A 288358-nucleotide genomic window follows, 5' to 3' on the forward strand; every position below is an offset into this window, starting at 1 on the left:
AAACTGGAGAAATGGTTTGAAGTAACTAGGATGAAATTCAATAAGGCCAAATGCAAAGTACTCCACTTAGGAAGGAGCAATCAGTTGCACACATACAAAATGGGAAATGACTGCCTGGGAAGGAGTACTGTGGAAAGAGATCGGGGGGAGGGTCTTAGTGGACTACAAGCTCAATACGAGTCAACAGTGGAACACTGTTGCAAAAGAACACCCACAATCATCATTCTAGGATGTGTTAGCAGGAGTGCTGTAAAGTTGTAAAGCAAGACAAAAAATAATTCTTCTTCTCTCCTCCGCACTGATTAGGCCTCAACTGGAGCATTCTGTCCACTTCTGGGCTCCACATTTCAGGAAGGATGTGGACAAATTCAAGAAAGTCCAGAGAAGAGCAACAAAAATGATTAAAGGTTTAGAAAACATGACCTATGAGGAAAGATTGAAAAAACTGGTTTTGTTTAGCCCGGAGAAGAGAAGACCGAGAGGGGACGCTATAACAGATTTCAGGTACAGTAGAACCTCAGAGTTATGAGCACCTCAGGAATGGAGGTTGTTCATAACTCAAATGTTTGTAACTCTGAACAAAATGTTATGGTTATTCTTTCAAAAGTTTACAACTGAACATTGACTTAATACAGCTTTGAAACTTCATTATGTAGAAGAAAAATGCTGCTTTTAACCATCTTAATTTAAAAGAAACAAGCACAGTTTCCTTGCCTTGTCAATTTTTTTTAGCACCCCCCCTTTTTTTAAAAAGTAGTTTAAGTTTAACATTGTACTGTATTTGCATTGGTGGGGGGTGTCTCTGCTGCTGCCTGATTGTGTACTTCTGATTCCAAATGAGGTGTGTGGTTGATCAGTCAATTCGTAATTCTGAGGTTGTACTGTACATAAAAGGTTGCTACAAGGAGAAGGGAGAAAAATTGTTCTCCTTAACCTCTGAGAATAAGACAAGCAGCAATGGGCTTAAATTGCAGAAAGGGCAGTTAAGGTTGGACTTTAGGGAAAACTTCTTGTCAGGGTGGTTAAGCACTGGAATAAATTGCCTAGGAAGGTTGTGGAATTTCCATCACTGGAGATTTTAAAGAGCAGGCTAGACAAACACCTGTCAGGGGATGGTCTAGATAATATTTAGTCCAGTCCCCTGCGTTCATGGCAGAACTAGATGACCTATTAAGGTTCCTTCCACTCAGTGGTGCTGGAACAGTTTGTATCATGGAGGAGCTGAGAGCTATTGAACCAAACTGTAAACCATGTATATAATGGAAATGACTTGAAGCCACAGGGTGCAGCAGGACCCCCAGCTTCCTTATTTCCAGCACCTCTGCTTCCAGTCCTACAATTCTATTATCATCCAAGTGAAGGAGGTTGAGATGTGGGGGAGACAAGTTCAGGAGGATCCAGGCATGGAGAGGATCTGGGGGGGCGGGGCACGTGGGGAGACACTGACTCAGAGCAGTCTTTGTGGGGTGGGAGGGAAACAGGTTTGGAGGGAGACCAGGGAAGGGAAGGAGGCGGTCTGTTATGGAAGACTGGGCCGGTGTGTTTGGTGGGGCAAGGGAGGTAGCACTGGCAATTAGGAAGGAGCGAAGGGGAGGGGAATGTTTGGGGTGGGGGCGTTTAGAGGCTCAGTGGTAATGGGGCTGAAAGGGAGGAGCAGGAAGCGTATACTCCTAGGGGTGGGCAGTAACAAATTTGAAGTCCTTCATTTCAAAACATGTTGTCCCTCATTTCGAGGGTCACTGTCCCTCCTTTGAGAGCCTGGGAGTTGAGAAGTGGAACGGTGGGAGGGAGGGACCATTGTTGTTATCCCATTTTTAAAAAACCAACAAAGTGAGAGACAGAGACGACGTGAGGCACCCAAGCTTATGCAGGAAGTCTGTGGCAGAACTGGGCACTGAATGCACATCTCCTGTGTTCCCAATCTAGTACTTGATCACAAGCTCGTCCTTCCTCGGACTTCTCTTTCAACTTGATTTCTAGTTCAAAGCTGGCAATAAAATTATTCCTAGCCATTGGCCTTGATTAAATTGACTGGTTGTGACAGTCCACTTTTCAGTGAACATATGCAAAATTTTAAAAAGCCACCATAACAATCAGTACTCCAGCTGACAGCCCCAACAAAGAGGTCCAGGACTAACTGGCAGCTGGCCTCCTCTTTTACGCCCTAGAGGAGACCTCCTCCAGGTCAAAGTGACAACATGGTCATTGCCTCTGAGGTAACAAGTGCTGTGCCTATTATGTGGCTAACGAGGGGACCTCTGTCTCCAGAATTGTCAAGCTGACATTTTTCATGAGTGTTAAAATTAATTGGCTTTAAGAAGCCCTATCTACAAAGAAAAATGAATGATTTCTAAAGTAACTTCAGTGTCTTTGAAAGCATATTGATGGCAGATATGCTGGACTTTGCTTAGCATCAATCTTTGCTAATCTTTTAGCAAATTTCATTTGAGTCAGAAGTGCTATTAATCAGTTTAACAGCAAACAGACTATTGATTCAGTCAGAGTGAATCTCTCTGGCCAAAAAAAAATTACAAGTTTATTGCATGGATGAAAATACTTTATATTTGTGGCATGGCTTGGTGCACATCTGCAAAGAGCAATTTCAACAACATCCTAGTAGTGGGCACCCAAAGAGGTTCAAAGCCTCACATAGGCTCAGCTTTGTGTCCATGAATGAGAATGAGCAACAGATGCAATGATAGATGCATGCTTCGCACACTCAGTTAATGCAAAAATTAAAAGGATAATTGAATTAAAGTCTATTACACAGGAGTTAGTTAGAACACCAGGTTCTTGCTTCCATCGTATTGGCTTGAAGAGCCAGGGAACATTTAAAAAACGATATACATTCTTGTAATAATGCTCTCTAAAGATAGAGCTGTTCAGAAATGGCTCTGAGCAGACAAGTGCAGGTAGATTCTGGAAGATGGTTGAGACAGTTCTGTCGATCTTTGTTGCCCTTTGGAAAGTTCAGTTCTTTTTGATTCACTAGGCCAGACATACCAGCTTGAGCTGTGCTCTAGTCATCTCTCATGCACTAAGCAGGATCACGCTTGGTCAATACTTGCATGAAAAACAAAGGAAACACCAAAACAAGCCAGCCAAACCAACCAGCCCAGGGTGCTTCAGGAAATAGTGTTGGCTCAGCTGGGGATACTCTTCCTGCTGAGGTAGCACTTCCCCAGTGGCTCAACATACTGTTCACAGCTCGGTATCTATCAGGTGGGAGAGAAAGCCCCCACACCATGACCATCTGTGGTCATTAAAAGAAGCAAATCCATTTCTCACCAGCATAGGAGTTTATTTCTTGTATGGAAGGACTATAATTGTTATGCAAAGCTGCAGTTGCAGATGTTACCCTCCGTAATGGAATGCAGGGCTCTGTGACTTGTCAACAGAGCAGAGAACTGCAGGCTACCACTAAGTGCCGACTCGGTTTTGTTAGGTTAGATGCATATAAAGTACAAATGAAAAAAAATAGCTATTGAATATGAGTTCACCTTCCTTTACTGAGAGGAACAGCATTGGTGTTGGGCAAATAAGATTCCAGATGCATTATTGTAGTGTGTATGAAATTTTCCCTGTAGTTTCAGCTGGATAAGGCATACTTTGCTAGACCATAATTGAAGAGGGAAGTTATCTGTGCAGATAGGAGGAGAAGGGAGATGTCCACAAGAGAAGCTCTCCAGTAAGATGTGGTCCACACTATGAAAAGTCTGCAAGCCTCTAAATTGTGCAGCTGACTATGTGTATGCAGGGTTATTTTCACCGTTTTTGAAGCATCATGTGACAGGATACCAGCAGTTTCAGGGAGGCCAGTCTGTTGGCATTTTACCCAGTCCTTGGCAGGGCAGACACCATGCTCTAGCTCCAGGCTAGCATCAGGTATAATTCAGGGTAGTCACTATGCCATACAATGCCACCTGGCCACACAGTGCCCTGCCACATCACCAAACCACACACTCAAACTTCTAATTAAAAAGAGACTAAGCTGATTGCTGAGATCTCATATATAGTACAAGCTTTATCCCAGAGCAAATTTTTAACCACAGTTTTAAATTAATGAACAAAGACATGTGAACGTCAGGGCTGTCACATCCTTAATTATCCCTTGTGGATGGTGATACCATAGCAGCTATTAGACAAGAGCATTTTCTTCTTTGTTATGCCAATGAAGTACAACATAATATTGAATAATAAAAAAGACAAGATTAAAGCTCTATCAGAAAGCCAAGTAACCAACTGATGTGAAGCACTCAGTCAGTTATCACGTGGAAATATTTGCTTGGGACAAAAGATCTAACAAAAGCTGTAATGGTAAAATGTATTTTAATGCATTTTTTTAGAAATTAAAAACAACAATTGCTTTGCAATTAAGACTGGAAACTAGTATTTTAAAATTATAATGTAGAGTACAAAACTCCCTTGTATAGGCTATATTGTAATCAGATATGCTATTTCTTGCCTGAATGCCACACTACAAATCAAACTGAAAACTATGCCCTATCATTAATTCATCTTTATCACTTCACATGTTCCAGGAATACTATGTTGGGAATTTTAAGTAGTGACCATCACAAGGAAATGTATGACTTGAAAGCGATAAATGTGATACTTAAAAAGCTTCTGAGTTGCAATTTTGTCATTTCAGCTGTCAAGATGGCAATAAGATGACTAAAATCCAGAGTTAAATAGAGCTGAATTACAATATTGCCAGCCAGTTTCATTCGAAAATCATCTCTGTGAATCTTGCCTCAGACTATTAGGTATATCTATCTAGGTATTTATAAGGAGTCATCACTGCAATATCAGAGCACCTGGGAGCGCTCTAGCAGGGTAAGAATTTCACAACTATGAGATGGACAGCAACTCAATTATAATAAATAACAATAAGGATAAGCTACTTTTAAGATCCATCTAGCATACACTGCAACTCACACTGTAGTAACCAGAGCCCTGCTTCAGCTGGATTCTTGCTAGCAGAGCTGTAATCACTGTTCCAGAACTCCTGCTCTGGATCAAATGGCCTTGCTGACCTAATAAGTCTTTTCCATTGTTAGCCTCCATAGACTTTTCTCCAAAGTTTACATCTAAGGAGAAAACTAAAATAAAAGGGAATATGAGCATTAAGAAGTATGTGCTGAATTCAAAGCCAGCCAAGCAAAGACCAAGTCAACTGTTTTTGTCACACAAACTAGCAAGTATCTGACATCCAATGCTAATGAGGAGAAGAATTCGAGAACGGCTGGTCTCTAGATTCTGGTGAACCATGTGAGCAGGTCCAGAAAGTCATGTGCTTAGCCGCATACCAATATCCCACGGATGATAAAAGCACAGATTGCTTGGTGCACAAAGCCCACTTTCCTGATCACATGCACTCATCCCACGGATGGAAAGTGTAAATTGCAAGCTGGTTTTTGACAATCAGAATATTGCAATTTGCTGCACCATCTAGTGGACACTGGGAAAATCTGCACACTCTCTTCAACTTTGGGATTTAGCAAATTGCAGAACTCCACTACAGAGCCAGGGGCAGCTGAGCAGTGATTCAGATCCAAACTTTCCTAAAATTAAAGGGGTGTGCAGAAATGAAGTTTGGTTTGGGCTGCTCCTTATTTAAAACACTAGTGCCTAGAGAATAACTGTGTGAAAAATCTGGCACCTTTTCAGTTTGGGTTCAGGCCGCCTGAGCTGGAGTTTTCTGTTTGATTGAATTTGAAACTCAGCCTTTAGGTACCATGATGATTTGTCTGGTTTTCACTCAAAGTAGTAGGTAGCCAAGGGTCATTGGAAAGGTTCAAGAACCGTGGCAAATTTACCAGCAAACCTGCCTGGAGTGTCAGCTTTGTAGAGTAGATAGTCTGGGGCTTTGCCCAGCTCTGCTAGAAATTTAATTCTACATATTGACAATAAAATTCTTGCTGCATTTGGTCTCAACCTGGAGAATCACAGATCATAGTCCATTTGAGGGCCCAAGAGAGGCAGATGTCATGTTTCTAATGCCTTTTAGATTTTAAACTGCTTACAGGAGGCATCCTGTGCTGGCTGTCATACATGTCTCTAGGGTTGAAGTATGCACACTGAGCAAGTGAGTCCTATGTTCCCAAATGTGACAGCTAGTGGCATGTGAGGAATGTCTGTTGCTGTGTGCCTCAGAAAGAACAAAAAACTGACAAAGCCTGAAAAACTGACATAGGGATTCAGAAGAAGAAGCCAAAGGGAATAACTTTCTGGTATTTTTCAGTTTAAGAATTATGAAAAATCCAGAATCCTTAATGCCCCTACCTGATGCCAACAGAAACCCAAACAGCAACACCCATTACAGTACAAATCAATTGCACCCTCAGCATTGGCTAACTGGGTCCTTTTCTGAGGCACACAGCAACAGACCTTCCTCACATGTCACTAGCTGTCACATTTGGGAACATAGTAGTCACTTGCTCAGCATGCATACTTCAACCCCAGGTGCAAGGGCTGAATTCACCATAACCCTCAACATGAGGGCTGAGTTGCGAGAGGGGAGGGCATGTTAATTGCACTGCCAGGAGTCCCACCTTTTAAACCAGTGGGTAACATTCCCAACATCCTGAGGGCCCTATCCTGCAAACACTTCCTATTGGTGTAGTGCTGGCTAGTTGAGCAGTTTCTCTCTCTTGCCATCAGTAAGACTACTCAAAGCAGTCAGCACACTGCTAGCATTAAGCCTTGGTAGGATCAGGCCTCTACACTGCGAGTTCCTTGGGGAAGAACCTTGCCTACTTCAGGTTCTCCTATAGCATTAAGCGCAGAGTCCCATTGTCTATGGGGGGGGGCGGGGAGGGGGGTAATAATTCCACTTCCGAAACCTTATAAAAGAAGTTACATACAAATAATAGTACTTCATTAATATTCGCACCCCAAACATTTTTGCCCTGATGCCTGTTGCACAGCAAGTCCATCAATCAATAGAGCCGGAGTTCTCTAGCAAAGCCAACATCCCTGGGCTGCTCTGGCACTGAAGATGCTGAAATACAAAGGGCATACAAACACAAATTCTTCCTTGGAACTCTCCTTCGCCATGATGGGAAACACCACATTTCAGAGGCTGCTCCAAGCCTACAAAATCCTCCTGCTGGCTGAGAGAGAAGGGTCACTGAAGAGATGCAATTGTTAGATGCATGAAGCCCCAGTAAAGAACAAGACCAGTCCTGGTCTTAAAAAAATAATAATAAAAAAAATTTAAAAATTATCTTGAAAACCAGCTCTGTATTTGGTGCCGTTCAAGCGACTATATGCTGCCAATACTAACAAAGGGCAGCCTCAGAAATGCCTCCCTTTGCCTGTTAGAAACCGTTTGCCCCAGGGGTACACGTGCTGCACAGAGAGACTAGAGACTCTGTGATTTTGCATTTAAATAGAAAATACTCGCTCATGGTCACAGTCGAGGAGGCTGTCAACTCCACCTGGCAAACTTCTATAAAAAGTACTTGGCAGAAATGCTTATACTTGATTCCTGAGAAACAGAGGGAGTGTATTGATAGCATAACATGGCATCCAGGATGTATACTGAAGAGCGGGGTGCAGGTGAACACTGTGTGCAGGAACAGGGAGTATCCTGCACTAAGGTATCTTTTAAATATGCCAGACACTTGTTGCAGTCGAGTCCCTTCAGAAGTCTAGGCCACTCCATCTCCCACCAGCTCTTCAGAAACACTTATGAATCCCAGGAAGGATAATTAAAGCAGCCAGTGACTCCTGTGCTGAGCACATTATTGGCAATCCAGTGACACTATGAAGCCCCAAGCTAACTAGACAGAGGCGACATTGCCCACCACTAGATAGCTCAGTCTTTACTCCCTGGTGTAAATAGACTCTGAAGACACACACTGTGTGGCAGTTTTACATCCCCACTTGCAGACATTGCCAGCCACAGGTAAGCTTCTTCCTCTTGCTGACTCACAGCTGATTAGAGGATTGACTAGGATTTTTTCACTGCCCACCTTCTCCAGAGAATTCCTCAGACCCAGACCCAGACCCAGACCGCAGGTGAGGCAGCTGTTGGCACATGGTCATGCTCTCCAGCCTCACCAATGCAGGGGGAGGGCAGTGACCTCTGGTGGCTGGCATGTCATGGCTGCATTTGGATTTCTTTACACTCAAGAGCTGGGGTCAGTGTGGGAGCCCCTAAACCCAATTCTAGTGTCCTCCTTCGGGGAGCAGTGGAATTGTTGCCTCCTAAAGTGAAAGGCGGGGGGCCTCCGTCCCCTTATGCCATGGATATCTGGAATTCTGACTAGTGGGGGGAGGGTCTGCAGAGGAAGGGGAGATCTAGACAAACATTACCATTCAACTCAGAGTCCAGCTATAACAAGTTGGGTTCAGACCCAAGTCTTCAAAAAGATCCCCTTTAAAAGAACAAATCCATGAACATTGGCGGTGATGACCCTCTCCATGGGTTCCCAGCATCCTCTCCCCCTACTTCCTATCTCCCTACAACTCTGCTGAAATGGGCCCATTCCACTGGATTTGGATCCTACAGGTGCTTGTGAACTCAGAACTTAATTGTTCACTGCACTGATGTTAGCACCTAGACACCACACTGAGAAGCACCTAGATCAGCACAACGGGCTGTGTCTTGGACTGCCATGGGCCAAATACCCACAGATACCACATAGGAGAATCACTCCTCACTAATAGCTGCCAATACCCTGAGGAGAAATCATTCAAATAAGGTTAGTGGCGAACAGGTTCTCTCTTCTCTTCAATTAATCTAATTTTAAAAGTGTAGAAATTGTGAGTCTCAGGGGGTGGGCTATTTCCAATCAGTTAACTTCAAAGGGCAAACCAGGAGTTAAAAGACACATCTTTCAGACCCCAGAGAGAGAAGCAAGGGCCAATACAGACAGTGAGAGGCTGCCTGAAAGTGAATTAGATTTGGCTAATCATTTCCTAAGAAATATTTCTTTTTCTGTAACTTAAGCATATTGCTCCTAGGTGGCATATACTTTTCAAATCAGCCTGTGCTGCCATTAAACGTTCAGCTTGCCTCTTCTAAATGTATCTCTGCTGCAAAATTGCCTGGCAGCAAAATATTTTTATAGAACTAATAAGAGACTCTGGGATTTAATTTAAAAAAAATCTCAGTTAATTTATAACAAGACTGTGTTGCTTCCATGGTGCCCAAGTCTTGCAGTTCTTAATGAAAGATAGAGTATTACAGAATCAAATATACATAATCTGAACCACCACCATATTTACAAATGCAATATATCATTAAATGAATATTTACATGCTGTTCATGTGAGGCCATCTCCAAAGCCCACTGAAATCAAAGGACAATCTCCCACTGGGTCAGGGTTTTCCTCCTGTCAGGTCTCATGTGGTTACCGCCTGCGCACCGGTTTCCCCACGTTAAAAGATTTCATGTGCAGGCCTCTGCCAAAGGGCTCACACCCATAAAACTCATCAATGAACCCCTTTGGCAGACATCAACCTCGCATCGAGGGATAGCCAAAGAGAAGACAACAATTTCGGAGTATGGTCTTTCAACCAGTTGTGCACTCACCTTACAGTAATTTCCTCTAGACTACATGAGAATGTCATGTGGCACAGTGTCAAAAACCATACTAAAAATCAAGATATATGATGTTTATTGCTTCCCCCATTCACTAGGCCAGTAACCCTGTCAAAAAAAGAACATTAGGGTGTGCTGTGTCCTTTGACTCAGTAGAAAAGCAATGTAGGGAAAGCAGAGTGTGACAATTTACTTAAACAAGAAACAGAAAAGTTATGCCCTAGCTGCAAAAACCAGCCAACGGAGTCTGCAACAGTCCTATGGACTTTGAATGCAAAGAGAAGCACAGCCAGGAAGAAGCAGGTCCCAGCCACTAAACGTTTCAGTGAGAGAGAAGACTAGGAGAACTCCAAAACCAAAGCCTCAATTAAATTACAATTAAGGTAGCTAAATGCAGTGCAAGAGAAGATGAGTGCCACAGAGGAAGTTATTAAAAAAACCCTAATTATTAAAAATATGGAAATCACAAGCAGAAACAAATCTGACAGCAAGGTTAATATTCAATTCATATCCCTACAGTAGCTTAGGATTTCCATTTATTTTAATCTTTAAGGATTTTTCCTCACCTCTAGTGCGTTCAGTAGGGACCATTTTTCTTTAATTGCACTTAATCTTAAACTCTAACAAAATTATTTGTTTCAGAATTCCACCCCTCACACATCTCTGATTTAAGGATGCCAGGGTCCTGCCATTTGTAAAACTTTCCACATGTAAAACTCTGGAAAAAGCTTGAGCATCAATTAAATTTCTCTCTACCCAGGTGTGCAAAGTCCTTTCCAGAGCAGTTACAATTGTCTAACCAACAGTTAGTCTCCAGCACAAGTTCTTCAGCAGGTCCTTGCTGCCTGACTCCAGCCTTGGTAATCTATGCTGCTATTTATTTCAGATGACTAATGTTTCAAATGCTCTCTTCTCCTCTACTCCATTTTTGCATTATTTTCTCCTTTCTCCCGGTATGACAATAACTGCACCCAAGTCCATGTTCTCCTGGTAAAGCATTTGTGGTACTCTTCATATGAAAAGTATCAATTTAGAATTTATTCTACGACTGGAAAGTTCATCCTTCAGGGGCACGAGGGGATCCAATTCTCCTTCTCCTCACATCATTCCCAAATGCATTCCCCAACTCATGTCAAACCTGTCAATACAACAGCAATATCTGTTCCTAACTCACGATGCTGGGAGCTCTCTGAGCCCAGCAGCAGATTTCATTTGTGTCAATAAAAAGAGCTAGCCCACCTCATTTACTTTTCATTATATTTCCAGGCTGTAAGTTTGCCATGCAGCATATATGGAAAGTAGCAATGATCACTGAAACTGTGGAACAAAGGCATTAAAGTGAAATCCATTATAAGAGAGGTGCCTGCAGCTCCCCTGACAAATGGCAGCACGAATTCAACCTTTATGTGTATATATTTTATAATACTCTTCAATTGGTAATAAAAGCTAGAAAAACAACCCATCGTGTGTCGTCCTCTTGGCAATCCTGTGAAAACTCCACTAGGAGTACAGGGTGCAAATCAAGTAGTGAATATGCCACAGCCTCTCACGCTTACATCCAACACCTCCCAGCCACACACTGGCAGCGTTTAGGGACCTCCAGGTGGGGTGGGGGGAAGAGAGAGAGAGAGAGAGAGAGAATTGCTGAGCCTGTGCTGGAAAAGTTGTCTGGCCTGTGAAAGAAATTCCTAAAACAACATTTAGAGTGAGAAATTAAAGAAATGAGTTACAAGTAGTAACGTATTGATCTTAGTTTGCATTTTTGTTTTATTTGTTCAGTAATCTGCCTTGATCTGTTTGCTGTCCCTTAGAATCACTTAAAATCTATCCTTTGTAGTTAATAAACTTGGTTTTGTTTTCTATAAACCAGTTTGTGCAATTCATAACTGGGGGGCAAAAAGCTGTGCATATCTTCCTCCACATTGAGGGAGAGAGCAAATTTCATACGCCTATGCTGTACAGTTTTCTGTGTAGCACAAGACAATACAATTTTGGGTTAGCACCCCAGAGGGGGTGTGCACTTGAGTACTGGGCAATCCCCTTGCTGATTATTCCCATTGCGAGCGGATTTCACTGTCTGGGTCTTTCTGCAGCTGGGTATGTCCCTACCTCTGTGTGCGTGTGCGCTAGAGGAGGCTTGAGGGCCTGGCACAGCAGGTCAGGGAGAGGGAATCCAGACTGGTGGAACGGGCAGACTCAGTGGGACTCCAATACATCAGGTGGCATCCTGGAAGGGGTGGGGGTGTAACTCATCACAATATATGTTGCCCCTGACAGCACTCCCAAGGTGATGTGGTTTTGCAGACTCAGTGCGCCACTATCCTTTCAAATGGATAAAGCCTGTTACCAGACTAATTTCTTGGCAGGGAATTCTCACATATCAAATATATACATGATGAATCCAAGAAACAAAACTCAAAGATTCATCAACTTTAAGGTCAGAAGGTACTGTCATGATGATCTAGTCTGATCTCCTGCACATTGCAGGGCACAGAATCTCACCCACTCACTCCTGTAGTAGACCCCTAACCTCTGGCTGAGTTACTGAAGTCCTTAAATCATGATTTAAAGATTTCAAGTTACAGATAGTCCACTATTTACACCAGTTTAAACCTGCAGGTCACCCATGCTGCAGAGGGAAGTACCCCCCCCCTCCAGGGTCTCTGCCAATATGACCTGGGGGGAAAACCCTTCCTGACCCCAAATATGGCAATCAATCAGTTAGATCCCGAGCATGTGGGCAACAAGACCCAGCAGCCAGACACCTAGGAAATAATTCTCTATATTAACTCAGAGCCCTCTCCATCTAGTGTGCCATTAGTAGCTATTGGAGATATTTGCTGCTAGCAGTCACAGATTGCCTACAATGGCATATAGGCAGCCTCATCACACCATTCCCTGCATAAACTGATCAAGCTCAGTTTAGAAGCCAGTTACTTTTTTGCCCCCATTGCTCCCCTTGGAAGGCTGTTCCACAACTTCACTCCTCTGATGGTTAGAAACCTTCATCTAGTTTCAAGCCTAAACTTATTGATGACCAATTTATACCCAATTTTTCTTGTGTCAACATTGATGCTTACCTTAAATAACTCATCTCCCTCCCTGGTATTTATCCCTCTGATGTATTTATAGAGAGCAATCAGATCTTCCCTCAGCCCTCTTTTAGTTAGGCTAAACAAGCCAAGCTCAAGGTAGGTTTTCCATTCCTCAGATCATCCTAGTAGCCCTTCTCTGCACCTGTTCCAGTTTGAATTCATCTATCTTAAACATGGGAGACCAAAACTACACACCCTGTTCCAGATGAGGTCTCACCAGAGTCTTGTATAATGGTACTAACACTTCCCTGTCTGTACTGGAAATACCTCGCCTGATGCATCGTAGAACTGCATCAGCCTTTTTCAAGGCTGCATCACATTGACAGCTCCTGTGATCAAACAATATAACCCTAGGTCTTTCTCCTCCTCTTGTCACTTCCAACTAATATGCCCCCAGCTTATAGCAAAAAATCTTGTTGTTAGTTCCTAAGTGCATGACCTTGCATTTGCACTATTAAATTTCATCCCATTTCTATTACTCCAGTTTTCAGGGTTATTCAGATCATCGTGTACGATATTCTGTATTGGCAAAAACAGCCAATTTTGTGTATTCCACAAATTTTATTAGCACTCCCATAATCACACAGTTCCCAGTAGTAGTAATTTCATTAAAAACATTAAAGAGGTCTCTATCCATATCCAAATTGGATCTTGGGGGTCTGTAGCTCACCCCAAGCACTATCCAGGGGAACCTCGAGTAGCTTTCTTCCCCAGAATGATTTTGGCCCAGACAGACTCTCTTATCCATTCCATCACTTCTGATTTCTTTACAGTCTACTTCATCATTAATATACAATACTACTCCACCCCCTTCAACTGGTTACTTCTTTTAATCCACACACATTACAATAATCAGCCATGCTTAGTAAAGGGTGAAGAAAGCTCAAATTGCTGTACTAGGACAAACTAAGGAGACACTTAGTCTAAATCCCCATGCTGACAGCAGCCAAAAGAGTCACAGGAAAGTGCTAAATACTCATAATTGATCAAACTGAGCAAAAACACAGCAGGGGAGATGGAGGAGGATCCGCTAGCGCCAGGTGCAATGAGGTGAGGTAGAGGGATATGTGGGGCTTTGGGGCACATGGTTACAATTCTGCCCCCAAATGGAAACCTCTGCTGGAGTGCTACCTTTCTCTGAGCACTGCTCAGCAATCCCTGCTAGAAAGGACTCTTCTCCAGGGCTCATTATATACTTCAGAAGAGAAAAGCTTCTGCATTTGAAATGGATCAGGGGTCCCCCTATTTTTTAAAAAAAAATATCCCACTGCAGATGCCTCTCTGCCCTTCTTAGATTCATATCTTTCTACCACTCTCTCTCACCCTCCTCAGAGCTACACTGTTGATTACTGTGCCCTGCTTTCAGCACAAGCTAGTGTTTTTTCTCAGGAACAAGAGTACACACAATTCCCCCCACAAGTGCATTGGTTTGGATTTGTTAGTTTTGTTCCCTCCCTGTTTAGTTAGTGTTAAAACAGGAACACACAGTTGCCCAGCCCCTCCCCCCTCTCTGCTCTGCAGCACAGACACCCTGGGCTGCATGCTTCAGCAACAGTTAAATGAGGGGATTTTCTATTTTTTCCCATGTGAGTAAAATACTGGCAGCCCCCTAATTACACTGCTGATGTTCTCATGGGGTGGGCTGAGTCTACTCAGGAAGCCTCCCTTGCCCACTACCTGAATGCCTTTTGACAAAAGGAAATAAAGCCCCCTCTCTAGGAGCCGGTAACACATACACAGACAGGCTTAGGGTGGCCAGCAAAGACCTAATACAAGCATGAAAAGAAACTCAAATTGAGAGTAATTTGGGATGGGATGAACTGGATACATACCAAGTTCCTTGCAGAGTCTGAGAGCAGTCTCTTCCACCCTTTGGAGTCCTGCTGTCTGCCTACCCTAAAACAGGTGCCAGCCCTTCTTATAAGCTCCTGATTGGGTGATGAGTCTCACCTGCGCGGATTAAGCCCATTTACCAAGGGCCACAGCTGCCCTCTCTCAGCTTTATAAAGCCAGGGAGGGAGGGAAAATGCTGCCTGCCTTAGTCTCTTTACTCCAGCTAGGACCTGAGCTTTTGAAATCTAAGTCTGTTTTTCAGCTCTACTTCTGCTGGTCTGAATCTGTCCTGCTGCCCCAACCCAGATTTGTAGGGTCCCCCTCTGCTGGTAAAGCAGGGATGGCAAGTGCTCTGGTGGCAGCATGGTAGCTATGGAGTAGCTGCACCTGGGAGGGAGGGTGGCCAGCCCAAGAGACAGCTGCTTTTAAAGAGCAGTGGCCCCTCATGCCAAGCTCAGGGAACATCCTTCCAGCTGTCCTGGCTGGAGCTACACACAAGCAGGTGGAGCCAACAGCATCTCACACCACACCACAGTTTGGGAAACACTTTGTAGACAAAGACATGTATCGAAGCAGTTTAGGTTGTTCCTTCCAGTTTATGTTATTTTGGCAGGTGAAGCTTAGTGTGGGCAAATACAAAGTGTTTCCTGTATTAGCTAGCTTGGGAGATCCATGAGCAGTTCCTGACAAACCCCCTCTACTCTTCACCAATCTAGATAAATATGCTGTCTGGAAACACTGCCACTTTGCCCTACAGCCTCTCTTTCAGATGGTTAAATGATGCGTGTTCAATACATTTATTATGAATACATCCTCTGTTGCTTGACTCCGTATTTTGTGACATCAGAAGAAGATAGTCGGACTAAAGAAAGCCTGGAGTCCCTGAGATCTCTCTCCCAATTCCCAGAGACATGCTTTCCTTCCCAGGAATATCACACATTTTGAACATTTATTTTTAGAAGATGGTGGCCTAATAAAAATCATACAAATGCACTCAATAGATTCTAGAGATCACCAAAGCACAGCTGCTTGCTCATTGAGCATGGCATTTCCCAGGGAGCTGCAAAGACTCTTTGCTCTGACTCGGTCAGTGAACTCCATCTACACGTACACTTGTTTCTGTTAAAGACTCAATGGTGTTTCAGCCTCTTTTGCAGTCATTTGCAAGTGGCATTCATCTGATTTTCTGAAGTTAAAGTATGTTTTGTTTCTGATTATTTCAAAGCAATTTTAATTAAAAGTGAAGCCAGATTAATTGCAATGTGTTTGTTTAAAAGGCAGTAGCATTTCAGCACTTAGTTTACCAAATGCTTTACCAGGCTAGAGCTATTGCTTTCTGACCCTTTTGAACACTCAAGTCTTATAAAGGTTCACTTGCACTGCCAGCTCTGGATAGGTCAATGCATGTTGTCACACAGCAGTTTAACAAGTGTGAACTGTGGATCACAGAGACAGATCCCATGGAGAGAAAAGAGGTAGAAAAAGACCTAGAAGCACCAAAGATGGGGAGAGGGGGAGTACTTAAAAAAAAATGTAGGTCCCATAGCAATTGAAACATAAATGACAGAATTACCACAGAAATTTCATAACAATATAGCTCCCAAATAAAGTAACCCCCTCCCCCCACCGAGTTGGAACAAACCTTTATCGAGGCCAAACAAAAGTCTTGGAAGTCCAGGCTAGGCCTCTGCCTAAACCAGACTCAGGCTAACATCAGTCCCAGGGTAATTAAGTCCTCCAAAGCTGGCACAGGCCTCTGCCTAAGCAAACAATCTATCAAGACTGGAGTAGGCTTTATAGTGCCAATACCTCTCATCCAGTAGGCTACAGCCAATTAGCCCCACCCACCCGACTCAAAACTGAGGCTCCCTGCTGATACCAAACACAGTGGGCTCCTGTTACTTCCAGAAGCACTACCACCAGTACAGCTTCCACAGTGTCAACCTATTAGCTCAAAGGAACTTGGCCTGGAACTTAAAGAGAATGAAGAACAATTACCCATTAGACTTGCATTCACCCACCAACCAACCCTTTGGGTCTACCTGCTCCCAGTGACAGACTCCTTCACTACAAAAGTAATGGGCCAACGTAAATAAAAGCCACTTGAACAGATTACAGGGACACGTCTGATGTTTAGTGGGCACAGAAGGTCTGGTGTTATGCAGATTCCGTTTATCGTGAGACTTAAGGGATACCATGTGATATTTTGTACTACTTTTGCACTCAAAAGCACTCTACAAATGCCCAAGAATTTATCCTGTGCAGTAAGGAAGTATTATTTGCTCTCATCTGACAGAGGAAGAAAACTGAAGCTCAGGGAGTGTGAAGTAACTTACCCAAATTCACACAGGAAGTCTCTGGCAGAGCTGAGAACGAAGCCCACATTGTGAAACTCAGACTCGAGCTTCATTTTTGTATAACAAGAGTATGCAGAGGCCCCAGATCAGAAGCAAGGCACCTCACGGTGCTAGGTACTCTACAAACAAACAGCAGGAATTAGTCCTTGTCCCTTAAACACCTTGCCTTATATTACATTAACAAGGGCTACATCATCCCAGAGCTACCTAAGATTAACTATTGCACAGCTTGATGGTTCCAAATCACTAACACACACAGTTAAAAGCCAGTGGGAGACACACCTAAACCCCTCCAGACAAGGATGACAGCATTAAGGAAACTCCCCTAGGGTATGTCTACACTACGAAATTAGGTCGAATTTATAGAAGTCGGTTTTTTAGAAATCGGTTTTATATATTCGAGTGTGTGTGTCCCCGCAGAAAATGCTCTAAGTGCATTAAGTGCATTAACTCGGCGGAGTGCTTCCACAGTACCGAGGCTACCGTCGACTTCCGGAGCGTTGCACTGTGGGTAGCTATCCCACAGTTCCTGCAGTCTCCGCTGCCCATTGGAATTCTGGGTTGAGATCCCAATGCCTGATGGGGCTAAAACATTGTCGCGGGTGGTTCTGGGTACATATCGTCAGGCCCCCGTTCCCTCCCTCCCTCCCTCCGTGAAAGCAAGGGCAGACAATCGTTTCGCGCTTTTTTTCCTGAGTTACCTGTGCAGACACCATACCATGGCAAGCATGGAGCCCACTCAGCTCGCTGTCACCGTATGTCTCCTGGGTGCTCGCAGACGCGGTACTGCATTGCTACACAGCAGCAGCAACCCGGTTGCTACACAGCAGCAGACGGTGCAATAGGACTGGTAGCCCGTCATCGTCATGTCCGAGGTGCTCCTGGTCGCCTGTGTGAGGTCGATCAGGAGCGCCTGGGCAGACATGGGCGCAGGGACTAAATTTGGAGTGACTTGATCAAGTCATTCTCTTTAGTCGTGCAGTCAGTCCTATTGAACCATCTTACGGTGAGCAGGCAAGTGATACGGATTGCTAGAAGTCCTATTGCATTATCTTCTGCCGTGCAGGCAAGAGATGAGGATGGCTAGCAGAGCTATTGTACCATCTTCTGCCGAGGAGCCATGAGATGTGGATGGCATGCAGTCCTTCTGCACCGTCTGCTGCCAGCCAAAGATGTAAAAGATAGATGAAGTGTATCAAAACAAGAAATAGACCAGATTTGTTTTGTACTCATTTGCAAACCCCCCACTGTCTAGGGGACTCATTCCTCTAGGTCACACGGCAGTCACTCACAGAGAAGGTGCAGTGAGGTAAATCTAGCCATGTATCAATCAGAGGCCAGACAAACCTCCTTGTTCCAATAAGAACAATAACTTAGGTGCACCATTTCTTATTGGAACCCTCCGTGAAGTCCTGCCTGAAATACTCCTTGATGTAAAGCCACCCCCTTTGTTGATTTTAGCTCCCTGTAAGCTGTGTCGTCAGTCGCCCCTCCCTGCATCAGAGCAATGGCAAACAATCGTGCATCTGAGTTGAGAGTGCTGTCCAGAGCAATCACAATGGAGCATTCTGGGATAGCTCCCGGAGGCCAATACCATCGAATTGTGTCCACAGTACCCCAAATTCGACCCGGCACGGCCGATTTAAGCGCTAATCCACTTGTCAGGGGTGGAGTAAGGAAATCGATTTTAAGAGCCCTTTAAGTCGAAATAAAGGGCTTCATCGTGTGGACAGGTGCAGGTTTACATCAATTTAACGCTGCTAAATTCGACCTAAAGTCCTAGTGTAGACCAGGGCCTAGACTCATTTGAATCAAAGATGGGACAGGGAGGCATCTCCATTAGCATACAGAATGGAGAACAGAGATTCCAAGGCAAGAACTGCACTGAAGCAGGGAAGCACTGCATGATGAGGAATCTCTGCTCCAGATGTTAATGAACCCATGCCTGCACACACACAGATCAGTAGTTATCAGACCAATTCTAGTAATAAATCCTTTATTGGTATCTAAAATACTGAAGCTGCCTAATTGCATTGTGAGCTCCCTTCAAGGAACACCACCTATAGCCAGGAATAATCAGTTCCTATTGCCTACCCTGAACAAAACAACTTTGGTATACTCCCTTGAGCCATCAGTTTACCCATAAACAAATCTAGTGATCTCTCTTGAACTATCGTTCTCTTCCTACGAAAACCCCTACCCATGCTCAAGTAAGAGTTCTGATGCCTGGATCCAAAATCTGCATCAGTTCCATTGGGACTGCATCTTCTCCTGACTGATCATGCTGGGGGCTCTGCCAGTCACCAGCACTCCAGACCCTCAGCTACCACCACCACCTGGCTGATTAACCTGGTTCTCTCAGACACGCTTTGTTAATGTGTGTGTGTTGTCTGATTCTGGGGCTGGAAGAACCCAGCCCTGGGGAACCTAGGTCCTGTAGGATAGCTCCATTGGGAGGGAACTTGCAGAAGGGAGAAGTAGAGCTCCGGATGAGAACACAAGTAGTACATTGATAGAATTACAACACCTTCTCCCCCCCCCGCCGCCAAAAAATAACCCTAATAAATGAGCGTACCCCAGAGTAATGGGTAAATCTGGTAACAACACAGCATGATTCCTTCTTCCATGGCAATTCAATCCCTGCATATGTGGGATATACAGCATGCATGCACCAAAGTGGCGCTAATAATGACCTTTCAACACCATGCAAGTCCATTAAATAACCCACCCCTTAAAATATTCACTCTCTGAATTTAAAGCATAATTTTTAAAAAAGAACTATTTTCCTTTGATTTCACTTCTCCCAATATATCTTCCTGCAGAACTCTCACTCCTGGATCCTGTGACTCCAGCATGAGCCATGCAGGAAAATCCATCAGCTCCCTCATAAGATCCATAGGCCATTGACCATCATTTCTATTTATCTAGTAAACACACAGAGCACTGGTTCCTAAAGCTGCACCAGAGGTGACATATTGTAAGAACTGACACCATCAGAGTAAGGGAAAAGATACTTGTTTACTGGTACATGCAATAAACTGATTAACCAACTTCTGGAGCTCCCTTACTGTCCATCTTCATTGCACAATAAAGAGAAACATCTCAATGGATTATTATTTGATACCACCAGTGAATGTTTCTCTGGCTGATGCATTTGTATTTCCCCAGCCTTTCTTTGTTACTTGATACAAATAAAATAAAATGAAATGAAATGAATATTGAAGAAAAAACCTTAAATTCTGAAACAAGCTCAGCCAACGTTAGTAAATAGATCACACATAAGAATCATAAATAGCAGGACTCCATGAGAACCCATATAACTCTATGCATTGACACCATCCTGGATGGTAAGCTTACCCCTCACCTAAACATGGTTCCATCTTTTTAACATCTGAAGATCATAAGAATCCTAATGCTGTCTCAGGTGACAACTTGGTGTAGCTGCTGTCTTGCACACAAATGAGCCACATTCTACCCTTAGTTATAGCTATGTAAATTTAGAGTAACTCTACTAAGGTTACATGGATTTACACTGGAAAAACTGACAGCAGAATTTGGCTCATATTTACTGTCACCTGGCAACAAACAGGACAGTTCAATACTGCTGAAGTGAGCTTCATAGACACACACCTATGTTATTTTTCTTGGCCCTCAAGTTTACCTATTCCCCTCCACCCCACCCCCAGAGTTTTCATTTTTCTAGATAGATAGTAAAGTCTGATCAATACACATCATGGCTACCTAACAGCTATATAGCATGTATCAAGGGTATTTAATTTTAAACACACCTTGCCAACCACCTCTTAAGTCTTTAGGGGTTGCTAATTTTTATGTTTCAGTCTAACTAAAATATAGCATCCTCCAGGGAATCTTGCTGTTACATCAGTGATTCTGCACCTAGCATCATGCATGACTTGCATACCAAAAGCATTCAGAGCTTTGTAATTCTTGAAAGCTCCACTAATTATGCAGCAGTTCACTAATAGCCATAGTGTGTGCAGTCAATAGGATCTGGGCAGAAGGCCAGCAATGCAACACAATTCCTGTTTTCTTGCTGGTACTGCTGAGGTTCTTGGGGCAAACTAAAACATTAACTAGTTTTCCTGAACACTGTGTCTAACAACTGACTGTACAATAAGATGTGGTACATAATGTTCTGCACAGCAGTTTGAACAAATCTGATATTAGTATCCAAACAGACTATTCTGGCATCTCTGAGGAGCTTGAAAAGGGTGTTTTGTGAGACAAGCCAACCATTGTTAACTGTGGTTAATGTGACCTGTAACAGAACACTATAACCACAGCTAACAATGGGCAGCTTTTCTGATTGACACTCCCATTTCACTTCTAGGTGAAGGCAAAAATTCTATATCTGACTACTTTTGAGATTTGTTAGACTTGTTTTTCTAAGGTTCATTATGAAAGTACGTTGCCTACATTTATTTCATTTCTCTTTCCCTGCTCATATAAGTCAGACGATCTAAAAATTTTAGTGACAGCTAGATACGAGGTAAAATTTTTTAAATGTATATCGACTAATTAGGAACATACACATGCAGAGCATCAGATGCACGTGACATTCTCTAACATAAGCTACACTTGAAGCTGCAAATGTCAGTACAAACAGAATTTCCCCCCAAACATACTCTACTGAATGTTAGGTACTAGAGGGTACTAACTTGAGATAAAACTGGCTTGTCTTATTGCAAATATAAAATGACTCCATGTACATAGTGAAAGAATAGGTAAAAACAATATATTATGCCAGTTTAATATTCTCCCCGATCTATATAACACTTTTAATCTTGAAGAATCTCAAAGCTTTCTCCAGTCCAGGGATCATTTTTACTATTATAAACTTTTGGGGAGAAGAGATGTAAAAAGTCAAACAAATTATATGCCTTCTAATGAGTTGAAAAGAAACTGAACAGACATCGGTCACTGATAGGACACACTGACTTCTAGGCCATCAAAACAGCAATACAGTAATAGGAAAGCAAGTCTTCATTCTCAACCTTCCATTAGGTACATCAAAGCTATATTACAGTGTTGTTCCTGATAAATATCTTTATTTTTAAAGTTTCTGCATTTTCCCATATCAAGCAGTCTTTTCTTCCCCCATCTCCTGCAACATGAGACAGGACCTGGAACCAGAGCTCCTTCTTATGGCTTCCCATTTAGATTGACCTTTAGAGCGAGCAAAGGTACATAAAAGGGTCACACACTGCTCAAACTCTCCCGTTACCCTGAGCCAGTTTTCAATCAACTTTATTTTCATTTAGCCGTACCTGGGATCAAAATGCCCCATTGAACTGCCTGGGGGAGCTGTAAGGCCTGATTCTGATCCAAACTGTGACATTGTGTATCAGAAGTAACATCAGTTAAGCTAATGAGTTACACAAGTGTAAAAGTGATGAAAGAAAAATTACTGTATTAACATAGATCACCCAGGAGCCACTGATGCCCAGCTTCAAACTTTGTTTAAGCAAAGCTGGTGTTTTATTGTGTGATGTTTGGGGCTGCAGCACCTTTTCTATGGTGCGTGGCTAGGAAGAGCCTCTGTAGAAAAGCCACCTGGATGATAATAGTTAAAATGCACTAACTCTGGATCTAGTGATGATATATCCAGATTAGAAAGCTATGTGAAAAGAATAGACTATATTACAGAGCTAGGGCTCTAATCTGTATAAAAGTTTTTATATCAAACTTCAAAAATACAGAAAAACAAACAATTGTGATATGTTCCACCAAAGCATCTCACATTCTGAACTGACATCAGGAAAAACTGATGTTGTCCATACAGAATAAAGCTAAATTCCAAGTACTTCTGTAATTAACAATCAAATTCCTTCTTCCCCAGAGCAGATGACGTTCCAGAGCCTCAAGAGTCAGTATGTATGAAAACTAATTTTTAGGTAACAACATTTATAAAATTGTAAGCTCTTTTGGGCAGGAACAGGCTGTATCTTATTACAGGGCCTCCCAGGCACTACCATATAATAGATGTAATACATAATTAACACAATCTGAACAACAAGAATACAATTTACTCGATCTTGCACTTTTTTTTTTTTTTTGCTTAAGCAAAAATACTCCTTGACTTAATTGCAGACATCAGTACAGACATGGTGTGGGAAGGTAACACAACCTTTAGAGTGCCTAGAACATTTCTAGCTACTCCAATTCCCACTTGAGCTCAGAGAGCAAGAGAAATGGCTTTGTCTCTGCAGTGTGGATGGTACAATGGGGAGAAGAGTCCCTGCACACCTGACGAGGAAAAGTCACTATTTGGACCTAAAATGTTATGTTTTCTTCTGTGGGAGACAGAGAGTAGTTTGAAACCTTCACTTAAGATGACGACTTCTATGAGCCCCACTCACCACAGTATTGCCTCTGTAAGAAAGTCTTAAACAGCAGCAGTTTACTTCAATACCACTGTTGTCTGAAATATTTTGGGACCCTTTAAGTTCTACTGGCTTTTTTGTGAGCAAAAGAATTGCTTCTAGCAGTGTCTGAGAGGTACTGCCAAGCTGATTCCCCAGGTGCAATAACTTTATACATACTTGAAATTTCAACTGTCATTGTTTATTACTGTTTTGGCTACATTCTCTACAATTTCAGCAGCATCTTAAAGAGACAGTTAATGTATCTTTATGTACAATGAAAACAAAATGGCTTGTAACATCAGAAACAAGAGCCACAGTTTAACTGTACAATAGTAAATGAAAACCTGTGGTAATACAGCCTCCTTTTTCTGCAGCATGGACAAAATTACATTTACGAATTCAGCATCATGAATGGGACAGTAAAAGGAATAATGTACGTAAGAGAGACAGAGTTCTGAAGAATAAGTTTCTACCATACAAGGCAGTTAGAAAATGTTTCACATTTTAAAATATCTGTACAAGCCACAAGAAACATTTCCTTGTTGATAGGAACTTCCAGGAATAGAAAATAACCATGAACAACTTCTACATCTAGTATCAATGTGCTCCACAGGTTAAGAGCACAAGAAACTGACTTAAAGATCTGTACTGTATATGTCCAACACAGATTTCTTTTACATGCCTTGATTGTTAATGAATCATCTACTTTTAATCTCTCTATAACGTACAGTTGACTTGCACTTTAAGGAGGTCATCTGATTCTTTTGCAAAAGTAAAAGCAACATAATTTAGCAGCAATTAAAAGCGCCTTCAAGGAGACTTAAAAAAAATACAATATCCAATTAGAAAAAGCCATACTTTAAACATTTGTACAGGAATAAGTTGCTGAAATTTAATAACTGAAAATATGACCTCTGTACAACAATTTACAATAGCAGTAGAAGGGAATTCATCATTATCCTGCATAGAACATCATACATAACCTGTCTGCATTTGGATATATGCTATCATTTACTTTTATCAAAGGCCTGGAAAGTGGCAGCATTGTCAAAACTTGTGACAAGTACAATAAATTTGAAGAATGTAGATGGGTTCAAAATTAGCTATTTGAGGGATAATGTACCAGAAACTATGCATCACCCTTCAAAATCTCAGTGAAACAAGAACACATGGGTTTTGAGGTACAGCCTTTAAATAAGACCAAATAGCCAAACAAAAGGTTATAACTTTATCTGAAAAGCTTAATACAGAATACAGCTGTGACACTCACTTCTTACTTTGGTTTCAACCACTTGGGAAGTAGGTTTTTGTTTTGTTTTTATGTCCAGACACTGAACCTTTCCTGTGTGTTCAAATTTGTCCATTACTTTTCTTATTTAAATAATGAAAAACTACCCTTCATGTTAGCACTCTCCAGTATCAACCAAATGTACTTTATAAGTATTAAAAAGATTATTTACAGTGTTCCCGAAAAAACCCCAAACCTTTTCTTTACTCTTAAACCACAGCACAATCGATTTGTGTGCAACAAGCAGTGTCATTCTTCAATGTTTAAAGGTTACAGTCAGAAGGGTATATTTATTCACAGTCCATGATCCAGTCCCATCATACAAATGGACACTAAGCAGAAGGACTTCAGTCTGAAAACACAGTAATCAAACTTGTCCTGTGTAAAAACACTCAAATGTTCACAAACTAGTCTGCATCTGGAAACTACAAATATATCATGCCAGTCTTCCTTGGAGAAATTTCAGTACGAAATAATGCTTGAAGTAGGTGGCGTGGGGATGCTGCCAGCCCAGTCATATGTAAGTTTCCTGAAGAATTTGATCTTCTCATGTGAGGGAGAAGATAAGGATCGTTTGCCAGCTGGTGGACATCAAATCGATCCTCTTTGCGGTATGCTAAACAGCGTCTGATAAAGGCCTAGAAAAGCAGGGGGGGAAAAAATTACTAGTATTCCAAATAAAATGAATGCTGCTTATGAGTCAATTCTTCCTCCAGTTGATTTAACAAGTTCTAAACAGTTTAAGAGTTGTTGTTTTCAAGCAGCTCAATTCAGCAAGACAATGTAATTTGTAACTAACTAGTGGGTCCCCACAATTCTGCAACACTTATGTCAAAATGGTAGGAAGGGTACAACAAATGCAGAGCAGACAGAATTCTATGGCAACTTTCAGTGAAGCCTCTGGCATTTCTGTGACAATATTCACTTGTAACAGCAATTTTGAAGATAATCTTCCTTCTTCTGCCTGCAAGGTTTTTTCATCTTAAGGACTGCAAAACTGAAAAACCTCTTCATTACCTTTCCCACCACCTACATTGATTTAAAGCTCTGCTTCTGTGCTCTGCTCTTCCCTTACTCTTGACTTTACACCAACCATTTCTCAATGGCACTTGTTTACATACTTGTTAATCTGCTAGCATGTAACAACGAATCTAGTGTCACTTAAAAAAAAAATCAATCTTATTTGAAAAACTTCATAAACAGACAAAAACTACGGAATCCACATTTTACATGAAAACAAACATCCTTCAACACAAAACACATTACTGTTTTGAAATAATATTTGCAACCAATAAATTGAAGCAAGTGCAGAAGTCTGAGAATGTGGAGAGAGAATGCATGTTCGCCAGTGGGTTTCTATGGTCCTTCCAGATACATGCTTATTTTTCCATTCACTGATGCCAGAATGGTTGTTCTCTCTAGCAGATTTAGTGATGTTCTCTGTAATAATGAGGATAACTATGGCAATGTTCCAGAAATAGGATATTGGCACTGGTGGGTGGGTGGGAGGGAAGGAATCATCTTGGTCCATTTCAGAAAGATTGAATTTGGGAGGCTCTGTGGTAGTGAAATTAAGCAGCTGTCAGACTGTGCTAGAATTATTGAATGTGTAATCAAATATATTTTCACAAGATCAAATGGAATGTAAGAAATAAGCATCTTCAGAATTTAGAAGATTTCTATAACTTTCCTTTGTGGAAACTGTAGGAAATTCTACTGTGAATCAGATAGAGAGTAGATGAGAAGTTGATTAAATTATTCCATTCTAGTTGTCCTCTGTAAATTAAGAAGGTTTTATCACATTGGTTTGCCTAGATGTGCGGGAATCTAGCAAAAAACTACTCTTGATGGTGCTGAATGTCAGCCTGGAAAGGCACTGTACCTCTAAGCATCCTGTATTTTAAAAAAGTTGGCTGAAAAATCCCCTCACAGCAAACTCCTAGCCCCCAACCTACTTCCCCTAGGCTTGACAAAATTTGATTTTTAAAAAAAATAATTTCTGTGGATAATATTGATTTTTATTTTTAAACTTTTTTTCAATTTTTAATTGATTTAAAGTTTTACAGTTGGGAGAAATCACGGGGGAGGATCAGAAAATAATTTAACAACAGTGGACATTGAGATTCAAAAACTTAAAACTTAATAACATTAACACACAAATTGTCAACATCGTATTTCAAAATATAAAAAGTAAAAAAATCCTTAAATCAATTCCTAGTAAGTTCTCTAGAAGCATTTTTCTTACTTTGCTTACCTATACATTTCAATTATCAATGGAAATATTTTTTGTTGATTCATGTGTACAGTTAAATTGACATTTACCGATAAATACCTGACCCTTCCAACCCTATATATATTCTATAATCAACTCAGAATCCTTCTCTGTACCTCAGAATTGTTAAATACTAAGGCACTGTCCAGTCCTAAATCCCAATCTCCTGCTGTTAGTCCGAGTCCAATGCCCAGCATCAGGCTACACATTAATTTCCGCATCCTAACGGGGGCTAGGGCTTTGGCATTCAGTGATGGGTAATCCCTATCACCAGTATGTAAAAGGGCATGCTTTCCCTATAGTGCTCCCTACTGGTCAAGTGTGGCTCTGCAGAGACCTGCCTCAGTTTCCCCTTCTCTCAGGGCTCTGTAATAAACTCCACACAGCCTTCTGGTGATTAACATTACCCTGCCTGGGACTTTAACATCATAAACCGTTCAAAATGAGCCTTTAAGTCCCAAAATAAAGTCCATCACCACAACACAAAAGCTCATACTCAGCTCTGGTGCCTTCAGCCAATCCTGGAGCTGTTTTTTTCTCTAAATCTGCTCTGCACCCAGCAGCCACTACCTGCCCTTCCTAACTAGAGTTCAGCCTTCTTTAACACTCTCTCTCGGGCTCAGAGAGAGGGTCAGCAGTCAACCTTCCACTGCTGCTGTCCTGATCTTCCCCTAGTTATTCTCTCGTTCAGGAGTCTCGTTCTCTCTGCAGCCTCTCCTGCAGCTTCCTCTAGCAGCACCCTTACCTCCTTGGATTGAGAGAGGTCCTGGGTAGCCATCCTTCCCCTGCTGCTATCTCCCATTTTATAAGGCCCTAGTGCCTTCCCTTAAGCCCAGCTGGATAGCATGTGTACTGGACCCTGCTCTCTCTTAGAGGGGCCATTAACCCTGTGACACAGTGCTATGGATTTAACTAACATACTATGAAAAAAATAATTAGTATTTAGTTAAGTAATTAGATTGTGGGAGGATTAGGGAAAAATCCTCCTTTCCCTGATAAAGCAATTCAATTTTTTATCCTTTGTCCTAAAATAAAGACTGAAGATCAAAGAAAAACACGCATTTGTTAGTGATGCAAATTTTATAGAAACCGGACTTGTACATAGCAGTTTCATCATAATTTACTGTAACTACTGCATATCCAATAACTGCAGGTCTTTATATAAAAGCATATGTTACTTTCCTACTGAAAAATAAAGTAAAAAATCATGCAAATGTATGTGTTTGTATATTAATATTCAGCAGTTCTTGGACATTTTTGGATTTTAGCATTTTAACATTTTAAAAAATAAATGAATTATTGAAATAGTTTGCTAGGTCCTTGGGGCAGGGTTTTGTTTTTAAATCTTTGTGCACCTCTAACACAATATAAACAACAACATAATGCAAAAGAGAGCTAAACACAAATTGGAAGAAAATGACATGAGGACCTTAAAGTACAGTCACACACTGAAAACTGACTGTAAAAATATCATCAAGAATATCTATGTTTATTTAATCTAAATAATTTTTAGATCAAATTTTCAGTTTACAAGGTGTTTTTTCCAACTGCCAGTTCTGGCTTCTTTCTTGCTTCCACACTGCCATCAATAGAAAGTCTGCAAATGCATGTTAGTTTACACTTGACGATGGTGTGCATATCAGAAAAGAATTCATCTCCCTCATATAGGTATAGTACATAATCAATGCTAATAACAGTAAAAGATGAGTAAAAATTATTTTTTGTCACTAATGGAAGCAAATACTACTCACAATACAAACAGAGTAATAAGTTGCCAGTTTTAAATAGCCATTTTCTGACTATAACCACATTTAAATAGCTGTTGCCTCATGTTTTCCTTCAATAAATTCAATCACAAAAACCATCAGGGTCAAACTAAAAGGTAAGGGACATAAACTATTAAAAAATGTAAGCTTATCAGTCACATGCTGTTCTCATATTGTATGTGCCTGTGTCCATTAACTGAATACAAGAGACCCAATTTTTCCAAAAGGAGAACAAAAATTAAAGGACAAACAATTCTTCTTGAAATGTCTACACAAACTTTATGTGACCCCTAACTGAAACTTGCTCTATATGAAATTCCTTTTAAGAATATCACCAACAGAAATGTATGCAGGCAAACCATAACAAAAAGGCTCATTCCAAAAAGATTCACATCTTTTTGAAAAGTAGTCTCTAGAGTTACTAAATTATGTCTACTTTTCCCTCTTAACCTTCAGAAGCAGAATCTGAATTATTTGAACAAGATTCCACATTGCTCCTACTTCTACACCAATTGGATTCCAAAAGATGTATTCCTTACATTGTTACATTAATTGTTTTCGAACACTGGAAGTAGTGCCCAATCCTTTTCCTATAGCATTATTTTGAACCAGCACTGAGTCTTTTGCTTGAGTCAAGTCACTAATATCCAGAGTAAGCATAAGAACAATTTTAAATCAAGTACCTCAGATTTATTTCCCCCCGTCCCAATTTCTAGAACCTAGTTTATGGTACAGGTGTCCACAGCTATAATCACCAAAGTCACTGGAATCTCCTTTTATCCTCACTTCTCTGTAGAATCTTGAATAATATGTCCAGGCAGAAGGGATTAGACATTTCTTCCAGTCCCAAAATAATGTGTGTTTTTAAATGTATGGATCTCTGCCCTGCATGCCCTATGGCAGCCCAACTATTTTGATGTTCTTGTCCCTCCTGAAGTTGATCCGATCTTGAAAACGTACTACTTAATCAGCCTAGAGTTAATGTGGCTGGTACATTATGAATTTCAAAAGGAGCAATAGTAGAAGGCATTTTCCAGATGCATTCCAGCAGTGATGCTGGTTCTTCAGATTGAGAAAATTAGGTAACAAACATCCACTACTTTCAGAAGCAGCCTGTTACAAAATAAACTTTTAATGAAATGACTTAATTAGCTAATACAGTGAGGCAGCCAGAGTCTTCTAGGGAATAACCACCAAAAAAAGACAGCATCAGTGATGACAGTTTTTGAGAAGGCCTGGTTTGAAGCACTTTGGAGTCCTTTTGGAGGAAAGGCACTACGTAAATGTAAAATGATGAAGTAAGTCTTTCCCAGATTACTTTTGGGCATCTGATCTTGGTTAAGTCCCAAAAGAGATATATTGTACAAAAAACTGAAATAATTTCAAACTGTAAAGAGAGGCTGTAACCTGTCCATTGTTTCTTTCCCTCTTACGTGGTATTCTTAAATTAGTGGTAATTTTATAGCTTGCTTCTAAAGTAAATACTCTAAAACCAATCAATGAATTTAGTATTTGCTTCATGCTACTTAATTAGGTTCTAAGAAAATTTACCTTGGCTTCATTGCTTACAACAGGTTTAACTGGGAACTGGACTTCTGTGGCTTTTAATATTGTGTTTTCTTGTAGGATATCTTGTTGTGATTGATTATGACCAAACGGCTGAAAAATAAATTCAGATAAATTTCCTCATGAAGCATCCAAGTATCAATTTCAGTGACAACATATCTTCACTCTAGTTTATGTTATTTTAAACTGTCTGTGTGCTCACAAAAATATCTAACAACACTTTTAAGTAAAATTACATTTTTATGTCAGGCTAGACTATTTGTTCCTCTACCTCTTGTTTGAAAGAGGCATCAATGAACATAGTATCAATGTTCAGAAACTGAAGTAACATTGATTTAAGGTCTTTATGACCACAATTTCAGTGCGCAGTGGAAATATAGGTAGAGAAGCTTGTCTTAAAGCTGTACAAGGTTTTTAAACACATTTTGTCTCACCTTTCTTCCATAAAGACACTGGAAAAAGATTACTCCAACTGACCATACATCAACCTTGTTTGAAATCTTCGGCGGCTCTTTCCCAACTACAAAACACTCTGGAGGCAAGTACCTGTAAAACCAAAACCTTGTCACTGCAAGTAAGCCCACAATCTTTAGAACATGTTCAAACACAAAGTTATACATCTGACTGCACCTGATTCTTTAACATGGGTACAGTTATTTCAAGTCTGTGGGTTTGTTTGTTTTTTTTAATATCAAGAGTGACATTGTAATTTTCAATTGTCCATAGTGTCAGACACAGGTAATAGAACTAATCAACTATATAGTGAGATTTCAATTTTTAGAAAGTGAAGTTAATGTTAAATAAAATAGACCCTATTCTTTATCTCATATTCCTGGGAGTGAGCAAAATAACTAATGCCTGAGATACTAATTATTTAGAGATTGGGGCCCTAGACTGGATATATACTCCTCCCTTTTTGTTGCCTGTTCTCACAGGAGGTAAATAAATTAAATATGTATTTATTGAAACGTCTATGTAAATCTCAAGATTGTTTTCTACTTATTATAGAAGCAGAAAACTCTAAAAATGACTATACAGTATTTTACATGAACCAACATTAAAGCTTATGTAACCCTTCCATTACTGTCCCTTCTTCACACCTGATGACTTACTGCAACGTACTGTATATCAATTAAATGAAAATACACTGTATAGTACACACAGTAGTAGGTAGTGAATAGTTTAAAAGAGATACAATGAACATAGACATTCAGCTTCTGTACATGACAATTTACACAAATTCCGTATGAAGTAACTCCCTCTTCAAATTATCTTACAGCATTTCCTTCTATGAATCAACCTTTTCAAGACATACTAGGAGACAGAAAACAGCTAGTTTCTAAAGAAAATCCAATCATTTTGGCAATGTGATGTGTTGAAATTTAGTAGTGGTATAAAGGTCATGGACCCTACTATTTTTTGAACTTGTACTAATTTATAATGTAATTAGTGCACCTGGCATTTCAGACTAGCTAGAGGTCAAGGACCAAAATTTTAATAACAGATTCCCCTAAAGTTAGGCACCTAAATAAATATTGAGAGGCTTAAGTAGATATAACATCAGAAATAGTTCAAGGTGCCTAATATCTCTAAAAAAATAAAGCCACTTATTTAAGTACCTAAATATGGAATTAAGCACCCAACTTTAGGCTCCCAAGATTGAAAATTTTGTCAGGTGATTTTATGTGTATGTATTGTATAAATGACTACAGGCATTATTATGCCAGTAACAGAACATTAATATATCAATAATTTTAAAAGATGAAACACAGCAAATAATAAATTATACCGAAATATAGGGCCAAACTGAAACATTAATGAAACAAAACAATGTATACATAGACATTTTTACACAAGCTATATAGAGTTGTGGACTAGAGAACACCTTTAGCCTGACACAGTGACTAGAAAGTGAAAAAGTCAAAATCAAGTTGTAGAGAGATATCACAATGAGTGAAAATAATCCTAACACATCCATATTATTTAACATTTTCATTTGGCATAAATATTTCCAAATATTAATGTGTGTCTCTCTCTCCCCCTCCTCCCCCTGCCATATGGATAGAGTATTTCCTAACTACTGAGTGCTTGACTTTGCAACCTAAATTATGTTTTTTCAATGTGGGGGGTTTTGTGTTTCATTAGCTAAAGAAAAAGGTAAAAACAAATTCTATTATTTAAAACTTAGTAAACGGAAAAAGCTACAGAACTGATAGGTACAGTGTTGACTTTTCTGTTTAAAATTAAGTTTGAGCCCCTGACTTCTTCCCTTACTGCAGGTAAACTAATGAAGAGAGGCTAAGTGCTCAGAAGAGTTGGCGGATAATGGGCTGGCCAACACTACCCTCCTACTTACTCTTCACACCCACTAGCAGGATTGAAGGGCTGCTATGGCAAAGAGTAGAAAAGCCAAAAGCACTTTCAGAACAGGGAGGTACTGGGCACAGCAAATCCCAGCCAAGAAGTTTCTATAAGCAATGAAGATACTCACTGGTTTTCCTGTTCTGTAGGTAGTTTTATCATAATAGCTTTTTGTAAAAGTGCCTGAGTGCACAAGAGAGAAGAGCTGGTTTATCCCCAGCCTTCATTACCACTGAACAGATACATTGGTGGGATGTCTCTGGGCCTCCTACCTACCTACTGAAGTCAGGATGCGGGAACGGTGTGAGTGTAATTTCCCTCCTTGGGGTATCTCAGGCTGGCTCTACAGCCTGCTGCTGCTAATCCTGCCCTACAGCTGCTAACATCCTCGCTATTCAAGAGCGACGGTGTTTCCTACTACCTCCTCACATGACTGCCATGAGCAAGTCCTAGAGCTTGTCTTGGCTATAACATTTTGTGTGTGTGTTAGTTAACCTGACTCTTAAAAAGCACGTTCCAACACAATTCGGACCATGACTTTGCAGTCAGTGCAGACAAGGGCAAGTTGTATTTCACATTGTGTCAGCTAATCTTGATTCTGTTCAACCATGTCTTGGTGACAACGCTGAATCTAACTTATCCTTGTCTACAATGACTACAAAACTGTGGCCAGTATACTGTTAATTAACTCTTTAAGGTTATATTCTAACATGATTAGATTTCATAGCAAACACAATTCCCTAAAGTGCTCCCTCTTTTCAATAATAGGTGTGGGGCTTATTCCTGAAACCAAGTAGTATTAATTAAGGGGTATTCAATTTCTGGGATTAAAGGTGGCACAATTGACAAGAAGGGCTTTAAACCAGGAGATGAGGGGACAAGACTGGGAGAGACTCGTGAAATCTTCACATCTGGCTTCAATACACAGGAACAGGAAAATCAGCTAAATGAAGATATAGTAAGTAGTAGTGGAACATCACAAGGAAGAAAACCAGGTGAGGTCTGAGGGAAACAACTGAAATGCTTGTACACAAATGCCAGGAGTCTGGACAATAAAATGGAGCAATTGGTGCTACTGGTGCAGAAGTGAAACCAGATATTATAGTGATTACAGAAACATTCATGACTGGAATACAGGTATTGCAGGGTATGTGCTGTTTGAGACAGAGAGAGAGGAATAAAGGTAAGGGTTGTACGTCAACGAAGTGGTACACTAAAGAAATACAAAGTGATTGTATGGACAAAACAGAATCTGTTGGGTCAAATTCACTTTATGGAAGGATTGTAAAAAGAGGGTCTTGTTGCGATAGTATCAGAGGTCTGCTATAGACCCCCATGGTCAGACTCGCATATACACAGAGATCTCCAATATTAGAGACAAATACGTTTGGGAACAATAATAATGACAGACTAACTTCCTGGATACAGATTGGAGAACAAATGCTCTTAATATTGGTAAGATCCATGTAATCCTGGATGTGACAGATGACAGTTTTCTTCCTCAAATCATCACTGAACCAACAGTTGATGCAATTTTAGACTTGCTTTTAGTAAGTAGTGAGGACATCAAAGAAGAGCAAATCATAGGAAATAACCTTGGATCAGGTGATCATGGGCTAATTCAATTTAAATTAAACGAAAAGATAATCAAAACCAGGTTGTCAACTATAATTTTTTATTGTAAATGGGCAGACTTTGGTCAATTAAAAGAATTAGTTAAAGAAGTCAACTGTAATGAAGAGCAGAAAAAACTTAAATGTGGAGGTGGCTTGGAATTTCTTCAGATCAACTATACAAAACTATCTGAAATTTGCATCACAACAAAAGGGAAAAAAACTTGTAGGGAAAGGCTACAGACCCAGCTGAATGAATGACCACCTAAAAAATGTATTAGGAGTAAGCAGAGAACCTATAGGGAATAAGAAAAGGGGTTGATCAGCAAAAAAAAAAACTACATTGTGGAGGTTAGAAAAAGGAGGAGAAAAGCGAGAATTACCAAAAGTCAAGCTGAATTAGCTCTTGCCGTGAACATTTAAATAAATAATAAGTTTTTTAGTTATATAAATAGAGACTATGGAAGGATGAGGTTGGGCCATTATGCAGTGTGGATGGGATGGAGATTAAATATAATCTAGATACAGCCCAAAAACTAAATACATAATTTGCCTCAGTTTTCAGTAAGGATGACATTACAGAATATGTACATGTAATGGAAATGAGTGTCAAGAAGTAGAAATTTCTACATCTCAGGTGGAGGAAAATTTAAAGATCTTATTGTGCTCAAATCGGTGGGACCAGATAATTTCCACCCCAGAATACTGAAACAACTGACATATGACATTGCTAGTCCAGTAGCAAGGATATTTAATAAATCTGTCTATTCAGGGGTAATGCCATATGACTGGAAAATACCTATTTAAGAAAGGGAAAACAAGTGATCTGGACATTTATAGGCCTGTTAGTCTGACTTCAGTAATATGTAAAGTTTTAGATCAAGTTGTGAAGGAAAGAGTAATTACATTCATAGAGGAAATTGGTAAAGGGGATGTAATGCAATACGGGTTAACAAAGGTAGAACATGATAAACTGACATGATTTCCTTCTTTGAGAAAATAATTGATTTTTTAGATAAGGGAAGTGCAGTAAACCAATATACTTGGACTTCAGTAAAGCGTCTGACAACAGTATCACATGGGAAATTATTTCTTAAATTAGGGAAGATAGGAATCAGTACAAGCATTGTAAGGTGGATAAGTAATTGGCTGAAGGGGAGAAGGCAGTGGGGGAGAAGGGTTATGCTAAAAGGTGAATTATTGGACTACAGGGAGGTTACTAGGGGAGTTCCTCAAAGATTAGTCTTGAGGCCAATCTGGTTCAACATTTTTTATTAATGACCTTGGCATAAAAAGTATAAGTGTGTTGATGACATTTGCTATTGACACAGCTGGAAGGCATCGTCAATACAGAGGAAGACTGGATTATTATACAGGAAGATCTGGATGAACTTGAAGACGGGAGTGAGAGAAATGAGATAAAATTCAATGGTACAAAATGCAAAGTCATTCACTCAGGATCCAATAATAAGAATTTCTGCTTCAGCTGGGGGCTCATCAGTTGGAAGTGACAGAGGAGGAGAGAGACCTGGATGTGTGGGTCTATCACAAGATGATTATGAGCCACCAGTGTGATGCAGCTGTGAAAAAGGCAAATGTGATCCTAGGAAGTATCAGGTGAGGCCTTTTCAGTAGAGATAAAGTAGTATTAACGCCATTGTGTAATGCACTGGTAAAACTTCATTTGGAATACTGGTACGATTCTGGTTACCCATGTTCAAGAAAGACTAATTTCAACTAAAGCAAGTGCAGAGAAGAGCTAGTAGGAATAAGGGGAATGTAGGGCCCATAAGATAAGGGGAATGGAGGACCCATCTTATGAGAGAAGACTGGAAGAACATGGCTTGTTTAGTCTAGTAAAACAAAGGCGCAGGGGAGATATGACTGCTCTCTAAAAATACATTAGGGGATATGATTGCTCTCAGGGAGGGTGAAGAGCTATTTAAGCTGAAGGACAATGCTGGCACAAGAACAAGCAGATATAAACTGTCCATGAACAAATTCAGGCTGGAAATCAGAAGAAGGTTTCTGTCAGAGGGATGAGGTTCTGGAACAGCCTCTCAAAAGGAGTTGAGCAGGCAAGCAACTTTATTATTTTTAAGAGAGAGCAGAACAAATTTATGAGCGCTACTGTATGATGAGGTTGCTCGTGGTGTTAGGGGGAAGGGCTCAATTGCCCTGGGGCTCACTTTTGGTTTATGTCTTAATCAGTAAGGGATTATTCATTTGCCCCCCAGTATATTCTGGGTGGGTGTTTTTTTCTCCTTTCTTTGAAACATTAGGGAGGACCCACAGCTGGAGATGAGATATTGGGCAGGGCTCTAAGGCAGCATCAAGCATTCTCTCTCCCAGGTGCTTGGCTGATTGGTTCTTGCTCACATGCTCAGGGTCTAACTGATTCTCATATGCGGGGTCAGGAAGGAATTTTCCCCTAGGTCAGACTGGCAGTGACCTTGGGGGCTTTTTTAGGGCTGTTGATTAATCACAGTTAACTCACACTATTAACTCAAAAAAATGAATTGCTATTAATTGCAGCTTTAATTGCACTGTTAAACAATAGAATACCAATTGACATTTATTAAATATTTTGGATGTTTTTCTACATTTTAAAATATATTGATTTCAATTACAACACAGAATACGAAGTGTACAGTGCTCACTTTATATTTTTTAATTACAAATATTTGCACTGTAAAAATGATAAACGAAAGTAATAGTTTCAGAGTAACAGCCGTGTTAGTCTGTATTCGTAAAAAGAAAAGGAGTACTTGTGGCACCTTAGAGACTAACCAGTTTATTTGAGCATGAGCTTTCGTGAGCTACAGCTCACTTCATCGGATGCATAGCATATCGTGGAAACTGCAGAAGACATTATATACACACAGAGACCATGAAACAAAACTTCCTCCCACCTCACTCCCCCGCTGGCAACAGCTTATCTAAAGTGATCCTCAAGTAGAGCCATTTCCAGCACAAATCCAGGTTTTCTCACCCTTCCCCCCCCCCACACACACACATACAAATTCACTCTCCTGCTGGCAACAGCCCATCCCCCTTTGAAACCCCTCTTTATAATGCGCATGATAATCAAGGTGGGTCACCTCCAGCACTAATCCAGGTTTTCTCACCCCCCCCCTCCCCACACCCCCCCCTTTTTTCCAAAAACCACACACACAAACTCATTCTCCTGCTGGCAACAGCTCATCTTACAATGTGCACAGCAATAATCCAAGTTTAACCAGAACGTCTTGGGGGGGGGGTTGCAGGAAAAAAACAAGGGGAGACAGGCTACCTTGCATAATGACTTAGCCACTCCCAGTCTCTATTCAAGCCCAAATTAATAGTATCCAATTTGCAAATGAATTCCAATTCAGCAGTTTCTCGCTGGAGTCTGGATTTGAAGTTTTTTTGCTTTAAGATAGCGACCCTCATGTCTGTGATTGCGTGACCAGAGAGATTGAAGTGTTCTCCGACTGGTTTATGAATGTTATAATTCTTGACATCTGATTTGTGTCCATTTATTCTTTTACGTAGAGACTGTCCAGTTTGACCAATGTACATGGCAGAGGGGCATTGCTGGCACATGATGGCATATATCACATTGGTGGATGTGCAGGTGAACGAGCCTCTGATAGTGTGGCTGATGTTGTTAGGCCCTGTGATGGTGTCCCCTGAATAGATATGTGGGCACAGTTGGCAACGGGCTTTGTTGCAAGGATAGGTTCCTGGGCTAGTGGTTCTGTTGTGTGGTATGTGGTTGTTGGTGAGTATTCGCTTCAGGTTGGGGGGCTGTCTGTAGGCAAGGACTGGCCTTTCTCCCAAGATTTGTGAGAGTGTTGGGTCATCCTTCAGGATAGGTTGTAGATCCTTAATAATGCGTTGGAGGGGTTTTAGTTGGGGGCTGAAGGTGACGGCTAGTGGCGTTCTGTTATTTTCTTTGTTAGGCCTGTCCTGTAGTAGGTGACTTCTGGGAACTCTTCTGGCTCTATCAATCTGTTTCTTCACTTCCGCAGGTGGGTATTGTAGTTGTAAGAATGCTTGATAGAGATCTTGTAGGTGTTTGTCTCTGTCTGAGGGGTTGGAGCAAATGCGGTTGTATCGCAGAGCTTGGCTGTAGACGATGGATCGTGTGGTGTGGTCAGGGTGAAAGCTGGAGGCATGTAGGTAGGAATAGCGGTCAGTAGGTTTCCGGTATAGGGTGGTGTTGATGTGACCATCGTTTATTAGCACTGTAGTGTCCAGGAAGTGGATCTCTTGTGTGGACTGGACCAGGCTGAGGTTGATGGTGGGATGGAAATTGTTGAAATCATGGTGGAATTCCTCAAGGGCTTCTTTTCCATGGGTCCAGATGATGAAGATGTCATCAATATAGCGCAAGTAAAGTAGGGGCGTTAGGGGACGAGAGCTGAGGAAGCGTTGTTCTAAATCAGCCATAAAAATGTTGGCATACTGTGGGGCCATGCGGGTACCCATAGCAGTGCCGCTGATCTGAAGGTATACATTGTCCCCAAATGTAAAATAGTTATGGGTAAGGACAAAGTCACAAAGTTCAGCCACCAGGTTAGCCGTGACATTATCGGGGATACTGTTCTTGATGGCTTGTAGTCCATCTTTGTGTGGAATGTTGGTGTAGAGGGCTTCTACATCCATAGTGGCCAGGATGGTGTTATCAGGAAGATCACCAATGGATTGTAGTTTCCTCAGGAAGTCAGTGGTGTCTCGAAGGTAGCTGGGAGTGCTGGTAGCGTAGGGCCTGAGGAGTGAGTCTACATAGCCGGACAATCCTGCTGTCAGGGTGCCAATGCCTGAGATGATGGGGCGCCCAAGATTTCCAGGTTTATGGATCTTGGGTAGTAGATAGAATATCCCAGGTCGGGGTTCCAGGGGTGTGTCTGTGCGGATTTGATCTTGTGCTTTTTCAGGAAGTTTGTTGAGCAAATGCTGTAGATGCTTTTGGTAACTCTCAGTGGGATCAGAGGGTAATGGCTTGTAGAAAGTGGTGTTGGAGAGCTGCCGAGCAGCCTCTTGTTCATATTCCGACCTATTCATGATGACAACAGCACCTCCTTTGTCAGCCTTTTTGATTATGATGTCAGAGTTGTTTCTGAGGCTGTGGATGGCATTGTGTTCTGCACGGCTGAGGTTATGGGGCAAGTGATGCTGCTTTTCCACAATTTCAGCCCGTGCACGTCGGCGGAAGCACTCTATGTAGAAGTCCAGTCTGCTGTTTCGACCTTCAGGAGGAGTCCACCTAGAATCCTTCTTTTTGTAATGTTGGTAGGCAGGCCTCTGTGGATCATTATGTTGTTCAGAGGTATTTTGGAAATATTCCTTGAGTCGGAGACGTCGAAAATAGGATTCTAGGTCACCACAGAACTGTATCATGTTCGAGGGGGTGGAGGGGCAGAAGGAGAGACCCCGAGATAGGACAGCAGCTTCTGCTGGGCTGAGAGTATAGTTGGATAGATTAACAATATTGCTGGGTGGGTTGAGGGAACCATTGCTGTGGCCCCTTGTAGCCTGTAGTAGTTTAGAAAGTTTAGTGTCCTTTTTCTTTTGTAGAGAAGTAAAGTGTGCGTTGTAAATGGCTTGTCTAGTTTTAGTAAAATCCAGCCACGAGGAAGTTTGTGTGGAAGGTTGGTTTTTTATGAGAGTATCCATTTTTGAGAGCTCATTCTTAATCTTCCCCTGTTTGCTGTAGAGGATGTTGATCAGGTGATTCCGCAGTTTCTTTGAGAGCGTGTGGCACAAGCTGTCAGCATAGTCTGTGTGATATGTAGATTGTAATGGATTTTTTACCTTCAGTCCTTTTGGTACGATGTCCATCTGTTTGCATTTGGAAAGGAAGATGATGTCTGTCTGTATCTGTACAAGTCATTGGCACCCTGACAGCAGGATTGTCCGGCTATGTAGACTCACTCCTCAGGCCCTACGCTACCAGCACTCCCAGCTACCTTCGAGACACCACTGACTTCCTGAGGAAACTACAATCCATTGGTGATCTTCCTGATAACACCATCCTGGCCACTATGGATGCAGAAGCCCTCTACACCAACATTCCACACAAAAATGGACTACAAGCCATCAAGAACAGTATCCCCGATAATGTCACGGCTAACCTGGTGGCTGAACTTTGTGACTTTGTCCTTACCCATAACTATTTTACATTTGGGGACAATGTATACCTTCAGATCAGCGGCACTGCTATGGGTACCCGCATGGCCCCACAGTATGCCAACATTTTTATGGCTGATTTAGAACAACGCTTCCTCAGCTCTCGTCCCCTAACGCCTCTACTTTACTTGCGCTATATTGATGACATCTTCATCATCTGGACCCATGGAAAAGAAGCCCTTGAGGAATTGCACCATGATTTCAACAATTTCCATCAACACCACCCTATACCGGAAACCTACTGACCGCTATTCCTACCTACATGCCTCCAGCTTTCACCCTGACCACACCACACGATCCATCGTCTACAGCCAAGCTCTGCGATACAACCGCATTTGCTCCAACCCCTCAGACAGAGACAAACACCTACAAGATCTCTATCAAGCATTCTTACAACTACAATACCCACCTGCGGAAGTGAAGAAACAGATTGATAGAGCCAGAAGAGTTCCCAGAAGTCACCTACTACAGGACAGGCCTAACAAAGAAAATAACAGAACGCCACTAGCCGTCACCTTCAGCCCCCAACTAAAACCCCTCCAACGCATTATTAAGGATCTACAACCTATCCTGAAGGATGACCCAACACTCTCACAAATCTTGGGAGAAAGGCCAGTCCTTGCCTACAGACAGCCCCCCAACCTGAAGCGAATACTCACCAACAACCACATACCACACAACAGAACCACTAGCCCAGGAACCTATCCTTGCAACAAAGCCCGTTGCCAACTGTGCCCACATATCTATTCAGGGGACACCATCACAGGGCCTAACAACATCAGCCACACTATCAGAGGCTCGTTCACCTGCACATCCACCAATGTGATATATGCCATCATGTGCCAGCAATGCCCCTCTGCCATGTACATTGGTCAAACTGGACAGTCTCTACGTAAAAGAATAAATGGACACAAATCAGATGTCAAGAATTATAACATTCATAAACCAGTCGGAGAACACTTCAATCTCTCTGGTCACGCAATCACAGACATGAGGGTCGCTATCTTAAAGCAAAAAAACTTCAAATCCAGACTCCAGCGAGAAACTGCTGAATTGGAATTCATTTGCAAATTGGATACTATTAATTTGGGCTTGAATAGAGACTGGGAGTGGCTAAGTCATTATGCAAGGTAGCCTGTCTCCCCTTGTTTTTTTCCTGCAACCCCCCCCCCCAAGACGTTCTGGTTAAACTTGGATTATTGCTGTGCACATTGTAAGATGAGCTGTTGCCAGCAGGAGAATGAGTTTGTGTGTGTGGTTTTTGGAAAAAAGGGGGGGGTGTGGGGAGGGGGGGGGTGAGAAAACCTGGATTAGTGCTGGAGGTGACCCACCTTGATTATCATGCGCATTATAAAGAGGGGTTTCAAAGGGGGATGGGCTGTTGCCAGCAGGAGAGTGAATTTGTATGTGTGTGGGGGGGGGGGGGGGGGAAGGGTGAGAAAACCTGGATTTGTGCTGGAAATGGCTCTACTTGAGGATCACTTTAGATAAGCTGTTGCCAGCGGGGGAGTGAGGTGGGAGGAAGTTTTGTTTCATGGTCTCTGTGTGTATATAATGTCTTCTGCAGTTTCCACGATATGCTATGCATCCGATGAAGTGAGCTGTAGCTCATGAAAGCTCATGCTCAAATAAACTGGTTAGTCTCTAAGGTGCCACAAGTACTCCTTTTCTTTTTACGAAAGTAATAGTATTTTTCAATTCCCCTCATACGAATACCATAGTGCAATCTCTTTATCGTGAAAGCGCAACTTACAAATGTAGATTTTTGTGCACTCAAAAACAAAATGTAAAACTTTAGAGCCTACAAGTCCACTCAGTCCTACTTCTTGTTCAGCCAATTGTTAAGACAAACAAGTTTGTTTACATTTACGGGAGATAATGCTGCCCACTTCTTATTTACAATGTAACCGGAAAGTGAGAACAGACATGGCACTTCTGTAGCCAGCATTGCAAGATATTTACGTGCCAGATATGCTAAACATTCGTATGCCCCTTCAAGCTTTGGCCACCATTCCAGAGAACATGCTTCCATGCTGATGGCGCTGGTTAAAAAAATAATGCATTAATTAAATTTGTGACTCAACTCCTTGAGGGAGAATTGTATGTCTCCTGTTCTATTGCATTCTGCCATATAGTTCATGTTAGAGCAGTCTCAGATGATGACCCAGCATGTTGTTCGTTTTAAGAACACCTTTTTCACTGCAGATTTGACAAAACACAAAGAAGGTACCAATGTGAGATTTCTAAAGATAGCTACGGCACTTGAACCAAGGTTTAAGAATATGAAGTGCCTTCCAAAATCTGAGAGAGACGGGGTGTGGAGCATGCTTTCAGAAGTTTTCAATGCAGAAACTACAGAACCCGAACCACCAAAAATGAAAATCAACCTTCTGTTGGTGGCATCTGACTCAGATGATGAAAATGAACATTGTTATCGAGCAGAACCCATCATCAGCATGGACGCACATCCTCTAGAATGGTAGATGAAGCATGAGGGGACATATGAATCTTTACTGAATCTGGCACGTAAATATCTTGCAAAACCATCTCCAACAGTGCCATGACAATACCTATTCTCACTTTCAGGTGATGTAACCAAGAAGTGGGCAGCATTATCTACTGCAAATGTAAACAAACTTGTTTGTCTGAGCAACTGCCTGAACAAGAAATAGGACTGAGTGGACTTGTAGGCTCTAAAGTTTTACATTGTTTTATTTTTGAATGCAGTTATTTTTATACATAATTCTAGATTTGTAAGTTCAACTTTCACAATAAAGAGATTGCACTATAGTAGTTGTATTAAGTGAATTGAAAAATACTATTTCTTTTATTTTTACAGTGCAAATATTTATAATAAAAATAAATATAAAGTGAGCATTGTACACTTTGTATTCTGTGTTGTAACTGAAATCAATGTACTTGAAAAAGTGGAAAACATCCAAAATATTTATATAAATGGTATTTCTATTATTGTTTAACAGCACGATTAATCACAATTAATGTTTTTAATTGCTTGACAGCCCTAGTTTTTTTGCCTTCCTCTACAGAGTCTGGATGTGGGTCACTTAGCATGATTATTTAGTTGTATCTCATTTAATCATTTCCCTGCCACTGTTGGGGCCTTGAGCCCTGGTGCACCTTGGTCCCTCCTATTCTCTGTCTGTGGCACTGAATAGGCTAGTCTCCTGTGGGTTGTAATATTTTGGTCTAATTTTGGTTGTTGGGTTTAACGTGCAGGAGCTGGATGGTGTTGGTGGCCTGTAATATGAAGAAGGTCAGGCTAGATGATCTGATGGTCCTTTCTGGCCTTAAATTCTCCAAGTAGCAGGAGAAGCGGGCACCCCCTCCACTTCCGACATACATTTTTCAAATAAATAGTCATATGAAAATATAAACTGGCCATGCCCTTCATAGTTTTTGGGCTTTTGCATAAAGTGAGAGGTCAGAGTGTGTTCAGTCTTACTTTTCCATAAGACTTTTACACTTGTGCTGATTTGGGAAATGTATTTAGGCATACATTTTTTAAAATGCTTCGTTTAGGACATATGTTGCAATTTCACTGCATGGTAATGAAGGTTTCAGGTACGCATATGAGAAATGCCTAATTCTCAAAGGTCCTCCTAAGGGTCTAACCTAGTGTACAAATTTTAATTAACATACACAACACTGGAAAACACTCTACAACATTTTTATACTAACACAGTAGATTTATCCTATATGTACATACATAATAAAAATTGCAATATATATATTATCCCTACACATATAGTATGGCTGGTCAGTTTTCCAGTCAACTGAACCTTTAAGACTAAAGGAATTATTTTAATGTGTGCGTATACATGGTCTATCTGAAGATGATGATCTGGGGATCTGAAGTTCTTGGAAATGATAACATTTCTCCCACTAGGCTTTCCCAGTGCTAAGCATCTATGCAAACCCATCACTCCTGGGATGGCTGTCATGAACTACCAAAAGTCAAAGGGTTTAATATATATTTTCTTCTTGGAAAACATGTTTATAACATTCTGAACTAAAATGGTGATTCTTTCAGAATGTTCAAATATATATCCTGGCTGCTGCCTTCCTGGAAGATGATGAGTGAAGTATAAATTGACTTCCACAGGAGAAGTAAAAACAGAAATATAGGAATTGCCATACTAGAAGTAATCAAAGATCCTCCTAGTCTAACTTCATTTTTCCAACACCCAACACTTTGGGGGAAAAAACCCCATACTAAAACCCTCATATTGCACCTAACTGTGCAACACTATGCTTTGGGCCAGGGTGATTCTTTCTTACTTTAGCTGATCCCCAGATTTGAAAACAGATTAGCTAATGTAACTGTAGACGTTATTTGTACTCCTATAAACATTTTATTATATTATGCATCCTACAAAATTCAGTATTATGATGTTTCTTCAGCACAAAGATCCACAGGCTAAATGTTGCATATAAATCGTTTTCCTTTCACCATTTTACATTTGATGCTTTTAATCCTAGATATCTGTGTAAAACTGATTTTACATTATTGAAATTTGAACAATAAGAGTTTAAACAACATATCTGTCCAAACTTAAAATTACCAATAAGTTCCTGCCCCTTGTGAAGTTAAGTCCATTCCATCCACACCATAGCTGTCATCATCCATTATTTTAGAGAGACCAAAATCAGTGATTTTTATTTCTCCACATGCTGTTCCATCTACTAGAAGGATGTTACCTAACAATAACAAAAAATTATGAATGTGCAATCTTATCACAAAAATACTAAATAAGTGCTTCTTAATAGGTTCAATCTGCAGCAGTGCCTGATACAGCTGAAACAGCTGAACACCACCTTTCTACCCTCCTACTCAAATCACTTTGACCCGCTGCGCAGTTCTAAGTTTCTCCCAACTGCAGTGGCCCCCCAAGGGACTGACTGGGTAGCTGGGAAACACCAGATCACAGCAACTCTGGCTATGGTGCTTTTCCCCCACTTATTGTCCCAAAAACATGTTCTACCAGCATCACAGAATTCACAGGAAGCTGGTTAAATTGGCTTTAAGGCCAGCTTCTATATGCCCCCCAAAAACAGTGCAAAGGGGCTGCAGACAGGCCAAGGACCTCCCCCTCATGTTTTTAAACTGCACAATGAATTTCTCGTATTATTTTTGTTTTCCTTTAGCATTATACTTTATTCATTATTTAAACAATTTTTTTTTTACCAATCTTAATTTAATATTTTTGAAAGAGAATGTAAGTTGTCTTAATAAAAATATATTCAGAATTGTTCTATATGAGAACGGTCATCCCTGGAACTGTGCAAAAGAGCATGCATACCATACAACTCTATCCTCTCTAGAAGAAATCCATGTTAACAGTGTCCTACTTATTAAGCGGTAGCTTGATGTTGTACAGTACGCTACAAAGCCACTAGCTTTGCCTTAAGGAGTTAACAATTTAAGATTCACAAAGAGAGTACTAACAAACTAGATGGCCAAATGAAGCCCCAAGGTAGAAGATGGTGTAAATCTGTTTGTTTAAAATGGTCACTTTCACTTTATTTACTCTATGCTGAGTCATTATTGGAAGACTTATCCATTGGAAGACGCATCCACTAAGATTTAAGGAGAGAACTGAATAAAGATGATGGTCATTAGACATGCAAGAAAAACTGGAGTGTTCCAGGCATAAGGGGATAGCATGGAAGAGGACATGAAGATAACAGTGGAAGGAGGATACAAAGGGAGCAGCTAGGAAAGAGGCCTGATTATAGCAAAGAAGGACAACACTTGTAGGCATGAGTGCAATTACACAGAGATTTCAATGTGAAGGCAAAATCCTTAACTAGATGTAGGTGATAGCCAGTGAAAGGATTTGAGTAGACAAGGAAAATGCGCAATAAAAGGAAATGATTTTCACAGCAGCATTCTGGAAAGACCAGAGGGGAATGAAACAAAAAATTATTTTCTTTGTATTTCTGAAGGAGTCCGTCATGTTCTCTGGATCTGTGATGGGGTATGTACTCCACACAGGCATAAAAGGGGTTAATCATGCCCTGCCCAGGAAGGAGTAATGGAAGTGAGTCCTCCCAGCAGCCCAGAGAGGCTCTGTGAAGTACAGCCAATTAGAGAGGAGATGCAGGGAGCAACCCAGGCCCCGAAGGCTCAGATAAAAGGGACGCTCAGGTAAAAAGGACAAGTAGGGTGAGTTGCTGCAGGGAGCCCAGCTGAATGCCCTGAGGTAAGGGCAAAGAAGGTGCTAGGGCCACGGAGAAGTGGCCCAGGGAAATATAGCAGCACTGATTGAGTTTATAGAGGAGCAGCAGGAGGCTGCTACTTACTGAGTCCCTGGGCCACATTAGTGGGTTAGCCTGGGTCTCCCCCCGAACTCGTCACTGGGGAAGTGGCTCAACTGTTGGATAGAGATCCCCTCCTGGAAGGGGGAAACAGATGACCATCTAGCCAGAGGGCTGAGTTGAGAAGAGGATGCTGCCATTTTGGGAGCTAAGAGAGGAGCCGTAGGCAGGAGCAGAGACAGAGTGCTGGTGTGCAGACCGTAGATGTGGGCATCTGCCTCGAGCTAATCCCCAGCATGACCAGCAGGAGGCGCCAGTCTGGCAATGAGGGCTGCACCTTATGACAGGGACTTACCCCATAAATTAAAATCACAAAATAATGCAAAATGATTAATGAGTTGAGGCAAGTGTTAGCAAAGAACAGACAAAGGTTTCAGTTGTAAAGATGTAAGAGAAAGATGGATTTTGGAGATATTTAAGAAGAAATGACAACCAGAAATTAATCTGAGATTTTCCAACACGGATTACAAATAAAATAAGAGAGAACAAAATTATTGCATTTTCTGCTGTAACTTTTTTCATTTACCTGGCTTAAGATCATAGTGTATAATAGGGGGCTTGATCTCATTGAGATACCGTAGTGCATTTACTATTTGCATTACAATGGACCTAGCTTCCTTCTCTGACATCAGTTTATGTTGCTTGAGATAGAAATCCAAATCATTGCCTTCGCAGTACTCCAACACCGTACAAAACCTAGAGTAAAAATTCAGAAATACAGGGTCAGATAAGGCAGAGTACAAATTGCCATCTAACTGCACAATCATATGAAAAAAAATTAAAGACTGATAATGACAAGTTAACAATTTCATTTATATGAATAAAATAATCTAGCTTTTTTAATTAAGGGAAACGGGCATAACTAGTTAATTAAAAACCCAACATCAAAGCATTTGTATTCAACAGAAAAGAGACTACACAAATATTAGTGAGGCCATGTAAAAACTTTCCTTTTTGCATACTTAGACAAGTTTCTTGATAAAAAACATAGTGTAATCTCTTACAGTGAAATTCTGTGCTGGGTATCTTAAAGGTACAGCCCAAGGGAAGCATGGTAGTGGTTATGGATACTCCTAATCCTGGCCTGCACAGGGAACTGGAGAAGCCCCTGGTGTAACTAAGACAGCACTGGAGGTCTGTCTAAGTTGCAGTAGCTTCCCTGGGCTGTCCTATGTACTACAGTGCTATCTGGACTCACTTGCAGCACTGTGTGCTGCAGTCCATCCCAACATGCCCCTTATATGAGGGTGTCCCCAGAAGGCAGCCTTACGACTGTCTTCCACAATGTCTGCACCATGGGGAATTTTCTACCAGCCAGAACTGGGGCTTTTAGAGCCCCTTTACATTATTGCTCCAGTCATTTTAGATAATGAGGTCAGAGCTGAGGTGAGGATCTCACCCTTAGTGTTCAAATACAGTCTTCATTTTAATAAAAGTAAGGTATTAAAAATACTTGGAATGTTCTAAAACCAGTGTCATTTCACTTACGTATCTGTATCCAGGGAGAAGTAGTCATAGAGTTTAACTATCCTGGGATGATCCAGTTCTTTGTGTATTCTATACTCTCTGCAGGCATGTCTAAAAGAAGATGTTTAAGATGTTTGTTAACTTTCCAAGATCAACAGAACACAGTTCAATTTACCACAAGAATCCTAAATTATTAATATTTACTTGTGGTAGTTTTCCTTCTTCTCATCTCTCCAGCTTTTGTTAAGTTGGTGTATTTTCACAGCAGCGTATCTTTGTTCATAAAGATCAAAAGCCTAGAAAACCAGATATGGGACAATTACAACTAAAGGTGACAAAAAAACAACACCCAAAAAGGTCCAAATTCAGCATATAATCCACAGATCGACAGACAAATTAAGCAAAATGAAACTATACAGATGTGTTATAGAAAAACACTTCATAATCGTGAAGACCCAGTTAATTTGACGTATACAAACTTTATTACACAAGTAACACTACATGCAGTTTGTAGAGCCATGGTGTTGCACTAGATAGCTTATCATAACATTGACAATTTTGTTCCACTTTCCTCAGATATTTTCTTATCCAGCAAGACTTCTGCCAATTTTATATTCAGAAAAATAAATGTATCCGGAGAAGCTATGACTAACCAAGAGGTTACATCTATGTTTGGGTTCACAAAGGCTCATTTCAGTGGCAAGCGCTCCCTTCTATGGCTGTACCACAAGTCCCTAATTTTCCAATTTGTGTAATGCATTTTCCTTAGTGTACATATCAGCAAGTCTACAGTCACAATTCTGGCTTCTTCCCTATTACCAATGGAGCCTTTGTCTATTGATTACATAAGTATGATCAGTGATGCTCAGCTCAGTGATGCTCTCTCCCTCCATAAATAAGCTAAGGAGTTTTTCCAGCCTTTGTTTAAGAAGTGCTACTGTTTTAGAACCACAGTTGCCAACTTTCAGGGGGTAAATAAGCACCCCAACTTTCACAATAAGCCAAAAATCAAGCCACTCCCATTTCAAAACAAGCCTATCCCTAAGAACCCAACACTCTATGTGACTAGATCCCCCAGGTGTGCAGTCTGGGATTGTGGTGGGCCCACTGTGCACCCCTGACTCTCTCCCCCCTTTGCCCCTGCTTGCCAGGAGCCGATCAAAAAAAAGAAGCAACAAGCTACAAGTCAAAAACAAGCCAACAAGCAACTGACAAGCCAATTAAGCCAAAAACAAGCCCAATTTCTGCATTTTTTTTCAGTGGTTTGGCACGTCTAACTAGAACCCTCTTAGTCCGGGAGATCAAAAGTAAGAAAATTATATATATAAACTTATGTGGCTATGAAATATTACATTGGCAGACCAAAATACAGATTACCTTATATACTTCACTGAAGCCACCTCGACCAAGTAAATGAAGTAATAAATATCGTTCATTTAATGTGGGATGATCTTTGAACCTTAAAAAGAAAGTAGGAAGACTTCAAGTAACAGATACATTTCAAGCTCTACTCTAGGTCCCTTCATATTATTTTAACCTAATTTATCCGAGTATTTTTTGATAAGAGAAAAACCCTGTTCAGTAATATTCAACTAAATATAATGTTAAGGCAGCACTGTGTAATATAGCTATGCAGTTTTTAAAATAGTAAATTAATGTTCTCATTCTATGGTATTAAGTCAACAACTGCTACCAAAACACTGCCATTCAGACACTTAGTTTTGTTCAAGTCTTTTTTGAGAGATTATGAGAAGTCTAAGTTTTACCATTAAGCTTTTAACTGTTTATATTTTTACTATATGTGAGTTGAGTCCAATGAGAAACAAAATTTCAGCTGTTCTTTTGGGTATGTACTGTCTGGGAAAAAGTGTTCGAGCTACTTTTGATTTTCAAATTTTATTGGATCAGTAACAACACAAATTATACTTTCTATTTGCATTTTACATCACTAGTTCCAGTTCCTTGTTTGTTTTCAAAAGAAAAACAAACCCAAAATATTTCTTAACATTCCTTTTTCCTTCCCCCATCCCTCAGTTTAGCCTTTGTCCCATGTCCCATATACTACAGGAAGACGAGACACCAGGAAGGTGGTTTAATTAGGCTGCAACTTTAAGTAACCCACCTTGGACCTATTTGGCAGTAACTTGTCCAGGACAGGTCACCCTTTCTTGATAACCTGTTCTACCCATACCAACAGCCCCTCACCCCATAAACTTGCTGGGACCCTACCACCCTTCCCTCATACAAGGGTAAAGGAAGTGGAGAAGAGGGGGTTATGTCCTTATTATGCCAGACATTAGGAGCGCCAACCTCATTCTCCACTTTCCTTATGAGATGCCTTCTCTTAATCCACTTCCAATTCCAGTGCACCAGGGAAGCGGACCACTTTGGAACAATTACCAGCACTGCACACCTATCAAGCTGCAATAAAATTAATTTTTACAACCCACCCCACCCTTCAGGTCCCTGGGCTGCTGAGAGGAAGTTGAAAAATGTACTTTGTCCAAGCCAAACTTCACTGAGGGAAAATTTCCTTCCTTCCCAGCACCAAAACTAGTGTTACTCACCAGCAAGGCCCCAAAATCTATTCTTACTCTAATCCCAGGAGGAGGGAGGGGAAGCTTTCCTTCTCAGCACAGGATGGCATCCCAGGGAAGGGTTTATAATTCCTCCCTTTGGATGCAAGGGAGACATAGGCTTATGCTGCACTCTTCTGTCCAACCAATGAGCCACAGACTCCTTCACAAGCCCATAAAGAGGCTAAGTGTCCATAAGGAAGGGAGGGCTCATGTACAAGTTCTTAAAGGGGCCAAGGGTTTTCTTCCACCTGCTGGCCCAGACAAAGCATGTCCCTGCTGCCCCGAGGCTGACGGGGGAATGGGAATGATTTGACTATCTTTTTGCCAATATGTGGGATTTCCTAAATTTACATCTGTAGCATTGTATATTATTGTAATATGTTTCTTCAACAATGAATTGTGGCAATGCTTTAATATTTTTTATGGTGTCCTGTTCTTAATAGTCACATGTGCAAATCATCAGCCTTTTTGAATCTGTTCATTTCCCACTAACATTCTCAGGTTATGGGGCTTAGCCATCTTCTACCGTAGACCTCTTCCCACCCACTCAGAACTAACAAGGGTAAAGTAGTCCTAGTCTTTGTGCCAAGGACAAAGTCAGTTGTGCCTAGGAGAAAGGACCAGTTGTCCCTGGATCAGGAGAAGGTGTTTGACAGGGTGGACCATGGGTATCCTCTTGACACTCTGCGAGCGTTAGGCTTCGGACCCCAGTTTGTGGGTTTTCTCCAGGTGCTTTACGCCTCCGCAGGGTGTCTGGTCAGACTCAACTGGACCCTGACTGAGTTGGTCAGCTTCGGGCGGGGAGTACGGCAGGGGTGCCCCCTCTCGGGCCAGCTGTATGCTCTGGCAATCGAGCCCTTCCTCTGTCTCCTCTGTCGGAGGTTGACAGGGTTGGTGCTGCAAGAGCCAACAACGTGCTCCTCGTGGTCCAGGACCCGGGCAACTTGGCGCGGGTGGAGGCTTGCCAGGCCGTCTACTTGGCAGCCTCCTCCGCCCAGGTCAACTGGGTCAAGAGCTCTGGCCTCGTGGTCAGGGACAGGTAACAGGTGAGCTCCCTACCACCCGAGCTTCAGGCCATTTGGTGGAGCGTGGGTCCGCCACTCTATCTTGGCATTTACCTTTCTGCTACGCATCCGTCTCCGCCGGCAAACTGGTACGGTTGAGAGGCCAGGGTGACAGAGCGGCTCCAGAAATGGACAATACTACTCCGGTGCCTCTCCCTTCGAGGGAGGGCACTCGTGCTTAATCTACTAGTCCTGTCCATGCTCTGGTACCGGCTCAACACCCTAGTCCCGGCCCTGGGTTTGCTGGCCAACTTCCGGATGGCGATTCTGGAGTTCTTTTGGCCAGAAGCGCACTGGGTCTCTGCGGGGTCCTCCACCTGCCCCTGGAGGAGGGAGGGCAGGGCCTGAAGTGTCTATGCAGGCCCTACAGAGGCTCCTTTATAGTTCAGTTAGTCTGGCGTGGAGAGTACTGGCACATGCCTTTCTGCGCCGCTTCCAAGGGCTCCAATATGACCAGCAGCTCCTTTATCTCCATCCAAGAGGTCTTCCGCAAGACCTCTCGGGGCTGCCGGTGTTCTACCAGGACCTACTCCGGACCTGGAAACTGTTCTCAGCTACCAGGTCTGTGGCAGCCACCAAGGGGGCAGATCTCCTCACGGAGCCCCTGCTACACAACCCCCAGCTCCGAGTGCAGGTGGTGGAGTCCCCCTCGGTGCGCCAAAGGTTGGTCCTGGCAGAAGTCACCAGAGTCGGGAGACTCCTGGACTACGACCAAGGAGACTAGCTGGATCCCCTGATGCTCACACGGCGCATGGGGCTCTCCAGGCCTCATACTCCCTGGTGCGTACTTCAGGAGGTGAGGGCCGCCTTATCGCCTGCTGCTCAGGCCTACCTCGACCGGGTCCTGTGAGAGGGCATGCCCTGCCCACCTTCCACCCCAGGCCCTCCAGACCTTTTCATTGGGCCCCTGCCCCATAGACCCGACTGGCTTCCCCCTAGTCCCTTCAATGTGAGCCGGCTGCACAATTTGTAGCCGGTTCGTTTTCAGACTGTGCCAAGGAAACATCTATACATGCTCGCGCTCCACACCCTTTACTTCCTCACCCTTGCATCCCGCCCCGACACAAAGTGGCGGGACCTCCTGCCACCTCTAGAGGGTGAGGAGCCCAGGTGGGCCAGCCTATATTCCACCCTAGTCCCAAGGCCCGCTGGGGATATCAGTTGGCGGCTCCTTCACGGGGCCGTGAGCACAAACATGTACTTGGTGCGGTTTACCCCCTTCCTGGACACCTGCCCCTTCTGAGGTTGAGGGAGACCCTGGCGCACGTTTACCTGGAGTGCGCCAGCTTGCAGCCCCTATTCTGGCTCCTCTTAGATATCCTGTTACGTTTTTGGCTGCACTTTCCCCCTCACCTCCTCATCTACACACTCCCTATCTTTGGCCCCACAAAGTCACGGGACCTCCTAGTCAACCTCCTCCTGGCCCTGGCTAAAACGGCCATCTATAAAACCAGGGAGAGGAGGTTGAAGGACAGGACCTCCTGTGACTGTGGGGCCTATTTCTGATCCTCCGCCCGTTCAGGCATCTGGGCAGAGTTCCTCTGGGTGGCGTCCACTGGCTCCCCTGACGCCTTCGAGGAGCAGTGGGCGCTGTCCGGGGTTCTCTGCTCGGTGTCCCCAACAGGTTCCCTTCATTTGACCCTTTGACTGCACTCCTGTGCCTGTTACTTCATTAGTTGTCCCCCGGAATCATTTGGTTTCCAGGTCCTGTGGATCCTCCCCTTAGGCTAAGGGGGGTCCTTCCTGGATCCCAATAGGAGAAAGTCAGTTTATCCATGCTCATACTGTAACAAACTCCCTGAATCCATCAGGCTTTGTAAGATGGGACGGGGTATGTGTATTTCTCCTTCATAAAGTGTGCAATTTTGTTTTTAACTGTTGATCCAGATGAGTATAGCGGTTATGACAGAGATCCATGATAAGAATAATCCTAGTAGGTATGATTCTTGTATTTGTTGTAGCTAGAGCTATTGTGCACCCACCACATGTGTATTAAGAATCCTCTCACCACATTGTTTCCAGCATAGTGGTGAGACACTGCTATGTACTCTTCTCTCTCTGATCTGGGACTGCTTCCTTAGTTTTCTGCAGAATTTATGTAAGGCCTTGCATGTTAGGGTTTGCCAGTAGCTGGGTTTTTATATTTACATAAAAGTGTGGGTTGAAGTATGTGTTCGGGCATAGCCACAGTAACATGTAGTTACTAGAAGTAACAAATACATTACTATCTACTGTGGCCATCTATGAAACATCAAAAGTTTCATTTCTCATTATCAAAATTTATTTGTATGTTCATGAAAACTTTTGTCTAAGAAAAACAAAACACTTTAAAAGCAGATAGTTATACGTACCACCAACCAAATTCAGGGTATCATATATAACAGTGAGGTTGATTTCATAGCTCTAGGGACACAGTGTCCTCCAGGAACACCAGAAACAGAGGATCCAATCTATTTTTTAAGTGATGGTACACACGTACTTCCATCCACCCAACACATACACAAGATAGGAAGTTTTTCATTTTCCAACACAGAATTTATAATCATCTACTGCAGAAAATCAGCACTGACGTACATGGACTCCTACAGAGCCTGTGTAACAGGTACTGTTCTCAATTTCAGAACAGGAAGCACAGTTTGGGCTTTCCTACCCAGGTACTAGGGTTGCCAAGTCTCCAGGATTTAAAGATTAATCTTTAATGAAAGATTATGTCATGTGCTGAAATCTCCAGGAATTCGTCCAACCAGATTTGGCAACCATACCAGGTACTACTGCATAGGATAGCCAAAACCTGCCATTCTCCAAGAATCAGTAAGTTCCTTCTTGTTAATCCTGCTTCTTTATTTTAAGTATGCTTTCTTCTTCAGTTAACCAAATGTTCAGTGCATCTGAGTTCTACACATTGGACAGCCACCTAATGTCTAGAATTTTTGTCTTTAATAAAGGACAACGTTGTGCCATTGGTTTTTATGCAAAACATCAATGTCAGTTACTTCTTGAATCCAAAACAATGGCAAAATATGGCCCTAATGCTACAGCCTCACAGCAACCACACTTTTCCCAGCATATGGCAAACATTAAAAATATTATAGATTAAAAACTCATCCATTTGCGTTACTGGGGGCTTTAACACTTTTGGAAGTGCTGAAACCATATATGTAGTTTCATTATAGCCAAAAGAGTAAACATAAAATTAAACTTTTGGTATCCTCTACCATTATTGAGGAGCTCACTTTACTCAGTTATGTAATATATAGAGTCACAGTTAATTCTAGATGCAAGTTTTATCTTACAATCGATTAACACACAAATTCAAATGCTGTAATAGGTACCAGTAATATATACATGACTTAAGTCATTTGCTTTTTTGCGCTTTTTGGAGCTTTGATAAATATGTGAACAATACCGCAATAGAGCTGAATACAGTGTTACACCAACATAAAATTTCCACAAGTGCATCAAGATTTCACCATGTCTACAGGCATTACTTTCAGATGTGTGGGTTGCTTTAGACTCCCTCATAATTATTCTTTATGTCAGAACCGTGATGTAGCAAGTTTTAGATTTTCTGCATTTTCAGCTCTACATGCTCAATCCCTCATATGCCTTGTAAATTATATTATAACCATTATTTTTAGGTAAAATTACAGTCCATTTAAGGCAAGATAAATATAAAAAGAGAGAACACCTAATAAAAAGTTATAGTATATCCTGTTCAATTTTGGTGAAGGTGGTTTTTAAACTACATTAGGTTTTTAAGAATAAACATGCAAAATTAAAATCTAGTGGCTTACTGTGAATTGTCTTCATTGTTTATTCTTTTGAGTTCTCGTATGTGAAGATTTCTAACTCTTTCCAAACGTTCGAGTTCTGCTTGTATTTCGGCTTCTTCCTGCAAATGAAATAATGAACTATAAAAGCTCAATTTACTCACTGTTTGAAAAGGATATTTTTACCCAGGCATCAATACTGGTAGTGATGGAGGAACATTACATTACAAAACGCTGCTGAACCAGAAAACCGAACTGCTTTTCTCTTAATACCTGAACAATTCATAGAGATAAGGTTTAAGCCTATTTCAAGGAATCCTTCTCTCCATGAAACCTATAAGTAATGGGATGTTCAGTTTTGTCCTGTACTGTGGGGATGCTACTCAAATCGAGTGGCAGCTGGTTTTGTACCTCAGCCAGGGAGAGAGATTATCTGGGTCTGAAATTGATGTATAATGTGAAAAAAAAATTGAGATATGTGCAGTTTTAGAAAAGATGCTTTAAAATATTTTAAAGCTCAAGTGTGAAACAAAGCAAGACTAGGCAAGAATATTCATAATAATCTAAATATTATTTAATTAAGCATTTGATCTGTAACACTGATCAAAGAATATTTTTGTAGTTTCAGAGTTCTCCCGTTTATGTGTTATCGAGATCACAAATGCTGAATGTATGTTGTCAAAGACTTACGGTGGGATTTTCAAAGGCACCTAGGTGCATCAGGAGCAAAACCCCTAATTTAAGCACCTCTGAAAATCTCATCGGTACTCTCCATACTTGCCTATTCAAACATCCTTTGGTTACAATTAATTTATATCAGTGATACTCAGACGGAGGCTCGCAAGCCACAAGTGGCTCTCTAATCTGTCTCTTTAATGCAGCTCTTTGCAGCACATGATATTAAAACCCTGTGTGACTGGTTAATAACTTAGATTGGTTAATAATTTAATCAGGATGCTTTTACTATGTTATTAACCAATTAAGTTATCAATTTGCAATATGTTATTAACTTATTTGCTTTGGGAATTTTTATATATATATATATACACACACACACACACACATTCATTGTTTCATACACACACACACACACACGTTACAATGAATTCACACTATTGTGGCTCTCTTGAGTATCACTGATTTATATCCCATAGTACAAGTACACAATTTAATGATGCTTACTTGCAGAAAGACAGATATTAATAATTGATGTTCTAGCGTCAGTAAATATGCTTCCTACAAGTAGAAAATGAGTTTAACAAGTTTAAAATTTAACTGAAATATAAAGTCATTCCACCAGCATCATCATCTTATTACTATGACTACTGCGCTGTCAATGGAATACACTCTTTATTAGCTTTCTAAGTGTTCCCATCCAGTAGTATTTTGCACACATCTCAGATTAAGAAAAGGAGTACTTGTGGCACCTTAGAGACTAACAAATTTATTTTTAAGGTGCCACAAGTACTCCTTTTCTTTTTGCGAATACAGACTAACACGGCTGCTCCTCTGAAACATCTCAGATTAAGGCATTTCTAAACTATTTCAGAATAAGCACTGTGAACAGAAAGTTTAGAACTTTATTACTACTTTCAAAAAAATGTAGATTCAAAAAATATTCAGTATTTTTACATTTTTGTCCTAAAATGAAAACAAAAATCACACTGGTATGCACTCTACTCCATCTTTCACACATGTTGTAATTTCTAGCACGAGAGTTGGGTATGAACAAAGCTGTTATATTTAACACAGCCAAACTGGGAGTCAAGGATTTTGAGAATTTCTGAGCAGCAGTAAGAAGTGCTTTTAAAATGGGACTCCTCAAAAGAACAGGGAAATGATATCTGAAATCCTGTTTATGTTAATAGAGAATGATCATCATAAAACCTGGAAATCAATACTGGCAGATAATGAACTATTCATTTTCAAAAAATAGGTGAACATGGGACATTAAAAGTACCAGCCTACAATTTTTTTTTCTTTAAGATTGTGAAATGTTCATTACAGTTATTTAGCACAGTGTCTACATTATATTTTATCTACTGACATACTGCAGGGGTTTTCAAACTGGGGGTCGGGACCCCTCAGGAGGTAATGAGGTTATTACATGGGCGGGGGCTGGGGGGGGGGGGGGAGGGGTGGAGGTGGTCATCCTCCACCCCAAACCCTGAGTTTCCTCCAGCATTTATAATGGTGTTAAATATATAAAAATGTATTTTTAATTTATAGGGGGGGGGTCACACTCAGAGGCTTGCTATGTGAAAGGAGTCACCAGTACAAAAGTTTGAGAACCACTGACATACTGTGTTCATAAGCCATACAGACCAAAGGTCCATCTAGCCAGTGTCCTGTCTTCCAACAGTGGCCAATGCCAGGTGTCCCAGAGGGAATGAACAGGTAATCATCAAGTGATCCATTCGCTGTCGCTCATTCCCAACTTCTGGCAAACAGAGGCTAGGGACACCATCCCTGCCCATCCTGGCTAATAACCATCGATGGATCTATCCTCCATGAATTTTCTAGTTCTTTTTTGAACCCTATAACAGTCTTGGCCTTCACAATATCCTCTGGCAAAGAGTTCCACAGGTTGACTGTGCATTGTGTGAAGAAATATTTCCTTTTGTTTGTTTTAAACCTGCTGCCTATGAATTTCATTTGGTGACCCCTATTAACACCTCCTTTTTTACTTTCTCCACACAAGTCATGATTTTATAGACCTCTATCATATCCCCCCTTAGTCGTCTCTTTTCCAAGCTGAAAAGTCCCAGTCTTACTAATCTCTCCTCATACGGAAGCCACTCCATACCCCTAATCATTTCGTTGCCCTTTTCTGAACCTTTTCCAAACCCAATATATCTTTTTTGAGATGGGGCGACCACATCTGTACACAGTATTCAAGATGTGGGTGTACCATGGATTTATATAGAGGACACATGATACTTTTTGTCTTATTATCTATTCCTTTCTTAATGATTCCCAACATTCTGCTCGCTTTTTTGACTGCCGCTGCACATTGAGTGGATGTTTTCAGAGACCTAACCACAATGACTCCAAGATCTCTTTCTTGAGTGGTAACAGCTAATTTAGACCCCATCATTTTATATGTATAGTCGGGATGTTTTCCAATGTGCATTACTTTGCATTTATCAACATTGCATTTCATCTGCCATTTTGTTGCCCAGTCACCGAGTTTTGAGAGATCCTTTTGTAGCTCTTTGCAGTCTGCCTGGGTCTTAACTGTCTTGAGTAGTTTTGTATTATCTGAAAATTTCCCCACCTCACTGTTTACCCCTTTTTCCAGATCATTTATGAATGCTGAATAGGACTGGTCCCAGTATATACCACTGGGGATCACCACTATTTACCTCTCTCCAGTCTGAAAACTGACCATTTATTCCTACACTTTGTTTCCTATCTTTTAACCAGCTACCAGTCCATGAGAGGACCTTCCCTCTTATCCCATGACAGCTTACTTTGCTTAAGAGCCTTTGGTGAGAGACCTTGTCAAAGGCTTTCTGAAAATCTAAGTACACTATATCCACTGGATCCCCTTGTCCACATGCTTGTTGACCCTCTAAAAGAATTCTAGCATATTGGTGAGGCATACTTTCCCTTTATAAAAACCATGTTGACTCTTCCCCAACAAATTATGTTCATCTATGTGTCTGACAATTTTGTTCTTTACTATAGTTTCAACCAGTTTGCCTGGTACTGAAGTCAGGCTTACTGGCCTGGAATTGTCCGGATCACCTCTGGAGCCCTTTTTAAAAATTTGCGTCACATTTAGCTATCTTCCAGTCATTTGGTACAGAAGCTGATTTAAACGGTAGGTTACAGATTACAGTTAGTAATTCTGCAATTTCACATTTGAGTTCCTTCAGAATTCTTGGGTGAATATCACTTCATAATTGTGACAATACAACGTGTGATTCTGCCAGATTACTGAGCACCATTGTTTCCACAGAATTAGACTTGCATGAACTGGGGGGAGAGTTGACAGCCTTGCCTCAGTGGAATGACCCACGAAGGGAACAGAATACCTCTCTTTGCAACTACAAGCTTATAATGTGAAACATTAGAATAAATTTATTGGTAAATTGATCTACGCTTGTTCAACAGAAAACGTCAGAGACAATGTTTTCATATTTTCCCTGTACTGTTTGTTAGGTTTCCAGTCTAGATAGTTCTGCTTAGAAAGTTTAAATTAATTGGAACGTAATTTAGAAAGAATGGATAATACCTTACTTCTAGAATAACTGCCTCTTTGGTTAACCTTTATAATTACAAAACGGACTGGAAATCAATCCATACACAAAAGCAAGTAATTATGGAATTACTCTAAGATGATACCCGCTTAGAAAAATTACCCCCTAGGAAAGAAGTGTTACCTATACTGCATAATTGACTCAACTCTATGTTGTTGCTATCTGGAATATAAATTAAATGAATATATCTCCAACAGTCTTAAGATACAGATCAATCAAAAGACTGCCAATGGAATCAAGGATCCCTCCCCATCACAGACAGGACAAAAAACTATCTGCAAGATAAATTTTCAATGATAAGAAGGACCAAATCCCCAATTTTCAGCAGTTGGACTAGTGCAAGGTACCTCTTCTGCTGGCAAAACTAAGTGGAGTATTGGTTTTTCCTAGTATACAATACTATTTGCATTTTCCTGTTTGTATGTTAACAAGCCATTTTTTTCATATTTAGCTTCACCCTGGCAGCTCTCAGGTGAATATCCTGAAATGATATGCAGCTTCTCATAAGCCATTAGTCTTCTATTAAGAATTTGACACACACCCATTCTTAAAAAAACCCTATTTGTCTCTTCTTGCCAGTGTTATTCTCAGAGACTACGGGGAGGGGGGATCCTGTTTGCCTCTTTTGGAGTTCTGTTCATATATTATGCAATTCAGTGGTTCTCAAAATGTGGTTCATTAGACCAGTGTTAGTCCAAAGAGAATTGGCTGGTCTCACAGTTTCCAGATGTTACTTCAGACACTAAGGTTTTGAATACCTGTAAACAAGGAAGAACCAGCTATGTAAAAACATAAGAACAAGAGCCATTAGGATCTAGCAGGAGAGACATTTCTTGAGGAGCTGGGAAACAAGAGGACCATTTGTAAGCACCACACCCAGCAAAGAAAGGAGCAACATGAAAGCATTTAGAGAGTGAAGGGAAGGAGGACCAGGCAGCAAAGAACCAGATGGAGAAGGCATGCAGATGGAAATAAGGAAGAGTTACGGCGGCAGAGAAACACATATCTAGGGAACACTAGGAGATAAGAAGAACCAATAAAAGTGAAGATAAAATGAAAAGCAAAAAGGAGACTGATTTTTTTTCTAAAAAAGGACATCTAGCACATTATAGAGTTACAAATAAATATTTTTCTAATATTACTTTTTACAGACAGACACACACACACACTTATTCTGCCACTGATTAATTTAGCTGTATTTTTAAACTGAGCCATTAGTGAACATGGACATATATTTGCTTATATATAGAATTCAAATGTACAAAATGTAAATATAATAATGTATATATAAAATCAATGCAAAGAAAAGTCTAGAAACCTTGAGTTTGGTGTGAAAAATAAAATCTGAAAATCTACTTTTTTTTTTTGTTTTAAACTGGAAGTTCCACTTCGGTGATTTTGACGATATCCTTGACTTACAATTAATTTTAATAGGAAGTAAATGGAGAAATTTTAGTGAAACTTCAAAATGTCTACCTGCAAGGAAAACGATCAGTAGACACATATACATTGGATTTAAACTTTCATTTTAGTTCTCCTGTGTTGCTGCATTAGCTTCAAACTACCAGACCAGGTATATTACTCGATTCTAAAACGAAACACAGAATTATTTACAAGTAAAATGGTTTGTAATTTTTAAGCATATGCTTAGCTTTTCCCATTTGAATGGTCCCTCTGTTTAACAAAGGAACTGCTCACATGAGTAAAGTTAGGCATGTGTGTAAACCTTTGTAGCAGTGGGGCCTTAAATGCTTTTTAAACAATCTATCTAAAACTACTCAACTGTTGCTGAGTCACTGACTGACAAAAAGCATTTCCTCCCCAGAATGAAGTCTGAAAACATGCCTGCTCCAAGAACAGTAAGTGCTTCCAATTTGCTTTTTAACCACAAGAACAGAGTCAAATACATTTATGCTGATTAATTAAAACTAAATATATTTTCTTCTATTTTTCAAGAAAAATGTTTAAGAAACAAATAAAAAAGTCACCATGCCAAGACACAAATGAATGTCAAAAAAACAGTGATATTGGAAAATGTAGATCAGACACCCAGATCAGAGAGACCATTAATGGTACTCTGCCAAGGAGGAAAGAATAATAACTAAGCCTGAGTTTTTGTGTTTAATGCCTCCACTAATCAAATTATATGGGAATTTTCAAAGGGGATATGTATTTTAACATTTTAAAAAACCCCTTTCCTTCCTTTGTGACACCCTCTTTGCATTTCCTGGCTGATTGAAGCTATTCCAGAATGTGACATAAATATCAAAACTGTCATTGCAACCTAGTTTATCCATGGTATTTATGTTACAGAATGTTACAGCATTCTCAGATCTTTACTGAGTCAAAAAGTATCATGAGGATTCACAGAGAGCTTCAACTTTAGTCACAATATGACAGATATCATTTCCATTTTCAAATGATAAATACAATTGAAAATAAATGGTTTGTAAAACTTATTTCTGTGCTGAATGCCCCTGACAACTTGGTTAGTCAAGATATTCAGCAAAGATATTTGACCTTAAATCAATTTTCATTTTTACTTTAAAACACATTGTTAAAGGAACGGCTGAATTCATGAATTATTCTAACAGAGGAAGTTCATAACAAGAATAAAGCATATCAGCGCACCTGGAATTATGGACAGGATATTGCCAACACAAAATATTTACTTCCACAGCATTGTTTCCTCTGTACACAATACAAACTTGACAGATTGTAACATTCAGAGGTGTGACACTAGAGCACACAAAGCATCGTAACACCAAATCAGTTAGCATAATCTGGGCCTAAACATTTTTAAACAAAAGAGAAATTCTTAATCTTCCTTCAGGCTGAAACGTGGCAATTCTGGACACAAAGACAGCCAGAGGGGAGAGACAAGAAATTTTAGTTGCACAAATAGAACACTGCCTGGTTACCAACTATCTTGCTATTTCCATTCTAATTTTTTCACATTAACCATTCTAATTGTAGTATGTGTATAACATTCTTTGCTAGGGCTACGATTCTGTCACAGAGGTCACAGATTCCATGACTTTCCAGGACTTCTGTGACTTCTTCTGGGGCAAGGCTGGAGCAGCTGTCAGCCCCGAGGAAAACACACTGGGAACAGCTGGGGGGAATGGTGCCAAAACAACTGATCAGTAGCAGTCTCCAGGGCCGCTGGAGCAGCGGCTGGGTTTGGGTTAACCCCCCTGGGGCTGGAGCTGCAGCAGGGGGCTGAAGTAGCTACAAGCCAAAGCAGTGCTCTGTTTGTTGTCCTTCCCCGCTCCCCCCTCCGGGGTATTTTTAGTAAAAGTCAGGGACAAGTCGTAGGCTTCTGTGAAACTGTGTTTATTGCCCGCAACCTGTCCCTGATTTTTACTAAAAATACCCATGAGGGAATTGTAGCCTTATTCACTGCATCTTGCATTGAAGCTAAGAACTGGAGTAATATGCCCTTTTCCTAAGCAGAGATCAGAAATGTGATTTAGTGGAAGGGACAATGAGGTATGGAGCATCTTACAGCAGGAAGCTGAGTCCCCTCAACTCCCAATGACCTCATCTGTGGGGCCTACAGAAAGATAACAGTAGTATTTCGTATATTTTGATATTTCATATTTAATGTATTGTTACATAGCTGATAAAACGTATATGCAGCAAATACCATTAATGCCAAACAAAGATTAAAAGTTGCCCTGTCCGTACCAGTCTCATTTGATAAGCTCTACCCATTGAGTCAACCTTCCTTCACTCAGTGACCAGAAAACAATAATATCCCTACATTATAGAATCATAGAACTGGAAGGGACCTCGAGAGGTCATCTAGACCAGTCCCCGGCACTCAAGGCAGGACTAAGTATTATCTAGACCATCCCTGATACGTGTTTGTCCAACCTGCTCTTAAAAATCCCCAATGATGGAGATTCCACAACTTCCCCAGGCAATTTATTCCAGTGCTTAACAACTCTGACACTTAGAAAGTTTTTCCCAATGTCCAACCTAAACCACCCTTGCTGCAATTTCAGCCCCTTGCTTCTTGTCCTATCCTCAGAGGTTAAGAAGAAAAATACTTCTCCCTCCTCCTTGTAACAACCTTTTATGTACTTGAAAACTATTATCATGTCTCCTCTCAGTCTTCTCTTCTTCAGACTGCACAAACCCAATTTTTTCAACCTCCCTCATCGGTCATGTTTTCTAGACCTTTTGTCATTTTTGTTGCTCTTCTCTGGACTTTCTCCAACTTGTCCACATCTTTCCAGAACTGGACACAATACTCCAATTGAGACCTAATCAGCACAGAGTAGAGCGGAAGAATTACTTCTTGTGTCTTTCTTACAATACTCCTGCTAATACATCCCAGAACGATGCTTGCTTTTTTTGCAACAGCATTACACTGTTGACTCATATTTAGCTTGTGATCCACTCTGACCCCCAGATCCCTTTCCGCAGTACTCCATCCTAGGCAGTCACTTCCCATTTCATGTGTGTGTAACTCATTGTTCCTCCTTAAGTGGAGTACTTTCCATTTGTCCTTATTGAATATCATCCCATTTACTTCACACCATTTCTCCAGATCATTTTGAATTTTAATCCTATCCTCCAAAGCACTTGCAACCCCTCCCAGCTTCGTATCGTCCACAAACTTTGTAAGTGTACTCTATATGCCATTATCTAAATTATTTATGAAGATATTGAACAGAACTGGACCTAGAACCAATCCCTGCAGGACCCCACTCATTATGTCCTTCCAACATGACTGTGAACCACTTATAACTACTTTCTGGGAATGATTTTCCAACCAGTTACGCATCCACCATATAGTAGCTCCATCTAGGTTGTATTTCCCTAGTTTGTTTATGAGAAGGTAATGCAAGACAGCATCAAAAGCCTTACTGAAGTCAAGATACACCACATCTTCCACTTCCCCCCCCACCCCCAAGGCATGTTACCCTGTCAAAGAAAGCTATCAGGTTGGTTTGACATGATTTGTTCTTGACAAATCCATGCTGACTGTTATTTATCACCTTATTATCTTCTAGGTGTTTGTAAATTGCTTGCTTCATTATTTGCATTGATCCAAGAGGTCAGTGCAGACTGATACAATGTACTCAGTACCTCATGAAGCTAAGCATGCTGTCTCTCCAATACTCGAGAATATGCCACATTAGGGAACAGGAAGGAATAAAGTCATTATTCAGCATATACAGAACTCTTCATTGCTTACTGGTAATCAATTTTGTAAGACAGCTCTAACAAGCTCTTTTTACACTGTGACAGTATTAGTTTTTGCACTTCGATGCATAGCAGCAAAAATCACAGAGCAAATGACTACACATACCTTTTTAAGATGTCCTAATCTAAGTTTGAAAATTTCTTCCTGTTCATGATATTCTGCTAGAGTCAACCTGCAAAAATAATAATATACAGTTATAGATTTTACTATCTTATAAAAGATACAGAAATATTCATATTTTAATGTATTTGTCAAACAACAGTAAATAGCATTCTTTATTTACCATTTATAACTACCAACACAAGATCACATTTAAAATTGTATCTGGATTTTTTTTTTTAAAATAATATGTCATTCCATTATTTATAGAAATCTATCTGGTACTCTGAAACATTAATTGTTTATGCTAGGACCACTTCCCATTCAGGAGACCACTACTTGGTACGAGATCTTCTCCTTAACCATCTCCCATCCCAAAATCTTAGCAATTGCCTCAGTACTTGGTTCTCAAAATATGTCACTCAGTGCACTACCACAAAGGAATCCATAGACAGTTTGAAAGAATCTAGTTTAAGACTCAGGATTTCCAGATCATTGTCTCCAATCATAGAAATTAGGGAAGGTAGTTAGGAAGTAGCATGGAGCGGAACTGCATCATGCATCCAAGTTGAACAACCTCAAATATCCAGTGAGCTGTAGTAATTCCACTCAAAACTGCAAGGAAACAGACTAAACAGATCCCCAAAAGAAGGGGAAATGGAGAAAAACCAAAGTTAAAACCACCTCTCAGTTCTCATTCAATGTGTCAAATCTGAAGGCTTGATCCCAAAGATGACAAAATGAGTGGAAGAAGATTAATCAGCTCACTGCCTGACATACTTTCCACGGTTTCTTCTGATACTGCAAAGTCTGCACCTTCCAGAAGTGAGGCCGGAATTTCAGAATGTCATGTAAGGTCTCTAATACCAAAAAGAGTTCTCCCTCTTCAAGACTGATGGAAGGACTTCCCGAGACTTACTGCTGTTATACTTCGGAGTCTTCTATTCTTTGAAGCACCTCGTTCATCTTAAAATTGAAAGGGCTCTCCCCATCAAATAGGAGTAGGTCTCCACAGATCTGAGCCTCAGAATAACGTAGGAGTACTGAGGAAAAACAACTAATGCCACCATAAAAATCAAAGCATCTGACATGTCATGCCTGTAAGACATGCTAGGACGCTGAACACTTTTCAGTCACCATCTTAGAGCATTTTTCTACTTGTCAGAAAGGTGGTCAATGAGAAGACACATCTCTTCCCAAAGATGCAATTGGTACCTAGCCACACAGATCCCCAGAGAAATTTACTAAACATCTCTCACCAAAAGTCAAGCTTTTTGGTGTCCTTACCCAGTAGAAAGGTAAGAATTATCTTGGATTTTTGTCAACCTTTCAATTACTACTGACACCACTAATGAGCCAATATAGGTACAGAAATACTGGAATTCCTTATTGTCACTGCCTTTTTTTAAATATGGCTGGGATTGACATTGGAATCAACCAGATGTCTTTAGCAGGGTCCAGTAGTTCATTATTAATGTAGCAAGACCCTCTTTCTCTTAGTACTGCTGGATTTCATTCGAACAGTTAAAAAGGCTATCTACGGACATCTGAATTTCAGAGCTTCAGTCATACGTTCTAACATCTCGTGAAACCGGCTGATATCAGGGGGCAAAACAAACAAGGACGTGGCCACGTCCCCAGGAAAATTTGAGGAAGAAGCAATCCTTCCTTTTAAGACAATGTTGTTTCAAAGTGCCCGACAACTTCTTCTTTGTTGGATGAAAGGCAGTTATGCACACCAACCGAGGGGACAATTTTACAGATACTGGTGTGGGCAGCAGAGGAAGTGGCAGTGAAGACAAAAACCTTAGCTGTCTGGGAGCAGCAGATGGGTGACTAGCAATAGGTTTTATGTCTGACCTTCTTCAAACCCACAAGGGAGAGGATATCCTTTTGTCATTAAGGTCATATAGCCCACATGCTAAATGGAGAGCAAATGAATGGAGCCTCAAATGGCTTGTCCCAATAGGCCAGAGAAGTGAGCACAAGTGAGAACATGAGCCCTGGACAAACCAACCACTCCAGTTCCAAGAACTGTCACGATGAACCTGCCAGCTGCACAAGACAGCACCAAGGCTGAGCCAGACACTCACAGAAGAAAGGCCCTGACTGAGATTTCTCCTCAAGGTCCATGTCCAGTGTCTGATACATGGACTGGATTTGTTAGGTTTCCTTGAGTAGAAAGGCAAAGAGCCTCGGCTGCCCAAAGGAGTCAAGATATGATGACCCTACACACATCATGGCAAGAACAAACTATTGGTTTGCATGTCTACTTCTAGAAACATGGAGAGACACAATGCTCAGCAGATTTAGGTAGTGAAAGTACTTGGAGGCCACAATAAAAGTTAGAGGACCCCCTGATCTAGAATAAAGGCACAAACACAAACTAATCACTGGAAACATAAGTTTTATATCAAACCCTCCAGAAATCACTCTGGGCACTGAGTGAAAGTCCTTCAGCCACAGCTAGCTGAAAAAAGGAAGGAACTAAGGCAGTTTAGGAAACCTGGTCCTTTCATAATCTTGGGTACCTACATGCAGAGCCAGGATAGGAAGTTTGTATAGCTCCAATAGGCACTGCTTTACAGGATATTCCTGAAGCTCAGTAACCCCTGAGAGGCACAACTCACAAGTATGAATATGCTGAGGTCACCCTGAAAATATATTACCATTTCAAGCCAGACTCTCTCCATCCTTTCACACTATGCCCAGTAAACAACTTTTTTTCTTACAGTGTATTTTATTTACAAATCTAATGTGGTTAGAGGCGCTGCATAATGCATAAGCAATTTAAAACTGTTGACAATTTTTCAGAGAAGCTTATGAAATGCTAAATTTTACTGTACGCACAATTAGTTTAATTTGTGTTAGATTACTGGTGAAGAGACAAACCTCGTTCCCACCTGGATTCAAAAATGGTGACTTGCTAGAAGTAGGTTAATTATTCCTTATTTGAACATTAAAGTGTGCTACCCCTCACATATTAGTTTATAGAAACTTTAATAGCAATATTACTCCTATTTATCACATGTTAAGTTCTAACAATGTACCTGGTGTCAGTTTTTTTTGGTTTATAGGCCACTACATCATTGTACTGCCCACGCAAGTCACCCAAATTTTCAGGTTTAGTTTTTCTATTTGTTAGATGGGCCACATAATTTAGATAGTCTCTTTCATAGATAGATTTCAAAACTCTTGACAAAAATACTGAGGAGTACCCCTATTTGACTGATATATTTCTCTTGATTCTCCTCTCATGCAAGAACAGCTCAGTGATTTTTCTCTTATCAAAAATAATCATCAGGCACAGACCTATCATGGAAAATTTCAGCTAAAACCTGAAAATGTCAGAAGTGAATGACTGAAGACAAAGAGTTAAAACAGAAATTGTGATGCAACATAATTAAGGCTATGTTTTAGTCACAGGTATTTTTAGTAAGTCATGGACAGGTCACTGGCAGTAAACAAAAATTCATGGCCTGTGACCCATCCATGACTTTTACCAAAAATACCTGTGACTAAAAATGAGTGGGGGGAGGGAAAGGGGATGGGAAAGAGGCGCGGGTGGTCCGGAGTTCCTGCAGGTGCTGGGGTAGGTGGCCCGGGGCTGGCAGGGGCTCCTTACCTGGCTCTGCATCCCTGCGGCTCCTAGCTGGTAGAGAAGTACAAGCGCTGGCTGCTACAGTTCCCATTGGCCGGGAACCACAGCCAATGGGAGCTGCAGGGGCAGGCAGTACGGAGCGCCTCCCCCCCAGTCACCTAGGCACTCCAGGGTCATGCCAATGAGAGCCTCCCACCACACGGTAAGTGCCCCCCAACCTCCTGTCCGTAGCCTCCTCCCACACACCCAGATTGCTGCTGCTGGCCCAGGGGCTGCCTGCCTCTGGTTAGGAAATCACCAGCACCAAAACAGCTAAAGCTGAAAAGTGAAGGGAGGAAGTCACTATGTAAACCAAAATTGTTCTTTCTAAAAGCAATAATTTATTACTTACTTGAAGAACACAGAATCATAGAACTGGAAGGGACCTTGAGAGGTCATCTAGTCCAGTCCCCTGCACTTGTGTATACACACACACACACAAACACATACATATACACACACATACATATATACGTGTGTGTGTGTGTGTACACACACAAACACACATACACCAAGTGGGGGGGTCAGTCTAACAAAACAATTGAATTAACAGTAGAATACCAAGGGAGGAAAAATCACTTTTGTAGTGGTAACGAGGGTGGCCCATTTAAAACAGTTGATAAGAAGCTGTGAGTAACAGTAGGGGAAAATTAGTATGGTAAAATTAGTTTTTGTAATGACCCAATTTTTTCAATCTCCCCTCATAGGTCATGTTTTCCAGACCTTTAATCATTTTTGTTGCTCTTCTCTGGTCTCTCTCCCATTTGTCCACATCCTTCCTGAAATGTTATTCCAGTTGAGGCCTAATCAGAGCAGAGCAGAAGAATTACTACTTTTTTTTTTTTTGTTTGGTCTTGCTTACAATACTCCTGCTAATATATCCCAGAATGGTGTTCACTTTTTTTGCAACAGCATTACACTGTTGACTCATATTTAGCTTGTGGTCCCCTATGACTCCCAGATCCCTTTCCGCAGTACTCCTTCCTAGGCAGTCATTTCCCATTTTGTGTGTGCAACTAATTGTTCCTTCCTAAATGAAATACTTTGCATTTGTCCTTACTGAATTTCATCCTATTTCAGACCATTTCTCCAGTTTGTCCAGATCATTTTGAATTTTAATCTTATCCTCCAAAGCACTTGCAAACCCTCCCAGCTTTGTGTCATCCATAAACTTTATAAGTATACTCTGTATGCCATTATCTAAATCACTGATGAAGATACTGAACAGAACCAGACCCAGAAATGATCCCTGAGGGACCCCACTCATTATGCCCTTCCAGCATGACTTTGAACAACTTGATAACTACTCTCTGAGAACGATTTTCCAACCAGTTATGCACCCACCTTATAGTAGCTCCATCTAGGTTGTATTTCCCTAGTTTATTTATGAGAAGGTCATGAGGGACTGTATCAAAAGCTTTACTAAAATCAAGATATACCATGTCTACCACTTCCCTCCCTATCCACAAGGCTTGTTATCCTGTCAAAGAAAGCTATCAGGCTGGTTTGACACAATTTGTTTTTGACAAATTCATGGTGACGGTTACTTATCACCTTACTATCATCTAGATGTTTGCAAATTGATTGCTTAATTATTTGCTCCATTATCTTTCCAGGTACAGAAGTTAAAATGACTGGTCTGTAATTTTTTATACATGGGCACATAATGGCTGCTTCCAGAAATTCAAACAGTGGGGGCTGGCATTAAACACTTAATTGCCTCGCTTGAAGTAGAATTAAATTTGGGATAGATTTTTTTTAAAGAGTTGAGGAGTTTATCTGTGCACTTCAAGATAACAGTTGTTGAGGTACATTTCAACTGATGCCAATTAAGTGAGCTTATTATAAAAAATTGCTTGTTCGGTAATAAAGAAATCTCACATGGAACCATTAACCACTTGGGACACCAAAAATTACTAAGAGCTCTGGCAGACAAGGATAGTGTTTACATTGCGCTGCTCATTTAGTCAATTGCATCTAAACACAAGCACTGAGGGTTTCTTCAGGTGGTCAGCTGCCATCTTGATGAATACTTTGATTCACTTTCAAACTCATTAGACAAACATGGTAAGTTGTTATTCCTTTAATCATCCAACTACATCAGGAAAATGACCTGTCACTGGCAAAGCCACAGCCATCACCTTCTATTGGTTTTGAAAACTGTTTTAAAAAACTGTTCATATACAAAAAGCTGTTTTCAACCCTGGTTTCAATCACACTTTTTTTTAACCAAGCTAAAAAAATATTTGTTTTTCTCTACACAAGAAGCTACGCCATTGTCGAAACTAAATAAGGTGGTGCCAGAGGGACTCTCTGCTGACAAGCTTTGTTACCAGATCATTTTTTTCAGCATAGCAGTGTAAAGGTATGCCTAATCACATACATGTATGTTGTACTTATGTACCTCTGTTTTAGTTAATTAATCTCAGCAATTCTGTACTTCCCTCCGTTAGGTATAAATAAAGCCTCTTCCCTTCGGCTATGGGCTAATTAGAACCATTATTCTCAGAGTGATGTGGGCACAGTGATGAGCACAATATGAATGCAGTAATGGAAATCAGAAAGAGTAAATGAATACTGAATACTAGACTGGAAAAGCACAATTAATAATTGTTTTAACACATGGACATGTGTTATCTGTCTAGCTCTCTAATGGGGAACAGCAGTTTTACTGTAGGTATCTTTCAGACAAGAAAAGGTATCACACTAACAAGACTACAACAAATCCTAATTAAAAGTTTGAAAAACCCCTAAAGCTCCTGGCAAAGGAACACGAGAGGCCCTTGTGTTCTGGTGATCCCAGGTCGCATAAAGGACCCCAGCAAATAACACACAATTGTTCAACAAAGACAAAATAGGCAGGCAGTGTTATACATAAAACAGCAGTTATATCAGGACCAAATTAACATATACAAATGCACAGCTAGTCTTGATTCAATCACGATTAATATGTGTAAACTACCATTCGATTACTAAAATATAAAAAACAAACTGCAATTAACTTATTGGATATACAGTTGTCAAAAAGTCTTCAATGCTCAATTTGTATTCAATTTAATCTGCTTAATCAAACCTAAATTAAATGTGAATTTGAAAATTGTAAATATAATTAATTTGAGAATATTGTGAAGGAAGGACAGGAATAGCTATTTGTGAATCTGGAACAAATTGGACAAAAGAGATTCACGGTACAATTAAATATGCAATGCTCTTGTGAAACATGCAACTGAAGCAAAATTTATCATCTACTATTTAATCATCTACTAAAGCAGCAGAAAATCTCAGAAAATTTAACATGAATATAGACTAAAAAGACTTAGCCAAATACATTGGTCAGGTATATTCATGGCTAAGAGTAACAGTAACAATTGCTTGGCTTTTAATATATAGAACATTTACATTGGCACAAGCTTTGTTTGTATGGTAGAAAGTAAAAGCGACTACAGAGCTGTCCTGCAGATCTTATAAAACAACAAGAATGCTAAAGTCTCTACAAACACAACACAAGATTTACAGATCCCAATGTATGTATTCCTTTTTCTTAAGTGGAACAAAGAGTTAGGGATTGACAAACTGTGCAAGAAGAAATAGCTAGTTCCCCTGAAAACAAATATTCTAGAGAAGAGCCCATTTTAGTTCCAGCAGTATTTCAAAAGAAAACGTCAGAATACAGCTACAGATGGAAGCATTTATATGAGAAAGAAGCACTTCTTAAGTGGTAAGTTATATATGAAAATGTAAGGGTTTTTGTGTTTTAAATTAGCATCTCTGAACAGCCTTCCTACAGTAAACTTTCTGAGAAGCATCACTTTTAGAAACAAACCACAATCAGTATTAACTTAAAGGTCTGTCAGTTCTAAATCCTGTTGCAGCCCCCTTTTAGTCTCAATTCTTCTGCCACCATGTGCAAAATGTGCCAGAAACAAATGATGCAGAGATGAAGGGGATATTGGATTTGATAATCAGAAAAAGATGAACATTTTGTTGTAATTGTAAATATTTAAAATAATGATTTTTCTGATGATTAATGGTCACAATCAACCTGGGATCTAGCCAATTTCAAAATAGGAGTTTAAAAGAACTTTGAAGTACTTCTCCTGGTGCGCTGGCCAACTTTTTGTAGTTTAATAACCACATTATCACATTTGTAAAAATGTGCTTCCCTCCTGATGTTGTATGGAAAACTCAAACAAAAGAGGAGAAATTATACAGGGAGATAGTGATAATGAATATACGGTATATATGATGAAGTGCAATCAAAAACAAAGTAAACAAATTGAAAAAAAGCGAAGTTTTCTTTTTTTCAATCTCTTTCCATAGTAGGTAAAAAATTTTCAGACAGAAGGGTAATTCTTAAATTGATGGTGTCCATTAAACCAGCACTAAAGTATTTAAATTAGAAGAAAAGATGCAAGATCATTTACTTTTTTTAAGCGCATTATTAATTTAGATGCAGGCCTTCAGATACTACAGGCTGTATCCAACTCCTTTTGAAGCCAATTGAAAGATTATTATCTTCTTCAGTCGAAGCTGAATTGGTCACCAAAAGCCTTCTTTACATCAATTTAACTGAAAGGAGAAGAAGGCTAACTCCACTGAAATCAGTGGAATTACAAGTGTAGAATACTAGAATTAGGCATGTCTAATTAGAGACCAGTAGACACATTGCATCAAGGCAAAACAGACTGATGCAATTTACCCAAGATTGCAATGATACATTGCAGCTACATAGATTTTCGTGCAAGTTTCCTCAATTTAGACAAGCCATCAGAGAGAACAGAGTAAGTCCCTAACTTTCTGGCATATGGCATAACTGTTGGGGTTATGCCACTACTTGCGCTGCAAACAAAATGGACAACACCTAGGAAACTATGAAAAAGATTGACTGAATTGGTAAACTTACAGCTGTGGTAAACTGGGTCTAAGAAAGGGATCATTTTCTGCCCCATTGACGGCTTTATTTTTCCTCTGTTTTGGTTCCGAATTGGCAGATGGTGCTTGAGAATTATTCGTAGATGGAGGTTTTCGTTTGGCTAGAAGCTTTCTTTGCCTTTCGATATCTTCCCTTTGTTGATTCACCCATTCTTGCTGCCTGTAAAACCAAAAATATTGCATTAATTATTAATATTTTTACAGCTAATAACATTTTAAAAAGCAGGCTTCTAATAATGGCAACGATGGATTCTAATCCACTGAATTACCACAATCTCTTTTCTCGGTAAAAATGAAAAGCTCGTGAGGCATTCTTAACTAGGCACTGTAAATGTGAATATTTATTTTGGAGGGCAGAAGAAGAATTTGCATGATTTTATTTTATTTTGTATGTTTGTTTCTTGGTGTATTCTTTGTCGGATAATACACTACAGATTTGCAATTTGGCAAGAGGAGGGTAATTGAAAAGGTTGTACTTTTTCTGTCAGTAATCATTTTTGTACAAATGAAGAGTAAGAGTATTTCAGAGTATGTTAAAGAGAAATCAAATGTTCCCTATTAGGTAGGAGTATTCTCACAAAGTTTTGGAAACATGTTGGTATAATTTTCTTTTGTAATAGGTTTCCAAAAGTGTAACATACATACTGTATTTTCCAGATTGGAAACAAATGGTATTCTGACAAAGTGGATACTATCTCTTACAACCAACACCAAAAGAAAAGAAAAAGTCAGAGATGTCAATACAGAATATTAATATGGTTGTTTACCAATCAGATACTTTAGCTGAGCTCACCTTCCTAAATAAATAATCAGTTGGGTTACACAGTAAATAACTATTGTATGTGTGGACAACACACATAAGGAAGACTGTAAAAGCTAAATCATTAGATATTAACTAGGTCAGGGGTTCTCAAACATTTAGTGTGGACCCATTTCTGAAGAGTGTCTTCACAGACCAAATCCCTACCCAATCACAATCCCATTTGCATTCCCACATCTTTCTTGAGAAAACTAGAGTTTCTAGTGAATACATTAATATTTAACAATGTAAAGGTCAAATCAGTTTACTTTTCAAAGCATGTATCTGAAGTCATGAATTAGTTTCTTCCTCCCACTCCACAGCTCCACCCTCTGCCCCATCTCCCCAAGCTCCTTCTCTGCCCCATTCTCTGCTGAAGTACCTTGTTGAGGCAGCTCTTTTCCTGCTGGCGGCTACAGGCTCCTTTCCCCCATCCGCTTATGCTAGCAGCAGCCCCTAGTGGCGGCTGCTAGGTTTGCTCCTCCTTCTCGCTCCTCCTTCATTGCAATGAAGAGCCTGGATGTCTGTAGAAGCTGCTATAATGAAGGATGTGGAGCCAGCACCACGTGACCAGCAAGCCCTCCACAGACCATCAACTGTTCCACTGACCACCAGTAGTCGGTGGACCACAGTTTGAGAATCACTGATCTAGGTTTACAACTTTTTCTATCAATTGTGATGATTAATGAAATGCTGCTCAGTTAGTAAATTCACACTTGTTCTAAGGCTTGTTAAAATCAAGAGAGGCCCAATCATCTTCTTTCAAAAACAACAGGATTTAGCATTCTACATTCTGTTGGTTGATTAAGGGAGTTCTGTACTGTATTCTGAAACTTCAAAAAGCAAAGTGAAATACTACATATGAAAAGCAGCTCCAATCCTAGAAGCTCTTAGTAATAAAAAAAAAAATCCACTGGAGGGAACTGACAATTACTGAGAATTTTAAAAACATAACATTGACTAACTTCACAAGATTTTGAAATGCAAAGCCATCTGTCCACTGTTCAGTAAATGAAGCACCATGTCGAACTGTTGTAAAATGCCCGAGGCGTAGTCTGTCTTGCATACTCTTCTCTCTGCTTGCCAGCTTTTCTTGTGTGCTCTAAGAAAATCAAAATATTACCATTCAGTTTTTCTAAAGTGTTTAAAAGTTAGCAAAAAACACAGCCCTCCCTCTAATGTCTTTTTTTGAGTAGTAGATAAAAGAATGATGGATGGAAATAAGTTTCAACTACTCATATTCCAATTACCTCTGCAGAACCCATACATGTTATTTTTTCTGGCTTATACATTATCAGAATTTAGCTATTATTCATAATGATACATGAGCCAGAAAACCCAAGCTTGACTTTACTTGCAAATGTTACATGGAATTCAAAGAATGAGGGAAGAAGGCAGGGGGAATTTGAGCTACCTTTACACTGTCACAATTCAAGGCTGCTCAGCAGGCTGGTGTGTCCCTAGCACAAGAGCTGTCTATGGGATGCTCTACACTCCAGAGCAGCCCACACTCCCCCTAGTATGATGAACAACAGGCCTGCTACATCCTGTTCTCAGCATACCCTGGTGCTGGGGCTAGCAATGGTGACAGTATAGGCATCCAGGGTGACCCTGCATTGTGGGAATTCTTCCGCAGTCTCTTGCAGCAGATTTAAGGAAAAATTTAGTTTCTTTTCTTAATGTCCTGACTTGTCTTGTATTCATTGCATTAAACTAATTTTTCCATTCATTTTCCTTGACTTCTTGGGGTTGTTTTTAAGAAAAGCAGTATTGCTAGTGTTTAAGAATGTTAGCATTAAATTTGAAGTTCATATCTCATTTAGGTGAATGGGATGGCAGAGGGGTAAGTACCTGCTTTTGCTGCTCTTAATATTAAGCTGAAGACGGAAGGTAGCAGTGGATCTATTTACAGCAGAAATTCTCCTAGCTCTCTTATGTGCTTTTCACAAAAAGAATGTCCCCAGTGAGCATGTTCAGAAGTGATTTTTCAATCACCTGTACATTTATTTTAAAACAGTTTGCCCAAAATTCACAAAAAGGTTGAATGTCACCCAGAGGAAAAGCCACATGCTAAGGTCATATATTTTATGCTCAACAGTGATTGAATTATTAGTGAGCAAACAAACATTTATGTTCAAAAATGCATTTTTCTACTCTTCCATATTTCAAAAATGGCTGAAGGGTATTTTTCTCAAATTTAAAATTAATTAGTTCTGGACTGAGAACGTAGAAAACAAAAACGTAGAAAGTTTCAGCCCAAACAGAAAGTTACGAGCAAGTGAAAATGGGGTGGAGAGTTTAATAACGGCACTCCATAGGTAACTATCTATAGTGCTTTCCACCACACACACTGAAAAAACAGTGTTCCACCTTACCTTTTCAATCAGAAGTTTCTTGCTCATTGAAATGCATTTGTTTAACCTTTCTTTATATTTTTCAAGTAGCTTTTGTTGTTCATCTATTTGTCTTCTAAGATCACAGTTAGCCTAAGAACAATATGAAAAAAAATGTTATATTTCAGATCAGTGTTATTTTATGGAAAATACTACAAATCAAAAACATATAACTATTATCAATACAAATGTATATCTTCAGTGACATGCACTAAAGCAGAATGCCTACTATATACAAATATATAAACAAAACAACCTTATTCTCAGTACATCAGCCTCATCAGGTCTGTATAAAGGTGGCCTTACATTTTCCCCCTCCCCCAAAGAAGGGGATCCATGATCATTGGAAGCTGAATACCAGAATGCTACCTAACATTACACAGGTTTGAATTGTATCTTCATATTTAAGTGTCAGATGCATTTTATCAGATAAAATATGTAAATAAATACATCTTATCTAGTACATTAGCACTAGTACTTTTCCACCCTTCCAATATTAAATAGGAAGCTCAATTCTAGCTCCAGTTCCTCTTCACATAAAGGATTTCAGGAATCAAATGAAAAAAGAAAAGGAGTACTTGTGGCACCTTAGAGATTAACAATTTTATTAGAGCATAAGCTTTCGTGAGCTACAGCTCACTTCATCGGATGCATACAGGAATCAAATGGAAATACAATAATCTCTTTCATAACCCGCAGTAAAATAAAAATTCACACTGACAAATTAAAAAAATATCTGAGGAGTGGAAGGGAGTGAAAAGTTTAAAGCATGCTCTTTGTATTCATATTATGACCTCAGAAGACTGAAGTTATGTTGTTCTAGCTATAACATACTAGAATTTTTGCAGTGTTATCTTTATTACTTCTACACAGTTTAGCAGGTAAAAACAGAAACATACAAGATTTCATGAACATAAATTAGATAAGACATATACAATTTGTGAAGTTATTACAATCCCTTTTACTCATCTCCTTTAAAGGTTTCTATTTGTTGCATCTGCGCACTGTTGTCTGCTTTTTGTCACATCCTGTTTGTCTAGTTGTTGATATAGTTACCTCTGCAACCCAACTACTTCTGGAGTATAACCACCCCAACCCCCCTTACTCTAGTACAGGAACTTTCCAAAGTACTTCATTTTTTTCTCATTATAGGCAGTTATTTTGTGCCCACGGTACTTCTGTCATGGTAATCTTGAAAACGTAGGTAGTAATAAGTTGTCCTACTAAGGAATGCTTTACTTTACAATTAAAGCAAGAAATCTGTCATGTGAAAATATATCAAGATTTGTAAAAAGCCAAAGAAATTAAATTAACACACTGCCTTATACAATATCACCCTTGTCTGGAGCCTCAAGACGTCTATAACCATGTTTAATAGTTAGATGTGCCAAAGACATGTTTCTTTTAAATGCTGAAGCAGAAAAAAAATGAGATTCATGCACTTAGTTATCACATAGTATATGCTAGGTTTCAGAGTAGCAGCTGTGTTAGTCTGTATCCATAAAAAGAAAAGGAGTACTTGTGGCACCTTAGAGACTAACAAATTTATTAGAACATAAGCTTTCATGAGCTACAGCTCACTTCATCGGATGAAGTGAGCTTATAGTATATGCTGCTTCTCAGAAAAAGCACTTATGCAGATTTTATAGAATATTTTAATCTTTACAGATCTGGTGTTTTCTGTCATATGTTTATATTAAAACTTTAATATATTTTCAGCTTTATATGGCAGTACAAATATTTTCTATACACCATCACTAACCGATATTTTAAATAGACATCTTTTACTCAGTCTTTTACACTTACCCTGAGCAAATCATCTATACGACCTTCTTTCTTTTCCAAGTCTTGATTTTTATTACTTTCCAGTGCAGCTAATTTCAGCATCGTGAGATCAGTCTAAACAAAAACATTTTCAAATATTTAATTCCATTCTTTGGCAGCTGTAACACATGATTTTCCTCATTTTTGTATCAATGTTGTTAATTATTTTAAATTATTGTAATTGTCTTTGTCCATTAACAGGCTGGGTTGAGTTAAGAGTTTGGACGAACCACTTTAACTGATAAAGTTCTTCATTAATTGAAAGCCAATCTATTAAAGAGCAATTAATTTTCTTTTCCAGTAAGGGATAAACACAAAATGGCTTGAACGAAAAAGTCTAATAATAATACTGTGTTAAATTGTATCTGTTTGGTCTGAAATGGTATCCCTCTAAGGAAGGAAGTTTTAAACTAACCAATTGTGAAAGAGAGAGGGTCAGAGGACTGGGCTGGACATGCCAGACGAAACAGCGGTTCAACAATAAGGGTGCTTCAGGGCATAAAAAGGATTGCCATTTTCATTGACAAAGAACTTTGACTTTTAGCTCTGAAAGGCCATGTTGTATCTGACCATATCTCATTGCCACAGTGGTTGCTATCTTAAATACTGATAGAGCTAGAAACCAACACTTTTAAGATCACATGACAACCTGAATCTTGAGCAAAAGGTAAAAAGCATTCATCTAACTCTAATGGTTCATGAAGTGCTATATGAGCATAAAAAGCAAAATGGTAATCAGAATGACTAGCAGCTCACAATTTATTTATTTAAACAGAAATGTTTTTGCAGACCACTACAAATGCTTGCAGAACCTGTAAATTTTGTAATTACTGGTCTTGAACCAGTTATCAGGCACGGAAATAAATGGTCACTGATCAGTGTTTTCATGTATTCTAAAAAGAACATGGGAAGTGTCTACACAAAAGTGTTTACCTGAGTAATTTTAAATGATAACTGTTTTGGCTGTGTAACAGGGTGGTCCACAAAAGCTAATGCCGTAGGAGAAGGACTATTCTGTTGAACCTAAAATACATAAACAAAAGATATCAGTTTCAAATTGAAATACTCAGATTGCAAAGTGAAAGTATTTTGGATGTGTATCTCAAAATCCTGTGAAAATAACTACTTGACCGTTGGTTGTAATTAGCAAGCTAAAATACAAAACAAGGAAAGACCATACTTTTTAACTATATGACAGATCTATCTTTGGAGTACTGTATCTAGCTATTCACCATGCAGTTAATGACATATGTATTTTGGAGAGGATGCAACATACTCTAAAAGAACTAAGATTAGATCCTATTTCCAGGGAAAAGGATGAGAGATTTAGTCTTACTCTCTGTGGAATAGGAGCTATTAGAAAATTTCTAAAGACCGTTACTTACCTTAAGAGGAATAGAATAAAGTTTGCAGAAACAGTCACAATACATATCAATTCACACTAACGCTCAATAAAAAAAAAAAAATTGGCATCAACCACAGCAGTTAGATAGTATGAACAAAGCTGATCTAATAATGACTCTTGTATACCAAGTCTAACAACTTTTGTCTGGTAGCAACTAGTATCATAAGTTTGCAACCTTTTGCAATGTCCCTCAGCTAGATTTTTGTGAGGCTTTGTCTACACTACGCACTTTTTAGTGACATGGCTGTGCTGCTACAGTTGTGCCACTAAAAGGCGCGCAGCGATGCTGCTGTTTGTTAGTGGGAGAGAGCTCTCCCGCCGACAAAAAACTTACACCCTCAATGAGCAGCGGTAGCTTTGTCGGCAGGAGAGTGCTCCTGCCAACAAAGTGCTGTTCACACTAGTGCTTTTCGTCGGCCAAACTTTTGTCGTTTGGGGGTGTGTGTGTGTGTGTATTTTTTTCAGTTTCCAGTGTTCATAAAGCCTTAGACTAAGTTTGACAACTCAAAAATAACTAAGCTGGGTTTCCTTTAGTTTTGGAGGGCTTCTCTAACATCAGAGGGCCCAGAACAGGGGAAACCTGTTGTATATTATGGAACTAGACATCACTGAGACAACAGTCTGAAACCTCTAAGAGAAATCACTTTTGGGGAAGGAGAGAGAGAGAGAGTGTGTGTGTGCGTACACACACACACATTCAGAGAGAGAGAAGGGCTATCAAGCAATTAAAAAAATTAATCGCGATTAATCGCACTGTTGTTAATAAAATACCATTTATTTAAATATTTTTGGATGTTTTCTACATTTTCAAATATATTGATTTCAATTACAACACAGAATATAAAGTGTACAGTGCTCACTTTCTATTTATTTTTGAATACAAATATTTGCACTGTAAAAAAAGAAATAGCATATTTCAATTCTCCTAACACAAATACTGTATTGCAATCTCTTTATCATGAAAGTTGAACTTACAAACGTAGAATTATGTACAAAAAAAACTGCATTCAGAAACAAAACAATGTAAAACTGTAGAGCCTACAAGTCCATTCAGTCCTACTTCAGCCAACCGCTCAGACAAACAAGTTTGGTTACATTTGCAGGAAATAATGGTGCCCGCTTCTTGTTTACAAATTGTGACGTTGCACTCCATATGCTATATGAAAATATGCTTGAAATGCGAATATAATGTAACTGGAATTTGCTTTATGCAAAAGGTCTCTTGTAAGGTAACATTACAAATCTTATAATGCACTGAGTGTGTTCATCCTATTTGTATGTATGTATCATTCGTGTAGCTAAACTAGAAATATGAAGTTAACTCTGAGGTCCTACTATAATTATGCGAAGTGTGGGCCATTAATGGTGGCTTAGGATCTTGATGGTTCCCATTAGCTAGAACAACTGGTTGCAAATGGCTCTGTTTACTCACAAACCCTCCTGGGTACCTGCAGGCCAACCCTGAAAGAATGGATAATGAAGTCTTACAGTGACATGTGATCATGTCACCTGGTACTGGAATCCATCTTAAACCTGGTGCTTTTCCATTTAGAAGGAGGTGGGAACCCAGAGAGAGACAAAGGATTCCCGCCTTGTGCCAAAGCTATAAAAGGGGGTGGAAAAGAACAAAAAGGGTTGCCAATCATGAGAAATCCCCTAGCTACCACCTGAGCTGGAACAAGGACTGCACCGGGGAAAGGACTGGGCTGAGACTAAGAGGAGTCTAGTCTGTGAAAGAAGCTTATTGGAACATCTCTGAGGGTGAAATTTACCTGTATTGAGTTTCCTAATGTATTGGGCTTAGACTTGCGTGCTTTGTTTTATTTTGCTTGGTAACTTACTTTGTTCTGTCTGTTATTACTTGAAACCACTTAAATCCTACTTTTTTTATTTTAATAAAATCACTTTTGTTTATTATTAAACCCAGAGTAAGTGATTAATACCTGGTGGAGCAAACAGCTGTGCATCTCTCTCTATCAGTGTTATAGAGGGCGGACAATTTATGAGTTTTCCCTGTATAAGCTTTATACAGAGTAAAATGGATTTATTTGGGGTTTGGATTCCATTGGGAGCTGCGTGTCTGGGTGCTGGAGACAGGTAACCTGTTGAGTGGTTTTCAATTAAAGCCTGCAGCTTTGGAGGCACGGTTCAGGCATGAGCCTCTGTTGCAGCTGACTGGAGAGTCTGGCTCAACAAGGCAGGGTTCTGGAGTCCCAAGCCATCAGGGAAAATGGGCTCAGAGGTCATTTCAGCACATCAGGTGACAGTCCCAAGGGGGTCTCTGTGACCGAACACATCACAACAATGTCACCTGAAAGTGAGAACAGGCATTCACATGGCACTGTTGTAACCTGCATTGTAAGATATTTACATGCCAGATACGTTAAAGATTCATATGTCCCTTCATGCTTCAACCACCATTCCAGAGGATATGCATCTATGCTGATGACGGGTTCTGCTCAATAACAATCCAAAGCAGAGTGAACATTCATCAGTCCGTTTTCATCATCATGAGTCAGATGCCACCAGCAGAAGGTTAATTTTGTGCGTGTGTGTGTTTCGGGTTAGGTAGTTTCAGCATCAGAGTGTTGCTCTTTTAAGACTTCTAAAAGCATGCTCCACACCTCATCCCTCTCAGATTTTGGACAGCCCTTCAGATTCTTAAACCTTGGGTCGAGTGCTGTAGCTATTTTTAGAAATCTCACATTAGTACCTTCTTTGTGTTTTGCCATATCTGAAGTGACAGTGTTCATAAAACAAACAACATGTGCTGGGTCATCATCCCAGACTGCTATAACAGGAAATATATGGCAGAATGCGGGTAAAACAGAGATGGGGACATACAATTCTCCCCCAAGGAGTTCAGTCACAACGCACTGTTTTTTTTAAATGATCATCATCAACATGGAAGCAAGTCCTCTGGAATGGTGGCTGAAGCATGAAGGGACATACGAACGTTTAGCATATATGGCACGTAAATACCTTGCAACACTGGCTACAAAAGTGCCATGCGAATGCCTGTTTTCACTTTCAGGTGACTTTGTAAATAAGAAGCAGGCAGAAGTATCACCCGTAAATGTAAACAAACTTGTTTGTCTTAGCCATTGGCTGAACAAGAAGTAGGATTGAGTGGACTTGTAGGCTCTGAAGTTTTACACTGTTTTGTTTTTGAATGAAATTATGTAACAACAACAAAAATCTACATTTGTAAGTTATACTTTCACAATAAAGAGACTGCACTACAAGACTTGTATGAGGTGACTTGAAAAATACTATTTCTTTTGGGTTTATCATTTTTACAGTGCAAATATTTGTAATAAAAATATAAAGTGAGCACTGTATACTTTGTATTCTGTGCTGTAATGGAAATCAATATTTTTGAAAACGTTGAAAAATATCCATAAATATTTAATAAATTTTATCGGTATTCTATTAATAGTGAGATTAATCGCGGTTAATTTTTTTAATCACAGTTAATTTTTTTGAGTTAATTGCATAAGTTAACTGTGATTAATCGACAGCCCTAATATATAGCGAAACTCAAAAAACATTTCCTGAGCAACAGAGCGTAAGGGAAGTTTGGAGTTCAAATTCTGAAGCTGATAGCAAGTAGAATAAAGTGCAGTTGTCCAGAAATGGTCCTGCCACCCTGAGTTAAAAAAAGGCAAGTCCAACATTAACACTGCAAGCCTGTATATGAGCGGAAACTATTTATTTTCAAATTAAATCCCAACTTTCACATTTCAAAACATTACTAGTAAAGAGAATTATATGTGATACAGTAGTCATGTATTTAAATTTAACTAGAATCTGTTGGTTTATCAGCATCTTTGCTTATAATAAAATAACCTGGATTGCTCACTATTCCTTCCTAGCAAAAAGGAGTAAGAAATATTTTTTTAATGTGTGTAGGGTATTTGTGAACAGATGCTATTATGTCCTGTTTTTGAAATTACTTAGTGAAAAAGTTATGAATTTATTTTAAATAAATGACTTGGAATTCAACAACCACCCATACCTGGTGACCAGTTACCTGAAGTTATACAGTGTAATAATTAACTTGGAGCTTCCCTTCCAATTTTACAACAATGTTTCAATCAGACAGTAATCCTAGTTTATACACCTAAAATTTACTGAAAGCATTTTTAAAAATTTGAACTTTATTTCTTTGAACCAAACAAGTAGTATTATAGATTTCTTTCTGAAAGTAAGTTTAGAAAGTTTCACTATTTACAGTGATTATTTATAATCAGTGATTCCCAATTAAGGCTATTTTCAGTGACTGAAAACTTTTGAACTGAATGCTGAAATTGAACAGATTAATAGTTCAAACTTACAGAAGAAGGGGCGGAATGTGAATGTGAATTTTGAGGAGAACGGATTGCAGGAGATATGCCTCTTACAGGACTGGAGCCGTTTCCACCTTGGTACTGAAGAGGAAACATGGCCAAAGAATTAGTTAACTTTCTTATCGAAAATCGACTGTAAGGCAAAAAAAAAAAAAGTATCACTTACTGTATTACTGCACAACCTATATGTCTAAAGGGAGGAGAGTGCAAAAAAAAAAACCCAAAAAACCCAAAAACCACTATTCAAGACGTAGCTTTAATTTTTAAATATAAATTTTACAAACAGCTCCAAAGACATTTTAAAAACTACTCATTTTAAACCATCCATTCCCCTCATCCTTTTTCAGCTCCAGCAAGACCAAGATAACATCCCACCATAAGCGTTAGATCTAAAAATAAAAAGGTCTATTAAAGATCACTATTCTCTCAAAGACTGAGCTCCTGTCCACACTAGTAAAAATAATGTAACATTTAAAAGACATTGCTAGCTCACAGCGTAGACATGACTTGTATGTGTTACTTTTGTATAAAAAGCCATGCATTTTGTGTTTCTAAGACAGGTGACAATCTAAACAAATCTGTTGCCTGAGTAGTACAGTACTCTTTACATTTATGCTTGTGAATTTAACTAAATTTAGTATCTTATACAGTTACTTGCAATCTTAAAGAAGTCAAAAAAGTAATTTTCAAAATAAATAAAAAACTTACTTCAAAATAGTCACTAATTTTGTGACCACGTCCCCCAATACTTTTCCCTGAAGTTAAAGAAAAAATTAAAGACGTTAGAAGTGACAAAAATAGACCGCTATACTTACTATGGAGGTGAAAAGTATACAGTATGTCAAATAAAGTCTTAGAATCTGCTAAGCAGTTTTCTGCAGCTTGGTGAGCCAATGTGTGATCTTTCTATCTAGATATTCGTAAGGCATCCCATCAGCACAGCATCTGAGAACTCCATGCACTTTGACTAATTTATTTTCACATCATCCACATACGGCAATGAAGTATAATTATGCTTTTTTTTTAAAACACACAAATGGGAAACTGAGGCACAGAGAGAATGGCCTGTTCAACTCTCACAAGAAGTCTGTAGCAGAGAAGCCAGGAATTAAATCATATCTCCTAATTCCTACTCCAGTGCCTTAGCCACAAGACTATCCCCATCTAACATGATGAGATGTTCATCATTAACGTCAGCAGGCAAGAGTTTTGGTGCCAAGTTCCTCCACCTTTTAGGCACTCTGTCTCCAGGCTCACCAGTTAACGACTTGCCAAAAATGTCAAATCTGGTTAGCCTACAACTCACTTTCTATACTAGTCCCTTTGCTCAGTTCCTGAACGTGAGTGGGCAAAAACAGTGAGGACAAAATCTAATTAGAAGTACAGTACCAATTTATGGAGGCAACAATAAATTACTGACCAGCTAACTCAGTAGGCTGTGATAGCTGGGGCAATATAAAGGTGCAAAGGGGCTGAACAGAGAGTAGAAAGAATGAGTATCACCTTGTGGAGATGATGATAGCTCTTTTCCCCTTGCAAGTCAGTCATAAATCTTCAGAGGAATGACTAGAATGCTCTGACCAAGAGGACAGATCCAGTCTCTAGTGCTTGGTGAAGGTGACTGCAGATAGAGCTGCGAGTCTTTGCCATGCATAGTCATCTATGGAGGTTTCTTTCTCAGCTATGGAAGTAGACACGGCTTTGACAGAACAGATGCAGGAGAGTCTCCAAATGCAACAACAGATTCCAGCAGGGGAAGTTAATCAGAGGCTTTAAACAATTGCAGGGACTCTCGGAGCACGAAGAGGGAATGAGACTTTCTGAACTCCTGTGTTTGAGACAGGGTACACCTTCACTGTCCCACATATATCCACACAGTGTCAGGGGATTTCCTCTGGGCTTTGGTGATCGGACAGAAGTTGGGGTTGGGGTGGGAAATCTCCTGGTTCAGGTGAAAAGAAGAAACTGCTTTGGTAAGGAAGCTATAACAAGTGCAAAGCATTAATTTTTCCTTAAGAAAAACAAGAGAGTGTTGATGGCAAACAAACGCCATAAGCCCTGTCAGGTGAAGGCGACCTCGACTAAAGAATTCCACTTTCAAGGAAAGCACAGTAAGAAGCACCAAAGCTAAGAGTTCAACAAGGTTTGAGCAAAGCACTGAGCACCCTATTGAGGACTCAGGGACTTCACAGGAGGCCTAAGATAGGACATAAACCTAAGGAACTTGTCCCAGTGGGATGGGTCCTCATTGTGCATCTCTAGTGGAGCCTAAAGAGAGAAGGTAGGTTACTGAGGAGGGAGTGGGAGAGAAAAGCTCCAAAGGAGTGAGTGTAGTGAACTGCTTGGGGTAAATTAGGGTAGAGTCCTTCAGTACAGAGAGCAGGTGGGCTTTGTATTCTTTTTGGTCCATGCAATGGTCTCAAGATTAAGCATCTCTGCCTCCCCCTCAGAACAAAGGAAGGAATAGGTAAGGGACCTGGATGAAGCACCATAGCTCTTTTTCCCCTGCTCTTCTAGGCATTTTCTCTAAAATGAATCTAGTGGGAGTGCTCTAAAAGCGAGGGAAAGCCACGCAATACAGGTGTGCTCCCACTGGCAAGACAGGGGACTGCTGAATTGCTGACTAGACAATTCAGACCCACCGGCCCTGCAGTGATGATCCGCAGGAAGCACCCACTCTCAGGCTACACTTTCCACTTCGAGGGTGTCTGTCTGTTTCCTCTGTGCTATCTTTCATAGTGCCTGTGCTTGAAGTCTAAAGACAACACATCAGTGTGAAGCGTTTTTTGTTTTCCTCACTGAGAGGAAGGAAGAGACTGGGAACAGTGCCTTAAAGGGGAGGGAGACTGCCTATCTTTTGCTCTTCCACTTCCTGACACCAGAAGAACTGTGGAACCACACTGGGAAACCAAGCCACAGAAAATTTATTTTAAAAAAAGAAATACATATGCATTTGTTTTCCACAAAAAATGCATTTGATATTTCAGCCATTAAGCTTCTAGAGGTTTTTGTTCATTGGTTTCAGGTAAGCACTACCATGAAGGTGCAGCTGTCTCTTACAACTACTGTAGACCCCATTAATTGTCACACCATGGTAGACATACAGCTGTTTCAAATTAAGCATTCAAACCTATTATCAGACACACCTAGAAATACATTATGCTAGGAGATATTCCTTTATTTCCATTAATTGCCTTTACAAAGCATACAAATCATTATATATTTAGACATATTAGGGGCAAGATGGTTTATTGAGAAGCCATAAGAGACCAGGAAAACAGAAAGATGCGAACAAAGGAAAGAACCAGAAGGAAACTTATGGTAACAAATCTGTACACACCTGAACAGAACACAACAGCATTTGTAATTATGTATTGTATTTATGTATTGTAATTATCATGCTGAGGGACAACTCAGTGATAACTAGCTCAACAACACATTAAGTTATTACAGTGTACAATGCAACTTATATTGACTTATTCTGCCATTAACCAATTCTTACAGTTTTTGAAACATATTAAACAAACCTGTTCCCTTAGAATCACCCTAATTAAGCAAGATGGCATTTAATGACACTGTTTAGTGGATTCCAGCACATACTGCAAGTGTCTCTTTCATAAAAGCCATTTCCCTACACTTACCTACCCCCTACTCTTCATGGTTTCAGTAAAGAAGGAGATGGTTTATTACATTTTTAAACAAATGCACCATTTTATCACTTTCCCCATATCCATACCAGTCTTGCCAATTATCTAAAAGCTGACCTGGATGGGTAAGAAAGGAGTTTGTCAGCTGAGAAGCATTAAAAGTGATCTGTAAGGAAAAAAACTGGGCTTTGCGCCTTTGCTTCTTTATAATGCATAAGGCCAGAAAGGTGATCCTATGCTACAAACAGATTTTTTTCTGCTTGTTTTTCACATTTGAAATTCTGTCCTATCTAGCATGGAGGACACTACTGCCTTGTCTACATTAGGATACATTGTAGTTATAAAGTTCTATGGGCAGTAACAACATGGTAAACAGGGCATAAGAGCTTTTATTACCAGGTTGTCTGCTCTAAGAAATGGTTAAAATTTCCTGCTTTTACTACCACTTGTTCCACTCCATGAGGGGCAGCAATGATGGGAGCACTAGAAAAGCAGCAGTGGGAAATTTCCCAAAAAAGTTTATAATAGGCAAAGCCTCTGTGAGATGACTGTATCACAACAGTTAAGAGACCAAGAGTCAAGTGAGAGGAGAGTGTCAGATTGTCTGAAACTTTTTTTTTTTTTTAAGAACAAAATAAATTATACATTTAAATAGCAGTAAACACTCAAATCAAAATGATCACCTAAACATTTTAAAGCAACATATCTTACACTTTACTTTTTTGGCTTAACATGGGAAGGGATAGCCTACACTTCCCTGAAAAATGTACAAAAAAAAATATTGCAAGACAAAGTTAGACTGCCTGCATTATACTTTACACCATGCATAAGTAGCTAGAGGAGAAATTAATCTTGAGGACAATACTAAAAAATTTCCTAGAATAATTTAAATATTAAAAGAAATGGATAAAAAGATTGTTTTATAATGCAAGCCAGTTATTTAATTTATTTATTCTAGTTTTCAGAGTATCTTCTGTAACAGTTAACAACATTAACATCTAAAGCATTATAAGGAATGCAGCTGCCTCCATTGTTTTATATGTCGGTGATGTCATCAGCTATTGCAGCGAACATATAAAACCCAAAATTCAGGTCTTGGCAAGACATTACAAGAAAAACTCCCAACTTATTTATCTGTATGTGTGAAATATTGCCACTGTAGCTTCAAGGAGACCAGAGATATTTAATAGAAATCAGTCCCAGAGACATAAGTTTTCATACCCAAACAAGTGACTGTGATTTATCAAGTGACTTAAAACCATGTTAACATTAAACTATGCAGTCACAAATTGGTATTTTTGGATTGAAGAAATTTATTAAACATCCATTTGAAGGAGTTCTTTATCTTTGCTCCCAAGAAGGCTCTGTATTTAAAGACCCCAAACCCCTTCTCCTTCCCAAGTAATTTCCTGGGCAGATCATGCTTTATCAATCACTCTGGTAAAGGGAAGGGGAACATCCAACTACATTGTCTTTATGAACAAACCCCATAAGCCCTCACAGTTGGCTCTAATTTCCTTTTAATCAGCTGACATTCTGTTCCCTCAGTTGCCAGAGTCCAAGTTTGCGGATTGCCCAGGTGTACATCACCAACGAGTCTAAAACCTACACCACTCAGCTCAGAATGGAATATATACTCTTGGCTGGAAAATCAGGTGCTAGTGGCAGCTAAGCCACAGTATTTTAAAATAGCAATCTTGATCATTAGAATTATTTCTACATAGTTTGAACTGCCACGTCAAAAGGCCTACCAGTGATTAGAACAGGTAAAGTATTCAGGTATCAACTCAGAGGCAAGACAAGAACCAACCACAAATATAAAATAAAAAACACAGTAAATGACCAAGAGGCAAATGAACAATGCTCCTAGCTCCTGGCTTATATATTTGCATTTAAAGGGATATTTATTAGTTCAAATGGAACACCAAAACAATAAACTAGGCCCATTCTCACAACTACTTTTTCTTTATATGCTAGATAGTTACCCAGAGACTTATGAGTCTCCACCATTCCTGCCCTAAAAAAGTCACCTTAAAATGGGACAGGATATTTCAATGAACCCCATACTTGTCTAAAAGAGTACCAGTTGGTAAGTATCATGACGGTGTTTTGAGGAACAAGTATATATATTGTCCACTAGGAAATGGACTGAGAGCACCACACATTTCACAAAGGCCAAACAGCCACTGGATAGTAACAGTTATGGCTGGATTCAAGTCAAAGTCAAGTCATATCAGATGTAAGTTATCTATTTCTCTCTACTGATCCCCCAACTATTTAATCCTCCCCTATGAACATTTGTTGGATGGAAAAAGGTCACTCAGGATAATGGCAATTTATCTGAAGAGCAAGCAAATGAAAACTTTAAAACCATGAATTCCTCCTTATCAGCTGGAATAAGAAAAGGAACTGCAGAGGCATACTAGTGAGAAGAATTGCTGCAGTTCTGAACAAACAGGTAGAATGTCATAATGGCAAGAGCTATGTGCAGCCATACAAAATTCTTTTACACAATTAACAGCTCAGATACAGAATCTACTTGCCTGTACCTACCCAAGACTGATAATGGGGAAAAAGATATATTTTATTCACCAGCTAAAAACATCACTTGTCTCAGGCAATGAGTGTAGAACTCTGTAAGGCTGTCTAAGGGCTTGTCTACACAGCCCCACAATGCAGGCTACCCGGCATGAACTGTAGTGAGTGCTAAAATGTTGCACTGTAACTGTCCTGTGTAGACCCTGCTAGTATGAACTAAAAGATACCTGGTTTGCGTTGATGTAGTCCTCTTTGAAACACGAACTAGGAACCTTCTAGTTTGCGCTAGCAGGGTCTACACAGGACAGTTACAGTATAACACTTTACTGTGCACTGCAATTCATACCCCCATAGTTTGCACTGCAGGACTGTGCAGACAAACCCTAAATTTCATGTGTTCAAGCAAATATAATTTGACTAAATGCATGTAATACTTAACTGATTTGCTATAATTCAAAAAACGTTTGGTGTACCTTGGCTGCTTTCGCTCTGATTCTCTGCTTTCCTCTTTCTTCCCCTGGAAGGTTCTGATTGTTTCTTCTCCGGAGTCTACAAAAAGCAAATTAATGTCTTTAAATGCAAAAGAATCTGATCCAGCAACAGCTCTACTTATTTATATTATTGTTACATGCAATAAATAAAAAATCTCATTCATAAAACATGGTTTCAGTTCAGCCGGAATATCATTTCAGATTTTAACTGAAGGAAAAAGATGACAATATGAGTACTTACTCCTGTACTCCTTCCCTTCATAAGGTTTATTACACCTGTTTGTTGTGTTTAGAGTAGAACATCAGAGGTATGAACACCTTGAGCATGGAGGTTATTCGTAACTCTGAAATGTTTGTAACTATGAACAAAACGTTATGACTGTTCTTTCAAAAGTTCACAAATGAACCTTGACTTAACACAGCTTTGAAACTTTACTATGCAGAAGAAAAAATGTTTATTTTAACTACCTTAATTTAAATGAAACAAGCACAGAAACCGTTTCCTTACCATGTCAATCTTTTTTTTAAACGTTCCCTTTATATTTTTAGTAGCTTATGTTTAACACCATACTGATTGCATGTTTCCAGTTTCTAATGAGGTGAGTGGTTAATCTATCAGTTCATAACTCTGATGTTTGTAACTGAGGTTCTACTATAGTTTTAAATGAGATAATAAGGTGTTATGGTCAAAGTCTGCTTTTTTACTATATTTGTACACTGCCCAGTTGAAAGGGGCCCAAGTCCGGGCTGACAGCTCTGGACACTACTGAATTCCATATACTGCACAGTTTTGATATAAGAATAAAAGTTTGTCAAAGCTATTTTCAGAATGTATCTTTCTACAGAAACATGATGCTTACAAATGTTTCTCTATATTATGCTGTTGAGTGATGCACTGTTATCTAAAGTTATGTTCAGTCTAAACATTTAATGAACATTCTGCGAACAAAGCAAGTTGTTAAGTGATAAATTGACAAGATTTAACCAAGTATTGATGACATTAAAAAGTAATCTTTTCCTCTTTCCTTTTCTGCTTTCAGTTTTGTTGGAAAATAGTTAAGTGATTTTATTCTCAAATTTGTTATTCCATTATTAGCATTTTAATACAGCATCTTAAATAGCCAAAGTATATTTTTTTAAAATTGTACATTCTTTACAACTATTAAATATGTCTACACAATCATTTCAAATTTCCCAAAAAGTTAATTTTCCAATTGCAGAATAACTATCAGCTTTCTCATCTATAAACCTCCGTAGGAATTTAAATTTCATTTTGAAAAATCAAAACTCCAATGATTTGTAGAAAAATATTTCAATTTTCTTTTAACCCTTTTCATTCGTTTTGTTTAGTTTAACCTTAAACTGCAAACAGTATTAGCACTCTAATAAGATGTCTAAAATTATACTGGAGGTAATTTTCACTTTTGGTAAATACAATATTCATATGATAATGCACAATGCATACGCAAAACTTGGGCATATCAGCTCAAATCACCACAAAATGTTTTCCAGAAACCAAGCAGCACCTTTCATCTTCTAATGGAACCATACGAATTACAACAAATTCAAGAGCTATGAAGCTGGGGAAATATCTTCCTGGTGAACACTCCCCAAATAATAAAGCTGCCTTCACGTATAAAACTTCAGCAAAACTTACAAACAAGAAAAAACATTTTTAGAAAGCCACCAATATCAGATTCCAGAACTATGAAGAAAAACACAAACCTGGCATATTGCAAGACCCCTATACTATACTTTATGTGGTTCAGGCCCTAGTTTACCTGTGTATTTTGTGGTTTACCACTTGTTTCTGTCTTGGCTTGATAGTTTTTAATTTTGGCCTTAATATTTCCTTTTATAAAACGTATTCATTTGTAATAGTCTGTCTCTAAAATAATTATTCTCTCTTTCCAAAATTGTGGGTTAAGATAGAAATACAGATCTATATAAATATTTTATATTTACTTGCAGAACAATTCATAGTAGCATATAGAATTTTTTCAAAGAAAAAATGTGGAAAACCACCAATTTGTACTATTTGTGTCTTAAATATGTAATGTCTTTCCCTCTCTACAGCACTTAATGGTGCTGAGATTTTCAGTTTTTAATAATCATTAAATTTTTCCTATGTATAATTAATGTGTTTATATTTTTTAAATTTACTTTCCCCCCTAAATATCACCCCCTTCACCACTCAGATTGACAGCCAAAGACTATAAAAAGAGTTTTAAAGAATTCTTTATCTGCAGAGAATAGAAAATACAAACTTATAATGGTGGGAAAGACCAAGGTATTCATACACTATCAGAAGCACTCAAAATCCACAGAACTCAGTTTAAGATTAACCATGAATTGCACATAGCCAATCTGTACTCCAATCAAAATCTACATACCTTAAACGTGAACAGAATCTAGTAAACTTATGTCATTCACATGTAAAAGGACACTGAAATACAGGTATAGTTTTCAGGAACAAACATTCAGTAAAATTATATGTGACTATTTTGTATCAAAGTAGTACAAGAAATACAGCATTTACTAAATTGTCTTTTCTTTGTCACACCAAATCTGCAATCTGATCCGCATGGGTGGAATCCAACCAAATTAACTGAGGTCCACCCATGCAGATCAGAACCTATATTTGCAAGGCATCTCTATTAAAATTCTGCTATTCCAAAATCCTAGATTTTAATACTCGTATTAGTGACATAGAAAAATGATTAATTTCTAAATTCTACTATATTTTCTGCATCCTTGTCTGGCATACAAAACAGGAGATAAATATACACTGGAAAAAGAAAGGAAAAGTATGTCATGCATTGAGAAATTTAAAAATGTCAAATACAGATATATTTTTATATACCATGTTATCACTAACAAAGCATAGCGTGATTGCATCAGTACTGCATCAGAGTTTGATAATAAACTAACATTCTCACTACATAAACTAATATTAGTATTGCATTTCTAATCAAGATCTAAATTTCTACATTATTTTTCACAATCTGTTGCAATACAGTTAAGGTCTCAGCATCACAAAGGGAAGCACCGCTCACCTTATGAATATATCTTCAAGCTCCTACTTTACCTTTCATATGACAAATTGTCTACCATAACCAACTCTTATGACACCATTTCAAAAACCCTTGTATGTAACATTAAAAGTTTAAATTTATTCTTTTAAAATATTACATTTAGTGTGAAAACAAACCAGATGTTATTTAAAGGAGTAAAATGCTACAATCTCTCATCATAATATCTGGCATAACTACAAACTCTTTGAAGAGAATGTAACACCTTGTGAAAAATGGGTCAAGAAAGCACATTCCTTTATTTAGTGCCACCATTTTTCTGATTGCTCATTCAAAATGTAAAGACATCCTCCACTTAATTTTTTTTATGAATCATCACAGCTGCAAAATATAAAGACTTGGCATGGCAGAAATCCAGAAATTATCTTTCAGAGAACATGGAAGGAACCTCCAGCAGAAGACATAACGCAGTGAATAGCTCTGCTTAGGGCCCTTTAAATTTTTTTTTTTTTAAATGTGTGGTTGCTGAATTTTGGGGGCTTTTTTGTTACTTTCTTTTAAGAATCCAATATACAAAGGTACTTTACAATTTAGAAATAATCACCCCAGCCTTGGAAATACGGCCTTGTGATTAAGGCACTGTACTTCGTGTCAGAAGATCTGGGTTGAATTCCCAGTTCTGCCACAGACTTCTTGTGTGACCTTGGATCAATCACTTATTCTGTGTGTCTCAGTTCCCTATATGTAAATTGAGGATAATGGACCTTCCTACTTCACAAGAGTGTTCTGAGGATAAATTCATCAGTGTTTCTGAGGCATTCAAATAATCTATGGCAGAGGTTCTCAAACTTCATTGCACCGTGACCCCCTTCTGACAACAAAAATTACTACACGACCCCAGGAGGATCGTGGGGGCCAAAGCCCGAGCCCCACCGCCCAGGGCAGTGGGGGGACCAAAGCCCCAGGGTAGGGTTACCAGATAGCAACTGTGAAAAAACGGGACAAGGGGTGGGTGGGTAAAAGGCGCCTATATAAGAAAAAGTCCCAAAAAATGGGATGGATGATCACCCTACCCCAGGGCTTCAGCCCTGTGGGGGACGGGGGTGTGTAACCTGAGCCCCGCTTCTCAGGGCTGAAGCCCTAGGGCGTTGGCTTCAGCCCCAGGCCCCAGCAAGTCTAATGCCAGCCCTGGCGACCCCACTAAAATATGGTCGCGATCCACTTTGGGGTCCCAACCCACAGTTTGAGAACCGCTGATCTCCGGTGATGGAGGTCATAAAAGATCCTAGATCAGGGGTTCCCAAACTGTGGTACATGAGACATCTCTGGGGGGTACACAGGAGGAATTGTGTAATGGTGGACTGTATTTTACTTATTGCATTTTCATAATAGGCTACTGAGACAAAGCTTTAAAACTCAGTGGGAATTTGTTGTATATAAATATGGTAGTTAATTTACTTCAAGACGTAACAATGAGAACACAGATACACCCAGACACTGATGTACAGAGCCCCCACCTCCAATCACCGTACAGCGGAGGTTTAGTTACCCAGCAATTGTCCAGTCTTACAGAGCTCAGAACTTAGTCAGGGTTTTTTTTTGGTTGTATGTCACACTAAAACAGGGGTCAGCAACCTTTCAGAAGTGATGTGCCGACTCTTCATTTGTTCACTCTAATGTAAGGTTTCGCGTTTCAGTAATACATTTTAACATTTTTAGAAGGTCTCTTTCTATAAGTCTATAATATAGAACTAAACTATTGTTGTATGTAAAGTAAATAAGGCTTTTAAAATGTTTAAGAAGCTTCATTTAAAATTAAATTAAAATGCAGAGCCACCCAGACTAATGGCCAGGACTCAGGCAGTGTGAGTGCCACTGAAAATCAGCTTGCGTGCCGCCTTCGGCAGGCGTCCCATAGGTTGCCTACCCCTGCACTATAACTATATCTTTATGTAACAGTGAAATATGGACAGATGGCTAAAGACAGGTAGTGTTAAGAAAAAAAACACAAAGTACCAGTGATGAGAAGGGTAGAGGTTTGTGGGCAGCTGGTACTACTGGAAGGGGACACGCAACAAGAAAAGTTTGGGAAGCTCTGTCCTAGATAATAGGCACCACCCTGATATAGGATTATGTTTTTCTTTCACAGAATTGCAACAACGTAGCATAATTTCCAGCGTGCAATGGAACACTTCCACTGTCATCTCCCTTAACTTCCAACCTACACCACTGCACTATTGTTCAAAGAGAAAAGGAGTACTTGTGGCACCTTAGAGACTAACCAATTTATTTGAGCATAAGCTTTCGTGAGCGACAGCTCACTTCATCGGATGAGTTACCAGGCAGCACCATTAATTTCTTTGTATAGCTGTTAATAGTTCTCCAAGTAGTGCCATTAACAAGTTAATTAGGCATTTCTACAACTAGCAGTAACACTCAGTTGCTTTCTAGAATTTTTTACAAATTTCCTTCAAGATTAACTAGAAAGAGGTAAATAGATTATAAAAATTTAATGAAATTTTCTATTTGAAAAACTGAGATACTACCCAAGTAGAGCATACTCCATGTCTCAGACAATGCAAGATCTTCAACATGCAGTTATAGTTAGAAAAGAAATTTTAAAATAGCAACTTCTTACCTATCAGATTTGCTCCTGGCATACATTCAAAAGTTTTTCTGCTGTCTGTCTGTCTCTCTCTCTCTCTCTTTTTTTACTTACATCGTTACTAGTTTTTACTCTTTTTAGCACTTAAGAACCAGTACTGCTTTGGGAGGATTAACACTAGTCTAAGCCGTGTGTCACCAACAGAACTGTTTAAGTACCAACTAGAGGCCAAACTGGGCCTTAAATTAACCTGTTTAGCCCAATTATAGACAGTGTCCCAGAGATTCTCTAACTAGTTATGATGCACAAGCCAGAATGAACATAGCTGAACTTTTAGACACAACATTGAGTTTGCACGGCTGTCAGTTAGCCAAAAGGCTCTATAACTGAAAGTTGGGCAATTTTTGCTTACCAGTACTCTGGAAGTTACACAATCGCTCTCAGGGGATTCAAACAAAATAAACAAAGATCAGAGCTAGATCTATGCCACCCTCTAATTCTATCTAACCAGATAAAATGAGAAAGCAGTATTGTAATGCTATATCTTTCTCCTTTGCCAGAAAGATGGACAAAAAAAAGCCAGAGAATTAAGACTTTTCTCTTAAGTGGACTGCCACAGCAGAAAATTGAGTGTTTTGTTCTTGTGAAAAACCATAAATAAAAAATATAGGCAGTCACACCCCTCTGGCCAAGAAAATCGTCTATTTATTAATGCCAAGAAAATGCATCCTGGAAGGACAAGATACAAAATTTATCTGGCTAGCAAAATTATTCAAAGGGGTGAACAAACAAACAATGTCAGACTTGGGATCCACATCCTCTTTGTGACTGGTAAACTTGGTATACTACAGCCATCTTGGGGAACCTGTTTTGGAAGGGACACATACTTACTAGACAACTGAAATAAGCTTCAGCAGCTTAGGCAGAATCTGAGCTCTCTACCTTGTTAATTATAAAAACATATTTCCTTAAGGTTTAAGTTACCTGGACATGATGAAACGCATCCTAAAATGAAAGCACTCCTAGCTAAGCAGCAATGCTTCTAATTAGCAATACAACATGTGACAACAATTCAGATTAAGCAAACTATCATTCCAGCCAAAGAGTTCAAGATACCCATACTTAGGTTTGGTGCATACTAGATAAAGGACTTGTCTAGACTGGAGATTTGCCCGGATTATAGCCATCGGTATTGCTACCCAGTGCAATATCTGGTGTAGATGGTCAAAGCTAGCTATTTACAGCAGGCAAGCCTACCCATGTTAAAAATGGGGTGAGCTCCAGTGATGCAAGTAGTGGCTTTGCTTGTCCATTTTAAGGGTTATACCAGTGCAGTTAAACTAATGGCAGACCAATTATGGCTGTAAGCAGGACAAATTTCCAGTCTAGACAAGGTGGAACTTATTCAGCATCCTGCAACCTAATACATGTCTGAACTTTTGTGTACTGTGAAAAAGAAGGTTATACCTGTAACTGGAGGTTCTTCTAGATGTATGGTGCGTACCTGTATTCCACTGTGGGTTAGACATGCGCATCATGCACCCAGAATCAGAGAACTTTGAAAATAGTATCTGTTGGTCTGTGCATGCACCCAGGCTCACCTCATGCTTCTGATCAAGGCAATAAAGGGCAGGGCAGATCAACCACCTCTTCAGTTCCTTCTCCACCATGAATCAGAAAGATCCAAAGCAGAAGGGAAGGAGGGCAGGTAGTAGAATACACACAGGGACCACACATTTCAATGAACCTCCAGTTACAGGTAAGTAACCACTTCTTCAAGTGATGGTCCCTATTGTATTCCACTGTGGGTGACTGACAAGCAATACCTAAGTAGGAGGACGGTGCAAGGATCAGGACAGTAGGGTTGAGCAGAGGACCACCGTTCCAAAGGAGGCATCAGCAGCCAAGTCCTGCACCAGGGCGTAATGCTTTTAAAATGTGTGGATGGAACTCCACATAGCAGCTTTACAGAGGTCTAGGAGGGTATATCCTGAAGAGATGCCATGATTGCTGTGCTCTGTGGAGTGAGCTCACACCCCTGTAGGGGGAGGAAGATTCAAAAGTTGACAGAAGAATGCACCCGGATACCAATTTAGAAATTCTCTGGGTAGAGATGACATGCCCCCAACTCTCTCTGTTATCGCAATAAACAGTCTCAGGGACGTCCTGACTGGTCTTGTTCTCTTCAGGTAAAAGGCCAAAGCTCATCACACATCGAGGGAGTGTGCAGTTCCAGAAAGAATGAAAGTTAAGTGAATGGATTATTTAAGGTGAAACTAACTACTACAGGGATAAATTTGGGGTGTACGTGTAAGGAAACTTTGTCTTTGCAGGTGACAGGGGGTCCTGGGTCTTGTGAGGAGCTGGAAATGGTGGTACCGATGGAACACAGCCTGGAACCAGTGGAGCCCAAAGTTTCTGGGACTTAAGACAGTATGTACTGAGTCCTCAGAGGCAATGCTGGTGGATGGGATGTCTGATTTTTCTGAAGTGGACTTAGAGGAAGACTTAGTCCCATGTTTATGACAGTGCTTCCTAACTAGGCACCATCACAGAATCTGTGGGAGAGGATTCTCCAGCACCAGAGGCAGACTTTGCAGCAGGAGGCGCACTCCTTGCTGATTCAGGATGATGTATGGGGGAGTTCCCTGGCCTGGGTCCGACTGGGGTCTAATGGCCATGTCCAGGAGATACTTGCGGAGGCGAAGTGCCCACTTTCTCAGGTACAACTGGGGAAAGACTGGCAAACACTGTACTGAGCCACAATGTGAGCTTCCTCCAGGCAGTAGAGAGAGCACTGATAGTCATCACTGACCAAGAAGAATTGCGGGCAGGAGATGCATAGTTTGAAGCATGGAATTCTGAGCATAGCCCGGTACCTGAACACTGGACCAGGGGGGAGGGGGAGGGACTGTAATCTGATTCTATTCTAAAACTATCAATCAATAGGTTATTTAAGAACTAAAAACTATTTATAACTGTTATGTGGTAAGTCCAGTAGGGAGCCTTGAAGGGCCTAGTACATCCCCATCACAAGGTCCAATTAAAAAAGTACAGATTAACTGTACTGGAACACATGGTGCACAAGAGACCCACTAATATTTATCAAATGCGAATTTACTATAAGAGAAGATTCCATCACTTGCACTGTCCTTCATGCTGACTGCAGATTTTCTCTGGAAAAGGGAATCCCCAATGAGTCAGAGCCCTCTGCCACACTACTCTGGAGCGTGAGGGTCCATACAACTATACTAATATAAGATGCGCAACAGAGAGCTAGATATCCAAAAACCACTTGGCGCAACAATGTCCTTTCCAGAGCTCTGTCTCTCTCTCCATTAATGGCAACTGACTGACCCCACATTTGGTCAGAATGTCAGAAGTGCACTAACATTTAGTGATATGCAGTATATTTTCACAGTGATTCAAGGCAAAGACTGGACAGATGAGGGAGACAACTGAACTAGCAGTGTTGGAATAATTCTGAAAATTGATTTGTCATTTTTATAGGGCTAATGAGCCAGGAGCAGAAAGAGCTTATGTTTGAAATTACAGACTAAAAGTTCAGTACCTCACTTCATATGTGAAAAAGTCTAAGCTGTTTCTAATTTGAACGATATTAAAAAACATTCAAAGCATGACAGGTGCAAATTTACTCCTGCTCTTCTCCACTCTTTTATATCTCATTTACAAAGTCCATGTAATTTTTATATAGGTATTCCTCCCTACGTGAAAAAACCTATAATTTTTCCTATAAAATACTTTTTGGGGAAAAAATGTTGCCAAAACTCCAGAAACTCATCCTTACAATAAGAAAACTAGTTTGCACACCACACAAAAAGAAAAAAAAAATAAAGGTGGTAAAAATTTTGGTTTCAGATGCTATAGATATTATAAACTATGAAGAAAAAGGGTTTTAGAAGTGGAAAGTGATCTAATGTCTGATCTTTGAACACATTTCTGTATTTCTCAGAATAATAAATACTGGCAAACTAATTAAGTTTTAAGAGTATTTATACAGCTACAACTAAACAGTGGCTAAGGAGGTTTCCCTGTGCTGGTGGAAGTTTTACTGCCTTAAGGTAAAAATTTAGCAAGCTATACACACCATTCTTAGTTCCAAAATATGAATTTATCTTCATGAAGGATATGACAGTCACGTGGGTCACGGATTCCATAAATTTCCAGAGCGTCCAGGACTTCTGGAGCAGGGCCACCGGAACAGCTGACCGGTCCCTCACCTGCTGGAGCAGTAGCTGGGATTGGGTCAGCCCCTCTGGGGCTGGAGCAGCAGCGGTCAGCACTCTGTTTGTCCCTGTCCCCGCACAAGGTATTTTTAGTAAAGGTCAGGGACAGGCTGCAGGCTTCTGTGAATATTTGTTTATTGCCTGCGACCTGTCCCTGACTTTTATTAAAAATACCTGTGACAGAATCTTAATCTTAATCATCATGTAGCATCGCTATATATCAAGTCTTGGGGCGAGAGTCTAACCCTCATGCTGTCCCCCCCAGTGGTAAAAGGGCTGAAGTGGTATGCAAGTGCTCTAAAGGGGGGATTTCCCGAGTGCAGGCATTGTGAAGACCACCACTTTGAGGCCCCCGCTCTCACCTGCGAGTCCTACCATAAGGGCATTTCAATGACAGGGCCACAGCACTCAGACTTATGCAGTTTCTGGACAGCACTCCAATGCACAGGGAAACCCAAGGACGTTGTTGTAACTCAGACAGATCCTCCAGAGCTGTTTGAGTTATGCTAGGGACCTCACCTGCCCAAGCCTCCCAGGATCAGGGGGGCACAAAGGTGGTCTTAATCTTTCCCCCAGCTGCTCTTAGAGGCATAGCACAGTATCTCTCCCTTTTTTTTAATAACAGGCCTGAGATAAAATACAGTTATTATTTATATATAAAACGTAGTTAACCTTTCACGATACATTGCAGAACCAACATAAGCTAAAAAATGAAAATTCTCTGAACACAGGTCCAAAGGAGGTTTTCACAGGATGGCTGGCCCCACTAAATTAAGCAGGATCCAGCTCTCCAGTGCCTGAACAGGTGCCCACAGTTTGGCCAGTTAAGAGAGCCAGGCAGCACATGGTACTACAAAGAAACCGGGAGAATCTGAGGGAGGAAGAGCCCCAGCAAGAGGGAGACCTAGTGAGTTAAGGCTGCCAGTCAGGAGACTCCCTGGAAAGAGGGAGGAATTACCAAGGAAGCCAACAAAGGGATTAGCCTGCTGACTATCAGAAGTCAAAGCCAGTGCTGGGAACCTGAAAAGGGCTGAGGGCTTGGAAGCCCATGGAGAAGCTAGCCAGCTATCCTTCCTGGGTGAGAAAGCCACCGTCAGAAAAGGAGAGGGTTGAAGGCTGAATGCAGCAGAGGAAGGTTCCTGCTGGCTCTCAAAACCAGAGAAGGCTGACACCCCAGGCCTGATTAAGAACACTGGGACTGTGCTGGAGACCCAGGACACGGTGAGGGACACTGGGGTTGCACTGGATAGCCAGGGCATTGATGAGGGACGCTGGGGCTCTACTTGATGTACTGTGTGGAGACAGGACTGTAACTGTAGAACTTGGCATTGGGACTTGTTTTCTTATGGTTTATGTGCATGGAACTTTTATAATAAAATGAACCCCAAAGGCTATATTTAAACTTTGGAAGACTATTTGGACTATTTCTGGGACTATGAAAGGGGAAACTGAGGCAGACATGTCTGTCATGCCGCAGCCAGTTGTAGGAGGGCACTCCAAGCAGGACACTCCATGACAGCACTTTTATGAAGTCTTACCATACACATCTCCATCTCAAAAAAATTAGTTTGGTCCAAAGGTGTAACAAATTTCAGCTTTTACCACTACATGCACTTTTTAATCTTATTGTGTACATAGAAATATTATATTTTCTTTAAAAAGCTTACATATAAAAGTGTCAACTACAATAGAACATATAATAAGTATTTTGTTTGCATTAAAATATTGTACTTGTAATTAATTTTGTAAACATACATACCTCCGATTCTTTATCACTTAGAGATCCCAAGCTTCCAAAACTGTGATTAGAACTTTCATTATTTGTTGAGGCCTATTGAGAAAATAATATATCATATACTATGTTCAGATTTTTAAAACAGCTAATAAATTACAGTATTTGCAGTTATGCAAAGTAAGGGTAAACAAATTTCATGCTTCAAGACACAGTGATCACCTGCAGAGACAATATGACCTGCAAGCAGAATACCAGATTTGATGGACAAATGGTGTGCTCCAGCACAGTAAATTCTATGTTTCTTAATTGCTTCTAAAGCTATTCTGAACAATGTAGTTTGGTAACAAAATTGGAAAGTAAACAACTGTATGTACATATCCTCTCTGAAAAGAATGCACGAACATAATTTATAGGACAGACCACTAACTCATGAAACAGTCAGGCCAATATAACACCCATAAGGAAACCACTTAAATGATTAAGAGGTTAAGAATGAGGATGTGTTTATACTAGAGAGCTTACAGCAGCACAGCTGTACCAATGAAGCTGCACTGCTATTAAGATATCTCATGTAGCAGCTCTACGCCAACGGGAGAGAACTCTCCCATCAACATAATTATACCACCCCCAACAAGCGGTGGAAGCTATGTCCATGAGAGAAGCAAGCCCACCGACATAGCTCTGTGCACACGATCCCTTATGCTGGCGAAACTTATGTCACTCGAGATGTGTTTTTTTCATACCCCTGGGTGACGTAAGTTTTGCCAACATAAGTGGTAGTGTAGACATGGCCCAAGAAGTATGTCAGATACAGAATCAAGTTATCATTTTGAAAGGCTTTCCTAAAAAAAAAAAAAAAAAAAAAAAAGTTAAACCTCTAGAATGATCCACATTCCTCCAGCCTTATTTTGGACGAGCAAAGTATCTGACAGATACTTTTTGAAAGCTCTGACTCTAGAGTATGCATTTATATACCAACTAATGCTAGTAGATTTGAAGAGAGAGTTAACAATTCTTTCTTTTTGTAAGGACTGTAGTCTTCTTGTCTTGAGATTAGGATTTTGTGAGAATAAAAAAAAAAAAAAAAAAAACCCACCAAAAGCTATCTAATAGCCACATAACACCAGGAACCTTATGCTACCTTAGACCTTAGTTCCTCCAGTACCACTGACATCAGGCAGCCCAGTTCCTCTACTGATTATGATCTCTTACTAGGTCTGGTACTTCTTCCTAGGTAATTGTCAGTGCATTCAATATTCTCTGTCACTGTCTTCTACTAGTTCTTCCCTGACTTTCTTCATTTTCTTTTTTTCTCCCTTCTTTAATCAATTCAACACTTGCTCATTTCAACACTTCCCATCTTAAATACAATGCACATCACAACCACCTGAGGCTTCTTTCTTTGGTATTTTCTAGAACATCCTGCTGTCAGTTCCCATACCCTCACATTTGTTATGATGTCTTTCCATGAAACGTATAGAATCTTTCCCAATCATCTGTGATGGGCAGCCTCCAATCTCTTTTTGTTAGCCACGATCATTGGCCAACTCTCTGCTCCACACCGTAGCATTCTCAGTACAATTGCATGATATAATCTCATCTTTAGTTTGGCGTGGAGACCTGTTTGACCAGATATTGTTCGTCTTTCCAAAAGTGATGTCTGCTTTTCCTAATCACATATGAATATCCTTATCGAAGCCACCCTCAAATGTCATCACATTGCCCAGACAGCAAAACTCTACCACCTGTTCAATTTCTTTTCCATCCACTTGCACTTTTGCACCTGTTGTCTGGCTTCCTACGTTCATGATCTTGGTTTTCTTTAATTCCAACCCAATTTTTGCTGCTTCCTATTCTACCTCTGATGTAAGAACCACCATTCAGTTCCACATTATAGTTAGTAAAGCAACGTTGCTGGCAAAGTCAAAGTTGTGCAACATCTCCACTAACCACCATCTATGGTGCCCTATTATTACAGGGGTGTCTTTTTCACAGCCTGGCTGTTATTGTGTCTTTCACTGGCTCCCAAGCCAACAGCGTCTTTGCTGTGATGTTATCCAGCATAATTCCTACACTTAATACATTCCTCCTCCTGAATATAAGATTGAAGCCCACATACCATCTTGCCTCTCCTCGCCCATCTCCTCTCACAGACATCCAGTAAGTTCAGATCATTTTTTTTCCTCTCATGTAACCTGTGCCAGCTTTCCTGTATTATGCAAAGTACACACATTCCACATATCTATCTTGTTACAAATTTGATAGTCAGGATTCTCAAGATTCTCAGCTTCCTTTTGGTTTTCACTGACATCTGTCATACTTGGGTTTTCAGCCCCATCATCTAACGTCCTCAAGTTATGCTTTGACTGAGATGTTTCTGTTGCAGAAAGGTTTTACTAGAGTGGGTTTCAAACCTAATGGCAGAACCCTCCTCTTTTATCCGAAAACTACAATTTATTGCCAGTATTTTCCTACTCTTTAAATGGAAATAGTTTTCCCTATATAAAAGGATTCGACTGCCAAGAAAAAATAAGAAGTTAAACCATAAATATCCTTGGGTTATAAAAATGTATGAAGTCATGCAGCCTGAGAAGTAATGTAAAACAGGTCTTTTCTTGGCCTGGTTTATATCTATTCAGAGATCTGTTTGACAAAGAATTCCAGAAAGCCCTTTAGTGGAAACACTTGCCCTATTGCCAATGCATTTGATATCTGTTAGGCTGTCCATTTTCTACCTCCTTGATCAATGGATTGTTCTCTTTTCTTCCACAAATCCAATACTCAAAAGCAAGGCTGTGTAGAAATATTATCATGCAAAATTATAACTCTAGCCAGAGCAAGTGCTCATCTTGGAGACACTGGATCACTGATCCATTATTCAGCCAGTTTGCAGAATGAGACTGACCTCAGACTAGATCATGATTTGTGAATTGAAGTTCCTATTGAAACATAACCAGAATAAATAGAATTGGTAGGCTTTTCTCAGGGATCTTCCTTGTTATCTAGGAACATCTTCAGGTAGTTCTTTTTCATGTCATAGCTGGTGTTCCTCTGAGATTTGTGTATTTGGACACAGAAACCGGAGCACTCATTTTAAGAATCTATTTATTATGGTTTTCACCTTATGTTCTGCAAACTTCTAACAACTCTTTTGCAGCAGTTAGATAGAGATAGCCTTTTCATAACTGTTCTTCCTAGGAAATAAGGGAAACTGCCCATCAAGAGAAGATGAAAGTTCTAGAATCTCAACTAATTGTTTGAACAGGAAACACAGATGTACTTAGGTGCAACTCCTGTGTGTCTTGCTGGTTTCAGACAGTGGAAAAATGAGGATGTGCAGGAGGTACATATGTAAAGGAATACCCCTTCATTCTCTCTCCCAAAATGAAAGCTGTCCTAGAGGAGTCATATATCCCATTTTCACAGTGACCCTTGCACATCCTACCAAAAGAAAAACTTTTATAAAGTATATGGAACCCATAAGCCAATGTTTTTACTGGAATAAGAGACTAAACTAGAAAATAAATCATGCCAACCTACCCCAGATAGGCTACAGCATTTTCTGATGAGACTCATTGTTATACATGGTGTATGTTTTATAGATAGTATCTTTTCTTAAATTAAAATTAAATTAACATTTCACAGAGAGGTTTAAATAGCCACCCAGTTCTACTTACTTTAGCTCCAACACTGCAACTTCCAGTACTCCCAGTGCTGCCACTCACTACTCCTGTAAATCTGGCCTCTAACAATTCTTGCCTTCTTGGGTCCAGGCTATGAAGCTCATCCATTGCACCTAAGAAATAATTTTAATTAGTTATATTCTATAACAAACTTGCTTGCATAAGAAAGTTTCCAAATAATTATACAAAATCTTCACTATAGTATAGACCATAACAAGCTGCATGAAGCGAGGTCTCACACTCAGCTCGAGGGCATATCTGTCTATTATACAGTAATTTTGGTGAAAATCAGAAATCCAGAAGAGGAAAACAGGAGACAAAAGGAGCCTCTTTATCATGTTAGCAGATCCAGCAACTTCAACCACCTCAGTAATTGTCTAGATCAAGTTTCAGAGTAGTAGCCGTGTTAGTCTGTATCCACAAAAAGGAAAGGAGTACTTGTGGCACCTTAGAGACTAACAAATTTATTTGCGCATCAAAGAACCAATAACCCCTTCCACCAGCTCTGCCCATGGTCCAATACAACTTAAATATATTGTCACCTTGAATAGTTTGTCTCCCAGACTGAAAAGAAATAAGAATGGTGGAGAAGAAGAAAGAATCTGGGTATGGGGAAAAACAGGGGCACACAGAGCTTCTGGCATGACTAGGGTCCAACAGGGGAGGAGGACATGCAGCACAGAGTCCCTGCCATTATGTTGAAGGGGTGAATGGACGTATGAGGGAGCAGAGGGATGGGGGACGCATAGAAGCCCTTGCAGGGGGAGAATGGGGAACCCTTGCATGGGTGCCACAAAGAGCCATTGGCAAGTTGAGGAAAGCTGGAAGCAATGGGGGGGGGGGGGGGGCACAGATTTCCCTCATATGCAGCGAAGGGGGAGTGGTGGGGCGCACAGAGCCACTGGCATGAAGCAGTGGGTTGCAAGGAGTCCCTGATATACAGAGAAATGGGAGGGTGGCACAACAGGAGCTCCTGGGGGAGGAATGGAGGGATGTGTGTTCAGTGAGCTCGGCCTACAGAAGCAGCAAAGCATGCAACCCTCTAGATTACGTTATAAATCACTTATGGATCTAAACCAATCTGACAGAGGAAGGGGACATTCCTAATACTCTGAATTTGCACAGAGAATTATTTATATTGTGCAACCGCTCTCTGCTTGTTCCAGTTTAACTACTGGATTGTTACACTTTCAAGTGACATTGAAAACACTAAAAAGTTTTAGTAAAGTTTTCTAAAACAAAGTTAAGTTACTTCATATTTAAAACCACACATTTTACATAGCATTTTTTTGTATAAACTATATCCCACTTAATCTTAAAAGATTTTAAAAAGCAAGGAGCACAAATACAGTATAATATAGGGCATCAGGGTGGACTGATTTAAATCAAAGCTATTTAAATTGCTGATTTTAATCAGCAAGCAGAAAACATTAATTTAAATAATTGATGTTAAACTTGTTTTGCTTTTGTACTTTTCTGTTATTTTCCTGAAGAAAGGTTGTTTCTTACTGGTTAGTAACCATTAAAACATGTTGATTTGCAACGAAATATAGCCTTTACATTAAATTTGGCACTTTTGCTAACCAGGAGGATATGCTGTACCTACACATTTATTTCAGCAATTATATTAGTTTAACATACATTTACTTAAGAGTCTTAATATTGACATTTTTATTATATTAGAAAATGGTGAATGAGGCATTTCTGATTTATTAGACTATTATTTTTACTCATGATTTCCATCATGCTCTATTTGGATGGAAATTAGAATTCAATTAAAAATGCTTTAAAAAGCATATTTAAAAAAATTAGTTAGATTAAACTACCTTAAAATGTGATAACTAAATAAGAAAAATTGTTTAACAAAACATATTTTGCTTTTAAGACTAACGATTTATTAAACAAAGCAAGTATTATCTGTAGTTTGTGAACTGAACTGATGGTTTTTGGTCACCCTGTCATTCCAAGATTTTAGAATTAGTAGATCTCATCTTTGTACACCTAGTTTTTAATAGGCCTGTGGGAATAACCAATTTTTTGGTTTGGTTGTCAACCTGAAAAAAAAAATTGAAAAACTTCTGTTTCAGACTAACGCAAAACAAAAAAAATAGGTTGGTTGCTTTTTTTTTTCATTTTGTCGGGAAAAAATGTACTTTTGGATCAAATAAAACACTTTAGACTGGCCCAAAACATTTTTTTCCAGTTTTTCACTTTATTTTGTTTTTGGAGGTGGGGGGACATTCTGTATTCTTTTTTAATTAAAAGGAGGTAAATTCCTAAATTAAATTCCTTGCTCAAACAAAAAGTCGAAAAAGAAATGTTGTGAGATTTCCAAAATCTTTTTCTTCCTTTTTTTCCCCTTCACCTGAAACTATTTGCTGAATTCATCTCAAATCTGCAAATAGTTTTGGTCAACCAGAATCTACATAGGGTATGTCTCCACACCAACTAGACACGTGACTGATCTGACCATCACAATTCTAGCCATTTTTCACACCCAAAATAAGCTCACAACTTGAAACAGAGCGAAGACGTAACCACTGCAAACCTGTTCTCCAGAGTGGTAATGTACTAACCTTTCTGTATTATGCTGATCTATCTTTGATTAATAAACTGATTGCACATGGTTACCTGGTGTTGTATCAATAGAGAAATAAAACCCTACACAGCATACCTGGCTTCTGGGGCTCGGGCTGGGGGCTGTTTCATTGCTGTGTAGATTTCCAGGCTTATGCTGGAGCCCAATTTCTGGGACACTCGAAACTTGCAGGGTCTTAGAGTCTAGGCTCCAGCCTGAGCCTGGAAGTCTACACAGCAATGGAACAGCCCCACAGCCCAAGCCCCAAATGAGAAGATTTTGAAAATGTGCACGTGTGGGGGAGGAGCAGACAGGGTTGTTATTGTTAAAGATGAAATTAAGAAACAAAGATTCCCACATTAACCTGAGCATAAGGCACAATTAGTTTGTATTATTTGCGTATGTATTTAATTAAACTATTTATTTAACATTAGTAATCCTTGTATATAAGACACAACCCTTTACTGTAGAACAATTAAACAGACTTTTCTGTCCTGCACCCTTTTGTGCCCAGGCTGCTCATTTTGATTAATCTATACCCATGCAGGGTTGACTATTTGGCCGAGGTGGAGTGTGTGTCAGTGCAAAACCACAGCTGATTTTTGTTGACAGGGAATGTGCTGACACTTATTTTGCCAATTCAAATTGCCTTAATCTCTTCCTTGGTGTTTTTCCTTCACTGTCCCAATATAAGAGTGTAAGAAAATATGATGAAAGACCATCAAAGAATGTAATGTTATTGTCTCTCTTCTTTACTGAGGATTCTACTACCAAGAACTACTCTTATGGAATGAGAAACCACATAAGGACTCAAAAAAAAACAAATATTCCTTCATAGTACATGTGCTTAATTTTGCATATGTGCTGAAATTAGACAGCCAGGAAGCAGACACACTCAGGAAGTCTGTTGTTGGCACAGCCTTACAAAGTGCAGTAGATATGTGAAGTAAATCACAAGTGTTTTTTCACCAAACATGTACACATAGAGCCCTCCCCCCCTTTTTTTTTTTTTGGCAGTGGTGCAGGAGAATACTATAATTGGCTTTCTAGCAGTCATAGTGCTGCCTCAGGAATTTAGATTATGAAAGGCCCTTTATTTTATTCATATTTATCATCATACTGGGCCTAGAAAATCTCCTCTCTATAGTCTCCAAAAATATCCCTACACTGTTAATCACCATTTTAAAAATGTAACACTTTCAATTTTCACTTACATTTACTAAAAAAAGCTGTTACAAATTCTTCTCTTAAAATATTTATTTCTGGCTTGATTTTTCAAAGGTGTTGAGCACCTAAAACTTAAGTTGATTTCAAGTGGTATCTGTAAGTCCTCAGTATCTTTAATAACTAGGCTATAATTTATTCAGTTTACAAAGCAAAACAAAAAGGCTATTTTTTCAATTTTAAGAACATGGTAATTTAAACAGATTCAGGAATATATGTACAATGCAGGATATGGAAGACCATTTATAAAAAGAATTTTGAAGTTCTACATATTATAGCAATCTGGTACACCTTATAGAAATCTGAACAGTAAAGACAACTTAACCAATTTACCTCCTTGGAAGAATAACTGACTTAATACACGCTATTCGTAATGGAAGCTATACCCGAGAAAGACCTGTTGGTCACAGAAGCTGACTTACCTCCCTCCTACCCCAAAAACAACCTCACTAAAAAAGGCAAGTTTATCTTTAATACATTCAAATTTCACTTACAAGATTTTTCCCAAGTTTAACTGTTCACTTTTTTGACACACTAATATGAAAAGTGAAATATGTAAGAAAAGTGAACTATAGCTTTACAGTAATACCTTTTATCAAGCCTTTTTCACCAATACATCACATCCCATCTAAAACATATTCAGCTTTTAATTTCTTTGCAAACATCAAAAACCATTAGACAACTTCTTCCAATAAAACTTTATCCTCTGTAAAGATGAAGTAGGTGCTGATGTATGTGTACGGTTTCTCTAGAAAATACTTAAATGTTAATCTTAACCAGGGTGGATAAAAATCAATGATTTAAAAATACATAAAAATTGAATGTTTTTTCATAAAATGCTTTTTGAGGAAAAAACCTATCTAAAGATCGTTTTAATTAAGATACATTATAGCTCAAAGATATCTCATTATGGAATAGGGATTATAAATTCTAATTTTATAGTATGAGACAATATATTCATGTAATGTTTAAGAAAATTTTTTAAATGCGTTCCAATAATTCATGGATTAGGGACCCCACCTTATGGGGTTCCAGGGCCTTCTGTATACATTATTTAGGTTAATCTTTCTATCTACCCAATGGGGCTCAGTCTAGAAGAGACCATCAGAGATGCGTAGTTTTGCAGTTCTCAAACTGTGGATTTGGGTCTCCAGAGATAACATGCTTCTTAACAGCAAAAATGTTCTTAAATAAATATATAGAGGTGAGAAATAACAGACCTCAACCCTATTGTCCCTCTGCAAATTTGTGTACACAGAGTCAATCCCTTACCTCTCTCTAAAAGTGCAAAGTTTCAGAAAGTTCAATGAATAGAAGATTGTTGGGGGCAGAACAGATCTGGACAAGGAGAAGAACTCTGGAGATAAATGTGAGAAGGGAGGGACAGGCAGTAGAAACAAAAGTGAAACTGTTTGAGCAGCATATTTCAGAAGTCTTGAGGTTTTTCTGAGGGTAGCATTCATTGATTTGAGATCTACCATCTCTCACTAAAAGGGAAAACCTATAATGGCAGCAGGCCGTAAAAAAGATCCAGTTTGGGAATATTTTAATGAAGTTACTCTACCTGCAGGTAAGACAGGTATGCGTGTAAAATGCAATCAGTGCAACAAAGAAATGCAAGGCCTGGTTCCCCACATGAAACAACATCATGAGAAGTGTTCCTTCTCAGGAGGAAGCTGTGTTGAAGATGATGAAAGGAACATGTCTGAACATACAGGATCTTCAGGTTGGTAAACTTTTTTATTTCATACATCTTTCTTAAGGACTGCCTGTCTTCCTTCTGGACTATTCTTGAATTCTCATGTTTGAGCAAAAAATATAGTTGTTACTCTCTGGTACTATCATTTTAGATGCAGTTGTGATAAAAAATAAATAGCTGAAATAGGCAGCTCTTCCTTTTATAATTTCACCTTTGAAGTAGTATAGAGTGTCAGGGAATGCAATGAGTAATACTAAATTAGCAGTATGGTAATAATAATGAAATAACTGCAACAACTTATTTTGTTAAGGAGACTCCATCTTCAACATACAGGATTCTGAAGACTATCCTGCCAGGCTGAGTGTGTAGCTGGATAGGTTGACGATATTGCTGGGTGAGTTAGGGGTACCACTGTTGTGACCCCATGTGGCAGGTAGGATTTTAGACAGCTTACAGTCCTTTTTCCTTTGTAGAGAGGTGAAGTGTGTAATGTGGATCTTCTGTCTTATTTTAGTAAAGTCCGTTTGTATGGAAGGTTGGTTATTTATGAGAGTCTCCAGGTTGGAGAGCTCCTTTTTGATGTTTTCCTGTTTGCTGTATAGGATGTTTATCAGGCAGTTCCTCAGTTTCTTTGCTAGTGTGTGGCATAATCTCTCACTGTGGTCTGTGCAGTATGTAGATAGCAATGGATTTTTCAGCTTCAGTCCATTTGGTATGATGTCCATCCATTTACATTTGGAAAGGAAGATGATATCTGTCTGTATTTGTGCAAGTTTCTTCATGAGGTTGATGGATTTCCACTCCATACGGCTAAATACAGTGCCTTGCATGGTGTCAAGTATCAGAGGGGTAGCCATGTTAGTCTGGATCTGTAAAAGCAGCAAAGAGTCCTGTGGCACCTTATAGACTAATAGACGTATTGGAGCATAAGCTTTCGTGGATGAATACCCACTTCATCGGATGCTTGTAGTGGAAATTTCCAGAGGCAGGTATAAATACGCAAGCAAGAATCAGGCTAGGGATAACGAGGTTAGTTCAATCAGGGAGGATGAGGCCCTCCTCTAGCAGTTGAGGTGTGAACACCAAGGAGGAAGAAACTGATTTAGTAGCTGGCTAGCCATTCACAGTCTTTGTTTAATCCTGAACTGATGGTGTCAAATTTGCAAATGAATTGAAGCTCAACAGTTTCTCTTTGAAGTCTCGTCCTGAAGTTTTTTTTGCTGCAGGATGGCTACCTTTAAATCTGCTATTGTGTGTCCAGGGAGGTTGAAGTGTTCTCCTACAGCTTTTTGTATATTGCCATTCCTAATATCTGATTTGTGTCCATTTATCCTTTTACGTAGGGACTGTCGAGTTTGGCCGATATACATACCAGAGGGGCATTGCTGGCACATGATGGCGTATATTACATTGGTGGACGTGCAGGTGAATGAACCGGTGATGGTGTAGCTGATCTGGTTAGGTTCTGTGATGGTGTCACTGGTGTAGATATGTAGGCAGAATTGGCATCGAGGTTTGTTGCATGGATTGGTTCCTGAGTTAGAGTTACTATGGTGCGGTATGTAGTTGCTGATAAGAATATGCTTCAGGTTGGTGGGTTGTCTGTGGGCAAGGACTGGCCTGCCTCCGAAGGCCTGTGAAAGTGAGGGATTGTTGTCCAGGATGGGTTGTAGATCACTGATGATACGTTGGAGAGGTTTTAGCTGAGGACTGTATGTGATGGCCAGTGGAGTTCGGTTGGTTTCTTTCTTGGGCTTGTCTTACAGCAGGAGGCTTCTGGGTACATGTCTGGCTCTGTTGATCCGTTTCCTTATTTCCTCATGTGGGTATCGTATTTTTGAGAATGCTTGGCGAAGATCTTGTAGGTGTTGGAGCCAATGCAGTTGTACCTCAGTGCTTGGTTGTAGACAATGGATCATGTGGTGTGTCCGGGATGGAAGCTGAGGGCATGAAGGGAGGCATAGTGGTCAGTGGGTTTTCGGTATAGGGTGGTGTTAACGTGACCATCACTTATTTGTACTGTAGATAACGATAGATAAGTTTGTGATAAAAACCAGCAGATTACAAAAAAGAGGTAATCGATGAAAAAATTGCCCGGTTTGTTTATGCAACAAACTCTCCTTTCCTTATGATTGGGAACTCACACTTTATTAATGTGGTTCAGTCATTAAGACCTGCATACAGTCCACCAAACAGAGCAGATGTCGCAGGCAAATTGCTAGATAAAGTGTATGAAAGAGTAATTGAGCAGTGTGCAAAAGGTCTAGAGGGTAAAATTGTTAACCTGAGTCTTGATGGGTGGAGTAATGTCCACAACGATCCTGTTGTATGTGCTTCTGTGGCAACAGAAGAAGGGAATGTCTTCCTTACAGAAACAACTGACACATCAGGAAATGCACACATAGCAGAATACTTACAAGTAGTAGAAGTAAAAGCTAAACAAACTGTGAAAAAAAAATTCAAATGTCTAGTACACGGCTTGGTCACAAACAATGCTGCAAATGTATCCGGCAAGATGAGAAGAAATTATTTAGAAGAGAGTCCCAAGATAACAACATACAGTTGCAGTGCTCATTTGCTTCACCTCCTAGCCAAAGACTTCAGTTTTTTAAAAATAAAGGTTAATGTTGAAACTGCAAAATAATTCCAAAACAACCACTTTGCAGCAGCTGCTCTGAAAAAAGTGGGAGGAACCAAGCTAACTCTCCCACAAGACATGCGATGGAACTCAGTAGTGGACTGGTTTCAGCACGATATCAAGAACTGGCCTAATCTGATGACAGTTTGTGAACAAAATCGTGACAAAATAGATGGCACTGTCACAGCCAAAGTTCTCAACATTGGGCTTAAGAGAAATGTTGAACGCATGCTAAGTACCCTACAGCATATTTCTGTAGCCTTGAACAAAATGCAGGGATATAGCTCTTTTATTGCTGATGCTGTTGAAATTTGGAAGGAACTGAGTGAGATCTTAAAAAGAGAAATATGCAATGACAGAGTTAAATTACAAGCATTAAAAAAACGAATGGGACAAGCACTATTTTCAGCTCATTTTCTTGCAAATATTCTCAATACTCGTGTCATAAATATAAAGGGAAGGGTAAACACCTTTATATCCCTCCTGGCCAGAGGAAAAACCGTTTCACCCGTAAAGGGTTAAGAAGCTACGATAACCTCGCTGGCACCTGACCAAAATGACCAATGAGGAGACAAGATACGTTCAAAGCTGGAGGGGGGGAGAAACAAAGGCTCTCTGTCTGTGTGATGCTTTTGCTGGGAACAGAACAGGAATGGAGTCTTAGAACTTAGTAAGTAATCTAGCTAGATATGCTTTAGATTCTGTTTTAGTTAAATGGCTGATAAAATAGCTGTGCTGAATGGAATGTATATTCCTGTTTGTGTGTCTTTTTATAACTTAAGGCTTTGCCTTGAGGGATTCTCTATGTTTTGAATCTGATTACCCTGTACAGTATTTACCATCCCGATTTTACAGAGATGATTCTTTTACTTTTTTTCTTCAATTAAAATTCTTCTTTTAAGAACCTCATTGCTTGTTCATTGTTCTTAAGATCCAAGGGTTTGGGTCTGTGTTCACCTATGCAAATTGGTGAGGATTTTTATCAAGCCTTCCCCAGGAAAGGGGGTGTAGGGTTTGGGGAGGATTTTGAGGGGAAAGACGTTTCCAAGCGGGCTCTTTCCTGGTTATATATCTGTTAGACGCTTGGTGGTGGCAGCAATAAAGTCCAAGGGCAAAAGGTAAAATAGTTTGTACCTTGGGGAAGTTTTAACCTAAGCTGGTAAAAATAAGCTTAGGGGGTTTTCATGCAGGTCCCAACATCTGTACCCTAGACTTCAGAGTGGGGAAGGAACCTTGACAACTCAGTACCAGGGTGAAACCTTAACTGCTGAAGAAGAGGAGTTGGCTATGACATGGACATCCAGCAATCATCCCTCCATAATGCCAACTATAATAAACTTCAGAGCGGAGGGTGAACCATTCAAGAAATATATGTTTGCTGATGATGTTTTAAAGAAAGTCACACCAGTGAATTGGTGGAGTCACTTAAGCACTAGGATTCAGAGACTGTTGAAGTGATAATCTCACTTTTAACAGCAGTGGCTTCTGCTGCTGGTGTAGAAAGAATATTTTCTTCCTTTGGACTAATTCATTCCCAATTGAGAAATCGTTTGGGACCTGAAAAAGCAGGAAAGCTTGTTTTTCTTTTCCAGACTATGAACAAACAGGAAAATAAAGGTGAAGACAACTAGAGTTAGCTGCAGAAGCCAATATTTTAAGTTTCTCATATTGACCTGGCTGACACAGTTGATTTTTTTTTAAAAAATATTTCAGTTAAAACTGTTTTTAACTAAAATAGTTAACCAAAACAAACCTGATTTTAAAAAACTCGAATGTTTAACTAAATTCAAAAATGCATATGCTTGTTTTGCTAAAATATTCTGTTTGCTGTTGAAGAAAAAATCCAGAATACATAACGTTGTTGTTTTACTTAAATAAAACAATTTAAATGTCTGACCGGTGATGTTCTCCTCCTAATACAGCATGGCAAGAAAATCCTCCACATATTAATGATTAACCTGTTGAATTGGAGATAGTTCATCTCCCAATGACTTCATAAATATCTGCTTCAATTACCTTTGGTAAATGAAATAACTAAACAATCATTCATTTTCTGATATAGCTGGAAAACTAATCTGAAAAGTTTTCAAAATAAATCACTTTAAAAATGTATAGCGTGTGTCTTCTAAAGATGAAACCTACACCTATCTCTGAGTTGTGAGAATATGTATTAAAGGTTATAACAACAAACAATAATACACTCTTATGTAGAAATCCATGATTAAATCGAGTCTTCCTAACATGATTTAAATCAAATCCACCCTGATCTTAACTGATTAGATATAAGCAAGTTTAGCTGACATGTTTTCTCCCACCCTTTGTCTGTCATGACTATCTATAAGTTCTTCAGGGCAAGGATTGTGTTTTACCACATTTAAGCACAATCTAATATCTGCTGGGGTCTCTAGGCACTACTATAATAAAACTAATTAAACAGGAATCCTCTTAAAATTGTTTGCCCTTCAAGCATTCTTATCTTGTGTACTGTACTGTTTGCAATCATGTCAAAGAAAATAATGACAGGTTTCAGAGTAACAGCTGTGTTAGTCTGTATTCGCAAAAAGAAAAGGAGTACTTGTGGCACCTTAGAGACTAACCAATTTATTTGAGCATAAGCTTTCGTGAGCTACAGCTCACTTCATCGGATGCATACTTGGAAAGTGTAGAAGATATTTTTATACACACAAAGCATGAAAAAATACCTCCCCCCACAAACCCACTCTCCTGTTGGTAATAGCTTATCTAAAGTGATCACTCTCTTTACAATGTGTATGATAATCAAGGTGGGCCATTTCCAGCACAAATCCAGGGTTTAACAAGAACGTCGGGGGGGGGGGGGGGGGGGGGGGAAACAAGGGGAAATAGGCTTGAATAGAGACTGGGAGTGGCTAAGTCATTATGCAAGGTAACCTAAGTTAATTGTATCCAATTTGCAAATGAATTCCAATTCAGCAGTCTCTCGCTGGAGTCTGGATTTGAAGTTTTTTTGTTGTAATATCGCAACTTTCATGTCTGTAATCGCGTGACCAGAGAGACTGAAGTGTTCTCCGACTGGTTTATGAATGTTATAATTCTTGACATCTGATTTGTGTCCATTTATTCTTTTACGTAGAGACTGTCCAGTTTGACCAATGTACATGGCAGAGGGGCATTGCTGGCACATGATGGCATATATCACATTGGTGGATGTGCAGGTGAACGAGCCTCTGATAGTGTGGCTGATGTTATTAGGCCCTGTGATGGTGTCCCCTGAATAGATATGTGAGCAGAGTTGGCAACGGGCTTTGTTGCAAGGATAGGTACCTGGGTTAGTGATGGTTCTGTTGTGTGGTATGCGGTTGCTGGTGAGTATTTGCTTCAGGTTGGGGGGCTGTCTGTAGGCAAGGACTGGCCTGTCTTCCAAGATTTGTGAGAGTGTTGGGTCATCCTTCAGGATAGGTTGTAGATCCTTAATAATGCGTTGGAGGGGTTTTAGTTGGGGGCTGAAGGTGACGGCTAGTGGCGTTCTGTTATTTTCTTTGTTAGGCCTGTCCGGTAGTAGGTGACTTCTGGGAACTCTTCTGGCTCTATCAATCTGTTTCTTCACTTCCGCAGGTGGGTATTGTAGTTGTAAGAATGCTTGATAGAGATCTTGTCGGTGTTTGTCTCTGTCTGAGAGGTTGGAGCAAATGCGGTTGTATCACAGAGTTTGGCTGTAGATAATGGATCGTGTGGTGTGGTCAGGGTGAAAGCTGGAGACATGTAGGTAGGAATAGCGGTCAGTAGGTTTCCAGTATAGGGTGGTGTTTATGTGACCATCGTTTATTAGCACTGTAGTGTCCAGGAAGTGGATCTCTTGTGTGGACTGGACCAGGCTGAGGTTGATGCCCCCCTCCCAGACGTTCTTGTTAAACCCTGGATTTGTGCTTGAAATGGCCCACCTTGATTATCATACACATTGTAAGGAGAGTGGTCACTTTAGATAAGCTATTACCAGCAGGAGAGTGGGGAGGTATTTTTTCATGCTTTGTGTGTATAAAAAGATCTTCTACACTTTCCACAGTATGCATCCGATGAAGTGAGCTGTAGCTCACGAAAGCTTATGCTCAGATAAATTGGTTAGTCTCTAAGGTGCCACAATTACTCCTTTTCTTTTTAAAGAAAATAATGAGTCTGGTGGCACCTTAAAGACTAACAGATTTATTTGAGCATAAGCTTTCGTGGGTAAAAACCCCACTTCTTCAGATGCATGGAGTGAAAATTACAGATGCAGTCATAAATATACGGACACATGAAGAGAAGGGAGTTACCTCACAAGTGGAGAACTAGTGTTGACAGGGCCAATTCGATCAGAGTGGATGTAGTCCACTCCCAATAATAGATGAGGAGATGTCAATTCCAGGAGAAGCAAAGCTGCTTCTGTAATGAGCCTGCCACTCCCAGTCCCTATTCAAGCCCAAATTAATGGTGTTAAATTTGCAAATGAATTTTAGTTCTGCTGTTTCTCTTTGAAGTCTGTTTCTGAAGTTTTTTTTGTTCAAGTATGGCTACTTTCAGATCTGTTATAGAATGTCCAGGAAGACTGAAGTGTTCTCCTACTGGCTTTTGTACGTTACCATTCCTGATGTCCGATTTGTGTCCATTTATTCTTTTACATAGGGACTGTCCGGTTTGGCCAATGAACCAAAGAAAATAATGGTGAGCTCCTCACACTATGTGATAAGCTGGTTTCTAAAAGCTGCACACGCTTTCAGATGTACCTACATATCTTTACGTGTATTCTCATGACCCACCCTCACAGTGAGAATTTATTCCTCTGAAACATACCATAAAGCATAGTTATGAAAAGCAGAGAGTTTAAATGGCAAGAAACAGAAGCAGCATAAGTTTGTTAGGCAGGTACAGTTACACGATTGCTCTTTTGCTTTACTATCCAAATGCATGGAGAGTGTACGTTTTATAAGTGTAAGGGCACTACAACATTTTAAAATAAATAACTGTAGTTTAGAAAATGACCTACTTTATAGTGGAGCAGGACCATCAATGTTTTGATCTACTGGATTATTTGAGAATCACTACCAAAGTTCAAAGTAATTATGAATACCAAGATAATCCTAACAATTATAATACATTAATAAGCAATGACTATATTATGTATATCAGACACTATAATATCCTTATTTTATTATAATTGTGCATTTGAGGCTTTTTATATAAGTATATGGTTATAATGCTTATAGGATCTTAAAATATCTGTTAACCACATGCATTTAATTGTGTTATCCTGGCAATGAGAAATACTAATTGGTAGACAATGAGTCATCCACACCACAGAAGATCACATCCAATCCTCCTCTCCCCACCCCACACACACACAGAGTTAAGATCCCATGCACATCAGGGGCTGAATAGGACTCTTTCAGACCTTATTTCAGTTGTTCCTTTGTGGCAGGCTCAGAACACAAAACACAATCAGTTCAGCCAGAATACTCCATTTTCACCTCAGGAGAGTTAGGTCAAAACAAAAAAATCTAATCCAAACCTTCCTGATAGTAGTAGAACGGAAGAACACTGCTGCTGGCTACCAGTGCCTATCCTTTCTAGTTCTACTGAAATACTTTCTACTTCAATACCTTGCATTTTAAAAGGAAGCATTCATTTCCAGATTCCACTTAGTTTTCCAAGAATAGTTAGGCTTGCTCCATGATCCTTTAGGCAGCAGTTGCACAAATAAATTGCCTACTTGTTTCCTCAAAGCTGCAATAAGCCTTCTGAGGTCTCTGGAGATCTTAAACTCCAACGTAAATGCTTGTAAACTACTGTCAGAGGACATATGTAACCACTATCTAGCTAGAAGAATTCCAACTGCTCTCCAATTATCTTAAGTTTGTTTGGGGACAACGGGGACAATTCAGTAGAATTCAGTAGGTGTTGAAGTAGGAATGAAATTGCTGGGTACACAATGATTGAATAATTTGGATTTGATGTTGGCTGCCTTTTCATCTGCCCTCCATCACATTTTCTGTTATTTACTACCCCAATGACAGTGACATAATTAAACTATTTAATTTTTTTCAGACTTCATACTAAATATTTTAAATAGTTCTTTCAAATAAGCAGACCAAGTCTCTAAGCACATACATAACATTGTACAAGAGTAATTCAACTAGACACATTTACAAAATGGCTCAGTCTCAACAAAAGACTCATTGCTAACAACTCCAGATCTTCAATGAACAACCATCATCTCAACAAGCGAAGACTGGAAGGGCAGATGTGCCTTGCACAGTGCCCTGAAGGACCCTTTTTTCTTTACTTCTTACAGCTAAGACAGATTTTCAAAACTTTTAACTATTAGGTTACAAAATGAAATTTTTACCACCAGCTCTCTATCTAGATTCTTACTCTTCATCAAATAAAACTTAAGTCTAAACAAGTGTAAGAACAGGTTTTTTACTAAGAAGCAGGACCACTCCAAATACAACACTTGGGTTGCGCGGTGGGGCAGTGAAGGTGAGAGAAAACCAAGCTGGCCTGGGCTGTCAAAAAGAATCTTGAAAAACTTCCTTTTCCTAAAAGAAAAGCATGTTTATATGAGAGAGAATTACTGATGTTGCAAGAAAATGAGATGGTGATGGCAGTAGAATGGCGTGAAGCCAAGCAGAAGTAATACTAGAAGGAAAAGTTCAAAACCAAGATAGCAGCAATAAAATGCAGCCCCTCATTTATCAGCACACTTGGAAGTGAATCACAATCCCAAGGCCATAATTATCCAGTATTGGGAATTCAGGAGTCAAGTCATCCCACTTGACCAAATTAGCAGTGAAGGAGGCAGACAGCAACATGAAGTCTCTACAACTTCAAAATATATATATACCTGGCACCACTATAATAGTTAGATAACCAAAATCTACAGCATACATTTTACCAGTAGCAAGGAGCACCAGCTTTTCGACTAAAACAGAAATAACTAAGCTTCTTACCACTGATAGCACTGCAAAGCAAATACAGCTATGGAAGAGTGAACTGGATTCTGCACAGCCTTATGCATAATCCATGACATTATCAGTTAAGATTTAATTCTCAAATCTTTATTACTGGTAACATGTAAGAGGCAGAGAACATAGCTTGATATTCAAGTCTAAGGGCTTGTCTACACTGGCAATTAACAGTGCCACGACCACACAAGGCATGTTAAAGCACTGCCATAGCAACGCTTTAGCGTTGCCTGTGTAGACTAGCCCTAACACCGAGCGTGCAATTCTGGCAGCTAGAACACCATTATTTGAATTGAAAGTTAAGAAAGTGTGTAAGATAAGAAAATCAAGAAGTGACTCAAAATAAATATGGAGGACCATCAGATCATTACTACTTATTTTTCTGACAATGCCTGTATTTTAACTTGGATGAAATTCTTGTCTAGGGTGAAGGATAGGCAACCTGAAAAATCTGTTTCCCACTCTGTGCCTACAGTCAATTCTCCCTTGCCACTCCAATTTCTTACTTCAGTTCTTGTCTCAAAAGAGCGCCCTCCCACACCTGTGATCACTCTTCAGCCACAATGCCCCAACTCCTCCCCAATCCACCTTACTTCCTCCTACGACTAGCTCCTCTACATGGTGTCACCTTTAGGCTAGATAATGATCTGCTTCAGGACAATGACAGTTCTCAGCAGCATACTCCCTAAAAATCAACACATGAAGCACAGAACAACTGCAAAAACAGGCAGGGTAATTTTGGATGAGGTCAGGAGTCAGGATCCATTTTTCCATTCCAATATTTTCTCCCTTAGGACATCTTTGTCTTTTCCCTCTCAACATTCATGCTGAAAGAGAACAAAATCTTCATAGAGCCAACAGTGCTGTAAACGTCTCAAACTAGAACATAAAAAAGAAAGGAACAGGAGAAGGAAGAAGACATACAAGGAAGAGTATAAAGGAAAATTAGTGCCAAAGGTTTGAAAAGTATTAATTAGTACTTTGTCAGTGTTATACTCAACAGCAATGCTATCATTCATTTCCAAGACAATTCTGGGGATTAACAACACACAGTTGGGAGTTTGGTGGCACTTTAAAGACAAACAGATTTATTTGGGTATAAGCTTTCATGCCCAAATAATGTAATATAATAATAAAATAATGCTTGCATCTGTAATTTTCACTCCATGCATCTGAAGAAGTGGGTTTTTTACCCACGAAGGCTTATGCCCAAATAAATCTGTTAGTCTTTAAGGTGTCACCGGACTCCTTGTTGTTTTTGTGGATACAGACTAACACGGCTACCCCCCAATAGTTGGGAGTATGGTGCTGCAGATATTTGAACATTACACTGGTTGCCCTTTAAGGAGTTAACATCTAAGCTACATTTATTGTACATTCATAGATCTGAAAAAGTTATTTTCTCATCTAAGTTATGGGGAAAATTGTGGTTTCACAATTATCACTGTGATTACTAGGATGAATGTTGACATCTGCTGTGGGTACGTGCTTCCTAAGAGGATATACTCCATGGTAGTGTGAAAAACAAAACAAAACAAAAATCCTCATACCAAAACACAAACCTGGAGAGGGAGAAATTATTTTTTTAAATGTAAAACAAATATTCTAGAGCTGTTGATTAACTGCAGTTAACTCACGCGATTAACTCAAAAAAAGTTAACTTCAATTAAAAAAATTAATTGAAATTAATCGCACTGTTAAACAATAGAATACCGATTGAAATTTATTAAATATTTGAATGTTTTTCTACATTTTGAAATATATTGATTTCTATTACAACACAGAATACAAAGTGTACAGTGATCACTTTATATTATTTTCTATTACAAATATTTGCACTGTAAAAATGATAAAAAATAGTATTATTCAATTCACCTCATACAAGTATTGTAGTGCAATCTCTTTATCGTAAAAGTGTAACTTACAAATATAGATTTTTTGTTACATAACTGTACTCAAAAACAATGTAAAAGGTTAGAGCCTCCTACAAGTCCACTCAGTCCTACTTCTTGTTCAGTCAATCGCTAAGACAGACAAGATTGTTTACATTTAAGGGAGATACCGCTGCCTGCTTCTTATTTACGTCACCTGAAAGTGAGAACAGACGTTCGCATGGCACTTTTGAAGCCAGCATTGCAAGGTATTTACATGCTGATATTCTAAACATTCGTATACTCCTTCATGCTTTGGCCACCATACCAGAGGACATGCTTCCATGCTGATGATGCGAGTTAATTAAATTGGTGACTGAACTCCTTGGGGGAGAACTGTATGTCTCCTGTTCTGTTTTACCCACATTCTGGCACATATGTCATGTTATAGCAGTCTCAGATGATGACCTAGCACATGTTCGTTTTAAGAACACTTTCACAGCAGATTTGACAAAACGCAAAGAAGACACCAATGTGAGATTTCTAAAAATAGCTACAGCACTCGACCCAAAGTTTAAGAATCCGAAGTGCCATCCGAAATCTGAGAGGGACAAGGTGTGGAGCATACTTTCAGAAGTCTTAAAAGACCAACACTCAGACGCGGAAACTACAAAACCTGAACCACCAAAAAAGAAAATCAACCTTCTGCTGGGGGCATCTGACTCAGATGATGAAAATGAACATGCGTCTGTCCGCGCTGCTTTGGATCGTTATTGAGCAGAACCAGTCATCAGCATGGACCCATGTCCTCTAGAATGGTGATTGAAGCATGAAGGGACATATGAATCTTTAGTGCATCTGGCATGTAAATTGGCTGAAGTAGGACTGAGTGGACTTGTAGGCTGTAAAGTTTTAAATGGTTTTATTTTTGAATGCAGTTATTTTTTATACATAAGTCTACATTTGTAAGTTCAACTTTTATGATCAAGAGATTGCACTACAGTACTTGTATTACGTAAATTGAAATACACTATTTCTTTTGTTTTTTACAGTACAAATATTTGTAATAAAAATAAATATAAAGTGAGCACTGTACACTTTGTATTCTATGTTGTAACTGAAATTAATATAATTGAAAATGTAGAAAACATCCAAAAATATTTAAATAAATGGTATTCTATTAACAATTTTTTTAACTGTGCGATTAATCACGATTAATTTTTTTAATTGCTTGACAGCCCTAAAATATTCACAAGCTTGAATATTTACACACATTACACTTCAGATTTTAAATCTGAAAGTTTTGTATTAAAAGAAGAAAAAATGCTTTTCATTAATGTTTTAACTTCTCACGCACACCCTAAATAGGGAATTGTGGAAAGGAAGTTTACAAGAGAATGATTCCATCTTAGTCACCAATCAAATCTCTGAGTTCCAGAAACTTTGTAAAATTATATCTTATTGGACTGCTTGGCTGGAAGCTTCTTCCTTTGTTTAGTTCCAGAGGCAGCAGAATGCAGCATTTAAAAAAAAAAAAAAAAAAAAAAAAAGCCAGGAGAAAGTCATCACCACTCGCCTGTGTATTATTTTGACTGTGTACTCTGCAAAAGAGGGGACACCAGCTCTTGGTTCTGCAATCTAATATACATCCCTAAAATTATATGGATTAAAACTGGTGGTGATCAAATTGGCGCTCATTGGAAATTGGTTGATCTGTAACGACCTGTGGACTTTGATTTGATAAATTCTCAAACATTTTGATATGTTTCAGTCTCTGCTGGGATACACAATGGTGATGAAATGGTAGATTATTGCTTGACAAAAAGGAGTTAACAGGGAGAGGCTACTGATTTCATAAATTTCCTGTACAGTCAGAAGACCTATCATAGTTTCTGCAAATTAAGAATCTGCAAATCTGAAACTGATGGGTGTGTCCTCCAAATATTACACTGACAGGCAACAGGAACTGGTACTTCTCAAATCCAAAAAACTTCTGCAGCTGATTGAGCTAAACTATTCACTAGTGCTAATATTGACTTATATCAGATGGAGGATGTGAAAATGACTGTTTTAGACATACATATACATGCAAGGCAAAAAAACCTGAGTTTACAGAGTCATGAAGCAATATTCACCAAATATGTGATACCAAATATTATTTAAGGATTCTATGTGCAATCTAAATAGTATAATGAATTTGTGGAGGCAATCTTATACAAGAGCTGGACAAAATTCAAAGATTAACAACTTCCCCATGCTTGGCGCTTTTATATAGGCCGGACTGGTAGCAGCACCGATTAAGGTTGCCTGACACTTGCCATTACAAGACCCTGTTTTCAGTTGCTTATAACTTTCTCAAACTTTAACCATTTGGGCTGACTTTTCCCTGCTGGACATTTGCCTCGGGCTGAACTTTTGGAAAATTTCAGTCAAAATGATTCAGATGTTTTCAAGAATGAAGCTCCGGGAAAAGACGTGACTTTACTCATAATAGTCCTGCCTCATTCAGGGCACAGACTGGATTTGTTCTGGGGATGAAATAGTAAAAGATTAAGATGAAGTAGTAAAGAAGGTTGTCAGCTGCAAGACCCAGCCTCATTTGCTGCAGAAGTTGAAAGATATGCAATGCATGAGGCAGGGGATTGCAGAAAGAGAAAGGATGTTCTTTATGGTGAAGGCAGCTGAATGCTGCTCTGGAGAACTGGATTCAATGCTGCCTGGGCCACAGAGTTCCCATGTCTGTGTGATGCTAAGCAAGCTTTTCACAGGTGGTCACTTTGTGTGTTCCTCATTTGCCAAGTGCCCAGCTTGAGACCATGAGGTCTGATTTGCAGAAGTGCTGAGCCCTCACAGATGTAACTGAAGTCAATCAGAGCTCTGAAAGAACACTGAAAAACGAGGACCCATCGTGCCTCAAAATGGGCACCCAAAATCAGTGAATACTTTGGGTATTAATCGCTCTGTGCCTCAGCTTCCCACCTGTAAAATGGGGAGAATCATACCCCCTTGCTTCACAGGTTTTATGAAGATAAATAAATAAATGTTTGTGAGGTAGATACAATATGAGTGCTATAGAAAAACCCGGAAGGAAATTAATAATTTTGTCTTTTAGGAAGGGTTTGAATAGTATGTGGCAAATAAGGCCAGAGGATCACACACACTGAGTAATTAGACGATAAAAGCAATGGTTCTCAAACTTTTGTAATGGTGACCCCTTTCACATAGCAAGCCTCTGAGTACGACCCCCCCCCTTATAAATTAAAAACATTTTTATATATTTAACACCGTTATAAATGCTGGAGGCAAAGTGGGGTCTGGGGTGGAGGCTGACAGCTTGCAACCCCCCATGTAATAACCTCACGACCCCTTCAGGGGTCCCAACCCCTAGTTTGAGAACCCCTGCGATAAAGTATCAGATAGCTGCTCATAAATTCTGTAGAGTCCATCCTGAATGAGGCAAGGGCCCTGTGGAAAAAAAATAGCATGTGATCTTGTAATTATAGACTGTATTATAGCATACATAGAAATGGGCCAAATTAAGGTTTCACATGCAATCTTAATTCTGGCATTTCCTGACTGCTTGACTTTGCAACCTAAATACTGTTTTTTTAATGTAGGTGTTTTGTGTGTAATTATTAAAAGATGGTGAAACCAACTTTTTTTTTTTTTAAATCAAAATGAATTCACCATTACCACATCCACATTGCTGCCTATAGCAACAATTTAAAAGGTATTTACTAGTCTTGACCTCATTTAGAAAATGTCAAAAACTAGCCTTTGACGACAAACAAAAATTTACCCAGATCAATGACTAGAAAAATAAATGAAAGCTCCCAAGTTTCACTGCACTTCATTGATGGTGTTCACAGGAGTACAGAGAGCATTATTACAACAAGCAGTTAAATTATCAGCTGCTTTTAAGGAAGATTTAAAAGGCACGCTCATTTCTAACCACCACCAAACAAGCACTTATGGTAAACAATGGCAAGGACAGTCAATTCTAAGAAGTGAGCTGTAGCTCACGAAAGCTCATACTCAAATAAATTGGTTAGTCTCTAAGGTGCCACAAGTCCTCCTTTTCTTTTTAGTCAATTCTAATTCTGCCAAAGTTTCAATCACTTCCATTAGGCAGCTGTTTCTGAAAACATTCTGGACAAGTCAACTTGACACTCTCTCACTTCAGGTTATATTTCTTATGCATGAGTAGAGAGGTCCATGTGATATATAAAATTCTTAAAATATCTTTGCTCATCTCTGAGTGTCAGAGAAGAACTGATGATTATCTGTTGTAAACATTTTAATATTCCAACGTTGCTCAAACTCTGAGACTGCCTTCCCTAAGGAGGCTTGAAGCTGTTTTTGTGCGAGACAAGGGAAGTTTAGACAGGAATAGCTATTCTCTGTTCTAGACGATTTAGGAAAACAAGAATCCAGTACTGAATACTGGTTATTATTACTCAGTGTTGAATTGATGGTTCCTCATTTGCTAAGTACAAAGTTGAAATGATGCTAACAAGGATAAAAATTTAACTTCGTCTTCAGCCTACAATTAAAATATACCTTTCAGTCATTCTCCCCCCACCCCCACCCTGCACTTCCAAAACAACCCAGTAATAGTTTATTCTGCACCTATATTCCATTCTCCATTCCAGTTACAGTGGGAGCAACCTGAGTACTTGTTCTGACCTCAGGGAAGACTGTTGGCTAGGTAAAAAGTTGTGTAGTGACCATGCAACTTTTAGTTAACTTCAACCCACGTAAAATTTCAAAAGCAAAGAAGTTTGTCAAAATGAGTTTGCCAGTTCAGAACAGCATTACCAACCTATCTACAGGAGGAAAATTTAAAAAAATCTTCAAAAGATCTAGTTTCCAGCCATTGTTTCTTAAAGACAATGTAAATATAACTGAGAATAAAGTTAGTAATTTCAACATTTATTTTTATTCTATTTACTTTTTGCACTTCAACCTGAAAGTGAAAATGAGTCAATTTCACTTTTATGAAAGAAGCTAAAAAAAAAAAAATCACAGCATGGACTATGAAGCTAGCCAACTCTCAAGGTCCCTATTTCACCTGCTCCTTAGGCCTGGTTTACATCTAAAAATTAGGTTGATCTACATATATTGCTCAGTGCTGTGGAAAAATGTCATGACCTGCACAATGTAGTTAAGTCAACCTAAACCCCACAGCAGACGTAGCTAGGTCAACGCTGGGTCAACCAGAAAAATTCTTCCATTGAGCTAGCTACCGCCTCTCAAGGGAGTAGATTTACTACACCAACAGAAAAACCTACACTGCGGTGGTGCAGTTCCTTGGTGCAGCTGTAGCGCTTCTAGTGTAGACATACCCCTACCTTGTGCTGGAAAAGTGACTTCTGCCCCTCTGACCACAGTGGAAAAGAAACAGAACATAACTTTGGGCTTATGCTATTTGATACTGTGCTTTAATTTTTAAGATAGTTAATTTTGCACATTAAACATTAAGAACCTTTTAATCCATTCTGCAGTCTGAAGGTCATGGCTGCAATCAGTGACATTACAGCACTCATTTGTCCTCTTTCAACAAAAAGATACACAAGGGGTCACCTTAAATGCATTAAGGAGGCAAGACAAATCAGAAGAATTAATTATACTTCCATAATATAGAGGAAAAATCTGAACAAATGCTTTCGTTTGGCAACTCAAACCTCATTCCAAAAAGTTCTCTGTTAAATAGCTTTATAATATGTACGGGCGTACATAGAACATTCTACTCACCAAAAGGCTAGAGCATGGGACTGTGAATCCAGTGATGAATGTTCTACCTCCAAGTTACTAGTCTGCTGTATAATCTGAGGAAGTCACTTAGGCTCTGCAATGTAGCCATGTTGGCATAGCTATGCCAGCACAGTCCCCTAGTATAGATGCAGAGAATGCTGACAGGAGGAGGAGTTCTGCTGGTATAGGCATACACTTTCTCCCAATGACCTCAGCTCTGTCTATAGAAGCCCTCTTCTTCTATCAGCATAGCTGCACCTACCAGGAGGGGACAAGGGGAGGCTGTTGGCATACTATGTGACCAGGTATGTGGTTTTTTAACATCTCTGAACATCGTAACTATTCTAGTATAAGTTTTAAGTGTAGACCAGGTTTTAACTTCTCTGTGCCTCCATTTCCCCATCTTTAAAAGGGGATAATACATAATCCCCATTGCTGCAAGAAAAGTGCAATATCCAATTGCAATATTATTTTCCATAATAAGCCTTATATCAACAAAAAAAGTATTAACATCAAATGTTATCCAAAGTTTATGCACAGGAAAAAGAAACAAGCAAACAGCAGCTGCTTTACTAGATTTAAGTTCAGGACAAACATAACCACTTTTTGGCAGATCAATGAAGCAACAACTTTGGCTGAAAGAAAAAAGTCAAGGATGTGAAGAAATGTACATGTCAAGTGACTGAGGGCATAAAATTCTACTTATAGTGTTTTCAGCTAATTTAATAAATCATATTGATCATAACAGCATTCCTTGCTTAAAACCAACAATTTGAAAGTCACATTTCTGGCTCAAAAATATTTACATACCTTGTTACTTGTAACATCTAAGATTATTGTAATTGAAGTTTTAGAGAAAATACTTCTATTTTTGTTTATTTACTTTATGCTTTCACAGCAATTGGTGTATAGACAGTTTGCTGTTTCCCTTTTATAACCAGATATTTCACAAAGCAAGTAGAATCAGAAAAGCATTTTAAAAACAAAAACAAAATCCACAAAAACTGGAAACAGGACTTGGGCAGGTGTAGTGCCTGAAACTGACTAGATTTGAAGTTGATTATGTCATTTTAATGTGGAAAATTATTCTGTATGATAAAGGACCAAAGAACAGCAATAAGATGCCCAAAATCAGAAGGAAATTAAGTAGACTGTGTTTAAAGGAAACCCATTGGTTCAACTTGCTATGCTTAGAGAGAGGCAAACAACTCAATCTAGACCTAAGCAAATTATCAAAATAACATGAAAGGCAACAAGGTAAACTTGGCTATGTACCAAGTACAGACAACTCAAACTAATGCAGGACTTTTCAGGTGTTTTAGTGGTGAAGAAAAAAAAAATTCTGCTTCTTACAAATCCACTGCATAACACTTAAAAAAAAAAAACAAAAAAAAAACAACCCCGCCAATCATACCTTTATGTTTTAATTAACCAGAATTGGCATGAGACTTCTGTAACCAGCAAACCAGCCATCTTCTCTCTCATTTCATCTCTTGCAGACCATTTATATATCCTGGTTACTTATGGAATGAACTTAGAATATTTATAAATACTCTGTTCCCTATCTGAGGTTAGTCATTAAAGTCCTCCCAGATCATTAATACAGTCGTCTGTCAACTGAAAAGTATTCGCTCAGATCCTCCAGGAAGCACAACTGATCTTATTAAACTCTGATGGATCATCAAAAAAGTTCCATTACCCTGATGAGGACAATACTTTCCAGCACTAAACTGAAGGATGCAGTCAGTCAGTCCATGGTGAGGATGTAACCTGCTGTGCACAAGTCTCCAAACCAAATCTGAACATAAAGTTCAGCTTGTATTCAAGTTACACAAATGGAAGTCAGAAGCCAAATGAGATAGTCCAGTGGTTGCCATGGTGTCCATGAGATCTTGAGCTAACTCAGAAGAGCCGTCATTTGTATGGACACTATAGTAACCTAAAATAGTTCATCACCTGCACCATTACAGAGCTCAAAATGGCATTCTGATATGCAGTGAAATATCCTGGAGACTAACACTAGACCCATTTTATCTCAATCCCAAAGACTTATAAATGAGATGGACATCTGAATCAGACATATACACACACGCAGACGCAAACAGCACACAGCTTTACAAGCAATCCTCTCCATGCTGAACAACATACTGGGCCTGACACAATTCTGCCAACACAGGCAATGGCAAGCAATCAAGTCTCCTCTGTACATGCAAATTTGGAGGCTTCATCCTTAATTATATCATGATTGGTAGTAACTTTAATAAGCATCAACCCTGCATTAAGAGGTGTGACACACAGAGCTGGGTCCATGTACACACAGACACCCAAAAAGAAACATAAGGTCAAACCCAGTGCAACATTTGACCCTGGTTTACACTAAATACATAGTCTTTCCTGCTGTCTCCCTCTTCCTACAACTAGCATTTTGATCCAAGGGCCCATGCCCTACAATTAAATCTCTTTACAGTCCACTGTAATCAAGTGATAGCATTGTTCAGTGATCTACGCCACCCTGAGGTAGTCACTAATGTGACATTTGCCACAGCTGAATGCCCAAATAAGAACTTCCAGAGCAGCCACCAAGGCAATCTAAACAAGACAGACACCCAAACAACCACCACTATTACTATATACACAAAAGCTTCTTTTTGGCCTTTTGAGCAGCTAGCCTCAAATCAACCTATTTTCATTTCAATCCCCCTACCCAACAGTCTCAAAACCATCTTCAATGAATGTCTTCATTTCACAAGGTTAACCTGTAGCCACCTCATCATGGCTGTCCTGCCATGAAGAAAAGGGGTTGTGGAAAAGACCACTGCAGCTTACCATGTCTGCACATACATTATAATCAAACCAAAAACATAGCAAGCAACTGTGCAGTAGTAGTGATGCAGCCCTAACAAACAGTGATGCCTTCTTAACAGCTAACCCTCAGACAAGGAAACCTACCTAAATGAAGAATTAGAACTGGGAGAATAATGGATTTTTCTGGTTCCCTGGCAATTATGTTTCAGAGGTCACAAGCAACTATGAACTACAACTATGGATGACAAATGAATCGTCATTAGGACAGGAAAAGAACCGAGAATGCCCCTACAATCTGGTGGTTACAGAATTCACCTAGGATGTGGGAGACCCAATTCATGTCCCTGCTCCAATGACTTGTTAAGTATTTATTCAAAGTGGAACAGCTTCAACCAGAGAGATTGAAAAAGTCCCTTATCAGAATATTCCATAGCCCACATAGACCAATGGTTAGGACATTCTCCTGCAACGTGCAATCCTTTCTCCACATCAGGCCTAGAGATTGTCTCCCATATCCCAGGTAAGTGCCCTAACCACTAAGTTAAATCTTATAAGAGGTGGCAGGAGCAGCACCACTACCTCCTCTGGTCGTTTTGTGAATCTTAACTTCCTTTGCTTTTGTCAGAATTCCTGAAATCAAAACAAAACTTTTTGACTCAGGCCTAAACAAAATCTTTTGTTCTGACGTTACCAAAACTTTTCAATTTTTTTTTCATTCATTCAGTCGAAACTGTATAGCAAACAACATGAATTCATGAAATACAAGTGAACGGTTTAACACTGTTACAAAAAAAAAGCAAACATTCTGGGATGTATTAGCAGGAGTGATGCAAGCAAGACATGAGCAGTAATTCTTCCGCTCTACTCCATGCTGATTAGGCCTCACTGGAATACTGAGTCCAGTTCTGGGCACCACATTTCAGGAAAGATGTGGACAAATTGGAGAAAATCCAGAGAGGAGCAACAAAAGTGATTAAAGGTCTAGAAAACATAATTTATGAGGAAAGATTGAAAAAATTGGGTTTGTTCGCTCTGGAGATAAGACAGAGGGGACATGACAGTTTTCAAGTAACTAAAAGGTTGTAAACAAGCAGAAGGGAGAAAAATTGTTCTCCTTAACCTCTGAGGAAAGGACAAGAAGCAATGGCTTAAATTGCAGCAAGGATGGTTTAGGTTGGACATTAGGAAAAACTTCCTGTCAGGGTGGCTAAGTACTGGAATAAATTGCCTAGGGAGGATGTAGAATCTCCATCATGGGAGATTTTTAAGAGCAGGTATGATGGGGTGTATCAGCCCCACAATGGTACAGCAGGGGTTAACCCTTCTCTCTTAGCCAAGGAGCCAGGATACAAAAGGCAACGGAGCAGCTCAGTCTGGGCTGACCACTGGCAGGGAAGGAGGTGCGTCCATAGCTCCTGGGAGAGGACCGCCTGCACTCCAACACGCAGAGGCCAGCCAGACGGAGACTGACTCTGACACCCAGGCTTGGGACACCACAGGGGGTGGAGAGATCAGAGTCGCAGAGATGGCGAACTGTAGTGATTTGGGTAGCAAGTGACCCAAGAAATCTTCAGGGGAAACGGTTACAGAACCAGACCAAGACTCGGCGTGTCTCAGCAGGACCACTGTTGAGCTGGTGGCAGGTAACCCCACCACCAATAGGGCCCTTGGTTGGGACCTGGTGGAGAGGGCAGGTCAGGGTCCCCCTATCCTGGCCACCACCCACCCCAGGGTGGTGGCCCAACTCACCAGTATTGACTCTGACAGCAAGGGCTGCAGTATTGACTCTGGCCAGTAGGCTGCATTGCCCTGACAGCAAGGACTGTAGTATTAGCTCTTGCCATTAGGCCGCACCACCCTGCTAGCAAGAGCCGTATTAAGGACTAAGGCCACTACGCCGCGCAGCCCAGAGACACGGGGCAACCTTTCAGACTCGATCGCGGGGCTGTGATGCACTTCTCCGCCACCCCCACGGGGTGATGGGGTGTATCAGCCCCCGCGACAGCAGGTTAGGCAAATATCTGTCAAAGATGGTCTAGATAATACTTAGTCCTGCCATGAGTGCACGGGACTGGACTAAATGACCTCTCGAGGGCCCTTCCTGTCCTACGATTCGATGATTCTATGAATAGTTTCAGACTACTTGAAACTGAATTTTTCAGCAAATAAGCTATTTGATTAAAATACGTCACCCAGCTCTATGCAGAAACAGGGTTCAGACCTCAGTGGACCAGTGGCCTGAGGGTGGGGGACAGTTCCTTCCCTGGATACAAGGAGATTCTTCTCAAAGAGTTCACTCTCTGCAATGGAGTCAGTCTAAAAGCATGACAGAGGAAATAAAAAGGAGGATTTTTTAAAATTTAATTTATATTAAAAACAAATGAAGTGGTCTAATTTTATACCATTCCTTCTGGATATATTTGTGTAGAACATGAATATGAGAGAATGTGAGGGCACAACCTCCCCTTAAAACTCAAATCTTTAAGTACTGTGAAGTCTAGCACTTTTTAAAAACAAAACATACTCAAAAGCATTTCAAAGTGGTGAAGGAGTATGTTGGCTATTTTTCCACTAGCAATTCACAGAGGCAAAGCAGATACAAAGTGAATGTACGAGCAGCTTGTTGAAAAGGTGTTCTTGGCCCAAAAGAAAGGATGGATAAGATAGACCTGTGTTCCTAACTTGAATTTCAATGTAATTTACCACTCCAAGTTAAAGACATCAACATTAGTTATGTACCGGTATGTTCTAGCTTGTGGTTTCTGTATGAGAAAAACTGCTTATTGTAACTTACATTCCCAAAAAGTCTGCACTTCTTTCCTGAATGATCTTTACTTTCTAAATGTATATAGCTTTCAAAATATGCTGTTCTAGGAAATAATTTCAACTATGAAAAAGACCCTAATTATCTTCTTTTGGGGGGAGGGGGGGAGGGCGCCAAACAGATGTTTAGTACAGGTGGAAATATCTGATCAGTCATGCAGCCTACATGAAGCTTCTGGAGAAGGGTAAAATAAGCGGGGCCCTTTTTTGTTTGAAATAGTATCCATATTTGGGGGAAAAATAATCACAAAAGAAAAGCATACTCCATAGAGTGCATTAAAGCACAGGGGCACTCGTTGACACAAAATGGAAGAACATGTCTGAGTTGTCATTATTAAATCCATATCTATCTTGAACAAACAGAATTGAACTAATGTGCAATTTAACCAGTTTGCATCCAATCAGTGTCTTAAAACAGTTGTAATGTGTATCTGTATACAAAGAGAAACCTGTTGCTTGATTTTCAGAGCTACTGAGCCCATGTAACTCCTGATGAAGTCAACTGGAGATTTGAGCACTTAACACTTCTGGAAGTCAGGCAGTATATAGTTCTATATTCATCTTTCTTGCACTGAAAGCATGGAATAAGATTCTCTGAGGGCATTTTTTTTGAAGAAACATTACATTTTAAGCTTTTAGTAGCTACATTTCAAAACTGCTTCAAGTGATTTTTTTTTTTTTAAGTTTATTAATAATTCTGGCCATTTAGAAATTGGCAGTTCTCATTTTTTCAGCAGTTTGCTAGAGCTGGAGTAGGCAACAGAAACTGGAGAAAGCTTCCAACATTAGGAAAAGGCAGTCATTTTTGCAGAGCAAGCTACAACCCAAACCAATTCCTTGATGCTGGAAACTCTTAACTGATCTCTAGCCCGCACTCCTCACGTGACCCACATTTCTGCTGCCAGTTCCTGATTCCAGTTTTCTGACCAAAAATCTGCAATGAAAGGTTAATTAGACAGGAGCAGGTCAGTGGGGATGAGGAATAAGCCTCTAACAGTTCTGTCTCCAGGGAATTATTATGGATGAACACCACATGCAGAATGCCAGCAGACCAACATTGAGAAAAAAATTATAAAGCAGTCCCTTTAACTGAGTTCTCCTCCCCTTGCCTCCTGGACAGCCACCCACTTTACACTGTTGTCTCCATTTTGACTACTGTAAAAGCTGTCAGAGGGCAATAGTCAGCAGAAGTTATTTCATCAAGTGCTTACACAGCCAGCATCTGTCTGTCCAGTAGAGACCAAAAGAATTGCCTTCATCGTCCTTAGCTCTTATTTCTGAATTTGACGGTCCTTCTCCCAAATACTGAGTAAAAGAACTCTCAGGTCTCTTCGTGGCCACAAACTTTTTGCATCATTATAGTAAGATCAGCTAATTGAGTCAAGTGACACACACACACACACACACACACACACTTAAGATTAAAGAATAGACTTATTTCCTACATTTGCCTATGAGACATGCATATTTAATGTCAGTTTTCTAGTCACGTTCTTATCTTTTGTTAGGGTGTTAGATGATCACTGTTCTACAACATTCACAGATTTTCAAGAATAATGTAATTTTAGTATTTTTTCCTTTCATAATTTCACTGGCATCCCCTGATGTGGCTTTTCATTCTCCAGACACTCTGAAATAGTAAACTCAATTGCCAGCTTTCAGAGCAGTTTCTGTCCCATTTTCTACCCCAAAACTAATTTTTAGTTCAACGGTCACAAGATAATACAAATCTTTTTCTCCAGCCTCTGTTCTTATACCAAGAAGTAGGGAATAGAGGAGAGACATAATACAAAACTATAAAAAAAAAAAAAAAAACAAATGCACAGAATAAATACCCTATAGCTACCACACTGAGGGAAAGTTGGTTCTAATCCCTCAGAGTGCAAAATAACTTACTTCAATTTCCACCAAGTCTGCTGCTCTTTTTCTAGTTTGCATCACTTGGGATCAAAATTTTCTGCATACTTTGATTTCAGGAGCCAAGAATACCTTATTTCAGATTCTGCACACATTTCTACACTTCTGCTACAACATATGGAAAGATAAGCACTAAACCAGGTGGCAGGACCATCATGGAAGTAGGAAGAATAAGGCTAGCTCCAGCACCTTTGAAATAAAAATTCTGATCCAGTACCTGATGTACTTTCACGAACAGCACATAGTAGAGATGCTTTTAAGACTGAATCTGACTATGGTTGCTGGCTCTGAAAAATATAAAGTGTCTTTTGGAAAGATTCATAATTCATTGAAATTCTGAGATATTGTGCCTCATTTAAGTGTTATTTTTCCTCTATGTAAAAAAAGAAGAGTCTACTTTTGTTTTGTTTTGGCAAATGGTTCTGGCTAAAAACTAAAGTCAGTTTTTAGCCAGACACTTCTTTAAGCTGGCTTTTTCTAGAGAAATTCTTCACTGGGCATGCTTTCCTACCCCACCCCTCAAATTACTAAATCATGTTCCATACTTCTTTGCAATGGTTTGGCCATCCCGTAACAGAGGCCCCAAATAAATCAGTAAGCATAAAAAGGCAAATACAGAGATGATGCGGAAGAGTATAGAAGATTCAACATTATGTGTCTGTCTGCCTTATTCCCAAACTTCAAGGTGCCTCTTTTTGCAGCATGCACAGGAAGCGTTAGCATAGCAAATAATGCTATGAGCAACAGAACCACGACAAGGTCCTTCCTGAGTCTGTTGAATAATGTTTAGCTTGGGTGCAGGAAATAGTTGATTAGAAGAATATAAAGACAGACTCACATAACATCAGTAACGTGCTATTTCCACAGAATTGTTACTGCTTGATAACACAGAAGACATAAGGTTGCAGTACGAAGATCAAAATTATTTGTACTTTTATCTTTCTCCACTGCTAAAACTGGACTAGAGAAGAGGCCAACAAATTATATCCTGGGAGTAGCAGCACACAAAAACATGTGCAGTGGCCAAAAGGGAAGAATGATCATATTGGGTGTAGGAATCCTGATATTTAAGATATCATTCCAGATTCAGTAATCTCTTCTCTGTTCTTGAGAACAATACAGAGACTGATTTGGTTAGGGATGATGGTATGAAAGCATATATTCCCCTCTCTTTTCCTCATCTTCAGGGTCCCAACTACATTCTGAACTTGCTCTCCAACCTTTCTGCATCTAAGACAATAACAACAACACCCTGCGAGAGAGAAACACCAAGAAGAAACATCCCTCTTGGAAGTGTTCCTACTTGTGAAGAACTATACTGAACTGAGACAGCTGTGAAAATTACAAATAATGAAACATTTGCTAAAAATATATTCCTCAATTTTAGCAGATTTTTGGCTACATGGTACTTTTGAATGAGTCTTACAAAGAACCAACAGAAGGGAACACTATGAACTTGTATAAACTAGATGCACACACCCAGAGTATGTTTTCCACAAGCAGTGGCATCCTATGTTGTTCTTGGAATTTGTGTTGTAGTTTAACAGCTGATGCCATTTTTTCCCCACCCACTCTTTCATCCAGATTGCTTACCTGCAGCAGTTTTTTGGATTATTATGCACTGCCTACAACACAACTAGGTAACCAAAGGGAGAAACTTTCTGATTTGGCACAAGGACTTAAGGTGTATTTTCAGCATCATCAAGGATTACAATGGAATAGCAGAGACTGGCCATGTCTACAGTAGGAAAATACATTACAACGTGTTAGCTGACAAGTTAACACATTTAAAAGATACTTAGCTCCTAGTTTCAGAGTAACAGCCGTGTTAGTCTGTATTCGTAAAAAGAAAAGGAGTACTTGTGGCACCTTAGAGACTAACCAGTTTATTTGAGCATGAGCTTTCGTGAGCTACAGCTCACTTCATCGGATGCATAGCATAGCATCGCATAGCATAGCTATGCATCCGATGAAGTGAGCTGTAGCTCACGAAAGCTCATGCTCAAATAAACTGGTTAGTCTCTAAGGTGCCACAAGTACTCCTTTTCTTTTTAGCTCCTAGTGTAGCCAAAGACAGTGATGACAGAAAGTTAAGTTCCAGTTAACTCTATCTACAGGACTTATCTCTAAACATTTAGGGAGTTCTAACAAAATTGAGAGATTTTGAGAAACATTCTGCACCCTCAAAAAACATCTCCACTGTCTATTTTAATAATAGCATATGAGCGGAGGTGCTGATGTGATGATGGAGGAAGAAGAGGTGCCAAGTGTCTACTCTAACCAAGCACTTCTAGGCTAGTCTCTGTTCAAGATAGTTGTCAGTTCTGGCAGCAACTTGGGAAGTACCAAGAACCATGGGGCTGGGGCACTGGGGATGTCCATGACCATTTCATTTTCTGTGTTTTGTACAATGATAAAACTTCCTCCTCTCAGGCCCCTCGTAAAAGAAAGAACAGTCATTTCCATCTGTGCTCCCTGCAATGAAAGTCCTCAAACAGGAACTGCATGCTGAATCACCGAGGGTCACAACAACTTATTCCTGAACTGAGAACATCTTCACTTTATTTGGAGTCTTCAGGAACACTTGGGTAAAGGTAAGTTACTTCAGAAGTACTGCTACTATGACTGTACTTTACTGAGACAGCGGACAGATTAGAAAAGGCCGTCACAGCAGAAAATGAAAATGAGTACACACATTTTTGAGTCTATGGGACATGACTGCCTCTCAGGGAACTAAAAAGTGCATAAAATATCCTTAGTTTTGTTTTATAGCATTTCATAACATACTGAAGCAGTAGTGTTGCATTCCACTCACCACAATCAGGAAGAACTATTTTATCGATTATTTTTATGATGCTTACTAACAGAGTATCTAAGGATCCAACAAACAATGAGTTTACCATATAGGGAAGGAACACACTCCCATTTTACAGATGGGAAAGTGTTACACAAGAGGAGAGACTAAGGGACTTTCCCACAGTCATATAGGAAGTCTGTGGCTGATCTAGGAAAAGAACCAAGACCTCCTGAGTCCCAGCCCAATGCACTAGCCACAAAACCATTTCAACTGAGAGGTCAAGACTCAGACCAATTCAGAATAAATTTAGGCTTTTTTGGGGTTGTAACATATGTCACTATCTGTTAACACAGAACTCATCATCTGTCCCAATTTCTGTTTGGATGCTGAAAGATCTTTAAAATCCAGAGCAATGCTGACAGCAAGAATGAACATCTGACCAAAGGATCACTGGAAACCACTACCAAACACATTTTCTGTACATTTTCAGGAGACAAGTCAGAAGCTTTGAATGTTCAAGTCAGTATTTACCATGAAATGGCTGTTCTGTCAGAGTTTAAAATGGCGCAGGCCCCATGTTCATGTCCTGTCTAACAAATACAACAATAGTTCCTTCTCTCAGAAAGGGCAGATGGGGGAAATAAAGTCATCTGGCAAGCAGAAGAAAGAGGTAATGTCATAAAACTTTGATATGTCTACATTTCCCCCACTGTGGAGGAAAGACAGAGCCACAGCAGAAAAGACTCATAAAAAATGTATATGAAAATTATTATTGGTATATTTTATTCCAACAGTGTACATGAAAATTATTTATAGTTCAGGACAGATACTAGATCAATTATTATTTTAGAGCAGAAGCGAAAATACACCATCATTTTCAGTATTTGTCTAACTTTAAAACTCAGGTGTACACATCAAAACTCTCAAATGCACACTACAGAAAAAAAGTCTTATTACACCATCTCTAATTGCAACTGTAAGGCTAATGGATTACTTTACTTTTAAAACTACCATCATTTTAAACTGAAGTTCATGTGGCTCAATCAACTTTCAATTATTTTCATTTATAAACATTTGTATGACTATGTAGTACATAACATATTAAAAACACCTATGTTAAAAGAACATTAGTTAGGTTGCAAAGTCAACCACTTGAAAGTTGGGTTGCCCACACAACCTTAATTCTGTCCCCTTGTGCATATGTATAAATCATTCTAAAATACTCCATACTCCCCCCGACCCCCCCCCCCAACAGGGGTCTTTCCTCACTTAGTGTACAGGAAATAAGGCATCAGTTCAATACTTTTAAGCCTCATCATTCAGTGAGAGGCCCCTGCCTTACTTACTTGTGCACCCTCCTAACTCTGCACTGAATGTAGAATTATTCATTTACTCAGTCTTTTCTAAGGCATTTATCACTGCAGCATCCAAGCGCTTCAAATATTAAAACATTTATATACAGCTCTCCCCTGTGAGATAAGAGTATTACTCCCATTTTGCAGAGGGGAAAACAGAGATATGCCTAAGGCCACACAGTGAAAAAGCCTAGTTTACAACTTAAAACCTACTGACTCAATCCTGCACTCATTCCTCCACTCCCCAATGCAGAATTACCACAGGTTCTGAGTATCCACAGCTCCCACTGACTTCTGGTGCAGGCACTCAGCATTTCTGAAAATTCAGTGCTCAGGGCATCCAGAAAAAAAAAGACCACCACAATTAGTGACTACTTGCCAACATTTTAGTTTAAGTGACTTTGTCAGCTTCACCACAGAAAGTCAGTGGCAGAAAAAAAGACAGAACCAAGTTGTGTGTGGCATTCACCTGTCTTAACCATAAGACCATCCTCTCTCTTCCTCCTGGCCCCACCTAATTCTCAAATTCACACATTCCAATTTCTAGAGTATGAATCCCAGAGACAATAGCTTCATTCACAACATGGCACCAATTCGTTTTCCGAGAACAGTCCATCCTGTGCACTGAATGAAGCACTGTGAAGAACAACAGTATGTGACGGGTTTGGGTTAATTAGAGTCTTATAATGCGTACACAAAAGGAGCAGTGTTAAGGTTGTATGGGCAACAGAATCTGGAATTTCCTAGTTTTCAAATGTTTGATGTCGCAACCTAAATAGCTTTCTTTTAATGTCATTTCTGTTTGTTTTAAAAGGAGAAAGGTAAAAATGTTATGATGTACAACTCCTACATCTCACATCATCAGTACTGTTTGAATCCTGAACCTTCAGCTCTATAGCACAGACTTCTACCACTTAATCTACAGAACAAACTACATTAGTTAGTAGCAGGAGAAGGGGTAGATGGACTGCTGAGCCCATGCAATAGTTGAGGGAAGACTGACACAGCTCTTAGGTGGAGGTGGAAGGTGCTCCTGTATCATATGTTGTCCCCAGGGGCAGGGATGGGCAACTCATGCCATGTGCTCAGTCTTAAATGTGTGCCTAGCCCCACACACAGCAACTAGACACCCATGGCAGGCCTGGGCCAGGCGACTCAGGCTCACAGGGCTTGAGCTGCGGGGCTGTTTCACTGCTGGGAAGACTTCCAGGCTCAGGCTGGAGCACGGGCTCTAGGACTGTCTCGGGATTGGGTCTTATCACAGAAATCTACACTGCAGTGCAACAGCCCCACAGCCCAAGCCCCACGGGCCTGAGTCAGATGGCATGGGACAGCCAAGAGTGTCTGGTTGCTGTGTAAACATACCCAAAGTGAACCACAGCTGGTCCACTCCTCTGTAGCTCCAGCAGCAGCTAGGCTGTAATAGTTACTAGATAGGTGATAGCTTAAATTATAGATTGGCTGATTAGTCAGGCTCTCTTAATCTTTGTTCACGCAAGTAGACCCTCCGAACCTCTAGGCACTTAGGCACATACAGAATCATAATCCTATATGTATTTCAATAGAACTAATTCTATATGTCTGCCTTTAGACCAAGGCTCATTTTTGAAAGTGTCATTCAACTGCACTGAAAATTTTCCAAACCAAAACATCTGAACGAGTCTGAGATCTTCTGCCTTTCTCCCCCTTCCCCCCAGTGACATCCAAGGAGGAGGTGGCCCACATTCACCTTGGCGTGAATCAGGCACAGACTGAACAGGTGCGAGAAGACTGGCCCGTGTCCTAGCATACAAGGCTGAAGCCCTAAGACATGAAGAACAACTTAGGGGCATATGATACAAAGATTTATAAAACATTTTGTCATACACTCCTCTTAAACAAGGCTTGCTCTCTGGATTTATCATTTTAAGTGGCTTTTGAATGGACAAAAAAATTATTAAAATTACTAAAAACCTGAGAACTAATTAAGGATAATTACATAAAAACTGCCAAGCAAAGAGGGATAGTTTAACAACCAACATTTGCCAATTGAAAAAGAGGCAGAGGACAACTGGGGACTCCCTACTCATCTTTCATATCTACTTTTGGCTAGTAGGCATCTGGCAAATATTCCAGGCCCTGATAATAGAGTACCACATACAGCAGGCAAGTGGAAATTTCTGAACAAGTAACAACAAAAAGGAACGACGATTAGGGAGACAGGCACATTTACTTACCTCCTTCCCTCATGAAGTGTCGTTTTCATCCTCAGAATACAAAATCAAATTTTGATAGAGTAAAATTAAATGAAAGCATACTGGAGTTTTCCCTTTTGTGAATCATACAATTCTTGCTACATTATTGTTACACCAATTCCAAGAACATTCCAACAAAGCAAGAGTAAAACAGGTATTAGATGCCGCTTCAGAAAAAGGCACAATTTTTATTGACGACAACACACTATCAAAATTAATATGCACATAAGGCAAAGCCTACTCATTGAAAACCTTCAAAATATGTGGCACATGCTAACAAAAACCACCACAGCATACAGTTTCTTTTGCTACTATTGTTCAAATATAAATCAATCGAGACTCTAATGAAACCAATTTAAATCCTTAATAGCTATCACCATACATATTTTGCTAGTTTAGGTCTAGTGCAGGGGTCAGCAACCTGCGGCTCTGGAGCAGCATGTGTCTCTTTGGCTGCCTCCTTGCAGGCAGCTGTTTTTTGAGGGGATGCAAGGTGCAGGCTCTGGCTGGGAGGCACTTACCAGAGGTGGCTCCCAGCTGGCAGCGCAGAAGGGCTCTTGCCCCACACCGCTCCCGGGAGCGGCTGGCTGCTGGCACATCTCTGTGTGCCCCTTGGGGGGAGGGAGCAGCGGGTCTCTGTGCGCTGCCTGCGCCCTCAAGCACCGCCCCCGCAGTTCCCATTGGCCAGCTGTGACGACAGTGCTGAGGGTGGGGGCAGCGCACAGAGCCAACTCCCCCACTGTCAGTGGTGCACAGAGATGTGCCAGCAGCCAGCCGCTTCCAGGTGCGGCATGGGGCCAGAGCCCTTCTGCGCCGTCAGTCGGGAGCCACCTGGTAAGCACCTCCCGGCCAGAGTCTGCATCTCGCACCCCCCACACACCCCAACCCTCTGCCCAGGTCAAAACCACCTCCTGCACCCAGAACCCCCTCCCCAACCCTGCACCCCAATCCCCTGCCCCAGCCCGGAGCCCACTCCTGTTTGTATTCAAATTCAAATGGCAGAAGTCACATTAAAAGTATTGGTGAGTAGTAGCAACTTTAATATGTTTAATTATTATTAGTTGATAAATTCTAACTCTACAAGTAGCTTTGCGTTTGATGCTGCTCTTGAAATATTTTGGTCAAAGAGAAAAACAAAAAAATGACTCCTCTTTGAAAGGTTGCCGACCCCTGGTCTAGTGATTCAGTATTTGTTGGAGTTATTCAACATTTTGTAATTTACTGCTTCCGTATAGTAAAGACATTTTTCGAAACGGACTGCAGGCTAAATCATTTGTTTATCAGAATAGAGAATTCTCCTATAATAAATAATAATACATTTTGCTAAAAAAAAAGCCTTCCATGCTCTATCTTCAGACAATACCTTCAACAAAACCAATAGATTCAAAATATCAAATATAATTTAATGAAGAGCAACTGTAAATGCCCTGGTCTTAAATGGAAATTTTAAAAATAATTATTTCTATTACTTATAAGATTTCACTGTATTTTAGAGCACTAGAGAACACTAAAGAAGGGAAAATTTGTTCTTTCTTGAACATGTCCTTTCTTGGACCCTTTATATTCCACAATTTTAACAATGAATTTCCTTCTCCCTCCTTGGTAGGTAACTGGCAATACTCCAGACATTCTGTCCTAGAAGAGGCACAGCACCGTTATCTTTCTGATCTGTTCCCAGTACACAAACTTCTATAGTTTTAAAATACTACAATTCTAATTAACCAAAATACTCAATATAGCTATAAAATTAAACTAATACCTGTTTGCAAGACAACCTTCACCTATTGGCAACAGATCTAAAGAAAACACACCTTAAATCTGTCTCTCCTTAGAAATAACTTCCAAGAGGGAGTCACTTTGAGATATGAAGAATACAAGAAATTCTTTGGCAAGAACTAATTTACCCGTCTCTGTCCTTTTCGTGTCCAACAACTTAACTGAGGGATGTTCACAGCAGTAAAAGTCATCCTGGGAAAGAAAAGATTAGTTGAACAACTATGTGCAATAAATGGTATCAATAGAGAAGTCAGAGATTACTAAAAGCCTCACACATTCAGAAGGACTCCCCTGCCAAATATTGTGTCTTCAGAGGACATGATATCTACACTGCAGCATCTTGAGAATGTGCAGAGAGATGAGTATGAAAGATGACAATGTGGTCCTGACACCTTTCTACCTCACATAGATACTTATATAGTTCTTATCACAGAATTTGAGAAGCTCACAATCTCTTGCTGTATTTCTCCTCAACACTTCAGTGAGATGGGGAAGTACTCTTTTCCCCATCTTACAGATGGGGAACAGACACACCCAGTTACTTGCCCCAAGTCACAGAGGAAGTCTATGGCAAAGCAGGTTTTCTGATTCCCAAGCTAGCTCTCTAAATAGTCGACAATCCCTCCTGACATTTCATCTTTCATCTGCAGCTCTCAGTAGAAAAATATATGAAGTTTTTCAGTAAAACTGATTCCAAGCTGAGTGCTTTGATCCACCTTACCACAGAAGTCTTGGTGTCTTTTTTGTTTCTGACTACTGGCTGGTGCAGTGCAGACAACTTTCTGTAGACTTCAGACTCATCTGGGTAGACTTTAGTTGCTCTTCACATAACAAAGGCACACCCTTCCATATCTTTCTTGAATCACAAATCTACGATCAGTTTCTCACTCTGCAGCAAGTTGATGAGTAAGTTGTCCAGAAACAGGCAGGCAAGGATTCTGTGTTCACACAGGGCTTCAAGCATGGCCTAGATAAAATCCCGACACGAGGTCAATAGACCAGAAGAAAGGACCCGGTACTGGAAGCACCTTCAGTGGTAGCAGAAGTGCAAGTAACTTGTGAGGACACAACCTCAATGGAAATGTGGAGATACACTTATTACAAGTCTATCAATGAAAGGAAATCACAAGAGTTTAAAGTTGCTATTACACATTTTAAGATCTCCATCCTGAACTTATTTATTTTTAGGAGAATCTGTTGAACATTTTGGGATCCAAAATGGCTTGTATGTTCCCCATTCATTTTGGCAGCCAAAGAGAATATCATGAATGATCTGTACACTTGCAATCAATGGGGCCAGTTCTTTGGCCCCAATCAGTAAATGTTAGATGGCTTGTATGACCTCATTTGTGCTTTTATGGATTTTTTTGATTTTTCAAAATATTACACATTTCCTTTGGGGGTACCTAATCATTTAATCAATTATCTATTTTAAGCTGTCACTAGACCACATCTGAGGTAGTTGTGTCTCCCCACCCCCCAGCCAAAAAAACCCCAAACAAACCATAAGCAAATTTCTAGCCTCCCAACCAGGCAATCTGTTCATTATCCATCAGATCTAATGCATTTTGCAAAAAGGTAAAGAATCTCCAATATAATGGCTTTAAAATATATTTTTACATACGACGTATGAAGAAATATTTGCAAAGTATGTTAAAAAGCAAAACTACTTCAAAAGAGTTATTATACCCTCATAGAAAGTCCAGAAGGGACCATCAGTTCTGACCTCCTGCACATTACAGGCCGAAGAGCCTCGCCCACTCACTCCTGTAATTGACCCATAACTTCTGGCTGAATTACTGAAGTCCTCAAATCATGATTTAAAGACTTCGACCCTTAAAAGATGCAGAGCAGACATGAGATTTGTTGTGTTGTTTAAGAGAATGGCTCTCCTTAAAGTTTTGTATAAGCACAATGGGTAATTATAACAATGTAATTTACAAGAAATTTTGTCATGTTAAGTCACCAATGCCAAATAAGCCATCTTACAAGATAATATTCACTTTCCTGCCGAAAAGAGTAAACCCCTTTTTCACTATAATTTTCAATTATGTTTAGTTTTTTAATTAATCTTAAAATAAAGTTAAAAAGAGAACTCTGGGATACTTTATTTTGTTTTTACTGTGTTACCTGATTTGTAATGAGCTGCTGATTCATTATTGGATGCATCCTCTTCCATTACCTGTACTTAGAATAACTTGGAGAGACAGGATTTGGCTTCTGGTCATCCAGGGCAGGACCCAAATCATTAACAAGACAGTAGAGTATATTTGGGGTCTCAAGTGACCAGATGGAGGAAACACGGCACAAAAGAACCAGGAATTGCCTGAAGGCCAGTTGCATGTAAGCAGCAGGCTTGAGACAGCGGCAGGAAGGCAAGGTAGCAATGCCCAATAAATGCTCACAGACAGAGCCTAGAATAGCTAGTACTAGGAGGATCAGAGGGTCTCTGGGTATGGAAAAGAGCATGGCCGACTACAAGGCTCAGAAAGGGACAGCAACCCAGCAAGGAGGCTTGGTAGCTTAATAGATAGGGGGTTGGAACAGACTCAGTGGAACTGCTGAGAAACAGAAAATCTAGTGCAGAGGAGAGGGGGTTGGGGGAATCGAGTAGCAGGCAGGGAGTTAAGCCAGCCTCAGCCAAAGGAGTGTAGGGAACAGGGTGTGTCACATAGTCTTGTCCTGCCCAGAAGCAGAAGCCATTCAGCAGTGGACATAGACCAACAATTGAGTGGATGGCAGAGTGACAACAGAGGAGCCCCTGATGTAACCATCGGAGCACCAGAAGCACACCACCACCAAAGCTGAAACCAAGGGTCTATTACTGTTTCTTTCTCTCCGAATCATGTGGGCTACAAGCAGCAGCTTGGGCATTTAAGGCAAAGAACCTTTGGTATTCTTCTTTTGGGTTGCCTTTACATATGTAGTCTGGAAGTTCTTTACTTTCTTTTTGTAATTAACCTTTAAGATTTATACCTAGGGTATGAGCATCCTCTCTCCAGCCAGTCATACTGAACAATTCTCCCGTACCTACTAGAAGCACGTGAATGTTTACTGGGAAGCCACCAAAAGTTAAATTTGTTAACCACACTGCTTGGAGTGTATATATCATATATGTCTGAGGCCTGATTTATACTTAAAACTTTAAAACGGCAAAGCTATGTTGGTCGGGGGGGGGGGGGGGGGGTGATTTTTCACTGACAGCTTTTGCTGATATAAGCCTTAGTGTAGACGCTTCTAAATAAGAAAAATAAGAGATACCAACAAAGGACTTGTTTAGGGGATGGATACAAGCTATACTAGCAAACCCTTTCTAGTATAGAGAAGGCTCAGAAAATTACCAAGTATCTAAAAGGATTTGGGATAACATAATACTCACAGTGACCTCTTCAATGGGGTTAGTTACAGTATTACTTTGGGCAGATTATTGTGTCAAGCAGCCATCAATGATTATTTATTTGAAAATGCCAGTAAAGTGCATGCTGGACTCTAATACCAAGCAAGGCCCGCTAGCACACAGTATGATTGGGCTTTGTTGAACTTCAAAAAATAATGTGAAATTTAACTTTAAATTTAACTTTTAACTCTGTGTCTGGTGGCATACAGAATGCGTAGTATAGTTCTCATGATTTTTCATTCTGAAAGATATTTGCAGATTATGTTACCTTTAAAATAAGTGGTCATCTGTAATTAAGTCAGTAGAAGAAAGAAAAATGTTCCCCTTCCCTGGAAAAAAAAACAAAACGGATAGTGCAATAGAGTTTAAGGTACTGACATCACAAAGTTCTGTTATGACATTCTTATCCTTGCATTGTGTTTCAGGAAGCAACAAATATTTGCGGTAGCTAGTACGTGAAGGACGACTGAGTAGAGCCATGTCTACACACAAGATTATACCTGTACAGTTAAATTGGAACAAAGCATTACAACCCCTTAGCGTGGGTGCAGTTATACCGGTATAAAAGAGCATTTATAATCTCTAGACACAGCTGTAACGTTCTATCAATTTAACCATTTTGGTAAAAAAAAAAAAAAAAAAATCAACCCCCTACCTGAAATTGTTAAACCAGTATAAAAACTGTGTGTAGACAAGGCCTAAGCTTTCAGTTAGTGATACGCTTAAAATTAACACTGAGTAGCAGATAAGACAACTTAGAAGCAAATTTATTTGAAGTGTATACTACCACTCTTAAGTGAATCCACTTAATGCCTGCACTTTGTGCACAGAATATTAACACCATTTTTCAAAGTCATCTAGTATGTTCGTCATAAATATAAAGGGAAGGGTAAACACCTTTAAATCCCTCCTGGCCAGAGGAAAAAACCCTTTCACCTGTAAAGGGTTAAGAAGCTAAAGATAACCTTGCTGGCACCTGACCAAAATGACCAATGAGGAGACAAGATACTTTCAAAGCTGAAGGTGGGGGGGAAACAAAAAGTTCTCTCTGTGTGTTGCTTTTGCCGGGACCAGAGCAGGAATGCAGGTCAGAACTCTGTAAAGGGCTAATAAGCAATCTAGTTAGATATGCGTTAGATTCTGTTTTGTTTAAATGGCTGATAAAACAAGTTGTGCTGAATGGAATGTATATTCCTGTTTTTGTGTCTTTTTGTAACTTAAGGTTTTGCCTAGAGGGATTCTCTATGTTTTGAATCTGATTACCCTGTAAGGTATTTACCATCCTGATTTTACAGAGGTGATTCTTTTACTTTTTTCTTCAATTAAAAGTCTTCTTTTAAGAACCTGATTGCTTTTTCATTGTTCTTAAGATCCAAGGGTTTGGGTCTGTGTTCACCTATGCAAATTGGTGAGGATTTTTATCAAGTCTTCCCCAGGAAAGGGGGTGTAGGGTTTGGGAGGATTTTGGGGGGAAAGACGTTTCCAAGCGGGCTCTTTCCCTGTTATATACTTGTTAGATGCTTGGTGGTGGCAGCAATAAAAGTCCAGGGGCAAAAGGTAAAATAATTTGTACCTTGGGGAAGTTTTAACCTAAGCTGGTAAAAATAAGCTCAGGGGGTTTTTCATGCAGGTCCCCACATCTGTACCCTAGAGTTCAGAGTGGGGAAGGAACCTTGACAGTTCCTTTTAACTTGTTTATTTACAGTACTGAGCACTTAACAATAAGTGGTGAAAATTTAGCTCAGATAGATGCACATCACTTTTAATGATGCACAAGGTGCTGTACTAATAAAATTATCTCGTAACATAATGCCTTACATTCTATAGAATATAGGCCAAGAATGTCAAGTCAACTACATTTAAATATTATGTGCTAGATTTTAGTTACTGTATAAGAAAAACAGTATCAAAGTTATAGAGTGCAGTGTTCTGTACTGCCAAGTTTTTATGCTCTACATGCAAAGAAGGAAAAATAGTAGCCTAGAATCAACATGAGGCAGAGTTAACATAACTTGGCTACCTTCACTATGAATTTCCATACTTCCAAAGGTTTTGGTTTTTTGTAAATTTAATCTTAATTCTGAATTCGCTGGGTTTTTCTGAAGTTTGTGTGTGTACTGGTCAAATTAACATTCTTGAAAGGTAACATTTACTCAAACCAATAATGTGGACTACCTGCAGCCTTACCTTCATCTTAATGAAATTTCCCATGGAAATTTCCCATTAAAAAATGTTTTTTAATTTTTGTACAAATTATATTAAGGGACACTGGATAAGAGCCCTAATCCTGAAAATCCTAGAAGATCCACAAAAGTCCAGAGAGAAACCGTGGAGGAAAGGGGAAGACATCTCCTTGGTCTGCTGGCCACACAATATTGAATACTTACAAAAGTCTCCATCTATATCCTGAGTGGGATCTATTTGGCAAAAACCTAAGGTCAACAGAAAGAGAGCCCGACACGTGCAAATCTATGTAAGTACCCAAGATACTTACTCAAGATAGGGGCTCATTTCCTACAGAAAGGACATAAGAATGTAGCTCCCCTCGTTTTGACTTCCTAAAGTTTGAAGTGTTAGTACTTTCCTCCAAAGGGTACAGAAAAGGGGAAAGTGTAGCTGGCTACAAGTTGGAAGCCAGCAGAAGCAGAGAATTTGGTCAGGTAAGAACTCCTGTAATGCACCTGCTGTATCCCACCCCCATAAAGGGCAAAGATACAAATGATTTTAGTGACCTTTCCCATTCCTCATTTTGTGCACATCACAAATCCACATGATATGGCATGACTGTCAGCTTGTTAATGGAAACCTAAAACAAGAAGCTGAGCACACTGTTAAAAATATGTAGGGAAGCATAAGCCAGTACTAACATTAAACCTTTTCTTTCATGAGCGCTACATTCATTCACATTTTAAAACAAAGTAAAAGCAAAGTATCACCGTGAAATCTGAATTACCTCCCAGATTTCTTGCATTGCCTTATGTCAACTGACTTCTTCAAAGTCAAATAAAATAAAGTAAAATAAAACAATTCAAAACTCAAAACGCATCTCCCACTAGATGTCAAAAAACAAGAGACAGTGGACTTGCTAAGAATTTACCTGTAACTAATTTGCAATTGTTGAGTTTTACACTTCACACAAGTAATAACAGGGGGAAAAAAATCCCTGAAAGTTGCCCAAGTATACATGTATTTAAAATTTAATTTAGACAAGGAACCACTATGAACAGGCTGCCTTTATGTTCATACCTATGAACAACACTCTATATTAGTGGTTCTCAAACTTTTGTAGTGGTGACCCCCTTCACATAGCAAGCCTCTGAGTCAAACCCCTCCCCCCCAAAATTAAAAACACTTTTTTATATATAACACCATTATAAATGCTGGAGGCAAAGTGGGATTTTGGGTGGAGGCTGACAGCTCGCGACCCCCTAGGTAATAACCTCACAAACCCCAGTTGAGAACCCCTGCTCTATATGTACCATGCACAAGGCAAACCTGCATTTGGGAACACTGCCCAGATTGGGTACTCTTCAGGGAAGGGACTGAGTTTTCATGTTTGTACAGACAGCACCTAGCATAGTATGGGTGCTATAGGAATACAAATAATAATAAGTATTAATATTTGTCAAGAAACTTCTCGGGGAAAAAATTGCCAACATCTGTCAGTATTTTTATAGGAACTCCTCAAATGTCTTTAAGTATTTGCAAAGTTGTATCAATTTAATACATACAAAACTTACATTTCTGCCTAACTAGTAATCACGTGCATTAAATTTTGGTCCAATTCTACTACATTATACTGGTGATTTTCAGACATACAACACTTGTATACCACTGTAATTTAGAGCAGAATCTGGCCTTTTGTTTTTTTACTGAAGTTTTCACTACCAACAGCAATATCTGGTAAGTACTTAAGTAACAGATGTTGTGTGATACACAACAAAACAGCAAACATAAGGTATTCAACTACATTCCATCACCCTCAGCCTCTGCATACCTTGTAGACTATAACTTGCACAACCAAGTGTCTCCTTCCTACATACCTAGTAAATGGCACAAAATAGGGTGTTCCAACCAAAAAAAAAAAAAAAAAAACTTTAAAAGAATGCTAGTCATAGCTATAGTATTAAAAAAATAATCAACATTTCCAAATTTAAGGTTATAGCGCTACCTTAAATCTGTACTGGTTTTACGTATTATGGCACAAGCTTTAGTTACATAATCACACACTATATCTCAAATAATGCAAAATAATAGTTTTATATTCTTGAAGGTGCATCTTGTAGGACTCCCATATATTGTATCAAGTATCTCACATACAAGTTACTGTAATACGCAGCAGTATATAGTACTATAAGACAGTACACATGCATATCAGAAGTGGTAGAAAAGTTGTGATATGTGGTATTATTGAGAAATAGCACATACCGATTAAAAACTATAATGCATACATACAAGAGATAGAGTTAAGGTTTGATATATGTAAATAACATACAACTACAAGTACTGATTACACATATATGCAAATAGGAAAGGGCGATGACAGGATTTTAGAGGATCAGCTCCTTAGATGTAAGCATGACTTTTAAGATAATTTCTTGGGACATAATTACATTAAAAAAATGTCATGATGGAGTCTGTACAAGAGCTTCAGAGAACATTTTTGGAACTTCCAAACTCTGAATGTCAGTTTTATTATTATTATTTTGTTGTTAATGAATTAGACACTTTAGTGCATGTGATTTGGGGAGGCTCAACTTTCAAAATGAATCATATAGATTGGCTGGATAAATCATAACATGAATGACGTATCCAGTAAAGTTCCCATGCTGCCTTCAAATGCATAGGCGCAACTCTCACTTGGACTGGAGTTACATCAACACATCTGAACTGGACGCAAAGCTCATTTTAATATTGAGTGTGTCATACCTGATAGTATCAGCCAGCCTAAATTATTATTCACACAAACATATATAAAATATAAACAGACCCCCTAACCTAGCGTGGACATGCAGGTTCAGGCTCTACTTGAGACAAGCAAGTAGAACTGGACTAGATGACCTCTCGAGGTCCCTTCCAGTTCTATAATTCTGTAAGTAACTTGCATTAACATCACTGGGAACTACAAGCACTAATCAATGGGAGAAAAAACAGCTATGAATCTATTACCTAACAGAACTTTCAAACCATCACTCATTTATAGAGCTTACTGATGTGCATAAATGGAAAATAGTGCAAGTCCATTGTTAAATAGCTAATTTTTATTTTATAGGACGTATTACCTTGATGTGAGGTTCTTCTGACATGCAAGTTTCCTTTGCGTTAATGTAAGTTGTAGTGTTAATGCCCAATGGGTAGAGATTTATATTAAAAAAACCAACCCCAAAGACTGTTTATATCTCACATTCTTTTAAAAGACAGAAATAATTCAGTAGCTCTACAATAAGGAAGAGGCAAAAGCAGAGTCTGCTGTTTTCACACAGGGAATAAATGATATTTCTATAGTACGTAAATACACTATGCTACGCTGAAGCACAGATTTTGTAGTTGCTCTCTAACCTCTGAACTGCACAACCTAAATTACAGTAGCCAGAAAAAATAGTAATACTGTTAACCAATTTAAATGCTAAGAAACATAAATGTAAAATTATGCCTCTGTGTATTGTTTTTGTCAAGGCTGTTCAAGCAGCACTTGTAATGTTGCTCACTCATTAACAAAAAGAATTACAAACTTAACACTGCAACAGTAATTTAAGATTTATACACCAAGTATCCCAATTATGACAGGTGAACAAATGCATCCAAAAATATATTGCCTAAAAAAATTCACAAAGTAAAATATGTACAATTCTAAGCCTGGTAAATCTAGTCCAAACATTTTTATATATATAAAAACACAAACCACTGTCTTCTCTTATTAAAGATTCAGCTTGAGGGGGCAAGAGTACAAAATTCTTGCCACTTTACTCGGCAACTTTAACGAATGCCATACATCCAACCTTTCCATATATCTTCTGGGGGGTATTCCTGCCAATCTCAGATCTAGGAGCATGTGCAAAAGTCACAAGGAATGATGCAAGTCTAACAACTACTGGCATGGAGACTGAGAACACACTCATTCTTAAACATTTTCAAGGGGCTGAACACATTGTCAAGTCTTTAAATTGTTCACTGATAAAACTTGTAGTACTGCACAAGTGTCCTCTAAATGAAGCTATCCAATTTCTCTCTAAGACCTTATTAGCCTATTTTAAGTTGGAAAGTTTTGAGCATGGCTACCAGTGTTCTCTGTACAAGACAACAGAAGCACTCAATATTCTGAGGCCTTCAGTATTGAATCAAACATCCAAGTCAAATTATACAACTGCTTAATATGCATATTTTTCCTTTCCAAATATATGCATTTGGGTATAAAACTTCTCCGGCAGTAACTGGTATACAGCAAGCAGTCATTTTAGTTAAAAGCACTGAGCATTTCACTAGCTGTATAATTGCTACATCTTGTGGCAATTTATTTCAAGTGCAAGGAAGAAAAATGGACAATAACAAACAGAATAAAAAGAGACTTGTTTGCACATAACCTTCATACAGATATTCCCTGAAAACACCCACAACACCCTGCTCTCACTGTCGGTATAACACAAGAGGGGAGGAGCAGGGGAGGGAGGAGAAAAATATCATCATCTAAGATGTGATGGAGGAAAGGAGAAAGTTGCAGTCATTCTGTGGTGGTTTTAAGGTCTCCTGTCACTTTTGTCTTCCAAATTAGCTGCTCAGAAAAGTGTCTCCCCGATGGGAACAAATTCCTTGATCTCGGTCTCTTTTTCTACTCCACCTCCATGATGCCAAAAGGAGCCGACCCTTTCCATTAAGCAACAACAGCCACATTCACCCAATACATCTAACAAATCACTTTTACTTTGTAATATGAGGTGGAGAATAAAATTTGGAAAGGAAAGGAACAGAGGATGCAAGTCTCTGCCATAAAAATCACAGCGAAGGGATGAAAAATTAACACGTACACTTAGCCCCTTCTATAAGGATTGTCAAAGAAATGAACAAACATTAATCAATCCCCCTCCGTAGCCCTGGAAAAGGTGGGGGGGAGGAGAATATCAAAACGCTTTTACTGCTAACAAACAGGGATGGGGGAGAGATTGCTGGATTTAGGGACCAGGGGGTGTCTCCCGAGTGTCCCTCAGGAGAAGGGAGGGTCCCGCACGGCAGGATCTGGGGGTCCCCCCTGTACTGAAGGGGAAATACCCCTGCAAGGAGGACAAGTCTCTCGCCGGCCCTCACCCCCATTCACGGCGCACCCGGCCCTACGAGCCTGGGACTGGCCTCCGGCGGCGGCGGCTGGGCCCCTCCCCGAGGGCCGGGCCCCCCTCGCAGCGCCATGGGCACGGAGCGCGCTATTTACCTTCCTTGGGCGGCTTGCCGGGCGGCGCGCTGTGCAGCAGGGAGGCCGCCGCCGAGGAGCAGCCCTGCAGGCTCGGTGGGGACGTGGAGAGCCGGGACCAAGATGGCGGCCCCTCCAAACTTCCACTGCTACTTTGGACACTCATCAAGCTACTTTCCTGGAGCCCGGCAGCCGCCGGGGGCGGCGGGGGAGGCGGCGCGGCGGGGGGACACCCAGCGCCGCGCTCATGGCCGGGGGGCCGGCCCGACACCGGGGAGAGGAGGCCGCCGCGGGGAGAGGGCTCCGGAGAGAGGCGGGGCGCGAAGGAGACAGGGCTCAGGGCCGGCGCAACCTGCCCGCACCTCTGCACTGCGTCGCCGCGGCCGCCGCCGAGCAGCCGCCTGTGTCTGAGGCTCAGGCTAACCTCCGCCACCAAGAGGGAGGGAGCAGGCGGGCGGGGAGGGGTCATGCGCAAACACCACCAGCAGCGAGCGCCGCGCACCTCTGGCGCGCCGGGCAGGGTAGGGAACCCGCACGTACACCTGCCCCTGCCGGCCGGGCTGGCCGGCACTGCCCGGTCTCACCCCGCCGGCAGGGGCACTGACACCCCCCCCCCGCACACACACACACACAATACACTACAGCCCCTCACTGCTGCACTGACCTCCCCCACACACACACACACACTACACCCCTTCACCCCCCATCCACAGGACAGCCCGGGCTGCTGTACTGAACCCACACACACACTACAGCCCCTCCCCACGCTGCCTGCTGCACTGAACCCCCACCCTACAAGCTAGGGAGCTCCTCACACCACCCTGCCTGCTGTACTGACCCCCACACACCTCACACAACCCTGCCTGCTTCACTGACCCCCCCCCCCCCCATGTACAGAATCCCCCCATCTCAGAGCCCTGCCTGCTGCACTGGTGCCCCACACATGCACACTACAACTCTTCACGCTGCCCTGCCTGCTGCATTGACCCACACACACTCTAACCCCTCACACCACCCTGCCTGCTGCACTGACCCCCAACATGCACTACAGCCCACCCCACCCTGCCTGCTGTACTTACCCTCACACACACACAACCTCCCATAGCTCACACTGACCCCCCCCCCACACACACACACAGCCACCCACACTTCACACAGGCATGCCTGCTACATTGACCACCCCCATGTACCTAATAGCCCTGCCTGCGGCAGCCCTCCTCAATTTACACAGCCCTGTTTTCTGCACTGACACCCCCCCCCCCCCGACCCCATATACACCCTACCATCCTTGCCCCACACAGCCACATAATACAGTTGTGTCTGCTGCATGGACCCTATCACCCCTCTACCTAACACAGTTGTGTCTGCTGCACTGATCCTACACAGTGCAGTTGTGCCTCCTGCATTGACACCCCCACATACACACACACCTCACCACTACCTTCCCATATGCCCCTAACACAGCCCTACCTGCTGCACTGACTCTCCCATACACACACCTCACCATCACCACCTATCCACATATGTGCATGGAATTCCATCCCACAATGCCACAACATTTTCCTCCTTGTCTCTTCTCAAAACCCATCTCTGCTTCCATGCCTATGAGAAATCAGCCAGTTAATGATGGCTTGAGGGGCAGATACAGATAGTGGGTACTTTGTCTAATTATAATAATAAAGATAATCCAAATGTATTCACAGATTGCATATATTTGTTTCCGTTTCCTCAGACCTTTCATCAGAAACAGATTGACAGAGCCAGAAGAGTACCCAGAAGTCACCTACTACAGGACAGGCCTAACAAAGAAAATAACAGAACGCCACTAGCCGTCACCTTCAGCCCCCAACTAAAACCTCTCCAACGCATTATCAAGGATCTACAACCTATCCTGAAGGACGACCCAACACTCTCACAAATCTTGGGAGACAGGCCAGTCCTTGCCTACAGACAGCCTCCCAACCTGAAGCAAATACTCACCAGCAACTACATACCACACAACAGAACCACTAACCCAGGAACCTATCCTTGCAACAAAGCCCGTTGCCAACTGTGCCCACATATCTATTCAGGGGACACCATCACAGGGCCTAATAACATCAGCCACACTATCAGAGGCTCGTTCACCTGCACATCTACCAATGTGATATATGCCATCATGTGCAAGCAATGCCCCTCTGCCATGTACATTGGTCAAACTGGACAGTCTCTACGTAAAAGAATAAATGGACACAAATCAGATGTCAAGAATTATAACATTCAAAAACCAGTCGGAGAACACTTCAATCTCTCTGGTCACGCGATTACAGACATGAAAGTTGCGATATTACAACAGAAAAACTTCAAATCCAGACTCCAGCGAGAGACTGCTGAATTGGAATTCATTTGCAAATTGGATACAATTAACTTAGGCTTGAATAGAGACTGGGAGTGGCTAAGTCATTATGCAAAGTAACCTATTTCCCCTTGTTTTTTCCTCCCCCCCCCCCCCGCCCCCGACGTTCTTGTTAAACCCTGGATTTGTCCTGGAAATGGCCCACCTTGATTATCATACACATTGTAAGGAGAGTGATCACTTTAGATAAGCTATTACCAGCAGGAGAGTGGGGTGGGGGGAGAGAAAACCTTTTGAAGTGATAAACACTCATTTTTTCATGATCTGTGTGTATAAAAACATCCTCACTGCATTTTCCACTTTTATGCCATCCGATGAAGTGAGCTGTAGCTCACGAAAGCTTATGCTCAAATAAATTGGTTAGTCTCTAAGGTGCCACAGGTACTCCTTTTCTTTTTATGTATTCTTAGATTCTAAATGCTGCAGGGCAAGAACCATGTCTTATGTGTTTGTGCAGCACCTAGAACAAGGGAGTCTCAATCCTGTTGGGGGCCTCTCGGTGCTACAATAGTATAAATATTTAGCAACAACAATAATGGTCTGGTCTGGTATGTCAGTACTGTATATAATTTGTAGATATGATTTTTATTTTTTTTAATCTATATCTAATATTGTATTAATATATTTAAATGTATTGAGTAGTTGGTATTAAGGCATAGCTACAAACATAGGGCCTAATTCCTCATTCCCTGCACACCCAAAACTCCCATGGACTTCAGTAAGAGTTTGAGGTATATAGGGAATTCAGTGTTAGTAGTTTCTAATTTGTACATGTAATTTACTGCTGAGGACAGCTTTGATTATTAATGCCATGATTCTCAAGGCTACCATGCCAGACACAGACAACCATCTTCATCTATGAGGCAAGCTTAAAAAGACTGGGACTGTTCATCTTAGAAAAGAGATGATTAAAAGGGGATATGAGAGAGAGCTATAAAATTATGAATGGTATGGAGAGAGTGAATAGGGAAATGTCACTTACCCCTTCACGTAACAAGAACAAGGCGTCACCCAATTAAATTAATAGGCTGCAGGATTAAAACAAAGAAAAGGAAGTACTTTACACAACACACAGTCAACCTATGGAACTCGTGATGGGATGTTGTGAAGGTCAAAAGTATAACTAGGTTCAAAGAAGGATTAGATAAATTCATGGAGGATAGGTCCATAAACAGCTATTAACCAAGATGGACAAGGATGCAACCCCATACTCTTGGTGTCCCTAAACCTCCAACTGCCAGAAGCTGGGACTGGACAACAGAGGATGGATCCCTTGAAATTGCCCTGTTCTGTTCATTCCCTCTGAAATGTCTGGTACTGGCCACTGTCAGCGACAGGTTACTGGGATAGAAGGAACATTGGTCTGACCCACTATGACCATTCTTATGTAACCAGTCATGCAACCTGCAGTTTCATAATTTCTTCATAGTTATTTTGTAATTGTTCCATAAATGTGTGAAGAAGTCTTATTTCCTGGTCCTCTAGTCTCCATCCTAGTTACTCTTGTATTTGTGAGGATGTTTGTATCCAGTAGGAGGCGAGGAGTATACTATATATGTAAAAAGAAAAGGAGTACTTGTGGCACCTTAGAGACTAACCAATTTATTTAAGCATAAGCTTTCGTGAGCTACAGCTCACTTCATTGGATACATACTGTGGAAAATACAGAAGATGTTTGTTTTTATACACACAAATCATGAAAAAATGGGTGTTTATCACTACAAAAGGTTTTCTCTCCCCCCACCCCACTCTCCTGCTGGTAATAGCTTATGTAAAGTGATCACTCTCCTTACAATGTGTATGATAATCAAGGTGGGCCATTTCCAGCACAAATCTAGGGTTTAACAAGAACGTCTATTAGCCAAGATGGGGACATTTGGGGACAATGTATACTTTCAAATCAGCGGCACTACTATGGGTACCCGCATGGCCCCACAGTATGCCAACATTTTTATGGCTGACTTAGAACAATGCTTCCTCAGCTCTCGTCCCCTAACACCCCTACTCTACTTGCGCTATATTGATGCCATCTTCATCATCTGGACCCATGGAAAAGAAGCTCTTGAGGAATTCCACCATGATTTCAACAATTTCCATCACACCATCAACCTCAGCCTGGTCCAGTCCACATAAGAGATCCGCTTCCTGGACACTACAGTGCTAATAAGCGATATTCACATAAACACCACCCTATACCGGAAACCTACTGACCGCTATTCCTACCTCCATGCCTCCAGCTTTCACCCAGACCACACCACACGATCCATTGTCTACAGCCAAGCTGTACGATACAACCGCATTTGCTCCAACCCCTCAGACAGAGACAAACACCTACAAGATCTCTATCAAGCATTCTTACAACTACAATACTCACCTGCAGAAGTGAAGAAACAGATTGATAGAGCCAGAAGAGTTCCCAGAAGTCACCTACTACAGGACAGGCCTAACAAAGAAAATAACAGAACGCCACTAGCCGTCACATTCAGCCCCCAACTAAAATCCCTCCAACGCATTATCAAGGATCTACAACCTAGGCTTGAATAGAGACTGGGAGTGGCTAAGTCATTACGCAAAGTAACCTATTTCCCCTTGTTTTCCTAAACCCCCCTCCCCCCCCCCCCCCCGACGTTCTTGTTAAACCCTGGATTTGTGCTGGAAATGGCCCACCTTGATTATCATACACATTGTAAGGAGAGTGATCACTTTACATAAGCTATTACCAGCAGGAGAGTGGGGTGGGGGGAGAGAAAACCTTTTGTAGTGATAAACACCCATTTTTTCATGATTTGTGTGTATAAAAACAAACATCTTCTGTATTTTCCACAGTATGCATCTGATGAAGTGAGCTGTAGCTCACGAAAGCTTATGCTCAAATAAATTGGTTAGTCTCTAAGATGCCACAAGTACTCCTTTTCTTTTTGCGAATACAGACTAACACGGCTATTACTCTGAAACTATATATGTAGCAAGTTTGATTTCAGATCTGTACATCCTAGGGACGTTACAGATCTTTTACCCTCACTTTCTAAGTGACACCTCTCAAACTGTCTAAGATCCTCACCTCATGTCAGCACACAACAGAGCTGCAGATTTCTTAAGGATGATGTATTAATCTGAAATAAAAAGTAACGTGGTTTCTTGGTACATTAGGACTGCTCCAGGACATACACTCTTCAGTGACATCTGGAAAAAAAAATTCTTGCAGAAATCGAAGTATTCTGACGTTTTAACAAACTCAAGCTTAAATAAAAGTGGCCATATAGTAGATTTATATTTATATTTTCCCTTTAACGAGGCAGATTGTAACAGAAAATTATTAACATGCGTACAAAGAAGTTGTATAGCAGTGCTTTAATGCAGTTAGACACCTAAATTTAGACTTCAGGGGGCACCTCTCACTGCTTGGTAGCCCCAATGAGGAAACCATCTCTTGGAGTCCGGGAGCTTAGGCACTTGAGCCATTTCTTGCAGGAATGAATTAGGCACCTGTCTAATTCCACACAGAACAGCCAGAGGAGGAGAAGGAGGTGGTGTGATGCCGCCAACTCCTACCTTATAACTTTTAGCCCAGTGGTTAGAAAACTCAATTGGGATGCGGGAGATAACCCAGACTCAATTCTCCTCTCAGCCTGATGGGGACAAAAAATTTGAACAGGGGTCTCCCACCCTTCAGGAGAGCACCTTAAACACGGGGCTATGAGATATTCTGATGTGGGTCTCATCCAGTCCTTCCTACTGAAGCTGTTTCACTGTGGATAAATAATTTAACTGCAATTAAAAACCCGCAGCTAAGCTAAACCCGCAGCTAAGCTCACGGGGCTCACGCTAAGGGGTTGTTTAGTTGTGGTGTAGATGTGTGTGCTCAGGCTGCAGCCCAAGCTCTGGGACCCTCCTACCTCGCAGGCTGCACTTGTATATTTTCATCCTTTTCTTCACAACCCTGAGGGCTAGAATCTCACCTTTTTTTGTTGTTGTTTTTTTTAATGAAAGCTGAGTTTCCCATGCAACATCATATTTCAGCAGCTGGGACTTTCAGAAAAATATTAAAACACACGAGGCTCATGATAAATTGTGGGAGTTAGTAACGCGGTTGACAGTGGGACTAGTTGTGTGACTAACTGCACATCACTGTAAGGAGGTTGTATTTTAAGCCAAAAGAGTGTAAGAGGAGGTACCCAGCACTGGGTGAGGGGAATGGTTCGGGGGATGTTTTGTACCTAACACTAACTCAAGCAATGAAGAGGTTAACAACCTGCACAGGGAACAAGGGAGAGAGGGAGTTGAAGCTTGGTCTCACCATACACATTACACCAGTGAGGCTAACAGTATACTCCGATAAAAGCACACAGTTACAGAACTTTAACAGGTTTCAGAGTAGCAGCCGTGTTAGTCTGTATCTGCAAAAAGAAAAGAAGTACTTGTGGCACCTTAGAGACTAACAAATTTATTTGAGCATAAGCTTTCGTGAGCTACAGCTCACTTCATCGGATGCAGACCTAGGATGCATCCGATGAAGTGAGCTGTAGCTCACGAAAGCTTATGCTCAAATAAATTTGTCAGTCTCTAAGGTGCCACAAGTACTCCTTTTCTTTTTGCAGAACTTTAACAAACATTCTTAACATAAACTGACTTTATTTTAAACATTAAGGTATGGTAAACTCCACATTTATTCTCAGCTTCTCTTGAGGAAGTATCAGGGGGTAGCCATGTTAGTCTGTATCCACAAAAACATTAAGGAATCTGGTGGCACTTTAAAGACTAACAGATTTATTTGGGCATAAGCTTTCATGCGTAAAACACCACTTCTTCTTGAGGAAGTGTATTCCATGTCCATGGGCCAGCTGCTGAGAGAGTTCTCGTCCTACTCCAACACCCTTCACCATTATTGCTGATAATTCTACAGTTACCAAGGGTCAAGAGAGAGACTTCATATGGAGGCAGCAGAGACGTTGGGGAAAGTTTATGTAGTAGAAAAGGGGATTTTTCAGATCTTCACCGGGACACCCTTAGTACTAATTAATTAAAATTTTTATGAAAGTAACAGAAAAAAATGAGGACCTTAAAATATCACTGACTCTGGGCTGAGTGTGGCTATTAAACCTATACCTTAGAGTAGGGGGGGAACTCCACATTCATGTGGGATTGGGGATGGGGAAGAAACATTTCTGTGGCAAGATGACAAGATGAGTTTGATTTTTGTTTTTTTTTAAATGACAACTATTGGAAGGCTGCTTAGAATTTTGGAATGTAATTAGCCCTGGCACAGATGGGTTAATAGACATGACTGGAGGTAATAATGTCAAATGTATATGATATATACAGTTATTACCTAGTTTGGCAATTTATCCATTTGCATTATATATATTGCATCCTTCCCTCACCCATATTGGCACACAGTCCAGAAATTAATCTCTTCCGTCTGCTCTACGGTGTTGAGATCAATTGTTCTGCCCTCCCTGCTCAGGGGTCTCCTTAGGGCTTCTTTTGGGCATTTCCTCACACCACTTGGTTTCCCACTTGATAACTCCACGTGGGAATCTGTGTGTTGGCATCTAGAGTACATGCAGCACTAACTACAGTAGTTGGTTGAGTTGTTAATTCATCGCAACTTGCGGCTGCTTTCCAGTACAATTAAAAGGATAAAATGAACAGTTTCCAGAGGTAAAAGACCTAGGATGTTGCTGATGGGCCTTGGGCTCATGGGATAGGGTGAGAGACTTGTGGCCCTCGTGGGCCAAGGTCCTCACGCTTGTGTGCCCTCTGTCCCCCTATCAAATTCACGGCCATGGTAAACGCATCACAGACTGTGAAATCTGGTCTTCTGTGTGCTTTTACCCTATACTATACAGATTACATGGGGGAGACCAGCATTTCTCAAATTGGGGGTCCTGACCCAAAAGGGAGCTGTAGGGGGGTTGCAAGATTATTTTATCAGGGTCACGGTATTGTCATGCTTACTTCCGCACTGCCCGCAGAGTTGAACAGCTGGAAAGCAGCGGCTATTGGCCAGGAACCCAGCTCTGAAGGCAGAACCCTGCCAGCAGCAGCACAGAAGTAAGGGTGGCAATACCATACCAGGCCATCCTTACTTCTGCGCTGCTGCTGGCGGTGGCTCTGCCTTCAGAGGTGGGCCCCGGCCAGCAGCTACTGCTCTCCCGCTGCCCAGCTCTGAAGGCAGCGCTGCCGCCAGCAACAGTGCAGAAGTAAGGATAGCAGTACCATACCCCCCCACACAATAACTTTGCAACCCCTCCACAACTCCTTTTTGGATCAGGACCCCTAAAATTACAATGCCATGAAATTTCAGATTTAAATAGCTGAAATGAAATTTATGATTTTTAAAATCCTATGACTGTAAAATTGACCAAAATTGACCGTGAATTTGGTAGGGCCCTACTCATGGACTGAGGACTGGTAGGACTCATAGTGAGCTGATCCTTAGCAATAGGCTTAGGAGAGCCTACCCTGAGTTATAGTTTATATGGTAGGACCCTTATAACCCCTGCACTGGAATCACTTAAATGCCTGGTATAGGAAATTATGGGTGATAGACAGGTAGCGTCCCTTTCTGTGTCCAAATTTACTAAAAGTTGAAGCTTATTGCTAAAAATCCATCCATGTATCCATCTTTAATTCGCCACTGTGTCAAGATCAAATGTTCAGCTCTTTCTTCTGATTCTGTGGAAAGAAGCTGCTGGTTCAGTGATTTCTTGGCTCTCTTTGTTGGGTTATGAAATCTTTCCAACCAATGCCCAGAATATTTCGTAGGCACCTATTTTCAAAGGCATCTAGTTTTCTGTATAACATTTTGGGAGATCTCTAGCTTCCAAAATTCTTATGTTAGACCTGAGATTACATCTGAATTGAAAATTCTGAGATCTGTTCTTGTGCTATATACCTTTGATTTCCATACATTGTTGAGTTTAGTAAATGCTGTGGTAAATGCTTTCTTATCCTTGATATCAATTCCTTCTTGGGGTCGCCATTGACCAAGCCGATGCTGACCAGGTAGTTTCTACATTCTTGATATTTTTGCCTAGTAATGTGACGTTACTGCTTGATGTCTGGGTTTCCAGGATGTTTATTTTAGCATAACTAATTCTGAGCCCTGCGTGGCCTGCTGTTTTTGCCAAGTTGTTTGTCTTTACTTGTAACTTTTCAGAGGTGTCATTCAGTAGCGCAATACCATCAGCAAAGTCCAGGTATTTGCCATCTACCCAGGCTATACCAGTGTTTGTGTTGCTAATATACTTCTTCATTATCCAGTCTATAGCAATGCCAAACAACAGCAAGATGAAACACAGCCCTGTTTCAGCCCTGTTTCAACCATTCTGTTGTCTGGTTGTCCACCTTTACCGAGCACTTTACATTTCTGTATATGGCCTTGATGATGTTGATAACTTTAGTTTGGATTCCATAGGACAGAATAATACTCTACAATGTATGTCTGTTCAGGCTGGCAAATGCCTTTTGAAAAATCAATTAAATTGATGATAAGGAGAGCTGCCCATTCTACACATTCTTCTGTGATGTCCTAAGTGTGACTAGCTAATTTACATGGGATCCCTTGGGCCTGAATCGAGCCTGTTCTTCTCTAAGCTTTGCTGCACCTTGACGTGGCTGCTGGTCCCAAGCCTAGATAAAGTAAATTACTGGAGCATGAGAATAATGTTTCAAACACCAAAGATGTCACAGATCATGAGGGAGATAAACAACTTTGGACTTGAAATTTTGGGCATCAGTGAAAGCAGATTGACAGATCCAGATAAGGAGCACTTCAAGCAAGAAAAGAAACATCTCATTTATCTCCACTTACATAGTACAAATGTGTGTGTGTTTGTGTATAATGCATTTATTTTGTGATTAAGAAATAGACACATTTTAATATGATTTTATTTATTTTTTAAATTATGATTGTTTATTTTAATTTTGGTACACTGGTATATTTAATAAGAGTATTTATTATTTATGTAATTTCTGGGGTCACGATTTCCTTGTAACTCACAGCTGCCTATCAAGTATTATATGCTAATTGTATAATGTATATACTGTAATATATGGATTCAGGGTAGATAGCTCTAATTCCAGGAGATTTAAATTACTGATTTTAAACAAGATTTGAATTACCTTTAAAAATAACTGCTTTAAGACAGTTTTACAAAGCCTAAGCTAATTTGAAAATTTGTACTAGTACAATTTTAAATTAAATGTTATAATTAATTTCATTATAAATGCTGTTTTTAAAACTGACATTTCAATGTCATACTACTAGGATGTCCTATCTGACTTTTACAAATTGCTTTAAGAAAAATAAATAAAAAACATTGTTTTGCTCAAATTCTTTCTAAATATGATTTTTTCTACCTGCCGTTTCCTTTTGCATTTAAATACAAAGCAGCTAGGTGCAAAGGCGCCATAGCACAAAAGAGAATCAGGTTCAAAAACTGTTAAAATTATGAGCTATTGTGACAAAAACATTTAATGTCACACACATTTAGTGTTCTACCGTGCACTCAGGGCCATCCTTAGGATTTATGGTGCCCTATGCAGTATTATTAAACTGGTGCCCCTATGCCAGATTTGCTCTTAGCAACACAAACATAAGCTTACAGTATTGGAAAACTTGCCACATGCACTTTATTAAAACCAGTTTAAACAAATTAAGCACAGTATAATGCTTATGTACTATACTTGAACTAAAGTAGTGCTATAGAAAAAATTCTGATTTATTGACAGAATGATTCAAATAAGATAATTTTTTAAATTTGTCAACATTTTATTGGAAATTTCTATGAAGAGGTACTGAAACAAGGATTTGTTTTTAATTAAAAGCAATCTTTCTGGCTTTTTTGTCTGCAAAATCAGTAATAATGTCATTGTATGACAAAGTGATGTCTTGTTCGATTGCAAGAATAGCAAGACCAATCAAGCGTTCCTGACTCATTGTAGAGCAGAGATAGTTTTATTGAGCTTTAGTTTTTAGAAACTCCATTCTCCTGATGCTACTGTTACAGGAATTATCAGCTGAATACAAGTGGCAATGTACATATTAGGATATATGTCAACAAGTTTGCTGGTATGAATAAACTGTACAGTGTTCATCAACGACTTTGCATGTGGCAACATTGATGATAATGTATTCAATTCTTCGTACAGTTGAAGTCCATTTAAATCAAAACTATCACTGTGTTTCAGGAGGCTCTCTAGGTTTCTTGCACTTTGTCATTAGCTGCTCTTGTCTTCCTATTTCATTGAATTTAGTCATGTCATACAAAAATCCAAACTGTTCATGGTGTACTTGTAAAGTATTACATTTTTCATCAATGGCAGATATTGCTTTAACCATCACAACATTAAAAAATTCAACCTCTGTTTCTTTTCTGGCTCTTCTATGGGCTCATCTGCTCCTTCATATTCTGCTTGCCGTTTTTTCCTTGAAACTCTTGTCACGTTTGGACAAGAAATGGAAATTTTGGTTCTACACTGGGTGCCTCTGCAAACTCTCTTGCTGTGACCTGTGCTTTTTTGAATCAATTTTCTCTGTATTTCACTAAAAAGTCTTGTGTGTTGTTTAGTAAGGTAAGTATTGAATCAAGCTGCATCACTGGACTCTGCATTATTTTGCTTACACTTGAGATTTTAACAAGAATGTCATACCAGATTACAACAGATGTTAGAAACTTGAAGCTGCATATTTCAGAGGCCAATGACTGTGCTTCACTTTTAGATTTTGAATCTCTGGCTTCTTCTGAAATAGTAACCAGTACTTCGTAAATTTCCTCAGATTGATATCTCAACTTTTTTACACGTTTTACTCTGCTTTCCCAGCATGTCTCAGATAGAGACTTAACGGTAATACCACTGACGTGTGCTTTGAATATTTGCCATCATTGAGTGGAAGCCGAAAAGAGCACGTAAATGCGTTGCAGCAAACCAAAAAAAGAAATAGCTTCTACAGAAGACTTGGCCATATCACACAAAATCAAATTAAGGCTGTGGCATGCACATGGAACAAAAAAGGCTCGTGGATTTTCTGCCAGCAATCTAGTTTGCATGCCAGAAATGCATCCTCTCATATTGGTGCCATTATCGTAGCCTTGTCCTCTAATGTTCATTATGGACAATCCCATTCATTTTAGTTCATCAAGGAGAGCTTGAAGAAGTACAAAACCTGTAGTGTCTTCTACTTCTAAAAATGTGATAAATGATTCCTTAATTGTAATCTGTGCTGAATCGCTAATGTCGACAAATCTCACTACTAATGACATCTGTTCTTTATGACTTATGTCCAGAGTGCAATCTAGAATTATGGCAAAATATTTTGCCAAAGAAACCAATGAAACAATTTTGTCTCTCACTTTACCACTCATTAGCATGATCAGTTCATTTTGAATTCTTGGTCCCAAATAGTGATCATGTATTTCATTTTCAGCTACTCTTCGGAGATGTTCATTCATCACTTTGTCCAATTTTCCCAGCAGTTGTAAAAGGCCCAAAAATTGCCATTTTTGGGCTAGTATAATTTCTCAACGCTTCCTCTAAAAGCAAGATTGTTTGTCGATAGATATTCAGCAATAGATAATAGACATTCAAGAACACGACACCGATGCTGCTTCTCTGACTCCAGTAATCTTTGATTTTGGGCATCAAGAGTTGTCTGGTTTTTAACCTTAAACTCAGCTCACATCATTTGTGCATGGATTTGTCTTTGGAACTGCCTCATTCAAAACCCACTTCACTAAAATGAAGAACTGACAATGGCACATTGATGGAAATAACTAGTCACATGGAAGAAGTTATATTACAGTGTTCACATTAACTAAACTGTGTTCTTAATTAGTTGAATTGTCTCTGAAAGCACAATTCCACTGCCCTGAATTTGATATGTATTCTGAAATCAAATAAGAATAAATATTTTTAAAATAAATAGGAAGGTACAGAGTATTTTAATTTTTATGGATTCATGATTAATTGGGTTAATTTAAAAAGGGGGAAAAAACAATGGGACACTTGTAAATAAGCTTAATATATAAGATTTTAACAAGAAAAAATATAAGTGATACATATAGTAACTAAAAACACCCCACAGGAAAACTGTGAATAAGACTATGTCAGCACCTCAGGATTATGATGATATCATAAACCACATGAGCTTTACTCTTGTGATTAACATGCTGTCATCAGAAACTCTCAACTTTATATACAGTAGTGTTGTGTATCAATTACTGGTATTTAGATAATATCAATCTATATACATATACACAAGCACAAAATGTCAACGTATAATTACAGTTGAGATGACAGGTCCATCCTGAGAGTTGCTGATACGCTTCTAAAGAAACAAAAGCACCATTGGGTGAACTTAGCCTTATCCCAGGTTTCAAAACTGTTTTTTCATAAATGGCAAAAGGTCGTTTTTTAGTTATCCAACCATGAAAGAGAGACTCTATTCCATTAACATTTTAGAAGATTTTCTTTATTACTTTCCAATAACCCCAAAATGGCAAGGTTTTGAAACCTGGGGCTTGTAGTAATTTACAAAACACACTGCATCACAATAGGTTTTTCATGTGTTCCAACCAACCTTCAAATCATAGCTCAAAACAAAACACTAAATCTAATTCCTCATTATTTGGTCTTTCATCCTAGATTTGTACTTAGTGGGATACAAGGAGACAACAAGTCAGTAAATAGAGGAATTCTAATTCAAAACATTAGATGTGTGGCCACATACAGTGGAAAGGTCCCAATTATCAATTTGTTTTACCCTAACCCTAACCCTAAACCCTAACCCTAAACCCAAACCCTACAGGAGAATTCTGATGAGCCTTGACAGGCTGGCAGGCTTACTAAAATGTTGTCAACTGTTTAAAACAAGCTAGCAACTTCCCCCCGAAATAACTTAGCCAAGAACAGTATGGACCTCAGATTATGCTACCACATCTTTTTACAGCCATGTATGATGTGTGTATTTCCTGAAAGCTGGTATTACGCACAACTAGTTAAGTGGAGGCAGAGAAGGAATTTAGCAAAGTAGTAAGACAGAAAGGAAAAAAAAAAAAAGGTTACTAACCTTTCGTAACTGTTGTTCTTCGAGATGTGTTGCTCATATCCATTCTATGCTAAGTGTGTTGACACCGCGTGCACAGTTGCTGGAGATTTTTTCCACAGTGGTATCTGTAAGACCGGCTCTAGTGCCCTCTGGAGCCAAGCGTGTATGCACCAGTATAAGGGGTGTTGTCAACCCCGCACCCTCTCAGTTCCTTCTTGTAAGTAACTCGGAAGAGAGTTCAAAGAACAACAGTTACAAAAGGTTAGTAACCGTTTTTTCTTCGAGAGCTCACTCCTGTCCACTCATGTCCAGAGGTGTGCTCAGAGTTCATAGACATGATGATTGCAACACTTCTCTCCTGAAACTGGCATCGTCACAGGCCTGTTGGATGATGGCATAGTGGGAAGCAAAGGTCTGAACTGACAATCATGTTGCAGCTCTGCAGATGTCCTGGATTGGTACCTGCGCGAGGGTACCTGCGGAAGGACTCAGTTCTCTTAATATAGAAAGCGAGGGCCAGCCTAACATCCAACGTATGAACCCAACGTTCCTCAGTGGTCTTGTGAGGTTTTGGAAAGAAGACAGGAAGAAAAATGTCCTGATTGTTGTGGAACTGCTACACCACCTTTGGTAGGAAATCCGGATGGGGGCGCAGCTGGACCTTGTCCTTGAAGAACATTGCATAAGGAGGTTCTGATGTCAGGACTTTGATTTCAGAGACCCTTCTGGCCAAGGTAATCTCCACCAGGAAGGCAATCTTCCAAGAGAGAAAGAGTATGGGCCACAATGCTAATCGCTCAAAGGGAGGCCCTGTGATCCTTGACAGGACCAGATTTAAATCCCAGGGGGAGATCGGATCACAAACCTGAGGGTAGAGTCTTTCCAGCCCCTTGAGAAACCTGATTATCATCTCATGAGAGAACCCTGATCTGCCATGCCCTGCCAGGTAGAAGGCTGAGATGGTTGCCACGTGAACCTTAATAAATGAGAGAGCCAGACCTTGATGTTTTAGATGGAACAGATAGTCCAAGATAGACTGCCGTGAAGATGGATGGAGAAAAATTCTGTTTGGAGGCCCAACAAGTGAAACGTTTCCACTTGGCCAAGTAGGTAGCCCTGGTGGGAGGCCTTCTGCTACCTAGCAAGACTTGCCAAACCTGTTCCGAGCAGACCTGCTCTTCAGGGTTCAGCCACGGAGCAACCATGCCGTCAGATGAAGAGGAGACAAGGTTTCGGTGAAGCAACCAGACCTGGCCTTGTCAAATCAAGTCTGGGAGGGGTGAGAGCACGAGTGGAGCTGCCACTGAGAGGTCCAGAAGTATACTGAACCAATACTGGTGTCAGAGCTATCAGGATAACCTTCACCTTGTCCCATTTGATTTTTAAGAGGATCTTGTGAACCAAGGGGATTGGTGGAAGGCGTATAGTAGGTGGTCTTGGTGGAAGGTGTATAGTAGGTGGTCTGCCCACAAGAGCAGGAAGGCATCGGAGAGGGAGCCTGGTGGCAAACAGGTCCATCTGGGGAGGCCCCCACTTCTGGAAGATGACACTGAGGATCTCTGGATGAAGAGACCATTCATGGTGAAAGGAAAAGGATCTGCTGAGGCAATCTGCCAGTGCATTTTGAGCTCCCGAAAGACATGAAGCCTCGAGATGAATGGCGTGTTTTTCGTAGAAGTCCCACAGCCGAAAATCCTGGCACAGGGCTAAAGATCGAGCCCCTCCCTGCTTGCTGATGTAAAACATTGGTTCAGTGTTGTCCATCAAGACTTGCACCACTTTGCCTTAAATCTGGGGAAAGAACACCTGGCAAGCCAAGCATACCACCCTGAGTTCCCTGACGTGAGACTTGCACATCTCAAAGTCTGAGGAAGGCTGCTACCACCTCATACACTCCATGAAGACCTGTGAGGCTGCCGACCTGTGAGGCCAAAGGGAAGCGTGGTGAATTGGTAGTGGTGTTGACCTACTACAAACCTGAGAAATCTCCTGTGACCTTAGAAGATGGAGATGCAGAAATAAGCAAGCTTAAAATCAAGGACAGCGTACCAGTCTCCTGGATCAAGGGCGGGAATGATGGCAGCCAGGGAGACCATGCAGATCTCCATGCAAAGACCCTCGGGCCTTTGGAATCAGGAAATATTGGGAGTAAAACCCCTTCCCTCTCAGGTCTAGAGGAACCTCCTCTGTGATCCCCACACGTAGGAGGGCTTGCACCTCATGAGAAGGATCCTTGAAGAGGGAGAGGGGTTGGTGAAAATTGGAGGGTGTAACTGATTGTTATAGCGCTGTTACCCACCAGTCCGACGATATATATGACCACACTGGGCTGAAGTGTGACAGGCAATTCAAAAACAAAAGGGAGGGGATAGACCTGGTGTCAAGACTGGTATACCATCCTAGGGCATACCTTCAAAAGGCCTGCCTGGCCCCGCCAGGATATCTATGCAAGCCTGACTGGGAGGCTGAGGTATAAGGTAGGGGTTGGAGTTGCTTATAACTCTTCCCTTTTCTTTTGTAGGGTGGGACGTGCCGTGAACCTAGGAGGCTGCTGGACCTAAAATGCTTCCTGGAGGCAAGAGGCATGTAAAGGCCCAAGGAGCAAAGAGTGGCCCTTGAGTCCTTGAAGCTTGGAGTCCGTCTGTGTGGAGAACAGGGAGGTACCCTCAAAGGGGAGGTCCTGGACAGACTGCTGCACTTCATGAGGGAGGCCCGATGATTGGAGACATGAACAGCGCCTCATGGTGACTGCTGATGCCATGGTCCTGGTTGCCGAGTTTGCTGCATTTGGAGCCACCTGGAGAGAGGTCCTGGCCACTGCCTTGCTCTCCTCTAGGATGGCCGTGAACTCCTGCAGCAGGGAATCTTTATATTTGGACAGTGAGTCCCACAGGTTAAAATTGTACCTCCACAGTAGAGCCTGCTAGTTGAAGATATGCAACTGGAGGCTACCTGTCAAATAAACCTTGCGTCAGCACAGGTCCAATCTCTTTATTTTTGGAGGTAGCACTCGACTACCCAGACTGTCCTGCTCATTCGCCACTGACACTATCAGGGACCCAGGTGGGGGTGGGGATGCGAGTAAAGGTACTCATACCCAGTGGCTGGGACATAGTACTTCTTCTCTGCCCTTTTTAGGTGGGGGGCAGAGAAGGAGGAGTCTGCCATAGTGCCCTGATGGGTCCCATCACCATCTTGTTAACAGGCAGGGCCACTCTGGAGGGAGCTGCTGCAGCCAGGATGTCAATTAGGCTACATGCAGACTCCTTGAGCTCCTTGACTTCCAGTCCCAAGTTTGCAGTGACCTTTTTCAGGAGCTCTTGGTGGGTTCTGAAGTCGTTCGGTGCGAGTGGATTATTAGAGCCTGCAACTGCTTCATCCAGGGATGGTGAGGAAGAGGCCTATACTGGAGGAGGGCCTGCCTCCTCTTCCTCCACCTGCACCACGTCCATTGTGGTCATTTCTTGGACATCGGCACCAGGGTTGGTACTGGAGTCAGGGTCCGGTGCCAGACACACCTCTCGGACTCCACTGAGTATGAGTGGTAGGAAGGGGGGCCTGGAACCAGGGAAACCCCCACAAGTTCCAATACTGCCACTGCATTGGCCAGTGGCCATGCGTCGGGCAGGGGGCTGGTACCAAACCCCAGTGAGTAGGTCAGGTACCGGTAGGACTTAGATGGAGCAAAGGATTCTCCTTCAGGCTCTGAAGAGGATTCTTTTGAAGACTATGGCGGGGTAGTACCTGTGTCTGTCTCTGGGCAGTGCCGGTCACCTGGAGACCAGTTGTGGGTTGGAAATCGCTGTATTGGGACCATGAGGGGTTTGCCCCTGGACAGTGCTATGGTGGACCTCACCGCCCATTGTTCCCTTCCACCCCCGGTCACTTTAGTTGGCAGGGAGCCTTGCGGGATCGGGAGGGACATCAGGTCCTTTGTCACCTGGAAAGCCTATGGGATTGTAGGGGTCCACAGGCACATGGTCGCTCCCAGGAGTTGGAGGCAGGTCCCAGACTGGACTCAACGGTCTAGGCAGAGTTGCTGGTGCTAACAGTGCCTCTGGGGAGGATGAGTGGCCCGGTTCGGGTCTCAGTACACTGGTCAGTCCGCCTTTGTCCCTCTTCAGCACAGAGAGTACCTTCTCTTGTTGCGCTGTTTCTTATGCTTCTTCCTTTGCACCAGGGATGGAGAACAGTGCCAGGAGCATGGAAGCCAAAGTGCTCAACATCAATTCAGAGCAGCTCAGCTCCAAGACTGGTTCGAGAGCTGGTCCATGAGTAAGGCCTAAATGAATGTCTCTGTTCTTTTGAGTGTGCAGTCTGAAGATCTGGCACTTCTCTTTAATGTGTTTCCCTGAGGCACCTTAGACAGCCACTCACTGGCATCAGCTTGCCGTAGGAGGTACAGGTTTGAAGCACAGGGTCTGGTGCATGCCCAGCCCCTGGGACAAAACTCCCTCAACAATAGGGACAACTATTATCACTACTCTATGCACTAACACTAACTAAGAACTATATAAGTAACTACAATATATGACAGGAAAGTCCAAACCACTGGGAGGAAGGATTGTTCCAGGCAACCGTCATGGGCAATAAGAAGGAACTGAGAGGGTGTGGGGCCAGCAGGGTGCCTTATACCAGCACATATGTGCACAGCTCCAGAGGGCACTAGAGCTAGGCCTATGAATACCACTGAGAGAAAAATCTCCAGCAACTGTGCACATGGTGTGCACACACCTAGCATGGAATGGACATGAGCAAGCACTCGAAGAACATCCATTTCCTCTGCCACTGGGTCACATTTGCAAGGCTACTGAGTAAGAGGCCAGCTTTAATTTCTAAATACATTACTGCACCCAGGATTTATAAGTGCAGTAATGTGAGAAGGTTTTTCAGCAGTTTCTCTGGCAGACTCCAGGTCACTACTTTTTCACTTGCCTGGACTGGATTTTAGTTTATCCGTGTGCTAGAATATAGGATTTTTTTCAAGCTTGTTTAAAAGATATGGAAAAGCAGACTCCAACATAAAACAACAAGACATTCTAATAACATAACAATATTATTACAATGGTTACTATAACAACTATTTGGGGAAAATGTCAAAGGAAACCACAATAGCTTCACCTATATTGTGCATTTGTGCATGCAAAAATCATAAGTAAATAGTTATCCAGTTTGTGCACACAAAATGATAATTCGTGCATATAAATACAGGTTCTTGTGGGTGTACATACTTTTAGAATTGCTTCCTTTTAAACCAGCTCAAATTGTAATTGCGTTTTGGGTCCCTCTCCTTCCCACACCTCCTCTAGGGATGAGTTATATTGCATATAGCCTGGAGTGGCATCACAGTGAAATTGTTTCTCTCTCATCTTTTCACCAACTCATATTCTCAGTATGTTCCCATAGCTATTCCTGCATCTAATTCACCAGCAAGAGCTATTCAGTACATTCATCAGAATTACATCCATTTCATTCTGCTGCTTCTGATCAGCAGTGGCAGAAGCAAAGATGCAATCCTTGTGTGTAAGACTGGCCAGTACAGGAAAATGCAACATTCCCAGAATCCTGCATCTAACTTAAAACCCAAGCTAGCAGGAGTGAAATGGTTCAAGGCTACCCCTCTGCTCCACTGAAGAGTTTATTGTATATTCTCTCTCTCTTTATGGTCTGGTTTACTTCTCAACACTAGACTGGGTTAGAGGTAGGGAGAGCAAAAGCTTCAGGGAGGGTGAGAGGATTCTTCTTTTTTGGGACATGTGGCTTCTTCCCTGGTTTGTTCCTGAGACTGGCAGCCATTTGCCTCTATTTTACTTAGTACAGATGGGAAGAAAGAGATTAAATGGGTGTCATATATGGCTCTCCCTTGGTCACCTTTGGAACTAAATATCAAGCCAGCCCAAGAAAAGCAGTAAAGAGGTTGTGCAAAATCCAAACATTATATAAATAAAAACTGGTCATTTGGGATAAGAAATCTACTGGATGGAAGACATTTTTGCCTCTCCCATCACTCCAGGATAGCTTCAAAATAACTGTGATTCATTCAAGATGATGTTGAGTCCATGAACCACTACCTTTATTACTGCAGCTTTGACTTAGAGTATTGGTTGTTATTAGTATGGCTGCAAATAGGGATTTTGTGAATACAGCCTTGTGGACTGTTGTCAGAGGATAGCTCATATTGTGGTAGAAGAATCTGTAAATAAGGTCATAAGTCAAGGACTCAAATTTGCAAACCTACCCAGAGAGCAAGAGCAGATATTAAACACATGCTACAGTATGCAGGTGCCACTGACTTTTACCAGCATCTAATCGAAGAGGCTCAAAGGTCAAAAGGGACTCATTCATCTTTCATTTTTAATCTGCTTGATGGCTGTTTGGCAGTGTTTCGTTTCAAAGCAAACGAAATCAGGCAAGAAGTAGCACATAATAATAATGCAAATTAGAGATGGGAAAGACCTCATAGGTCATCCAGTCCATCCCCTGACCAGTGCAGGATTTTTCAAATAATATTTTCTACAGCTTTGTGAGGTTTCAATTAATGGGACTTCTATTTGTTCACTTGGAAGGCTATTCTGCAGATGAACAGACTTCATGATTTAGTTGGTGTTGGTCCTGCTTTGAGCAGGGGGTTGGACTACATGACCTCCTGAGGTCTCTTTCAAACCTAATCTTCTATGATTCATCATTAGGACATTTTCCCTTACATTCTATCATTGTTAATGATCTTTATTTTATCCCTTTGCTCCTAATACCTCATCCTTAAAATTCTTGCCTCTTCTTGAGGTTTGCTCCATTTATGTATTATATAAGAAAGTTATGTTGCCCATTAACTGCTAGAGTTCATACTGCTTTGACTATCATTTACCCAAAGTACTCATATGTCATTCTTTTAATCTTGCCTTGTATGTCAATCCCTTTTTGGGACTTTTCTGAATTTCCTCCCATTTGTTGACACCATTCTGATAATGAGGTGTCCAGAATCAATCATTCTAAGTGTGGTCTGAGACGACATTTGTGCCAGGGATAAATCTAGTACTATGTGTTCCAGACATTAGAGGAAAACACCTAAATTGTGTATGTACAGAAAATTGATTAACAGTCAGCTTGAATCCATGAAGCATTTCTGGGACAACTCAAGATATTGCCTGTTTGTATAGGAAAATTTAGACTATTCAGCACAATATATAAAAGACAAAATTTGAGGATATTGAATATTCAGGTGTGAAATAGAACACCAAAATGAACATTTCTGAATTATAACCTCCATTAAATGCAGTTACATTAGGGATTAATTTGACCCATTCTTGAGGAGAACCTCAATTTTTTCTGCAAGACTCAGAAGCCAATGACATCTTTCTTCATTACCCCATCTCTTTGGGCTTCTAAAATTTATCCAGTTTTGACTGGAAAATTATCCAGTATACCCCTTTTCTCAGCTTTCCCCACCACAACCCAAAGGTGGAGCATTCATCCTTTCATGAGCTGGAAAGGAGAATTTCCATTTGCACTCAGGAAAGCTTAAGGTTCTTGAAGTGGGTCACTACAAAGCAATTTAGAAGCCAGCTTTATTATGAGCCTTATTTCATCATTTACACTGACATATAACAGTTCCCTAACGTAGATAATAATCACAGCGAAGTTTGATGCCACAGGACAACAGACAGTCTTAGGATCAACTGATACCAGCGAAATAATCAAACACAAGCTAAGCAAAGCTAACACTGATGTATAGGATTCTCTATAATTTGGAAGAAAACAGAACACAGTACATTAAAGCACCCATTATAGCTGTTATTGTGGCAGAGTCTCAGAGTTCAGCAGGAGGTAAAGTACATTGCTGTTGCAGCAAGCACCCAAACAGCATTCAGAGAGGAAGAAGAAGTGCTGCTCAGATCATTAATTCAGCCGAGAGGAGCAATGAGAGGCACAAAGTAGAAGTCCATTTTTGCAAAGGTTGGCTGACCTAAATTTTGGAAATTGACTACTGGTAACAGTTCCATAGGGAGGGGACAGGATACCCCCATGCAATAGAATCTCATTTATAAAGTTCCTTCTCATGCAAACATGCTAAAGAGCTATATTCCGAGCTGAGGTCATGTATGACCCTTTTCAATCAGCCATACTAAAATGGGAAAGCATTAATTTCACCTGCAGTAATATTTAGAGAGGGGCTTTTCCTTGAGTTCAGCGGGTGGAGGGTGCAAAATAGAAATGTGTGCATAATAATATTTGGTTTTCAAAAGGCAAGACCTTATGAAAGCAACCTAGCGTTGGAGAATCAGAGAAAAATTACTAAACAGAAGATGACAAGGAAATCTAAGAAATAAGATGATACATGAACATGAAGGGTTTTAGGAGATTTATTATAAAATGTGAGGTTATTACTGATAAACAAGAAGAAACTGCATCATATCTGAAATACTGTGATGAACTCCAAGGAGTACCTCAAAATAACTGATGACCATAAAAATATCCTCGTTCCTCCCATGCCTACCCCATCCAAATTTGAGGAAATAATCTAGCATCATACATAACCAGGAAGTGGTGACTAAAATTAATACACTGCTTTATTTTGCTCCTACCGCAGCTAGTATTGATCATGAAGGTCATTTACAAAAGAACGGCCATACTGGGTCAGACAAAGGTCTATCTAGCCCAGTACCCAGTCTTCCAATAGTGGCCAATGCCAGGTGCCCCAGGGGGAATGAACAGAGCATGTAATCATCAAGTGATCCAACCCGTCGTCCATTCCCAGCTTCTGGCAAACAGTTAATTGTTATCTTCTCTCTTTGTTACTACATTGACAAAATATTAGCAAATGTTATCCTGTACACATTAAGTTAGGTGATACTAGCAGCAGGGCTGCACCCTAAGGACAAAATCCTGGCCCTATTTTCGTTCATGGCAAAGTTTCCTTTGACATCAATAGTGCCAGGGTTTCACTGTAAGTGTTTCTGCATGAAGAGTTGTAATAGCGCTTTCTACATCCTCATTCCTTTCCCTGGGGAAAATTTACCCCCTTGCTTTACACAAATGTTTTGCAAAACTCAACAAGCTATAACACTGCAGGTACAGTACTTTATACCAATTCATTGCAATTCAGAAGTTATCCTCACCTCATCTTCAGCCTTCCAGAGAAACGCTCACCCACCCTGTTCAGCTCTTGCTGAAGCAACGAAGCTACGTCTGTCTCTGGTGGTGTAATCTGGGTAAGGTTTCATGATCTAAGGGAACAAATGATCTAGATCAGTGCTTCTCAAGCTATCTGCTGTGGGGGACCGGCAATTTTTTTTCCCAATGTGCGCGCAGACCGGCAGCCGATGGCTCGCGGACCGCCACCGGTCCGCGGACCACCACTTTGAGTAGCACTTATCTATATGATCTTATAAAATGTACTGTGGGTACCTGTAGTTTAGATACTTAAAAATGAGTAGCACTGTAGTAACAGTTCCCACTAACCAGCCAACGATTAGACCTTGTTACAGCCACAGCCGAGCTTAAACTGCTAAAGCTGGTCATTAAACTTGATTGTCAGGCCCATATAGACAGCCTGGTTCTCACCTGACAGTTTTTATTAAAAATTCCCACTCTCTATTACCAGGGCAGTTCCACCCGTGGTAGCAATGGCTGGAGCCCTTGTGTAGACAGGGTGTTGATGGCTGCTGCCATTTAAATAACCACATCATCTGTGCCTGTTGTTTAACCACCATGTAATTTAACTTCTAACTTCAAAAGAAGACTGTCACTTGCTCACCTGAGCCAGCGGGTGTCCCAAAACGTGAGCTCCCCTAGTTTTCAATAGCCTGACCAATGTCTAAATCAGGTTAGCCTGGCTGGGCTTTACACTCAGAGAAACCCAAAAAGTCTCTCATTGATCTAAATGCAAAGTGCAGTCAGCGATGGACTCTGACCCAGCTTGGCTTCTTGGATTATGGTAGAGGACCCAATCTCCATCCCTTGACTTCCCGCAGGAACTGCCATTTGATGGAAGCAGCCAACCCTTTTCATTTGCCTGCTGGACCCTATCAGGCTACTGCCTGCTCCCAGGCCTTCTAGCCACTGGAGGACCAACTTTCGTTTGTTTCACCAGTAGCTGACCCTGGGAGACCTTTCTAGGCAATGCAGGAGGTCTAAAAGGCTCTGCACTTATCTTCTTGAAGGGCTTCTTCCTGGGGTGAGGTGCACCAAAGCAGTGGGATTTTTGGCAGGAGGCAGCAAATGCCTGGTACATCCCATCACCGAAGCTAAGTGCCAGCCAACTCTTCTTGTGATAATGTGGTCCATCATGAGAAAACGTCATGCATCGCAATGGATGTAATGCTGACCAGGGTTCCCATAATGACGTGTACTGTGGATAATATATGGCTCTCTGATTCATTTGTGTTCCTTGCTGATTTGTGCCAGCTCTAGCTCTATTCTCTTATTCTACCCACTGTTTTCATTTTCGTGTTTGATGAGAGTCCCACAATGTACCCAGAAATCAATACTCCAATTTATATAAGAAAAGTAAATTGTGAATTTTTCTGTATAGTTTAGCCTAAAATGAAGCTCTCAGGTCATTTGTGAATGGGGATAGCATATGCTAAAGTGTCTATATTCATTTATTTATGCCATGCTTTGTAGATAAACAAAACACAGAATTAAAAAATTAAATGTTATATAAATCAGGTTCTATTCCATTCCATATAAGTTCTCATCTTGTGCTTTTAGTAACCAAGCGCCTTCCAGTAGTGTATTAAGCAATGTGACTAACATCTATCATGTGTTTGCTCTCTGATTCTTGATTCTCTCCCCAAAGGGAGAAGTGTGTGCCGTGGAGTGTTTCGGATTTTTAAAAAAAGGTATTGTGATGGGGTGGTGCCCTCAAACATCCCCTCTTGCGGCACAGCATGAGCTTGCTGTTTGGCTGCCCTCTTTTGCCCCCTCTTGTGGTCTTGCAATGATTTACTCAGAGCCAGGAACTGAGAACAAGAGGTCCCTTTGTGGGTCCCATTTATTAACTACTTTTACAGAGTACAAAGAAACCCCCTTGTAGTTAGTCCCTTAAATCCAGTACCATTTCTGGTCTTTATTCATTGACAGAATATCATCAATCAGTGCCTCTACATCATGGACAATCAGGAAAGCTTCCCAAACAATCTGGATCTGCTCTGTCTGTACCCACTCACCAACCAATAGGCCACCTGCATTTCTGGAGTTCAGTACATTAACTCATAAGGAAGTCACAACCCAAGACATGTAAATCCAACCAGTGCCCGTCCTGACTTGTGAAAGAGTCACAAGCAACTGGTGCCGCTCTGGACTGAAATAGCCAATGTCTCATTCAGGGAAGAAACCTTCCCTTCCTCCTTCAAACACGCAATAATCTGACCAACACCAAAGAAACCCATACTGGAAATATCAATTCCAGCCAACTACTGTTCAGTGTCAAACGTTCCGTTCCCGAGCAGCTCACAGAAGCTCGCCAGCTCAAGCTCAGATATTTGAAGCTATTATCCTAGACCCAACACAATCTGGATTCAGGCCAGAACTGGATACCATACTCCAGCGAAGGCCTCACCAGTGCTGAGTAGAATGGGACAATTACCTATCACGTCTTACGTACAACACTCCTGTTAATACATCCCAGAATATTAGCCTCTTTTGCAACTGCATCATACTGTTCATTCATATTCATTTGTGATCCACTATAACCCTCAGATTTTTTTCAGCAGTACTACCACTTAGCCAGTTATTCTCCATCTTGTAGTTATTAATTTGATTTTTCCTTCCTAAGTTAAGTACTTTGCATTTATCTGTATTGAATTTCATCTTGTTGAGTTCAGACAACATTTCCAATTTGTCAAGGTCATTTTAAATTCTAATCCTATCCTCCAAAGTGCTTGCATCCCTCCCAGCTTCATTATCCAAGTCATTAATGTAAATATTTAATAAGAGCGGACACAGGATGACCCCTGCGGGACCCCATTAGATATGTCCTTCCAGTCTGACAGCAAGCCATTAACAACTCCTCTGAGTACAGTATTTCAACCAGTTGTGTACCCACCTTATAGTAATTTAATCTAGACCGCATTTCCTGAGTTTGCTTATGAACATGTCACGTGGGACTGTGCCAAAAGCCTTAGTAAAATCTACATATATCGCGTCTACAGCTTCTGCTTATCCATTAGGCCAGTAAATCTGTCGGAGAAGCAAAATAGGTTGGCTTGGCATGATCTTGATGAATCCGTGCTGGCTATTCCTTATAACCCTATTATCCTCTAGGTGCTTACAAATTGATTGTTCAATATTTGTTTCAGTATCTTTCCAGGTATCACTATTAGGCTGATGATTCATAATTCCGCAGGTCCTCTTTGTTGCCCTTATTAAAGATAGGTACTATGTTTCCCCTTTTCCAGACCTCTGGATCCTCACCTATCCTCCATGATAGGATAATTGCTAACAGTTCAGAGATTGCTTCAACTAATTCCTTAAGTAAAAGCCCTGGTGATTTAATTGGGGATTGGTCCTGCTTTGAGCAGGGGGTTGGACTAGATGACCTCCTGAGGTCCCTTCCAACCCTGATATTCTATGATTCTATGATCCCCAGGATGAATTTCATTAGGCCCTGCCCACTTGACCTGCTCTTTTCCTTTATTGTCTTGCATTCCTTCCCCCTTGCTGTTAATATTAATTAGATTAAGTATCTGGTCACCATTAACCTTTTAAGTGAAGACTAAAGCAAAATAGGCATTAACACCTCAGCCTTCTTGATGTCATCAGTTCTTAGCTCTCTTTCCCCACTAAGTAGAGGACCTAAACTTTTCTTCATCTTTCTCCTGCTCCTAATGTATTTAAAGAATCTTTTCTTATTGTCTTTTATACCCTTGCTATGTATAACTCCTTTTGTGTCTTAGCCTTTCTGATTTTGTCCCTACATGTTTGTGCTATTTTTTGTACTCATTAGCAATCAGTCCATATGTTTCCAATTTTGGTAGGATTCCTTTTCCTAACCCTTTTTTTATTTTTATTTTTTCCTTTCTGCACCAACCAATCAATGTTTTCTGCCATCAGCACTCAAATTTCTACCCCTCTGTCTTCATCTGATGCACGGTGTCAAAAAAACTAAGGAGATCTGTGTGGGTGATGGGAAAGAAGGAGCCATTAGGAGACCACCATGTCAGTGGCTGAGGCTAGTGTACAATGATAATATTCACCAGATCCTAGACTCCTTGGATCATGAGAGCAATTGTACTTATATTGTAAATCATCATAAAGACAACAGAGTTAATACAGCGTTCAGTTGCTATGCAAAAATCGGAGCCTCCTTCTCATTGACAAAACATTCTACCTTTTTCCCCCCCCAGAAGAGCTAAACTCTGATCTTCTTACTTGCACTGGTGATCAGTTACTCATATGAGTAGTCTCATTAAAGTCACTGTTCACCATTCTGAGTAAGGGAATCCACAGTCTGATTTTTATTTTATGATTGATGTAGGTGGGTATGGAGGCCTGCAAATTACATTGTAATTTTAAGTGTTTAAAGGTAATATTTTCCCAGAAATCACTGATGAAGTTTAGTCACATACTTGATCCACCTTAGATTGCAACATTATTTTTATATTATATATTAAGTGCCCTGAATATTTCCCAAGGCAATGATGAAAAGATTCCTGAAACTTTAAAGGTTTCAATCACCTACTGAAGTTCTGTCCTGGATCCATACTGACTTTCTAAAACATTTACAACAGGAGTGCTGAAATTAAAAAAAGACTGAAACAGGCATATTTAACAGAGCTTGTATATTCAGACAGCTAGATTTCTCTCATATTCCTGCAAGATTTATACATTTCTGTCTTAACTACAAGGGCAATACTTTTCATGACCACTATCGACAAGAAGAATTTTCTGCCAATGCACATTGCCCACTGTATAAAAATAATCAGTTCAGTCTACATTTTGATCATCCTCTCTGGCTTGTAAACATACTCATTTTGAAAATCGTTGTTCAGTAATATAGGAGTCCAGTTATCACAAGACGCTGCTGATGAAATGACAGGGACCTCAGACAACTATTCAAGAGACCTGCCTTCTACTTAATTTCTCAACTGGATGAAAGGTACTGCAGGAGTGAATATTATTATTATTAAGTAAATGCCATGCCAGGCCATGCCATCATAACAAATAACTAAAATCTGAGCTCACAAAGTATTTTGAATGGGAGCATGCTAATAGCCATAGGAGCTGTATTAAACAATGGAACTCCTAATGCGCCAGAATCCCAGCCAAGCCGAGTTGTTGGTAAAGCTGCTCCTCAATGGCCATGGGAGTTTATACCATTCAGTTCAAAGTCCTTCACAAACTCTATTAGACTAAACATAACTGTAACGCAGCTGAACCAGTTTCCAAGGGATAGTCTTTCATTTAGGCAAAGCACTGTAGATGCCACATTTGTGCAGTAGTACAGAAATCTAACATTGAATCAACAAACCGGCTGAACAGAAAAGGCACAGATTCTCTAAATGCAAATTATTCAGGTACTAAATTAGTTTCTTAAACTGAAGAGAAACCTTTTCTCCATCTAATAAATGAGAACACAGAACAGTTTAGTTTCTTCTTTAAGAATTCTTTGTATTATTAACTCATCCTGCTGCTTCTATTACTGATCTTCTGTATAAGGTGCAGCTACCAGCTCTGAGCTGCTTCTGCCCTATTTAGTCTGAACACCAAAATTACCCTCATACTAAGGCTCTTGTAAGAAGTTAAAAGCTAGTTTTGAGAAGTGATGATAAAAGTATAAAGAACATTGACTCCTGTTCAAACAGTGCATGTTTTAATTTCCCCTCCCCTTTCATTTACCTGAAGGATCCTGTGTTTTCATCCCTGTAACTGTTAAATCAGAAATACCTAAAAAGGTACAGAAGGAGCAGCCCCTTATTCATTGTCTCAATAAAACAGGTGCAAATGTCTAAGGCTCAGCACGTAACGGCTACAGGTTTGATTACTCGGTCACTACTCTCCAGAAGTGAAATCCTGGTGCCACTGAAGTCAATGGCAAAATTCCCTTGGCTTCAACAAAGCCAAAATTTCACCTTTAATATAAAATTATTTCTTTTTTGCATGGTGCTTTGGGATCACATGATTAGGAAAGGCATTACATTAAAAAAAACATTGTGTTCAGCTGCTCTGTAATGTACACGACTGACTTGAGGTAAGTTATGCACCAATGTACTGTCATCCCAAGTGCTGTCTAGTAGTTTGAGTCTCGGATGCTATTGTGGGCCTTATTTGGCAGTAGCTTGTCGACTGGAGTAAATATCTAGAACATTTAATACAGTAAGCATAGACTAACCTGGTAAGTCTAGTCTCACCACATAACACTCAAAAGGGCATCTTCAGAACTCATACTAATGATCAACTCTTGGGATGTAAGACCTAACTCAAGGGAGAAGGTGGTAAAACAAGAGTTCAAATGAGAATAGTGTACACCTAACTACCTGATTGGTGGAAATCACAGAGGGATTTTATCCTCCTCTAGAAAAATGTAAAGGAATCATCATGTGATGATCAGGTGAGCAATTCCCATATAGCCACTTTCCCTCAATTCCCAGGAATATGAACAGTGGTGGCCTTAGCTTAGACCTTCCTATTCTCCACGGTCTAAAACATTCTTGCTAGTGAAGTATTTAAGTTATTTTAACTGCTTTGTAATTATGGGAATTATTTTAAAATCTTAAATGATGTGTTTCATAGGCAAAGCAGGAAAGCTAAATGCATAAATTCTATGATAAACACATTCTAATACAGGGATGCCAGACACCTGGACACCATGGCATATTGTGAGTTTGCCAAGTCTAAGTTTCCATTTTTAACAATGTATATTTCTAGCCCTCAAGAAATTGCAAAGGAAACCTTCCAAATTTGACTTGAGTGTCACTGATTCAGTAATATCTTCCTGAGTATGCAGACAGCTTGAACCAATGCATTTAGGAGGTGTTATTTCCCCCTACTATTTCCCACTAACAATTATTGTTATTATTATTTGTATTTACATAACAACTATGAGCCCTTGTCCAGAACCAGGACTCCCTGATTTCACCAGGGTGTTAACTTTAAAGTTTGGTGATGACTTTAATTATTTAACTGCAGCTCATTTTAGCAGATGGGGATAGGAGCAAAGCCCCTGAGAGTCGGAAATACAGAGTTGCTGCAGGGAAGATAATACAGAGGGGAGAAGGAGCAGAGACAGGGAAGAGGGAGAGGAACAAAGGGAAGACAAATTAAGCTATTTTCCTACTGAGTGACGCTGCATGGGATAACAAGCTATTGAACACATAATAAATAACAACAAAAAGTTTAGCTACTGCACAAAGGCCATATTCTACTTTAGATCTTATGCAAACCAATCAGTGACTTCAGTGAGAATTCTGCTAGGGATGAGTATTATATAGAGTGCTAAATCTATCCCCCCAGAACACAGTCCATAACCAAAAATGGCAGTCCGTCTTCTCCAGAAAATGAGTTTGACTGCCCTGCCCTAAATTAGTGGCTAATGTGTGTAACCCTTTCCTCAAGTGGAAGAAATCAGAACAACGGAGCTGTGTGTGATAGTCCCTATACATCTATGGCAGCCAGCAGAAGTGCTCTTTTAGGCCATGTTTTTGGACCTGATCTTTTGGAGCCTGGGAATCTGAATTTTATCTTCATGCTGCTGTGAAGTTCTGAATGGCCACCACGTGGAGCAAAGCAACAGACACGAAGTCTAGGCTGGGCACATATTTATTAAAGTACATTGTGGTAGCAGTGGAAGTGGAATCAATGAAGTGATCTGCCCAGTTTAACAAGAAACCTGATGGAGATGGATCAGGATCATGTTCCTCTGAAAGCTGAGCAGCTCCCTTTTCTGCCCTTGCAACAGAGAGCACAGATGCAAATTCTTCAAGATTTGGTTAGCAGCACAAGACCAAAAGTTGGCTCCTAATAGGAGCCAATATGGGTTGGATGCAATGATGAGGTAGTAGGAACTGCTTCCAATTAGCAAAAACATTCTGGCAAGCCAATCACACTTTTACAAGATTTCAGCCTCAATCCCTATAGCAGTGGTTCCCAAACTTGTTCCTCCGCTTGTGCAGGGAAAGCCCCTGGCGGGCCGGGCCGGTTTGTTTAACTGCCGCGTCCGCAGGTTCGGCCACATCGGCTTTCCCTGCACAAGCGGCAGAACAAGTTTGGGAACCACTGCCCTATAGCCATTTTGTCGACTTCCCTTTTTACTGTATGTTGGTGTCTGCCATGAAGACTTGAGAACATCATTTTATTATTAACTCCAAATCCCTTCCACTGACCATTTTCTCCATGAACCACCCTTCCATTTTGAGGTTATTGTTCATATTCTTTCTATATATGCAAGCTGTGCACTCAAAGTTCAAAAATGAGTAGAGCATTTCCATGCTCTCTAAACAATACCACCAGGACCATGTAGGCTTTGCCATTTAAGATTAGTATCATGTAAGCTTATATACATGATATTTGCCACCCTCTAATCTACATTCTTATGATAGTCATGGGCCCCCAGTTAAAGTTTCATCTTGGGCCGTATTCTTATTTTCATCCACCTAAATTACTAGCAAGAAATCCCCCTTTACCTTGAAAATTGGCCAGATTCGTCTTAGGCCAGGGGAGTCTTATTTTCCCCAAAGTAACTCCATTACTTTACCAGGTATTTTCTTGTAGGTGACTTCTTTGCATTTTGTTATGGTCTCCCTAGTAATAGTACTATGGAGTTAATCCGAAAAGCAGAAAAAATACATTGGTTAGTACATTTTTTTCTTCTTTATGATATATGAAGAAAGCCTGAAAGGTTTTTGACAAGTGTTTGGATTTTTTCTGCTAATTTTTTATTTGCTCTTCCCTAATTTTGCTGCAGCACCTGCTGCGGGTTTCAAAGAAGCAGTTTAGAAGTTCTCTCAGCCCCTAATTAAAGGGATGTTGAATATTTTAAAATAAACATATTTTCTCCCCAGAGATTCTCAGGCATTTGAGTTAAAAAGGAATTTATGAAATACCAGAAAGAAAGAATTTTAAATAGCTTTAATAAAAAATCACTTCCCATTTCATTTTATCAGGGTTCATTTCCTTGGCTCTGATGTCATAGTACTTACTATCAGTTTTCCAGTGACTTAAATAGTTTGCAGGATAGACAAGGCCTAAATTCCTAAAATAAAAAACATGCAAGGGGGGAAAAATAGCCAAACTTTTTATTACACAAGACTTTCTGTCCTTTTACAACATAAACAAGCAAAACAGGACACAGACCCATTTTTCCCCTTTGCAAGAAACTTTTAAATGAGAGAGATTAACAAGATTAATTTTTGCAAAATCTCACAGGTGAAATAAATCTGTCCCCATTATTTCTTCAACTTTCTTTTCTAAAATACTTTGGGCACATGTTGGTCCGGATTCCGATCACGATTATGCTGGTGTAAGTCTGGAGTATCTCCACTGACTTTACTGAGAATCCTTTGCATTTACACTGGTGCAACTGCCAAAATCTGGACCAAAGCGTTGAGGGGTTTTACCTTTGAAATGAACCTTTGAGCTCCTCTTAAAAGTTACTAGGCTTTTATTGTTTCAAAGCAAAACAAATATTTACTACTTCTTTACTTTTTCTCCAGCCAATTGATGCAAGAAGGAAACAGTTTGGTTTAGTACTTGGTTAAATATCTTGAAAGGTTCAATACTTTTTAATGCATGATGTCTGTCATTTAGGTTCCTTTTAGCTGCTCTCATTTGTTTTGAAAATAAGCACATGTAGAAACAAATAAGGTTACAAACAAGGCTTCTGCTGAAAATGTCTCTTGATTTCTCATAAACGTCAGTAAAATAAAGTGTAGACTTTATTGCCAATGTGATTTTGTATTTTCTCTCTCTCTCTCTGTGAGCATGTGAGAGTTTTCCAGTTTAAAAATAGACCTTATTTCACAGTTTGGTAACTGTCGTGTGGTATTCATTTAGCCTACTAATATTTGCTCTCGAACAATGATAAGAGATATTTGATTTATATGGAATAAAATTATTATTGTGTTTGTCACTATTTTCATTTCAAATCAAATCATGCTCAATGACCAATCATAGTCTCAGCACCTCACGCTTTATTGACACACTCTTTGGTTGTTAGGTCACAGAAATGCAGAGAGAATGAGAGTGATGGATTTTGACAATTCTACTCACCATCTCTGGGCCTAGTTCAGCCCTGGTGTAAGTAGGCTTAGCCCTCATTGGCTTCAATTGGCATTACACCCACTTATACCCAGGATTAATGAGACCCATCCCTTGAGTATTCATAGGCGTTTCATTCCAGGGATGTAGCTTTCACTTATTTTTATTCTATTGTGTTATTTATTTTAAACTAAACTCTGTTCTTTTGTTTTTTAAAGAAAAAAATTTAAAAGGAGGCTCAAGTATTTTTCTCTCAAAACGATCATTCTGAAAATAAAAACCATCTTACAAAACCAACAATTAATAGAAATGTTTTTATAAAATGGCTTTGTCAGCTCAGTGTGTCAGTGCTAGGATGTGCATACACTCACAGTGATTATCCTAACTTTGTATGAACCACTCCATCAGACCCTCATGAGTTTACACAGGCACTGCAAGTTCCACAAATGGATTTTAAAAATCCCTACAGCTATTTTCTAAAACTAAAACAAGGATTTTCCCCAAATTAATTTAGAATTTTGTTTTCATAATAATGAAAATACATGAGGAAATACCCAGATAATCTAAGACCTTCACCATTTTTCTGCCAACCTTATTGCCTTCTAGGCTATTTTCAGATCTAAGGTCTCTTAGCACATGTCTAAACTTACCTCCGGAGCGATCGATCCACTGTGTCTAGTGCATCGATCCATCTGTGTCTAGTGCAGATGCAATAAATTGACCGCCGAGCACTCTCCCGTCGACTCCGGTACTCCACGGGAGTGAGAAGCATAGGCGGAGTCAATGGGGGAGCATCAGCCGTCAACCTACCGCAGTGAAGACACCGTGATAAGTAGCTCTAAGTACGTCAACTTCAGCTACGCTATTTTCGTAGCTAAAGTTGCATAACTTAGACCAACTTAGCTCACTCCGCCCCCCAGTATAGACGAGGCCTAAGGTTCCTCTCTCACTGTAATAGCCGCTGAAATTGAGGGACCGGGTAAGACAACTGACGAAGGTTTGAGTCTGGAGTGTAGGTGGGTTTGAATCAAGTTTGTGCCCTGCTAAAACCCCAGTACTGTAGCATGGCTTGGGAAAATGATTAAATCATGGTCCAGTGCTATATACACTGCAAAAGTTGGACCATGTGCTAGGCTGGAGGACTGCTATGTTGTAACCGAGGGCCCTCCACCCCCAACACCGTAGTTTTTTAGTATAAAAGGGAGTCAAGATGTGCACATCAGATTGCCCTATGAACAGCGAACAGAACCACCTCACAAAAAAGTTCCTGGTTGTTCAGGAGATTCAGGCTTGTTCCTGATCTCAGATAGGCCCTGACCCCAAACACATGCACATGTCAACTCTCATGACTCTCTCACAATATTTGACATTGTTTCTTAAAGCCCCAGTTCTTGGAGGCAAGTGACCACCAGAGAATCTCAGTTTTTATTTTTATAAAAGTAAGTTTCTTGCTGTAACGATTGCAGAGAAAAGTCTGAAAACATGACCCGAGGGAAGCTACAGGCTCAGAAACCACACAGCAAACAAAAAGAGCCACATTTTTTTTTACTTCATAATTTTGTAGCCAGTCTCATGATTTTGGGAAGCATGACTCATGATTTTTGAAAGCCCATAGTTGATAATACTGCATTCTTAACTTTCACAGTGGGAGTATTTCCATTCATTCACTGCATTTCACTTCAATGGGAAATAAGCCTGTGTAAATCCCCAAAGCTGTGGAGAGAACTGTTCACCTTGTCAATGAGCTCACATGTTGATAATGTGAAATAAAGGGTTAATATTGCATAACAACAATAATCGCAGAATGTGCCATTTGCAGCCGTCACATCTATGCCTCACCTATATTTCCTCCAGTGCCAACATTATGCATGATAAGCAGAGTCCATGGATTCCATATGTTACTTTTTTCTCAGCTAATTTCATAACATAATCTATATATCTATAAAAAACACATCACATGAAAACAAGTTTCTGTTATAGTTAAGAACAGAGATGATCCTGAACAGGAATCTTGATCCAAACACCCCTGAACTCTGAAATGGGTATTCAGGAATAAATACCTGAAGTCAAATAATTAGGCCCTATCCAGAACCGCAATTCTGGATTCTGCCAAACACAGGGAGCTTTGAAATCTGGACCCAAACACAGATCAGATTTTTGCAATTAGGCCCTTTCTCTATAATGGGATGAACCAGAATCCAAACACCTCCAAAATTTGCGGAGGGAGGAGTTGAAAACCAGACTCCATTTTAGCAGAATTGGCTCACCTCTAGTTCAGAATAAAAATAATCTTTTGCAAAAAGATTTGTCACCCAACTGCCAGGATAAGGGTGATCCTTTCTTTTGGGAGTCCCTAGCACTTTCTTTCCACCTTCCCACCCATGTTGCTTTTTTATTTGTGTCAACCACAACAAACATCAGAGGAAACTGAACTGGCTGATTCTCCAGAATGACATCTAAATATTATCCTCAATATGGCGGACAGTAAAGCAAACAGAGACATTAACATCCTAAAAATTTTTTCATGTAAAGAATTAAAGGCCAAAAATAAGAATAGTGGGTTCAGATGAGCATCATGGAGTTTAAGGCCAGAAGGGACCATTATATCTTGTTTGACCTCCTGTATATCACAGGCCACCAACACCCCCCAGCACCCACACACTAAACCCACCAACTGAAATTAGACCAAAGTATTACAGCCCACAGGAGACTAGACTATTATGTGCCACTGGCAGAGAACAGGAGTGTCTGAGCTGCACTGGTGCCCAAGGCCCATGCAATGGCTTGGAAATTACTAAGTGATATACACCCCGATAATCCTGGCAAGTGACCTGCACCCACATGCTGCAGAAGGCAGCAAAAACCATCCCAAGGTCACTGCCAATTTGACCAGAGGGAAAATTGCTTCCCAACCCCACAAATGATAAATAAAGATAATGGATTTCAAGAAGGCAGACTTTAGCAAACTCAGGGAGATGGAAGGTAAGATCCCATGGGAAGCAAGTCTAAGGGGAAAAACAGTTCAAGAGAGCTGGCATTTTTTCAAAGAGACATTATTAAGGGCACAAGAGCAAACTATCCCACTCTGTAGGAAAGATAGGAAGTATGCCAAGAAAACACCCGGGCTCAACCAGAAAATCTTTAATGATCTGAAACTCAAAAAAGAGTCCTACAAAAAGTGGAAACTAGGTCAAATTACGAAGGATGAATACAAACAAATAACACAAGTATGTAGGGACAAAATTAGAAAGGCCAAGGCACAAAACGAGACTAAACTAGCTAGAGACAAAAAGGGTAACAAAAAACATACCACAACTACATTAGAAGCAAGAGGAAGACCAAGGACCGGGTAGGTCCATTACTCAATGAGGGTAGAAAAACAATAACAGAAAATGTGAAAATGGCAAAAGTGCTCAATTATTTTTTTGTTTCAGTTTTCATCAAAAAGTTAGTAGCAACTGGCCATTTAACACAGTGAATGCCAAAGAAAATGAGGTAGGATCAGAGGCTAAAACAGGGAAAGAACAAGTTAAAAATTACTTAGACAAATTAGATGTCTTCAAGTCACCAGGGTCTGATGAAATACAACCTAGAATACTCAAGGAGCTGACTGAGGAGATATCTGCGCCATTAGCGATTATCTCCAAAAAGTCATGGAAGATGGGAGAGACTCCAGAGGCCTGGAAAAGGGAAAATATAGGGCTCATCTATAAAAAAGGAAATATGGACAACCTGGGGAACTACAGACTAGTCATCTTAACTTTAGTACCGGGAAAGATAATGAGGAAATAATTAAGCAATCAATTTGAAACACCTAGATGATAATAAGGTGATAAGTAACAGTCAGCATGGATTTGTCAAAAATAAATCATGTCAAACCAACCTAATAGCTTTCTTTGGCAGGGTAACAAACCTTGTGGATAGGGGGAAAGCAGTAGCTGTGGCATATCTTGGCTTTAGTAAGGCTTTTGATACTGTCTCGCACGACCTTCTCATAAACAAATTAGGGACATACACCCTGGATGGAGCTACTAAAGGTTGGTGCCTAACTGATTGGAAAACCATTCTCAGAGAGTAGCTATCAGTGGTTCGCAGTCAAGCTGGAAGGGCATAACGAGTGGGGTCCCACAGGGATCGGTTCTGGGTCCGGTTCTATTCAATATCTTCATCAGTGATTTAGATAAAGGCATAAAGAGTACACTTATAAAGTTGGCAGACACCACTAAACTGGGAGGGTGGCAAGTGCTTTGGAGGATAGGATTAAAATTCAAAATGATCTGGACAAACTGGAGAAATGGTTGGAAGTAAACAGGATGAAATTCAATAAGGACAAATGCAAAGTACACCACTTAGGAAGGAACAATCTGTTGCACACATACAAAATGGGAAATGACTGCTTAAGAAGGAGGACTGTAGAAAAGGATCTAGGGGGTCATAATGCATCACAAGTTAAATATGAGTGAACAGTATATCACTGTTGCAAAAAAAGCAGACATCATTCTGGGATGTATTAGCCGGAGTGTTGTAAACAAGACACAAGAAGTAATTCTTCTGCTCTACTCTGCTCTGATTAGGCCTCAACTGGAGTATCGTGACCAGTTCTGGGCTCCACATTTCAGGAAAGATGTGGACAAATTAGAGAAAGTATGGAGAAGAGCAACAAAAATGATTAAAGGTCTTGAACACATGACCTATGAGGAAAGATTGAAAAAATTGGGGTTGTTTAGTCTGGAGAAGAGGAGACATGATAGCAGTTTTCAAGTACATAAAAGGTTGTCACAAGGAGGAGGGGGGAAAATTGTTCTCCTTAATCTCCTAGGATAAGACAAGAAACAATGGGCTTAAATTACAGCAAGGTTTAGGTTGGATATTAGGAGAAACTTCCTAACTGTCAGGGTGGTTAAGCACTAGAATAAATTGCCTAGGGAGGTTGTGGAATCTGCCTCATTGGAGATTTTTTGAGAGCAGGTTAGACAAACACTTGTCAGGGTGGTCTAGAAAAGACTTAGTCCTTACCATGAGTGCAGGGGACTAGCCTCGCAAGGTCCCTTCCAGTCCTACGATTCTATGATGATCAGTTAGACCCTGAGCATGTGACCAAGAACCAAAGTCCATTTGCTAGATCTCACACAACATAACAGCACTGAGAGTCCAAAGATGCAGCTCACCTATTTAAACGGCACTTGCTGTTTGAAAGGAAACAGAAACCGGAGAAAGTCTGACCGTAGAGAAAAAGAAAATGAATGTTTGCCTGCACATCTGAATCATCCAACACAGTCAGCTTCAACTAGGCATAATTAATCAATTGCACATACATTTATCAAATCAACTTTTCTTTTTATTCCCTTCACTTTTGAGTAGTCTAAATATTTATTTATGGTGACACTTGTGATAAGTCACAGGAGAATGAAGCTGACAGTTATGTACCTCTTTTCTGCACTGTACTGAATGTGTCAACTTACATAGACTACTAGCTGCTATAGACTACCTGTTGGAATATAGAGGACTTCACTTCCATTTTTTTAAAATAGTGCTTTCCCCTCTACCTTGATTCAATAACATTTGCTTAGGAATTACCCTAGAGCAGTGTGTTCCCAAACTTGTTCCGCCGCTTGTGCAGGGAAAGCCCCTGGCGGGCCGGCCAGTTTGTTTACCTGCTGCGTCCGCAGGTTCGGCCAATTGCGGTTCCCAGTGGCCGCGGTTCGCTGCTCCAAGCCAATGGGAGCTGCTGGAAGCGGCGGCCAGTACGTCCCTCAGCCCACACTGCTTCCAGCAGCTCCCATTGGCCTGGAGCAGCGAACCGCGGCCATTGGGAGCCGCGATCGGCCGAACCTGCGGACAGGTAAACAAACCGGCGCGGCCCGCCAGGGGCTTTCCCTGCACAAGCGGCAGAACAAGTTTGGGAACCACTGCCCTATAGCATCAGGTCAATGGTATACCTGGCTCTGATGCTGGATGGTACCAGATACTTCAGAGAAAAGTGCAAGAAATCTTGTTCTGTATTAGAAAATGATGGAATAATCCTGCCGATAGGAGAAGTTTCTTCCTAAGCCTAACAGTTAGTGATTGGTTTATGCTCTAAAGAATAAAGCTTTATGTTCCTAATTATTTTTAGCCTAAATAATGTAAATTCACATTTTTCCATTCTCCATGTACATGTGGGGTCTCCATTTTTGAAATCCATCTAAACTCCTAGCCCCAATGATATCTTGTGACAATGACTTTCTCAGGTTAATTGTGTACTACTTAAAAAAACATTCTTTTTTATTAGTTTAAGTTTGTTGCCTTTCAATTTGATTGAATAACCCCTTGTTCTTGTATTATATGAAAGGGTAACTAGAAATACCCAACTGACCTTCTCTATACTAAACACGACTTTATACACCTCTAGTGTGTTCCTGCTTATTCATCTCCTTTCTAAATTAAAAAGTTCTAATCTTTTCACTCTGTCCTCATATAATGTCTTTTCACGACTCTAATAACTTTCACCATCTATTACTGCTATATCTTTTTTGAGATCAGGAGACCTGAACAGAACACAGTATTCCAAATGAGCCATACCCTGAATTTACATAATGGCATCACAATATTTTCAGTACTATTTTTATCCCATTCTTTATACATCTTAACATTTTGTTTGCTTTTATAACTGCCAATGCACACCAATCAGTGGTTTTCATTGAGCTGTGCATAAAAATATCCAGGTCTTTTCCCTGTGTGGTTTTGGTTAATTTAGAATGCAACAAGGTACATGAATAGCTCAGATTACTCTTTGCAATACTAATTACCTTATATTTGTCAACAGTGACTTTCATTTTCCCCTGAACTGCCCGTTTCACCTAGCTTTTCTAGCTCTTTCTCAATCCCTTGCAGACATCGCTAACCTACATAATTGTGGGTCTGCAAATTTTGCCACTTCACTTCTTCCCCCCTCCCCCCCACTTTTCAATGGCGTTACATCAGGGATGCCTTTGGCTCACAGTGAGCTAAATGATGTGAAGGATACAAGGCTTTGTTACACAGGCATTAGGTTTAACACTCCTGAGGGATCTTGAGAAGTAAGGCCCTCTGGATGCGTCTCTCATTAACAATGTTGCTGTTTGGATTGGCTGTTGTTTTCTAAAAATAAAAATGTTGAAGATATGTTCCTGCTCGTGAGAACTCTGTTAGAATCCCATATAAGGCTCAAGGACTGTCCAGCTGTGATTTCTTTTTAAACAATTTTTTTAGTTTATATATATTTACTGAAGTTCTGTGGAACAGATGCAGGTGTAACTGAAGCCAGGACTGGGAGGAACTTCAAGGTGCTAATCTGGATATACAGCATTGATTTAAATGGAACACATGGAATCAATTTAATTGTTCTACCTTAATTCAACAAACAATCAGTGTGTACAGACTTCTGTTATTTTTTGCATTTGTGTCACAGGAGGTTAGGATTTTAGCTTCTGCAACTTTACAGTTCTACTTGAAAAATGGAAAAACATTTTTTCCAAGGCAAAAGAATAAGCAGGTATATAATAAACCTTCCTGCAGTTTTAAGAACACATAATATGGCACATATAAAGTACAACAAATAAAATATTCCATACATTGAAATATGTTGCGATACATATGGACTAAAGGCAAGGCATATAATATTTCACCATAAAAGTCAAAATATAGTAGTGCCCAAGGGGGAATATGCTTTGGAGGTGCGTGAAATTTTTTTATTAGTTTTAGATAATAGCTCTCTGTTTTAGTCAGTATTAAAATTCATTCTCTCTCTCTCTCTCTCCACACACACACACGTACGTACACGTAAATACAAAATCTGACAAATCTGAGAAATTGTCACAGATTGAAGTGTCACTAGAGGACGTTTTGGAATTAATTGAGAAAACTTAACAGTAACAAGTCACCGGGACCAGATGGCATTCACCCAAGAGTTCTGAAAGAACTCAAATGTGAAATTGTGGAACTATTAACTATGGTTTGTAACCTGTCCTTTAAATCAGCTTCTGTACCCAATGATTGGAAAATAGCTAATGTAACACCAATATTTAAAAAGGGCTCTAGAGGTGATCCTGGCAATTACAGACCGGTAAGTCTAACGTCAGTACCGGGCAAATTAGTTGAAACAATAGTAAAGAATAAACTTGTCAGACCCATAAGACAACATAAATTGTTGGGCAAAAGTCAACACGGTTTCTGAAAAGGGAAATCATATCTTACTAATCTATTAGAAAGAACAGGAGTACTTGTGGCACCTTAGAGACTAACAAATTTATTAGAGCATAAGCTTTCGTGGGCTACAGCCCACTTCATCGGATGCATAGAATGGAACATATAGTAAGAAGATATATTAATCTATTAGAGTTCTTTGAAGTGGTCAACAAACACGTGAACAAGGGGGATCCAGTGGACATAGTGTACTTAAATTTCCAGAAAGCCTTTGACAAGGTCCCTCATCAAAGGCTCTTATGTAAATTAAGTTGTCATGGAATAAGAGGGAAGATCCTTTCATGGATTGAGAACTGGTTAAAAGACAGGGAACAAAGGGTAGGAATAAATGGTAAATTTTCAGACAGGAGAGGGGTAACTAGTGGTGTTCCCCAAGGGTCAGTCCTAGGACCAATCCTATTCAACTTATTCATAAAATGATCTGGAGAAAGGGGTAAACAGTGAGATGGCAAAGTTTGCAGATGATACTAAACTGCTCAAGATAGTTAAGACCAAAGCAGACTGTGAAGAACTTCAAAAAGATCTCACAAAACTAAGTGATTGGGCAAAAAAATGGCAAATTAAATTTAATGTGGATAAATGTAAAGTAATGCACAATGGAAAAAATAACCCCAACTATACATACAATATGATGGGGGCTAATTTGGATACAACAAATCAGGAGAAAGATCTTGGAGTCATCGTGGATAGCTCTCTGAAGATGTCGACGCAGCGTGCAGCAGCAGTCAAAAAAGCAAAGGGGATGTTAGGAATCATTAAAAAAGGGATAGAGAATAAGATGGAGAATATCTTATCGCCCTTATATAAATCCATGGTACACCCATATCTTGAATACTGTATACAGATGTGGTCCCCTCATCTCAAAAAAGATATACTGGCATTAGAAAAGGTTCAGAAAAGGGCAACTAAAATGATTAGGGGTTTGGAATGGGTCCCATACGAGGAGAGATTAAAGAGGCTAGGACTTTTCAGCTTGGAAAAGAGGAGACTAAGGGGGTTATGCCAGAGGTATATAAAATCATGAGTGGTGTGAAGAAAGTGAATAAGGAAAAGATATTTACTTGTTCCCATAATATAAGAACTAGGGGCCACCAAATGAAATTAATGGGTAGCAGGTTTAAAACAAAAGGAAGTTCTTCTTCACTCAGCGCACAGTCAACCTGTGGAACTCCTTGCCTGAGGAGGTTGTGAAGGCTAGGACTATAACAGGGTTTAAAAGAGAACTGGATAAATTCCTGGAGGTTAAGTCCATTAATAGCTATTAGCCAGGATGGGTAAGGAATGGTGTCCCTAGCCTCTGTTTGCCAGAGGGTGGAGATGGATGGCAGGAGAGAGATCACTTGATCATTACCTGTTAGGTTCACTCCCTCTGGGGCACCTGGCATTGGCCACTGTCGGTAGACAGGATACTGGGCTGGATGGACCTTTGGTCTGATCCAGTATGGCCATTCTTATGTTCTTATGTAAAAAACCTATGTCAAAAAATTGTTAAGTTTGTAGAGTCAAGCACTCAAAAGTTAGGAAATGCTAGGATTAGGGTCGTCCATACAACCTTAATCTGGGTCCCTTATGCATATGCATTATGGTACACTCTTCAATTACATGCTCACTTACTACTTTTTTCACAGGACAGTTTTCACACACAGGAAATGGTTTCCTTGTGTTATTGGACTCCCTGTCACCTCACTGGGCATTATTGGTTTTATTTGCTCTCATGAGATGGGGTGGGCTTTGTTTTTATAAAAAGAGAGGCATGTAGCTGCTGTTCATTGGAACTAAGATTTTAGTTATATCTGTTTAGAAACAGGGCACTTAAGAATTAAAGTTAATTATTAGAAGATGTTAGTTATTTTTTCTACCTTTACCTGCCTTTTGTACTTGTTTGCTTGGTAACTTTGATGGTGTTGGTCCTGCGTGATATTGAGTCTTTAGATCTTTTTTTCCCTCTTACCATGTGGTGCATGTGGAACCTGGGCAAAAAGTACATCCCACTGTCAAAAACAAACAAAAAACCAAAGCCTGATTCCAGCCTGTTTGTGAACACAACAAATTTGGTATTTTTACTACAGTGTTTTTGCTATGGCAAAACTGCTTTATCTTCCAACAAAGCCCCTTATCTGTTCCCATTGGCAACTTTATGAGGCCAAGGACCAAAAACGTGCTGAAACACAAAGGCTTGTGCCTCTTAAAAAAGGACAATAGGCATGTACCTTATGAAAGAACAAGCTCAGATTTCAAGAGATCAATACTATTGTTCCAATTAGCATCCTTTTTCTATAGTAGGGACATTCTGTACATTACACCCTCATTTTCCTTGTCCCTGTAAATTAATTAATAAACCATTCTTAGGGTTGGTTGCACTTTCCCCTATAATTCTCTCTGTGGTTTCTTTCTGCCTACGGTTGCAACCATTTCGTTGGACCCCCCTTTGGCAACACTGGTAGCATCTGCTCTCAATACCAGCACTAGAGTATTTGCAAATACTTTGAGACTACATCCTTGATTACTACATAAAAAAAGGTTTCAGAGTAACAGCCGTGTTAGTCTGTATTCGTAAAAAGAAAAGGAGTACTTGTGGCACCTTAGAGACTAACCAGTTTATTTGAGCATGAGCTTTCGTGAGCTACAGCTCACTTCATCGGATGCATATGCATCCGATGAAGTGAGCTGTAGCTCACGAAAGCTCATGCTCAAATAAACTGGTTAGTCTCTAAGGTGCCACAAGTACTCCTTTTCTTTTTACATAAAAAAAGTTAAATTTCATAAAGCCAAGACACGGAGTGTTATACAGGTTAAAGAGTTTCCAGTTTGCATCTGGACAGAACATCTGCCTTCTTCCTGGGGCTGTCAAGCGATTAAAAAAACTAATTGCAATTAATCGTGCGATAAAAAAAATTAATTGCACGATTAATCGCACCATTAAACAATAAAATACCATTTATTTTAAATATTTTGGGATGTTTACTACATTTTCAAATATATTAATTTCAATTACAACACAGAATACAAAGTGTACAGTGCTCACTTTATATTTATTTTTATTACAAATATTTGCACTGTAAAAAACAAAAAATTATTTTTCAATTCACCTCATACAAGTACTGTAGTGCAATCTCTTTACCATGAAAGTTGAACTTACAAATGTAGAATTATGTTAAAAAAAACTGCATTCAAAAATAAAACAATGTAAAACTTTAGAGCTGTGACAAAGTTCCTGCTTTACCTTGGTGGGTCTTGCGCTTATTGGTGGATTTGCTCGCCTTGGAGCTTCACGGCAGCCCTCAGCTTGGCTGTTTTTCTGAATTCACAGTCCAGGTTGACTCCTCCTGTGTCTGACCAGGAGTTGGGAGGATTTGGGGGGAACCTGGGCCCGCCCTCTAACCCGGGTTCCAGCCCAGGGCCCTGTGGAATGCAGCTGTCTAGAGTGCCTCCTGGAACAGCTGTGCGACAGCTACAACTCCCTGGGCTACTTCTCCATGGCCTCCTCCCGACACCTTCTGTATCCTCACCATAGGACCTTCCTCCTGGTGTCTGATAATGCTTGTACACCTCAGCCCTCCAACTGTCCGCGTTCTCACTCTCAGCTCCTAGTGCCTCTTGCTCCCAGCTCCTCACACGCACACCACAAACTGAAGTGAGCTTTTTAAAACCCAGGTGCCCTGATTAGCCTGCCTTAATTGATTCTAGCAGCTTCTTGATTGGCTGCAGGTGTTCTAATCAGCCTGTCTTAATTGTCTCCAGAAGGTTCCTGATTGTTCTGGAACCTTCCCTGTTACCTTACCCAGGGAAAAGGGACCTACTTAGCCTGGGGCTTATATATCTGCCTTCTATTACTCTCCTATAGCCATCTGGCCCAACCCTGTCACATAGCCTACAAGTCCACTCAGTCCTACTTCTTGGTCAGCCAATCGCTCAGACAAACAAGGTTGGTTACAATTTGCAGGAGATAATGCTGCCTGCTTCTCATTTACAATGTCACCTGATAGTGAGAACAGGCATTCGCATGGCATCGTTGTAGCTAGCATTGCAAAATATTTACATGCCAGACGCGCTAAAGATTCTTATGTCCCTTCATGCTTCAACCACCATTCCAGAGGACATGTGTCCATGCTGATGATGGGTTCTGTTTGTTAATGATGCAAAGCAGTGCAGACTGATGCATCACTGAAAATGATGCATTCATTTTCATCATCTGAGTCAGAAGCTACCAGCAGAAGGTTCATTTTCTTTTTTGGTGGTTTGGGTTCTGTAGTTTCCACATCAGACAGTTGCTCTTTTAAGACTTCTAAAAGCATGTTCCACACCTTGTCCCTCTCAGATTTTGGAGGGCACTTCAGATTCTTAAACCTTGGGTTGAGCACTGTAGCTATTTTTAGAAATCTCACATCGGTACCTTCTTTGCATTTTGTCAAATCTGCTGTGAAAGTGTTCTGAAAATGAACATGTGCTGGGTCTTCATCCGAGACTTCTATAACATGAAATATATGCAGAATGCAGGTAAAACAGAGCAGGAGACATGCAATTCTCCACCCAAGGAGTACAGTCACAAATTTAATTGATGCATTACTTTTGAAATGAGCATCATCAGCATGGAAGCATGTCCTCTGGAATGGTGGCTGAAGCATAGAAGGGGTATACGAATGTTTAGCATATCTAGCATGTAAATACCTTGCAACACCAGCTACAAAAGTGCCATGCAAACACCTGTTCTCACTTTCAGGTGACACTGTAAATAAGAAGCAGGCAGCAATATCTCCCGTCAATGTAAACAAACTTGTTTGTCTCAGCAATTGGCAGAATAAGAGGTAAGACTGAGTGCACTTGTAGGCTCTAAAGTTTTACACTGTTCTGTTTTTGAGTGCAGTTATGTAACTAAAAAATATGCATTTGTAAGTTACACTTTCATGATAAAGAGATTGCACTTCAGTACTTGTATGAGATGAATTGAAAAATACTCTTTTGTTTATAATTTTTACAGTGCATATATTTGCTAAAAAACAATAATATAAAGTGAGCACTGTGCACTTTGTATTCTGTGTTGTAATTGAAATCAATATTGAAAATGCAGAAAAACATCCAAAAATATTTAATAAATTTCAATTGGTATTCTATTGTTATAAGTGCAATTAATTGCAATTAATTTTTCTTTTTAGTTAATTGCATGAGTTAACTGCAATTAATTGACAGCCATACTTCTTCCATTCCTCCCCGTATTAATTTTTATAACATTTCAGACTACTCTGATCATTTGTTTTTCCATTGGCGTAACCACAGTCCTATACTTACTAGCCTATCCTATGGCTTCTGAAACGGCCACCATTCAGCACTCTAACTGCAATGCATGGAGCAGAAACAGCCAATAAGTGAAGCCTGTATTGTTCCAGGCCTTAAGAGAATTCAACTGGTCAATCATGCCGAAAAGGCAAGTTTTTGTTTCATCTGGTGCCATATATTTGTTAAAACTAGAAACATATATATATATACATACATACACACACACACACACACACAGATCCTATATCCATTATCAGCATATCAATCTAAATCAGAGTGAATGGGTTTTTGTTAATCTGAGCCTATCGAAAATCCATGTTACCCACATACAAACAAGACTGTAACATCCTCTGGAGTTTAACAATGATCACCACCACCATCACTTACGAACTTCCACAACTGAAAATGCTTTTTGTTTCAGCCATGCATAGAATTAGTAATATAGTGTAGAAAGTTAATATAATGTATCAGCAGATGTGTATTTATGTTTACTCTTTCCTAAACTATGCAGATTGTACAATAGCCTAAAACCCATAGCCAAATTTAGGGACTGGAGGAACACAGTGAAGCTTTAATCTCTGACTTGATTTATAGTGCAGTTTAGTTACAGGCCTGAATCATGCCTTAGATTAGATATTGCTGACTTGAATGAAAAACAAAGAGCTGCTTTACTTTAGAACATAACATCTGATATCAATGGGAGCTTTAAATGTACAAGGTATGCAGGATCAGGACCTAACTTGGGATCCCTTACTGCTTTTTATCTGTGAGACTTATCTGATTTTCTTAAAAGTAAGCTGGTCCTTAACACTGCCAAGAGTAATAAAGATTCTTTTACTTCAAAACTTCACCTCTCCTGCTAAGCCGGTGAATACTGATTTTGCTATTTTAGAAGACAATAATTTTTCTTAGTTTTGTAGTTAATATCTGACAGAAAAACTATGATGCTAAGACTGCACCATGCTTACCTGTCAGACAAAAATCAAAAGGGAGAAAGAAGAGACCTTGGGGACTCCACGGGCTGGATGGCATTCGAAGTTACATGTGTTCAAAACCATTTTAAAATATCACTGATGTTTGGTTATTCACTCACCTGCTTCTCACCCTCTGTCACTGAATGTTAAGTGACTAAGACTGGAAGGATTGGTGTCTATTGCTTTAAATACTAGTTCAAGTGGTCATATCTCATGGACTCGCTTTGAAAAGCACCTGCCTCTCAGGGTGTTTTTTTCTTTTTAAAACCACATGAAATGTTTGTGTGCTCTGTGGATCTTATTTGCATCTCCCTACAGTGAAGATCATATTGCTTTGTGTCTGGATTCTAAGACATTGGGTGAGGGCTCAGAAACCCGTCTCTCTTCTGTGAATAATGATACGATATCCTGGATGCATCTATTATACTGACTTTACTGTTGTTTACATTACACTATTGTGATAATACATCACACAATGGGTTTCTCTATTTTGCATCCTTCAGCTGTTTCTGAGCTGTTTCTGATTCAGACCAGGAGAAATAAGCAATTTTGGCTGCAATATGCTCCGCTCCACCCACATAAATGGAGGGCTGCCTCATTTTTGACATTCCTTTCTTGTGTGATTTTCAGGTCATCACCTAAGGAGCTCTACATATATTATATACATTACAGTTATTCTATTTTTATCTGACTTATGATCCTGTTGATTATGACCTGCAGTTACCTTTAGGCTTTTTGGTGTTATTCTGTATTTTAAAAGCAATCAATAAAAAAAGTTTAATATTTCTTGTTTTGAAACTACACAAATGTGTCATTAACATATCCAAGATATTTATAAGACAACAAATTATAGCAGATATTTTGGAGTTGATGATATCTTCTGAATTAATATGATATATTGGTAAGGATTACATTAGAGCTGGATACGTCTGAAGACATATGGAAAAGACTTTTTTGCACTACAGACTAGTAAACTGATATTAACAGGACCTGTGATGCAGAGCCAATCCATCTCTCATTCAAGGATGTTAATGGAACACTTAGAAGGAGTCTGTTGAATATTTGTCCTTACCAGACTGAACCCAAAATATCAGAGGGAGGCAAGCTGGAAAACCTCTGAAACTGGACACATAGTGTTTTGTCACCATGAGACTCCTGCTGAGTTTGAAAGATGAATGCATAAGGATTAGATACTAAATTACTGATTATAGTTTAAATTTAGAGCACATGATCAGTCATCCTTTAAAGTGGAAAAATATTGTTTTAAAGTACATTTTATTATAAATCTAAATTTTAAAGATTATTAGATAATTTTGTTTATTTCACTGTTAATCATTCAACCAAAAGGCACTTTCCCATGCTCTGGATGCCCTTGCAACAATTAAAAATTACATTAATATTTTTAAAGAAAACAATATCATATACTAATATAGTGGACTGCTCATCCCTCCACGAATAAGATCAATAAACTTGCCCAGCCAAAACAACATATTATACAGTTAGATGGATTATGCCAATATTATATTGTGTTGATTTGTTGCATTTCTTAACCAATTTGTCTTTTGCATGAGGTGTCCTGAGGTGCTGACCAGCTGTGGTCAGGAAAGATCTCACAACACTTTTTGCAGCGGTAGGGATGTTACCCTCCCTGTGTCCTGGTTAAATTTCAGTTGGGGGTAATTACATTCTGTCTCCTGAAGATCCCCATTACAGTTCACAATAAAAGTGATATTCTTCACTTCTTGTCCTAAACAGTGGTGTAGCATATCTGTGCAGTTACAGAGCTACCATTTTTCAACCTACATGTGGCGAAGTCTCAATGGTGGATAAATGATTTAGTGCCAGACATTGCAGGCATAGTGCACACAAAATTCCCACTGACTTCCGCAGGAGCTACATGTTTATCAGGAATACAGGATCAGGTCCACAAAATTCTTCTGTGTGAATGTAGAAAACAAGGACTTATGTTTCTGTAATCTACCCCAGGCCCTAACAAGGGTCTAGAAATTTAACAAAAGCACCTTTTAGATGAATGGGAAGGAAAATGGTTTGGATGATCTAGTAAGGTCTTTTCCATCTATAACTCCTGCAAGTTAAAATGCTCTTGATAGATAAAAAGTTTTAAAGACTTCATTTTGGCACTGAGAAGATTGGAAGAGATTAAGATGCAATGGGCATTATTTCCTACTTTCTGCCATGCTATATGCTGTGAGAGGGAAGGGAAAGCTCAGACCTATGTCACATATTTAAAATAACTTACCTGGACAGTATACATTAAAAGTGTAACATAAAAATATTTAGACAAATTAGGGACATTTCACATCTACCATAATGGAAGAAATCACAGAAATGTAGGGCTTGAAAGGACTTCAAGAGGCTCATGTAGTCCATCACCCTACACTGAGGCAGGATTAAGTATACCTAGACCAACCCTGGCACACATGTGTCTAACCTATTCTTAAAAGTTTCCAAGGATAGGGATTCCATAGCCCCATTAAACTGCCTGTTCCAGTGCTTAACTATCCTTATAGTTAGAGGTTCTGGGGGGGGCAGGGGACGGGGAACGGGGGGTTGGATAGGTGTGGGAATCCCGGGGGGGGGCCTGTCAGGGGCAGGGGTGTGGATAGGGGTCGGGGGACAGGGAGTGGGGGGGGGTTTGGATGGGGAGAGCCCTGGGGGGACAGTTAGGGGCAGGGTCCCGGGCAGGGGCAGTCAGGGGACAAGGATAGGGGGGCGGAGTTGGATGGGTAGAGAGTTCTGAGGGGGGCAGTCAGGGGGTGGGAAGTGGGAGGGGTCAGATAGGAGGCAGGGGCCAGGCTGTTTGGGGAGGCACAGCCTTCCCTATCCAGCCCTCCATACAGTTTCACATCCCGATGTGGCCCTCGGGCCAAAAAGTTTGCCCACCCCTGGTCTATGCCATGCCAAGAGTCCTAAACCAGTGTGATATCAGAGGTAATTCAACCAGTCACCATTCTTACTCTACAGCTAATTTACATGCAACAACCTAACTGGTTGTATGAGGGAGACCACACAGATGGTGGATTACTTCGCCCAAATGCCACACCTGTGTGCCCAACTGCCACCTGCAAAAATCAACACAAATCTCCAGTACAGCCCCAACAAACACAAATCAACACAACCACTCACAACCAGCATACATAAAAACCCCAAACAGACATGGCTCTTCACTGGAGCACACACTCATTCACCACCTACATAAATTAACACAAATCTCCCAGCACAATGCTCCCAAACACAAAATTAATATTATTGTTCAACTATTCAAACCAAATAATAAGAGGTCATTGAGATATGAATAGGTTAGTGCACAGCCATTTTATTATGTATACAAGCAAGACAAGAGACATTTTTCCACATCACTTCTTAACAACAAAAAAGTACACATTTTTAAGAAAATGCTTTCAGTTCAACATTTTTCCTGCCTTTTCAGCAGTTAACACAGGATCCACAGGAAATATATGTGCACTCACTTGTTTTGGTCTCTGGGGAATACCATATATTTAGCTATGAGGGTGCCGACTGGCGGCTATTCTGAGGTGGCTGAAATGGTTTTTGGAACTTGCCTTGTATCCAAACTCGCTGCATTTTCACTTTTTTCTTCCTGTTGACTTGTAATCGTCGATCAACTAGATTCTGCACTTCAACTAACCCCGCCAGGGTAAACATGTTGTGGACTTCATCTGTTCCCCAAATGAGAAGTAGAATTACTATAATTATAAAACAAACTGATACAGCCAGTTAAAGAATTTACCAATTTAACACATAGTTCATCAGAGCTGAAATCAGCTCTGCTTTATCATCTGATAACCCAGAGCTAGAACAGTCTATGAGAAATCCTTCTGTAAAAAAGAGACCACCTTTATGGCATCACTGAGTTATAATACGGTATAAAATCTGACACCTGGGGTCCAGAACATATTGCTCATAGTTTATAACAACCTTTCTTCAGAGCTCTAAGTTACACAGGATTTGAGGATGGCAAATATACGACATTTTGATAATTCTGGATATGTCTACACTGAAACAAAAAACTTGCAGCACCAAGTCTCAGAGCCTGGGTCAATTAACTAGGGCTCAGGGGCTTGGGCAGCAGGGCTAAAAATTGCACAGCAGACATTTGGGCTCAGGCTGGAGCGTGGGCTCTGACAATCCCCTCATCGGGTCTCAGAGCCCCACAGCCCGAGCCCCACAAGCCTGAGTCAGATGACATGGGCCAGCCGCAGCCATGCTGCAGGTCTTTTATTGCAATGTAGATGTACCCCTTGGTTTTCACAGTAAACTACTGTATAAAATGAGCCTCTTATGGTGTGGCTGATGTAATTAGGTGCTATGATGGTGTCCCTTGAATAGATATTTAAGAGGCTCGTTCACCTGCACATCTACCAATGGATATATGCCATCATGTGCCAGCAATGCCCCTCTGCCATGTACATTGGCCAAACTGGACAATCTCTACGCAAAAGAATAAATGGACACAAATCAGACGTCAAGAATTACAACATTCAAAAGCCAGTCGGAGAACACTTCAGTCTCTTTGGTCACTCGACTACAGACCTAAAAGTTGCAATTCTTCAATAAAAAAACTTCAAAAACAGACTCCAACGAGAAACTGCAGAATTGGAATTAATTTGCAAACTGGATACCATTAAATTAGGCTTGAATAAAGACTGGGAGTGGATGGATCATTAAACAAAGTAAAAACTATTTCCCCATGCTAATTTCCCCCCCCACTGTTACTCACACCTTCTTATCAACTGTTTGAAATGGGCCATCCCGATTATCACTACAAAAGGTTGTTGTTGTTTTTCCTGCTGATAATAGCCCACCTTAATTAATTGGTCTCGTTACAGTTGGTATGGCAACACCCATTTTTTCATGTTCTCTGTGTATATCTATCTTCCTACTGTATGTTCCACTGCATGCATCCGATGAAGTGGGTTTTAGCCCACAAAAGCTTATGCCCAAATAAATTTGTTAGTCTCTAAGATGCCACAAGTACTCCTCTTTTTTTTTTAAACAGCAGCTTAGCCAGAGAGGCCCAGTGTAGACAAGTGGAGAAAAGACACTTATGCTCTCTATTCACTCAAGCCCTGCCTCTCCAGCTACATTGCCATTTTGAGCAATGTGATGTCCCACAGCTGGAGCCTTTCCACTCTGCAGGAAGAGACTCCACCAGTGGAGAAAGGCTCTGGCAGGGAAAGGATGCGGGGAAAGGCTCCACCAGCTCCCTGCTGCTGGAACCTTTGCCCTCTCCCGGAGTCTCTTCCATGAGGTGAGGAAACGTTCTCGCAGGGGGGAGGCCGCAGGGAAAGGCCCCACCGTCATGAAAGGCTCCAGCAGCAAGGAAAGGCTTTGCCAGTCCCCCGCTACTGGAGCCTTCCCCACAGTAGAGAAAGACTTCAGAAGGGAGGAAAAGCTCTGACAGAACCTTTTCCCACTGCCTCCCCCCGACAGAGCCTTTCCTTGATGCAGTGAAGGGCTCTGACAGCAGGGAGTTTTACCTGCTGCCTCCTCTCTGCCACAGCTCTCATTGAAACTCGTAGCTACACACCGCAGTGCGGGCGCAGCTTGCTTTTTGCTGAGGCAGATTGCTACATGCCACAGGCAGTGGTGTGTACTGTAGTGCAGAGGAAGCCTCAGAGCACAGACCTGCTGCCTAGAACCCCATCCTGTGAACTCCACCTTAAAGGTCTGAAGCTTCTGATTACAGTTTAAAAAGAATAAAATGGAAAAACTTTTTACTAGTCCCATAAAAACAATTGTGTGCTCCCTCTGCCAGCTCTGTAGCGGTCATTCATTAATCTGAGATAGTGACAGATACAAAGCAACGATGCTAGTGCAGAGGTAACTTACTTATACAGGGTAAAGAGGCACTCAAACTACTGTTAAATTAAGAGAGTTGAAGCATGATAACTTCAGCTTCAATGACACAGCTGAGGAAGGGAATCAAAGTCTGATGCTGTAAAAGAAAAGATCTTCCACAAAAATGAGCTTCATGTTTTTGAAAAATGGAGAGTTGAAGGGCTAGGAAAATTACTTAAATGGTTTTTTAGAGGCTTTGTACCCCATGTCATCTAAAGAGACACTCAGAACTTTTCTATAAAACTGAAATTTGTTTTACCTTCTGTAAAGAAATAAACTCTGGTACCGTCTCCTCGTACATAAAAATTCTCTGACAAACAGCGGCCTAAAAGACAAAAATTGTGAACAGAAAGACTGGGCTGTCGCTTTAAAAGATATGCAAAGTGCAAAATAAATACTAAACAAACGCACGCCTCTTAGGAAATACCTTTTTTAAAACGAAGCTGAGATGTATCGTATCTTCCATAGTCTCGAAATAACAACGTCCCTCCAGGTTTCAATAATTTGGTCAGTCTACTTACAACTCCTTGCATCCTTAGAAAATAAAATGTGACACTGGTGTAACTCCAAACACTGCTTTTCTCTCGCCACTAGGTCCAACATGTAGTTTCTGAGGTCTCAGTGAGAAGGGACTGTCTTCAATCACCAAAAAATGCTAGACACTAACAAACAGCTTCAGTAGGAAGAACAATTTTTTTTTTTTTTTTTTACAAAGATGCAAAGGCACAAAAATGCACAAGGAACTTTTATTAAATAGTATAAAATGCGGGGAGAGGAAATGAGTCCTTTCCTCTTCTTTAGCAAAACATCAAGGATGGATTAAAGTAAGATTCTTGAGATCCGATCCCCCATGATCAGAGGAAGCCTGGACCCGCAGTGAGTTACAGGTAAAGCAGCAGACGGCTGCATGGCATACAGCTGAATGAACAGCCAGCTACCAAGGTAGGATGGGTTGGGCTACCTGCCAGGATAGGGTGGATTGGGCTGTCTCTCTTGGAAAGGAAGATCAAAGACTCTGGAGCAGGAAGCAGACAAGAAGCTCTCTCTCTAATCCAGCTATCTATTTAGGTATTTATACCATACACACAGTGGATTACGAATGCCTATCCTAGGGGAATAAAAGGAAGAGTTTGAGATCTGTCGATGGAGGGGAATTTGGTAGGGGAAACTTGTCTGAAGATGCTGGCAGGAAGCAGAGAGGGGAAAAGTCTAGCATCCTCTTGCCCTGAAATTTTGGTGGATCAGAGCAGTAGCTGTGTTAGTCTGTGTCAGCAAAAACAACTATGAGTCCTTGTGGCACCAAATAAATTGGTTAGTCTCTAAGGTGCCACAAGGACTCCTCGTTTTTTCTTAGAAGGACTGTGTGTTCTGCAAGGCATGTAATCTGATAGGAGTTTAAAATTGAGCAAACCTCAGATTAAAATGTAAAACACTCATCGTTTAGGGCTCAATTGTGCCCTGGTCTTCCACAGCTGCACAGGGGTAAGGTTGCCTACATCCCTGCAGGGCCACAGAAGACTCTCTCATAACACAGCTCCTGGAAGGGGGGCAGGGCAGTAGCTGCATTCCTGACACTCCCCTCCATCCCACAAGCAAATGGATGGAAAGTGTGGAAGCAATGGCTCTGCTCCTCCTACCAGCCAGCCAGTGGACCTGGCTGCGTGCTAAGTGGGGGAGGAGCGAGTATGTTGCACCCTGAAAAGAGCTGTTGTGAGATACATCCTCCTCTAATACAAGATATGAGCATAGAGGCACTGCACCTCCAAGGGGTATCTCTTGGGTACAGTGCCTCCTGGGCTCCTCCAGCTCACACACTGGCTATTGCTTAAGGCTATCCCTAGAAGCACAGTCTAGCAAGAAGCCCAGTCTTTCTCCCACTGACTTTGAAGGTGCAAGATCAGGCCCTAACTCAGCAGAAAAGGAGAATTATGAGCTAAGAGAAACCACCAAAAAGGAAAACATGCACTTTTAAAAGAAATCCCGTGCTTAAATTCAGAAATAGAGGAAGACAAACATTTAAAGGGCCTCTGTTTTGTTCATACACAAAATTTGCATGTTTCTGCCCAAGCAAAAAAGGGGCAGCTGCATGTACAAATGGGCATAAGAATTCTCAGAGCAGATAGGTGGGCACAGAATTACAAACTCTGCACATGAAAATGTGTGTTCTGTGCACTCACATGGGGATATTGACAAATTCTACATGCACATGAAGTAGGAACCCTTTGAAAATTTGCCCCAGTATAGTACCACCTGGAATGGAGAAAGGTTAATGGCTTCCAAATTACCAACAACAATTTCAAAAGGGGGGCTGCTAGCAGAAAAGAAGAGTGTTGCTTTATAAAGTAAAAGAACAGCAACTGTCAAAATGAGAACATAATAGCTAACAACATTAATAAATCATCAAGTAACAAAGGTGCTGAATGAGAATGTATACATCCCAGAAACTTACATTTCCCAGGCCCCCAAGTGTTTTTATTTAAGGTTCTGCAGTATCATTCTCTTGGTTTTCCTTGTCATTTCTTATATTTCAAGCTGTTACACAATTGTTATAAAAATTAACAAGGGTCTAGATTACAATTTTTTTACGCAACAACTTTATTTCTAGGGGATATTGTAATGAAGTAAGTATCTTTTAGTACTTAAACTTTTGGAGACTGGATTATACCGCATAGAAATCTACACACAGAAATCTGTATGCACATACACATATAAACGCCCATGTCAGCATTCATTTGGCTAATCTTGGTGGCGGGGGAGGGGAATTGTACTCTTAAGGGTTACTGGGAAAAACACCCTCAGAAATTTTGTCTGCGAGCATTTTATCATTGCTCCCGTGGACAAAAGGTGTGATAAAAATATATTTTGCCGGGTATCCTCCCCACTGCATTGCTGCACTTACACAAATTTCAATCTACTGTCTGAATTGTGTTTGGAATCTGCACCCAGGCTTAGCAAAACACTCTTCTGCACATGACTCATATGCTCATCTTTGCACAAACAGGAAGGAGAGATATGCTTTCTGGAAAAGATCATCTTTCTACAAAAGCGAATGATTAATAACTCAGCCATTCAGGCAAGAAAACAGTCCTCAAATGTACAACTGACTCAGGTGAGTATTGTTCTAATGTTTGCTGAGCACGGATGGCCATATTTAATGCAGTTCTTAAAACAACACACTTACCATTATATGTGCAATATGCATTTCCCTTTGTACAGTCTGGTTAAAGGAGCAATTGAGTAGTAAGCGTGAATAATATATACCCTTTTGTATTTTTCCCATGGGAAAGAATATTCTTTCAAAATTTGTCAGTGTTAGCTGGTTCTTTAGCTATTGAGAGTTGCTTCAGTAATAAAGCTAATAGCTCCCAACCCAATATAGTACAAATTAGATTAATTTGCCTAATCCAAACAAGCCAGATACTCTAAGTGATCTTCTTCATAAGAGGCCAATATGTATGCAATTGTGTGCAACTAATGAATCAGTAGCTTGGGTCTTTATCAACATGTTGTAAGATGCTAAATCAAGGATATTTGTTTTTGATCACCAAGAATAATTTCCCTCTGGGAGACTAGTAGGCTGTTTCTGAATTTGTAACTTTCTTGAAGCACTGTCACCTTTAATAGGTATATGTCTTGCAAGAAGAGGTTCATTTCATTTTGATGGTGACAGGAAGCTCACTAATGAAGTAGTTTGACCAACTTCTCTCCTAGATTCGGAAAAGGGGAAAGCAGCATTTAAAATGTCCTGCATTATACATAATGTAGCTTACTAAATAATAAATTCAAGATTCATCATCTCACTTTGATATTCTTGAAAACCACTAGTGATAAAAGAGCTTTAACACATTTGCTTTGCCCTTTAGTCTTCATTTACCTGTCAGGATGAATGGCAGAGAGCACAAAGACAAGGAGAATGACATCCAGGATCTCATCTGGAAAAGGGTAGGGTAAGGAATCATCACACACATCATGAACAAAGGCAGAACACCAGGCTGAATTGTACAACAAGTGTGACTGTAATGATAAAGATTAAGAGAAACACAGAGAGAACAGCGGTAGTTAGTCAATTTATCATGACCCAAGAAACGTTTTTTCGATTATTCAGTTTTGTAAAACATTTCTCAAAGTGGATTCTGTTCTGGGATCTTGCTCAGGGCGAGAGACAGGCCCACTGGTGGCATTCATTCCTCTCTCTGCAGAGAAGGACTTTGTTCTTTGAAGTATTAAAACCTCCAGTTCAAAGATGTCAAAGCCATTGTGCTCCATTTCACAAGGATGGCCTCCTTGCAGCCTTCTGAATGACACCACACTTCCTAAAGTGAACACTTGAAATACCTTTACTAGCTCCACTGCTCCCAACGCAAAATCACAGCAGTACAGAAAGGCTCCAGGGATATTGCTATGAACACAAAACAAACATCAATTAAAGAACTGCTATTGTACTAACCACATGCAGCTCTTTGGGGTACTCCACAGGTTTGATCAAAATCCCTTTCACTGGTCTCAGCAAATGCCTTATATTGCTCAGCACTAAGCAAACAGGCCAGAGCTGTAGGAATATCTGTCAACAGTTTGTGGGGTGAGAATTGGGAGGGGGGACACCAAACTAGGAAGAAAGTGGAACTGAAAAACAAGAGAAAGAAGACACCATTGGATGGAGTCACAGAGAGCCATCAAATACTCGTGACAATACCCAGGTGCTGCATTGCATCAATATGCAATAATGGGTCACAATTTCACTCTGCACTCATTTTGTGGGTTTCTGCAACTCCACTCAGAGATTTTTCCAGCACTGGTCTGTGCATGTAATTTAATTAGCAACATGAAAAATATTTATTTCAGCTTCAACCGAGGAAATTACTTAACAGTTATTAACTGTTCTGAAGACATTTGGGTTCCCAGGTGTCATTTGTGCTGGCTGTGATCAGATTATGTGGTTTTGATTGTTTCCTTCTATTACCCTAGGCCTTTTTTCATCAAAATACATGTTGGTTTCCTGTAGTGCTAGCTTCCCTTCCCCTCGCATTCACTGCGAAGCCAGTTGCAAATTTCCCTCACATCAAAACATCTGATGTCAGGAACACAGGGTAGGATTTTTTCAACTCTTCAACAATCAGTGCAAATGAGGGTGAGTCAAGCAGCAGTCCCACTAATTAAGGAACAGGATTAGCCCTCAGAAAAGCCATCTCTCCTAAAGTGCTGGAGATTTTGGAAAAGGTGTCTCACCAAATAGAAAATGTGTCCCTGTGCCCAGCAGATTCTGCTGTATACCCAGCTCAACAGACCATATCTCTAAGGGGGCTGAGCAGGAGAACCCTCTTGGACCAAGAGCAGCCAATCCTGATCTCACTACTGAGCAAAACCCTCATTAGCTCTGTGAATACTTATGAGATGTATTCAGGCAAACAGTGGAATTACAGGTCCCAGACTGGATGTGAGATGTTGTGGAACCTGGAACCCCTAGCATGACTGAGGGCAAGCAGCTGGGTTTTTGACTGACCAAGTCCCACTTATCAAATTGACTCACCAATGTGTATAAACAGCTCTTCTCTTCTCAGAAAGTGGGAAGCAAGCTGCATGAAAAGCCTCTGTCAAACAACAGGGACAGTTCTGGTCTGGACAGTTATTTCACGGCCAGCATGTCTGGCCCCTAGGCAGAGGCGTGGCCAGGAGGTTCTCCGCGGTGTGCGCTACCCATAGGCACCGCCACCGCAGCTCCCATTGGCTGGGAACCATGGCCAATGGGAGCTGCGGAGCCGATGCTGGGAGCGGGAGGGAAATGCCAGCCTAGGAGCCGGAGGGAAATGCCAGCCAGTTCTGGGAGCTGCGCGGAGCCAGGGCAGACAGGGACCCTGCCTTAGCCCCGCTATACCTCCGACTGGACTTTTAATGGCCCTTTCAGTGGTGCTGACCGGAGCCGCCAAGGTCCCTTTTCGACCATGCGTTCCGGTCAAAAAACGGACGCCTGGCAACCCTAAGCACTAACTGTGTAAAGTACCGTACCTTTTTATTTTTAATTTTGGATCATTAAAAAAAAATATTCCACAGAAAGGGGAAGGTTTTCTTTCAAGCACAGTGTGCATCTACATTGTATTACTATTCTTTTGTGCAAACAAAAGGCAATTTTACATTGCCAAATATAGTGTGAATTGTACTTAGATACAAGATGTGCCCTCCAATAGATAAGACATGTTTCCATCAATTCAGATATGAAATCAATGCATACTCTTAACTGCAATGGATTCTCAACTGCATCCAGACTTCAGTTACACCTCTGCGTTTTAAATGCTAAATGCTATGTAGTTAATGCACCTATCTGGTCACATGCAGGATTTGCATAAAAACTGAGATCACTGAGTAAAATACTGATTAATAGGAAGACTATTAATTATAACAAATTTTGCAGTACAAATAATGCCTCCTGTATAATACACACCAGTTTGAGTTTCTCCCCATACACATACCTAATAATGTCTTTTCTCCCACACAACACTACTTTCTGTTGTTTTCATTGATAATGCGGCTTTCTCCTTTCACAATATAATCTGATGTTTAGGGGAGAAGGATTGTTTTGGGGTTAAGGCCTGGTAGTTTGGAGACTGGATTCTTTTGTTAACACTGCAACACACTGTGTGACCCTGGCACACCACTTAGGGTATGTCTACATAGCAGCTGGGAAGGTGCTTCCCAGTGTGGGCAGGCAGACAGACACACACCAGCTCTGCTCAAACCAACAAGCAGTGTGGTGACAGCTCGGGCTACCCTCGTATGTACCCGGGGGTCCACCAGTTTGTATTCAGGCAGCTAGCCTGAGTCACCACCTGTGCCACTGTGGCCACACTGCTATTTTTACCATGCTAGCTAGTGTGTGTATGTCTCCCTGGGCTGGGAAGCATGCTCCCAGCTGCCCTGAATCTCTCTGTATCTGAATTCCCACATCTGTGAAATGGACCCAATAGTGCTTGTACCACAGAAATGCTGTGGCTAATAATGTTTGTGAAGTGGACTGAAGTCACTACGAAAGTGTAAATTATTAGTATTGGTCTGCAGAACAACAATTAGTGTGTTGCACAAAAGTTTCAGAGATGAGAGCAGAAAAGAGTCTGTCCCTTCCCCTGATGTGTGGACATCGTTTCCAGTGAAAGCTAAGGACGTGCACCGAAAGGAGAACATTCTCTCACACTTCCTTCTCAAGACAAAAGCTATGTGGATGGGATGGAGGGGTTAGGGGATTAAGTAATGCAATATGGAACTTTGCGTCTCTATGTCATTAAAACTTGAGCTGCTTTAATCGAGAACATGGACCAAATTCAGAAGTGACATAAGGAGTCAAAGGTAGCACTCACAATCTCTTGCCAATGTGTAATATACACCATCATTTCTGTCACCTCTGAATTTGGAACCAGAAGTTGATACTATCTGTTGGCTGTTCAGTGACCTGTATGACAAGTGTTGGTGGTCTCAGTCCAATGCCACTGGACTGGTGTAAACACCCAAACTAACACAAGTGACAGACATTTTTGTTAGCAGTTGGCCTGAATGAGCCTGAAGACCGACCTACCGCCTCAACACCAGATGTTTTCCCTTCTAAATCAAAGCTGAATAACTGGCTCAGCACCATGGGGAACAACTTACATGGCTACTGCCATTGTCCCTGTTCTGTGGGTAACTAGAAGACTCTGGTGTCTAGCACCGTGAATCCAGCATTTCTCACAGCATAAGATTATCTTAAAACTTTTTTTTCATTAACGTTGGGCATGTATTTGGGAGGCTGACACAGCTTACCATATAACTTTCAGAATAGGAAAAGCACTGTTTCCAGCACCACAACCAACCTGGAATTGAAGCAGAAACAAAAATTTAACTAAACCATCAAATAAAGCCTATATCTCAGAGTTTTAGTCCCAAATTAACTGAAACCATTACAGTGATTAAAGAGGCAAAAAAGGGGTAAATGGCTTTGTTGCTCCTTACACCACAACTCTCAGAAGCACTGACTCTTCCGCTATTCTTATGAGCCAGGATCAGGTCCTACACTCTCTCCCATGCCCAGAAAAGATTCTTCTCCCAGGGGCAGCTGCACAGGAAATTGTACAGTTTTCTTGTACAATTTTGCTATTTTGTCACACAGCATTGGTTTAAACAGAACAAAATATTTTAAACTGGGATTTTCAGACAGGCCTAAGGGAATTAGAAGCACAACTCCCAATGACTTTCAATGGGAACTGGGCATCTAATTTTCTTAGGTCCCTTTGAAAATTTCAGGCACACAAGGCAAAAGTAGTGTTGTGAACTCTGAATTGTTGTTGCCTTGATAATTATTAAGCAACCACTACATTTGAAGCCATCGTTTGGAGTTGTAAATTATGTGTTGAATGTCTGCAGTAAAGTACCTCTAGTATTCTGTAGGTAGCACCACTGCCAGGGAAGGATTCTTGCTTCACAGGTTCTTGTTCACAGTTCTTAACATGTTTGTTGTCAGTAACAGGTTCTGCTTGGCTTTTGTTGTATGCGTGTCCTTGCACAGAAGTTAAATCATCCACCAAATTGTTCTGACAATCTTCGCCTTCTTCAAACATTGCAGGAAAGCCTACATTTGTGCAATTGTTTGTAGCATTCAGTTTTACATGACAACAATATTTTTCTTCTTTATTCATCTGATCTTTCTTTCCTTTTGGAAGAATTTCTGGAAACTCCAGAAACAGCCAGTTACGATCCTTGAAAAAGTTATTCTTGTGAGTCTTGTAGAATTCATTCCAGTATTTACTAGCTTCTCTTTCATATTTGTCTGGAATAAGAAAATTGGTGGATGGGCACTTAACTGTCATAATAAAACAATATGACATTTAAAAATCAAACTAGCTAATAGCAGAAATAAAGGTTAAGAAATTTGATGCTCTCCACATGGTGTTGTTTACATCAAATATCAAGTCTTTGGGCCCAATCCTTTCACCTGTGTTCAGGGAAAACTCCTACTGGACTTAAAAAGGATTTTACTTGCATAAAGACTATAGAAACAGGCTTTCTGCATCTTTCATTCTATGTTTGTTCAGTTGCGCACAAGGAGAATGTCACCAAAATGCACAATAACCTGCTTACCTACGTTTTATTTCATATAAACCAACTCTTAATACTTCCATTTTTATAAATAAGAGATATATTTACTTTATATTAACTATAGGGAAAGATATATGGGCCTCTGGAAATGGGTTTGCAAAATCCATGCGTGTAGCTATATTGCAGACAAAGTTATTACATGCAAAATTACCAAGCAAATATTAGAACATTGAGTTAAAATATTAGTTTGGAGGCCAAAAATAAATATCCCTGATGTAAGCTGATGCAACTGCACTAAATTTGGTCCCATGGCTCTAATATTGTCCCGTCCAAAAATCCATAAGCAATATTATAAAAATCTAAACATCTACGGATTTTTAATACACAAATTTGCAAACCTGCTTTCATCTACTGTAACAGCTCACATATACATACATACATACATACATACATACACACACACACACACAAAAACATGCACCTGTACATTGTTCAGGAAATAAAGAAGCCATAAGCCAAATTATAAAAGCAATGCATCATTTTAGTTAAGCTGTCTCTGCCCTTTCCCCTAAATTAAGAAACATGACATTGAAATTAATACTCTTTTGTGACTTATGAATTTATATGAACAACTGCAAATGTTTTGCTAACTGCAGTTCTTTCTCTAAATATATGCTATTAGAAATCCACTCCTTCAGAGCCATATTCACTGATCAGTGTTATTGCATGTGGCCAATAGCAGCCCATACTCTTTTAACCATACCACTGATGTGCTATAGAAAACAACAACATGTGCAGGAGTAACAGGAATGCTTGTTTACTTTGCAAACCCTTTAAATAGAGCTGTTAAAAATTGGCCCTTTGTGTTCAAGAATTCTGATTTCTCAGGCAATTTATTTAATATCTAGTACATGATTTAACAACTATTACATACAATATATACATACAGGGCCACTAGTTCTACATCACATTTCTCCTGTCATTTTCCTTTGTATCTTAAAACAAAATTGCCTACAATCACTCCAATTTTGCAAAGTTAAATAAAGCTGAGAACAGCCATTAGAGATGTTTGGCTTAGGAGAGGTAGTGAGATGTGCCAATAGGGTGACAGAATACCGTGTACTAGAGATCTGCATAATTGTTTATTAAAGGGCAAGACCTAGTCATGCTCATTAATGGTGCAGAATTGTTTTACACTGCAAGTACAGAGTTAATTGAGGTAATACATACTGGATTTCAAAAGTCTATGTTTCACTTGTATAGATAACTTGATAAAAATGCAAAACCAAGCCTCCTTCTCAAAAGAGTCTTAAATTACTTTCATCTCTTTGTTAGAGTCACAATTTTCCCTAAATGTCTGATCAAAACACAATTAAAAAACCTTGCATTTAACTTCCCTATAAGATTTCTAGATTTGATAGCTTGTTTAATACAGGAGCACAATGCTTAAAACTAAAGCCTTTAAAATTCAGGTTTGTTGTTAGTTTGTTGGCCAGTCTTTTTTTTTTTTTAAACATCCATCCTTCACTGCATCGTGTTATTGCCAGTTAGTTTTCCTATCAATATGACAGAACCCATCATTATTAAATTAATTCATTTAACAATTTCTTTATAAATTGATCAGAAAGGAGTGTATTACTCATCGAATTCAACCTACAATGCTCCTGCGCGACTGTCTCTCTTTGTGGTTCAGGCACAGAGAAGGGTAATGCAGTTTCCAATTAAATTAAATTATTAACTTTCCTTTCTTAATCTCTGAAAATTTCATAAGTAAGAAATGTCAGTCAGCCTAGCCCTTGAGTCATGGTTTTTCCTCGCTTCTATTTATTTTCTCAAGCTGCCCAATTGTAGCACTTTCCAAAAACTACTTCTGAAACTAGGTGCACTGAGCTTCTGAAACTAGGACCCTGCAGAAATTGGTTACTTTGCCTCATTTTTTAATGGACTCTTTTGTGCAGTTGCTCTGCCACAGCCTGTAGCCCTTGTTTGAGAAGAAGCTGAACATGCTAATAAGCAAACCAAATGCCCCAAAGTGGTATCATCAGTCCATTCAGTTTTGCATTTCCTGGTTGTACTGAGGCTTGTCACAGCTATTTTATTTTAGTGATATTACAGTATTGTAGGAAACTCATTTTTTCCCCCTTAATGCAGTGTCCAAGGCACCAAAATACCTGCTCATTAGCTTCAGTCTAGTTCATTGTTAATATAAATAGGCCAAAATGTAATCCACTTGCTGAACCAAGCTGGAGTTTTTGGGGAAACATTACTGGCAATGCTCGTCTAATTCAAGTTTTAAACAGAGTGACGTTCATAGAAAATGTCCTTGGATTCTTACATTTCTTGGCAATAAGCAAACACGTGCTTATTTTATTTCTAGCAAGTGTAAATTAAATTATAGTTTACTTTCGATGAGGAGTAAGAATGTTACATCAACCACTTGTGTACACAGTTACGTTTTCAACCAGGGGCTCATTTTCAACTGTTTTCAATAAATGGATGAAAGTATTAAATGTGAAGTTGAAAAGATAAACATTATCTTTGTTGATTTAGATAAAGAATGAGAGAATGGAGAGAATGTAAAAGAGCAAGATGACACGGAAGGCCGTAGAATAGGGTCATTTTTCAGTCTGGTGTGCAGAGAATCACTCCCATTCATCATGATGGGAAATGCATGCCCTATTCCCAGGGTATTATGCAGCAAAGAAATAAGGGTCAGAAAAAAAGCCGCAATCACAAGGTATTAAAAGTGATGAAGAGCACATTACAGAAGAAGTATTCACAGGTAATTCAAACACACTCCAATGTGTGCTATCAATTAAAATGTGTGTAATGTCATAATAACACAGTCTAGTTTGACAAAGTTCAAGACCTGCAACCCCCATTGTCACCTTAATGCACTCAAAAATAACTGTTTTCAGAATATCCTTCTAATAATAGAGAGATTATCGGCCTCCAAGATTAATGCTGTGATAGATTTAATGCCCCAGTTCTGGGAATGTACAAAAACTAAACAGAACAAACCCAGGATTCTGGATTTCCTGTACATGGAGACCTCCCTCCAATTGCCCCTGATCAACACTGTCCATTTCACCAGGTGCTGCAAAAATCTACACTGCTGATTTTTTTCATCAAAATATGCAGTGTAATCTGCCTTACTCTCCTCCTGCGTGCCAATGCTTCAAAAACGTGCATGTGTGGAGAGGAGTGCTGGTTTTCAATTGTAGGTAACAGGATCATTCGGGATATGAATTCAGTGAGATCCAACTGTGAGTAGAAATTCCACTATGATGATGCCACCAGTGTGTGTCACACTCTTTGCTTACTTCCCTAAGAAGGTATTCTAGGGACAGGGCAAAGCCCTGAAAATTTTAATTCCTTTACTCCCTCAATTCACCATCCTTCTGAAAGAGGGAATATATAGCCAGCCAAGGAATCTCCTTAGTTCACAGGAGTCACCTTTGAATGATATGAGAAAACACCTTCTGCCCAGGGGCTGAGCACAATGTCTCTAAAGCACTTCTAGCTCAAGCTGCCAAGGGCATAAAGCTGGGAGCAGAAATTCATCGCAGATCTCCTGAGAGACAATGCTATCTGCATCCACTAGCCCACTAAGCTTATCTGCAACCAAATTAAAAAGCAAATGTGAAAATTGTACATGAGAACTTTAGATTTCATCACCCCCAACGATTGCAAATTCACTCCCTTTCCCTTTGGTGACAGCATAAGCAACAACGGGGGCTTCAATTTGAAGCATTGTAAAGGTCGGGATTCACAACTCTGGAAATCGCAATTTGCATATTTCATCATATTAGGCTGAGATCTGTTGCCCTGGAGAAAGGGAAAATACTTTAAAGAGATAATTGAATAGCTATGTAAAGGTGAATGCTTTTGGACAAGTTTGTCGTGGTTCATAGGACAAAGGTAAATGAACAAAAAGTGGATTTAATCAAGGAAAAATATAAATAAAAAAGACAATTCTTGGAGCATTAGAACTTCTTAGGAATTATGGGTTCAGTACCTTGATCTTCCGGTTGAACTCGCACAAGCGAGTTCTCTGTTGCTTTTTCTCTGGCTCTTTCTTCTTCCTCTTGTGACCACTGCATGTGGTCCCTGCAAAAAGACAGATGCAGAACACGTTTTTAATATGATTTCTCCATAGCCTTTTGGGGGGGACTGCTCGCAAATGAACTATATTATATGTTCCAGTGTCATATAATAAATACATTCTGGTGCAGGAGAATTCTTTCAGCTGGTCCTGATGCAATCTGGAGCTCCTACAGTCCTTGTGTTTAGTTCTTTTGCTTTGTTCTGAGTTCCAGCAGTCTCTGTGCTGACAGCTAATATAATGTCCTCTCTTAACTGTACACCCTACTAGCTGATTAGCTGAATGACTCTGTGGCATGTTGTCTTTTTGTTGCTCTCTCTGTGATACTTTCTGTAGCTATCCCTTTGCTTGACGATTTATTCTTACATTGGCAATGGTAGAAATTATAGTGCTGCTTTCTTTATATTTTTGTAATTTAAAAAAAGGCTCTCTTGCTAGCTTGCATTTATCTATGTTGTCTTGTTCTTGTATAAAGTTGATTCATTATGTTGGAGCAATATATTGTCATTCCCGCAAAAACAATGGGTCACCTTAACTTTTCCTCCATGAGTTTATAGTTATACAATTTGGTATCCTGGTGAGCTGAAGTATGCCCTACAGAACTGTACTTTTTAGAAACAACAATTTAATACAAGAATATATTCATTGGATTGGTGAAAGACTTTTGCAATTTCTGTGTATACTTATGGACTACAAAAACATAGATACAGCATCCAGAAGGATGGTGCTATAAAGTAATTAATAGCAAAGCATGAACAACCAGACAGGAATAAAGATTCAGATCTCTTGGCCAATTAATAACTTGCAAATGTCAACCAGACTAGAGTTAATGAATACTGGAGCCAATGCCCTACTATCACATTATGCCTATGTCTCCAAAAACACACTTTGATTTTTTGCTATGTGAGACAATTCCCAGGAATGACGCAGGTTCAAATCTTGGAATTTGTACGAGTTAAAAAAATCTAAGCTTTTGTGTGTTATAGATAACGATGAATCGCTAGTGACATAAATCTCAACCAGAAGAATGATTAAACATAGACTTCCAAATGAAAATGAGGCAAAATAATTGGCATTTTGTTTTCATCCCTGGATTTAGCATGCACCTTGCAAGTTAATTCTGTTTATATGCATTTATTTCATATGTCACATTAGATGTATACTTGACTGAGTCTAGGCAGATCTATTAGCGCAGATTCTGATCCAAAGAATCCACTTGTTACTAATGTTTATCATGTGGAGGACCAAAGGTCATCTACGTAGGAAACTAGTCGCTGCTGAGACAGGGAACACATTTCTATCCAGAAATTCTTACAGGCTATATGGAAGAAGGAAGAGCAATCAGTTTCTGAAAAAAGGCAAACTATGCTGCAATACTTTGTGGTTCCGGAACACGTTACTATGCTTGTGTAAAATGGTTCACCCTGCTCATTTAACAGATCCATGTCATACCTTAAATGGAACAAAATACGGACCTGACCCTGACAAGTGCTGAACTCCGGCAATTCCTATTCACTCTAATGTAGCTCTCAGATCAGGCCCTAAAGACCTGGTAAACTCCCATTTACTTCGGCATAAGCAGGATTGGGATCTAACTTGTTTACTTTAACTCCTTTCTAAGATTGTTTTCAAACTGTAAGCTTTTGGGGGCAGAATCTTCATCTTCCTCTGTGTTTGGAAAGCTCCTAGCGCATTTTGGGTACTGCCACAATATAAATAATCATCTCAAATGCACAATAGCAATAAAGGTTAATTTTATTTTAGCTTGCACATTAAACTTGAACAGGGCCATGTTCTTCTGCTTTAAAATGCACTGGACACTGTCTTTGAGCATATTACTAACCAGGCTACATTTATTTTCAGACAAGGCCAAGTATCATTCAAGACTCCCCCCAGCTAAGTTATTCCAGAAATCAGCAGCTTCAGACATGTTTTTCACAATAGAAAAGAAAATTCTTATGTTATGAAGAAGAGGATATGTGAGCTGAAATGAGGAGCAGGGCGGAAGGAATAAGTCAGGCCAATTCCTGAATGTGAAACATAGAAACTAAAAAAATATAAAAAGACTTCTGACAGTTAAACAGCATGTTCACATGGGATATGGCAAACAGACATTGATGCAGGCAGCATTACATAGGGAGGACTTCACATAAAAATATCAGAGGCTAAGATGTGGACAAACCTGCTGTCATTAACAGTTATACATTTTATTCTCTCTCTCAGCTGCATGCTTGCTTTAACAAATATTTGTCATGGGCAAAGCAAGGAAAATCCCACCCATGTCTGATCTTGCTGCGTTTCTCTTAGAGTCAATGATGTAACAAAGCACGTTCCACACTCATTTGCGCGTTCCACGTTGCACGTTCCACACTCATCATCATATGTGATGTCCTTATGCCAGCTTGGACACTGAGGTTTAGGACTGATGGTAGGTAGAGCTATATAGAGAGTGACCCTTACTCTATTGCATCAGTGTGAACCATGGAGGACAGGAAGAACAAATATCAGAACAATGGAATAGGTGACATCTGGAACATCAGTACAATGTTATTGTTCTGAGGTAATTCTCCCATGCTCTCATAAAGCCAGCTAGTTCCTATGCACTAAGGACTAAATTCTGCTCTCAGTGAAATGGGTGTAACTTCTAGTGACTGCAGCAGAAGTTATACATATGTAACTGAGAACAAAATTTGGTATTAAGTTTAAGTAGAAACTCTGTCTTATACGCAATGAATAATGTTTGCAGTCCCCTAATAAAATGGAAGACAAGAATCCCTCTGCAGACATTAATTGAAATCAGTGCCCAAACGTGCAACTGGGTGCTCAATTCCCAACCATACACGGGGATCTCGTTCTGTGTTTTGAGGTTGTTGTTTTTTAAATAAATTTAATTCAGCCAGTTTGCCCAATCTGCTGTTCACAAGATGCAGAGGAAGATAAGAGATGCACATGTAATATGTAATAACTAAAAATTCAAACCTGGAGTCCTGAAGAAAGCCAGCCAGTCATGCATATCACAGAGGGGAAAGGAAACCGCAGAACTCTGGTGGCTCTTAAAAGATGAGAAAGTCTTGACAACCAGGGAACTTTGTTCATTCTCTAATAGTTAACATAAAAAACAGCATTCCCTGCCTATCCCAAGGGGAATCAGTTACACAGGGATGTGCCTCATGCTATGCTATTGTGCTTCAGATATCACGGTGGCCTGAAGTTTTCATTCTTAATTAATGATTTACTGCTTTTGCTCCACTGATATTTTCATTAAGCTGAGTGAAAGACTCTTGGCTTTTCCCTAAAAGTCTGTATAAGATGCGTGACATGTCTCACACACAGTAGCAAGACTAGAGGTTGCATGCTTTAAAGGAGACTGCTTGTCCTTTCATACAGGCCAACTAGAACTAGGATAAAGCTTACATAAATACTTTAAACACTTCTTTCAATAGCGCTCTCTAAAGGGACCCTACAAGCTCTCCATCTCAGCTCCGTCAGAATAGTATTCACTTGAGTATGTTTGATGTAAGATTAGGCAATTCTATCTTCAGTTTATTACCCACTTTCCACTAACTTTCCTATTAAACAGGGGGACAAACTGTCCCCACATCTCCACACGTGAATACCCAGCAGATTACTGGCCTAAACAGGGGGTGTAAATGGAAGCAGACATTTTCTGCATTGTTTGCATAATTTGTCACTTCTTTAAATGATGAAAGATCATGCAACAAGCATCTAGAGAAATATACCAATATATAGAAGGCAACACAAAAGGATACAGGACCATTTTAATCAAAGCCCCACCTAAATATCTGCCAGTAAATCCTACATGGGTTTAACTGGGAAATCAGGGTTACCTGTTAAATAATAGTACTACATAATTAACAGTACGCCGCCGCCACCACCACATTAACCAGGAGAGAGAAAATTCTGCAAACCAGCACATTATTCAATGAGCTTCTTAGCTATGCAGCTTCTTCCTCTAAGATTTATACTCTCTTATGAATATGCATGTAATTAAAAACAAAGCTTGGACTGGCCCTTTTTGTATTTAGCTCTCTCGGTCATGCTTTAAAACATTTGCCCCCATCCTCTGCAACAGTCATAGGCTTGAAAAATGCTCAAAATAGTAATATACAAAGAAAGGTCCAGTTTAAACCTTTCCCTCTACATTATATAATCATGACTGTGGTGATATTTCTATCCTGAGTTTCAATAGAGCGACCCTGCTATCTTTTATGTTGTTGACCCATTTTATCTCCTTTTTTATTGTCAAAATTCTACTAAAAGCTGGCTTGAAAAGATTTCAATCATACCTACCTGATGGACAAATAAAAGAGACTATTAAAAGATCCAGTAACTTGCAAACCTTATTCAGGAGAATGGGAATTGTGATGGTGGATCAGACCTGAGGTCCATCTACACAGTATCCTGTTTGTGACAGTAGCTGGTGTTTCAGAGGAAGGTGAGAACCCTGCAGTAGGTAGAGGCAGGACAATCTGTCCTCACATTAGCTCTCATCCTGATCTCTAAGACAATGCCTACACAGCCCGTGGAAGCACGCCTCCCAGCCTGGGTTGACAGATTTGGCTAGCAAGGCTCAAGCCGGCACTCTAAAAACAGCTGAATAGACAGCGCTTTGAAGTTGCAGCTCGGGCTGGAGCTCAGGCTCTGAGGCTTAGGAAGGGGGCTGGGCTTCAGACCTCCAACTCCAGCCCAAGCTGCAACTTCAAAACATGTCTACACTGCTCTTTTTAGAGTGCTAGCAGGAGCCCCTTACCCCAGTCTATAGACCTGGGCTAGGAGGCTCACTTCTGAGGGATGTGTAGACGTACCCTAATATTTAAGAGACTGGCTTAAATTCTAAAGCATGAGGTGTAATACCCCTTCTATGTTCCCTGTCCAATCCGTTTTTGATTCTTATTAAGGCTCAGCAACTTCCTGACACACTGATTTCCAGTTTACTTACACAATTTTTCACACAATTGCCACCCTTTTCATTTCAGTGAATGTCCCCATGTTCTTGTGTATGAAATGGGGGAACAGAAGGTCCAGATCTCCCTTCTCTAGATCAGTCATTATTTTATATACTTTTATCAGATCACTTCTTATTTATCTGTGTCTTAAGGTAAACAACCCCAACCTCTTCAATCTCTCTTCATAGAGATAATTTTTCCAAGCCTTTGATCATTCTTGTCACCTTTATCCGAACTTCCTCTAATTCTGCAAAAACCTTTAGCGATGGGGTGACCAATATTGCAGACATTACCAAGATGAGGCCGAACCACTGATTTACATAAAGGCATTATGAGGTTCTCTATAATATTTGCCATCATATTCCTTGTCTATCTTGTTTGCTTTCTTTGACCACAGTTGCACACTGAGGACAACAGAGCTGATACAGTTAATTTGAACCCTTTAAGGTATATGAATAGTTTAAATTTTCCCCTCCAATATGCATTACTTTGCATTAATTAACAGTGAATTTCATTGGCCCTCTGTCGTCTATTCATCTAGCTTGTTTAGGGCTCTCTGAAGTTCCTCACAGTACTCTCTGGTTCTGACTAACCTAAATAACTTTGTGTCAACTGCAAATGTTGCCACCTCTTTACTCACCCAATTTCCAGATCATTAATGCATAAATTAAACAATAAGGAAACTAACATGGAACCTTGAGGCACCTGATAACCTTTTGCCACGATGAAAATTGGCCATTTAACCTTACTCTTTGCTTTCTGTCACCTGGCCAGTTTTTGATCCATAACAGTATCTCACCCATGACTACTTGTTAGTAGCCTAACAGACACAGAGCACTTCATAACCAACAACATCCACATGAAGGTTAAATTATATCAGATTTCAAGTTTGCTTGCTCCTGGCCTCTATTTTATAACTGTTACCCTTTATACACACCAGCACCCAACTCAGAAAAAACGGTTAACTACCTTTCTGTAACTGTTATTCTTTAAGACGTGTTGCACATGTCCATTTCGTTGTAGGTGAGCGAGCACCTCGTGCACAGTTGTTGGAGAATTTTTTCCCTCATCACTACCCATCAGGGTGGTCCTTGCACCCTCTGTCGCCACACACCACTGAATGCTGATATAAGAGGCAGAGACATTCCCAGGCCCCCTCAGTTCCTTTGTACTGGATAGAGTCTAACAGAGAGGAGGGTGGTTGAGTCATGGCATAGACACGTGCAACACATCTTCAAGAACAATCGTTACAGAAAGGTAGGTAACTGTTTTTTCTTCTTTGAGTACTGCACATGTCCATGCCACTGTAGGTGATTCACAAGCAGACAAACGTAGAGGTGGCCTCGGAGTCTACCTGACCTGTGACTGAAAGACAAAACCCATCCAAAACTGGCATTGTCCCTGGAATGACAGGAAATGGCATAATACAAAACAAAAGTGTTGACAGATGATCAAGTTGTCACTTCACAAATGTCTATGACAGGTACTTGTGCCAAGAAAGATGCATATGTTGCCTGCGCTCTAGTAGAATGTGTCAATACCCTAGCTGGTGGGGTTATATTAGCCAACTGGTAGCATAAACAAATGCACAAAGAGACCAAGGATGAAATCTTCTGAGTAGACACTGGTCTGCCCCTAGCTCTGCCCACAATTGCAATGAACAACTGAGGATTAAAGGTCTTAGTACGCTCCAGATAGAAAGCTAGAGCCCTTCTCACATCCAGCGAATGTAGTCTCTCCGAATCTCTAGGAGCATGATGTTTCAGAAAGAAAATCGGCAAATAGACTGCCTGGTTAACATGAAAATTAGAGATACCTAAGTGAGAAATTTTGGGTGAGGGAGAAGATAAATCTTATCCCTACGGAAAACTGTGTAAGAAGGGCCTGTTACTAAGGCTTTCAATTCTTCCACTTTTCTGGCCAAGGTAATGGCCACTAGAAATGCTACCTTCATGGACAGGTGCAGCAGACAGCAGGCTGCAAAGGGTTCAAAGGTTGGTCCCATCAATTTTGCTCGGACCAAGTTCAGATCCCAAGGAGGAATGGGATTTTGCATTTGTGGGTACGATCTGACCAAACTCTTTAGGAGTCTGGTGATGATGGTTTTGGAGAAAAGGGATCTACTATCCACTGAGACGTGGAAGGCTGAAATAGCCTACCAGATGCACTCTTATAGAGCTAATAGCAAAACTCTGTTTTAGATATAGAATACAGTCCAGCATGAGGTTCAGGGGAGCCCACCCTCGAGATACGGCTTTCTGATGGGACCAAAACACAGAAATTCTTCCACTTAGTCAGGTAAGTACTCTGAGTTGAGGGATTTCTGCTATTCCGAAGCACTTTCTGAATATCCTTTGAGCAAGATCGCTCAAATGGTGTTAACCACGAAGTACCCATGCTATCAGATGATGGTCTCAGAGGCTGGGACAGAGAAGGTGATTGTGGTCCTGGGAAATGATGTCTGGATCCAACAGGAGAGACAGCGGAGGCTCGACTGATGTGGCTAGTAGGGTTGAAAACCAGTGTTGATGAGGCCATGTTAGTGCTATAAGAAAGAGACGTGCATGATCTTATCTGACTTTGAATAAGAACCTGGGTAGCAAAGGAATTGGAGGGAAGGCATACAGGAAGGAATTCTTCCAGGATAGGAGAAAAGCATCTGTCAGTGAGCCTGAGCTGAGACTTCTCAGGGCACAAAGCTGATGGCATTTTCTGTTGGTCTTTGTTGCAAACAGGTCCACTCGGGGAGTTCCCCAGAGCTGAAAGATGGATTGGCCATGTCTGGACACAACAGCTAGTTCTGGTGGTTGAAAAAGGACTTGCCCAGCTGATGAGTTAATGTGTTCTGTTCCCCTGAAAGGTAAGCAGCTCTGAGATGAATTGAGTTGTTTATGCAAATGTCCCAGAGGCAAATCGTCTCTTGGCAGAGTTGGGTTGATCGTGCCCCTGCCTCCCTCTCTATGTAAAACACAGCTGCAGAGTTTTCTGTGAGAATTAATACATTCTTCCCTACTATGTGGGGGAGGAAGGCCAAGGAGCAGGACCATCCCTAGACATTTTGGTGCCCTATGCTGCCCCCCCATGGGTCGGGCGGGGGACTGGCCCCAGGCCTCCGTGGGGGGGGGGCAAAAGCAGGCTTGGGGGCGGGGGGGAAACCGCCCCCCAGCACAAGCCGGTGGATGATTGAAGGGGGGGCCCGACCCCATTCTCACGGGGCGGCGGGAAGTGGAGTGACCTGGCCCCAGCCCACTCTGCTCTGCTCCCCTGGCTCCCAGCCTTGGGACTTGGGGGGTAGGGAGGAACCGCCCCCCAGCACTCACCAGTGGCGCAGCTGGGAGCTGGTGGAGCAGAGCGGGCTGGGTCACTCCACTTCCTGCCACCCGGTGAGTGCAGGGCGTGCCCAACCTCTGCTGCAGTCCCCCGGGATGTAGGTCAGGGGAAGGGGTGGAGTGGGGGCAGGGCTGGGGCAGAGCAGGCGTAGGAAGAGGTAGGGCGGGGGCTTTGGGGAAGGGTGGAGTGGGGGTGGGGGCCGGAAGAGGTGGGGTGGGGTGGAGCAGGCGTGGGGGCTTTGGGGTAGAGGTGGAGCAGAGGTGGGGGCAGCTTTGCTGGCCGGGGGATCAGGCTGACCTCTGGAACAACACGCAGCTGCGTAGGGCATCAGGAAATTTGGGGCAATTTGGTGCCCCAAAATTTCCTGGTGTCCTACGCAGCTGCGTAGTTTGCGTATGAGTAAGGACAGCCCTGCCAAGGAGGCTAGAGGTACTGCTCTTAACTCCCTGACATTTATGAGTCTTTAGAACTTACGACAGCCAGAGACCCTGGGTCTGCAGCAACTCTATTTGAGCTCTCCAACACAAGGATGATGTGTCTGTGACTAAAGTGAGGGTTGGTAGCGGGGGGAACAAAGGGGATGTGACGTTACACCCCATATTCTTCATAGAAATATGGTTATGATATGAATATGGTATAACTAAGATATACATGAGCCATCTTGCATAAAGTAAGATATCATTGGAAAGATTATAATTTACTGAATGTGATTATCCAGTTGTATGCATGTATCATTTCTGTAACTAAAGTTAGGAATATTGACTATGTAACAATTACATCTGTGTGTATACTTGGGGAAATGCCCACCAGACAGAAAGCTATCAGCCTTAATGGGCCATTAGAAAAAGACAGGGAGTCTTTGGAGATGTGGATCTCCCATCTGCCTGGAGTTCCTTCCTGTGGACCTTGCAAATAAACCTGGCTTCATAGTTGCTTTGACACTGCAAGGTCAGGTGATAAGATCACCTGATACAAAATACCACCTTGGACACTGCTGGTGTTTTTCCTCTATTGGGGGATGGGGATCAAACAAAGGTTTCCCGCCTTAGGTAAATCTTTTTTAAGGTTGCGAAGGGGGTTAATCTGGACTCTCCTCCATTGCCTACCCAAGAAGAAAGACTGCTGGAAGTACCTGAAAGGACAAAGGAACTAACCTGAAGGGAAAGGCAGGGGTGAGTCCAGACTGAGACAGGGGTCCAGTCTGTAAGAAGAAATAACTGGAACTCTAAACTACAGAAACTCCGCAACTTGCCTAAAACAACATTTAGGGTAAGAAATTATTTCTTGAAACCAGTCTCTTTAAGATCTTAAGCTTAGTATGCGTGTTTTGTTTTATTTGCTCAGTCTGCTTTGTTCTGTTTGCTATCCCTTATAATCACTTAAAATCTGCTTTTTATATTTAATACATTTGTTTTGTTTATTATTAAACCCAGTATGTGCAATTTCTAACTGGGGGGGCAAGAAGTTGTGCATACCTCTCTTCACATTGAGGGAGAAGGCGAATTTTTATGAGCTTGCACTGTGCAGATCTTTCTATACAGTGCAAGATAGTATTATTTTGGGTTTATTCCCCAAAAGGGGTGTGCACGTGAGTGCTGGATGAATCCTCTCATACAAAGCTGACATCAGTCTGTGTCTACCTCCTGTGTGTGCTGCAAGAGGCCAGAGAGCACTAATTCAGCAAAACAGGGAGAGGGAATCCAGGCTGGTGGAGCAGAAGGGGCTCAGTGAAACCCCAGTACATCAAGTGGCATCCCAGAATGGGGGTCTAACCTGTCACAGGGGACACCCATGCAAACTTTCAGAGGATCCATCCATCAAACCAGAGATGACAAAACTAACACTGGCACTCAACCCACTTTGTCCAAACGACAACAACTCGGTGCAAACACTGAAACTAGCCCTACTGCAGCTTTCTGAGATATAGCCTGGCACGCTGAATTACATAGATGCATGCTGCCATGTGACTCAGGAGATTGAGGCAGCTGTATGCTGGGGTGAAAGGATGGGCTTTCAGCTGCATCACTAGGTCCCATAACATTTCAAACCTGGATTGCAGAAGACGGGCCTTGGCCTTTGTGAAGTCTAAGACCACACCAATGAACTCTAGTCTCTGTACTGATTTTAGGATTGGTTTGTCTCCATTTAGTAGGAGTCCCAGCACGTTGAACGTGGACAGGACTGTGGATACGCCTGATATCACTGAGCCTTGGACCAACTTAAAATCAACCAGCAGTCCAGGTTTGAGAACACATAGGCTCCTAATTTTCATAGATACAGTGCCACCATGGTCACGGACTTCACGAACACCTGAGGAACAGCTGAAAGATCAAATGGAACTGATAATGGTACCCATTCTCCACGAATCTGAGAAACTTCTGATAATTGTGGCGTGCTGCATCATGGAAGTAAGCACCCTTTAACTCGAGGGCAGCGTACCAGTCCCCCTGTTCCAGGGAGGGAATAACTGAAGGTAGGATAAACATGTGGAATTTAATTTTCTTCGGGAATTTGTTCAACTTTCTTAGATCTAAAATAGGCCTGAGGCCCCCTTTTGCCTTGGGAACAAGGAAGCAGTGGGGATAGTAGTGCCTCATGTGGAAAGGCAACGGGACTTCCTCTACAGCTCCTGCCTGAAGAACAGACTGGACCTCCTCCTGAAGGACAACCTCGTGAAAATGGTCCCTGGAGAGGAATAAGGAAGGGAGGTGGAAAGGGGAGGTAGAAATTAACTGGAAGGCATAACCTAGTCCACCATGCTTTAAGATCCATGATCTGACATTACGTGGGACCAAGCACTTAGGAAGTGGAATAAACAAAAGGTGGGGAACCAATGGAATTATGGTCACTGGCACACTGCTCTCGACCCACACTGCTCTATTAAAATGGCTGTTTGAACCAGGCAGCTGGATCAGATGAGACCACTGATGCTGAAGAGGAGGGTGGTAGAGGTGCCTCCTATAACCCCTGCCCTTTCTCCTTGGCAGATCTTGGGACCGGGGAATAAAAACTTGGTGCCCGCACAGGAGCTGTGGACAAAACTGTTTCCTTTTCGTTGCTGGATCATAGATTTCCAGGAGATTTTAGTGTTGCCCTGAATCTTTTAGGCTATGGAGCCCTGTATCTGTTTTTTTCTGAAAACAGTGAAGGACCTTCAACAGGGACATCCTGGATGGTGTGCTGGACCTCTGGGGGTAGCCCACATGACTGCAACCAAAAACAGCTTCTCATTGTAATAGCCGATGCCATGGTTCAAGTAGCTGAGTCTGTGCTATCTAAACTATCCTGGAGAACAGTTTACCCTTTTCCACCATTACTGCAAACTGTCTACAGCCCTCTGGTAACTTATCTTTACATTTTATAACCGTTTCCCAGAGAGCGACTCAGGAGTGTCTGAGCTGTAGACTTCCTGAGGAATAAAGTTTGCAACCAAACAGATTCAGTCTCTTTGTATCTTTGTCTTTTGGCGTCGATGCTTAGTGTCTTTTTCTCTCCTGCTCATTGGCAGCTGCCACTATAAGGGAAGCCGGAGGAGGATGAAAGTAGAAATATTCGTATCCCTTAGAAGGGATGTAGTACCTCCTCTCAGCATATTTTGCTGTGGGAGGCGAGAAGGGGGGTGTCTGCCAAAGCACTTTTACGGGCTCCATAATGGCTTCATTAGTTGGCAGAGCCACTCTGACAGGGGCCACTGATACCAGAACGTTCAGCAACTTGTACGAGATTTCACGGATTTTCTCTGCCTGAATGTCAAGCACAGAGGCCACACTATTTGAAAGATCTCGATGAGCTCTGCGGTCCTCTGGTGGTGGTGAATCACCTGCCAGCTCGATAGCTTCATCTGGTGACGAGGAAGAGGATGCCAAAGGCTTTTAAGGTGGTGGCTGGTCTATGTCCTGCCTGAGTGACTTCTGGATGGTCAGTTCTGCGTTCAGTGCCAGGAACTGGAGAATTTGCTGCCAATGCCCCCAGAATGCTCTTGAAAACAGTGAATGAGATAGTTGAGGGGAGGTCCTAGCTGAAGGGGGGACACCCCACGGTGTCCAAAATGGCAAGCAGTATGGGCCTGGGACCCATCCTTGACCAGACCGTTGTCCCTTAGAAGGAGGCCAGTGCTGCGGTTACTGCATGACTCACGGTCCCCATCCTTGACAGGATACAGATGACCTCACCTCTGAGAGTCCGAAACTTCTGAAAATGGAGGGGCAGAACCAGCTGGGATGGCAGAGAGGTAGCCTGAGCCCAGGGATGGCATTACTAGAGATATCATCAGAGGCTTGCCTCTCAACTGCACTGGCTTTTGCAGAAGCTTGAGAGGTAACAGTACCGCAGGCTCTTGACGCAGTGAGGTAGGAGCTGCAACATCAGTACCAGCTATAAAACCTTCTTGAACTGCAGGCAATACAAGTACTGAGATGCTAAGCAGGTCCCTTGCAGCTGTGTTTGCCTCCGGGGTGGCTGGGAGCGGCACTGTCTGATGGTTCTGCAAAGTTCTCTACGTTTTGGAGGTGGCAATCCCCTCTTTCTAGCGATGAGAGCTTCTTCCGTGAATGTTAGGCAGAGTCTCTTTGCTTCAGTACCAACACACTCGATCGAGGTACCAAACTTGAGGAAGGCCTAAGTCTTTTCTTTGATATCAGCAAATGGGCCCGAGAAGCTACAGATAGCTCTGCTGGGGCACTCCACACTGAAGCTGATGTACCTGGGAAGCTTTCCCGACGTGATGACACCAAAGGAGGGCAAAGCACTGCCTCCATAAGTAAGCACTCAAACCCTGACACTCTGTCTTTCTGTGAGCAGGGCTTGAATCCTTTACAGATGTGACATTTGTAACTAATGTGGGATTCCCTCAAACATTTCAAGCAGGCCAGGGGAGGGTTGCTGACTGACATAGGCTTAGTGCAAGTTCAGCAGGACTTAAACCCCAGCTGGTGAGACATCATTCCAGTACTAATCCTACTGAAGATCCTGGTAATGCAAGATAAAGAGTGGTTAAAAAAGACCTAAAATGAAAACCTAGTACTAAAAACTAGCTAAAAACTAACTAACTTCTAATAAAGGAGTGAGGGAAGCACTTGTCACGAGTTTGGAATTGCTCTGACAACCATCACAGGCAGTAAGAAGGAACAGGGAGAAGGGGGGAGTCGGGGGCAGCTCTGCCCTCTTATACCAGGATGCAGCGGTGAGCGGCAATAGAGGGCACTCAGACCACCACGATGGGTACCTCCGATGGTACACCAGTTGTCAGTACCTCTCCATCAACTGTGCACAAGGTGCGCACACAACTACCGTGGAATGGACATGTGCAACACATCTCAAAGAAGTGTTATGAATCAGTATCAAACATCAAGCTTGAAGAGGCAACTCACCACATGTTATGTTCAAAAACTTTAGTAGGATCAGTTAAAATCCGTGACCCAAGTGGAGCAGTTGGTCGTCTGTTACTTTGGCACCTCTGCTGCATCTTGCTTTTCCTCAGATATGAAGCAGAAAGCCTTTTAATGACATTCATTTTGATCAGAGACCTGTAAAAACACAATCCATTGAAATTATAGCTTTGCTAGAACTTAATGGTATATGTCACTTAGAAGAGACCTTGGTCAAGTAGTCAATTTGCAATATGGGCTTTAATGATGCAGGTTGTTTTTTAAAATCAATTAAAATGCTTTTTTTAAACGTTAACATCTTTCAAGAGTGCTGGAAACCCAAATAACCCAAAATGTGCTTCTGCTATATAGGAAGCAGAAAGTAAAACTTGCCAATCTACTTTCGAAATCCTATTAGACAGTGACAAAAAGCCACACACACAAAATGGTGAATCAATGCATTTATGTGTTTTGTTTTTCCATTTGAAAAATGTAAAATGTTATTAGTAATCAAGGTAAGGAAATTATTTTTGGATTATTTTGTTTTTACCTTGACACTGTCCCTTTAAAAAAATAATCAAGAAGTGATCAGAGTGCAAACCATTTGTTCTAGTGGAAACATACTGTTATTCTACTTGACATTTTTCACCCCACTCACGAGGTTACAGTTTTCAAAGGATTTCATTCTAAAGCTGTTACTGTGGTTTCACTCTTTAAAATAGAAAGCGAAAGATTCAGAAATGTATTATATACGGTATGCACATGACACCTTTCAAAAACTTCTACTGCGCATTATAGTAATCTGTATTCAATACCTCATCTGAAGTGAATGTTTTCAGATGTTAATTCTATATCCATGTGAATTATAAAGTGTTTGAGATTATTCTATCAAACATGTAATTCTAACCTAGCACCTTTTTTTTTTACATTATTATTACTCTAAAATGTTAACTCTGAATTTGTTCAAACGAGTCTAATAAGCAAAGATGAGACGTATGCTGTTGTTAGTACCAGCATCCTGTTTTGTGGGGGCTTTTTTTTCCTTTCTTCTTCTCCATATCCTAGTTGATGCAAGCCCTTTTTTAAGTAAAGGAGTAAAAACGAAATGCTCCTCCTCCTATTTTTACCCTGACGTGCCTTTGTTCTTTTCTCCTTCAAGTGCTCTGCATATTCCAAAAAAAATGCTACTAAGTCATTATTTTTAGAGTGTTCTCTCTGCATAAAATGTGTATATAAATCTAATGCACGTAGAATTGAGAACACAACATTTAGTTACAAAGACACAGGCACTATTTAAATGCAAACATTATTGTAAAACAATCTCTGCAAACTGGCTAAAAGATGAAGATTTTTATCTTAAGGAAAAAACCAGTAATGCACTATATGATTGACCACAAGTCTTGCATTGTGAACAAAAAAGATTCACTAGATGTATGATCTAAATCTTTGTAAACGAATCAGTTAAATAACTTGAACAATTCCTCAGTTACGATGTGCTTCTGAATGATTAATATTTTAGAAATGCTATTGTTTATTAATTTTAAGCCTTTAAGAGAGCGAGAACAAGATTAACATTTCCTTATATTTGTCTGAAGGCTTAAAAACATATTTCTAGGTTTCCAGTGTCTCATTAACAACAACTGGTACATTAGGGCTGCTGTACCTGCTATATAATAGCTTCTTTGCCAGTACACAGGAGCCCCCTTATTGCAATGTGTGATTTCACATGGTGAAGGTGTAGCACTTAATCATATAACAAAACTATTTTTTCAATCAAAACCACTTCTAATTTTAATCAGTTCACTATGTCTCTTGGCAACAGATTTGGGTAACTAAAATGATAATTCCAATTTACAATAAAACCACCACAATAAAATCATTTACGCTCTGATTCTGCAAAGACTTATGCATGCAAGTTGTAATATTCCTTCATTGGGATCACTCATGCATAAAGTTAAGTATGTACCTAAGTCTTTGCAGGATCAGGGCCTTAGCTAATTTTTTTTTATTTACAATAAAACAACAGATTCACATCCTATCAGTACAGCTCTGCAACAGCATGCATATAGACTGCACACAAAAAGTTATTAGAAATGCTTCTGTACAGTTGCTAGGATTAAAAATTAACATACCTACTGCTCCATAACGTAGGATTTATATTACGCGAAGTTAATACAATTTTAAAAGATACAAAAAACAACAAAACAAACCCCAAAACCAAACTGTGATCTCAAATCATTAACAGACTATATAGATCCTTAGAGGCAAATTATGTTATTACATTACATACTGTTTCAAAATCAGCTCCTCCTTCATTTACCTGCCAAGGCCTGAATTCATGCCCTGAATTTCCTTTGCTATAATTGATGTTCAACATAAAATAAAAATTATTCAGATGCTAAGCATAATTTTGCTTGGCTCTCTATCTCATTAAGAACATGAAAAGATGCACAGATGGGATCTATAGACAGGTGGCTAAAATGATTTGGCATGAGTAACAGGTGAAACATTGGGATTTGTATGAGAATTTGACCTTTGTATGAGAATTTGTAGCTGACTAATTGCTGAAGCCTGCAATATTCAAAACATTGCAAGGATATAGGGAAAAGGCAAGTGAAATATGGAAGCGGGAAGTGATAAGAATGCAGAGGAAAGCCCTGGAACCAGGCTTAGCACTGATGTGCTGACGGAACTACTGATCATGTGATTAATGGGCAGTGTGGCTACTAAGCATAAAATTTCAAAAAACACCTAAGTGACTTAGGAGCCTAAATCCCATTTTCAAAAGTGACTCATCGCTCAATTGCTTCTTTACCTGATTTTTTTAATGATCTATTGAAAGAGGTAACCAACTCTCTGCCAGCTATGTGCACACTGTGGAGTTGACACCAGGGAACATTGTTTGAACGTGTTGGTTATTTGGTACAGACCCGTAGCCAGGAACAAGCAAAATGACTATACACTTGATTATTATAGCAATAATAATCTGGCCTCCATTTGAAAAACCCTTCATCTTCCCAGAAATTACCACCCACAGGATTTATATAAAAAAGTACCAACCTCTGTAAGCAGAGCCATTTATCCAGCAAAAACACTAGAGGAATAACACGCTAGAAAAGGAGTGGAAGTTGTCCTTCCGGTGGAGTGATGTGTTTAAGCATTTAGAGGTTAGTGGTGAGATGTTTTATTTCTAATTATCATCTTGACAACCACAGACTCTGCCTCTCTGCCTCAGCTGAGCTAATGGAGGAGATTCTTAAAAAGAAAAGAAAAAAAGCTACACACTCAGCGCAGCTTTCTCACGGCGCACACACAGAGAAGCCGTTATGTTTAAACTGCCAGTTGGACTGGAAAGTATTATTTTTTTTAAACTGAAGTTGACATTTAAGGTTCCCAATGGTGGTCTCCACCCTGCTGGAACTTGAGATTTGTAAAACAGATAGGATGGGGGAGGGAAGAGCTGTTTCCATCCTGCTTTAAATAGCAAAGAGTCAAGTTTTCTTCTGATTGGAACAAGAGATCAATACCAGGACATACTGTAAACCACTCACCATGGAGGAATAAAGCCCAGAGGAGTATCAGCTCTGAAACAGAGGTCAGACAAAAATCAAGTAAAGGATTCTTCTATCTGAAAATCTGTTTTCAATAAACCGTGGCAAAAACAATTTGTTGTTTGGTAGCTCTCTGGACTACAAAACTACTGATTCATTCTATCTGCAACCATTGGCCCTGCTGTTGTTGTCACAGTTATATTTATAAGGGGACTAATGGGGCTATATTTGTAATAATTTGGGTTACTCTATTTACCTTCTTATGAAATAAGATATTCTGAAAAAGTTGAACATCATACTATTACTCAGCACTTACAAACTTAGTTGTACAAACATTCACAACTCTCCTGTGAAGCAGGTACTGTACTACTAAAATTTGGTATTTGATTACCAAAATGCTACTGAGGCTCAAAAGACCTTAGCTATGCAAAACATCTACAAAAGATAAGAGGCGCCAGCAGACACAAGGCGGAAGAGTCAGTCCTGGAGAAGATCTTGCAGAACAGAATACTCGGAGTTGGTGGTGGACAAATTATCGAACATTTGAACACTGATGTTTCTAAGGTCCAGACATAAACTGAGAATAGCCTAAACCAAACCAAAAAGAATAGACAAAATGGACTTTTAAAAACCAGTCAGCCTCCATAGCTCAGGTGTTGCAGCAAAAAGATATATTGATCTTGCCTTGAGCAGTGTGAGGAGGCACATATTACAGCCTCTCTGGATCTTCTTTGCCATAACAGGGACAACAAGACGAAGTCATTAACCTCTTGTGAAAATAAAGATGAAAAAGAATTCACAGAAATTGATAGGTCAGAGAGCTGGGAAACAGTGCAGAAAAATCACATAAAGAAGCTAGAAAATAAAACAGATAATTTGGAAGGAAAGCAAGGACTTTGCAGCTAGTATATTAAAGTACAGGAATTTGGGAGAGAAAAATGGAAATGCTGGAATACCACATGAGAGAAAACAGATGAGTTCTGGGAATCCTTAAAGGTGAGAAGGGAGTAGACTCAATGGGCTTCGAGGGAAAACTTATGCCACAAGTGTACAATGAGGGAAAAGATCTGATACATATTAAGTGCTTTTAAAAAATTCCTCGTCAGGCACCACTATTGCAGTACCGTCAGACAAAACTGAAAACGATGGACTTTAATTCTACTCTGAAAAGTCACTCTAAATATGGCATTGTGGGGCTCCATATTCATTTTCTCTCAAATGGTATGATGATGTGCTCAATTTGTAAGTAAAATGATATTTTTCTAGCTGCCAATCCTGCAAACAACCTGGAATCAGAGATTCAAACGTAGTACTTTCCTTCTCATGCATCATCTCGGGCGGTGATGCAGGCCAACTCAGGCCCACAATGACTCCTGTGAAACCTTACTGCCCTCCAAGGGTTTGCACAGATTTAACTATGGGAAAACTCTGCCAATGATTCTCTTTATATATATAAGAAGGAATAGAATCCAAATCTCTCTCTCAGCACTGTAGGGTCAATACAGCTAACTGAAGTAATAAAAAGTTATTTTTGCCACTAAGGTCAGCAGATATGACTCTGAATACACACAAGGAGCAGATTAGTTGAGTTTAAGAAGGCACCATTTTTACAACCACATTTCAGAGTAGAACTGATCTTTAAAAGTAGCTAGGGAAAGAGGAAATGTTTTGTACAATGAGGAAGAAAGCTTATATTTTCCTGACTGTATCTCCCTCACCAAGAGCTGTAGGAAGGAAAAAAGTCATATAAAACAGCCTTTCTGGAAGCAAAAATTTGCTAAAGCCATCAGCTGAACTATAAGGAATACATTCTTTGGAGTAAAAATTCTGGAGCTACTGTCGGCTCCTGAAAAAGCAAGACAACAGCCAGCACACACTAATGTGGAAGGAGCGGTGAATTAAAAATGTTTAAGATTATGGAATAGCCATACTGAATTTGGAGGGTTGTTTGGTTTTTTTTAATCATATTTTGGCATTTTTGGAGATTTGTTCCTTAGTCACTGTTCTCCCTCTGTAGATACCTGTTAAAATTATTCTGCTAGATAATTCAAGTCTGTGATGAAGTGCAAAGATACAGGTGAAAAACAGTAAGTTATCAATATTCCTTTGCTAAAAAATAATAGTCATACCTCCACCAAAAGGGAAATCTATTTTATTTAATAATGTATATGAACTGGAGTGTGAATAGTGTGTTGAATTTTTTTTAAGGGAACTGCTCCAAATTATCCTTTGTTGCACTGAGGGAATCTACTGTGTTTGTTAATGTTTTTATAAACATTACAGTTAAAAGCAAAATGTAAATGCAAATCAAGTTGAGCTAATGCCAAATGCAAGAACAAAGACATGAATGGATTGACAGGTAAGGAAGTAGTAAGTACCTTCGACATAAAGATATCATTTATTTAGAGAATCTTTAATTAACTAATACAAATGCAGTCAGAGTGAAACAACTAAAAGAAGCAGTTTTGAAAATGAATTATGCAAGGAAAATTGCAGGATATGGGTACCAACCAAAAGCAAGGACAGACTTTGCTGTCTGTAAAAGGCTGCTTGGACTCATTCCATCCAAAACAACCTGTGCCCCTATTTTATCTTTTTACTTGTAATTAGAGCTGGTCAGGAATTCTCCAATGGAACAGTATCCATTGAGAAATGCTGATTTGATTAAATCAAAATGTTTTGTAGAAAAGTACTGATTTCCTTGAAAATGTTGTGGGAAATTATCAAAACATTTAGTTACAATAAGATCAAAATGCTTAATTTTGATAAGGTTCAAACACTTTGTTACAACTTTATTGTTTCAACTTTTATATTACAAAAGTCAAAATGTTTAAACTTTTAAATTATATTTTGTTAATAATTATAAAAGTCAAAAAAAATAAAATCGAAACAAAACATTCTTGACCATGTCAAAATGAAATATCTTGGAATATTTTCTTTTATGAAAAGTTCAGAGATTACAACTTTTCATTGAGATTTGGGATGAAAAACGATATTTCAGAATTTCCTGCAGGATGGAAATTCCATTCTTCAGCAAGTTCCTAATGTAATAGTGTTTGTGTTAATCATGCCAATTAAAGATTTTTATTCTTAATGTGCACTGAAAGGTGCACACAGCAAAACTGGTGCCTGTACTTACTCCTGATGTAGAGATTTTAAATAGTGGACGTGAGGAAATATTGGTGACCCTCAGTTCAGAGTTCTTTGTTACTAACGCTTGCTACTTTAAAGGGATTGGCTCACATATTTTTTTTAATGTTTGGGTCCAGATTCTGCAAAGACTTAACTCTACACACGAGTAGTCCTGGTGGTAAGTGTTTGCAGCATCTAGGATTTAGACACACATATGTACTTCCCTCCAAAATGCTGAAAAGAACCCGTCCCCCTTCTTTCCCTATTAATGTATGTCTACACAGCATTTTGAAGCGAGTCTCCCAGCCTGGGTTGAGAAACTCGGGCTAGTGGGGCTTGCATTAGTGTTCCATTTATGACACTAAAAATAGCTGTAGAAACAAAGCTTTGCAGTGGCAACTGGAGCTAGAGCTGGGGCTCTGAAGCCTAGGGAACGGGGTGGGCTTCAGAGCCCGACCTCCAGCCCGAGCCACTACTTCAAAGTGCTGTCCATACAGCTATTTTTAGAGCACTAACATGAGACTCACTACCCCGAGTCTGTCATCCTGGGCTGAGAGGCTTGCTCCAAAATGCCGTGTAGACGTAGTTTTTCCCCTTTTACATGTGACAACTCACTTCCCTTTTTGTTACTTATAAAGCTGAGGCTATCAAGCATCTGACTCACTGACTTCTTTGCCCCCATCAGCATGGAAAGAGAAAGTCATCATGAACATCACAGCTCTGGGCACAGGGTTTGCTAGTTAATTTGTGCATCCCCTGCTTCCTGGTGCTGCAACAGCAAAACAAAGCAAAGTTAAGTTTATGCATGAACAGTGGCCTTAAATCAGTGATAGATCTTGAGTAAATTAGTACTAAGAAATGAAATACTTCATCCAAACTATAAAAATAGTAAAATCTAATGTGAGGACTTTTAAAGTGACAGAATCTGTTTAGAATAGTGGTTCCCCAACTTGTTCCGCCGCTTGCGCAGGGAAAGCCCCTGGTGGGCTGGGCCGGTTTGTTTACCTGCCGCGTCCACAGGTTCAGCCGATCGCAGCTCCCAGTGGCCACAGTTCGATGCTCCAGGCCAATGGGAGCTGCTGGAAGCAGCGCAGGCCGAGGGATGTACTGGCCGCCACTTCCAGCAGCTCCCATTGGCCTGGAGCATCGAACCGCGGCCACTGGGAGCCGCAATCGGCCGAACCAATCAGGGTTGAACTAACCTCATTATTCCTAGCCTGATTCTTGCTTCCATATTTATACCTGCCTCTGGAAATTTCTACTACATGCATCGGACGAACTGGGTATTCACCCACGAAAGCTTATGCTCTAATACGTCTGTTAGTCTATAAGGTGCCACAGGACTCTCTGCCACTTTTACATGAAAATCACAAATTACCTAAAATTTATATTTAAGAACTCCACTGTTGGCCACTACAAACCCATCCCCCCACCCCTCCAAGAGAACACTGACAGTCTACATGGGCCTTGTCCATGCACAGCATACCCTGAAGGCCAACAAACCCTAGCCCTGCCAGACCAGGAGTGAGTTCCAGAGCTGAGCACCACTCACGGAAAAAACCATCAGGAACCTCCCACCTCAATTTGAGCAACTGCAGCTACCACGGTGATCATGCACTTAGTTCTCTTCATTACAATGAGTAGATAAGCTTGAATTTTTCTAGGTATTCAGAATTTCATAGTCTAGCAATACATCTCTTTTTATAGCACCAGCTAAGCACAGTCAGGCTTAAAACTTAATACATCTAAAACTTAGGTCAACCTAGCTATGGCACTCGGGTGTGAAAAATTCATAATTAAACCATCTTAATGCCCACTGTAGACACTGGCAAGTCAAACAGAAGATTTCTTATATCGACCTAGCTACCACCTCTCAGAGGGGTGGATTAACTACAGTGATGGAAAAATCCCGTCCATCACTGTGGCAAGTGTCTACACCACAGATGCCACTGTGGCACATCTGCAGTGCGATAGCTGTGCCATTGTAGTATCTGTAGTGTAGACACAGCCTCAGTGTTATTAGCATTAGTCCCTCACTGGCAGGTGTGCACCTGAACCATACTTTCCTCTCACTAGCCTGCACAACATGAATAGTTTGACTCTCCCCTGTTTCTTGCAGGAACACTCTCTGCACTACCACTTGAGTTTCTTCATTCATTATTCATTCACAGCCATTGCTAGGGCTTGGCCTGAAGGCAACTGCCCCACAGACATTTGTGGCTGCAACTCCATCTTCCCTTGGCCCTCAAAATATTTTTAAATTTTTAAGATAATTTAGTACTTGTGTAAAGTGCCAGTGTATTTGACATCCCTAAAGACTGAGGCCCACTATTTAGCCTCATAGACAGTAGTAGCACCAGTTTCCACACAAGCCTCACTCCTGATCTGCAGACCTCTTCAGGCAAGAGGATGATTACCATGGGTATTCAGAGCTCAACTTCTCTGCTGACAATTGCTATCAATTGTGGAGGTGTGCTTTGTGATATCTATCAAGAGATGCAGTAAGAAGTCCCACATGTTGTACATCTCAGGGAACTACGACTGAGATGAAGTGCTTTACATTTCTAAGCCCCTGATCCTGCAAACTTCACGTATGTCAATCAGTATTTCTAGGATCGGGAACTGAATCAATTCAAATCCAGCCCAGTTCAAAAGTGACCAGAATTCATTACCTGGTGATAGCTGTTCAACGGAACAAATACAATAAGTTTGTGAATTCCATTAGTTCCATATCCATGTGTCCATGTCAGTCAAATCACCAACAAAACCAAGTCTCCGTGAAGATTCAAATTACCCTTCTAACCTTCTGTATCTGTTATACAAAAAAAAAATTCAACCTCCATAGTTTTCAGTCCAGCAATTTTCACATCCCCAAATTTATATTTAAAAAACAAATGACCACTATCATCACTGGCATCTCACTAATGAGCATGACTGCACAGAATAGTGAGTACAGTTTCAGTGAGTTGCACAGTATAATTGCCCTGCTAATATTGTTGAATATTATTGGAAAGTAACAGTGCAGAGCAAAAACAGACTTTTCTTCTTTTCCCCTGCTCAGTTTAAACGTATTTTATTTTCAATGAGGGAAATAAAAACAAAAAAATTGGAAAGAAATTCCCACCTAAATTATCTTGTCTTTCCTAATCATAAATAAATGCTATATATTTACACCCCTTTTTGTTTTTTTTTAAATAAATGCATGATAAAAATGCATTTAGAAGGGTTTTTTTTAAAAAAAAAAATGACAACGTATGTGTACTAGTTATATTGTCTTTTGCCAGACGTATGGAACCTCATTATAAGAATGCAAAGAAATCATTATAATGAAATATTAAGGCCCTAATCTTGCAAAGATTTACCCATATGCTTAACTTTCGTGCACAGGAGTAGTATCGCTGATTTCACTGAGACTACTCTACTGTAAAGTTAAGCAGGTGCATAAGTCTTTGCAGGATCAGGGGCTCTATGTGTGTACTTATTCTCATTTACATCAGCACTGTAAATTTTCATGATCTTTATAAATTAAGACATTTTGCTTGCTCTGAAGAGCTGACTGTGGTTGATTTACTGAAAAGTGCCAGTAACATTTTAATTTAAAAAAAAACAAAACATACCTTCAAAATGTTCTTCTAGTTTATAGAGAAAATCCTTTAAAATAATCGTAGGGCCTTTTTACTAATATTCTCCCCAGGACTGCTTCTCTGTGTACAGCTAAGGGAACTGTGTAACAAGTAAATACAGTAACAGATTGCACGGGGCTCACAGCATCCGCTACTTCCCACTCAGGCGCCCCACAACCTTTCTATACAGCAATGTCTAGCCCCCTGGATTGGGCGTGACAACACCTTCCCATCTGGCAACGCACTTAACAGGACCCGCGGGAGCCCTGCTCAGCGCCCCAGCCGCGCTGCTGGGGAAACACTCTCCACGGAGCTGGAAACATGCCCCCGGAAGGGCAGGCGGGCAGGCGCCACCCGTGGGAGCAGGCGCATAGAGAGGGCAGCGCCATGGCTTCGGGGAGTTGTAGTTTTGGCACGTCATTGGGAAGCGTCTGAAAACTACCCGCCCCGGCGCCGCGCAGCGCCCGCAGCAGGAGCGGCCTGGCCGGTGCTGGCCTTGTCAGCCGCTGCCAGGTGGCTTGCGGCACAGAGTCGGTGGGGAGTGACGGGGGTAGTAAGTAATGGCTGCTGGACAGCTGAGTTACTCTCCTCCCCCCCGCCACTGGCTTGTGGTACATTCCTCTTAGAGCCCAGCCAGGCGCTGCTGTCAGGCCAGGGCCTGCTGCAAACCGACCGTGGGACAGATTCAGACGTTATAAGTAGCAACGGCCCAGGTGCGCTGCAGTCGCAACGGGAGAGCACGGGGCCGGGGTGGAACGGGCCCGCGCCCGGGGCCCGCGGCGGCGGCTGGGCAGGCAGGGGTCTCCTTGTTTGCATCCAGGCTGGGGTGTAGCGGGGGCTGTGCAGGCAGCTCTTTCCCGGCTTGGTTTACCCTGTTCCCGCGGAGGGCTCCGGCATTTGGGGGAGGGAGACGGCGGGATCAGCAAGTGGGGCCCCTAATACTTGTGGCATCGAAAGACGATCCGGCACATGCATTGTTGTCTCCTTGTATTGAACAGCCCCACGCTTGCTGCCTGAGCCAGGAGGAATTAGAAGGAATTCGAGCTTTTCCCAAGAAATAAAAATGTCTCCAGATTCAGTCGCTTCCTCCTCCTCAGCCAAGAGCCTCTGCTCCAGTGCTTTTAAAATTCACAATGTCTGCCGCCGCCTAACCAGGAGGTCTCACGGATTTTATACAAAAGATGCGGGTGTCGCCCACAGAAAAAACATGGGAATCCTAAGAATGCTAGTGTGTCAGGTAACCGCTTCTAACATTTTCCAGCAGTGAATCAATCCTTGTTTGGAGCCTGATTTCTTCAGTCCAGATGTTCTGAACTCCAGTCTAGTGCAGGAATTTGGGCAACCTCTGGACCAAACTCTGAATAGGAGAATTTTGTGAGAGAGCAAACAGCTTGAGTTCTTGATTAAGGATGAGAGAGTTAGCAATACTATTAAATTTACCTCAGGAAAAATCTGGAAAAGATGCAACATCTTTATCATTCAAACCTGAAGAATATCGTATGGTGGAAAAAATGGCATTACCATTTGTAAATCAAACTTTTATTTTACATTATAACAGTGTTACCATGTGACTCTTCTTAAACTCTTTCACTCAGATTTCTTAATCCGGGGGACTATTATTGTAGACAATTATATAATACTTAATATTAAAATTATGGTAGCAGTGTAAGGGACATCATCAACTTTAAATTTGACCTCAATACTCTAAGGGTTTGTCTACATGTGCAGCGGTGCAGGCTGCTTCACTATATGCTCCTGGGGGAATTCTGTGCCAAAAAATTAAAAATTCTGCACACAGTATTTTAAAGTTCTGCATATTTTATTTGTCAAAATAACACAATATATATTCACACCAGTTTCAATTATTTTGGTAATTTATTTCAAAGTACCTGTCAGCAAATATGTCTGTAACAATACAAATTCAGGAATTTTTTTTTTTTTTAACAATAGATTTCTCACTGGGCATATTAATACAGAACTTTGAGTAATTTATTTAAACTACAGTACAGAACTATATTTCCTCCACCCTTCAGAAGCAGTGCAAAGGTTTGGGTGTAGGCAGGGGTAATGGAGGTGCTGAGGGAAAGGGAAGGAGCTTGGGAGAGAACGTGGAGGGTTGTTGGGTGTGAGTGGGAGAAGTATGGAACAGGATTTTTTGTTAGGGAGTAAGGGAGGCTCCCCCATGCAACCCCTGGATGTCCCCATGTGTCCCTGGAGCTCCTACTCCTACTTCCCCATGTGGCCCTGCAGCAGGGATGCTAGAACGGGGGAGCCCCCCCTCTTTTTACCAACCATAAGGGCGACTGACAGGGAGGAGAGGAGCAAGCAGGTGGTGGGGTCTTGGGGGAACAGGCTGTGTGAGGGCAGGGTCTTGGGAAAAGGGGCAGTGAGGGTGGGACTCAGGAAGAAGGGGCAGTGTGGACTTGCAGGGGAGCACGGTTTGGGTGCCTGCGTGGCCTCCCCCTCCCACTTTTAGGGTGCTTCTGCTGCTCCTGACCTTCCATTCAGCCCCTGCTCAATGCTGTCACCCCACTAGCCCTTCTGAACACCAGTCTGTGACCCCCCCCCCACTGTGTGCCCCACGCTGTCTGTGTTCCCCCCACCCCCCAATATCCCATAACTCTTAACTGGGCTCTGCGGGCAGAGCACTGAGGAATGCAGCCAGCTCCTGGCTTTTACTGCTGGTCAGCCAGCTGCTGGCTGTTATGGAGCACAGTGGCCCCTGGTGGGAAAAAGGCAGAACTGCAGAGCCTCTGGCATTATGTATTTTCTGCAGAGGGACATGAATTCTGCATATGTGCAGTCGCGCAGAATTTCCCCAGGAGTAACTGCAGCACTTTAGTGAAGACTCCACTACACCTACAGGAGAGCTTCTCCCGTCAGTATAGTTAATCCACCTCCACAAGAGACGATAGCTGTGTCGGCGGGAGAAGCTCTCCCATCAACACAGCGCTGACTATATCAGCAGTTAAGTTGGTATAACTCAGGAATTTTTCACACCCCTGAATGACGTAGTTATACCAGTAGTTTTCTGTAAACAAATGAACATGCCTCTGAAGTGGAAACCAAACATTGCAACACTGGGAAACTGAAATTGCAGCTGATTATAAACCAAAGTGAAACTGATTTAATTTTTTTTATTGGCCAAGCTGAGAGAAATGTAGAAATAGCATATATAGGAATAATTAAATTAGTATTTAAAAATTACTTTAGTTTTAGCAATCTAAGGTGTTAGGCCCCATTCATGCAACCAGATGTGTGAAGGGAGATCCCTGCACCCACATAGGGCCCCACTGAAGCTAATGGGGCTTTGTCTGACCATAGCCCACCTACATTCATCTCATAAAGGATTGAGGCTTTAATTAATATAGATAAAATTATTTGCAACCCCATATCGTGATATCACTAATGCACATGAGTAACTTTATGCATGTGAGTAGTTCAAGTGAACTCATTAACATCTTGCATTCTTTATGGAAGCAAGCGTGTAAATTCCCTCCTGTGCCTTCCTCCAAACACCAAAAGTAGGCTGGATCCCAAAACTCCGTGAATTCAGTGGGACTACTAACATATATATTTATTTTCCATGGTGTCCATGAATTGGTAAAGCATCTCTTTTCATTTTTTTGTCCCTAGTTTTCTTATAAAGGCCCATTCATAAATTTTATTACATTTTCCTCCACCATACCCCCTCCAACTTTTCTAGACTTACTTTTCAAATACTTTTGAGTCAAAGCCCTGCTTGTCATATTTCAATGCCTACTGTATTCACAACTGGATGCATCTAGTGTACAATTATAGAAAGAAGGAAAGAAAAATTAAAAATGGCTAGATAACTTCAGGAGACTTATTTATTTATTTATTTATTTAAAAAGTCCTTTATGTGTTCAACAAACTATGTTCAACTAACGTCAGTTATTAAGCGGTAGGGGCAAGTGAAATATTTTCCAAAACCACAGCTTGTCATAAAAGCCTTCTTCTATTCATTGTCTATTTCAGGAAAGTACTAAATTCAAGCATGTTTGGACAACTCATTCCACATCTCCTATTGCTTATGAGCGCGGAAGAATTTATTTTGACAATTATCGGTGCTGTGTGAGCAGGTAATTATTTGATTGCTAAAAATTGTCATTATTTTTAATTTTAATACTCAGGCTCTGATCTTAGAAATTCCCCTGAGTAGTCCGACCAAGTTAAATGGGATCACTTGTATAAGCGTAGATACCCGTAGGCCTAATTGTTCGCAGGATTGGACCCTTATTTTATTATCTCTTAAGCGTTAGACAATAGCTGTAGCATTAAATATTGCATTTTGGCAAGGTAAGGCCTGATCCTGTGAGTTGCTGCTTATGTTCAACTATCACTGGACTTTAATGGGAGTTGAGGATGTTCAGCACTGCACAGAATTCAAATTAAACAGACAGAACACTAGTTTTATTTCTTGTAGTTGTCACCGGGCCTCAGTGGGTCACAGCTGAGGATGCCAAATTCAGGACAAACTGCTGGGAAATAAGGCAGTCTCACCCTAAATTGGTGGTTATTCTATCATTAGATTATACCAAGCCAGTAACAAAAGTAAACTTCTGTCTCAGCACATTGATTAACAAGAAGTCAAGGGTACAGTCTCTTTAGGCATTACAGCCCTTGTCTCACCATGCAGACACTGGACTCTATGATGAGGGGTTACTAAAAAACAATTTAATCAAACATAGGGTTCTTCTTACCCCCAAGAGATCAGGCACATAGGCAGATCAATGTATAACTGAGATCGTACCCAATAATCACACTGATGCCAATCCTTTAGTAACTATAAACTAAAAGTTTAATAATAAAAGAAGGAATAAGAGAGTTGTTAATGGTTAATAGATCAAATAACTGCAAAGTTCTTATATCAGGTTTGTAGCAAAGATGGAATAAACTGCTAGCTTGTAAAGTCTCTCAGGTGACTTCCCGAAGATTGGAATCCAGAGTCCAGAGAATCAGGGCAGGAAAGAGGCAAAGTGAAGATATTTCAGGAGTCTTTTATATTCTCTGCCATGTGCCTGTAAATTTACTGTCTCAAAACAAAGCTCACAGCGCAGTTTGTGGAAAGTTACTGTCTCAAGATGGAGTTCAGGATCACGTAAGCATATCACATGTCCTTATATGGCTTGATGTTGCTCAGGGGTAGTCACTGCCTATATTCTTGCTGAGGCATCCACAGGAAGAGCTATTGGGCATAATGGGTTTCTTCTATTGCCCGTTGTTAGAGTGAAGTGTCCTGACTGGTTTCAGAGTAACAGCCGTGTTAGTCTGTATCCGCAAAAAGAAAAGGAGAGCTTGTGGCACCTTAGAGACTAACAAATTTATTTGAGCATAACTTTCGTGAGCTACAGCTCACTTCATCAGATGCATGCAGTGGAAAATACAGTGGGGAGATTTTATATACACAGAGAATATGAAACAATGGGTGTTACCATACACACTGTAACAAGAGTGATCAGGTAAGGTGAGCTATTACCAGCAGGAGAGGGAAAAAACAAAAAACCTTTTGTAGTGATAATCAAGGTGGGCCATTTCCAGCAGCTGACGAGACATAGCTAATCTGGCTCTAATGTAAATTCTCTCCGGTGGGTGTTACCCAAGAATACCGCACACGTTTAAGATTAGGGCTGTCAAGTGATTAAAAAAATTAAATCACAATTAATCGCATGATTAATTTCGCTGTTAAACAATAATAGAATATCATTTAAATATTTTTGGATGTTTTCTACATTTTCAAATATATTGATTTCAATTACAACACAGAATACAAAGTGTACAGTGCTCACTTTATTTTGATTACAAATATTTTCACTGTAAAAACAAAAGAAATAGTATTTTCAATTCACCTAATATAAATACTGTAGTGCAATCTTTTATCATGAAAGTTGAACTTACAAATGTCAAATTATGTAAAAAAAAACAAAAAATCCTACATTCAAAAATAAAACTGAAACATTAGAGCCTGCAAGTCCACTCAATCGTACTTCAGCCAATCGTTCAGACAAACAAGTTTGGTTACATTTGGAGGAGATAATGCTGCCTGCTTTTTATTTACAATGTCATCTGAAAGTGAGAACAGGCATTTGCATAGCACTGTTGTAACCGGCATCGCAAGATATTTACGTGCCAGATGCACTTTAATGGGAACTGAAGATACTTATGATCTTGCAGGATCAGGCCTCTTTTTAGCATGTGATTTCCAGCACGTAAAATGCCTTGTGAATGGTGTCATTTAATAAGACCAAAAGAAGAAGACCGAACCAGAGACAGGGTTCATTTCAGGAAACGTATGTTGCTAAATTCTTAAAGAATTCTCAGCTTCTGGCACCCATGCCATGAAAGACATGACACTCCGATACAGTGGAAGAGTTTCCTCCTGATAGCACTTAATGGGTCAAATTCTGCTGTCAGGTACACAGTGCAAGTCAATGAAGTTACTCTTAATTGTAACTCAGAAGAATTTGGCACAATAACTTGTTACAAACTAATAGCTCCCCCTCACCCCAAGTTCTAATCTATATCGGCTATACTATCACCCTCATGACTCTAGAGTCTGAGCACTTTCTAGTAGAGCAATCAGCAACATGAGTAACATCTGTCATGTGTGCTTCATTCTTTTTCTCCTCCTCTCCCCAGGGGGAGAATTGTGCATGCTGTGAAGTATTTTGTTTTAGTAGAGTTTTAGTATGTGTGTGTATTTTCTGTTTAGTTCTTTTTTAAAGTATGTTACTAAAATAAGAACATTATTGGTACATCTCTTGTCTAAAATGTTTACCTAGATGAAAAGTGATCTTTTTAATGGCATCTTATACTGGGGAGTGGGGGTACCCAAATTCTGAGAGTAGCACAGAGAGACAGTTCCCAAAATAAGAATAGCCCAGCATGCTGGGAAGTTCAGAATGCTGCCTGCATGAGGAGGAGGTAATGATTTATAATAGTGCATAAACTGACCTGTTGACAGAGGTAGTTTATAAAGTAGACTGATTGTTTATAATCTTTTTTCTCAGCATTGCACAAGAGCCAAGAATACTTTATCAACTGCCAACATGTTCTAAATCAGAAAAAATAGAGGATGCATTATTATTGGAATGCCCGTTGGTAAGGTTACTTTTCACTGAAGAAATTTTGAAAATAAAATATAGCAACTGTTTTAGCTGTGGAAGAACAGTTCACTGATAATGTAGACAAAATTGAAACCAAACATTTCAAAAAATTGGGATGATGTTTATTGCAAATTATGGTCAATTTCTGTCTTCAGATGGCTGCATATCGCTCCCATTGAAGTTGGTGGGAGTTTTGCTGTTACTTTGTGGAAGAAGCCAAGTATTCAGAGACCGTATTATCAATCTGCTCTTCTCTAACATTTTCAGTTAACCTAAATAACTTCAAAGCAGTATACATTAATATATTATGCTCTTCTTCGCTTGGAGCAATTATTTAATGGGTCAGTTGCACTGTTTGTAACAACATTCTTGTTAACAACTATCACAGTGCTTGTCAGGAATGATGATCTTCACACAGTAGATAAGTGAGAATTTTTGCAATGAAATGGGCTTAGACACTAGCGAATACTCTCTCTCCTTTGAGTTCAGTAATCATCTTTGAAAAAATTCCATGAAAGTACAGGCTTCATTTAAAGTTTGCAAAACCTGAGCTTCAGTCCGAGCCAAACATCTACACACTATTTTTAGTTGCATAGCACGAGTCTGTAGATGGGGGCTCTGAGACTTGCTGCCATGGGTTTCTGCTTCCCATGTACACATATCCTTAATGACTACAGCTGGTCATAACTCTACCGGCATTTTAACCCACTATTTTCATTTGCACACAACTTTTTCTAAAATTCATTTTTTGACTGAAATTGTCATACTTTCTCTTGGACCAAAGGTGACTTTTAGGGAAAGACTGAGCAGTTTTCTCATATTAAGATTTATTTGCATCTGGCTAACTCAAATAGGGGAACTCTAAAATATGACATTTTTCATATGGCAAATTCTACTGGGAAATAGTTTGGTAAATTTTGAGAAAAATTAGTAAATATATTAAAATTTGCATTAATGAATGCAAACTACAACACTTTTATAGTTTTTTTTAGTTATGTTACTGCCCATGGTACAATAATATTGTGTGACTTTAGAGTGCCACATTTCTCCACCGTGCTGCTCCTAGATTTCTGCCTCCTGTAAGGAGCTGAGTGTCTGTAACTCCCACAGGAATTGAGGATAGTCCGCATCTTGCAGGATCAGGCCGTACAGAGAAATGCAGTTTAAATCCCATCGAGTCATGCAAAAACAATTGGATAACTCCATATTGTCAGAGAAAGTACTTTCTTTTCTATTTAAATGCATAGTGCATTAATGTTTAGGTTTAGGTTGCATATTTGAACACAAGTGTCATAAAAATGTGAAAGTTAAGGTTCCAGGAGTAATGTTTGTTTACTTTATACACTTTAATTTATGTAAATGTATAAAAAATGCCTGTTTTCAAGAACTAATGGCCTTATTTTCAAAGATGTTGTGCCAACATGGCTCCAACAGCAGCTCTTTAAGCCCTGGAAATCTTAAAAGAATTGTACAAAAAAATGGAAACATGGATGCATTGCCAAAGAGGAGAACAAAAGAATAGCACAAGCGTGTAGGGACATAATCAGAAAAGGTCAGGCATAAAATGAGGCCTGGTCCACACTTAAAAATTAGATCAATCTAGCTACATCACTCAGGGCTGTGAAAAATGTTGAGCCCTGAGTACCACAGTTAGGTCAACCTAACTGCCAGTGTTGATGCAGCTAGGTCAGCAGAAGAAATCTTCCATCAGCCTAACCATTGCCTCTTGGTGAGGTGGATTAAATGCATCAGCAGAAAAGCCCCTTGCTTCCATATAGGAAGTGTTTATGCTACAGCACACAGCTGCCGTGTGTAGCTGTGCTGCCTTAGTGGCTGTAGTGTAGACATATCGTGAGTTACACCTAGTAAGGGATGTAAAAGGCAATAAAAAGCGGATCTATAGATACATCAGGAGAAAGAGAAAGACAATGGAAAGTATAGGTCCTGTACTTAGTGGAGAGGGAGAGCTAATAATGGACAACATCAAGAAGGCTGATGTGTTTAATGATTGTTTTGCTTCAGTCTTCACTAAACAGGTAAATTGTGATCAGATACATAACAAAATTAATATTAACAAGGGGGAAGGAACACAAGCCAAAATAGGAAAAGAGCAGGTTAAAGAATATTTAGATAAGTTAGATGTCTTTAAATCAGCAGGACCTGACAAAATTCACCCTAGGGTACTTAATGAACTAGTCGAAGCAATCTTGGAGCCATTAGTAATTATCTTTGAGAACTCATGGAGGATGAATAAAGTCCCAGAGGACTGGAGAAGGGCAAATATAGTACCTGTCTTTAAAATGGGGAACAAAGAGAACCCAGGGAATTATAGATTAGTCAGCTCACCTTCAATACATGGAAAGATACTGGAGTAATTTACAAAACAATCGATTTGTAAGCAACAATTTATACATTAAAATCCAACTACTTAAAGTAAAATGATTAAAATCAGATAAAGAATAGAAGCAAAATTCAGAGGAGGGTACCAAGATGAGGAGGGAAGGAAGTGGGTAGAGAAGAGGAGGAGGTAAGGGAGGATGCATTGAATAGGATCATTCAGATACCTCAGGAAAGCATACCATATCGCTGAGAATTTTTCTTGGGTATTTCTGTTACAGCATACAATGCTTTCCATGGTGGCCAAGCTTACAGAGTCTGTGCTCCAGTCTTCAGTTATTGGTCATTTTTTAAGATTTCTATTTTTGTAATACTAGTCTTTTAGTAATTATTAGTGCCCCGCTGAGCTAAAGGTTTTCAAATTTATTCAGCTTCCAGTTAACATCCATTAGGTTTAAGACTGCATGTTTAGATTATAACACAATTTTATTATGTTATATATGGATATAGGAGGATTCCCAGAACGTATGGGTTAAGTTAGCACCTGCTGAATCATAGTTCCAATATTTGTTTCACTTAGCAGCACCTGTCTGAACAGTGCATCCTCCAGATTATTTTCTGCTGGATTAATTTTAAACAGAGATCCAAGGCTGGCTAAAATTTAGCACTGGCTAAAATTTGTTTCTATTGGCTGGCAGAGAGAAATTGGCCTAGTTTCTCCTCCCATTTCTTTTTTAGGGAATCCATGTTTCATTCAAATTTGCTGGCCAAATGTGCATATAGTGTTGCTGTACATCTTGGCAATCTGGGTAATATTTGAGAGATGAATGCAATTCAGGTGGGTAGGGGTAACATAGGCTTTGGGGCCCAACAGATGGGAGATGGCATGTTTAAGTTGGACATATTGCTACTCCTTCTTAGTCTATTGATTGAACCTTTCTTTGAATATTATAACCCTAATCCAATCTGGCCAAATGATGGGGTTGTCTGCTATACAGAGATTCAAGTTATCTCAGATAGAGTGTCCTTGGTATGTAGAAGAGGGTGATTTTTAAATTTAGTAGACATAGTACGCCAAATATTTCTGTCTGCCACAATAGCTGGTAGTTGTTCTTTAGGGAATCAGTAGTAATCCAAGTGCAACGCATTGGAAAGGGGTAAAGGAGCAACCAATTCTGCTTTCAGCTGGAACCAATCTGAGTTTCTAAGGCATGAGGGAATGAACCACTGTGCTGGTGGCTAAGGATTATTGCTTGATGGTAAAGTTTAAAGTTGGGACATCTAAAACCTGTTTCGACAGGGAGCTGTAATCTTTGTAAGGAGATTCTCGGTTTGTTACCAGCAGCCTACAAAACAGATCTGAACATGTTGTCAATTTTGGTAAAATAAAAGGGAGAAATATGGGTAGGAAAGGAATTCAGAGTAAAAAGGATCCTCAGAATGGCATTCATTTTGATTGTTTATTTTTCCCCAGAAGGGAAAGAGGTAGTTTGCTAACTGCATGATTAATGGGGTGAGGGTAATCTTGACTGTGCTTTTAATTTCCTTAGGGAAGAGGATGCCAAAATATCGGAGGTTTGTCTTTTGCCATCTAAATATCCCTATACAGGGAAAGCCACTTCCATGTAAATCCAATGAGATCTTTATTGTTTCAGATGTATCCCAATTTATCTAGTAGCCAGAGAATTTACCAGTTATCTATAGTTTGTAGAATATTTAGAATAGATTGATCTGGATTTTTAATAAATAGGAGGATGTCATATAGAAAAATTTGTCTCCTGAGTCTCAAATTTGATCGGTTGAATATTTTGGAGTTCCCTAATTTGTATTGCAAGTGGTTCTAATGCTAGATTGGATAGGAAGCGGGAGAGAGAACATCCCTGTCTTGCTCTCTGAAACAGATCAAAGGGGCAGGGGAGTTACTGTGTTATTGGTTATATTCCAATCCCAATTCTCGGATCCTAACAGCTTTGTCCATGAAATGAAGGATTTTCCCAAGCCAAATTTATCCAGGGTCACAAACAGATATTGCCAGTTCACTCTGTCAAAGGCTTTCTCTGCATTGAGTGAAACAATTGCATGGGAATTTCTAGAGTGTGAACTATGCCTTTTTAAAATAAATTCCACCTGTTCAGGGTTAACCATTTCACTCATTACTTTTTCCAGTCTCTTAGCCAATACTAATGTGAATACTTGTGAAAGTATTTTTACATCAGTATTGATTAATGAGATGGATCTATAGCTGTTACCATTTTGCGCATCCTTACCTGGTTTAAGTAATACAGTAATTAGGGCTCCTCTCATAGTAGGAGGTAGCATACCTTTCTTTAAGGCATCTTCGAAAAGTATAACAGCTTAGGGGCCAGAATTTTTTTGAAACTTTGATAGAATTCTATTGGTAAGCCTCAAGGGCAGGGGTCTTGGCCAGATTCATTTCCTCCATGGCCTTGATTAATTTCTCTAATTTCAAGGGAAAGGCCAGCCTGGTCTGCTGTTCTTATGAGATTGTGGGCAGTTTAGAGCTTTAATAAAATTATTTAGTTCCTCTGGGTCAGGTGGCAAATCATTATTGTAAAGAGCCTGGTAGAATTTCAAAAATTGATCTTTGATCTCTTTTTGATTAGTAATAACCTGCTCTTGTTCTGATTTGAGTGATAGTATTTGGGACCTTTGACTGCTTACTTTTAATCTGTATGTGAGAATTTTCCCCACTTTTACCCCTGACTCCCAGTGTGTTTTGTGAGTCTAAAAAGAGCAAATTGAGCTTGTGCTGAATTCAGTCTATTTACTTCTTACCAAAGATTGATTCATTTTTAAGATTTTCTTGTTAGGGCTAGTTTGCACATTCTATGTCCATAGCTTTAAATTGTTCGGTTAATTCTAGGACCTGAGCCTGGCTAGCCCTCTTCCTATCTGCTGAGTAGGAAATAATCCTGCCCCTAATAAAAGCTTTTAGTGTATCACATAGGGTGGATTGGGATATCTCTGGTGAGTCAATTGTTTAGGGAAAGAACTGAATTTCTTCTCGTGACATGGTTCTGAAAATGTTTATGTTGCACAAGAGCGGATTTCAGTCTCTATCTTTACAAGTCCAGTTTGTCTTGGGAGGGGTAGCATCCTGGTGCATGATAAGTGATCACAATAGACTTGATTTCATTATTGAGCTCTGAGTCTACCAGAATCATAGAAATCAGGAAGAAATCTATTTGTGAATATTTGGACTACAAGAGGAAAAAAAAGTAAAATTCTTCATCCAGGGGTTTTGCAACCACCATACATCTTTTAACCCCAATTCTTCCTTAAAATCTTTTATAATATTTCTAGTATGTGATTGTGTATGTTGGGGCTGGCCTGATTTGTCTAAAAAAAGGGTCCAATACTTCATTAAGATCTCCTGTTATGATGATTGATTCTAATGGCATATTAATTTTGGGGGGGAAATGTTTTTAAAAAGTGGAGCATCTTTATTAAGAACATGAGAATTGGCATACTGGTTCAGACCAAAGGTCCATCTAGCCCAGCATCCTGTCTTCCAACAGTGGCCAATGCCAGGTGCCTCAGAGGGAATGAACAGAACAGGTAATCATCAAGTGATCCATCCCATCACCCATTCCCAGCTTCTGGCAAACGGAGGCTACAGACACCATCCCTGCCCATCCTGGCTAATAGCCATTGATGGACCTATACTCCATGAATGTATCTAGTTCTTTTTTGAACCCTGTTATAGTTAATTGGGTCCACATTCATCAATTAGGGTATATATAGAATCAGAAGTCATAGCCTTCACCAACAAAAATTACCTTCCTGATCTTTATTTACATCTAGAATTTATAAAGTGAGTCTTTTATGAAACAATATTGCTACGTTTGGCTGCAGAGGAGAACTTGTTAAGTACCCCTCCCCCCATCCTAAATGTCTCTGCCGTCAAGTAATTAAGTGGGTTTCTTGTAGGAAGATAATATCTGCTTTCAGTGTTCTAAGATAAGTGACAATTTTTCTTTTTATATGATGATTGACCCCTTTGATGTTCCAGGAAACACAGTTTACAATATTAGCAATAAGGCATGCTTAGATAATATATCTCTTTATCGGGTGGCTGCATAGTGTCATTGCTTGGGCTGCATATCTGGATTCCTCCTCACCACCCTGGGGACATGAATAGTGGCCACATCACTCATTCTCCCCACCACTCAAAACACCCAACTGGGGTATAACTGGATTCCCTTTAATTTTATAAAGGAGAAATAGTCTCATATCAAGGGAGGGCGTGGTTTCTGCACTATTCCCAACAGCAAAAAAGGGTGAAGAAGGCTAGTGTCTAAACTTAAGAACAAGTCTATAGCGGAAATATAAGAAAGTTACACAGATTATTTAAACAACCTTATTCCAACATAACTGGATCGTTTGCAGATAAAAGTTCATTAGCAGAACAGTTCTGCCTAAACTTTGCCCCTGGAGCCTTGTCCACGCTGGATTATAGTGTAAACTCCATAGTCACATTACCAGTGTAAATCAGCATAACATTTATTTCAACTCTAACAAAAATAAAAAGTAAAGAAAAAAACTGAACTAATATTACTGAAAAAAAAGACGGCTACAACTACGCTGCATACAACAGTGTCATAATAACATCTTCTCAGTAATTTGGTGAATCATAAACAGCAATAATAGTAATTATTCTTGGATAGGATTTTAGGAGATCAGATTTCTTTACAGTTGAGGAATTGAAACAGTTTATCATTCAATTGAAATCTTCATTACGCTATTTAGATCGTATATCTCTTATAAGTGTACATTTAGGGCAAATGGATTGAACATTTCCAGATTTACTATAAACCCAAAATCTAGGAAATTAGATGGGGCTGAAACAAAATTAAGGAAGGGGAAAGGGGAGGAAGATTGAAAAAAATAAAAAAGGTGCGGAGGGGGTGGAAAAGATATCAGGAGTGAGAGTGCCTCAGACAGAAAACAAAACCATGCTTCTCTGTGGAACCTTACCGATCCACGGCTGTAAGGAGTCCACGGGTCCAGTTAAGCAGTTTGGTTGGAGTGAGGTTCTTGAATGTGGATGTGCTCCTGGTACACTGGATTAATGAGGGGCATGGGGTAGATGCAAGCAAAGCAGGTGTGTCCGTATTGTAACACTCCAACCTGCTCACAGCAGCAGCTGGAGCACAGAGCTGCTTCTTGAGTTTCAATGGAGGGTCAAAATTCAAATCAGAGATGAGATCCTTCTTCCCAGCCATTCACTTCCCAGCCAGCCCCCTCTGCTGATGAACAATAGAAGTTCAAAGAAATGAAAAGTAAGGGGACAACATGGTGGATTTGTCCTTTACAATTGTTTTGTTAGACTGAGAACTAAATGGCACCACTGCAGTGGCTGATCTGGTAAAGTTGTTTTAATACATCCCATCTGTTTCTTTTGCAGGGTTTTTGTTGTAGTAGTAATAGTAGTAGTGAGATCAGACACCTTTCAACTTCTTCTGCTGTCATAAAACCATCTTGCCTTCCTTTTTAACTTTGAAAGTAGAAGGGAAGGAAATGAAGTAGTCCAAACCCAATCCTTTGGCTACAGCTCTTGATCTGTTAAATTTAACCCTCTTCACCACATCCTTGGTGTAGTCAGCAGCCTGTGTCCCTTCCACATTAGGTTTTTAAGTTCTTTTTAAAGAATGAGTTCCTTAAAACTATATTTTAAAAATCTTACAGTTATGGCCTGGTGCTTTGTATCTGGAGTGGGGTTTTGCACAAATGAGCAATGGACTATCTCAATTTTTAACTTTGATTGGGGAGGGGGTGAGACAAAAAGAGCTGGCAACATGGTAGATAAAAATTCCACAAGCTTCCCTTTTTCCAGCCCCTTTTGGAGACCCACAATTCTCAGAAGTTTTCTCCTTGATCTTCCCTCAAGATCATTAACCTTCTGCTGCAGTGTTTTAGTAGTCCTTTCCTGTTGCTCTGAGGTTATAGTCATAGTATTCACCGTGTCTTCTAGTGAGGAGATTCGGTTTTCAGCTTCCTCTAGTTTTGATGCTGAGTCTTACAAATTGGCTTGATGTGTACTAGTAATAGTTTTGATTTCAGTTATATCTTCAGATATTTTTCCTCAAGATAGATCACTTGAGATTTGTTTTAGCCCGTCCATAATTTCATCTAGTCTCAGAGGAGCAGCCTCTCCCTCGTCGGCGATCTTGCTGCAAAAGGGCTGTCTGACACCTTCTGCCTTTTAGGATTTTGTAGAAAGTCTGGAGATGGAACAGCATCCGTAATGGTATTAAATTAAAAGAAAAGAGTTATAGAATATCTGATGAATATTAGATGGGGGTGGGAAAGCGAATCAGTTGCTGCTGGTTGTAGATTTTAGGAAGTGGCAGAAAGTAGTTATAAAACTATGCATCCACCATTCCCCTAGTGGCTCCCAGCAGTCCTATCACCTACTTTAAAACTGTTGCAGTCTTGTGTCTGTATGTTTAATTTTTATTGCAGGACATTGTAATTGTATCTGTGTTTTAGTCTGGGTTTGTAAACGCCACCCATCACTAAGATGCTGATTTTGAGTTTGGCCTCTACTTACGTCTTTTTTATACTGGCAGTTTTGTAAGCACAATTGGCATGACATCCAACTGCTTAACATCAAGCAGTTAGACTTCTAAGCCCTTGCCTGTATGGGGGAAATTGACCAGCATAGCTGTTCTGGAATAACTAGATATTCTGATATAATTTATTTATTCTGTAATAATTCTTTATGTGGATGCTCTATTCCAGAATAAAAGTGACTTTATTCTGGAATAATTACTCCACTCACAAAGTGAGTCCATATAGGGAGCTATTCTGGTTTAGCTTATTCCGCAGTAACATTGCCTGTCAATTTCTCCATGTAGAGTCAGCCTAAGTGATATCAATTGCACCTAGGAACAATTGTGCCCACAGTTATTTGTGCCTGCAAACTGTGAGTGTGAAAAGGGAGGATAGTGTTCAAAAATCTGGCCCCTAATCTCCATCTAGGCCAGATAGTTTGCTTTAAAAACTATAGAAAGTAGGCAATAAGGCTTTCCTCATGTACACATTCAAACTTTTTACTGATAACTTCTTTTTATGTAGGGGGAAACGCTTCCCAGTCCATCAGACTATAAATCTTCTCTTGCAGTTTTGACTGCTCATAACTGGCTCCTTCGTCTCTCTGCTAATACTGGAGAAATACTGGAAAAAATATACCTCCCACCCTACTGCAAATTCAGGTATTAATTATTGGCTGGGCTTTCTACAAGTAATGTTTTAATTAGTTGGGATTTATAGCAGTACTATAGGAGAAAATCACTTAATTTGTAATATATTAAAGCTATTTTGTTCCTATGCATTCACAAAGCTTTGTTTAACACTGTATTACTTTGGAAGGGCAGAATCCATATTGTTTAACCAGAGGTCTGTAAAATACATTTTTATGGATGGAATTTCTCTCAAATTCACGGCAGGAAAAGGATGAAGCCCAAAACTCATCAGCAAATAACACCATTCTTTTCATACTCTGTGGAGGTGCAAGTTGTTGAATAGCATGGAGGTGAACTGTCCTCCAGATCAGAATAAAGGCATGTTGTTGGTGCAATGAATGGCAGCCTGCAGTGCTGATCCCATGCTGTACCTGCTCTATGGATGACTTCAAGGCTCTCAATCTCGTATCTTTCGTGAGCATAGTTACTACACAGAATTTTCTTTTAGAAAAGTTTTAAACTTCAGCACTGTAAATGGTAAGGACTTCAGTTTACACCTACATTTCCGGTTAACTCATCTGAAAAAGAAAGTAAACCACAGAATCAGGCTATCGTTGGCTTTTCTCTGCCAATTTTACAACTTTTAATATTGCAATAACAACATACCAGAATGTACCTTTTAAGATGTGCAAAGCAAACGTCATAAAACAAGGAAAATATTATCAATTCAGAAATAGGCAATTTTTAACTTATGAATATTCTTTTGCACAAAGTATCCATTTTGCCATTTAAGAGGAGGGAAATTACTGCTACTGGAGAAGTGCAAGTTTTTCTTTCAATTCCCAGAGGAAATGACCCTTTTTATGGTGCAGAATCAAAAAATTGGTTTATGAAGGGAAAGGGGAAAAGTGCATTAGCCAGTTTTAATATATTAAGAGCTTGCAATAGTGCTTGTCTCATTGTCCCAGATAAAGTGAGCCAGATCTTGGCCCCCAACTCCATCATTGTTGTGCTACTCCAGGTGCCCAAACACTCTTTACCCCAGATCATTTAACAGGCAGAGCTTGGCCAGACACTGGGATCTGCTCCAGCATCCACATGATCTGACTTGTGTTATAACCTGTATTATAAAAAGTTTGTGAGAAATGGTGCATTTGCCTTAAGAAAGTCTAAAACAATTACTATGTTAAAAAATGCATTCTTATCACCAATAGGTATCTGAGCTGGGACACTCCTCAAGAGATTATGGTTGTCAAGTCAGCTCAGCATAAACTTCCAGCAGCAGCACAGCAGGTAGGTTTACTCAAGCATTCTGTTAGGTGAGGTATATATAGCCAAATATTTACAGGACCGGTCCAGAGGTTCAGAGAGAACTCTTTGTGAGCTGCCCCTGTGTCATTAACTATTGCAGGTATGGAAACACTCTCCTCTTTTATGTTACTAGAAGAAAAAACATGACTGGCTTTGTGATTAGAGGACAGAACTGGGTCAAGAGCCCCTCCCTTCCTCATATGGCTTTGGGTTCTCTAAGCCTCAGTCTCCCCTTGTAAAAAAAAAGGTGATAATCCTCCCCTAACACACAAGGTGTTGTAAAGGTCTTAACAATATTTATCATGGTTTCATACTGTTAGATTAATGTCCTAGCATGTAATATTGCCTGAAATACAATAACTAAGTTCAGTGTTACTGTTCTTTCCCAGGCAGGCATCCAACAGTCTGTGCTATTCTTTCTTGCTGTATTCAGAGTGCTACCTCTGAAATTTATTGGAATGCTGGAGATAAACAAAAAAGTGAGTTACTTTCTGTATTAACTATGCTCCAAGGTGTGGTAATTTAAAAAAGCATTGTGTTGCCTCATTGCACGTCCCAGTAATGCAGGACTAATTCATATAATGCAGTGGCTCATATCCCTAGTGAATGTATCAGTATCCAACTTCCCTTGGATAGAAATGACCACAGAGTAATTCTTCACACAAGTGACCTGCTGGGAAAATATCAAGTGCACCAGGTCTGTTATGTAGGTGGTAGGAAAGGTTGTTTGAAACTAGTTCCTCCTTAGAAGAAGAAGGTTGTTGGGAATTGGTGGGTGTTTGTGGGCATTGGGGTTTTAAAGGAAGCTAGCTGTGAAAATATCCCTGTCCACCATTAAGGGTGTAAAATGTAAATACTACATACAGCGAGAGATTTTTAGCTTGTGTTTACATTAAGCTGGAAAGATACTAGAAAAATAATAAAAATGTGAGTCTTGCTGTTCCAGTCAAGAGGAAACATGTCCTATCTGAAATTTGTCTGTAATAGCATGTTCATTAGGAAGCTATTGATGAGAGAAGCAGCAGTGAAATTTTACTATCAATAAGCACCTCTGTCCATACATAGTTTGAGTGGCAAGATAAAGTTTACGAAATGGGTGATGAGCAAGTGGTCACAAAAAAAATGGCAACACTGAATGCACTAAGTGGGGTTATTTTATAGCAAAACTATAAAGTACTCTTGAGAGCCCATGTAAATTAATGTCTGACACAAACTAGAAATCTAAAATCTTATATGCTAGTATGTGTTTATTTAAAGTTTACCACAAAGCATAGAATTTGACATAATTGAAAACCAACCTGTGTAGGGAATTTAATACAGAGATTTCAACTGTGAGGGTCAAATTTGAGATTAAACTGGGAACATGGGCTGCCAAGAACTTGGTAGCTTGGGCTCCCCAGCATGCCCACAAGCAAGCTGGCAGGAAACCAGGCAGGTTTAATCAGAACTTCACAGAAATCAAGCTGTCTCCACGGAACATTTCGATTTAGATGAATTGGCAATTTCCAATGAAGAAACATTCCATCAGAAATTTTCAACCAGCTGTACAAATAGTGACTAGTTCTGTGGAGAGAGCATCAAACGAGGCACGTGGATTCAGACCTAATCCCCACTGATTTGGCCCCCTCTGGCCTGTGAAGCAGGCAATACATGTATTTCTAAGGCAGCCAGAATCTGACAGCATGTGGTTCCTGAGATGTGCTGTGGATCAAAGTGTTTTGCGTTTTTTGTCCTACAGATAGGCCAAGGAACATCTGATTTGATGCATGTTTTTGGCTTTTCCCCTCCCCCATTTTAACCACATTTCCATAAAATATATCTGATTAGCAGAGTGAAAACTTTACTCTTTATAAATGCTTTATAAATGTAGGAAGAAATGCAGCTTGGAAGCGTGTGTGTGGCCCATTAAATATTAAGAATAAAGTTCATCTGTTTACGTCCAACAAAAGTTTGTTTGTTTGGATTTTTTTGTTGTTTTCCTTAGTGGAGATGCATGAGGCACTCTGGACAAAATGAATACTGCAGTGTCATTAAGAGCTATAAGCACCTCTCCATGGACCTATCTGACCTGGGTTCAGGTTCAGAGCTTAAACATCCAACATTGTATCCTGACTGATGCATTAGTAACATAGTTAACTTTTCAGCTATGTGCTGTCCTGGATCCCTGAGCAGAATGACCATTTGCCTCCAGTTATAGCAGCGAACCAGGAATCAGGATTAAAAGATTGTATTTCCAACTCTGCTACTGACTTATCATGTACCCTTAACCTACTTCATCACTGTGTGCATTTATAAAAACAGGGTAACAAGTTACCTGTTGTTGAGGCATATTGAGAATGAATGTCGGTAAAGATTCTCTGACTTCAGATGGTACGGAAGTGCAAAGTATTATTATTGAAATGCAAAAGAATATCTGATTTGCAAAACCATCTAAAATAAAACATCTGTCAGCAATTTTGGAGAAGAGTAACAGGAAATGAGACTGTAAAACAAAGCAAGTCAATTTCTATGTCAAGCAGCCTTAGTGTTTTACATTTTCTTTTTAATGATCTATTTCCTGATGGAATATTTTCTTTTCCTTGAGCCAGATATTTGGGAACAATGTGACAGATGTTGCAGTTTCTCATGGAATGCTGATTGTGATGTATAGCGTGGGTCTGGTCAGGCTCTATAGTTTCCAGTCTATCTCTGAGCAGGTAATGGAGCATGGAATTTGACACACAACCTACTATACTTTGAGGAAATTGATTGTTATTAATTTAGCACTGTATATGAATATGACACTTTATAATAGGAGAAATGCACCAAACAAAGGTTAGAAGCCATGCTGTAAGAAAATTACAGTCTAAGGTATGAATGGGCACACTACCTTACCAAACAATTCTAATAGCATTATTCTCAAATTGTGAAATGTAAGTAGAGTGGGTACTGACATAAATAGAGATCTTACTCAGACACCACATAGAGACAACTTACCAAAACGAGTATCTACAGACTGTTACATGTCATGTCTGTCGTAACGGGAAGAAATATTGAGGTTGGAAACCAATGGGCAAGGAAGACTCCTTGATATGAAATGGAATCAGAGAGAGTCTAGGAATAATATTCCCAGATTTAAATTTTGAAAAAATCAGTTGTAGAGCTGGAAGTGAATTTAAATTCTTTCAGCCAAAAAAAAAAAATCTACTAGTACTTAGAAAACAAGATTTTAGGTTTAAATGAACCATTTAAGTAATGTAGTAAAACTGAACAGAAAATGTGTACATCAATAAAACCAATTTGTTTTGCTTTATTTTAGTTCACAGAGCAGCAATTTGATTTGGGATGCAAATGCAACTGGAATGGTAAAGTCGGAATTGTAGGAAAGTATCCATTTGGCCTTCCTTGTAACATTAAAATAACAGGTATTTTATCTTTGCATTATTGAGACTGATGGCTGTTATGTTTTATCTGTGGATCTTTCATTGCTGGCAAGAATATTTAAAACTGCTGTGTGTCGTGTTGTAGTGTACCTCTACTTTTAGTTGGGTATTCATATTATAATTCAGAAAGTTTTCTGTTTTACTTCCAAACTCAAGAATTTACTAAATAGGACTTCTACAGAAAGTTAGAACAGGAACAAAACTGCTTCAGAAACTCTAAAAACTGTGCATAAACAGGAATCCCTTCACCTACCACTGTAAAGCAGCCACTTCTGGGGTGGAACGTGATAGCTGTTAAACTGCACACAGAAAAGCTACACAATGGTTAGGGCCCTACCAAATTCATGGTCCATTTTGGTCAATTTCATGGTCATTGGATTTTTTAAATAATAAATTTAATGATTTCAGCTATTTAAATCTGAACTTTCACAGTATTGTAATTGTAGGGGTCCTGACGCAAAAAGGAGTTGTCAGGGGGGTTGCAAGGTTATTGTAGGGGGGATTGCGGTACTGTTACCCTTACTTCTGCACTGCTGCTGGGGGCAGCTGGAGAGCAGTGGCTGCTGGCCAGGATCCCAGCTCTGAAGGCAGACACACCGCCAGCAGCAGCACGGAAGTAAGGATGGCATGGTACAGTATTGCCACCCTTATTTCTGCACTGCTGCTGGCAGGGTGCTGCCTTCAGAGCTGGACACCTGGCCAACAGCTGCTGCTGTCCGGCCTCCCAGCTCTGAAGGAGCGCAGAAGTAAGGGTGGCAATACCGCAATCCCCCTAAAATAACCTTACAACCCCCTACAACTCCCTTTTGGGTCAGGACACCCAATTTGAGAAATACTGGTCTCCCTTGTGAAATCTGTGTAGTATAGGGTAAAAGCACACAAAAGACCAGTTTTCATGGTCCGTGATGTGTTTTTCCTGGCTGTGAATTTGGTAGGGCCTAACAATGGTATAACATAGGAAGTGAGAAACAGATTACTGTATCTAATCTAAACTGCAGGGAGAACTCAAGGGGACAGAATGTAATTTATCCAAATTGCAGTTTGACCATTCTAACTGTCCACAGTGTGTCAGTCACATTGAGCTTAATTCTAAGTGAAAAACTAAGCTATTTTAGAAAATAACTCTTATGTCCAGCTTACAAACATGGTATTCTGTTGTATTACATTTTGTGTGTGTACAGTTCTCAGATATAAAAGGCTTCTTTACACCAGTGCATCTGAAATCAGAATCTTAAGGTGGGTCCCAAGTCCAGGACTTCCCCATCTCAGCACATTAATTGTTTTTTCTCTAATTAAAAAAAATCTAGACGTTTTCCTCCCCGCCCCTGCAAAAGTAGGAGCCTCCTACATTAATATTTGGGCACAAAAGTGCTAAGCAGTTGCTAGCTCCCACTGCTGTCAAATATGCACTTAGAATACCAATTTTAGGCTCCCTTTTAAAAAAAATAAAAAAAATCTTGGGCTTTTTGTAGTCAATATTTTAACAAATGATTTTCCATATAAAAAGTCCACTGAATGCATCTGATGAAGTGAGCTGTAGCTCACGAAAGCTTATGCTCAGATAAATTGGTTAGTCTCTAAGGTGCCACAAGTAGTCCTTTTCTTTTTTCATATAAAAAGTACATTATATTTACATTCATTTTTATTGAACAATTTCACAAAGTAATAGACAAAACAAGCCAGATACTTCAGCCTAATGCAAGTAATTCACAAAGATACAATATAGAGCTAGATAATAATCTAAAGCTTTAATTATGTAATATCATATGAAAACAAGAAATGAGACAATACGATGATCATTGGCTCGAGTTCTGCAAAGGAGAGGGAGTTTAGGAACTCTCTCTTCAGTTTCCTCTCTGATGTAGTATACTAAACCATAACTTAATGTTGGATGCCCTGTTGAGAATAGGCCTGTGAGAGTTTTGAAAGGCAGCTTATATTAGATACATTGCCACGGCTTGTGGATAATTAGAGTTTTGGATCATGAGTTTTAGAGACAAAGTAAAAGAAAAAGAAACCTTTTTGATCTTGAACTTTATTCAAGAACAGTTTGTGGTTAGGACATTTTCAGCTTCTGATGAACATTGACTATAGCTGCTGTTTGGAGATAGTTACATTCCTGTGGTTTTTGAGTTTTCTTTTATGAGTGAGATGGCTGATTTAAACTGTGCAGTGATATTTAGTGCTTCCTTGAAGAAGCAGCTGATCTTTTTGAAGACTACACAGTCTAAACTTGTACTTATTGAAACTTAACTGTTTGGGATGCTATGTGAAGCCTTGAAAGCTATGGGGACTTGAAATCTTGTATTTTTCCACAGAAAAACCACATCCTGGGCAGAAGCAACACACACTTCCCAGCATTGCTCTGCAAGGGTAGCCCTGACCTGGAGAGACCATATCTACAGATGACAGGGTAGAGTAGTCTCCATGTGTATTCAGTTCTTGGCCTCTCTTCCAAGACTGACAACAACATAGGTGATATGGACACCTATCCAAGAGGAACTGCACAGAGATCAATAATTTAGTGCACATAGGTCACCAAACAGCTGTTGGCTGGTAATGATTTTCACGTACTACTGACCCTGGCCAAATCTGAAAGAGGAAAAGGCACCTATCTAAAAGGTCCAGAACTTTAAAATGCTATTTCCTGTTTACCCCACTCCCCCCCCCCCCCCCCCCCCGCACAAACCCCCCCCCCCCAAAACAAACATTTATTATGAGAGTATTTGGTAGTTTCATAAAAAATGGAGAGGAAAATCTCATTCATTATTTTTCCACATTTAGAACAAATATACTAGTACCGCCAGGAGCAAATCAGGCTTTGCATTTAGAGGATACTGGAATATTTTGTGGAAATGAACTAAAGAGGCTCAAATAGTGATTGAAAATAGACATTTCTAAAAGGTATTCTAATAGACAGTGGACTGCTGGGTAATGGGAGAAAGCAACACATAAGAAAGAAAGGAGAGGTGGGAGACAGTGATAGCGGTTGCTGTGATTTTGGGGTCTGATCTTTAAAACTGTTGGCAAAAGACAACGTAAGTGTAAAAAGGGAAACTTGAGAAGCCTATACTTTCTACGGCTGTTGTGGCATAAAAATGGGCTCAGAGTTAGTAATTTAGTCCATCCCCCTGAACTTTTTCAGGATTCTTAGTAGTAAATGCTTTTATAAAGAAAATAATCAGCCTGTCAGGGAATGAGGTTTTCCTCTAATTTTTTAACCAATTCTGTTTGCTATCAACCCTCTGCCAGTGCATCTAATATACCACGTATTGCACTTTTCCCTCAGAGACATCATTTTTTATTAACCCTACCTTACTAAATCTTGCTTAGAATCTCCCTTTTTTACTAAATGTTAGATCAGAGGTAGTCGTCTTCACTTCCTGTCCTAACCCAGAGGCTGCAGCTAAACAGCTGCCACTTTCCACCTCAGATGTGGCTTCATTTCCATGATAGATAAAGCGACTCCTCTCAGAATAGCTGGCTGAGCACTTTGGGATCTTGAGATGCATGGGGATGGGGAGCACTAGCTAAATATAAGTTCAGGTATTGGATGCAGTCAGACTACTTCAGGCTGTAATTTTGTCCAGTCTCACAAGTTAAGCAGCATAAAACCAGGTCAGAATTTGGCTGAGACATCTATGGAAAGCTCAAGGTGCTGAAAGAAGTACTGTGGCTGATTCAGTTGGTGGCATTTTTTCCCTAAAGCAGCATGTAACCAATGCCCCAGCACAGCACAAGAGGGCACTTTACTGCTTTAAATTCAGTCTTTCAAAGAGGCATCGAACTGAAGTCATAACCAGTTCTTGTCATTAAAAGTACCACAGTATACTTTACAAAAGCAGAGATGTGGGCCTTCTTGCTCTGGCCAAACTCCAGCTTGGGTAATTACATTCCACCTATTTCAATTCCCCTTGTAATTTCAAATAGTCTTTACTTCCTGTGAGATTGTTTTGTAGTATTGCAATGTGCTGTTAAACAGGGCTGTTTTTCAGCCTAAAAGTTGGGTCCATGTTAGTGGCTGTAGAAATTATTTGTAGAATGCTAGTTCGTAAAGGTTTGTAAAGTTTTCTGGTATCCATTTAGATTAAAGTTGCTATGTAAATTCCTTCTCCCATTGTTGCACGGAGGATTTATATGAGTAGCTTATTAATACTGAATGTAACTTGCTCCACATGAGCTGAAGGGAAAAATAGATTCCTTTTGCCATTTACTGCACTGAGTCCTAAGATTTTTATTTGTAAAATTTATAAACGCAGCTGCAGATCCCATTGATTGTGATTCCCCCATTGTTTTCTTGAGAGATATGTGGAGGGGAAATATTAAAGTTCAGACACTTTCTTGCACATAATGCCACTTTGCTAGGTAGAAGTTAGTTGCCCATCTGTATTGTATTTCTATGTGCACAATGACATTAAACACTAATGAGTTTTTAGAAGTTCTCAAGAATGAATAATTTAATTAGAATTCTATGGACCAATGGAATTATGAGGCTGTTAATAATGATCTTAACATTACACAATGTTTACAGATACCCCACCTTTGCTATTTGAAGTGTCTTCTCTGGAGAACTCATTTCAGATTGGAGGATACCCTTGGCATTACATCATCACGCCTAACAAGAAAAAGCATAAAGGAGTCTTCCATATTTGTGCTCTGAAAGACAATGCTTTGGTAAATATTCACATAGCAGCCTCACTCACCCTACCATCTGAGTAACACTTGGAGCAATAAAGATTTTAATTCTCTCCTACAATGCCCTTTTAATGTGTTGATTGCCCCCTCGCCAGGGAGTGCCATACTTAATGGGCTGCATCTATAGCCCAGCAATGCTGCTTCTGATATTGCCAAAAGAATCAACACAAAGCAATGGAAATATTTTCTTCCCAGCAGTGTTGCTTCTGGTGCCTCCTACCTTCCCCTGCACACATGCATTACCTCCTTTGTGTTTCCAGCTCAACAGTGATGGGTTGAGCTGAGTCTTGTACCGATACTCTGCATGGTGCCCTGTTTCCCACTGTCTACAACCATTTTACAAATAAGCTGCTTTATTATTTGGTGTCTGATCCTTCTACTCCTGGGTGAATTCTGCGCCACTGTACAGAATTTATGTGCCTCACAGAATTTTTTTCCCCTGCATAAATACATTCTGTTGGAATGTGGCTGCAGTTATGCCTTTCACCCTTCAGGGGCCGCAGTGGTGCCAGAACAGAGCAGCCGCTCCCAGGCCAGCCCCAGCTGCGGCTGCATTCCTCACAGTGCCCTGCCCCGGGGCCAGGTTAGGTGGCTAGGGGGATGGACAGCATTGGGCACATGAGGATTCTGGGGAGGGGATCACAGACTGGGCTTCATAAGGGCTAATGGTGTGGAGACAGACTGGGGCAGGGACTGAATGGGAGTGGGGGTGCAAGGACACATGCAGATAGGGTAGGGAGATGGCTGAATGGGAGTGCAGGGACACGTTGGGACAGAGAAGGGGTGCAGGGACACATAGTGATGACGGTGAGGGGGCTATCTGAGTGGGTGCAGGGCGACACGGGGATGGGGGAGAAGGGGATGGCTGAGTGGGGGAGCAGGGCCACATGCGGACAGGGACATATGTGCCTTACTGAATAGGAGAGGCTAGGGATCAGCCAGGGTCTGCAAGGGGAAGGCTCCCTAACAGTCCCTCCCCGAACCCCCAAAAATGTGTTATATACTTCTCCCACTCACACCCAACAACCCTCCAAGTTCACAACCAGACTCCTTCCCAGCAATTACTTCCCTCTCCCTCAGCTCCTCTGTTACCCCTGATTCCCCAAAGCCTCTGCACGGCTTCTGAGGGAGTATGAGAAGTACAGTTCTGTATTGTAGTTTAAATAAATTACTCAGAGTTCTGCATTAATATGCCTAGTAAGGAATCTATTTGTCAAAAAACATTTTCTGAATCTTTTTTGTTGTCTGTATTGTTACAGACATACTTGCTGACAGGTATTTTGAAATAAATTACCAAAACAATTGAAACTGGTGTGATTATATTGTATAATTTTGACAAATAAAATATGCAGAATTTTAAAATATTGTGCGCAGAATTCCTCCCAGGAGTATCCTCCTTTTGTGGTTTCTCTTTCAAAATGTTCTTGAACACTATGTTTATAATTGTGTCCTTTGTTAAAAAGTTGTATTATCCACCATTTCGTCATTTGCATGAGCTCACTTTTTCAGACTTTATTTTGGCTTCCTTGTTCAGGCTAAAAACACATCTATAATATTGGCCTGCCAGTTTAGGATTCTTCAAGTACCAGGTTTCTCGTCTAGGCGTGTCCCCATCTCTTAGTCTGTTGAGACCAATGTCCCTTCCTTCCTGTCTCTTTTAATATCAGACTGTACAGGTCTTCAGCCTCATGGTGAAGTACAGCTGTACAAAATGTGGTGCTTTTGCTTCACAGGTCTCAGGCAAACCTCTTGCCCTGGCTTTATTTTGTGTGAGTTCACACCCACAAAAGTTTGTTACAAATTAACTCAGAACAAAACTCTGCCAAAATGCCTGAATTTTGCTTGGTTTGAGGCTGAAATCATAAACCGTCCCAAGTTCACAGACCTCAGTAAGCTTTTCCACATACCTGCCCAGGTCTTGGGTTTGTTATAAACCTCAATGCTTGTATAAAAGCTTTTCGTAGGTCTCATCCCAAGTCAAAGTTCACTTTGTTTTGAATTGGTGAAGTGCTTGCAGGCTAGGTCTTTAATTTTCAACGTGTAGTTTCAGGAGAACTAGGAACAGGTCTAATCATGTTAAAAGCATTGTTCATTAGATACTAAACAATGTTACAACCCAGTGTGATGGAATTTCTTTACGTCTTGGTGTTCCATAAGGGTTTGTGTATTCCCCTTATTGATTCAGCTTCATTGCTGCTTCAACTTTTTCTAGTGTCTATATGGTTCTACCCAGTACTGTAAACGCTCAGATGCAGATGGGTGGGAGCTGAGCTTTTCCAGTTTAATCAAATCTAAATATAATTATTCAAAGCCTTCTCTTCCACCTTCAGGCAAAAAATGGCGTACAGGATATGAAGTGCTGTTCATTAGAACCCGACTGGATATATTTTCATCCAGATACTTCAGGCAGAATAATCCATGTGGGACCAAATTTGATAAAGTAAGTATGAGCACTAATTTTTTTCAGAGCTTGTTGTTTTCATTAAAGAGGCTACAGGATAACATCTTATTAACATTCTGATTTTGGGAGATGGCTAAGAGTTAGACAGGGTAATTATGGAGTTCCAGGAGCAATGCCATTGTTAATTTGTGTAGTGTCAGAAAAACATCTGTAAAAATGACATCATGTGGTTTTTTTTACAAATGGTCTTTTTTTCTGACCTCCACATAAACTTGCACATTAAATAATTAACATTATATACAGTTACAGAAGGGCAAGCTGGATCCTTCATGATACATGAGGTAGAAAGAACTCCGCTTACTCTTCCATGAGAGAGTGCATGTATATATAACCAGAGAATACAATTGGCTTGATAAATAGGGATGAGACTAACAGCACTTGCAGCCTTAGGGTGTTATGATCCCAATTGTAACTATAAAAATGACTCCATCTCAGATATGTTTGCTTGTTTTCTTAACATGTTTTTTGGTACTATAAGCAATAGAGAGGCAGTACAATTAGGAAAAACAAGCTGGATTAGGTTCTGCCTTGTATGTCCTCCCAGAACGCGACATTCTTTTCAAAGACTCTACTACTAGTGATGATAAAAGAATCCAGAAAAAACAGGGTTTAATTTTTAGACACTAGGTTGAGTCTAGAGCAGGGGCAGGCAAACTTTTTGGCCTGAGGGCCACATCGGGTTTCCAAAATTGTATGGAGGGCTGGTTAGGGGAGGCTCTCCCCAAACAGCCAGGCATGGCCTAGCCCCCGCCTCCTATCCGACCCACCCCCTGCTTCTCGCCCCCGATGGCTCCCCCGGGACTCCTGCCCCTCCAACCCCCACCCCGTCCCCTGATGGGCCCCCTGGGAGTCCTACCCCATCCACCACCCCCTGACCACCCTTGACTGCCCCATCCAACCCCCCCCTCATTCCTGACTTGCCCCCAGGAACCTCTACCCCATCCAACCACCCCTTCTCCCTGTCCCCTGCCCACCCCCCGCCAACCCATCCAACCCCCCCTCTCCTTCCTGACTGCCCCCCTGGGACCCCTGCCTCATCCAACCCCCCCTGTTCCCCACCCTCTGACTGCCCCGACCCATATTCACACCCCTGCCCCCTGACCACCCTCCCCGAACTCCCCTGCCCGCTATCCACACACACACACACACCCCCGCCCCCTTACCGCACTGCCTGGAGCACCAGTGGCTGGTGGCACTACAGCCGCGCTGCTCAGAGCGCCGGGTCAGGCTGCGACTCTACATCTGCACTGCCAGGCCGCCCAGAGCATTGTGGCCGGCAGCACAGCATGCTGAGGCTGCGGGGGAAGGAGGACAGTGGGGAAGGGGCCGGGAGCGAGCCTCCTGGGCCAGGAGCTCAGGGGCCGGGCCGGAGGGTCCCACAGGCCGTAGTTTGGCCACCTCTGGTCTAGAGCACCACTAAAGGGCCATCTGCCAGAAAAGGAGCATTCTGGGAAAGGCTCCTGTACAAAGAGTGAACCCATAGTTATACTTAATAGTGCTCTTTAGAGAGAATAAGCTGTAATTCTTGTGTATGAAATAGCTCTGAAAAAAATAGTAAAAATAGCTGTGATTTTGCTTACATGGGAAAACTTTTCTTTAATTTGTATTTTCCTAGTCTATGTAACAATCCAGATGCTTTTTAAGAATTCCAGCTTCCACTATCACAAGTTCATTCACATGCCTTAAGAATAAACCTTTGAGACCCAAACCCCTTTCTGGGTGCCTAAGCTTTGATCAACTAATGCTGTGCATTTTCTATTTCCTACCATCAGATTTAACCTGTTAAAATAAAACAAATCTGACTTTATCATTCAGACCATTGACCTTTCTCTACTGTCCTGCAGTCCTCGCTTGCCATTGATTTCCTCTCTGTACCTCACCCCGAAGTTCATTTATGGGAATTTTATTCCAAAGTTTGCAGGTTTTTTGACTTTGCACTGAAAGGGCACTTTTAAGCGTAAGCAGAAAATTAACACCTGAGGGAGCCAAGTAAGGAATCAGGCCAGATTTGCTCTTCCAGTGCCACCTGAAAAGAGTGGAACTGGGCCAAATTTTTTCCCCGCCACTACTTTTAAGATGATGTACAAATGAGCCCAGCACATCTTTCAGTCATTTTACTTCTCCTTCCTGACCCGTCAATTTTAAATTTTGTACACCCTAGGAGGTCAACTCTAGAATATGCACAGTTTGATTTGAATGTCTCATCTTCTCAGCACACATTCAAATACTCAGTGACAAGCTCATGATACCTTACTTCCTAGCCCAAATATTCCCAGACTGTTCCCCCACCATGGTGAGCATGCAATCACTTTCTGATACTCCTACCATGTTCTACTGCCAGACTGATACAGACCCTCATTCTGTTCAGCTAAAAGATCTGAGGCCCAAGCCCAGACTGCAAGAGAATGGATTTGGGATAGGGTGGGCGGGAAAGAGGACAGAACAATGTCTTTCTTTTAACAATGAAAATTATGGTTATTAAACTGAACACACTGTAAACAAGCGGCCTTCCTTGAGGCAGCCCTGCTAGTGGTCCCTTGCCTCAGTTTCACTCTTCAGTTCCCAGTAAGTCCACATGAGCTTTTTCTCTAGTCCCTCCTACAGCTTATTGCACTGTTTTGGCTAAAAGTCCCAAACCAAATGTCCCACAGCATAGTCCACATCAACCCTGTGCAAGTAATCTTTGAGCCCTGGCTTCATTCTCCCCATCCTGGTGTCTTCTACCAGATGTGGACTCCTGAAATCCTCCTCTGACCCTCCACCCCAGCCCTTTCTTCTGGGGCACAACCCACTCTTCCTAGGGGGAATTCTCACAGTCTCTCCACTGGTTCCTCTGGGACCCAGCTCTCTGGCAAGGGGACATCAGCCTGTAAGCCCCTCCGGCTTTTGGCTTTAGCTCTCTGGCTTAGAGGCAGCAGACATTTCCCTCTGCTGGTCCTCTGGTCTTCAGCCCTCTCCTGCCCAGCCCTCTCCTTACCAGCAAACCGCTCTTGCTGCTGTCTCCAAGAAACCACCTTCTTTCTGGCAACTCTCATCTCCAAGTCTGCTGCCAACAGCCCAATTGCTCTCACCAGGCCTCTTAGAGTTCCTCAAGTGCTGCCCCACCCTATTAATTAGCCCAACTGGAGCACCTGGACTGGAACAGGAGCACTGAGCCCAGTTTCACTTAAAGGGCCAGCTACCCTGTTGCACACACCAATGACAATCATCTTATTCCATACATTTTTTCCCCCAAATAGAAGATGTATTTTAAGGAGACTGCATAAGTGCTGGTTCTGAAACTTTAATTGATCATTTCTTGACTTTTTAGAGTTTAAAATCTCAGCTCTCTATAAAATGATGTAGCAAAGCTTTCTCCCTCCCCCCAAAGAAATAAATTTTCAAACTTAATATTATTACTGCAAATATACTTCTGGGGAGGTTAATTTCTGTTGCTTGAATGTATTTTAAAAGTTACATACATGCATTGAAGCACAAAATGTTTTGTCACCTCCCACAATTATACAGTAGTTCATATCATAGAAGACATTTTTATTTACATTGATCTACATTTTAATTTTAAAAATATTTTGAAAACAGGACGAGAACTAAATTTTGTCTGAGGGAAAATATAGTCAAGGTTGTAGTTTTGAAGCCTATTTTGGGAAATATCTAAACAACCAAGGCAGATTTCACTCTGTTATTTCCTGTATGGGGGGGTTACTAAACAGACTAAATTCTACTTCTGTATTTTCCCCTTTTCCATAAATGTTATGTTACTGTGGCTCATTTTTCAAATTTTAAGATAATTCATTTTATGAATAAAGTTGGGCATATTTCTGTAGAGAATTACTGTTCTCTAAAGGCTAGTATGGCTTATTTTCTGTTATGGAGTGATCACTGTTTGTTTTGTGGTAGTGCCTAAAAGCCCTATTAGAGGATCATTGTACTAGGCAATGAATACACAAATATCTCACCCCGAAAGAACTACAGTCTTAGTAATCATATGTTGCTTCCATCAGTGGATCCTGAGCTGGTTCAACAGCTTTGTAAACATGTAGGAAGAAGTGTAAAACACTGATAACTAGCAATGGACCCAAACTAAAAGCTCATATCCAAGCCCTCTTCTGAACTTTGGGAGAAGTCAGATCCAAATTTCAACTGTGCAACTCATAGCTATTCCTGAGGTTCTCTCAAAGGAAAACTTGCATATTGAGTGGCCTCAGTAGTATGCATTATGGAATGTTAAAGTTTAGTGACATAATTATGACCAGTCCTCCCCTACATGACTCCAGCTTAGGCTGAGAAGTAGTAGGCCAAAGAATTACCACCAACCTATAGCACCTGGAGAATTTATAAACCAATCAGCATCAGGAATTCTAGAAGAAACATCTGCAGACTTCCACATGGTGGATGTGAGCAACGGTAGAATTTAATAAGGAAACATATTGTATATTCTAGAAATGATGTGCTAATCAGATGTAATAAAATTGCACAGATAAATGTGTTACAGTAATAACATCTTTCAAATGTGGTATATATTTACCCTGTACTGTATTTGAAAGAAGTTATGACTGTAACTTGTCTGTGCTATTTTAGTACATCTGGTTTTAGAAATCACAGCATGTTAGATTTTAACATGACTTATTTTATATCTTTTTTTTTTTTTTTAAAGAGTCTTGAAGCTGAAAGAAATTGAAAATAATAAATACCAGCAGGAAATTGCAGAAGATTTTGTCATCATGGCCAACAGGCAGAACAATGTGAGACTATAGCAGGAAATTCTTAATACAAACAATATATTTTACTTTTGCACGATTATATAGCGTATGTAGGTGATTCATATGCATATGTATATCAGTGTATGGTGTGGGCCTGATCCAAAGCCTGTTGAAAGATACTTTGACTTCAACAGTCTTTGCATCAGGCCCGTGTGAGAAGAATTTCAAAGACAATTATATTTTTGGGGTTTCTCACTGAAACCTTCTGTCAGTTTTTAGGTTCTTGGCATCTGTTGTGGTGAACAATGCAAATAGTTGCCTGGGGTGTAAACCTTAAGACGCACACAGAGACGGATTGCTTTGGCAAGGAGGCGTCAAAATTATATGCAAATGTGATAGCAATGAAGTTCAAATGGCTGAAAAATGTCAAGCCTGGTGAAAACAAACATTTGTGACAGCAAACCACAAAAATCAAATGGAAATGCTAAAAAGACCAGACCCCACTCTGGTGCATGTTAGTGAAAAACCTTTGATGACACTGCTGTAGCTTGCAACTGTAGTTTACTACAGCAGAGACTTGTAGGGTTTTTCATAGTTTATGAATACTGAGTCCCTTGCAGTCACTGACACTGCTTTTGAAGTTCCCCCATAAATAAAAATGTGTGTACTTAAAAATATACATAATGTCAATAGTAAAACTCCCATTAAATCAGTAGGGGCAGGAGTAGCCCCAAGTGCGTGCCTTTTCTTTTCCTTTTCCCAGAATTTTGTTTAGGGAGGATGATCTTGGCTTGGGAATAGGAATCAAGAGATGTGAGTTCTAATTCTGCCACAACCTTCTCTTGTGACCTTCCTTAGCCAAGACACTAAGGGCCCAATTCTGAGAGGTGCTGAGGATTCTCAACTCCTATTGATGTCCAGTGGGAATTGAGGACACTCATCACATTCAGGATCAAGCTCTTAATGCTGCTATGCTCCCATTTTCTCAACTATGTAATGGGGATAATAGCACCTACCTCACAGGAGTGTTGCAAGAATATATTAATTAATGTTTGTAAATCACTCTGAGAAAGTAGAAGTAATGTGGTGAAGATGGTGGTTTAATAAGAACACAAGAATAGCCACACTGGGTCAGATCAATGATCCATCTAGCCCAGTATCTGGTCTTCTGACAGCAGGCAGTGCCAGACCCTTCAGAAGGAATGAACAAGCAATTATCAATTGATCCACATCATCTAATCCCAGCTTCTGGCAATTAGAAGCTAAAGGACACCCAGAGCTTGGGGCTGCATCCCTTGATTTTTTTTATTGGAAGTCTCCTTTTACTCACTAGTGTACCTATTTGCTAAATTAAGGGTCTTCCATATGAGCTGGATTGCTGCCTTATTATTTGTACCTTGATAGATTATTTATGTAGGCCACATAGGCACAATCCAATTAACTTGAAGGTGGTTGTGCACAGCCAGGTGCAGGATTGGAACCTAAATTGCTGGCTTGACTTCGATATTTCTAACTAACTCAGTTTTTCTGTAGAAACTGTAATTACCTCAAGTCACTAAAAAATACTCCAATCAACAAAAATAATTAAATCAACAAGATTACACAATCTTTGTGCTAGAATTTCTACAGTGAAATTAGGTTCACTGGCATATCAAGGGATAAAATAGAGGAAGAACAGGATAGCGGGGGAAATCTTTAAAGATGTGAAAAATATTCCTATTTTCTCTGCAGGGAGTGGGGAACAAAATTCTTTTAAAGGAGGAAAAGCAGTTTAGTGCTGTCTTTTCTACCTTTTAGTATATTTATATAGTTTTAACCTCAAACAATCCTAAAATGCTTCACCAACCATATGGCAGGGATCATCTGTGACGGATTAGGTCACAGAGACCCCCTTGGGACTGCCACCTGACGTGCTGAGAGTACCTCTGCGCCCGTTTTTCCTGGCAGCTTGGGACTTCAGTACCCTGTCTTGTTGAACCAGACACGCTAGCCTGCTGCAAACACAGACCCAGGTCTGAACCACATCCCCCAAAAGCTGCAGGCTTAACTGAAAACAGTTTAAGAAGTGCTCCTGTCTCCAGCACCCAGATACCCAGGTCCCAATGGGATACAAACCCCAAATAAATCTGTTTTACTCTGTATAAAACTTATAAAGGGTAAACTCATAAATTGTCCGCCCTCTATAATACTGATAGAGAGATAAGCACAGCTGTTTGCCCCCCAGGAATTACTTACTTACTCTGGGTTAATTTATAAGCAAAAAGTGATTTTATTAAATATAAAAAGTAGGATTTAAGTGGTTCCAAGTAATAACAGACAGAACAAAGTAAATTACCAAGCAAAATAAAACTAAAACATGCAAGTCTAAGCCTAATACAGTAAGAAACTGATTACAGATGAAACCTCACCCTCAGAGATGTTCCAATAAGTTTCTTTCACAGACTAGACTCCTTTCTAGTCTGGGCCCAATTCTTTCCCCTCGTACAGTCCTTGTTCCAGTTCAGGTGGTAGCTAGGGGATTTCTCATGACTGCCGCCCCCTTGGTTCTGTTCCACCTCCTTATATATCTTTTGTACAAGGCAGGAATCCTTTGTCCCTCTCTGGGTTCCTACCCCTTCTTTTAGGTGGAAAAGCACCAGGTTAAAGATGGATTCCAGTTCAGGTGACATGATCACATGTCACTGTAAGACTTCATTACCCACTTGCCAGCACACACTATACAGGAAGACTTACAAGTAAACAGCCATTTACAACCAATTTAAAAGCGTTACCAAATTTCATATAAAATGAATATACTACTAAAAAAGTATACGCATCCTATATTATTACCTGCCATGCAGACACACACACTCTCTCTCTCTCTCTCTCCTTTTTTAAATTCTGTCTCAGGCGAACAACTCAGTAACTGTAACCGCTTCTGGCCGAGTGGTGAAAAAGCGTTTTAACCTGCTGGATGATGACCCAGAACAAGAGGTAACTGTGATACAGTGAGCTAAAAAGAACTAAAAGATTGGCCAAGGAGTTGAGACATCAAGGCATATCTCTCATTACAAGTGCAGTCGCTGGAACTTTTAGCTATATTAAGCTCTACATTCATTCTTTATCACCACCCTTCTGCTGCCTTCATTCCCCTCCCTTTGCTTTCTTCTCATCTTTATCTCTTTCTTCTTCTTTGTTGCTACTGGTGCCTGAAAGAGTCTTCCTCATGTAAGGACTGATCCTACTCCCATTGAAATCAATGGCAAAACACTTAGTGACTTAAGTGGTATGAGATCAAATCCTTAATGTGAAAAACGACAACCATTCAGATCACTCCTTAAAACATTTCTACTGACAAACTTTTCAGCAGTAAATACAAAGAAACAAAATTTTAAATTATATTTTTGCTTTGAGACTGGATCGTCTGATCCCCAGACTCTGGTGTGTTGTGTCTGAACTACATTGTCTCCCCACTTTACTGTAGTATGTAAACTCAAGCCAGGGACCGGACCATCTCTTCCTCTGCTCTGTACAGCACCGAGCACACACTGATACATTATTGACTGTGAACAAAAATACTCTGTCACTCATCACTCATGAAATTTTTCTTTGTTTTCAATAAAATTGAACAGTTTAAAAAACAGTGGATGGTGATGGGAACTCTTGTGACATCACAATTCAGGTGTAAGCTGCAATGTGGCTATATAGAATCATAGGACTAGAAGGGACCTCAGGAGGTAATCCTATCCAGTCCCCTTCACTCATGACAGGACTAAATATGATCTAGATCATCCCTGACTGGTGTTTGTCTAACCTGCTCTTAAAAATCTCCAGTGATGGAGATTCCACAACCTTCCTAGGCAATTTATTCCAGTGCTTAACTGGAATATGATAAACGTGCGAGAACGCTACAGAGCAGGTCTGATCCAGATCCTCAGATTAACCATGATGTATCCTTCCTGCTTGCTGATCTCTTTCCAGTTTTATTTCTTCTGTGTTTCATTTATTCAGTCTTTGCATTTTGTTTCAACTTGGACAAGAAACTAGTATGGGAATTACTAGTTCACTAGGCTGGAGCTTGTTTCCCGCCCCCCCTGCTCATAGTCTTGAAGTGCAGAAAAAAAGGTGAAAATCTTCACGTAGTCTTCTTTTTCATTTTGTTGGTTTGTATTCATTTTAATTTTACCCTGGATATAAATACATTATAGTCTTGAAGACTAGAAGAATGTTCAGGCCTGCTCTGACTTTGCCACTCCTAAGTAATGCAGCCATTAAAAACAGAGAAGGTGGGGGAGCGGCGGAAGGGAGAGTGAGACTGGTGGTTGAATCCCCCAGGATTCAATGTAAGACTTTTTGCTAGATCATTCTAGCTAAAGTGCTTCAGCTAAACCTCCCTTCTCCCTAGTCTTCTCTTCCCACCCCCACAAAGGTAAGTAAGGAATGAGCCAGAAGACTTTCTCCAGTTATCTGAACAGCGCTTTTCTAAAATACGACTATTATATCCACAGTTAAAGACAGGACCCTGATATGCCATTAGTTAGATAACATGGGTTGTCAGATGAATAACATTTGGATAGTTTAGGCTACACTGTTGTGAAAAGAGGTCTGAAGCATCTAATTGGCCAATTAAAGTTCTGAGTGTTTGGGTACCCATGTAACTGCATAGTTCACCACTCTTTGGTCAGGTTAGCCTACCTTAAATTTTGATGCCAGTAGATCCTGACTAGAGGAGTTATTCAGCCATCTTGGTAAATTGCAGGGAAATTATTTAAGGTGTTCTTTTTAATTGAATATTTTCAAAGTAAAAACACTACATTGCTAAGGTCTTCACGTAGTGTTTGAAAAACATTTTTTTAGCTCTCAGCTAGGACTCAGCTGACATTCACACTGAAATGAGAATTCTAATGCCTCAATTTCTGGCAACCATTTCCACTCTTGTTGCCATGGAAATGGATACCAGCTCAGTGAAAACAGGGTAAGTTTTTACATAGCCCTTAAAGCTTGGAGTTAATGTATATTCATTTATAATCAACAGAATAAAAATTACAAAGAAGACACTTCAGTAGTCAGAACTCCACAGATTTTGTTCCTGCTATTGAGCTTTATGCTCTGAACTATGTAGAAAATACATTTCCTTGGATTAAGACAGGAGAAGAGCAAAAAAGTCATTTAGCATATGTCTCCGCTGCAACCAGGAGCGAGCCTCCCAGCCTGGTCCACAGACTTGCACTAGCACTCTAAAAATAGAGGTGTAGACCATGCTTACTTACATGTGTTGATAATAGCTTTTCTAAAACAGTCCTTCCCCCATCATAAACTGGAGCTGCTGACTGTGTATAGATGTAGAGGTATGTAACTTTAAAGAGAGGATACAGGAGTTTTTGTGATTTATATTACCCTCGTAAATTTCTCAAATCTCACGGCCTAGATGTTGACAACAGGTTTAGTCATACTGCTGCTAATGTGTATAAGCAAAGGGCACTGAAGTGAAGTGATGCCTTACTTCCTCTCCCTCTTGTTGTTTACAGTATTCTTTCTTACATTTCCTATATGGTGTATGTAAAACCCTTATACTCATGCACTGAGACAGTACAGGACCTTATTTTCTCTTCTCCCCCTCATACGGGGGCTGTGCTGAAATGCACTGAATAGTTTGTGGTTGGAAAGATGCCTATAGCTTACTATCTGGATGGCAAAGATTTTCCTGATGAATGATAGCAGATCTGTGAACTGGGATACCTTCCATTTCTTTCCTTTCCCCTTCCGAAAAAAAATATGTAAAGTTTTTTTTTTAAATAACTGTAAAAGTCTATTTATTAACTGGTCAATTTGAGATTTTGTTTTTTCATAAGACTTTCAAAATTGTGGACTATGAAGATGAGCTGGATTTGTTATCTGTTGTGGCAGTTACTCAGATAGGAGCTGATGGGAAAGCTCACCTTGACTTTCACTGTAATGAACATGGGATTCTACTTAAGAGTATTCCTTTAGTGGAGTCTTGGGATGTGGTGAGTATAATCCACTGAATTCAGTTTACATTAACATTCCCCTGTATCCACTTGACACACTGCTTTGCATCCAAGTAACTGTTTTGTTCAAATTTTTGAGTCAGATGTACAATACAACTCCCACTGGCAATTCCCATGTATAGTATCTGTGGCAAAAATTACTTTGTTGAATTTCCAAGTATTCTGTGATACAGTAGTTCATTTATCTGAAAATCCCCATAATCTTAAATCAGGATTTCCCTCAATGTGCATCAGTTGTATTGAAAAATGTATCTTTTGACACTTATAAAATGCTTATCAATCTAAGCCTTGATCCCACAAACACTTGTATGTGTGCTAAACTTTATAACCTTTGAGCAGTCCGACAGATGGCAGTGGAACTTCTAATGTGCACAAAATTAAGTATGGGCCTAACTGTTTGGGAATTTAGGTATTTAGACACTTAACTTCTATTGATTTTAATGGGAGTTGGGTTCCTAAATACCTTTGAAGATCTGGACCATGGTTTCTAAACACTGTCCTTGCTTTATCTGAAAGACCAGTTATCCATATATGCTTTTGTTATGTGTACTAGGAAAATGAACAGTGTTCTGCTGTAATTTTTTAATCAGTTCTAGGGAAGTCTTATTTACATGGTACTTAACACCAGCCTCTGGGAAATGAAGCAGTCATTCAAAATTATTTTCTCATTGCAGACTTACAATCACGAAGTTTACTTTGACAGAGACATTGTGTTACATATAGAACAAAAGCCTAACAGGATCTTCATCTGTTATCTTTACCAAATGTTCTGTGATAGTGCAGAGGAAGATGAACATTCAAGCCTTGAAAAAGCGGAGAAAGGTTTTTGTAAAAAAAGGGGAGAAAATTTTTGAATGTTTTTAAGAGAGAAAGACCTTCTGCATAGGCTTCACTCTACACAATATCCACAGACTTTGTCTCTTTGGACTAGTCAAATATTATGTTTCATCCACTGTGTGTTAAAATGTATATTTTGAGCTTAAATATTTGTATTGTCAGGGTTTTTTAATTTCTCTTTTGCATATAAAGATAGTCATTGTATATATTTTCATAGACGAGAATTTAACTTCATTTATTTACCTTTTACTTTTCTATTGATTATGGCTACTGATTATGATATTGTAACACAAATAATGATCGTATTTATTGCCCTTGTCCACCAACCAACCTGATTTAAATACTGGGTATCAGGCATAAGGACTTGAACTTACTGACATCCATACTTTTACTTATGCTTAGATCTTCTCTTGCAACTTTCTTTTAAATTATTCTATATTGTAGTAAATAAAAATTTTAGGATAAAATTATATATAGAATCAAAATGGCAGAGTTGTCATCAAGCTATTTAGACATGAGGGAACCATGACCTGCTGTGAATCATACTTGACAGTGTAAAAACACTTAAGGGGTTTTTTTTAAATGACGTGTCTAGTAATTAACCTAACCTACTTATCCTTCCTTCCTTCCCTCTTTGTGAAACCCACTAATTTGATGATCTCTTCCTATGTCACAGTCCAGAAATTTTTAAATCTGAGCCAGAGGTGTCAAACACCAAGCCTCTTTGATGCACTGCTGTATCCCGTATGGCATATTGAGATTATGAAGAATGTAAGCATTCATTTCTAAAAAACAGCAAGTGTCTCGGCCTCATGACTGCAACAAAAGCTTTCCAAATATGAGCCACAAACACCCTAAAATAGTGGCTCTGGGAGAAGTGAACTCCCCTCCCCTAATTCATCTCTCAGGAGTGTTAATTCTCAATCCTGATAATTATACGTCAGATGTGAGCATTATCTATTTTATTGATGATCATTTTAGCAGATGGAATGAGGAAGGGCTTGAGCATACAGCAAGTGGCAGTGGATACTGTGAGTTTCTACCAGGAATGAAATGCAGATGGTGGAAGAAAAGAAGAAAGACAAAGAGGGCGGAATAAAAGAGAGAGGAGAATGGGGAAGGATGGGAAACAGAGAAATAGCAGTGGTCATAAAAAACTGAGCATATTTTTCCCTCTGATACTAAATGTTACAATAAGACACAACCCATAATAACTAAGGTTAAGATTTTGTCACAGTTATTTTCAGTAAAAGCCACGAACAGGTCACGGGCAATAAACAAAAAATTTTGGAAGCCTGTGACCTGTCTGCGACTTACTAAAAATAATGGGGGGGAAGGAAGGAGGGATTGACAGCTCCAGTCCCACCTGCCCCCTAATGGCAGACAGCTCCGGGGCCCCTGCCACCACTGGCAGCTGATAGCTAAGGAGTCCCCAGCAGTTCTGGCCCTGCTGCAGTGGGGCTGAAGCTAAAGCGGAAAATGTCACAGAGGTCTCTG

At 40.3% G+C, this 288358-nt stretch overlaps 3 protein-coding genes across 11 annotated transcripts in view; 1 reads left to right on the top strand and 2 right to left on the bottom strand.

Moving 5' to 3' along the window:
- Positions 1-23401: 23401 nt before the first annotated feature.
- Positions 23402-156083, bottom strand: TLK1 (tousled like kinase 1). The gene is given in 22 exon segments (XM_037912070.2): positions 23402-25012; positions 25015-25150; positions 30102-30209; positions 30551-30662; positions 44848-44983; positions 47130-47299; positions 48092-48181; positions 48275-48366; positions 49448-49529; positions 55508-55605; positions 65072-65138; positions 73609-73797; positions 75402-75538; positions 76812-76922; positions 78636-78728; positions 79587-79676; positions 84396-84488; positions 85116-85162; positions 91066-91141; positions 102727-102798; positions 106380-106498; positions 155651-156083. Coding segments are annotated over 22 exon segments (2301 nt in total). The 5' UTR covers positions 155796-156083; the 3' UTR covers positions 23402-24974.
- Positions 156084-207058: 50975 nt separating this feature from the next.
- On the bottom strand, positions 207059-246886 carry METTL8 (methyltransferase 8, methylcytidine). Of its 5 annotated transcripts, none has more exons than XM_037913055.2 (12): positions 246750-246886; positions 245805-245944; positions 243801-243901; positions 236453-236608; positions 222700-222791; positions 218018-218412; positions 217410-217459; positions 213960-214023; positions 213499-213638; positions 210052-210158; positions 209884-209949; positions 207059-207442 (listed from the first exon to the last, which is right to left on the bottom strand). In XM_037913055.2, the coding sequence occupies exons 3-12, from the start codon at positions 243818-243820 to the stop codon at positions 207267-207269; spliced, it is 1266 nt and encodes a 421-aa protein (XP_037768983.1). In that variant the 5' UTR covers positions 243821-243901; positions 245805-245944; positions 246750-246886; the 3' UTR covers positions 207059-207266. The 5 variants fall into 5 exon arrangements, with proteins under 5 accessions (XP_037768983.1, XP_043381423.1, XP_027674919.2 ...); XM_043525488.1 differs by having other exon boundaries at positions 243801-243907; XM_027819118.3 differs by lacking the exon at positions 243801-243901.
- A 288-nt stretch (positions 246887-247174) lies between these two features.
- The window catches only part of DCAF17 (DDB1 and CUL4 associated factor 17), a 45200-nt gene continuing 4016 nt past the window's right edge, over positions 247175-288358 (top strand). The window contains exons 1-15 of one of the 5 annotated variants that reach the window (XM_037913052.2): positions 247175-247308; positions 247754-247992; positions 250755-250858; positions 253787-253877; positions 263321-263457; positions 264642-264720; positions 265128-265217; positions 267327-267434; positions 268037-268142; positions 272692-272834; positions 275186-275295; positions 279971-280058; positions 282906-282989; positions 285848-286003; positions 286699-288358. The exon at positions 286699-288358 is cut by the window's right edge and continues 4016 nt beyond it. In XM_037913052.2, the coding sequence (XP_037768980.1) occupies positions 247819-247992; positions 250755-250858; positions 253787-253877; positions 263321-263457; positions 264642-264720; positions 265128-265217; positions 267327-267434; positions 268037-268142; positions 272692-272834; positions 275186-275295; positions 279971-280058; positions 282906-282989; positions 285848-286003; positions 286699-286878 (1650 nt within the window). In that variant the 5' untranslated portion in view covers positions 247175-247308; positions 247754-247818 and the 3' untranslated portion in view covers positions 286879-288358. Of the gene's footprint in view, positions 247469-247753; positions 247993-250754; positions 250859-253786; positions 253878-263320; positions 263458-264641; positions 264721-265127; positions 265218-267326; positions 267435-268036; positions 268143-272691; positions 272835-275185; positions 275296-279970; positions 280059-282905; positions 282990-285847 lie in introns of all 5 variants that reach the window. The other 4 variants (XR_005227427.2, XM_007056583.4, XM_027819030.3 and 1 more) reach the window with 4 other exon arrangements.

This window comes from Chelonia mydas, chromosome 11 (genome assembly GCF_015237465.2).
Source record: "Chelonia mydas isolate rCheMyd1 chromosome 11, rCheMyd1.pri.v2, whole genome shotgun sequence".
Lineage (NCBI taxonomy): Eukaryota > Metazoa > Chordata > Testudines > Cheloniidae > Chelonia > Chelonia mydas.

Excerpts from the sequence above, each read along its gene's own strand:
- METTL8 (XM_037913055.2), bottom strand. The coding sequence starts at position 243,820 with ATGCTGATGGGGGCAAAGAA. Across the intron at positions 218,413-222,699 it reads AGTTCAACCGGAAGATCAAG|ACAAATATGAAAGAGAAGCT; the intron begins GTACTGAACCCA and ends TTCTTATTCCAG. Across the intron at positions 210,159-213,498 it reads TCTGCCATTCATCCTGACAG|GATGCAAGGAGTTGTAAGTA; the intron begins GTAAATGAAGAC and ends TTATTTTCTAAG.